Source organism: Ascaphus truei, chromosome 4 (genome assembly GCF_040206685.1).
Source record: "Ascaphus truei isolate aAscTru1 chromosome 4, aAscTru1.hap1, whole genome shotgun sequence".
Lineage (NCBI taxonomy): Eukaryota > Metazoa > Chordata > Amphibia > Anura > Ascaphidae > Ascaphus > Ascaphus truei.
The window spans coordinates 127,103,508-127,314,614 of NC_134486.1; the positions used below are offsets into that span (position 1 = coordinate 127,103,508).

The window sequence follows — 211,107 nt, forward strand, 5'->3', positions numbered from 1 at the left end:
GCCCACAGCAGATCTTGATTCGGAAAACCACCTGCAGCTGCTGGGTTTTTTCATTTCATATTCACCATAAAGCGCCATTCAAAGTCTTTTTGCAGGACCAGGTGATTACACTAATTGAAGACAGGGCAGGCTCTATAACCTTTGTGCATAGCTGTGTTTAGCTATGCGGAAAGGGCAAAGAAGCCCTGAAACGCTAAATGTTTGTGGTGAAAATGTTTGTGGTGTCTACTTTCTGAAAGCTTCTTTACAACTCAGCATACGGCAAATGTAGTAGCCGGGGGTCCCACTCCACTTAGTCCTCTTCTATTGAGGTGTAGTTTAGGGATGGTGGGGGAACAGGTGAAGCCCTAGCTCAGCAAGCCCTCTGGCCTATTCTGCAGATGGAACCCTGATGTGACCTGCAACCACCCTAACCAGAACGGCACAACCAAGCACTTACTAATACCTAACTACTGGGACGTAACCAAAGCAAGAGTCCGGGCAGGTAACTGGTTTTGTAGATAAGAAAGACCAATGAGCAAACGACTCGTAAAAATCAATGATTTTATTCGACAGGCCTGGAACTCCTGAAAACAACTATTGATTAAGAATAAATAAAAAAAAAAAGATTGGTTCAATTAAACTCGGTTTGAAATATTATTTACATATGTTCATTCCTATCCCAAGAATGTTCTATGTGGCCTAAAATCCCACCTTTGCAAGTTTCCATTCAGTTTAATGCTATTGGTTAATTGGCATCCAGGTGGCCAGGACTTTACTTATAGTGTGTTATTAAACGGTGAGAGTTATGTGCTGCCCCGATGGCCTGCACTCTCCCGGGTGCCGTCTGTATATGGAGGGATTGTAGCATGTGGGATAGTGTTTGTGACACCCAATTAGCTCTATTCAGGTTTATCAACAGTAGTCTCAAAGGACAGCGGCCATGACTCTCTGGAGTCTGGACGTGGCTAGCGGTCTCCTCTGCAGTTGCTGCCTCTGCGGCAGCCAGCACCTCTGTGCTACGACCATGGCCCCTGGGACTGGATCCACTCTAACATTGTCTCTTTCCTACTGCCAATGGCCATATAATCTTCCTACGGTCTGTGTAACTCGGCATACTTATTGTCAGTTGAAGTGTCTGTCTCTAAGTCTGTGAGTCCTAACTCTATTGTATTGGAGGTAAATACAGGTATTTTCCAACTTCTGGTTTTCTTGGGTTTTAATTGATCACACTCCTCTTTCACTGTCTCTCTTTCTCTCTGTGTCTCTCTCTATGCATATACGTAATGAACCCCTAAATTAAATTCATGTTAATAGTAACACAATCCACTAAGGAAAGCAACATAACGTCTTACTTAATTTATATAATGTAGCACTCATTTTTCCGCCCATTAATGAAAATTATATTCAAAACAGGCTTTTCCCCTAATGTTGCATATCCACTAAAGGCAAGTAAGGTTAACGCAGGGAATTAACAGTATGTTATTTAGGTCATACCTAATGGTGGCATTAGGCAGGTATGCTAAGGCAGACTTAACGGCAAGTTATTGGCAGATAATGTATGTATGTCTTTATATAGCGTCATTAATATACATAGCGCTTTGCAATGTTGTGCTAAAATAGTGTGATGTTAAAGCCTATGCTCATGAGTGGTAGAACTGCAGTTGTTTTCACATAAAACTACCTTGGTGGATACACGTTAATCTCATGAAAAGTAACGTCTGTTTCTGTTTTAGGTAACGCCCCCATGAACGTAATGCATGCTATTAACACTGACGTGTTATTTAACAGTAGTGCTACTGAAAACAATGGCTAAGGAGATACAGTAACACAAGTGATGCTGTGCATTATTTCATGTTAAGGGGTGCTATAATGTCTGCTACATCTGTACATATTAGGCATCTATGTACATGTCTCTGACTACCTGTTTGCTTTCCCACCTTAACTACTGTACTTACTCAATAAACGAACTGTTTATCTGCATACCTATAATATACTTATAGCTTTTTCTGCTTATATCGCCTATATAAATATATGTATTTATCACTTCCCATCTATATACTGTGATCACCACACCACGGTGCAGTCTCCTTTGTTCCAATTTAAGGCCGGAAACACTGTATAAAATGTAACTGCAGGGGTTTTATTTACAGGGATTAAATCATGTACCAGGCCCACTGCCCCTTTAAATCAAACCAACACATAAAAATAACTCCTATTCCCTTTAGGGAAAGCTAACTACACCATAGCTTTCGCCCTCACTAACTGCATGGCCAGCTAAGCTGGTTCCCAAGCCAAAACATGGCCTGGCATATGCAACCATGTAACACAGTCTCTGCATACAACAATAAAGTGTTTTTCTTATCTGTCAGTCATTTGGAGCAGGCATCCCTGCTTAAGCACGGTCTCTCCTCCTTTCTTCCCAGGGGAACTCAGCCCCACGTTGAGCCCAGAGAAACTCCTCTGTGTGACGGTAACTTTGTAACAGGCTATAATAATACACCAAAAATATAACTGGGTTGAACTGAACGAGGCTTAGATATGATAAAATATAATTTATTCCTTGAAAAAGGTGAACACAACAGATTATACAAATAACAGACAAAATATAGCACTTACTTAAAGGTTAGGACAAGAAAGCCATCAGGATACGGAATGGGCCATTTCTTCCATAATTCAGGTTCAGATGTAGACTTCACGACAATACATGAAGATCATGAAGACCATGCATGAAGACAATTGAGTAAGGGGTGACTCTGACTTATATACCATTTCAACCCTTTACTCTTAACCCTAGGCGCCGAGTTGGCTAGAAAAATCTCTTTGAAGTAGATTTTGGCTTCCCTTGTAAGTGTGAAGTACCACACTTAAAAACACTCAGCTCCTATTGTTCCCGGCCCTAGTATAAACAATCAGGGCAGTTAACTTTTGATCACTTTGGATCACAGGGCTATGCTAATTCTTTCAGGATGCTCTTCCTGCCCTATTAGCATAGCAGATGGGGTCTGCATTTTCAGAGCAGATCCAAAATCCCATATATACTTTAATATCTTCACATATTAATAAGTTCCGTTCTGGTGGGTCCAGTGGGTCGAAATCTGCCAGTTATTAAAGCCTAGTGAAAAGAAAAACAAGCGTAAATAATATTACTAATAAACCAAAATAACACAGATGATATACTATCCTTAATGAGTGCAGCTCCCGACGTAGAATTCAAACCAGATTCAATCAGCAAACGAAGGAGAAACAGGTGCGCAAATCACATCAGGACATGAAAAGAAAGTGAAAACACAAAATAGTGCAATATTGTCACCCTCCACAAATAATTTCAAGTTGAAGGTTCTATAAAATTTGCACTCACGTGTTTAACGTGAAATGAAAGCGTTGTGGTTATTAAAAGTTACCAACTTATGTCTCCAGACGGGTACTCCAGATCCATATAGAGGGGGGGGAAATCCATATACAAAAAAGGAAAGCAAAAATCGTATAGTACTGTTTTTAATGTTAAAAACACAAAGTATTCCACTTACATAAGTGCCTTTGTTTGAGAGCATTCAGACCACCCTGGGTCATATGGTCAGACAAGGATATTCACAGCAACAGCATCCGCTCCACGGCCGTCACAGCAGGTACTGGGCTGATTAAAGTTGTCCTCCACTCTAGATGTCATCAACAAGGGCTTCTTAGTAATCACTGATCCAGTGGGTCGATATCTGCCAGTTATTAAAGCCTACAGTGACCCTACATATTGGCCAAATTACGACTCTCTGCGACCTCCAGAACCGGAGATACAGAAATGCACTTTAATACATTTTTTAGAAATACAGGATTCGTCCCTTTAAAAATGAATCTCTGCTTTTCACTCTTTCCCCATTGAAATCAACGGGGTCCGTCGTCATAGCATTGAATGGCGGGCTCCGCCGTTGCCGTCAATGGGATTTCCTGCCATAGGCTTTCAATGGGGAAACACCGCCATTGGAGCCTATGGAATAAACACAAATCTTTACATTCGTCCACACTCCGTCTGGTTGGTCGGAGAGGGCTGGGAAGGGTCATGCATTAAAGCCGGAACTTGGGCTACATGCCACCCAAATCCCATCCCCCTGGTCATTCCAGAACCGGAGATATGGACTTACATTTTTCATCATTTTACACTTAGTCGTTTTACACCATGCGGCTTTTCCCCATTGGAATCAATGGCCGGCGCCGCCATAGACAATGCATGGCGCACGCCTCCATTAGATTCAATGGGACCTCCGCTCCGCCATTGAAGTCAATGGCGCGACCCTCCTTCTCCGCTCGACCACTTACGGGGGTCTCTCATTCCTGGATCCGGTGTGGATCGTGTGTGGGGGTTCCTAGGAGCTAGGGACAAAAATAACTTTATTCCCAGGGGCCCTAGAATTTAAGATTCCCACGCCAATTCTTTTTGAACTTGACCAAAGTGATTAAACTCTTTTCAAAGACATTGTATCCGCTTTTGCGGTCTGCGGTTTGGATGGCTGCCAACCTCTTCCTCGAGGCCGGCGTTGAGGAATCTCCATTGAAGTCAAACGCTCCTCCTCTCGGACGCCACCTGCTGGTCGTCGCTGGAAAACAGGTCCAAAACCGCTACTTCTGCCATTAGAAAGCATGGAGGCTCAATGGCGACCTATGGACGGCTGCAAAATGGAGCCGAAAAGGCGGAAAAAGGGAACAAAGGGCTATAATCACAAAATTAACCTTAACCCTTTCCCTCCCGCATCAACCCTAGTGTATGTGTGAGTGCAAACACCAGGATAACACAGTACAGTTATACAGGGGAATAAACATTTGGATACTGAAGCAAGGCAAAAAACACATTACTGGACCTCAGTCCAGTTAACCCCTTGCTTCCCAGGTGAGAGTAGAGGGGGGCCAAATGGGGTGTAACCCCTTTAATCCCGGGCCAAATCCTCTCTCTCATGACACTCTGTAACCAGCTTCCGCAGCTGCGGAGCACTTCTATCTCTGAGGAAAACAGTCTCTCTGTCTGGCAGCTTCCTGTGTCTTTTAAAACACTCCCTCATTCAGTTCATTAAGACAGTCTGATTAATTAAGCAGCAGATGCATTAGCCATTCCAGTGAGGATTAACACTCTGTGAGCTGGAAAAGTACACTTACTGCACTATTCCAGCACCTAGAGATACCTGATGGTATCACAATACCCATTTCCCATGAATACCTATTCATCTAGTTACCCTCTGCCTCTATATAACTATTTATCCATGTGTCTATCTAAATATATTTATACATCCACCTATCTGTCGATTTGTATACTGTTTACCTACCTAATTACCCCCTGTGAGAACATACAAGCTAGTATAATCACAGCTACATAATAGGTCTGGGATTATAAATACTGAGCCCTCTGACCTTAATAGTGAGCTGACCAAAGGGTAGGCTCTTGTTTACTCCAGGTAACCTGATTCTGATTGACCAATTGTAATCAATTTGTTGCCTATAAATAATAATAATAAAAACAACTTTATTTCATATAGCGCTTTTCTCCCAATGGGACTCAAAGTGCCTCACAATTGCAATATACTGCACGGTACGCAGGGCATAAGATTTTTAAAGACACAGTCCCTGCCAAGATGTTTTTGGTGCCTGAGGCACAGGGAGATAAAGTGACTTGCCCAAGGTCATAAGGAGCTGACACCAGGAATTGAACCAGTCAGTGGCCTAACCCACTGGGCCACTGCTTCAGCCTAAATAACCATCTGTTTCTATGAAGTGACTCTTCATCTGTCAGTAGCCAAGAGCCCGAGTATAAAGATCAAATTGCTCCAACACCTCCTTATCTATTCTTTTTATCTTTCATATCTACAGTACTTCTTTTTTCAAAGATTTTCTCACTTTCTCAAAGCATTCACTCTATCTTTCTCTCACCTTTTTATACTCTATTCACTTCACTCTCTGTCACTCAATCTCTCTTACACTCTCTTATTATTCCTTTTGCTTTATAATGTTTTCAAATGTTACTCCCTTATTCTTTGTTTTTACTATCCTCCTACTCTGTCACGCCCTGTCTCCTCAAAGCCCTATTACTGTCCCCTATCCCAGCTGTCCATAAAGGCTACTTGGTAAACTATACCAGGGGAGCGCAAACGTTTCCTGCTGCGCCCCCCTGTCTGCCTGCTCCGGAGCTCGCGCCCACCCTCCTACCTGGCAGCTGTGCCAAATGATGCTCCGGGGTCACGTGACGTCAGGTCACGTGACTCCATTTGACGCCTGTCACGTCACGACACCGCGGCGTCAAATGATGTTGCCATGGAGACGCATCACAGGGTCTGAATCCCTGTAAGTTTAATTGTTGCAGAGGCCTCACACGATCCCCCGGCATTTAATTTAAATGCCTGGGGGAAGAGCGCGGGGCCCTGCAACCACCCATGCCCCCCCCCGACAAATCTGCCCCCCAGTTTGCGCACCCCTGAACTATACCATTCTATTGCTGTTACCAGGCACAGTCACCCCCAAACTAGGCTCTCTGCTGCACCTACGTTCTGCGTACTCCGGCATTTTTCCATGAGCAAAAGGTACTGCACTCCCTGGGTAATACACACATATATGCTATCTCCACCTTTCATTGACTTTCACTGTGCAAAAGAAAATGTTATCAGGGGTAAGAAGAAAAATAATAATATATATAATAATATTTTGTTCCAGTTATGTATGAGGCATCCTTCCTGATAAAAAGGCACAGTATGCCAGTGATGTCATTGTAGGACTTATGACAGTAGTTACATATTCCATTGATTCCATCAGTGACGTCTCTGAGGAGGTTCCTGCTACGGGAACTCACCAGTTCCACTTGCAGCATTATTGCACGTGGAAAAAAAAACTAGCAAAGACTGCACTTGGCGAGTCTCCTAGCAGAGGGAAAATCCAGACTCAGCACCAGTAATACAATATAAGATTCTTTATATTTAAAATAGAAAAGGTACAGTTAAAACGGGCTTGCGGACTACAACATAAGATCCCTTCACCTGCACTGATACTTAAGGTTAAGTTTCCATGATCTTTGTATATTTTCTACTGAAAACACTTAATTCTTTGTGACTACTTATTTATTTTAGAAAATAATTTTTTTAATTTATTTTATAAAATATAGGCCAACCCCTCCCCCTCTGGTCATAACCATTATTGTTTGTTGCTTTCCATATTTCTTTACCTACTAATCAGTGGCATTTCAGAGATTTTGGTTGGATATTTCAATGCAGAGAAAGGTGTCTTTTGCAGAGATGTGCAAATTTGTCTTCAAAAAGAATAAACTGTGCACACCAAAAAACCCAATCACATAATAATATTAAAAGAAAAATGCAGTAAATAGGGTTTACCTGTTGGTGTGTCGTGGAGGTGCAGACAGCCAGGTACACACATATATTATAGGATTGAAGAAATCCAGAGCATAAAAAGTGTATTAGATTATAACATAATTAAAAGCAGTAAATCCAACGTTTCGGTTCTAGTGAACCCTTCAGCCCTAATGAAGGTCTAGAGCAGGGGTGCTCATCTCCAGCCCTCAAGCCTCCCTAACAGGTCAGGTTTTCAGTATATCCCTGCTTCAGCACAGGAGGCTTTGTCGAAGACTGAGCCTCTGATTGAGCCACCTGTGCTGAAGCAGGGATATCTTGAAAACCTGACCTGTTGGGGGAGCTTGAGGCTTGGAGTTAAGAACCCCTAGTCTAGTGAACCGCGCTAGAAATGAAACATCGGATTTACTGCTTGTGCTTATTTTATACTCTACGGTAATACACTTTTTACTAAACTATTGTGTGTGCTCTGGGTTTCTTCAATCAAATCTGTCTTCAGACACTGCAGACCTGGTGGTGATTATTTTCATATAAAGGAATTAGGAAAAGATGACGGACAGAGATGCATAATTGAATATGCCTCATCACAATATGTGCGTTGCTTAAATTCTTCTCTTTATACCTCCCAAATCTTAAACTGCATCTATTTAGAACTGCTTTCTATTTGCATTGTTATTGGATAAATTGTATAAATTGCCTTTGATACCGGGGCAGCCGACATGGGGAGGGGGGCACTCTTGTCCCAGGCCCGGGGAGTAAAGGTGCCCTTCTGGCAAACCTGACACATGGCCTGATCCGCAGATGGGGCCTTCTGAAAGGGGTTGCATAGGGGGCCTGCTCGAAGGTGACTGTGGATGTGCCTGTCCAGGCAACATGCTGTAGGGCAGGGGTCACCAAACTCTTAGGGCTCGTTCAGGGTGCCTGCTTTGGGATATGGAGGGCGCGCGTCCGCGAGTGCGCGCGTTGCTTGTGTAGGAGACGTCCGATCATCCCCTGCCGACAGCCTGGGCGTTCTGTCGTTCAGTGGGCGTGTCTTTGACGTCACATGCTAATCCTCCCGGCCACAGACAGAGAGCAGGGATGAGGTGTTGCAGCCTTGAAATCATTCTGAAGAATGATTTCATTGGCTGCCTTGGTCCCTGTGACGCTGCTTCAGCTCCAAGAAACGAAATTTTCGTTTACTGAAGCTGTCGTCAGCGGCAACTCCTGGCTTCGGAGGCAGGGCAGTAGCTACCCTGACAACAAGTATTCAAATTGAATACTTTGTTGCTCGCGGCAGCACGCACGTCAGCACGCCCGCCCTCCGAAGCCAGCACCTTGAACGAGGCCTTAGTCCAAAAGAGCCAAATATGAGTAGCACAACGATTTAGAATTTTTTAAAGAGCCACAAATATATTTTTACAAGTACGGTTGATTAAAGAAGACAGTGAATTGATAACACATTATAAGTATTTATTTATTAAGTGGAGAAGGTTTCCTGAATACAACAAAAGTAAATATTCAAAAAAATATATTTCTTGGCATTGTTAACATTGTAAATGTATATAATTTTACAGAAAATAAATTACAACTTTGTTGAGGTGCGGATTCAAAATTAATGTACATATAAAAAATATTCCCACCTCCCCAATACATATAAAATATACTCCCACCTCCCCACTACATATAAAATATACTCCCACCTCCCCACTACATATAAAATATACTCCCACCTCCCCACTACATATGAAATTCCCCCCCCCCCCCCATCAGATCAGGCTGGCCCCAATCAGCATCTTACATCCTCCCTTCCCCCACCACATCAGACTGCCCCACCATCATTATTCCCCCCATCACATCAGGCTGGCTGGCCCCCATCATCATCATCTTATCCCTCCCCCCCCCCATCATCTCATCTCGACTTGACCCCGATCATCATCTTATTTCCCCTCCCCCCCCCCCAGGCCGCAAATGCTGTCCTTACCTTATTAGGCAGGATGCAGACTTCTGTCTCTGCTGGGGTGTGGGGGCTCCGCGTGTGAGCTCCGCTCCCGCTCTCCTCTCCATTGGATCTGCCCAGCTGCCGTCCAGTCTCCAAGCACCGTTGCCGTGCTCGCGGCCGCCGTCGCCCACGCGCTTGCCTCCACATCATTCGTCGCCCACGCGCTTGCCTCCACATCATCCGCCGCCCACGCGCTTGCTTCCGAATCATCTGCCTGGTGCCGCCGCAAATTCTTAAGAGAGCCGCAGGGACGTGCCCCAAGTGGCTCGCGAGCCGCGGTTTGACGACCCCTGCTGTAGGGTGGTATAAAGCAGGGGTACGCAAACTTTTTTGTCTGCGCACCCCTGCCTGCTCTCCCTGCCTGCTCGCGCCCCCACCCTTACCTTTTCTCTGGCGTTTTCTAACGTCACAATGTCATGTGACGCTGCGTTGCCATGGCGACGCGTTGCTAGAAGCCGCTGGAGACAAGGTAAGGGAATTTACAGAGGCTCTCTGCACTCCCCCGGCATTTAATTAAAATGCTGTGGGGAAGAGCGCGGGGCCTCTGTAAGTGCCGCCCCTCCCCCCCCCCCAAGAAAATGTTGTGCCCCTCCAGCGGGAGGCGCCCCCCAGTTTGCGCACCTCTGGTGTAAGGAAGGCTCCCCTGACAGGCACCTCCGTGGGCATCTTCCAGCATGCAGCTCTGCAGGCCCCCTCCATAAGGGTCTTAACAGGGCCCCTCAATCCTCCAGGGCAGCAGGTAGGCAGTGGGGCACACTCAGATCCTCTCCTCCCCTCTTCCAATCTCCCTGTTTCCACTTATTCCCCCCTCTCTATCTTATTCCCCCTCTCTCTTTCGTTCCCCTCTCTCCCCCCTCCCTCCCTCTCCACCCCCTCCCCCCCTCCTCTCTCCCCCCTCCTCTCTCCCCCCTCCTCTCTCCCCCTCCCCTCCTCTCCCCTCCCCCTCCCCTCCTCTCCCCTCCCCCTCTTCTCTCCCCTCCCCCCCCTCCTCTCCCCTCACCCCTCCCCCTCTCCCCTCCCCTCTCTCCCCTCCCTCCCTCTCCCCTCCGTCCCTCCTTCCTCTTCCCTTCCTCCTCCCTCCCCCCTTACTCTTCCCTTCCTCCCTCTTCCCTTCCTCCCTCTCCCCTCCCTCCCCTCCCTCCCTCTCTCTTCCCTCCCTCTCTCTTCTTTCCCTCCCCCCTCCCTCCCTCCCTCTTCCCTCCCTCCCTCTTCCCACCCTCCCTCTTCCCACCCTCCCTCTTCCCCCTCCCCCTCCTCCCCCCTCTCCCTCCCTCTTCCCCCTCCCTCTCTTCCCTCCCTCTCTCTCCCCTCCCTCCCTCTCTCTCCCCTCCCTCTCTCTCCCCTCCCTCTTTCTCTTCCCCCTTTCTCCTCCCCCAGGTCCATAACTACACCCGCCAGGTATCTCCTTCCACCCCCCACCAACCCCCCCCCATATTCGTTCTACCGTTCTCAGGGATCCCCAGTGCCCTGTAGAGTGTGGGTGGTGGGGTGGTGTTAATGAGAGAGATTAAGGGTGGAGCAGGCCTGCTTCTTCAATTTCTCCAGGGCCCCAAGATTTCTGTTGGCGGCCCTGATTCCGTCCGTCAACTTTTGCAATAAACAAAAGAAGCTTGTCTATCAATTATCATTCTTTTGACATTGCAGTGCCATTAATCACACTCATAAGACCCAAGAGGTCGGAAGCTGTCTGTGAGTAGGTTGACTGGCTATGCACTTCTTTAACCCAAAGCTGTGTAAGCATAAGCTTAAAGGGGTCCATGTTAAAGTGGACAAGAGGCAAAAAGTGACCCTGAGCTCATTTGCATGGCATTACCCAGCATGCCTGGCTACAGTGGAAGCACGGTACGCTAAGAGATAGTAGGGAAAGGCAGGTTTGTGAACCTGTCTGAGATGTGAATGTGCTCACAAGTGCTATTTGTATTTGCTGTATTCCTTTGACATGATTCTCTTAGGTAGGCACGTACATTTATCTAAGTGGAGAGCTGCAACTCATTGGATGCACAGAAAATGAAGAAAGATTTGGCATCAATAAACTGATATATTCAGTAATTTTGCATGCATCAAGCAACTGCTCTCTTAAAGCCGCAGTTATCCATGTTTGTCATCTTTATTTTCGTCATTTTTGGAAGGCGCTGAAAATGCCTGTGAGCAAACCAGTAACTTGGTAATTGGGAAAGATTCTTGGTTCATAAGAAGTTCAGAGGTGGGAAATCAAAATGGCTGCTGGCAGCATCATTGCTGAAAAAGCAATGAGGCAAGCATCACGTCACTGACTGGCTGCCAATGCTAGTGGAACTTCCCAGGTGAACTCCTCTTTTTTTTGCTGGTGGTTAGAAAGCAACACATTTTGTTTAGGCCTCGTTCAGGGTGGTAGAGATAGGAGGTGGAGGGCGCGCGTCCGCATGTGCGTGCGTCAGTCTGGTGGGCGATGTGTGCACATCATCCCCAGCAGATCTTTGCTAGCGTTGAGGAGGCGGTCTACAGACCTTAGCTTAGGGATGGGTGTTGCTCTGTTCAAATAATTTTCAAGAATGATTTGACTGGCTAACGAAGTACTGTACCAGTGACGCTGCTGCAGCTTGAAAAAACAACTTGACTTGTTTATGCAAACTGTAGCAAGCGTCAACTCCGTACTTCGGAGACAGGGTAGCTGCAACCCTGACAACCGCTATTGAGTTTAAACACTTTGTTTCGGACGTGCGCGTGCACGTAAGCGCGCGCACGTCGCAAAGCAGGCACCCTGAACGAGGCCTAAGACACTGCAGTCAGGACTTTGTTGCCATACTACTTACCATCTTTCTGGCATTCTGGAGTCTTTTACATCGTGGATATTCGTTTCTACGCTGTGTGTGGAGTTCCATGAGGATCCTTTTCTATGGCATGAGTTGTTCCAGATGAGTATCATCTCTTATGAGATTGACTAAGGCTGCGTCCCCGCTAGTGCTGAGCGGGCGGTGCTTGCCGCGGTTACTTACATATATAGATATATGTAAGTCCCCGCTCACACGGTGCACGCGGGCACACACGCTCACCTGCGCTCTGCGCTTATGTAAACAAAAAAAAATGACTTTCTAGCGCGCTCAACTACTTGCAATGCCCCACCGCGCGCTAGTGCGTAAATGCCAGGACACCTGGCGCTCATGCTTGGAGCGCTCTCCAAAAATTAGCACGCTCAGCGCCGGTGGGGACTCAGCCTAACTCTACATGCTTTTTTACTAGCTACACTTGTGAGTGTACTTTTTTATAATCATTATTGTTGAGAATAAATTTTACACAGAATTACGCTATGTGTGCGTCTCTTTTTCTTTTTTTGCTATATATAGTTGTTTTATTTCCTATTGCGTCATAAAATGCACATCTCACATTGTATGTTTAATGCAAAGCAAAGAATATCTCAATATTGATGTGAAAAGTTGCTTATTAAAAGACATTTGGAAGATTAGCATAGTTTTAATGCCAGATTGGCAATTTTAGCAGCTTCAAACAGTATATAGTGTGTCACAGGACACAGAGCTTCTCCTGTCGTGCTGAGAGCTAGTGAAGTTACTTATAATAGGAGCACTGACTTGTTCTACACTAGTCAGTTGATCACATTTCACAGTCCCTCATAACAATATGGAAATGAATTGGTCAGAATAAAAAGGCCAATCCTGCTGATTTACACATTCAAGGTCTCAGAGGTGAACATTGCTTTCCTTCAAACATCAAAGTTAATTAGACAATGACCAGTACATGCAATTTCAGATCAGCACATCACTAACAGAATCTGCTTACTCGCTTAAGGTACCATATACTGTACAGTGCTTTTTTCCCCTAGAAAACAGGTGAGGGAACTCTGACGTTGAGGGTGGGGGGAGGGGGGATTACTCTTGGGCATGTGCAATAATATGCACATTTAGTCACATTTCAAAATGTTTTCGAATCCATGTTATTATTTTTGTAATTTACAATTATTACATTCATTCACGCGTATCTTGGTAATGCTATAAAAAATAATAATTTTGGGGGCAGATATATATTACCCCTTCCAATGCAGAGGGGGGAAGCCAATATTTGCAGAACAGTGCTAGGTTAAATATAGTTAACCATCTCTCTCTTGTACTTTTAAATATTAAAGCATCCTCCAAGAAATATCATTGTGTCTCTGCTTTAAATATGACCTCTTTTTGGGAGAGAGTCATTTTAAGATCTAATGTCCCTCCTTCCCAGTGCACAAAAGGTGTCCTCACTGTGCTTCTATCTCCTCTGTGCTTTTATATTTGAAGAAGACATTCTTTACAGTATGTGGGATTGTGCCATGAGACTGAGTCCTCCTCCCTCTGCCCCTGTCCCCATTGCTTTAATCTGCCTCTATGGATGCTGCAAGGCGTGTCTGATCCCAGGCTCATGTGATGGAGCATGAGAGAGGGAGGGGGAGAGAGAGAAATAAGGAGAGGCGATCTTATTAAAAAAAAGGAGTGTGTAAGTTAGTTTGCTGAAAGCTGGTTTGCAAGCATTTGCATTGAGCAACTTCTCCTGGGAAGGCAGGTTTCTGGATTTCTTCCTTTTGCTACTGGATTAGTCACTCACTGGTATTACTAACAGGCTGGGGACAGTGCCAAAGAAGGTAGTCAAATATATCTATCTGTCTTATCTATCTATCTATCTATCTATCTATCTATCTATCTATCTATCTATCTATCTATCTATCTATCTGAGATGTATCTCTAAATGTTCATATAATACTGGCAATATATTCTCCCATATAATTGACATTCCTATATGAATAATTATAGGCACGCTCTCAGCTTGCCATACCCATACGCCTAGAGGGATCCTTGTTACTGCCATCCCAAGATTGGAAGAGGGGGAGACAGGAAGCCCCCAGAGCTTGAAGAAGACCCAGAGCGGGGGAGAGAGTCAGCATGGGAGCAGGGACCTCTGCAGAGCAGGTCGGTGGCAAAAGCAATGGAGAGGAGCAGGAGGAACAGGACGGGCAGGTGGTGGAGGTGGATGCAGCAGGAGATGCCAAGGTAAGAAGCAGAAAGTAACACCCACCCATAGAAAATACTCAAATATATTAAAAAGTATTGATATGCTTTACAAGTCTCTTCCCTCTATCTGCATTGACATATTAAGACAATGAAATACAATAGGGCTTATATGCATCAAGGCAAAACAAATATATGCTCCAGATGTAGAAATATCCTATTGCTTGTAATGGTATTTTTTCCTTTGGTTCATATGGTGCAGGGTTGGGTTTTTTTCTGCTTCAGAAATGCACTGTACACAGATCCTAATATATTTTGGGGTTAACAATTACACCGAACATGTTAACAATACAGGTTATTATGGGCAAGGAAATAAAACAAAAGATATAGACAATACAAGATATGGAGTGAACATGGTATTGAAGGGGTTAATGGAATAGTATTGTCACCGAATAGGGTTAGTGCAATAAAATATAGCTTATAATGGGCATTAGCATTACCACTAACAAAAAAAATACTGCCTTACTGTCATTTCAATGGATGCTGGATGTTTGTTACAGGGAAGTTCTCGGGCATGGAGAGGGGAGGGAGTGACAAGCTAGAAATACTTTGCAATGGGAGCTGCATGCTTATCATTTGTTTTAATTGTGAGAAATGCAAGTAACCTATTTAAAAAAAAATCCCAGATCTGCAAAAGTGTGGGATGGTGAAATTGGCAGCTTTAAACTGAGCTGGGTAAGAAAAACAGAAAAAAACAGAATAACATGACATAAGGGTTATTTGGATTTTGTACATTCCTAAAATATATTTTCTTATGGAGGGAAAACACAGTAGGTCATAGGGGTGTGTGGGGGGTGGGGGAAGAACCTCTTTCTATGGGATCTTGCAATGGGAAGAACTGCAACCAGATCTGCAGTAATAAAATGCCAAATTAGATTAGCCTAATCTACTGTCCAGTGCTACCATTAGCGGGAGATCTAATAAAGAGATGATCCTCAGGGTGATGCATGAAAAGGAAACAAATCCATGTAGATGTAATTTTGCTAGCACGTGGATAATTATGTCCAGTTTGCTGATGCCTCGTGCAGAATGGCACTGAGCTTGTCTGCACCTATGCTGCTAGGGATACACGCATATCATGATGCTAGTTCTCCACCCTTCATGGGTAAAACACATGGAGATTAGTTTATCCAGTCTTTAGTCTGTGTTGGTGGGCTATGTGACGTTGGGGTGTAGTCCTCTGCTGCATAATAATACCTGTAAATCTGGTGAGACAATAAGTAAGCTCATAAAAACACTTTTGCTGAAAATATCATGTTTTTATGGGAAGTGTTCTCTTTATGAATGTATATGATGTTTAAAATGGCAAAGTTGCATTTTAACCCCTTGCTGTTTGTCTTGCCGGCAATACATTAAATAGAAAAAAATGCAGACCTCTCGGAATGGGTTTTTCCAACATTAGTTATTGTAGTACGTAAAGTTGTCATTTTCAACCAACCATTTTATTTTCTCCTCTACGGTGACAGGTTGTATAATAACATCTCCAATGCATTTTAAACTGCCCTTAGTTACTTGATGTTTGAGGCAGAAACTCCTGCATCCAATTCTTTACTTTTAACCCAATGCACAATGTTCTACTGCTGCCTACTCTGGCAAGAAATGGGTTAATATCTGTAGTACACTGCATGTACATTATAAACAGGCTTGGTACTGCAAGGTGCTGCTTATGTGTTTGCTCATCTCTAGGGGTTAACCCTTTTGCAGACAGGGCCCATTTGGCAGAAAAAGTGTTCAATAATACTGATGTAGGCATGACTGTGCTCTTGCAGTATATTAATTGCTTGAGTTCTCTTTCTTGGGCTGGTAGCAGGTACCCAACATATATCTTTGACTGCAGTACCAACATTGGCTACAATGGAAAACTGCTCACTCATCCCCTTGGTGTGTCCCATACTGCGGTTTTGGTTGGCTTCCGTATTCCTGGGTCACGTTTTCCCCCTCCCACACCCTTCTCATGGCCGTCACATCTGCTGGATAAACAGCAGCCTGCAAACATTTGCTTGGCTTCAGTGTGTGCGTGTTTGAGCGCCTTGAAAGTTATTTTTTTGTGTGAAACTTAATGAGGATACAGGCTAATCGGTATGCAGTGGGGATTTTTACAAAGTCGTTTCCCCTTGCTCCTTAAGGAATTGCAAGTGGAATGAATAGTAAAGTACTTGATGGATGCTGAGCCAGCATTCTGGGCCTGCCGGCATAATGTGCTTCTCTCTGTGTGCATAGGTTAATGGACCTTTAGAGAGGTGGAAACACTGCTGGCTAAGATATGATAGTGATGGGAATCCATAAATCTGCCACAATTAATGCACTCTGGCCATTATATCATACATATTGAGGGCTGAAGGAGTGGCTCAGTGAGTCACTGACTCTGATAACAAAGACACTGATGTAGAAGCAGGGGAGTCTGGTTCAATTCTCAGTGTGATCTTTGGCACTTTATCTCCCTCTGCCTCGGGCACCAAACACATAGATTGTAAGCTCTACGGGACAGGGACTGTGTCTGTAAAAGGAAAAATCCTATGTGCTGCGTACCGCACACTATGCTGTAATTGTGAAGCGCTTTAAGTCCCATTTGGAGAAAAGCGCTATATGAAATAAAGTTATTACTGAATTGTTTACTAAGATAGAAAACACGGCGCATCTTTGTTGTAGATGTCAATGCAGTCACTAAAACGTTTTCATTGGCAGCTTTTATGTCATGAGGCTTTTTTTTTTTAGGTCAAACTTCTTTATAAGAGGTATTAGCATTGTGCACATCACTGGACAAAAGCCAATATATAACCGGTCCTTTCAGCATGTGGGTGGGACTTTCGCCTGTAATTGTGCTTGTGGGTTTTGCTCCGTGCCTATTTTATTCTTAACTTCAAATGCTGTCAGTTCTTTCTTTTCTTATTTATTATATTTTTTTTACCCATTCATTTTTCTAATGTCTCATTGGGTATGGGAAAGAATTATCGGTTTCATGCGAGGATTAGCGATCCTTACAAACATTGTGTATGCCTTTCGCACCTGGAGGATGTTAAATACACACGAGGGGTTGTTGTCACTATGAAAGTTTTGTAGGAGCGCTGTGAGCTGATTAACCCCTTCACTGGTGAATGGGTGAAGAGTGCAATGCTGCACAATAAGTTAATGCCGTCTTGAGCAGTTAACAGGTTACGGGTGCGGTCCCACTTGGGACCCAATTGAATGGCAGCAGTATGTTCATTAAAAAGATGAAAATGTGTAAGTGGTTTAAAATGATTTTTTTTAAATGTTTGCCCTGGAAATGTTTGTAAACATTGTAACCTGAAGTTTAGGGTGAGTTGTATTGCGCTTATCTCTGCCTTATTATCTCTTGATTATGCATAAACCTTTATCATTAAAGATTCTGGATTCCGGTGTTTATTTAAGTAATAAAAACCAGGGCAGGGCATGCTATTACCCAATCTACCAGCGGCACCAGCATTCTCCCCGCTCTCAACCAATGGCAGCCCCCAATCCTACTACGGCTAAACTGGACACCACCGCTTCAGTGGATATTCCCCGATCCATGCTGTAAACGACCGAGCTTCAGTAATCCCCCCCCCCCCTTACTCTACTCCGCCTCTCCTGATCATCTGGATGGCTGACAGCTTCTCCCCTCCCACCCGAGTGTGAGGCCTGCCTCCCGTCTTCTGCCGAACACCTCCCTCTCAATCCCCCGCCTCCAGCTAACCGGATGTCGGCAATGCGCCCAACTCTTCCAGCCAGAGCATTATGGTCCAGTAATATCCTGTTCTCGGGGGATTAATAATAATAATAATATAATAATAACTTTATTTGATATATTATTTAATTAATGCCTAGAGCTTTAAGCAATCAGGATGCAGCATTTCAAGAAATAAATAGCTAATTGCTTTTGTTTGTTTTGTTTTTTCAATGTTTATCTTTGTTTAAAAAAAAAAAACCTGTGTTTACAAGTGGTAAAGCAATGCAACAAAAATGAGACAGATTTGAATTTTAAAGCTGCAGTTCAGTCTTTTTTTTTTTTTTTTTTAAATTTATTTTTTTACTTCAATAGTTTCATGTGTGCAATCTCTAATTACCTAACGAACTGTATAGCTGCAGGTCAATTCGTTCTCCATCTATTGATAGGCGAAATTTGGTGACATAATTAGTGAAGGGATCTGTTTTTCTTCTGCCTCTCAGTGGAAGCTCATGAATCATCATGAGCACTCCTGCACTGACATGTGCTAGAGGGAGGGCAGGGCTGACAAAGGGGTGTGCCAGGGCTTGTGACAGGACATGAAGGGGCCTTAGCAAATGGCTGTTAAAATAGAATACAAGAAAATTGGTCTTTCAAAGTTGTTTTTTTAAAAACAGAAAATGCTAAAAGTATTTTTTCTTACTACAGAACTGATTTATTAAAAAAAACACATGCAGGATATTGCCTGAACTGCAGCTTTAAGATTATTGGTGCACTTTTCACATTTCCGTACTCCTCTGTCTCTTATATGAGACAGGGCAGCTGTTAGAAGTGGAAAACCACAAGGGATACTGCTTGCTGTCTGTGTTTTATCTGTCTTAATGGAAAGAGCAAGATGATTGATCAGTGGTGTGTTCCCGAATCCCTAATTATAACTGAGTAGAAAACAAAACAACATTGTCCTCATTGTAAATGAAAACAACAGAAGATTTTTAGGCTTTGAAAAATTATTTAAAAAAATTGCTGCGTAATATTTTTCAAAGATGTCCATCACCTAGTTTTGACTTTTTATACATTTCTCTATCATTAGTTCAATGTGGATCTATGTGGGAAAGCACCTTTAAAGCAGCACTTCAGGTTTACTGTATGTTTGTTTTATTACAGGATTGAAGCAGGGGGTTTCCGGAGATAAACTGAGTTAATTTCAACTCCGGGGACCACCTGCTTCCTGAGATACTTACCTCCGTAGTGGATTCAGATATCTTCCTCATGTTTAAATGTCCCTCGTCATGCGGCCAATAGAAAGCCACAAGGGATGACGTCACGGCTTCCTATTGGCCAGCAAGAAGAGGGACATTTAAAGTCGCCATTTGTTTAGCCCTTACAAGCCCCATTGGAGCTGTTACTCGCAGAGATACCAACACACCTTATGGAGGTAAGTATTTTGGGGAGCAGGGGGTCCCCGGAACTGAAACCAACGCAGTTCAGCTCTAGAGACGCCCTGCTTCAATCCTATAACTAAAATAAACACAAACTGCAACCCGGAGTGCTGCTTTAACGATTTACGATTTACTGGCATCTTTTCTAGTGTGTTGTTAAAAGAGGCAGCCGCTGTTCTCCTTTAGAAAGGTCAAAGTGTTTTTGTTCTTTAATAGTTTGGGAACTGCTACATAGATTTACAACTTACTACACTTCAATCCAGTGATGTCAGCTTTTCTCTTCTCTTTTACTGCTGCCCTGTTAAACAGCCCAGAGACTGCACAGTGTTCCATGCAAGGCGACCTTGGATTGTGTGAATTACTTGCAAGTCATTATTTTCATACAATCCATTTTCCTTGCAAAGCAAACATGACTCCATATTACCAATGATGTAAAAAAAAATCAATCATGTTGGATTGTAGCAATAATAATAGTATTTCTTATTTGTACGCACAATTTATAACATTATCCTTACTTGATAAGGTCAGAGTAGTAATATTAAAAAAATAATAATAATATTGCATTATTTGAACAATGTTTTGGTGAAAGCATATATTCCTTTTCATCATGATTGTTTATGTCTTCCAGATCCATATATTACTGCTCTGTGGAATATGTTGTCACGATAAAATACAAAATAATAATTTAGAGTCAATAAAATGGAAAGGAGCAGTATTTTATCAGTTGTCTGTGACATTGGGCTAGTCACATTATCTCCCTTTGCTCCAGGTACCAATAATTAGACTAAGCTCTACTGCACAATGACGTGCCATAAACATTCTATGATATACAGTGCACCCCTATATAAATAAACACATATAGTAAATAAATAAAACAGTAGTGCTATCACAGAGTAAGCAGTACTGCATGTGGCCTGGAATTGTAATGCTCAGTAATCCTGTTCACGTCCCGTCTAACATTGGAACTCTAATATTAGGGTTATTATGCAGATTAGAAAAACGGTGTTTTAATTGGCATACTTTTACATCCTTTTTATTTGATTTCAAGACTATAGATGCTGTGGCCGATTTAATCTTTCCAGAGCAGGTATGTTGAGCATAAGCAGCATTTTGTAAGAGTTACATTATCTACTAATACAGTGAGATGTTGGATATGGGACCTTTTAGTACAGTACCAAGGGCCATTTTAAATTGCAAATACCTTACATGCCCTTCCTGCAGCTAGGCTCTTGACAGTCCTTTACCTGTCTCTCCATATAGACTATATCCCCCCCCATAGGTTCTCAAGGATTCCCTTTTTCATCCCTACCTTTAATTCCATCTGTCCCTAAACCTCCAAGACCCAGATCCACAAAGATCTGTAAAGTCTTGTAAAGTCCTGTAACGTGGTGATAACCTAGCTTATCAGTAACTCATGTTTTTTCCATGTAAAGAGCATAGCGTTAACTAAAATAGACGTGCAAATGGTATGCAACGGGAGCCTTATCATAGCATCGCCTATCCACTATGGTTTGTTACGGTTAACGCGGCAACAACGTTACGTTAGTTACGTCAGAGCTAAACTTGGCGTTCGACCATCCAGACCCTGAAATAGGGGTTTGACAGGTCTTGGATGGGTGTAAAACCACAGTTAGGCATAATTTAAAGAGGCAATCCAATGCGGCAATTTTGTTTGCGAATTACATTTTTTTTATATAGGGTTGAAACAGGGGCTCTCCGGAGCTGACCATCTGCTTCCGAAGACATTTACCTGCGAGTTAGGTGCCGGTAGCCGCTGTCTTCGGCTACCAGGGTTCACAATATGTCCGCTCTTCAGATATTTCTCAGCCTGCAGGCCCATTAGGAGCCGTGACATCATTGGTGCAGCTTTCTATTTGTCCATTTGACGCAGGAACTTCAAACTTGAAAGCACTGCTTGCTGAGGCAGAGCAGCTACCGGTACCTAATTCACAGGTAAGTATTTCCGGAGGTAGGGTGTCCCCGGAGCTGAAAATAATGGGGTTCAGTATATATATATATATATATATATATATATATATATATATATATATATATATATACATGTAGAGGTATCAGTACCGTGTTAGCCGAGCTTCAATAATCAAAGAATAAATAGATGATACCGTTCTGTGGCTAACGAAATGCTTTTATTTGTGCGAGCTTTCGAGATACACTGATCTCTTCTTCCGGCGATGTTACAATGAATGAAGCAAGGATAACTCAGCAGACAGAGACCAGCGGATTAAAGCCTTGAGATCAGACTTTATAAACCGTGGATATAACCACAGAATTGTAGACCAGCAAATTCACAAAGCCACCAGAATACCAAGAAGTGATCTCCTTGAATACAAACAGAAGGAGACAAGCGACAGGGTTCCTTTGGTGGTCACATATAACCCACACCTAGGAGCCCTACGCAAGATCGCCAGGAAACTACAACCCATCCTCCAGGAAGATACAAGACTGCAACAGGTCTTCCCTGAAGCACCCTTATTATCATACAGACAACCCCATAATCTCAAGAATATTATGGTGAGGAGTAAAGTATTCAGCAGTACAACTGAATGCGGGACAAAACCATGCCAGGACCCAAGATGCAAAACCTGCGCAATGCACTACACAGCGGACACAATACAAATACCACACAAGAATCGGGAATACAAAATCAGAGGAGGGTTCACCTGTTCCTCCAGCAATGTCGTGTACCTCATCATGTGCATGAAATGCCCAGGGGGCTGCTACTACATAGGTGAGACAGGACAGGGGCTAAACAAGAGAATGAACCTGCATCGCCACAGCATCACACGCGGAACAAGAGACAGTCCTGTTGGCGAACATTTCTCTGACTCTGGCCATAAGATGAACGATCTGAGGGTTGCCATACTCAAAGGTAATCTTAAAACCCCGAAAGAGAGACGGTTGCATGAATACAAATTTATGCAACTATTCGGGACACTTAGCAGTGGCCTAAACAGAGATCGAAATTTTATGAGTCATTACTGACACTAGCGAACTCTCTTCCCATGAGCGCTAAAGGCCATGTCTGTACATACTGTGCTGTATGTATGCACACACAGCTGTCTCTCACACATACTAATACCCCTTATTTTTCCATCCATATACACCAATAGGGACCACATAGTATCCACACACACTTTTAGTTGTGCTACAAACTCTCACATTTCCACACCCACCCACACCATTTATATCCCTCTCACTCCACACACACCTTGTGTAGAGCACTGTTTATACTGTGGGCTCTCCATTCATTTTTATTCACACTGATACACATACACACTCTTTCTTCACTTGCTTTCAGTTACCCTTTGACACCTCTAGCCATAAAACACATCCACACCGGGGGAAGGACAAGCACAGATAACATTCCAAGAGACACTGTTTTTAAGTTATCCTTGCTTCATTCATTGTAACATCGCCGGAAGAAGAGATCAGTGTATCTCGAAAGCTCGCACAAATAAAAGCATTTCGTTAGCCACAGAACGGTATCATCTATTTATTCTTTGATTATATATATATATATATATATATATATACTATATATATATATACTATATATATATATTTATTCTTCAAGTGTATATATACTTCAAGTGTATATATATATCATATATATTTATATCAAAAGGTTAAAAAAATCACTGTTTCGAATTGCTGCTTTAAGTAACATAGCGTTATTCCCTGCTCTCTTTCTCAAGTCAAGCTGAATTCCTATTTCAGGGTCCGGATCGGATTAATCCTAAAACGTATTTAACGTCACATCATTGGATGGTAATTCAACTTTATGCTATAATAACCTGACGCTAAACCTATGCTCATTAGATGTAGTTGGGAAATTGTTTTTGCGTATAATTTTGTATTGAGGAAACGATGTTACCTTAGGAAACATAACGTCCATTCCTGTTTAAGGTAACGTCACGTTATGAGCCCTGTTTTAACAGAGCTTTGTGGATCTACACCCAAATCTCTCCCCCTTGTCCCTTCCCAGTGCCCTCAACTATACCCGTTTGCCTTATATATCTCCGTTGCATGTGGTCTCTGTGCAGCCTTCTCCTGGCTCTGTAGCAATAGCATTGTGTTTCACAGACTCGCCCCATAACATCCTTCAGCTCTTGCTGAGAGTGGCTGCAGGAGTAAACCAGTGAGTCACAGCTGCGCTCAGACAGCCACTGAGAACCCCAGAGAAAAATGAGAAGGCAATAACACATCTGCAAAGAAGGTGAAAGCATAATACACATGGGGGGAATCGGCAAGTCTCCTGGGAAGCCAGGAGAGCACCTGATATTTTGGGACGATACAAGTCTTTCTGGTAGGCTTGGCTCCTCAGTTTAACTCAATTAAAGTACTGCAATATAAAGCAATTCTGAGTATAAGTACACGTAGAAGTTTCTAAAAATGGATTTCCTTTAAGAAATGTAGACACACAATTTTTTTTAAATTCTTGCCGGCTATTACAGCTGTTGATCTTGCTGCCCTCTCTCAATACTTTATAATCCCTTTCAAACCATTACCCAAAGTTTAACTGTGGAAATGGAGCTTCCTGTTGCAAATTATTGTGGGTTAGAGGCCAGTGTAGTACATTAAAAGAATATGTCAGTTCTCCACAGGATGTTCCATTTAGATTTTCATATTCCTTGAATGGAAGGGGCTGTTGAAGCAGCAAAACATGTAGCACTGTGCAATTTTTTTACGTTAATTTTTTTAATTACAGGATTGAAGCAGGGGGTCTCCATAGATTAACTGTATTCATTTCAGCTCCAGGGACACCATGCTTCCAGAGAAACTTACCTCTGTATGGGTGCTGGTATCCCGGTAGCCAAGGAACTGTGTTGCTAACATAATGGTGGCGTTTAAATGCCCCTTTTCCTGCAGGCCAATAGGAAGCTGTGATGTTGTCCATTGCTGCTTCCTATTGGTGTGCGTGACCGGGACATTTAAACTTCACAGGGCTACTGGCACCGCTACAGAGGTAAGTATCTCTGGCAGCAGGGGGTCCCCAGCGCTGAAACCAAACCTATAATTAAATTTTTTTAAACTTGCGTTAGTGCTCCATGATTTGCTGCATAGTAAATACACTCATCAACTTTCAGGCCCATATTTACTTGATGGTATCAAGCTTAAATGTGCAATCCCATGTACCAAGCCTACATACAACCTTTGGTCAAATATTGGTTTCCTTAAACTACTTAAAACCGTGCAAAAATGTGTTTACAATAAAATATGGGCAACAGCTTATCTAGAGAAACAGCCAAATTACATGACACGTCCAATAGATTTATAGATTCCTGAAGCCCTTGGTTTTCCCATTTCCCCCCTCCTTACCTTGGCCCCTGCGTTTTGACGTCACCACATCACGTTGCCATGGCAGCACCTCGTCACATGACTCCACGGCGTCATGACGGTGCGTTGCCATGGCGACGCGTAGCCAGAAGCCGTTTGAGCCAAGGTAAGTGAAGTTACAGAGGCCTTCGCCGCTCCCCCGTATTTAATTTAAATGCCTTCGGGAAGAGCCCGGGGCCTTTGTAACCGCCGCGCCCCCCGCAGAGAATCTCTAGCGCCCCCCTGCATTAAACAAGGCAAACCAGACCCCTGTATTTCCTTTGCTACTACAAAGGCATAATTACAATTATATGTGGAGTTCCCCTGTCCTGCCCCTTCCCTCCTGTTATTTCTTTCGGTTGTAATTGCCCACCCTCTGAATATTTGTAATCCTGACGTCATGTTGTTTTCCTTTTATTATACCGTCTGTACTTCTTTACTGAAAATTGAAAATAAACAGCATTAAAAACAAACAAAACACAGGTGCAAACATTCTCTGAATGGGGAAGTGTTTGTCAATCACACGATTTGTTTACCCTTAGCTCGCCCAGTCCTTATTAAAGAGACAGTGAACATAAAACAGGGGGTGGAGGGAAGAGTAGGGGCTTCTGGGTAAAGAACCTGGACACATTGACGTCAGACAACAAGGAGTAGCCAGAGGAAATCAAACCCCTCCCAAGTCTCTGCCCGTTTACAAAATAATATTAAACAATGGTTTAAAAGTACTTGGAGGTGGGAAAATGTACACAAATAGTACAAATAGTACCAATCACCCAGATGTAACTACTTAACCACATCAGTACATTATATTAATATAGTAGTAATATAGTTATATAGTAATATAGGAGATCCTAGCAGGGATTGCCCTTTTAATCTACCTCAAGGATTATTCAAGAGAATGAGTTTTAGATGAAACGAGGCGTAATATACCATTTAGTAAATTTGGGCTTATATGTAATTGTCTGTTAATATCAAGGAAGACCTTAAAATGGTATTGTTTGTCCTACCTCTGGATAAGGGCGCTATATATAAATGTAGTTATAAATAAATATAAAATAATAGAGACAACTTTTTTTATTTCTTGTTGTAGACAGGATCAAAACATCACTTTTCTATTACCTAGAACTAACAGCAGTTGCAGTATTGGCTGATTGAAATGATATGCAGTGTGATACTAATAGCTTGGCTGCTTTTTTTTTTTACATTTTCAAACTTTATTCAGATTTTGTAGGTTTCCAGAAATTGAGGCAATATATGTATATAAACAGACATCTAAAAAAAATCCCCAGACAAATGATATACTCTTAAATTGTTAACAATATTACAAATAAAATAAAAAAAAGTGTGCTTAAAACCATGCTGCATGTTATGGAAAGAAAAAAAGAAATCAACAATGAAGGCGTACAATTTATTTATTAAAGTACAAAATAGAGAGAGAAAAATAGCAAAGCCGCTGCATAGGGAAAAGAAATAATACAACCAGACAGATTTACAGTAAGTAATTTTCTAAATAATTCCAAATAACGAACCAAATTTCCTGGAATGTAATTTTATGGATTTAAAGCTGCAGTTCAGTCTTTTTTTTTTTTTTTTTTTTAATTAATTTTTTTACTTTAATAGTTTAATGTGTGCAATCTCTATCTACCTAAAGAACTGTATAGCTGTCAGTCAATCCGTTCTCCATGTATTGATCGGCGAAATTTTTGTGACATAATAAAAGCTGGCATTTGTTTATAATTTGCCTCCGGCAGTCAGTGGAAGACTCATGAATATTCATGAGTCTCCCAGTGACGTGTGCTCGCTCCCGATCTGCCGCTGTGTGGTGCCCCCTTCTGCCCGATCCCTGTGGCTGTCAGCCTGCGCGAGATGGAGAGGGCTTGTGCCGCCTGTAGGGAGGGGGGAGCAGGAGATGTGTCTCCCTTCTGCTCCGATCCCTGTGCCTGCCTCCCTGCCTGCACGGGAGATGCAGGGGGGTTGCGCTGCCTTGTGGGGGGTGGGGAAGGGAGGGGGGAGCGGGAGATGTGTCTCCCTTCTGCTCCAGTCCCTGTGCCTGCCTCCCTGCCCGCACGGGAGATGCAGGGGGGTTGCGCTGCCCCCGTGGGGGGTGGGGAAGGGAGGGGGGAGCGGGAGATGTGTCTCCCTTCTGCTCCGGTCCCTGTGCCTGCCTCCCTGCCCGCACGGGAGATGCAGGGGGGTTGCGCTGCCTTGTGGGGGGTGGGGAAGGGAGGGGGGAGCGGGAGATGTGTCTCCCTTCTGCTCCGGTCCCTGTGCCTGCCCGCACGGGAGATGCAGGGGGGATGCGCTGCCTTGTGGGGGGTGGGGAAGGGAGGGGGGAGCGGGAGATGTGTCTCCCTTCTGCTCCGGTCCCTGTGCCTGCCTCCCTGCCCGCACGGGAGATGCAGGGGGGTTGCGCTGCCCCCGTGGGGGCTGGGGAAGGGAGGGGGGAGCGGGAGATGTGTCTCCCTTCTGCTCCGGTCCCTCTGCCTGCCTCCCTGCCCGCACGGGAGATGCAGGGGGGTTGCGCTGCCTTGTGGGGGTGGGGAAGGGAGGGGGGAGCGGGAGATGTGTCTCCCTTCTGCTCCGGTCCCTGTGCCTGCCTCCCTGCCCGCACGGGAGATGCAGGGGGGTTGCGCTGCCCCCGTGGGGGGTGGGGAAGGGAGGGGGGAGCGGGAGATGTGTCTCCCTTCTGCTCCGGTCCCTGTGCCTGCCTCCCTGCCCGCACGGGAGATGCAGGGGGGTTGCGCTGCCTTGTGGGGGGTGGGGAAGGGAGGGGGGAACGGGAGATGTGCCCCCTTCTGCCCCGCTCCCTGTGCCTGCCTCCCTGTCTGTGCGCGTGGGAGATGCAGGAGGGTTGTGTCCCGGAGCAGTGGTGGCAGCAAGGTGGTGATTGTGTGTGTGTGTATATATATATATATATATATATGTGTGTGTGTATATAGATATATGTGTGTGTGTGTGTGTGTGTGTGTATATGTGTGTGTGTGTGTGTGTATGTGTGTATATGTGTGTGTGTGTGTCTGTGTGTGTGTGTGTGTGTATATTAGTGTGTCACCACAAGTACCCAGTCACCCACCCACCCACCCACCCCCTCACTTATATCTGGCTTTTTTTACTAGATTAGTAAGGAACTATGTACAGTAACAAGGACTAGTTGTAGTAAAGTATAAATGTAATACAATAAATAAACTGTTATGTCAAAAACAAATGTTATTAGTTCTGACTAGAAATTTTATTCCATTTCTTTTTTTAAAAGGTGGGACTGGGGCCAGTAGATTTTTGGGTGATTTGTCTAGATAGAGGTGTGTGTGTGTGTGTGTGTGTGTGTGTGTGTGTGTGTGTGTGTGTGTGTGTGTGTGTACGCACACACACACACAAGTGGTCTGACAGAAGTATTCTCTGACTTCTCCGCCACCACTGCTGTCCTCTGCCGCTGCCGAGCTTCGCTGCAGGATGCCGTCCTTCTCTCCCTCCGCCACCACTACTGTCCTCTGCCGCTGCCGAGCTTCGCTGCAGGATGCCGTCCTTCTCTCCCTCCGCCACCACTACTGTCCTCTGCCGCTGCCGAGCTTCGCTGCAGGATGCCGTCCTTCTCTCCCTCCGCCACCACTACTGTCCTCTGCCGCTGCCGAGCTTCGCTGCAGGATGCCGTCCTTCTCTCCCTCCGCTGCCGGCTGTTGAACTTCGCTATATATCCATACATACATATACATATATACATACAGTATATATATAAAAAAAAAAAAAAATATATATATATATATATATATATATATATATGTTCTTCAGTATTTATTGATACCTTTTTTTTATTTGGACCAACAATTTGTGTCATGGGACAGGCTTTCAAGAGTTTTCCTCTTCCTCAGGTCAAGCAATACCATAAATATATACGCACATAAACATGCGCACACACAGTGTATATGTGTGCGTGAGCGCATGTATACGTATATGCATGTATCTGTGTGCGTGTGCATGTATGTGTGTGTGTGTGTGCACATGTATATGCGTGCGTGTGCATATATATCTATATCATACAAACACATACATACACACCTAAGCTCCGCAGGGCCCTGTGCCTGCAAAATGTCTCTGTAAAGTGCTATGTAAAACTAGCAGCGCTATACAAGAACAAGCCATTATTAATTTTAATAACACATTGAATTGTACACATTCACATACACACAAAATTAAATATACATATTGTTTACAGTATGATATATACAGATTTGATTTTAAATGAGTTGTTAATATTTAACATTAACTACACACGTGCAATGGAATAAGGTTTAATTAATTAATTCTGAGCTACTCTCCTTTTCTGCTGCTGCTCTGTCAGTTCTGGGAGAAGATCATGTGACCAGGCAACGACTGATACATTTGTGCTCATGTACGTGCACAGCTGTGGTGGGGGCAGGACTCACAAAGGGGGTAAGCGCGGCCCTCCAAACCTAGCCGCCAACGCTCCATTACCCCCCCCCCGCCCGCTTCCTTACCCCCCCGGCCGCTAACTCCCCGGCCGCTGGGGGGCCAAGCAGCCTCGGATCTGCGCCAGTACCACTCTCCACCACCTCTCACTCCCGTTGTGTGTGTGTGTGTGTGTGTGTAGGGACATTTTACTCCTGCCAACAATTTGTGCCTCACTTTCACCCCACCCCCACCCTACCCCTGTCCTTCACCCCCCCTACCCCTGCCCTTCTCCCCCCCTACCGCTGCCCTTCACCCCCCCTGCCCTTCACCCCCCCTACCCTTCACCCCCCCTACCCCTGCCCTTCACCCCCCTCTACCCCTGCCCTTCACACACCCCTACCCCTTCCCTTCACCCCCCCTACTACCCCTGCCCTTCACCCCCCCTAACCCTGACCTTCACCCACCCCTACCCATGCCCTTCACCCCCCCCCACGCCTGCCCTTTGACTGACGCACGCACACACCCTGACTGACGCACGCACACACCCTGACTGACGCACGCACACACCCTGACTGCTGCACACACACACACACACACTGACACAAACACACACACACACACACTGACACACACTGACACACACACACTGACACACACACACTGACTGACACACACACTGACACACACACTGACTGACACACACACACACACTGACTGACGCACGCGCGCACACCCACGCACACACACAGACTGACGCGCGCACACACACAATGAATGGTACACACACACACACACACACACACACACACACTGACACACACACTGACACACACACACACTGACTGACGCGCGCACACACACACACACACACACACACACACACACACACACACACACACACACACACACACACACACACACACACACACACTAACTGACACACATACACTGACTGACACACACACACACACACACACTGACTGAATGACTGACTGACTGCCGCACGCACACACTGACTGACTGAGGCACACACGCACACACTGACTGTGTGTGTGTGCGTCAGTCAGTCTGTGTGTTTGTGTTTCTGCGTCAGACTCACTGACGCGCGCGCACACACACTGACTGACTGACGCACACACAATGACTGACGCACACACACTGCATGAAGCTGTAAAGGAGGGAGGGGGGGGAACTGGATTGATGTGAATGGGGGACAAACAGAGAGAGGGGGAGGGGTGAGGAGAGAGAGAGGAGCGGGAACATTACATCCCGGGCAACGCCGAGTCTCTCAGCTAGTATAAAATAAACGTAAAGAGAGGGTGCATACCATTCAATGATGGATACAAAAAAAGGAACAACAGGACAGTCACTCTTATACTCCCAGAAAGTGAATATATATAGATCATTTACGTGAATCACTATCCGTATTTGAAGTGTGTGTGTATATAAATATATATATATATACATACAAATGAGCATACAGTAATATTTCCATTTGCTATTTGCCTTGCTATGGAGGGTTTTTGTCACTTTTTTACTCACATAACTTCACATATACACACACATATATATATATATATATATATATATATATATATATATATATATATATATATATATATATATATATAATGTGTGTATATACTGTATATATATATATATATATATATATATATATATATATATATATATATACACACACACAGTGGAAGTGTATTGTGTGTATTTACCTACACACTCACTCCACATTTCAGTAACATACATATACATCTAAATAATATTCACATATACACGTTTGCTATAAATGGAATTATTACAATTTTACATTATATATACGTGCAATGAATGGAATAAACACTGTAATAAGTTTGAAATCGCCTATCCGAGCTGCTATGCATGGCTGATCCCTTTTCTCCAGCTTCCTTGAATGTACTATAGGAAGATCATGTGACCAGATGCTAGTGCACGTTTAGAGAGAGGGAGGGCAGTGCTGACAAAGGGGTGTGCCAGGGCTTGTGACAGGACATGAAGGGGCAGTGCCTTAGCAAATGGCTGTTAAAATAGAATACAAGAAAATTGGTCTTTCAAAGTTGTTTTTTTAAAAACAGAAAATGCTAAAAGTATTATTTCTTACTACAGAACTGATTTATTAAAAAAAACACACATGCAGGATATTGACTGAACTGCAGCTTTAATGTAAATAGATGATTTAATTGCAGCTCCCCTTTCATAACTGTATACTAAAAGCACTCATTTCCTAACCCTATCTGGACTTTTTCTTGCACGCAGTGTCAGTTGGCTGATTGCCTTTATGAATCGTTGCACCTAATCTCTGATTATGAAGACAATATTTGGGCATGTTTATTAAACAGACCTCTAGCAATTTGCTTCAAGTTTACTTTGGAGACAAGGCTCATTTGCGGAAATAAGGCATTCCTTTGCAGTCCCCAGTGGCAGCAATTGAGTTAAAGAAAAACCATAGTATCTTATAGTATTTGCCATGTATGTAGTATTTTGTAGGGAATAAATCAGTAACAGTGGTAACCAATTGGTAGCCATTTATTGAATTGAGAACAGTGGCTTCTGTAGCATTACCATAGAGGGTGTATTGACAAAGGGTATGATGACCACACTATAAAGTAGGGAGTATGAAAAGGATGAGTGGATAGTGGATTCTGATTTTGCAGCTAGCAAAGTAGACTGGGAAATGTCCGATATTTAAAGCCAAGCCGGGATGAGTTAATCAGTCTGATGCAGCGAGGTGAGCTGTAAGGCTCCGACCGCAGTGCCTCCGCTGCACGCGCGCCTGCGAGGCTGTGGTGCGTGCAGCCGATTCCCTGGTCTGCAGGGGGAAAGTCAGGGGGGGGGTGGCGGGGGAGTGACGGGGGCGCGGCGATGATGTCACCCGGAAGGTTCGCCCTCATTGGTTGAACTGCCGGGGGCGTGGCCTAGTGCTCCGTTGCGAGTCCTCTCTGCACAGCGCGGCGGCCCTCCCCTCGGAGGGGGCCCGGCCCCATGGAGGGGAGCGCTCTTGTCCCTGCGCAGTAGCCAGCGGGGACCTGGCCTTAGTCTCGACAGGAAAGTACAGGTTATGCCTTCCAAATATACGCGCACATTTTTACATATACACACAAACATGTATGTATCAGCTCAGTCATGTGTTATTTGGTATATATGCGTGTCTTTCTAAAAAAAAAAATCAATGCAGGCCTTTCAGTCACAAGTGCTGTGCTAAGATCTTTGCCTCACTCCTGTGGAACTTAATGGTATGCATACATATTTTGAACCTAGCTACCGCAGACTGCTTTTCAGTTTTAATGACCAACGTTCCACACTGCCACTGTCTGACTTCCAAATGGTGCTGGGTGCGTTCCTTATGACATCAGGGGCGCGTCCCCAGAATGTCACAAGGAATCCCTAGAGTAACGGCAGACAAGATAGAACGGCGGGTGAAATAGATTGGATGCCCTCTGCTCAAACTTAATTTATGTCAAACACTGACTCCAAGATGGTTATCATTGCATGTCCTCTCTGAGTCTTGATAACTGCACTTTTAACACCGTGTGATGTTTTTAGAGCCTGAAAATAGTAATCCAGTGGTGGGCAACCAAGAATCAACCTATGGCCGTTGACAAGCCTTATATTAAAAGTAAGCTAAATTAAATGTTTGTTTTTTAATTAACATTTTTGCTTGGGACTCTTTCTTAAATGTACACATGAGACTCTTTGCCCTGGTGGTGCATTTTCATGTCTCAGACAGGTCTGCAACACTGTCTTTCCCGATTATCGCTTAGCAAACAGTGCTTCCACTGCAGCCAGGGATTCTGGTTAATGACATGCAAACGAGCACAGTGTGTCACTCTTTACATTTTGCAGTAATTATAAAAAAAAAAAAATAGTTGCAAAAGCCCTAATTAAGTACTTTTCGTTCATGTTTTGTCTGTGTCCATGAATGTTGCCACCCAGACACTAGATAAGTAATACAGATGGTGAGTATTTATGGAGATAAGGAACACATCATTGAGGCAGACATGATTCTGTCCTCCCTCGCACACGAGTGGTGATTGAAGCTTTTACATTCTGAGCTCCTGTAGTATCACCGTGTTCCATTCCATGGGTAAAGCTACCTGCTTCTCTTTCCCCCTTATAAATGTCAATATAATATGTGTAATAGGTAACTCCTCCCAAACCCTGATAGCACGATTACAGAGATGCTTGATTAATTTTTCTCTGGAGCTGGGTTTTCTCCAGAATATCCTTGGCACATAAACACATTTGACTGCAATATGAAAAACAAACAATGCTACTTTCATTTTAGATGGAAAATTGGGTAAAATCAGGGCTTTTTTATGTGGTACTGTCTGGTACTCAGTACCGGCTCCTCTGTTTCCCCTGCTGCAGGTTTTTTCCAAACAGCCAATCCCTCCCTGCCCTGCCTGTTTCTCCGCCCCCCACTAGGCTGAGCTCTACAGCGCAGCTCCAAACAGCACCAACAAAAAGCACTTTTTAATGCACAGTAAAATGTAAAATGTCCCAGCTAGTGTGAACGTGTAGTAAACCGCAACACATTGTAAAGTGATAATTGTATTAACTGAGTGGTTATTACAAGGGCTTAACGTTACTCCTTAATTCTAATGTTAATGCCCTTCCCCGCAATATCCAACTAGCACCATCTCGCTCCACCTTTAATACTCAACTTAAACACAGCTCTTTAATTAAGCATTTGGCTAGCTCCGTTGGCTGATATTATACATTATATGCACCCTACTTACCACTTAGATTGTAAGCTCTTCGGGACAGGGACTCCTTTTCCTAATGTCTACTTTTATAAATAAGCGCTTATTCCTATTATGTCACGTTACTGCTGTAAAGAGTTATGTACATGGATGGCGCTATGTAAATAAAGATATTTATTTGTTTTGACTTCTCTAGTTTTTTCCCTGCACACTTAGGGCCGCTGATAGGGGAGGGAACCGGGCCCCCTGCCGGCGACATAAAATGTAGTGCCAGATCCGCAGAGGTGCCTGTCAGAGCAGAGGGGGCCGTTGGAGGGTGTCTGCGGAGGTGCCTGGCAGACGAAGCATGCTGGTGGAAAGGTGGGCACCTCCGTGGTCACCCTCCAGCAAGCTCACTCTGAGAGGCACCTCTGTGGGCCTCCTCAATTTTCCAAGGCAACAGGTAGGCACACTGTACTCCCACCCTCTGTTTAGGAACTCCCTGCTTCCCAGGTCCATACCTATAACCCTAGACCCATACTTCCTTCTCCTTCCTACCCCCCTGCCAAGGCCATAACAACCCCCCTGAGCCCAGTCTATAAATATCTCTCCCCCCTGTCCATAACAACCTACCCCACCCAGGTCCATAATTGCTCCCCCCTCCAGGTCCATAACTGCTCCCCACTCCAGGTCCATAACTGCTCCCCCCTAGGTTCATAACTACTCCTCCCCCCAGGTCCATCACTGCTCCCTCCAGGCCCTTATCTCCTTCACCCCCCCCTTCAAGCACATATCTCTTCCCCCTAGTCCCATATCTCAACCCTCCCCCCCCCCTGCCCAGATCTCCTCTCACCTTCCCCCCCTCCCCCCTTCCAGGCCCATATCTTTAACATTTCAAAAATAGAGCTCCTCATACTTCCTCCCAAGCCTGGCCCTACTACCCCCTTCCACATTGCTGTTGACAGCACTATCATACACCCAGTATCACAAGAACGCTGTTTGGTGTCACATTTGACTCCTTCCTCACATCCTCCTCTAACATTCACAATGTAGCTTAAACCTGCTGTTTTTTCCTCTGTAATATTGCAAAGATACGCCCTTTTCTCTGTCGTTCTACTACTAAAACTTTTAATGCAGGCCCTCATTCTCTCCTGTCTCGACTATTGCAACCTTCTACTGTCCGGCCTTCCTGCCTCTCACCTGTCTCCCCTACAATCTATCCTAAACGCTGCTGCTAGAATGACTTTACTCTCTCCTAAATCTGTCTCAGTGTCTCTCCTGCTGAAATACCTGTCCTGGCTTCCTATCAAATCCCGTATTACACACAAAATTCTCCTCACTTTTAAGGCTACACATTCTTCGGCCCCTCCTTACATCTCAGCCCAAATTTCTTGCTATACACTGTCCTGACACTTGCGTTCTGCTCAAGGATGTCTTCTGTCTATCCTTTTTGTACCTAAAGCCCTCTCCCACCTTCAACCTTTCTCTCTCACTGCCCCACACCTCTGGAATGCCCTTCCCCTCAATATCTGGCTAGCACCCTCTCTATCCACCTCTTTATCCATCTTAAAATACACCTTCTTAACGAAGCATATAAGTAGCTCCGTGGTTGATACTATACACCTCAACATTGACCTTTGCCCTTGCAGACGCACTTACCAGAATACCCACCTCCTGTCTCTGTACGTGCTTCCTACTTACCACATAGATTGTAAGCACCTCAGGGCAGGGACTCCTTTTTCCTAATGTTACTTTTATGTCTCAACCACTTATTCCCATTATGTGTTATATTATTATGTGTTATATTATTATGTCATGTGTATTACTGCTATTATGCATCTTAACCCAGGCTGTGCTGAAAGCTGTGTAATGCAGCGAGCATAAGCTTATAAGGGTTCCATGTAAAAATGGATTTGAGGCAAAGGTGACACGGTGTGCTCATTTGCATGTTATTTCCCAGAATCCCTTGCTGCAGTGGAAGCACTCTATGCTAGGTGATAATGGCGAAATGCAGGGTAGCAGACCTGTCTATGACATGTGAATGTGCTCACAAGTGATATTTTTATTTGCTAAAAAAAAACCACATATAGGATTTTGAGTGAAAGGCTGCTTTAAATACAAAAATAAAATAAAAAATAAGGATATCATCTGCTTTACAGGGCTTCACATTGAGTTTATAGTCACGATATGTTATTATTTGGAGTAGCTGCACCTTAGTTTGGCAGCTTTTGAGCTACAGCGCTACTTCAAGAAGCTGATCTTGTCTAGTATGGCCCGTAAGAGATGCTGAGCTCCCTTTCTGCCTTAATGTATTTAGAAACCAATGGGTTAATCCCAGTTGCATAGACGCCTTCCAGCAAGGGATAATAAAATATGCAGACCACCAAGGAGGAAACATCACTGCTACCTTTGATATTGTTTCTTTGGAGGTCTGTGTACTTAAAGTTATTTCTGAAATTTTCTGCAACCGGTGCGTTATCTTGCTGAAGTAAATCATTGTGTTATTACAGATAGGCCGTGTTGTATAAAACGTGCTGTTCTGACATTGAATATGTGCCCTAACAAATTCTGGTGGGGCTTTTTAGGGAGGTGGCTGTAATTTGTTAACATTACTATAATATCTTTTGCATGGATTCACTTGAGCTCTGGGAACTTTCAAGTAGTCTGTGACGCATTCCCATCACACCATGTGGTCAGAGTGTTCCGCATCTTGTGTTATTTATTATCTCTGAATCACAAGTGGTTTTTTATCTACATTGGCTTGATAGGCCTGTTTGACCTTGCTTATATTGGGAACAAGCTGACATATTAGTGAGTATAGATCTTTCTGTGTGGTATGTGTGTGTACACAGTATACAGTATATATAAACCATGTTAAGGAAATAAGGGGGCCCCTGTAGTTTTTCATCATATTGTATATATTGTTCGCTCGATCCCCATGAAAGTTGGCACAACTGGAGGTCTATTATGTAATTTAGCACTACAAAAGAAACTTAATTAAGACAATAAACTGATGTTAACTAAATTGATATCACTATATTATGTCAACAAGTACCAGATACACCACGGTAGGGTCATATTTATTAGGTGAGCAATAGGAGTTTCTCCTTCGTAGCTCGTAAATGTGTTAAAGTGTTGTAATCTAATCGGAAACACTCAAATTACTATAAAGTTTGAGTTAAATGTATAGTTCAAAGTGTGTGTTCAGAATGTCCTCCTGCTGAAAAGCACACCCGAAGAAGAGAACGCCACTGTCTGATTGTATAATCGATAACGTGTTGTTCCAGCTGCTCCCACTCTTGACCGATACGTTGTTTTACTAAATTATTTTTTTGGGGTCCGAGCGTCCATCCTTTATCAGGAACTATTTTAATGTAAGTGTTTTGGACCATGATTCTTGCTCTGTCTCATGCACTTTATAATGTGCTTATCTTCTTCGCTAAACACCATTTTATAACTATGAACTTGATGAGGTTACCAATTCCAATGAATATTAGATTATCAAATAATTCTTACATTATCTGTCATCTACTCTCACAGACCAATAATGCTAAAATGTTCATGAAAATGGAGTGATTTTCTGCAGGATAAGATGAAAAATAAAAGGTGTCCTGTTTTTTTCTGAACACAGTGTATATATCTGAACAGTATGTATGCATATGCTGTATGTTTTATATATATATATATATATATATATATATGTATGTATATTTTTTAACGTGTGTATTTGTACATTATATATTACCTATACAGGGTTGCCACCACTCCGGGTTTCACCCGGAGACTAGGGTTTTGGCCTCGTATCTCCGGGCTACGGGTTTACCTCGTAGGTGGCAACCCATGGCGGGCGGCAGAGACACGGCGTGCTCCAGCATCTTCCCCCTGCAACTATACTCAATATGGCCGCGCGGCGTCAAATGGCTCCGCGTTGCCATGCTAACGGGAACACAACGTGACATAACCGCGTGACGTGACCCCTGTTGCCATGACAACAGGACGCTTACTTGACGTCACGGCGTAGCGTGGCGCCGTCACATGACGCCTAGTTGTTCCCATTGCCATGGCAACGGGGCGTCATGTGAAGCTGCGCAGCCATATTGAGAAGAGTTGCAGAGAAAAGATGCTGGGAGGACGCCGTTGAAGGTAAGCGCGGCAGTTAAAAAAAATTATTCTCCGGGTTGGCCTTCCGTAGAAGGTGGCAACCCATATGTATTGTAGCTTGATTCTATTTTTGAAAGGTTGTATTTATATAGTCATGTGAATATTATAAAAGGGCAGTAATGAAAGTATATATTCTCGCGTCATGCCCTTTCCTCTGCTCTTTCAATGCTAGATGGAGAGCTGACTTTCATACCCAACAGAAGTTTACAAATGTAGATTTGTCCATATTTATGTTATATATATTTTGTGATATTATACACATCAGATTGAAAATGGGAGGCCTAAATTACAAAGCTCTTCACAACACGGCTATTACCTACGTCTCAGTCCTCATCTCTACGTAAAAACTCTGAGGCGTTCTCTCCACTCTGACAGTGGCCTCGTCTTACCCTCTTCTCTCCTACTGAGTCCATGCTGGAAGATTTCTCCTGGGCCGCACACCATCTCCGGAATTCACAACTCCACACCGTCTCCTGTTCCCTTCACGTGAAACAAATGTATTGAAACCCTCCTTATATGCCTCCTGGCAGTGAATAAACTGATTAGCTCACATCTATGCATCCTTAGAAAACCAGACTCCTCTCAATGCGGATCCATCTCTTAGATTGTACGCTGCTTGGAGCAGGACTTCCCCACTTATTGTGCTATCGTGCGTAAATTGATGTGCATTTGTTTATTGTGCTTGTTGTTGTCTTTCACCACATTGTACTGTGCTGTGGAACACAAACGCACACTATAAATGAATGATAATTATAATAATAATAATACATTTTTTATATTTATGTACGTATTTCCTTTGTTATTTATATACACTGCAGGTTGTGATATTTTAACGTGTTACACTTTTTGCGTGCCTCTCTGTAGCACCATAAACAACTGTAACTGAGAAATCTGACAATGACTCTATCACAATCTAGATAAAGGAGGCTGATTATCAAGCTGGAATATGCCCTACAACTGGTTCTGAAAGAGGCATTTGGAACATGCATATCTAAGGGAGTTATTTACTAAAGTTTCCCGAGTGCAAAACAAGCACAACTCAATATAATAGAATTGCACCAAATTAGAAATGTAAATTCAATGATATTCCTTTTTGGTAAATAGGGTGCTCAGGGGTCACATTAACGCTTGTATAGACATGTTAGACGCCTCTAACATGCCTGGGACCCCTCTAAATTAGCACATATGGGGCTGATTTATGTGGAGAACAAGCTCTTGTGCCCTACAGGGAGGTAGAGATGACAGTCCCTGCTCTGCTATCGGAGATCGCACCACACAATGAATTGTGGGATATGATGGCTCGGCCTTGGTGAGGAGGGGAAATGAGCGACTTCTCCTGCTGTGGAACGCCCTGGGTCATGTTTATGTATGTGTATGTATGTGTATGTATGTGTATGTATGTGTATGTATGTGTGTGTATGTGTATGTATGTGTATGTATGAATGTGTATGTATGTATGTATGTGTATGTATGTATGTGTATGTATGTATGTGTATGTGTATGTATGTGTGTGTATGTGTATGTATGTGTGTGTATGTATATGTATGTGTGTATGTGTGTGTATGTGTGTGTGTATGAATGTGTATGAATGTGTATGAATGTGTATGAATGTGTATGAATGTGTATGAATGTGTAAAAACTCCTAACTTCTCTGCCGGCTGCTCCTCTGCTTCACTCTGGCGGCCCGTCGCCGCTTACCATCATCTCCCCCCGCCTGCCTCTATCACCACCCTGTCCCACAGGTAGGCATGGAGGAGGGGAAGAGAGCTGGAGGAGGGATCTGGAGGAGGAGGGGAGATAGATGCAGGAGAGGGAGAGAGCTGGAAGAGGGGGAGAAAGATGAGGAGGCATGGGGAGAGCTGGAGGAGGGGGAGAGGGATGAGGAGGGAAGGGGAGAGATGAGGGAGGAGGAGGGATGAGGAGGAGTGGGAGAGAGGAGGATCAGGGAGAGGATGGGGCGCAGGGAGAAAAAAAAAGTCAGTATTATCTTATACTACTATGCTGATTTATTTAAAAACAAGCCTATAACATTTTTCATGTATTACTGTTTTAAAAATGTTATACTGATTAATAAAAAACAAAAGTCAGGCAGAGGGGTCCGACTAATATCATGGATGAAAAGGGGGGCTCGGTGTAAAAAGTTTGCGCAACCCTGTCTTAGACTGTTATATATGTTGTTAGTTTCAATGTTGACAGTGCTTCTTCTATGCTTCAAGTTGCTGCTTTTCTTGCTTGTTACTTCCTGAGTCCTCCCACGGGAACGGTACGAGTAACGGGTACAGAAGACCGACACGGTTCATTTAAAATTGCTCTAACTTTCCAATTTGTGCTCCTCTTAATGTAATTACTTTGCCAGAATACACTTTCAATTCTGGAGACGATATTAATAAAAACCTCACAATACATACTTGGCACTTTATTACATTTCAAAAAATCATATTACTTTTAGTGTACAGGACTGTGAGACGAGTATGAAAATGACAAGTGTCTTTTATTTTCCGTTGTAGAGCAATGGGTTCTCAACTAATAATAATAATAATAATAACTCTCTTGTATTATTAGCATGTTCTATTTAGGCACTGCCGCAATTGGAAAAGCAAAAGAACACTTGATGTGTGTTTAGTCACACTTCAGAGAAGCTTAATACTGTATATAGCCCCCAAGGAGTAATTTCATACGTGCTTAAATTGGAACCGTATAGCTTTTATATTTCATCATTTATCGTTCACGGAGCATTGCGACCAAGTGTCCATGGCACGCACTGCGGTTTGTGCCAAAGAAGAAATAAAACTTCAGCACAACTTCTCTATTGATGAACACCTTCAAAGCATTTCAGAGTAATGTGGCACTGAAGAGCTTATTTTGTAACAGTTCAGCACATGCCTGGCTCCCTCTTTTTGGATCGGAGTCAAAGAGGCTCCTGTGTGTGGAGCCTGTTAGCCCCTAAGGGCCCTCGAGATCTTTATCTAAACTTTCTCTGCGAAGTGAAGGCTCTAGATTCCCAGCCATTTGTGTCAGGGCTCCTGATAAGTATTCCCTTCTCCCGGCAAGGGAAAGAATGCCAGGAATGCCCTCGTATTCTTGGAACTAGGGCATAGTTAATAAGGTGCTGCCTTAGTGAAGAAAAGCACTGATTCTTGAGATGCTGCTGCATTCATCTTGAGGGACTGTGGATGGAAAACTAAATTGAAAATCTGTTTGGGTGGCTCACTTGAATGTAATAAACTGTCCATAAGAGTTGGCGAGTGCTTGTGTTTAGTTAGATCTGTTGACATAGTATAGGTATATTATTCTCTTTGCTCTACACTTGCTTAGGGTCCAGGAATGCATTGCTAACTGGTCCATACTATCATAAAGAACATGTTCATGTGTTAATGACAAAACACGGAAAGGCCTCTGCATCAGGGGAGGCTAATGCCCTTTTTGATGTTAAGATGACGTATAATTGTTAATGAGGTAGTAAACTTAAGTGCCTGTGTAACACAATATTTTTCACCGCAATTTTATTTGGACAAATACACTATAATATGTGCAAAATACTTTAATGTGTGCAAAATAACCTCAGAATAGGGCAAATAGAATTGAGTGTTTTTAATAAGCATGAATAATAATATTTTTCTTAAAGTTTTGTTGCTTAGACTTTATCAGCCACGAGTCTTAGCCCCATATTGCTTCAATATTAATTTTGATGCAGAGGCATAGGGCCATATTTACTAAGTGGTGCTAAAATGTTAGGCACCCGTTCATGTGAATTGGGATTTTCCGGAGATCCCAAAGAGCTGACAGTGGCATCCAACAATAGTCCATTCAGGGATTAAGTGGAACAAGTTAATGGATTCTATTTGGTCAGGGGGCCTGCATGTTGGGGTCACACTCATTTCTAGGGCTGTCATGGGAAGTGGGGGGTGTCTTCAGAGCCAATGTAGGGTTGCAGCTGCTCTTTTAAGACTAGCTCATACCCAGGGAACCTGTTTTTGTGCGGTTGGCATTCACCAATGTTAAAAAGTCGCACCCATAGAAAGACAATGCAAGTCAATTGACCACAATTGTATTGAATTGTATTGTATTGTATATCTTTATTTATACAGCGCCATTAATGTACATAGCGCTTCACAGTAGTAATACATGGGGTAATCAAATAAATAACAGATAATATAAATAACAGGTCATGAGAATAAGTGCTTCAGACATAAAAGTAACATTAAGGAAGAGGAGTCCCTGCTCCGAGGAGCTTACAATCTAATTGGTAGGTAGGGAGAACGTACAGAGACAGTAGGAGGGAGTTCTGGTAAGTGCGTCTGCAGGGGGCAAAGCTTTATGTATCATGTGTCTAGTATTATCCACATTGCTACTCATGCTTCTTTAAGCAAGTGGGTCTTAAGATGGGTCTTAAAGGTGGATAGAGAGGATGCTAGTCGGGTATTGAGGGGAAGGGCATTCCAGAGGTGCGGGGCAGTCAGCGAAAAAGGTTTAAGGCGGGAGAGGGCTTTAGATACAAAGGGGTTAGAAAGAAGACATCCTTGAGAAGAACGCAAGAGTCGGGATGGTGCATATCGAGAAATTAGGACTGAGATGAATAGGGGCAGAAGAGTGTAAAGCTTTAAAAGTGAGGAGGAGAATGGAGTTTGAGATGCGGGATTTGATCGGAAGCCAGGAGAGTGATTTCAGGAGGGGAGACGCGGAGACAGATTTAGTAAAGAGCAGAGCGGTTCTGGCAGCATCGTTAAGGATAGATTGTAAGGGAGACAGGTGAGAGGCAGGAAGGCTGGACAGCAATTGGAAAAGAAAAGAGAGGAGCATAGTAGGTTGTGCACATCCATCTTGCAAATACCTCCCTGTACTTCTGCCTCCAGCATACGAGTGAGTGTGGGGCTTGCAGTTACAGAACAGTAACTTCCCTTGAAGGTAATCAGTGATGAAAGCCGTGCAAAAAGCCAGGCGCTTAAATTATATTAAGGGGGCGACTGGAACGTGTGGACATACGCATGGAGCCAACGTTGTTACTCCCACCGGCACCTTGCAGCGGCACATATACAGCGCACCTGCAGGAGAAGCGGCTATTGTTTTGACTCGGCCGTTCACGAGAAGGTGGTGGGGCTAATACTGTAGTGCCGATGAGTATTCTAAACCAAATCTGGGGCAATCACCAACAAGATCCAGGTACGTGCTGGGTCCATGCTGCAACATTTCAGTGACATTTCTGCAGACAGACTAATGGCCCATTGGATTAACAGCGGGGGTCCCTGGCAGTCCCATTCAAACTGAATGGGACTTCCAGGGACCCCTGCTGTGTTAATCCGATGGGCCATTAGTCTCTGCAGAAATGTCACTGAAATGTTGCTGCATGTACCCAACACGTACCTGGATCTTGTTGGTGATAGCCCCAGATTTTCCAAGGCAAGTTTTAGAATAATCGTCTGCGCACCTGTACGCTATTTCAGCCTCGCTCACACCTCAGTGGGAGTAATAAAATTGGTTGCACCTGTTCAGTTGTAGCGCACGTTACTCTACCATAACACACGTTTTTACGCAAGATTGATCTTGGTTCCATTCAAACAACTGGAGCTGCGGTTAACGCCTTCTTATCTTGTGCAACAAATATTGTGTTATTTTGCCCGCATTCACATTTAGAATAACAGTCACTACATCAGTATGTCTACTATATAACTATATAACCCTTGAAAAAGTAGGTATCGGACACTAGTGTGTTTCCGGTGGGCTCCTATTTGGCGAGGCTCCTATACGTGTTTGCTGTTATAACCGGTTCAGTGTAAAGGCTTGTTACAATCCTTTATTTCCAAAAGTGACTATAGAGTTGTTATAGACATGCAACCATGCAGATAAAGCAAGACTTGTTTGTGAACTGACAACAAGCAAGGTACATTGTTGTGATTATTACCCAAATTTGTTTGCACAGAGCAAATAGAACATATTTCCCTTCAGACAAATTAACAGCAGTTTAAAAGTATTGAAAGTTGATTTTGTGTTGTACCTTCCCCAGCTGTCTTTTATTGCACCGTCATACTTGTAGGTGCAATTCCTAGTAGCCGATCAAAAACGGGCCGTTTGTAAACAATTTAGCCATCTAATTGGGTTCCTTAAAGAAGCAATCCAAGTAAGCCGTTTTAAAATGATTATTTTTGTTCTTGCATACGGGATCTCTAGAGCTGAACCCCCATTAACAGGGGGGGCCGGTATCCTGCATGTTTAAAGCTCCCGCATCACATGGGCCAATAGGAAGCCGCACCAGGTGATGCCACGGCTTCCTATTTACCCACAGGGCGCGGGCGCTTTGAAAAGCGGCCATTACGCGAACCCCACATAGCGAGCCAGAGCGGCTACCGGCACCCCCTATGGTGGTAAGTATCTCCGGAAGCAGGGGGGTCCCGGAACTGAAATGAATGGGGTTCAGCTCTGGAGACCCCCTGCTTCAATCCTATGTATAAAAAAAAAATGGCCAGCTTCGATTGCCGCTTTAAACCAATGTAGCTTTGTTAAAAGTAAATATTTGGCTGCTTTTGTTTCTCTGGATGTCAAATACTAAATAAATAAATAATAAATACAAGTAATAAATTGCATATCTTAGGGGCCTCTGAAGGGGGGAGTGTTTGGGAAACAAGCGCATCATTTACCATTAACCCACCCTGTTTTTATTAAAGAGCCAGTAAAGATACGGGGAGGGGGTGAAAGAGGCTTTGCAAGCACTTGTTGAGCACACAGTGACATCGGACGACATGGTGTATTATTATTATCATTTATTTGTAAAGCACCAACATATTCCGCAGCGCGGTACAATGGGGGTGCAGAGAGATATACAGGCATACCCCGGTTTAAGGACACTCACTTTAAGTACACTCGCGAGTAAGGACATATCGCCCAATAGGCAAACGGCAGCTCGCGCATGCGCCTGTCAGCACGTCCTGAACAGCAATACCCGCTCCCTACCTGTACCGAAGCTGTGCACAAGCGGGGAGAATATAGAGCCTGTTACAAATGCGTTATTTACATCAGTTATGCACGTATATGACGATTGCAGTACAGTACATGCATCGATAAGTGGGGAAAAAGGTAGTGCTTCACTTTAAGTACATTTTCGCTTTACATACATGCTCTGGACCCATTGCGTACGTTAATGTGGGGTATGCTTGTATATTACATAAACAGAATGACATACCAAATAAGGACAAACAAGCGCAAACAGATACAGAAGGTATTGAGGGCCCTGCTCGTAGCACTAGGACATTAATGCGGTCCCAAGTCTCACCAGGTTTACGAACTAGCTTAAAAAAAAGAAAGAGGTTTAACCCTATGGGTGCCCATAACATACCCTGAACGTCATGACGACCCCCATGCCAAGGACCCTGTGACACAGGTTAAGTCATGCTATAAATGCTTGCTTTCTAGGGGGAGATTGCATGGAACACGATCGGAAGCCCCTAGCCACTTCTGCTCATGTCATCGGGAGCCTGCCCAGTCACATGACTGCTACTGAAGAGATCATGTTGCGGCAATGTGGGAAACTGGTGGCACTCGGGTGTAGCTGGCTTTCCTGCCCTCAAATGGTTAAAAATACCTATTTCTGTTAGATTTAGGTAAAAAGGCATCTGTTAGGTAGTGGTGGGCAGAAGCCTGCAGTCACTAAACTATGGCAATAACATGTATTCAATCATATTTCTGGAAGTAGAAGACATAGGGAGAGATAATAATAATAGCATGTTCTTGTATAGCGCTGCTAGTTGTACGCAGCGCTTTACAGAGACATTTTGCAGGCACAGTCCCTGCCCCGTGGAGCTTACAATCTATGTTTTTGGTGCCTGAGGCACAGGGAGATAAAGTGACTTGCCCAAGGTCACGAGGAGCCAATACCGGGAATTGAACCAGGTTCCCCTGCTTCAAACTCTCAGTGCCAGTCAGTGTCATTACTCACTGAGCCACTCCCTCTCACTACATACATAAACCTCCAATCAGGGTTATCAGAGCTCGATTGTTAGAATTTGCCATTCAAGTCAAAGGCAGGTAACGCGATCGACTTCCGATATCCCTTATCGGAGCTTCCTGAATCCTTCGGAGTGTCAAAAATATGTAATTATGACAATATACAAATAGGCATTTATGTGTCTGTGTATAAATATACACAGAATACAGTATCTATACTTACACTGAAAATGCCATAGCTCTTTCTTTAAAGTGGTGGTAACCACGTTTTGCCTTTGAACTCGTCATTATTCATAGCCTTAATCATGCATGTCAGCGCCAAGGACAATCACAGCACTGTAAAGTTAAGCGCTGCGAAGGGTCCCTGCTGCACAAACTCATTCCAGATCCTGCAAAGAATACTGGTGGCATTGTAACTCTATCTGAACTCTACTGAACAGCAAGAGCAGGTCAACCAGCCCGAACTCCCCCCCCCCCCCCCCCCCGAATGGATATCTTCCTGAGCGAAATAAGAAGCAAAGGAAATGTCGTCCAGCTGCTCCTCTTACTGTTGCAAATTCAAGAAACGGAAAAATAAATAAATAAATAAATAAAGGAACGTCCGAGCTTCCTTCTTATTCATGCCAACCAGCTGGGCTGGGTCTGTGAACTGATGGCTCAATGGGAAAGTTGCTGTAGTTAGTAGAAAGTCAAGTTGTTAAAATAAGTAATAATATAGATACAAGGAAAAATGCAGATATTTCAGGAATTCAATTGGGAGAAACTATAAGTTAAACTTATTTGCAGATAACGCCCTTGTAACGTTAACAAATCCGTTGATTTCGTTACCAAATTTACCACATTTTTTTTTTACATATCTTTAGTACAATATCAGATTTTAAAATGAACTCTACTACATCAGAAACACTCGCTCTAGGAATACATCACCATACAGAGACAATCCTTGAATCCTCTTTTTCTTATCGTTGGAAAGATTGTTCCTTAAAATTCTTGGTCATACATATTGCTAAAGATCCTGCTAACCTGTACACACAAAATGACACCTCCTTGTTTAAGACACTTAAAGTATAGACGATTTTAATTCATGGGACAAAATGGAGATTTTCTGGCTTGGTAAAATTGTCACAACTATTGTAAGATGACCATATTTCCCTGATTATTGTACCTTTTTCAGGCCACTCTAGTGTCTATTCCTCAGAGAGAGTTGAATGTTCTCCAATCAAAAATAAATACATTTATATGGTTTGGGAAGAAATTAAGAATCTCTTATCTATTTTACAGAGACTTATTATAAAAGGTGGTTTGGCCCTTCCTAATTTTAACTTTTATCTAGTAGCTGCACAATTTTCAACTATTATTTATTGGCACGACAAAACAAATCCCAAATGATGGGTGGACATTGAACACACATTATCCCCCACCCAATTGGAAAATGTACTTTGGATTCCCAAATCAAAACGTCCCCAGAGAAATGTATAATATTCCGTCAGTGTCTTGCTTTCTCTTCTACTGGGACAAAAAAAGCTGGTCTAACCCAAAGCCCATCCCCAATGCTCAAACTATTCTCTAACCCGCAATTTCCAGATGGATGTGAATACAGGAATTTCTCTTCTTGAAAAAAGTCGGGAATTACGAGACTATTCCATTTTTTTGATTCTAGAACATTAACATCTTTTACTGAATTACAAACAAACTATAACCTTCAGAAATCTGAATTTTTCCACTTCACACACAACTGTCATTTCATACTATCTAAATTTACCTGGGAATAGGCTGGGAGGACTTTCTTGTTTTGAAAAACTGTGCATGGATTCTACCCTTTTTGAAAGGTCGTATTTCCAATATATATAACCTCCTACAAGACATGTACCCCGACAGTAAATTATTATATATGCTTAATTGGAAAGAAGACTAAGTATGAGTATACCACTAAAGGAATGGGAAGCCATATCTACAAACACCTCTAAAAGCTCGATTTGTACCAATATAAAAGAGAATGGATATAAAGTCCTACTCTGTTGGTACATAGTATTAGATAGATTACATAAAATATATCCACAAACTTCCAATAGATGCTGGAGAGGATGTGGTGAAGTTGGTACAATCTCACATCTGGTGGTCTGGTCCCAAAACTGGTCCCAGATCTATAATTTGACTGAAGAACTATAACGCATCGTACAATTTTGATTGATCCATTTACAGCATTAATTCATAAAAAATCCCAAAACATACCTAAACAGTTCCAAATATTGACTTCACGCATAGTATCAGCCACCAAATGCGCTATAGACAACTTCTGGAAAAACGAAGAACCTCCACCAATGACTATGATTTTACAAAAATGTAGAGAAGCTACTCTTGTGCAACGTCTCGCAAGTCTGTTAAATTGATGTTTTGATACATTCTGTGAGATTTGGCTCCCCTAGGAATCTTTACAATATGTCAGAACCGAAATATCATTGAAAATATGTTGAATAAACATTACCATTTTAGTTGTATTATCATAAATCGTATTTCTCTGGTGATCCCAAATATAATCCTATATGAAGATACTGTATAGATTAATTTTTTAGACATTTATTTGAACTGAATTAAATACATTTACAATCAAATAGAAATATATATGAATTGTACCATGTCTCCCACATCCTCCATTTCCTCATCCTTGTTATTATATTTGATTTCCCTCCCCATTCACCTTTATACTTTGTAAAAATGTTCATAATAAACAGTTGAAAAAATGAAAATAAGAATGTTTCGTCTTCAATGGTAAGATCCACACCTCCGTTCTACTTTATGATATAAGTACCCTTGATTACCTACACTTTCTGTGAATAAAAATAGCTTCCAGAAATAATGTGTCCGCAGGTCCCTCTGACAGCGAAGGGGTTTTTATTATTGAAATTAGCTTTCATTTGTGCGACGTAGAGCGCGAGAAACAGGTTTAGCTGGGAGGTACATAGCTCTACTGGCAGACTTTCTGTCTGCTGGGAGGTAGAACTACTGTATGAGGCAGAGCAGAAACTATTCTGCGATTCATGTCTTTTCACTGGCTGATACTCTGCTTTTGTGTCACTTAGCATGGAACAAAATTGGAAGTGCCAAGTGTGGGTGTGAGTGAGAATTGGAAACAAAATCATCTGTTTATTTTTCATTGTTGTTTTAAGTTTTTTTTTTTTTTGTAGCATGCCAATGTTTATGGTTCTTCTCCTTGTTCCAGCAACTCCCTTGTCAATATTAATGTTGAGTTTTAAGACAACACTACTTCCTAAAAATACTATTCTACATAATGCAATGTTGTTATCTGCAGCTGTTTAGGTTTGGATATTTTAGTGGGGGTTGCATGCACGAGACTGTAAAAGTATCTTTAAAAACTATTGACCGTCTGGGAAAGTTCTCTACATTTTACCAAGAGGCAAAATGATGTCAACTAATATACACAAGTGCATTTCTGAATGCAGTGTTTGGTGACACTCATGTAATTAGATTGTAAGCTCTTCGGAGCAGGGACTCCTCTTCCTAAATGTTACTTTTATGTCTGAAGCACTTATTCCCTTTGTCTTATTTATATCTTATTATTTATCTGATTGTCACGTGCAATACTGCTGTGAAGCGCTATGTACATTAATGGCGCTATATAAATAAAGACATACATACATACTGTACATGTAACTTGCTTTGCATGATGTCTGTTTCAGTCTTAATTTTCTGGCTAAATTATATACTTACCACAGTGGCTATGTGTAAGTAGTTATATGAATATTATTTGTGCTCTTAAATCTGTGGTTCCCAACCTTTTTTACATTGTGTGCTAGAAAATATTTGTTATGCAAACCCCTGATTAATAAATCCTTTTTGTCCACTCATTAGACTATTGCTTACAAAATGGTTTGACTGATCCCAGGGCAGTACAGTGTCCTGAGCTTGTGGGGGTAAAACATGCTTAATAAGGCCCCAAACTGCACCTTTGTGTGTGTGCAGAAAAGCATGGCTGTCAACCACCGCGGGAACTTCCAAAATCACGCCCCACAATGCCTTGCCACTGTAAATGAAAGGCATTGTGGGGAACAACTTTGGAAGCTCTTGCTGTAATTGACAGCTTTACCACTCATGTTTAGAGCCTTACTAAGTACCCAGGCCCCACACAGGCTCAGGAACCAGCTATACTGCCAGGGATCCGGCATTGCTATTTTTTGGGCTAACCCCTCGGAGACACCTCACAAACCCCCCTTTGGGAATCAATGTCTTAAATTGATAACCACTCTGTGATCTGATTGTTCTTGAAGACTTGGACTTCCCAGTATTTATGTCTGGTGTCCTTTTACTTGTAAATTACTGTGTAATACCCCTTTATTTTTTACAGTACTGCATAGAAGATGCTACAATGGGGCGACTATGTTTTTAACCCTTATCAAGGTCAGACAGGACCGAAACATTTGTCACTATGTTCAGCTAAATAAAGCAATTGCTTTTTGTTTAATCAGTGGATCAGATCTACTTTGGAATTGCTGGTGCTGGGCTGCTTGCACCTCTATGAGGCACATGTTGGTAAAATCCAATTTTTTCATTCTTTTAATTGTTCTCAGTTTTGTTAAGTGGCTTATTTGCATCACTTAGGGTGCTTTGCTGTTCTTTTTGCTTGCATATAAGATTCTAAAAAAGCATAAGTAAAAAGTAATCTCAATATAACTGATTTATTTCACTATAATTTTTATGAGCATATTGCATTAAGGTAGTAGTGCTACATGGTCACTGTATGTGTGATTAAAGCAGCAAAACATATGAAATTGTATATACAGTATGTTTTTTTTAAAATTTATATTATTTGTTATTTATATGATTGTCACATGTACTACTACTGTGAAGCGCTATGTGCATTAATGGCGCTATATAAATAAAGACATACAATACAATACAATACGTTTGTGTCTCAAGTAGACTAATTATTATATAAAGCAGTAATAAAGTGGAAAGGTAAATTTGACGGCTTATTTGCGTTTTTTTTGTATTTTATGTAACTTACAGTTGGGCAGATCTTTGTTAAAGATCCCAAAGCCACAGGGGCAACACCCAAGGCACAGACATGCAGCTGACGATCACACACCTCCGTAAAAAGAAAACATTGTGACCCTAGACACGTGTCCCTGATGTCTACAACATACCTCTCTTCTATTGAAAGCATAGATTATTTTAAGATATTCCCATAAGGTTACATAGCAAACTTTGTGTTTCCCATCAGTGTTGTATTGCTCATAACATTTTCTTAACAGTTTGACCCATACTTGTATGGGTGGTTGCAGTCAAACGAAAAATGAAACAGCTCACAAAATATGGGAATGCTGGAGCATCTGGCTGGAATGTCTTGCTCAATTAAAAGAATGTACTGTTCTTTCCTGATCTGATTTACACTGACATTTATATTCACTCCTCTTGCTCATTAGGATGGTGGCATAATAGTATTCTTTTTTCCTTAGGACGTTTGGCTTAATAGAAAACTGGTGCAACCTTCTTTTTCTCCTACAAGTAAATGTAAAGAACACAAGGAGACATTGTCCCGAACGATATGAAGCTGTTTGGGGGAAAATACCAGACATGAAGCTGTTTAAGGAAATACCAGACATAGTGTAACAGTTAATTTCCCAAGGGAAATATGACCCAAACGTAGAGGACAATAATGTAGTTCACACTGCTGTAGGTTTGATCGAAAGGCTTGTCTTTAGGCACTCAACTTAGCAAAACTAATCATAAGAGGATAGGATTAAACACGGGACTATCTTTTTTTACATTTCCATCCAGGATTCAGGTGAATTCATCCAGTTTAAAACACGATGGCCGTGATCCACAGACGTTCGAAGTCAACACCTGGATAAGTGCTAACGTGTTTGTTCAAAGCTCACGAACACAGTGCCAAGTGCTGTTTTCCATCCGGGAAACGGCATCACGTTAACTATAACGGGCGTACGTGCTGATGATATGCAAAAGAGATGTTCCCTCTAACAACGCCTAGTCACAGTCCTCCGTTATAGTTAATGCAGGAATTTAACGAGACCTTAGGTCATACATAAAGGTGGCGTTACTCTCCATTATACCCTAAAATATGGGTTCTTAGACAGAGGGAGAGGGAGGGAGGAAGAGATAGAGAGGGAGGAAGAGGGAGCACCTTCCACTCTTTTTATAAGGCTCCACTCGTTATCTTTTTCCGGCAGCAGTTATATTTGACCCCAGCAGCAGCATTCTAGTAAAAAAAAGAAATGAAACAGAAAGGCAGGTTTTGCCAACACCATCATCTTCCTCAATAGGTCACGGGGACAAACTTAGCACCGCCAGGATGGAAAAGGTGGCCCAGAATTATTCTTTTTGTAACAAGACAGAGCTTTACAGAGAGTAGCCATCCATGCCAAATCAATCACACATGTTGTTAATACTAATGTGAATGAGAGGGAAGAAGTTGCGGAGGAGGAGGATTTTTCCGAATGTAGACAACCCCTGGGTCTCAACCCCTGGGTGTGAGAGGGTACTAGCATAACCTACCTGTGAGGGGAGGGAAAGAATCAGATACATCCATCAGCAAAATGTGCAATGGTAGAGATGGATTGGGAGGAGGAAGACGGACACTACTATTTCAAGACCGTGGAGGTGGGGGGAGAAGGGATGGCGGATTAATAGATTGAGGCAAAGCAGGAGAAAGTAGATGATGATGATGAACGTGGTATTGATAGTGTGTGGTGCACAAACTACACATGCAGGGGTTGGAAGTGACTGAGGGTGATCTGATCATTGGCGCAACAACAACTGTTAGCGGTCTTGGTGGTAGCATTAATGAAGATGTGGTGGTGATCATAATGATAGTAGTAATTCACTATGTGAGAAGTAGGTACCACCATCCCTGACTAGTACTGGTGCTCCTTGTACATTGAAAAGCAAAAGTCACTGACTTGGCCACTTTATATATTTTATATTTCAAAGTATAAAAAAAAACCACATGAGCTCACCACCAACATCCTCAGCCCGTTGACCAACACGTTGGTTTATTTTTGTGACGTAGTTCAATAGTAATTGTGCAGGACGGTTTGCACGGCCATGATACACAGACAGGTAACCCTCTTGATTGTTGTGCTGTTATTTTGAGAGTGTGCATTGCTGTCTGTACTACGAATACCTGTTACTGGTAGTGGCATACAGGGAGAGGCAAGAAAATCTTTTTAGCCTCCGAAACCGCATCACACTATGTCACACAACAGAATACTATTGATGTGGAGGAGTAAATGAATGATGAAGAATATGTTAGTGGTGGCGGTATCAGAGATAGCTCAAGTAGGGCAAGGAGCAGGATAGTTTCTAGAACGCTATTTATGGCAGCAGCACGTAGCTCTTTAACTCAGGGCAGTGGTCTAACCGTGGTTCTCATCTTCCTCTAAAATCCAGAATCTGGAGATTTTTGTTAACATTGAAGGTGAGAATGAGGATTGATGTAGCCTGTTTGTGCTGTGCCATTGCAAGGTGGGGTAAAGTGAGGACTCATTTGGGTACCTCTGCACTGCATATGGCTCATCATTATAGGGCTACATGGAAAAGACGTCAGAAGGGCACAAGCAGTAGTTGTGTGGAGGGATGACTCAATTGCTGGTAGTCGACCCTTGTTTGCATGCAGCATGAGTGTGAGAATAACGATAATGCTGAATTGTTAATGCAGGTGAATGCCATGCTCAACTGCCTGAGAAATAATCCCTGGTAGCATCTCATTCAGCATTGCCAGCCACAGATGTAGCTTGGCTGCTTGTGCCTGGTAAAGCTGCAACAAGTGAAAAGTGTAAAGCCTTGAAAGAGGGAACATCAGAGGCAATCATTTGAGAGCATTCCAGGACGGATTTTAGTCAGAAACGGGGACAGCACCAGTGCGGTCAGACAGGGAATAGCGGAAAGTCGGATACAGACGACGGCCACCCATCCTGGAGAAGCCTCTGAGTATCATCTCATTTACTTGTAATCCTCCTAAGCTGGCTCCAAAGGAGTTTACATCATATTGACTATATACATAGCAGTGCTCAGTTTCTCAGACCTGTTCATTGTGCTGGGTAGGTACGAGCTGGGCGTGGATGCTTGACTGTAACAAGGATGGGCACCAGGAACTTTTATAAACGATAAAGTACTTTATTAGCCATCCATCCATAATGCTTCACAGAAATTGACATAGTTCACACTTGGCTGATAACTCGTGGCATATAATAATATTCAGGACTTTATCTCTTTGTAGCTCTCACTACTACGAAGGGAGGTACGGGACCTATCTGGGCTTCATTCCCTTTGTAGCTCTCACTCTTCCGCTAGGGAGGTACTTGGCTTGTTACCCGCAGTAAGGGTTAAATTGGCAGTCTCTTGCATAGAGTTAGTGATGTCCCATGTTAAATTACCTCTCTGTTATACACGGGCTACTGAATGAGGTACTCTGTACCACATACTTCTTCCATACCTATCTGATCAGGATAGCACTAGGTACCTTCCGGTTGCATAGCACTGAGAACTCCTTACGAAAAGTATGCTTCACAATCTCGGACCATTACTACTGGTGCTTACTGAAAGGGCACGTTCCTTAACTGAAAAGAACAAACGGGAACAGGACACATCTTAATACACTTAGCTATACACACAAACCTATTTACAGGACTCATTGTGAGGTCCCAGCCTGAACGCAGAAGAACCTGTTTCTAGAACATTGGGTGGACCTCAGTGGCGTAGCTAGACATGCGCGGGCCCCTCAGGCAAAATAAATTTTAGGGCCCCCTCATGTCTCTCTCTATTTTCTCACACTCATGTCTTTCTCTCTCTTTTCTCCCCTCATTTCTCTTTTCCACTAATTTCTCTCTCTCTTTTCTCACCCTCATGTCTCTGTCTTTTCTCCCACTCATGTCTCTCTCTATTTTCTCCTTCTCATGTCTCTCTCTCTTTTCTCCCCTCATGTTTCTCTTTTCTGCCCTCATGTCTGTCTCTCTTTTTCCACTCATGTCTCTCTCTTCTCCATTCATGTCGGTCTCTCTTTTCCCCTTTATTTCTCTCTCTTTTCTCCCCCTCGTGTCTCTCTTTCTCAGCTCCCCCTCATGTCCCTCTCTTTCTCTCTTTGCTCCCCCTCATGTCTCTCGCTCTCTCTCTCTCTCTCTTTGCTCCCCCTCATGTTTCTCTCTCTCTCGCTTTTCTCCCCCTCATATCTTTCTTTTCTCTCTTATGTATTTCTCTCTTGTACTTCATTTTCTCTTTGTGTGTCTTCCTTCCTGTATTCTTCCCTTTTCAAGTCTGTTTTTACCCCTGTGATTTAACCCTTCCCCTCCCTCTCACCTTTCCCAGCCTGTATCTCCCCACACTGCTCCCCATGAGGCCTGACCTAGGCCCCGCCCACCTATTGAGGCTCTGCAGAGGAAGGAATTTCCCCTATGCCCTTCCTGCTGTATCTCAGGGCCCCACCCCCTGAACCTGGCCCGCCCACCTGCAGAGGAAAGGATTTCCCCTCTGTCCTTCCTACTGCATCTCAGGGCTCCGCAATGTGCCGCCGACAGGGGGGGGGGGAGTGAGCGGGTTCCACAAGAGTGCGAGCCCCCAGGCTTTGCCCTGGTTATATCTACTCCTCTTTCTCCCTATGTTGACATCACTAGTCACTAGACACACAGGGGAATGGCTATCCCTTTTGCATAGTAATCCTACATCATATGATGGGGAGGGGAGTAACCTGAGTGAGCCCACACAGTTAATCCATTAAGGCCGTTAACCGCTTAACTGCAATAGTAGCCCCCAAAGGGGGGGGGGGGGGGTGGCCTTCATACTCAGGAACCCTTAATTCTTTGCAACAAATGTGAATGAGATTCCTCTTTCGGTATTTTATATGAAAGCAATGTTACACTATATTTTCTCTCCTCTTTATATAAACACATATGGAGATTATCAACTATGTGGAATTCCAGATATAAGAAGAAGTATTTATCTACCCTGGCTGCTATGTCTGAATACTACTAACAAGAGACCAATTATAAGTGAAATATTTACCCCAACTGCCTCTCTGAACAACCCTAGTCCTATGCCTCCTCTTAATTCTGGTGGTATGGTCAGGGACGTTGGTTGTGGTGATGACCCTGTGGCCTGTTTATAGAAAGACTGTTGGCGGTTTATTTTCCAGGTCTCCCTATGATAACGTGGCACTACAAATTGTGCAGGAGACCTTTCCTGAACCATGCACAGTTTCCTGGGGTGCAGACTAAAATATGTCCACACCCAGGATAATGGGGCCCTCTTCTTACATGGTGTGGAAGTGGTTTCCCCTACGGACACTGTCCTTCTGTCTCCCATCATCATCTTCCTCATCGCCACCACCACCCGAGCCATGAACAACAGCAAAACTACTCCCTTCATTAGTGACCTGACCTTGTCTCTCCTCAGCTTCCTCGCTGTGTGCCTTCCACATTCTCAACTGGCATAATATTGGAGGCACCTGCAGCAGCAAGAATGCAACCAGTACTTACTACCATGCTTGAGACACTTTCAGCATGGTGTACACTGGCTCACTCTTAGTCCCTGACCCTGACTGCTGGTGACTGCTAGTTAGACACGGGCCTTTCCTCTTCAGCTAATGTACAGTACTCATAAAACTGAAGACGCTGGGTGATTGGCTTAGGAGAAAGTGTTCTGCTCTACTTTTTCCACTCTTTATCCTGCCGCTGATGTGTTGGCACTCGTGCTACTAGTAGCTGTGGTTTGGGTCTCCTGGGACGACCTAATTTTAAGCTGTGTCACGGGAGTGCCCCCTTTCCCACGGTCTGCCTGTTTCCCAGGCCTCTCCTCCCCACCTCCTCTCCATAGTATCAAAAAATAAAGATTTGAACAAAAAATACAAAAAGGGACAAAATTAGAAAAGCACTGAGAGAAAATAAAATCTAAAAATTTACACAAAATCTGTAAAATTAAATCAAACAAAAAAAACTACTACAGTACGGTAAAACTGATAAAACAAACAAAAACCCCAATTATAACAATTAAAAGTAAACAACTAATACAAAACTATGACTTACTAACGTAATTAAATTAACTAACTTACTTAACTATATAACTTAAACCAGCAGCCCAAGCTGCCAGTTTTAATTATTTTTTTTCCCCACTTTAATACAGTATGTGCATCAATACAATCCACACAATGATAAGTGATTAGCTAAGTTGCCGATCGATCCTTTCTCCTGTGATTGATCGGCGAGGATTCAGCTCGGGGGTTTACTAAATGGCTGTCAGTGCAGCAGAAGAGGACCAAAGATGCAAAGTTATATGGGGAAGATCATGTGACCGGGCAGTCACTAGATATCATTGGTGCACTGCTAGAGAGAGGGCAGGGCTCAAAAAGGGAAGTGCCAGAGCCTGTTTCAGAAGAGGAAGGGGATTTGACTTTGTAAATGGCTGCTATAGAAACAAAAAATGCTTGTTACATTCGACGGACGGAGAATCCTGGAAGTGACGTCAGACGCCGACGGGGATGGCGTCTTCATGAGAGAAAGGGATTTTCTTTTCACTGGCTCCCAAGTCCTGTATCAAAGCTCAAAAGAACTGGCAACTTGTGATTGTGTAGGGTTTATCCCTGTTTTAAATCATATAAACATCTTTTCATATTTGCACTATGAGGTTGCTCTGCTTTTTCCAAATATATAACACTTCATGGAGAGACGGCCAAAATAGAAAAGAAACATCAAAAGATACCTTTAAGTGCCTTTGGTCGGGGCACTTGCATGTAAGTGTATATCTCACCAGAAATTGTGAAAGCTCTGATTTTGTTTGAACATACTTCACCATATTTCCTTTTGCTATGAGTTTTACGCTGTTTTTTTGGACGAATCTTCACCTGGACTGGGAACAGTCTACATTATCATACCGCACCTATGCACTGTTTAATTTATTATGTTATATATTCCACTGGTTACCGCTTATCCTATTTGTTTGTTTAATACGAAGGACTGTGTTTCAAAGACTCTCAACTGCAAAACTAGTATCAAATCTGAAAAATAAAAAAAGCACCCTTTTAGAGCAGCAGTACAAGCTGCGTTCCCTTCCCCCCCGCCTTAATATGTGCATCAATACAATTCACCCAATGATAAGTAATTTGCTAAGTTGCTGATTGATCTGTTCTCCTGTGATCGATCGCGATGATTCGGCTTGGGGGTTCTCTAAATGCCTGTCACTGCAGCAGAAGAAGACCAAAGATGCAAAGTTCTGTGGGGAAGATCATGTGAGCAGGCAGTCACTAGATACAATTGGCGCACTGCTAGAGAGAGGGCATGGCTCAAAAGGGGGTGTGCCAGAGCCTATTTCAGAAAAGGATGGGGATGTGACTTTGTAAATAGCTATAAAAACAAAAAAATATTGTTACATCCTAATACATTAAAAATGTAATTCAGAGTTGTTTAAAAAACCGCTACAAGTATTTTCTATAATACAGAACTGATTTATTTAAAAAAAAAAAACCACATGTAGAATATTGCTTGATCTGCAGCTTTAAAGGGTTCCACATCTAAACACAGCGGTGCACAAACTGCGGGGTGCGAGACTGAGTGTGGGGGGGGGGTTTACAGAGGGCCCGCGCGTCCCGAAGGCACTTAAATTAAGTGCCGGTGGAGCTGCAGGGCCTCTGTAAACCTAACTTACCTTGGCTCCAGTGGCTTCTCACACGCGTCACCATGGCAACGCGGCGTCAAGTGACGCCACGAGGTCATGTGATGTCACGTTGCTATGGCCACGTGACGTCATGATGCTGGAGCGGGGGCACGGAGGTGAGGGGAACTCCGGCAAGGGGGCACAGGGAAAAAAGTTTGTGGCCCCCCTGCTTTAATACATAGCCGTCTAGGGGGAGATGTGTGGCGCTGCGGACAGTTAGTCTTGCTACATCTGCACCAGCGTAAAGATAGTAGGAGTAGAAGTTTGCTTTGACGCATTGCTCCATCTTCTGTTTCTTACATTTGATGCAAATTGTGAGCCAGAGAACTTTCTGCCACTTTAGACAGGATTGTTGTGGAAGAAAATAAAAAGATAGAAACGTGATGCATGGAGAAGTAGAATTTTATATAGATCAAATTATAATCTATGTATCATGCAACTGCTCGCTAACTCATTTTGTTGAAACTCCCCAAATCGCAAGCTGAGGCAGGTACACAGGCAAAACCTGAAGCAAAGATACATGGACGCAAGATGTAAATGACGCAATTTGCGTATATTTAGATCCAAATTTGCTTGGGTACAGTACATTACCCCCTTTGTGGTAGCCTAATGCAGCCAGGGTACATTTGTATTAAAAAAAAAAAAAAAAAAATGCCTTTTTTATATACTGGTGTGTGTGTGTGTGTGTGTGTGTTTGTGTGTGTGTGTGTGTGTGTGTGTGTGTGTGTGTGTGTGTGTGTGTGTGTGTGTGTGTATATACAGTATATATATATATACAGTATATATATATATATATATATATATATATATATATATATATATATATTATATATATATATATATTCATGTATTTTTTATAACTCTGTGCCCAGGACATACTTGAAAACAAGAGGTAACTCTCAATGTATTACTTCCTGGTAAAACATTTTTTTATAAATATATTCAGTAAATAGTTAATTGGTTGGGTTTGGCCAATGAACTTGTGTAATGGGATTCCGCCTCCTGTAGCAGTGCAGAGGTGAAATGACAAAGCATATCGCAGTCTGCATCAGATGATATCAGATTATATAATTGCTTGCAGCACAGATGCACCAAATCCCGACTTCTCTCCCAGTCCTGTGACTTGCAGAGAGGCGGCTTCTTGCTGGTGTGGCTGTAGAATTTGCTGAATCACTTGTTTCTAATGACTAAAACGAGGCACTGCAGTTCTGCTGTAGATCCTTGCTAAAACCTTCACAGATGCTGCACTTTCCCAAGGACAACCATCCATTAACAGATATGACATAAAAGGGCAAGGCTAGATCAGGGAGTGGCTGACGGGAAAGAAATACAGTATGTTTGTTTTTTTTACTGCAGTCTGAAAGTCCCTCTTTTTTTTTTAGTTTGAAAATAAAAGAGTTTTGAATTACAAGGTAGGATACATAATACTACATTGTGCTTTGTTACCATAGCCTTTTTGTTGAAGTAATGCTTTTATAACACTAGTTTATTTAATCCTCTCTTTGCAGCGGGGGTTCAAAAAGTGTTGTCTTTGTTCAGGGTGCAGTATCTTTGTGTAAATATAGAAGCAAGATATAATACTCATTATGTTTGTTATTATTTAGTTGGTGAGAATCTAAATGGTTTGGGGTTTTATTATAATGCAGTGTAGGCAGGGACTTTGGTATGCTGTCTTTGCTCATGTGAACTGATCAGCAGCAGTGTATTAATGGCCATTATAAAGTGTCACAAGGGGAAATTACCATGGTGGGCAGCTGTGATTAAACAGCCAATGGGAATTGCTATAGCCTAGTGGCTTTTCAGTCTAGATACTCTAATACAGGGGGGAGCAAACTTGGGGAGCGTGAGAATTTCTGGTGGGGGCCGCGCTTAGAGGCCCCGTGCTCTTCCCCAAAGCATTTAAATTAAATGCTGGGGGACAGCGCGAGGCCTCTGTACGTTCTCTTACCTTGTTTCCGTTGGCATGGCAACGTGGCGTCAAATGACGCAGCGGGGTCACTTGACGTCGGATTGCCATGGCAACGCAACATGATACCAGAGACAAGGTAAGGGGGCGAGAGCAGGCAGGGGGGAAAGTTTGCGCACCCCTGCTCTAATAGTGCATCTACAGCTAGGAAACTAGGAGTATTTGCTACTGGCAGATACTGTATATAACTTTTCAAATCAATGTTATTTAAAAAAAAAAAAATACAATTATTTAATAAAATGATCTAAAAAGATTTATATGAAAAAAGAAGAGCGCGTACAATCATAGTGTAGTAAGTATAAAAATATAATTGGCAATTAAAAAGGTTGGACATCTTTTTAGAAAGGAAAGGTATACAGGGATATACCAAAATAAGTAAACATGGGAAGGATGTTGATCCAGGGATTAATCCGATTGCCAATTCTTGGAGTCAGGAAGGAATTTATTTTTCCCCTTATGAGATATCATTGGATGATATGACTCTGTGGTTTTTTGTTTGCCTTCCTCTGGATCAATAAGTAAGTATAGATGTACGATAAAGTATCTGTTGTCTAAATTTAGCATAGGTTCAACTTGATGGACGTACGTCTTTTTTCAACCTCATCTACTATGTAACTATGTAAGATCATATAAAGGGGGTCAGGCCATCATTTAGTTCGAGCCAAATGTAAGCTTCACCTAAAAGCACATTATGTTACTCACCCCACACCCACATTAGACTACTCATACCTGGCCGACCCCACCAATCAAGCCCAATTCCAAATTCAATTACGTAACCGGTTCGCCCCACTCATAAATGAGGATATAAATGAAACCTGGAACTCAACCAAAACCCTCATCATAGAAATATGCCCCATAAAGAGAAGAAAAATCAAACCATGGATTTCAGACAACACTCTAAACTTAGTTGAAGAACGCGCTATGATAAAGAACACCAATCACAAACATTATCTCTACCTCAACCGACAAATTAAACGCCAGCTTAAAGCGAACAAAGAAATATGGTGGAACTCAAAGGTCCAAGAAATGGAATCGGCCAGCAGGAAGCATGACTTGCGCCTCCTTTATAGTACCCTACGAAGCTGCAGTGCACATTTCAGGGCAACAACATAAAGCCTTAAGGATCCAAATGGGGCCCAAATAAAATCGCTTGAAGACAAACTAGAAAGGTGGAAGGAACATTTTAACCTGCTGCTCAACTGCCCGCACCCTGCAAATAAAGACCAAAAGCTGATAGAAAATGTTGACTTAGAGTTAGCAAGCGATATAACCGACCACCCACCAAATGAGGAAGAAATTCGAACAGCAATCAAACGCCTAAAGAATAGGAAAGCACCCGGCATTGATGCCATCCCCGCAGAAGCTCTAAAAGCGGGTGGAGAAGTCGCCGTGAATCAATTAAAAGGCATATACAACATCTTTTGGAGCAAAACTGATGTGCCTCAAGATTTCAAAGACGCAATAATCGACCCCGCCCATTGCAAAAAGTATAGGGGCATAAGCTTGCTATCAACATCTGCAAAGCTTTTGACTTCTATTATCCGGACCAGACTACTTAAACGCAGAGTATTGAACTGCAGGGAAGAACAGGCTGGGTTTAGAACAGGAAGAGGGTGTACGGACCAAATTTTCACACTCCGACAACTCGCAGAAATACGACTCCGCTGCAAAAAAGATACCTTTCTGGTATTTGTTGACATCGCGTGCGCTTTTGACAGTGTGGATCACATGGTATGCTTGAAAATCATCCAGCGCTGGGTTCACATAGCCCCGCTAGACTGTGTATTTATAGACTGACACGTGATACAGTGTTGGCTGCGTGTGCTTTCCTACACTATTTGAAAAACATGAATATATATATATGACATTAACAATTGGTAAAGAAGCTGTTACACAGCTAAACGCTTTCGCTTTAATGCAGCTACAGTTTATACTGCCAAATAAGAGAATAGCTAGTTATAAGCTGTCGACGAGGTTGGCATGAAGGGGCAAAATCTTAACTTTTAATCCAATTTTTATTTGAACTTTATTTTGACATGAAGACGGGAACTATCAAATGCACAAGTGGGACATTCCTTTTAGATTGTAAGCTGCATGCGGCGGGGGCCTCCTCTCTATTGTCTCAATTTGTCTTAACATACATGTACAGTACTCTTTTGTTACACATTGTTATTGTTCTCCCCCATTATACTGCAGGAATACGGCTCAGCTGCAAAAAAGATACCTTTATGGTATTTGTTGACTTCTCGTGCGCTTTTGACAACCAACGCTATGGTGTGACCTCAAGGCTGGTACGGTAACACATGCAACTCTCAAAGTTACTACTGTGAAGCGCTATGTACACTAATGGCGCTATATAAATAAAGACATACAATACAATAAGAGCTTTTTATGAAGGAGGTACAAGCAGAGTCAAACACATGGGCAACATATCCGCGCCATTCACACACACGAGAGGTAACTCCCAATGTATTACTTCCTGGTAAAATATTTTTACAAATAAATAAATAATTCTCCATATCCACGGGAGTCACGTCTGCCGTATGGACATCACCAGATTACCATACGAGTGCCTCAACACCACACGACCCATAGACTGTAAAGTGGACCGAAAGGCTCCAAAGAAAATGTGGTCGAACCAGGTGACGCAAGATCTCAAACCGCTGCACTTCACAGTAGCCGAAGCCCAAAAAGTCACCCTAAATCGAGATCAATGGTGCGGAATCACTAGAGATGTATTGAACATCTTGCTGCTGGCCTCCACAACGCATCGCTCCTTACCTTATAAAAGATGAAGCAATGTCATTTATGGAGTATAATCCATCCTAATCCATCCTGTGCAGGATGTGATTTATGACTTGAGGTGTTAAATGGTCCCTGAATGTTAGTGATGAAAGAGTTTGTGTATGTGTGTGTATGTATTTATGTATGTATATAAATATACATTTATATATACAGCTTAAAAGCTGTGCGAACAACAGAGCATTTGCTTATAAGGGTTCCATGTAAACATGGATTTCAGGCAAACAGTGACACGTTTGCTCATTTGCATGTCATTTCCCAGAATCCCTTGCAGCAAGGGAAGCACTGTATGCTAGGTGATAATGGTGAAAGGCATATATTACAAAAAAAGATACCTCTAGTATTTCTATAGAGTTGGTAGGTTGGGGTTCTGTAGATTAAAAATAAATGTGGAATTCACATTTGCGCTGCACGGATGCGCTGCACCGACAAACTCCTGCTCTCAGGAAAATTTAGGTCAGGAGTCATGACGGAGCGCTAGGCCACGCCCCCCGGCGGTTATGCCAATGAGGGCGAACCAGCCGGGTGATGTCACGGCCGTGCCCCCGTCACTCACCCATCACGCCCCCTCTCTGTCTTTCCCCCTGCAGCTCACTGCAGACCGGGGGACTCGGCTGCATGCGCCGCCTACCTCGCAGATGCACGTGCGGCCAGGCAGTGGGGCCGTAGCCTAAGAGGAAAGCTAAGGTTTTTACAAATATTTGCAAAGGAGCAATATTGAAGGAGATGTGGGGTTTGATTCTAGCTTCAACCACGTTTCTTTCTGAACTTGGACAAATAATTTATTGGTTGTAACTTGATCAATATAACCTTTCATTCAGCCCACCACCTCCTGGAATGATAACCCTGTATATTGTGCAAGAAGGTATATTTTAATTTCCAGTCCATCTGTCAGGAACATAAATGAAGACTAACCCCCTGTTTAGAATCCTGGGGGTCTAGTGTTCACCCTCATCTCTGCAGGTCCAACTCTTGTTTCCCTTAACGGTATAATTAATGCCTGATTAAACCAATGCATCAGTGCTTTTGTTTCTTTGGAAATAAGGCACAAATCCTTGTCTTTGGGGTTCTCTGAATGTCCGTGAAGTGTTTCCTTTTACTTTTTCCAACCCAGTCCCTATGGAATAAAGAGAAGGGGAGAAAGGGGGGGGGGCTCTGGCTGTGTAAACCTTTGTTGAACACACAGGGACACCCGTAAGAGGAAATCAAAACCCTCCTAAGTCTCATCTTACTATGTTTACAAACTAACTTAAATTAAAATAATTTCAAATTACCTTACATTTATAATTAAATTACATTTGTAATTAAAAGGCATTACAAACCCGTACATTTCTTTACCCTACTACATTTTGAATATCAGATATTAGAAATTCTTTTTTTATGGCAGTCACCATAATCTTGTCAAATGATGCCATTGTCTTAGAAAGATGACATCATATTTTTTGATGTTACCAACTGACCTGTGAAATCTGATCTTTCCCTTTCTTTTTTTCATAATTTACCTAGCGGTGCCCAACTTGTGAATCGCCAGGAGAAGGAGATTCTATAATAAAGTGTCTAGCGGCAACGTTCCATTCACTTCTGCCAGCGACGGACCTTCGTGTATCACCAGTAGATAACACTTGTAACGCTGTGGGGGCCGATCAGAGCAGATCGTCACAGGAGCAAGTCACACAAGCTGTAGTGTAGATATGTGTACAGCAAATACAAATACCACTCATGAGCACATTCACATGTCTTAGAGCAACAAAAAAATGAACAAGCAAAAGGTGACACACTGTGTGCTCATTTGCATGTCATTACCCAGAATCCCTGGCTGCAGGGGAAGCATTGTATGCTAGGAGATAATAGGGAAAGGCAGGTTTATGGACCTGGCACATGTGAATATGCTCACAAGTGGTGTTTTAATTTTCTATACACTGTAGGGTGGAGGGTTTTTGTCACTTTTTTACTCTCCATAACTTTTTTTGTGTCTGGTTGTAGATATGTGCAAACGTTTCACTGCAAAAGTTCACGAATCAGGCAACATTTGCCGGGTTATTTATTGTGAACATTTTGGCAAAAACGGCAAGCTTTCCAAAAAATATTCAGCGAGAATGAAAAGTGTAAAATGTGCTGGTCGCTTGGCACTTTATAAACTACAATGTTTGCTAAATTCTGTCGAAATATGGAGCGCTGCGATCTTTCCTGTAAATGTGTTCATTTAAAAGACATCAGCTCATCTCTTCTGTAGTACATTTGGAAATCCATTCACATCACTGCGCCTATGGCAAGCAACAGTTAGCATTGGGGCATAAGTAGTCTCCTTAGGGACATGCATAAGAGGAACGCATATGCCCCTAAAGGTATTGTTAACTTATCCAACTCTGTGTATCAGTATTATAAGAACAATGTAATGTCACGATATCACATTTTAAACTGAAACGGCTATTGGCTAAACCCTTGGGAGTTGCAAGTGGCTCAGGGTTGCAGGTTGACCATCATTGCAGGTTGACCATCACAGTATTCTGTTTGGCTGTATCTCCAGACGTTTAACCAGTGGATGACCCTTAAACACTTAAGAAAAATAACGGAAGCCAAAAGGTACAAAACCCACACTGTCTAAATGTTGACGTACTGCTTCCCCGGCCAAATTCAAATCCATCTAAAAACTTGCTACAAGTTTAATGAATTCCGCCCTGCTGTATCCGGTATTTCAGTTTTTAATACGCAAGATTTGGTTCATATTCCAAGAACTGGGAGCAGCAGAGACTAGCCTGCTATGTCCTTGCACCCATCTCATCCATTTCACATTATATCTTACTTGCTAAAATAACTTTGTCACCCACTGATGGAATGTTATTCTGTCTTCAGTTATTTTTCACGGTATGGCTCTAATTTGTAAACCGTTGCTTAGGAGAAGGATTGCCATAGAAGGAGGCACACGGTAGGGGAAAGGCTTGAAGGGCAGCAGTAAAGTGGAGGAATGTTTATTCTGAGTAATTCTGGTAAAACTTCTCTGTAACCCATTCAGTGCTGGAGGAGCTCCCAAGAGAGGAAATAGGAGAGATAAAGAAAGAAAAGCAAATTGCATGATGCAGCAAAGTTTGCCATTCGAACTACAAATCTGCTTTGCAAACTGAAGCCAGCGTCCTTTAAAGTTGACTTTGGGGCACCTGGGAATTCACTCTTGTAAAAGCAGGGTAAAAAAAAACATGGTATCAAATTTATCAACAAAAACAATCCTGTTGAAAGCAATGGGAATTTTCCCGTCTTTTACATATTGTACTATGTTTTGCCCCAATATTGCACTAATAAATATTTTATGCATTGCAGTCTAAATGTGTTGTATGGCCAAAACCTTCATTCCAAACAAGGATTTGCTCAAATCTAGCGCGAAGCCTATGGCCGGGAGTTATAAAAGCGTGATCCACGCTGTCGTGGCCGAAGCAGCGATATCTACCCTTGACTGGCGGATAGGGGCAGAACTAGTCAATGGTGGGCCCTGGTGCAAGCTAAAAAAAAGGCCACTAGCCCCCCAAAAGCCCTACCTGTGAAACGTTTTTTTTTTACGCAGCGACGACGGAGAGAGCCCACTCAGATGGTGTAACGCGTAGCTCACCACAAACGAAGCGCGACCGCGGTGCTGAGGTAGGGAATTGAGAAACGCCAACCCACAGCACGTGGGCGCGCCTAGGATGTAGATTAGTCTTGCAAGGTGGGTCGGGAGTACAGAAGGTAGAGTAATCGTTATACTTGCCAGGTCTGGATTGGAGAGTAGCGGATAGTTGGAGTACTTTGCCAAGGTCAGGTTTGGAGAGTAGCGGATTGTCGGGGTACTTTGCCAAGGTCAGGTTTGGAGAGTAGCGGATTGTCGGGGTACTTTGCCAAGGTCAGGTTTGGAGAGTAGCGGATTGTCGAGGTACTTTGCCAAGGTCAGGGTTGTAGATATCAGGATTGTCGTATGTAGCCAGGTCAGAGTTGGAGAGATGAGGAATCCAGTAACTAAGCAGGGTCAGGCAGCTGGGAGATCAGGAACAAGGCAGGCAAGGCACAAGGCAGGAACAAGGAACTGAATGCAGCAAGGCACGGCGTCACACAAGATTATGCTCAGCAATGATAGTCTGGGCTGAACAGGTATAAAAGAACCTCCCACCAATGGGAGCTGGGGCGGAACAAGAGGGGACGTGCTGGTAGGCTGCTGGGTCGCGCAGGTGCGCTCTATTATACAGCCTGATTATGTCTAGGGGCGGAGCTACGTCCCGCGCGCGTCACCGACGTCAGGGGGTGGCGATCGGATCGCGCGCCACTCACGCACCGCGCATGCCCGTCATTCGAACGGGAATGAAACCTGGAGGCGGGTCCAGGGGAAGCCTGTCTTCCGTGCGTCACTGACGTCAAGAGGTGGCCACTCGCGCACTGCGCATGTCCGTCTTCGGAGCGGGGCGGAGACTGAAACTGGGAGGGCAGGTAGATCGCGTGTCGCACGCAAACGTGCAGTGGAACTGCCGTGGGAACTCAATACTTGAGTGCCAGATGTAGAAGGCTGAATAGGTGCGTTCCGGCCATTAGGATGGCGAATCCTCACGATGGTGATTGCAGAAGTTGGGCCCGACTTCTGGTGGGGCCTAACTTTTGTGTCAGGGCCACCTGGATGGGCTGCTGCTACTGGTTAAGTGCCCGCCCCACAAAGAGGGGGTGTGGAGAGGGGGTCATTTACAAATGCTGCAACACTGCTAAAATAAGTGCAGGAACAGCGTTCCAGCACGTGGTGAATGAGTTCTGTAATGTGGTTGACCCTAGTGGAACCGAACCGGCTGTACATATGATAGTTCCGCCACTGATGGCAGGTATCACCGATTCAGCCTTGATGTCGCGCAGCATCACTCTTTGATGACTCCCGTCCTACGTATGTATTAACGCTAGTTTGGAGCTAAACTGACAAAAAGAGAGGCATTTTTTCTGAACTTCAATGTGCTTTGACCCTGGTATTGCACCTTGGAATATGAGAGTACGTAGGGAGAGTTTGGGAGGCATTACCTAACGCAGATATGTCATTTGGGATATACAGTATGGCAAATTCTGTATATATATATATATATATATATATATATATATATATATATATATATATATATTGTGACAGAAACCAGGGGTTGGTAATAAACTCCATATACAGGGCTCCCAGGATACTGAACAGTTTCTGTCCTGTCTAAGCTGAACAGGGCAGCCTCGTGGTACAGGCACTCCATTCCACAGTTTGTCTGCTGCCTGTTTTCTGTCACCTGTCATGCTGATTAGAGTTCAGGTATATAAGACCTGTTTCCTGTTTCCTCTGAGCCCCGCCCAAGAGCCTGGAAGGCTGCTGAACTGCAGAGGGGTGAGAAAGCCTCTTTCCCAAATCGCTTCATTCATTCTGTTAGTTTGTCTAAAGACTGCAAAGGTACTTATTTTGTTGGTGGAAGTGGACAAGCCACTTCCAACTCTGAGTCAGGGACATCTAAGTTTAAGTTATCGCTCAGACGAGCAGCTTTTTGTTTGGCTTTGTTTTCTGTTTAAACTGTGGCAGTCTCAGTGCCTGGGACTGAATAAACCAGGCATAGCCTGTTTAAAGGAACAGTACGTGACGTCTCATCATTTAACCTACCCTAAAAGACCGTGTTCTAACAGTCCCGGACAGACGGCGGAGCCCCGGAGTAAGCCGTTTGTCACATATGGTGGAGTATGCGGGCAGAACACTGAAAGGTCTGGGGGTTAAAGAACTTTAAAAAAAAAAAAAAAAAAAAAAGAAGGTTTTTTTTTCTCTCTCTCCAAACAAGATGGAAGACGTGGTGAGTGCGCTGGTACGCAATGTCGCTGTCCAGAAAGACGCGAATGAAGCCCAGCAACAGGCGAGTGAAACCCAGCGACAGCTGTTAATAGCCCAGCAAGAGACTAATGCAAACCAGCAAGAGACAAACCGCCTGCTGAGAGAGGAGCAAAAGCGGTTCGCTCAGGGCTTACAGCAGGAACTCGAGATCCTGAGGGGGACTATCAGTAACCTTCCACTGGCAGAGGCAGCCCCAGTTCCGAAAATGACCAGGGCAAGCCACTACCTTCAGAAGATGGGACCCTCGGATGATGTGGAAGCCTATCTTCTCACGTTTGAACGCACGGCACAGAGAGAGGGATGGCCAGAAGCTGAGTGGGCTGGTCTAATCGCACCCTTCCTAAGCGGCGAACCCCAGAAGGCTTACTTTGATCTAGAGCCAGCCGAAGCTAACGTCTATGCAAAATTGAAGTTCGAGATCCTCGCCCGCCTCGGCGTAACCACGGCTGTTCGCGCCCAAAGGTTTCACGCATGGTCCTTCACGATGGATAAAGCCACCCGAAGCCAGATGTATGACCTCATCCACCTCGCCCGGAAGTGGCTACAACCCGAGATCAACTCAGCAAGCCACATCGTGGAACGGTTGGTCATGGACCAGTTCTTGAGGAAACTTCCCTCTGCCTTACGCCGTTGGGTCAGTCGGAGTGACCCCCACAATGCGGATGAGCTTGTGGCCCTTGTAGAAAGGTACAGTGCAGCAGAAGAGCACCCGCAACCCACATTCGTGGAGCAACCCCACTATCCGAGGTTCCAGGACTCTTCCAGAGACGGTAAAAGGGTACCGGGGTTAAGGGGCGCTGAAGAGCGGCGACCACCTTCACGCCGCTCCAGCAACAGTGGTTCGCACACTAAGGGCAATAGCCAACATGGGGAGCCGGGAAAAGGCTCTAAGTGGGACACAGACTATGTACCTAAATGTGTAAATTGTCATGAGAGGGGCCACACAGCAAAAATCTGCCCACTAAATGATGAGCCCATGCAATGCAACAGCGTGGAACCTTATTCGCTGTTGTCCCAATGTATGGGCCCTAGCCCAGAGGACCCCTTGAATAACCATCTGTGGGCATTTGTAAAGGTTAATGGTAAGAGGGTTCGGGCACTTCTTGACTCTGGGAGTATGGTCACACTAGTGTCCGAATACCTATTGCCCATTAAGAAGAAACAGGTAAACAGTTCACAAAGAGTGGCAATTTGTTGTATACATGGGGATAATCATGAATATTCCACTGTTGATGTTTTTTTTTAAACAGAATTTGGTTCTTTAGATTTCAAGGTGGGTGTTGTACCCAAACTGGCACATGATGTGTTAATAGGGACCGACTTTCCCCATTTTCTAAAAATGTGGTCCCCAGCTCAGAATAGCGCCCAGAGTTCAATAGCAGACCATAACGAAGTGTTAGAAGAAACAAATCCTTTCCCTTTTTCAGAAATGGAGGTTGACGAGGGCCCAAATAAGAAGGGGGAAAAGGAGGAGTGCTGTGAAATTCCTTCCCCATCACTACTTTGGTAGGGAATACCCCAAATCAAGATGTTGATCAGGCACTTACCACCCCAGTACAGGATAAGACCCTCGCTGACCTAGAGGTCAGTCCTGGGAGTTTTAAGAAGGCCCAGTGGGAGGACCCCACATTAGCGGTAGCAAGGGGAAATATACGGGACCAGAATAGTACTCATGGCCAACCAGATAGGTCACTTGCTTACCCCTACTTCGAGGTAGAGAACGACCTAGTATATCGGGTTGATAAAAGAAAATCAGTTACAACTAAACAATTGTTGGTACCACGGACATTCCGTAACGTAGTATTACACCTCGCACATAGTCATCCATTGGGGGGACACCTAGGGGTGGAAAAGACAAAAGAAAAGGTTCTCCGAAGCTTTTATTGGCCTGGGGTTCTGGCAGAAATTACAAACTATTGTTCCTCATGCCCAGAATGTCAGATCACCGCCCCGTTCAAAGCATACCGCAGCCCATTGGTACCCCTTCCCATAATAGAGGTACCATTTGACCGGATTGCTATGGATCTAGTAGGACCCCTAATAAAGTCTGCTAGGGGATATCAGCATATATTGGTAATATTAGATTATGCTACCCGATATCCGGAGGCAGTTCCCCTACGTAGCATCTCTGCTAAAAACATAGCAAAAGAGTTAGTACTTCTGTTTTCCCGGGTCGGAATTCCTAAAGAGATCTTATCTGACCAGGGAACACCATTTATGTCCCAAGTAACAAAAGAGCTATGTAAACTCCTAAAAATCAAGCATCTCAGAACCTCAGTCTATCATCCACAAACAGATGGTTTAGTGGAAAGGTTCAATAAAACCTTAAAGAGCATGTTACGCCGGGCGGTCGATAAGGATGGGAAAAACTGGGACTGTTTGTTACCATACCTGTTATTTGCCATTAGGGAAGTTCCCCAGTCATCCACAGGCTTCTCCCCGTTTGAACTATTGTATGGCCGACATCCAAGGGGCTTACTGGATATAGCCAAAGAAACTTGGGAACACGAGGTTACCCCTTACAGAAGTGTAATAGAGCATGTTGCCCAAATGCAGGACCGCATTGCTGCAGTCCTACCCATAGTGAGGGAACACATGGAGAAAGCTCAAGAAGCACAAAGGAATACGTATAATAAGGGTGCTAGGGTCAGAATTTTTTTTCCAGGTGATAGGGTACTAGTTCTGGTTCCCACCGTGGAGAGTAAATTCCTTGCTAAATGGCATGGGCCATATGAGGTCTTGGAAAGAGTGGGAGAAGTAAATTATAGGGTAAGGCAGCCAGGTAGGAGGAAACCTGAGCAAATTTACCATATAAACCTACTCAAGCCCTGGAAAGATAGAGAGGTCTTGTTAACCCTAGTACCCCCAGGTCCGTCAGAGAATCAAGAAACTGACCCAGAGGTTAGCATAGCTGAAACACTGTCCGTGCATCAGAAACGAGAGGTCCAGAGTTTAGTGAGAAGGAACAAAGAAATCTTCTCTACACAGCCAGGTAAAACTAACGTAATTAAACATGACATAGTCTCTGAACCGGGGGTCCGAGTTAACCTTAAACCGTACCGAATCCCAGAGGCCAAGAGAGAGGCTATAAGTTTAGAGGTTAAAAAAATGCTAAAACTAGGCGTAATTGAGGAATCCCAAAGTGGGTGGAACAGCCCTATAGTTTTAGTCCCAAAGCCAGACGGTACAACAAGGTTTTGTAATGACTACCGGAAACTAAACGCGGTGTCAAAATTTGATACTTATCCTATGCCCAGGGTGGATGAACTTGTAGAGAGACTGGGCAAAGCCCGATATCTCACAACCCTAGACCTAACAAAAGGGTACTGGCAGGTTCCCCTCACAGAAAGGGCAAAAGAAAAAACAGCCTTCTCAACCCCAGATGGCCTCTTTCAATATAAGGTGCTGCCTTTTGGCTTACATGGAGCTCCCGCCACATTCCAAAGAATGATGGATAAAATTTTAAAACCACATGTTCGGTACGCTGCCGCCTACCTGGATGATGTGGTAATCCATAGTGAAGATTGGCAGTCCCACCTTCCAAAGGTCCAAGCTGTGCTCGACGCAGTTCGGTCTGCTGGACTAACTGCTAACCCCGCTAAATGCACTATTGGTCTGGAGGAGGCCAAGTATCTGGGGTATTCTATTGGTAGAGGGTTACTCAAACCACAAACACTCAAAGTAGAGGCGATACAAAATTGGCCAAGGCCAGTCACAAAAAAACAAGTAAGGACCTTTTTGGGGTTAATTGGCTACTATAGGAGGTTTATTCCCAATTTTGCAACTAAGGCAACCCCACTAACCGACCTCACAAAAGCAAGAGGACCGCTAACGGTAAAGTGGTCCCCCGAAGCCGAACAGGCCTTTAGAAGCCTGAAAGAAGCTCTCTGTGCCCAACCAGTGTTGGTCACACCTGACTTCTCCAAAGAGTTCGTAGTCCAAACCGACGCATCTGAGGTAGGGCTGGGGGCGGTACTCTCCCAGGAGTCTCAAGGGGAGGAGCACCCCATCCTTTATTTAAGTAGGAAACTAAATCCCCAGGAGAAAAATTACTCCATAGTCGAGAAAGAGTGTCTCGCAATAAAGTGGGCTGTAGAGACACTCAAGTATTATCTGTTGGGGAGAAAGTTCCGATTGGTCACAGATCATGCACCCCTTACCTGGATGTGTCAAAATAGGGAGAAGAACGCTAGGGTGACCAGGTGGTTCCTAAGCCTACAGCCCTTTAAATTTTCTGTGGAACACAGGTCGGGGCACAAACATGGCAATGCCGACGGGTTGTCAAGGATGCACTCCCTAATATCCATGGTCGCTCACCCCTCGAGGTCTGAGCTGGGGGGGAGGATATGTGACAGAAACCAGGGGTTGGTAATAAACTCCATATACAGGGCTCCCAGGATACTGAACAGTTTCTGTCCTGTCTAAGCTGAACAGGGCAGCCTCGTGGTACAGGCACTCCATTCCACAGTTTGTCTGCTGCCTGTTTTCTGTCACCTGTCATGCTGATTAGAGTTCAGGTATATAAGACCTGTTTCCTGTTTCCTCTGAGCCCCGCCCAAGAGCCTGGAAGGCTGCTGAACTGCAGAGGGGTGAGAAAGCCTCTTTCCCAAATCGCTTCATTCATTCTGTTAGTTTGTCTAAAGACTGCAAAGGTACTTATTTTGTTGGTGGAAGTGGACAAGCCACTTCCAACTCTGAGTCAGGGACATCTAAGTTTAAGTTATCGCTCAGACGAGCAGCTTTTTGTTTGGCTTTGTTTTCTGTTTAAACTGTGGCAGTCTCAGTGCCTGGGACTGAATAAACCAGGCATAGCCTGTTTAAAGGAACAGTACGTGACGTCTCATCATTTAACCTACCCTAAAAGACCGTGTTCTAACAGTCCCGGACAGACGGCGGAGCCCCGGAGTAAGCCGTTTGTCACAATATATATATATATATATATATATATAGCAACTGTAAATATTACTGTATGCTCATTTGCATGTCTTAGACAGGACTGCAACCCTGTCTTTCACCATTATCGCCCAGCATACAGCGCTTCCACTGCAGCAAGGGATTCTGGGAAATGACATGCAAATGAGCACTCAGTGCCACCTTTCGTCTCAAGCTCGTATTACACAAGCAAATCCTCAAGCCAATGCATCCAGTTTTAAACCCAGCTTTTAGGCAGAGTCTGGGATGAGATGCAAAGCCATTAAACCCACTCACAGACATGTTTCAACCTTGATGGGTATCATCAGTGTGAGGTTGGTTGTAATGTCTAAGCTGGTATCCATCAAGGTTGAAACATGTCTGTGAGTGGGTTTAATGGCTTTGCATCTCATCCCAGCCTCTGTCTAAAAGCTGTGTTTAAAACAGCATGCATTGGCTTGAGGATTTGCTTGTGTAATACAAGCTTCAGACAAAAGGTGGCACTGAGTGCTCATTTGCATGTAATTTCCCAGAATCGCTTGCTGCAGTGGAAGCGCTGTATGCTGGGCGATAATGGGGAAAGACAGGGTTGCAGACCTGTCTAAGACATGCAAATGAGCATACAGTAATATTTACAGTTGCTTTATGCTTTACTGTGGAGGGTTTTTGTCACTTTTTTTACCCACCATAACCTTAATAATATATATATATATATATATATATATATATATATATATATAGTGTTCGACAAATCACCCAAAAATCTACTCGCACAACCAAAAATTCTACTCGCCACCTAGTCCCGCCCCCAACCCCGCCCCTAGTCCCAACCCCGCCCCCAGCCCCGCTTTAAAATAAAATATATAAATAAAATACATTTAATAAATTCCTAGTCAGAACAACATTCGTTTTTGACAAATGTATTTATTACATTATACTACAATTAGTCCTTGTTACGTGTGTCGGATCTAGAAATAAAAGCCACAGGTGAATGACTAGTTTCCTGAACCCCTTAACCAGTGTCTGGACGTCCCCGCTTCACAATATCTAAAGCAGTAATCCCGCCTGGGATCTTACCTGATCCGCAGTCCCTCAATGTCCAGGTACCTCATTCCCGCAATGTTATAAGTTAGAGGGGATGTGTTCCCTACCTGTCTTCTGGGTTAGGGGGGGTTCCGATGTCTTCTGTGTGAAGCTTGAGTCAGATCTGGAAGAAAGCAATATAAGTTATTTTGGTGTAGTATAGGGCAGTTAAGATATATAGGGTAAATAAGATATCCAGATAGAGAGGGAGAGAGAGAGGGGGGTAGAGAGAGAGAGGGGGAGAGAGAGAGAGAGAGAGAGAGAGGGGGAGAGAGAGAAAGAGAGAGAGAGAGAGGGGGAGAGAGAGAGAGAGGGGGAGAGAGAGAGGGGGAGAGAGAGAGGGGGAGAGAGAGAGGGGGAGAGAGAGAGGGGGAGAGAGAGAGGGGAGAGAAAGAGAGAGGGGGGAGAAAAAAGAGACAGAGGAGGGAGAGAGAAAAAGAGACAGAGGAGGGAGAGAGAAAAAGAGACAGAGGAGGGAGAGAGAGAAAGAGACAGAGGAGGGAGAGAGAAAAAGAGACAGAGGAGAGAGAAAAAGAGACAGAGGAGAGAGAAGGAGACAGAGGGGGGAAAGAGAAAGAGAGAGGGGAGAGAGAGACCAGAGACGGGGAGACGGGGAGACCAGAGAGAGGGGAGACGGGGGAGACCAGAGAGGGGGGAGACGGGGGAGACCAGAGAGGGGAGACCTGAGAGAGGGGAGACCAGAGAGAGGGGAGACGGGGGAGACCAGAGAGAGGTGAGACCAGAGAGAGGTGAGACCAGAGAGAGGTGAGACCAGAGAGAGGTGAGACCAGAGAGAGGTGAGACCAGAGACGGGGGAGACCAGAGAGAGGGGAGACCAGAGAGAGGTGAGACGGGGGAGACCAGAGAGAGGGGAGACGGGGGAGACCAGAGAGAGGGGAGATGGGGGAGACCAGAGAGAGACTGACTGACTGACCGGGGCAGGGGTGACTGACTGACCGGGCAGGGGTGACTGACTGACCGGGGCAGGGGTGACTGACTGACCGGGGCAGGGGTGACTGACTGACCGGGGCAGGGGTGACTGACTGACCGGGGCAGGGGTGACTGACTGACCGGGGCAGGGGTGACTGACTGACCGGGGCAGGGGTGACTGACTGACCGGGGCAGGGGTGACTGACTGACCGGGGCAGGGGTGACTGACTGACCGGGGCAGGGGTGACTGACTGACCATACACACATACACATTCTCCCATATATATATATATACACCCACACACACACCCATATACACACACACTCCCACACACTCCCACACACATACACACACACACACTCCCACACACACACTCCCACACACATCGCCGGAAGAAGAGATCAGTGTATCTCGAAAGCTCGCACAAATTAAAGCATTTCGTTAGCCACAGAATATATATATATACACCACTACTATTAAGGTTATGGTGGGTAAAAAAAGTGACAAAAACCCTCCACAGTAAAGCATAATTCAACTGTAAATATTACTGTATGTTCATTTGCATGTCTTAGACAGGTCTGCAACCCTGTCTTTCCCCATTGTCTATATATATATATATATATATATATATATATATATATATATATATATATATATATATGCAAATACAACTGTATGCTCATCTGCATGTCTTAACCCTGGCTGTGCTCAAAGCTGTGACCATGCAGCAAGCTTAAGCCTATAGGGAACCATGTTAAAAATGGTTTTTGAGGCAAAAAGTGACACTGTGTGCTCATTTGCATGTAATTTCCCAGAATCCCTTGCTGCAGTGGACGTGCTGTATGCTGGGTGATAGTGGGGAAAGGCGGGGTTGCAGACCTGCCTAAGACATGCAGATGAGCATACAGTTGTATTTGCATATTTGCTTTCCTGTGGAGGGTTTTTGTCACTTTTTTTACTCACCATAACTTAACTCAGTATTATGGTATGGTATGGTATGGTATGGTATATATATATATATATATATATATATATATATATATATATATATATATACAAATATACAAATCAATATCACTTAGAGAATGCACTATGGCTAGAATTGATGCCACCCGCTTGTATATTTAAAAGCACTTTAACCACACCCAATATCGCTCCATTACACTTTTTTTCCCCTACTAAATGGTTGCGTCCGTGAGCAAGATGTATAACCAGCACCAGTGAATTTCAGTCAGATAAATTACCAGCAGAAATCCCAGTTGTCAGACATGGTGATCAGTTAAGATCTGACCCCTTTTATGGAAAGACATTTTTAAAAACAGTCTGCTTTTCATCTGGTTCTAGGATGTCCTTAAGTGAATTTCAAATCGATCCAACCCCAAATTGTAATCCCTTACAGTACTTATATTGCTAAGTTCTTCAAACAAGCCTGTTATAAGCAGACTGCTTCAACGTTTAAACTTTATTTTGCCTTATGTGTGCTATATCTGCCTATAAACTGGGCCGATATGCTTCAGACTTTAACCCTGTGCTTCTTGATGTAAAATGCAATACAGCGAGGAGCACTCCTGTATTTAATTTGAAACCTTTTCTACTAAAACATATTTCTAATGCATGTTAGACCCCTGCTCCCCTCTAACTTTTTTGGGGGGGGATTTTCTTGATTTGTATCAGAAGTTCTCAGTTCTGTGAGTATGTAACACATTTATACCAATATTTTTTAGACCAAATCTGGCCACTTCAGCTCCATGGAAATGCGACCAGAGACAGTACATATTATTTACCAAACATGATGCTTTAAGGAAGACTCCCCAGTTCAGACGAGCTCAAATGTGTTGTTTTTTGGGGGGGGGGGGGGGGGTGGAGGAGGGGGGCAGAGTGGAGGGGGAGGAAATACTTACAAAATAAAATGTTCAGGCTTAATTAAAGCCTATCCAACAGAGCAAACGATCTAATTGTTTGCCACCTGAGATCAAGTGAATTGGTCGAAATCACAACACCCTGCCACTAGTGTTCATATCACGTTCTCCTTCTTCATAGGCCTATGCTTTTACCATTTTACCATTAGGCCGTGGCGATACTTAGCACGTCTTGTGCGCGCCGAGAACAAAAGGCTGTACCTCTGAGGCAGGCCGCAGAGCGCGTCAAAATGATTTTATCGCGCGATGGCTGGGTCACGTGCGCGGTTCAGCCAATGAGGGCGAACCGCTCATGTGATGTCACGGGCACCCCTCCGACACGCCCTCCCCGTCGCGTCTCCTCCGCCAGATCTCCACAGCTCGCCTCTGCAGTAGGTGCACGCTCTGCCATGCGCGCTCCTACTACATCCGTCGCCTTACACTTTGGGTCTGATTCTGTATACTCTGATGGGATCGACTCAAAACTCCCATTCAAGTCAATCACAGTTTCGGTGTTGATAGAATTTGTGTAGTGGTAGAGTTCAAGTGGCTGTTAAATTAATGAAAGTGATCAGTCATCTGAAGAAAGAGACTTCTAAGATTTCACTCGTAATAAACTATGTCAATAAAATGATTGTTTTGTACTTTAAATGATAAGCAAGTGTCGACACGCTGTTAAGTGGTAAAAAAGGTAGTCAACAGCATTATATAGGAAAGAACCCTCAGGATATATGCATTTTCAAACGAAAATCACTTGAGAGTTTTTATATGAAGTTGCCTCACCGTAGCAAATCATTTTTTTCAAGAAAGGCCGGGGCATGAGATTGTGCTAATGCAGGCCAGCACAACTCGTAAAGTGAGAAAGTGAGCCGAACTGCTCCAAGGAAAAAAAATTTGGGCCGCACGGGTAAAATCATCATCATCCTCATCTCCTCCAGCTCCTCTCATCATCATCCTCATATCTCCCCCAGAACCCCTCACTATCAACCTTTACGATACTCCCCATCTATCTCTCATACCCCCATCTCTCCCCCTCACCCACACAATACTCCCCCTCCACATCAAACACACAATACCCCCCTCCACATCAAACACACAATACCCCCCATCCACAAACACACAATCCCCCCCCCACATCAAACACACAATCCCCCCCCCCTCCACATCAAACACACAATCCCCCCCTCCACATCAAACACATCCCTCCCTGCACCTCCCATCACTCTACCTCCCATCACTCTCCCCCCCTGCACATCACAAGGAAAACAGAGTCGGGCCGCACGGGTAAAACAGCATTTATTATTCTAAATAACACATTTATTTATGATGTTTACTTAAAACAAAATTACATTTAAAATACTTTAATTCAAATTAACTAATTTCCTAATCATCCATGTCAGCATCCCCCCCCAAGTCAGCATCCCCCCCCCCCCACAAGTCAGCATCCCATGTCAGCAGCCACCCCCCCCAAGTCAGCCGCCCGCCCCCCATGTCATTTCAGCAGCCCCCCAGCCCATTTCATTTCAGCAGCCCCCCAGCCCATTTCAGCAGCCCCCCCCAGCCCATTCCATGTCAGCAGAAAAGTCAGCATCCCATGTCAGCAGCCCCCCCCCCCAAGTCAGCAGCCCCCCAGCCCATTTCATTTCAGCAGCCCCCCAGCCCATTTCATTACCCCCCCAGCCCATTTCATTAGCCCCCCATTCCATGTCAGCAGCCCCCCCAGCCCATTCCATGTCAGCAGCCCCACCCAGTCAGCAGCCCGCCCCATGTCATTTCAGCACCCCCCAGCCCATTCCAAGTCAGCAACCCCCCCCCAAGTCAGCAGCCCCCCCCCCCCAAGTCAGCAGCCCCCCCCCCCCAAGTCAGCAGCCCCCCCCCCAAGTCAGCATCCCCCCCAAGTCAGCATCCCCCCCAAGTCAGCATCCCATGTCAGCACGCCCCCCCAAGTCAGCATCCCATGTCAGCAGCCCCCCCAAGTCAGCATCCCATGTCAGCACGCCCCCCCCCCAAGTCAGCATCCCATGTCAGCAGACCCCCCCAAGTCAGCATCCCTCCCCCCCCACCAAGTAATTTCAGCAGCCCCCAAAGCCCATTCCATTTCGGCAGTCCTCCCCCCCCCCCCATGCCTACCTGATGTTGGCGTCGGTGGCAACAGAAGCGTGGGGGAAGCGCGCTCTAGCAGCTGGAGCGCGTCCCCCTGCTGGAGCAGGCTGAGGGGGAAGGGGGGTTAGGGGGATTAGGAGAGAGCGCGCATTCAAACAGATTGCTGAAGCGCTCTCCTACGCTGGAGCGCGCTCTTCCTTTCCCTACCAGAGAAGGGGGGTGAAGAAGGGCGGGTTGAAGGGGGTCCGTCGCGGGCCGCACAGGGTGCGGGCCGTATGTTGTGCTTAGGATACATTAGCTGTTGACCTCTTCCTGTTCTGGAAGGACATGGTAAATAATTCAGACAGTTGAGAGTTAAATGCAAACAGACTGAAAAATCAGGGAAGAGCTGAGCTTACTTATTCAAGGAATTATGGTGACATCGTTTTTGAATTGGTGCCCAGACTGCTTTGTTCAACATAAAGTGCTTCCTTCGGGCACTTAGAAATTCCCCTTAGGGGTGCTAAATTAATCAAAACAAGATTCATTTATCGTGTGCTTTTTCAAGCCGTTGCAGAGACATTGATTATTATGATCGCGTTTTTTTAATTCTGTTTTTCTCCAACTGCACCTGAGAGTTTGTGATGGCAAAGTTTGTTGGTACAAGGACCAGTTTGGAATAATTTTGGAGATATGACTCAGCTGGAGGTAATCTTTGAGCCAAGGAACATTAAGCATTGGAGAAATGGTATATGCTTTGTGTTATCTGCACGCAAGTCCATATGTTGTTCAGTACAGTCTGAAGGTTACCATGGTAACCACGGAAGCTAGATTTAATGAATCATTTTTTACACAAGAAATCCCCCCATAAAACAAAAATCATACAGCAGGGCACGCTCAAAGGGGCAAGTTACTATTGTTATTAGTTACTAAACAAGCGCTGAGTACACTTTTGGCGCTATGTAAATAAAGATATGCATACATACATATTATACCAGTTAAACTTACATAGGCTTCTGGGCGGGATTGCTGCGTTAACCGTTTGAGTGCCGGAGGGGCAGCAGCACCAGAGTGCTCGCAACATCTGTGATGAGTCGAACAGAAGAGGAGTCAACCTCTTGCGGGACAGATTACGGTGAGACAGGAGCAGTGAACGCAACCTACCTCAGGCATTGATCAGAAAGCCTATAGCATAGCCAGGACATTATGAGGTAATGCCTGGCCTCATGGTACCCTGCTGCCCTGAATGGTACAATATCATTTTACTTTCAGTTCTGTGGTCTCTTTAGAAATTACATCATATCATCTGGCTCTCGATGGTTAAAGGTCTTCTTCATCAACAAGGCTTGCCTCATAATTTACTGGTTGAATTATGGCAGAAACAGGGTGTAAATAACCCGGTCATGTATCAAAGATTTGGCACCTCACTAAGGGGCAAATTCATCAAGTGCCGGAACAGGTTATTGCACCCATTCTGGTGTTAACACCGATCACCTGTATTGGGTGGTAGTCTCCATTATATGCGTATGTCAAATAGAAAAAAAATGTCCCATCCTCTTTCTCCTGCCTGGTTTTATCTTTTGGAGATCAGCTGCTAATCAGTTTCATAGCTTTGTGGGACTACGAGTGGGAGGCACAGGGGAAATGTAAGAAAATATTTCTTCATAGAAAGGGTGGAGGGCTCATGGAGGTTAATAATCCCAGAGGAGGTAGTGGGGTCTCATACAGTTGGAATTTGAAACTGCTAAGGATAAGCACAAAGATATCACAAATCTGAAAAATGCCGAGGACCAAATTGGGTCTGACGTGTCAGAACAAGTAGGAAACATAGTCAGACTAGGTGGGCCAAGTGGTTTTTGTCTGCTGTCAATGTGTATATTTCTGTATGGTTTAGTACAGCGGTGCGCAAACTGGGGGGTTCGACCTCCAGGGGGGCTCGAGACTGCCTGCAGGGGGCGCGCGGTTTACAGAGGCCCCGCGCACTTCCCGGAGGCACTTAAAGCTGCAGTTGTCTTTTTTTTTTTTAATTTTTTTAAATTTATTTTTTTAATTCAATAGTTTCATGTGGGCAATCTCTAATTACCTAAAGAACTGTATAGCTGCCGGTCAATTCGTTCTCCATGTATTGATCGGTGAAATTTGGCAAAATCTTTAGAGAAGGGATATGTTTTTCCTCTGCTTCTGTCACTCAGTGGAAGCTCATGAATATTCATGAGCACTCCTGCACTGACATGCGCTAGAGGGAGGGCAGGGCTGACAAAGGGGTGTGCCAGGGCTTGTGACAGGACATGAAGGGGCAGTGCCTTAACAAATGGTTGTTAAAATAGAATACAAGAAAATTGGTCTTTCAAAGTTGTTTTTTTAAAAACAGAAAATGCTAAAAGTATTTTTTCTTACTACAGAACTGATTTATTAAAAAAAAACACACATGCAGGATATTGACTGAACTGCAGCTTTAAATTAAGTGCCGAGGGAGCTGCAGGGCCTCTGTAAAGCTTTACTTACCTTGGCTCCACACGCGTCGCCATGGCAACACGGCGTTAAATGACGACGCGAGGTCATGTGACGTCATGTTGCTATGGCAACGTGACGTCATGACGCCGGAGCCGATGCCAGTGGGGGTGAGGGGGGGCGCAGGGGTGAGATGACCGCCGGCAGGGTGGCGCAGGGAAAAAAGTTTGCGCCCCCCTGGTTTAGTAGTTGCTAACATAACCAGACATATTTTGTTTGGCACTAATAGTGTAATTGGTGGCGGAACCACCATTTGTGCAGCCGATTCGGCTGCACTGGAGGCCACCATCTTTAAGGACCGATCCTCCACTTCTTGGATAGCTTTTCTGGTACAATTTTTAGCAGCGAAAACAGTGTTCCGGGCTTTTCTAAAGGCCCCTACCTACAGTATGGAGCGGCTGTGGCGGTGGGAGACAACCCCGGTGTTCCTAACACCGAAGTTAGACCCGACCGAATATCGGGCCCAACTCTGTCGCCGCCACCGCCCGCACACTAGGTAGGGCCTCGAGGAGAGAGGTTGGGGGTGCGGGAGGGGGAGGGGTTTACATTTGCACTGGGGTGAACCGGTACCCAGTTCCGCCCCAGAGTGTAATTGTCATTATTGAGTGACCAGCACTGATTTAAAATACAGTTTTCAGAATAATCCCACTCACTACCAGAAAATAACCCCCAAAACATTTTGCAACAGTATTTCTAGTACAAGGAAAAATAATTATGTCTTTCACAATGTAACCAGAATGAAAATAGGAAAGTATTTGAATTTATAGAAGAAAATAGTTTTCTTTTTAACTTAGTAACTGAACCTGCACAAAAGTTAAACTGTTGCTTTGCTGTCTTCATTATTTGAGAGGCCTGCAATGTATGGCAAAAAATGTACTCTCTCAGTTAGGACCAATAATGGCAGGAATAATGGTAACACCTAAAGAATTAAACAAATAATAATTAAACTCTATTTATAAACATGGGAAGGGTTATATTTACTCCAGATGCTCCATTTCATGTGATTTCACTGTATTGAGCACACGGAAAGTGCCCATACTGTCTCTCTCCTGGAAGGGAGGGAGGGGCACCAGGGGATATGTGAAGTACCAACACTTTTTTCTCTTTTAACATCCTGAGTACCACTACTTTTTACAAACTTCCAACTCCACTTTTTAAAGAAAAAGGGAACAGAAAAGGGGATTTTTTAATTTTTCTTTTATTACAAAGCCTCTTCTATTATTGCATAATATTGCTTAAATGTTTCTAAGATTCAATCCAAGGACCTTTGCCAATATGATTAATAAATATGTCTTCTTCCAATTAAGGACCATTTGTGGACCTCTTTGACCACTTGAGTAAACTTGATTGACTTTCATATTTCTCCGAACTCCCCCCTGTTGAGTATCCCAAATATTTGCTTTAAAGAGGCAATCCAAGCGTTTTTTTTCTTCTTCAATATTTTACTACAGCATTGAAGCATGGGGTCTCCGGAGCTAAACCCTATTAATTTCAGCTCCGGGGACCCCCTGCTTCCGGAGATATTTACCTCCTTATGGAGGGTGTGGGGGGCAAATAGCTGGGATGTCATCAGGTTCAGCTTCCTATTGGCCCACATGACGAGGAAGCTGATAGCTGCAGAAAGAGACCGGCACCCCTTTCGGAGGTCTGTATCAGGGTGTCCCCGGAGCTGAAATTAATGGGGGTTCAGCTCCAAAGACCCCCTGCTTCAATCCTGTATTAAAAGATGAAGAGAGAAAAAAACGGCTTGGATTGCTCCTTTACGCATGGTTATGTTTGTTCAAGGAAGCTACATACATTGATAAACCTGTTTCTGTAATGTGTTGATGAGCAAGTATAGAAGTTTATAGAATCTCACCAAGGCACTCAAATGATTAAAAATAGTCTCGGTGGCTACTTGAGATATTATATGATATATTGCCGAGACTATTCTTAATTGTTGGAGTTGAAAGGCAAAAGAAAACAAAGCACTACTTCCAACAGAGAGATGAAATCAAGTCAAGTAGAATGCGTACCCATAGAAAAAATATATGTCAATTTATTGGATCCTTTAAAAAAGCAGCACAATGGGGCAAACAAACCCCCACCTACGCGTTTCGAGCAAAGCTCTTTGTCAAGGTGAAATTAATTGTTGGAGTGCCTTGAGATTTTCTGGGAATTCCTACTTTGGCAACATGCTGTATATTACCCAGGTAACCTCATACGAATTGTGTGCATGACCATGTCCTCCTCTTTTATAGAGTAGCTTCTCTTTCTCCATTTTAAGAGATTACTACAGCAAGTCATCGATGGTGTAAAAACAGCCAAAGCAAATAAATAAAAGGCAAGTGGATTATATCAGAATCTCTTGGTTGCACAATTGGTGTAAAAAAAATAGCACCGTACAGTACTTAAAAAAAAGAAAACCAAGTCTATTCATAGCAATGAGCTGTGGGATGTTCATATACCTGTTTCATTTTCTGCACCAGTTTGGCAGCCGGTGCATTATTATTACAGTATTATTATTATTTTATTTGTATAGCACCTACATATTCCGCAGTGCAGTATAATGGGGGAGAACAATAACAATGTGTAACAAAAGAGTTCTCTACATGTATGTTTAGACAAATTGAGACAATAGAGAGGAGGCCCCCGCCCCATGCAGCTTACAATCTAAAATTAATGTCCTACTTGTGTATTTGATAGTTCCCGTCTTCATGTCAAAATAAAGTTCAAATAAAAATTGGAGTAAAAGTTAAGATTTTGCCCCTTCATGCCAACCTCATCGACAGTTTATAGCTAGCTCTCTCGCACGTGGCAGTATAAGCTGTAGCTGCATTAAAGTGAAGGCGCTTAGCTGTGTAACAGCTTCTTTATCAATTGTTAATGTCTTTTTTAAAAAATATAATTTCATGTTTTTCAAATAGTGTAGGAAAGCACACTCAGCCAAGTATCAGGTGTCAGTCTATAAATACACAGTCTAGCGGGGCTATGTGAACCAGCGCTGGATGATTTTCAAGCATAGCATGTGACATTCCAGATTCCCAATGTTTTTGTCTCAGGGAGTAGGGGGGGGGGGAGAGAAATCTTCCTCAGGGGTATGTGGCGACCATCTGGGATCACAAACAGAAGACGAATGAGCGCCAAACGTAGTGGGCCGATCCGGACCGATTTGCGACACAACAATCTTGCTATGTTACCAATGGTAAAGAAATACAAAAAATGGCTACGTACAGTATCGGGGAAGAGATGTGAAGAACCGAAATCACACTTTGTACTACTAAATGTATAAAACAGTAACAAGCACCAAAAGAGATACAATATCCCGAAGTAGCTGGCGCGTTATGGGGGTATATTCGTTGATATTCTGCATTGAACTTCCGGCGAGTCCATTGGAAGCTGGATATTCTGTGTTATATGCGCAATATGTTTTGTTATCAGCGGAAGCAGTGAAGTGTAATAACAGACAGACACAGGAGCGGGTATCTGACCGATATAAACAGCAACAGAACAATGCAACAAAGAAATATAACGTTGAAATATCCACGTGGAGGGGAAGAAGTTGCAGTGGAGAAGTCCCATGTAAACTTAAGGGGGACCCTGTGATTGGATGGAGATGAGATGCGCAGTATAACAGAGAGAAAGATAAACAAAGCCCCACGAGGCATCCAGCGGTAATGACTATATAAGAAAAGGACCGCAAGCGGACGGGTGTAATGACAGCTGGAAAATAACGGTACATAAGCAGGCAAAATACACATGACGGTCATTCGTTGGTACCGGGTACCTCCTTATACACCCAGGAGAATCCCATAGACTGAGCGTGTACCGGTATTTCCCTATCCAAGGAGCTCGTGAACATATCCTGGTGACTGGGACCTGATGCGTTCCTGTCCTGCTTTGTTCATATAGTGCAGGGGTGGCAAACTCCAGGCCACCAACAGGTCTGGTATTAACACAATCCCCGCTTCAGCACAGGTGGCTCAACCAGTGGCCCAGAGCCACTGATTGAGCCACCTGTGCTGAAGCAGGGATATCCTTAAAACCTGGCCTGTTGTGACCACTGTGGACTGGAGTTGGCCGCCCCTGATATAGGGGAATGGCATCCTGAATTGTGGAAACAATTTCATCAGACTGCTTGTGCCTTCTGGTTTGAATATTAACAGTGGAGGCTTTGAGAATTAAGCACGATGGTAATCATTTTCGTTTCTGTTCGATTGCCTGTATACGCGTAATGATTTTGGAACTCTCATTACCCCCCGACACGTTGCTTTCGAAACGTTAGGATTCTGGAATGTCACACGGTATGCTTGTAAACACTATTTTAATATCTCGCCCAGTGCTGCTTCATACAGCTCCACGGGATTGTACATTTACAGGCTGATAATTCCACGTTTAGTAGCCTCTATGAGCAGCAAAACAACAAATACCACGGGACATATAATACATAAAAGCCTTCGTTAGAAGCGCATAGCAAAGTAAAATGAAGATTACTGCAGCGATTCCAAAGTTACAGTGATCAGGGCTGAGTTAAAGGTTGAATTCCCCCTATCCTAGAAAATAATGTCCTTACCTTTCCTGGTACTGGAGCATCGTTCCACATTTCTGTAGGTCGCTATTTAAAGAAAGCTGCAGCACAATAAGCAAAAACTGTAACCCAAATGTAAGATAATAAACCATGTTTAATATATCAAGAGAAACATTCATTGCAATTTAATGTCAATACTGTACAATAATCAGTCTAGATCAGCGGTGCACAAAGTGGGGGGGGCGGGGCGCCGGATTTTTTTTGGAGGGGGCGCATGAGACCTCTGCAACTAACTTACCAGGGTTCAGACGCGTTGCTGTGACGTGTCGCCATGGCAACACAGTGTTAAATTATGCCGCGGTGTCATGCGCAGTGATGTCACACATCCGTCTCCATGGCAACGGTGTCATGTGGGTGGATAGTTATCACAATGTGGCGCTCAAAATAATGAGTCCACTTTAAATGGTGAATCTGATATATATCAGTGCAATATTCAGTGCTCGTGAAAAAAAGTATTAAATCATTGATACTGATAACACAAGCAAATAGTTGAATGCAGCTGTGACCCAATGGTGGATTGCTTTCTCAATCCCGTGAAGTATCAGAAGTCCAAAGTCGTAGGGAAGCGCAAACATATGTGGAAACAGAAAACAGATATCCAATAGTGCAGTATGGTCTAATGTAAAATGTTGATGTTAGCTCGTTAATTCTTATGAGTTGGATACTCACACGCAAAGGAAGGTCTAAATACACATAAACGTATCTTTAGATGGTTGATCTTAGACCACAATCTAGTTGAGGGTAGAACCGGAATGTATATATCCACTTTCACCCTTGATGGAATGAGAAAGAGGACCGGACATGGTGCAGACTATAAAACTTTATGGTGGTAAGTATAGGATGGTATACACACACATGGTTAAAATATGGTACAGGCAGTTTGATCTACGCGATCGACACCGGCTGCTGGAACTTGAAGCAGTGTTTATCCTCCTCGGTGTGGTCTTCCCGCCAAACGCACACTGTACGGCTCCGGATGTTTGGCGTCTGCGGATCCATGGGGTTTCCGGTGGCACCGCGGCGTCATCACGCCGCCAAACCAGGAAGGGGGGCACAAGAGCGAGGGGGTGCAGCTCCAAAAGTGTGTGCTCCCTTGGTCTAGATCATGGCAAGTAATGGCCTTTCTGGTTTTCCTCTTGAATGCTGCCATGTTTAGTATTCTGCATTCTCTCTGCTGTCCAACTGTCACTTTGTGGTGTCATTAAGGGACATATTATATATACACACAACCCCTGCAAGCTCAGAGCCCAAACCCGCCACACCATATATATTTGTGCCAAAAGGGGGCTACTGGGTATGTGACCTAATGCAGGGGTGTGCAAACTGGGGGGTGCACCATTTTCTGGGGGAGGGGAGCACGGCCCTAACAGGGGCTTGCGCCCTTCCACACAACATTTAAATAAAATGCTGGGGGAGTGCACCAGGCCTCTGTATGTCTCTAAGGCTGCGCTTATAGTGATGACAACGCAACGTCGCAGCAAAACAAATGTATTGCTGCTGTCACGTGCACTTATAGTAGAAGCGACGCGACGGCTTGGTCGCAATCGCCGGAAGTCAAGTCAATTTGATTTTTACAGCGACCGCAGCGTGACGTCACCGTCGTGACGCTGTCGCCGGCGACGGTACTATAAACGCAGCCTTACCTTCTCTCCAGCAGCTTCTGGCAACGCATCGCCATGACAACGTGGATTCAAATGCCGCCACTGGGTCAAATGGCAACGTGGTTTCAGGCTTAAAAATACTTTGACAAAAGTATTTTAGTAAATGACCCTTACAGCACTTGTGAGTAGAAAGACAGATAAGTATTTAACTATATAATTTGTCATATTGGATGTAGCACTGGGACTTTGTCTTTTGTTCTATACATCTTAATATATAAAATCGAAAGGTTGGTACTAGCTGCGGTGAATCTGATTGGTCCTCAGCCTCTGGCCAATCAGATTGGTGGGTCTGACGTCACCCAACTGCCACTCTCTTCCCCCTCGGCCACACACACACACACACACACACACACACACACACACTCTCTCTCTCTGTCCTCCCCCCCCCCCCCATCACACTAACCTCCCTCCCCGGCGCTCACTCACCTCCCTCCCCGGCGCTCACTCACCTCCCTCCCCGGCGCTCACTCACCTCAGCCAGGTATGTGACAGCGGCTCCTCTTCCCGCTGCGGGTGGCCGCGCACACACTGCCCGAGGCCTCCCCCGTGTTCCCCGTACCTCAGCCTCCTGTCTCCCGGTGTGTCTCGGTCTCCGCGCCGCTCCTCCCGTCTGACACAGCTCAGGCCTCTACCTCCCTCCCTCCTTCAGTCAGCGGCCCCGGGCAGCGTAACTACAAGCTGATTGGCTGCCGGCCGGCAACGTCACGGAACAGGCAAGCAGCCCTGAGCAGGGAGGGGGGGGGGGTGGAGCGCCCGTCACCTGCAGAGACCCGCCCGGGGAGAGCCGGGTAACGGCAAAGGATGGCGAAGCAGAGGAGTCTGGGTAAAGGCGGGAAAAGGCCGGGGGCCAAGAGCAGAAAAAAGGCACCGAGGGGGTTAATGGCGCGGAGCCTTCTGAGAAGGGGAGGTGAGCGGAGCATTCTGGGAATAGCCATAAGAAATCAGTGTGGCATGAGCGAGCAGCGGATTCTGGGAACGGTTACACACGGTAGTGAATCCTTTTGCTCTCTCCCAGAATCCTTTTGCTCTCTCTCGGAATCCTTTTGCTCTCTCTCAGAATCCTTTTGCTCTCTCTCAGAATCCTATTGCTCTCTCTTGCTCTCTCCCAGAATCCTTTACTTTCATGCCACTCTCTTTTCATGCCATACTCTCGAATAAGAATAATGCCCGTAAGTTGCCTGAAGATGAGTTAATTTTTTATCCCCGAAAGGGTATACATTTATTTTTTGTTAATGTATATTCAATAAATGGTCTGAGGACCCTTTTTAGTCAAGTGTGCGATTATCTTCTTTTTTCAACTTAAAAGTCTAAATCAAAAGAGTAAAAGAATGGGGGGCGTGCCGATGACGTCATCCAGGACAGACGGGTGAAGGGAGAGCTCCGGAGACCCATCCATATAAACCCTAATTAAAGGCACTTTCCGCCCGACAAAAAAACCCCAAAAGGCCCCTGACTACCTCCTAAAACACGAGGGATGTCAAACAAAGTAAAAAATCAGCCGATCCAAGGGGTTGGCAGGTTCTTCATCCCCGCGAAACAACACGCTGAAGCGGGGGGAAGAAAGCAAGATGGCAGACCGACGCCAGGCGCACGAGGCAAACAAGGCCTCACAGACCCGGCAAGCCCCGCTGAGATCCCCTCTCCACAGGATGGGGGAATCACGAAGGAATTCTTAGAGGAACTCCACGCTAAGCTCCAAAGGTCACTGCAAGCTAACCTCAAGGAAGCGGTTGCAGAAATCAAGCAGGACATCCACGGCCTGCAAGAGCGCACCACGACGCTGGAGGACAGGCTGGAAGAGGCCTTGCAGCATCAGTCTGAAGCTGACGAAGAAATAATTCGTCTAGGCCAAGAAATAAACACACTCCGCGACGGGTTAGAGGACCAAGAAAACCGGGACCGCCGCCAGAACCTGCGGATCCGCGGCATCCCCGAAGCGGTACAGCCTACCCACCTGAGAGCCTACCTCGTGGACTTATTTCTATCTATATGCCCAGACTTAGACCCTCGCGATATGGAGATCGATAGGGCGCACAGAGCTCTGGGCCCACGATCTGACGACCCGAATCGCAGGCGGGACGTGACCGTGCGGCTCCACAGTTATTCCACAAAGGACAAACTAATCGGAGCATGCCGCGAGAGGGACACGATCATGTTCCAGAACTAATCGCTCCAGGTCTATAATGACCTATCTAAACTGACTGTGGACCGCCGTAAGGCGATGCGCCCCCTTACACTACTCCTCCGCGAGAAGGGAATAAAATATAAGTGGGGATTCCCCTTTAAAATGATTATATCCCACAAGGGTAAATTCCTCTCCATACGACATCCCGAGGAAATGGAACACCTGGCAAAGGCCCTGGGCCTCCCCGCGGAACCTTTCCAGACCGTCCATCCAGCCGTCAACCGAACCCGAGACAGGGACGACCCGCCAGTAAGAGCATCGGAACGGATCGCGGAGCAAAGGCAATCCCGCGACAAATGAGGTCACAGCTGCAGCCAAACAAGTCACCTTTCCGGGAGAACAACAACATCTACGCTGGAATCCAACAAAATGGCGCCAAGAGAGGCCTTACCTCTCCAGGTAGAAACCCATCGATCCGCAGACGAGCCGTGATTGATGCTTCCATCACACGCGACACATCTCCGTTTCCAGCCGCCTCACCACGTGGGACCGGAGGACGGATCCCGTACAGTATGACCCAGAATCCAACAAAATGGTGCTGAGAGAGGCCTTACCTCACCAGGAAACACCCCATCGATCCTCAGACGAGCCGCGACTGATGACACCACAACACGCGGTACACCTCCGCATTCCAATCGCCGCACCACGTGAGACCGGATGACGGATTCCGTACAGTTCCATCGGGGGAGCCGAACGGACGACACCCGGGTAGCCCTCTACCAGACCCGACTCCATTTTGCTTCTCATCCCCCCCCTCGGCCGAGGGGGAACTGACATCCCTTCTGAACTCCTGCCTTCCCTTTCTCACCAGGATGGCGATAGAAGCACAGGACATACCAGACCCATCCGCCCGCACCCCGTTGAGTGAGAGCCTAAGGACAGGGTCTGTAAAACAGATGCACCTGTACACTTAGCCAGTTAGCCAGTTAGCCTTCCCCCAGTGCCCCAAGTTAAGCATGATGTTCCCCCCTGGCTATTCCCCCCCCCGCCTACTGTGCATATAAGATCACATAGCAATGTTAGGTAATTAGGTAACATATTGATTGGGATAATATCGATAGAGGAGTAACCTAGTATAAGATAACGACCCCCCCCCCTCCCAACCCTGTCCCCCCCCCTGCCCCCTACCTCTTTCCCCTGTCCTCTACCCCTTTCCCAGCCCCCCACTCCTCCGGCCCCCCACCCTCCCTCCCCCACCCCTCCACCACCATACCCCCCCTCCCCTCCACCCCCCACCATCAACCCCCCTCCCCCTCCTACCCCCCCTCATTACTTCCCTCCCCCCCCCTCGCCAACTAGCGGGTCCCCTTCCTCCCACCCCGATCAAGGTCCCCCCCCCCTCCCACCCCTCCCCCCAATGGAGTCTTCTTACACGCTATACTAACTTGCAGCTCAAAGAGGCGAAGTCAGGTTAAGCAGTTAGAGAACACTTCAACGTTAGATGATGCTTCTCTCTGCTTGTTTTTCTTTCACTCGCTCTCTTACCCCACTGGGACCTTGAAGTGTTATCCTAAGTTAAACTGTATACCCCCCTTGGCTATGTGTCGCACAAACTGTTGTTGCTGAGTTAAACAGCGCCCCCTTCCCCCCTAACCCTCTGTTACCCTAATTCCGATACTACATGTTCCTCCCGCAAACACAAAAAGGAACAGTTTATACGGTTTGAATGTCAATAGTTCTAGGGAACCCCCCTCAGGTTTCCCCCCCCCCCCCCGCCTAACATGCGTATACGGTTGGTAGCTCACTTAGCAATGTTAGGTAACTAGGTAACTTATTGTTTTGGATAATATGCATTTGTTCAAGGGTACAGCAGTTCTGGGATAAGCTACCAGCCCCATGCTGTATTCCCCCCCCCTCCCTCCAATACCTCCCCCCCTCACCCCCCCCCCTACCTCCCACCACGCTAACCCCCCCCTCCCCTCTCCCCTCCCCCGCCTCCCCCCTCCCCCTCCCCTTCCCTCCTTCCCCCCCCAAAAAAGGCCCAAAGTCTTATGAACCAATTCCCAACCAAAATGCGTAGAGATGCATTACCCATGCTTGCTATAGGAGAGCACGGAACCTCCTAAATGTTGTGATTGTCTGACATGTAATCGACTGAATATATATTGTATATTTTGTATGCTGACTGAGCTCTACACCCAAACACACCCTAATCTTCCCCACTCCCCATCCCCCCCACCCCCTCCCACCCCTACCCCCCCTATTTCCCCCCCCCCTCCCAATCCCCCCCCCCTCCTCTCCACATTCATCACACAGAAATTATATTCAAATAATGTCAGGGAATGTATACCACGGGAGTGATGTACTGTTGCAATTATTACAAGGTGACCCTCCCCCCCTTTTCTCACCCTCCCCTCCTCCCTCCCTTCATCCATTTCCTCTCCCTCTTCCCCTCCGAGCCCACCACTCCCCCCCCTCCCCTCCCCCTCCCTCCTTCCCCCCCCCAAGGACCCAAAGTCTTCGGATATAGCTCCAACCTAAAAAGCGGAGAAACGCATCACCCAGGCCTCACACAGGAGATCACGAAACCTCCTCGGTAGTGTGAAGGTCTGACATGTAACCAACTGAATATATACTGTATATTTTGCATGCTGACTGATGTCTACACCCAAGCACACCCTAATCTTCTCCACTCCCCATCCCCCACCCCTTCCCATCCCAACCCCCCCAACCCTATCTCCCCCCCCCCCTCGCAACCCCTCCCCTCCTCTCCACATCTATCACATAGATTATATATTCAAAAAAACGTCGGAAAATGTATACTATGTGAATGATGTACTGTAGCAATCAATTCAAGATGACCCCCCCCTCTCTGTCCTCCCCCCCCTCTCTGTCCTCCCCCCCCTCCCTTCATCCCCTTCCTTTCCCTCCTTCCCTCTGAGCCCATCCTCACACCGGCCACTCAACCCACCCCAACCCCCCATTCCCATCCACCCCCCCCCAGACTCCCAACTATGTCCTCCTTCCACCATTGGACAAACTATGTACATTCCCTCTCCGCATACCTCCCCAAACGCGGGGAAACAGGCCTAGCGTCTAACAGGCCTAACCTGTCCTACCGGAGATATGGCACCCTGATACCCCGCTCACCAAGGTATCTCAGAGCAATTAGGCTCGGACGAAACCATAGACACCCAAGGGTCTCCACCCTACCCGTGCCTACTGGAGACCGTTACTTTAGCCCAGACCGATCCTAAATCTTTTAGACCCCATTAGGGTCGACTTCCTTTTCCTCTTCTTTAACCCGCTGTTACTGTCCCAGCGGTCCCCCGTCCCACCTCCCCCCTCCTGCCCACTCTGGCTGTCTACCCCTAGCACTAGACCAACAAAAACACACACCGACCTTCGTAAAGGAAAGATCCCCCCTTACTGAGACTTAACCCAAATTCTCCTCCCCCCTCCAAGAAGGGAAAGCCCTCGCAGACCAACAACAAAACCAGATAATATGGCTCACCAAAAAGCACTAAAAATCGTTTCCTTAAATGTTAAGGGACTACATAACAATAGGAAGAGACGCCTAGCCCTCCAGGAAATAAAAAAGTCGGGTGGCGATGTTGTTTTCCTCCAGGAGACGCACTTCACGTCTCAAGATCCGCCCAAAACATTTCAACATGCGTATCCGTTGAGCTATTTCTCATCATTCAGTAGCAAACGCAGAGGGGTTGCCATTCTGATCCGTCAGGGCACCCCATTTAATCTAACAAAAATCCAGGCAGATCCAGAGGGTAGATTTATTGTAGTCTACGGCTCTCTTTCAGGCTCGGCAATTGCCCTTATTAACCTATACGCCCCAAACGAGAACCAGACCGAATTTCTGAGAAAGGTTCTGGAAGAAATTGACCCACAATACTTATCCTCGCTACTCATAGCGGGTGATCTGAATATGGCTCTCAACCCAAAAGAAGACAAATCGAGCCACCCAGGACGACAACACTCCACTCAGTCAGAAAGACTGGGGAAAAAATTTAAAGACATCGTGGGTGACTTTTCTCTAGTGGACATTTGGAGAACACAACATCAGGGGCAAAGGGATTATACCTTTTACTCGGCACCTCACCAGACCTATTCCCGTATTGATTACTTTCTTGCTACCAGGAACATCCTAGAGGCCACCACTAACTCTGACATTGGCCCTATCACGTGGTCAGACCACGCTCCCATCACCATGACCCTATCCATTCCATTCGTGAAATCAATCTCGTACAGCTGGAAACTTAACGACTCCTTACTGAACCACTCCGGGACAGTGACGGAGCTCAAAAAATCCCTTAGGGAATATTTTAGAATAAACGCGGGCTCCGTCTCGTCTCCAGCAAGCCTGTGGGAAGTCCATAAGGCGACAATCCGAGGAAACCTTATCTCGATTGCCTTCCACCGGAACAAAACTAAACTCAAATTATCCAAAGAGCTTACAGATAAAATAGTCAATCTCGAGCAGCAGCATAAAAATAACCCCTCTCGGAGAATTTATAAACAGCTGACAACTGCTAGAAATTATTTGAAAGCAATCCAATTGGAAAATGTAGAAAAAGCTCTTAAATGGACGGGTCAGAGGTATTATGATAAAGGGAACAAGGCCGACAGACTTCTTGCTAGTAAGCTAAGAGGAATACAAAAAAGATCACAAATAACGGCAATCAGGAATAACTCTGGTGAGATTCTATACAATGAGAAAAAAATAGCAGAGGAATTCACCAAATTTTATACTAAATTATATAACCTGAGGTCTCGCTCTGCTAACCCCAGTACAACTGACTTGACGTCAGCTATAGAATATCTAGAGGACTGTGAACTCCCCTCGCTAACTGAGGATGAAAATACTAGTTTAAACGCAAAGATAACGGTAGAAGAATTGGATGCAGCCGTCAAGGCGTCAAAAATCTCCAAAACGCCGGGCCCTGATGGTTTCACGAATGCCTACTATAAGAAATTCCTCCCCATTCTGTCCACTCACCTATTAAACTTGTTCAACTCATTCCTGGAAGGTAGTCCTATCCCATCTTCAATGTCGTCCGCTAATCTGGCCATAATACTCAAGGAAGGGAAGGACCCCACCCATTGTGGACGCTACCGACCAATTTCACTGTTGAACAATGATCTCAAACTGTATAGTAAAATTTTGGCGAACAGACTTAATCCTATCCTCCCGAGGCTAATACACATGGACCAGGTCGGGTTTGTCCTGGGGCGTCAGGCCTCAGACAACACCCGCAAGATAATTAATTTAGTTGATCACGCCCATCAGACAGGCTCAAAGGCGATGTTACTCAGCCTTGACGCAGAGAAGGCGTTTGACAGAATTGACTGGCTATTTTTAGACCAAACGTTAGTAAAATTAGGGTTCAAGGACTCGTTCTTGAAGGGTGTCCGGGCGCTATATCAAAACCCGTCTGCCTCTGTACGTCTATCGGGTGGAGGCCCTGAACGATTCCAAATTAGAAATGGTACCCGGCAAGGGTGCCCCCTATCCCCCCTCCTTTTCGCCCTCACGATTGAACCCCTGGCGACCAAAATAAGACATAACTCGAACATCCAGGGTATCCCCATCGATAAAGAACAATACAAAATCTCCCTATTCGCTGATGATATCATTCTAACGTTGACTAAACCCCTCACTTCCCTCCCAAACCTTCAAAGGGAACTGACGGAGTTCGGAAAGGTATCAGGATATAAAATAAACAGCGACAAATCAGAGGCCCTAAATCTTAGTCTCCCAGATCCCGAAGTTAAACTACTCAAACTAAATTTCAGCTATAAATGGTGTCCTTCATACATTAAATATCTGGGAATTAATGTGTCTAGGCACTATCGGGATTTATACCGGGATAATTACCCGAAGTTATGGGATAAGATCAAAAAGGATCTAGATCAGTGGGAAGGTTACCAGATCGCGTGGATCGGGAGGATGATATCCACCAAAATGAATATACTCCCAAGAATGTTATACTTCTTTCAAACACTCCCAATCCATGTCCCGGGCACTGATCTGAAAAACATACAAAACAGATTGTTCCACTTTATTTGGCAGGGCAGAAGACCCAGAGTCGCCAGATCGGTCCTGTTAGCATCTAGATCTAGAGCGGGTCTGGGGGTACCAGACCTACATAAATACTACCTAGCTGCTCAACTCAAGCAGGCAGTAATGTGGAACTCAGACCCGGCCCATTGTTGCTGGGTAAAAATAGAGACTCAATATGCCAGGATGCCTTCTCTGCTAGCCTGCCTCTGGAGCCTGGACAGAGGAGATGGACACACACACAACCTAAAACTACAGGCCTCACGACATACGTGGGAAGTCTGGATAAGATGTAAACACAAATATGGCCTCTCCTCGACAAGTTCCCAATTGACCCCCATCTTTAATAACCCGAAATTCCCCCCGGGATGTGGATCTAAACTGTTCGACCATTTCAGCACACGGGGTATAGGGGCGATTGCCGACCTACTAAGCCTTGGGAAGCTCCTGAGCTATCAAGAACTTAGGGCCAAACACAAAATTAAAGAATTGGACACATTCAAATATCTCCAAATTTGAAACTTTATTCGGACAACATGCCCACTCCCAGAATACCCCACTCTCACTAAATTTGAGCACCTCTGCAAGGTCAAGACCCACCAGAAAGGTCTAATCTCGGAGATCTATAGTGCATTAGAGCACTCAAAGACCTTCCAACAGCACGACTACATGCTCAAATGGGCGGCAGACCTGAACATAAATATAGAAAGAGAGACTTGGGATGAAATCTGGCAGGCAGCATCAGAAACTTCCCTATGTACTACAATAAAGGAAAACATTTATAAAATTATGTTTGGCTGGTATCTTACCCCAGCACGTTTAAACCAGATCTACCCTTTGCTGGAGAGGCTGTGGTCATAGAGGGGACATGGTCCACATCTGGTGGTCCTGTCCAGAAATTGTTAAATACTGGGCCAAGGTCCAAATTTTGATAAAAGAGGTCACCGACCTGGAAATACCTATCGAACCACTGACCTTCCTATTGGCCGCACCAATGTCCAACATTGTTCGGCCAACCAGGAAATTAATATCCTTCATTCTTACCGTGGCGAGATGCTGTATTGCGGCCTCCTGGAGGAAAACAACCACGCCGGCTTTGAGTACAATCAAAAAAAGAGTCGGTGATGTGATGACCATGGAAAGGCTCACCGCCATGGTTAGACAAAAACTCCCTGCCTTTGAGGATACTTGGGAACCGTGGATTTTCCTTAATAGAGAGAGACACACAGCTCCGACGAGACGGAGAACCTCCCCCTCCCCATAGGGGACTAAAAATTACCCCTGAGACAGAATCCCCAACAGCCAGGTGAGACACCCACTCCCCTACCCCCCTCTCCCTCCCCCCCCACCTCTCCTCCCTTAAATCTCCTCCCCTCTGCCTTCTCCCTCTGAAGGCGCTCCCCCTTTCTTCGACAGCTCAGGTTGTCATTCTGTTTCCCCAAAAAAGGGTTGTTAAAAATGTTAGGCAATGCCGTTTGTTATACATGTATTAATGTCTAAATGCCTAATAAAAACATTTGGAAAAAAAAAAAAAAGAGTAAAAGAATAGACATTAGGATTTAATTGGCCACACTGGGTGGGTTTGCACATTCAAATAATAGTTCTTTGAAAAGACACTTTCAGGAGCACCTTTTTTAAAGGCACCAGCATTTCTCTCAAATTGTAAATTACTTCAGAATTTCACTATGAAAATGGTATACAAAGTAAGAATAATAAATAAAGTGAGTAAAAAAAGTGGTAAAAACGCTACAGCGTGCAGCGCACAGCAAAACAAATGGCACTTGCGAGTGCATTTACATGTCTCAGACCGGTCTGTAACCCTGCCCTTTCACATCTATCTCTTTCATTATCTCTTAATGCTTCCACTGCAGCCAGGGATTCTGGGTAATTACATGCAAATGAGCACTCGCTGTGTGAGCTTACACCTGCCGTATTACACTGCTTTCTCAGCACAGCCTGGGATACAGAAGTATGAAAATGAAAAGGACGGGGGAAAAAAATAATTTCTGATGTTTCTAAGTGGGACTGAAGTGTATGATACAGACTCACTGTTGTGTAGCTTCCTTTTCTTCTCTTTATTTTTCACTAAGAATGTTGTCCTGAAGGTCATTTGGACTAGACTTTGTTTTGATTACAGTTCTGAAGGTCTGTTTGTGTTTTCTTTGTAAAGCCAAACCCTCCTACATATGATCTTTTTCTTGTCTGAAGCACTGATTCATCGCCTAATACCAACAGGACAAACACTCTCTGTGGGTATGGTTCTCTCTCTCTGTACGTTCTTTTGAATAGAAGTCTCAACTATGTACAAGTTTGTCCATTAAAATATAGGATGTACTAATATAAGAGTGTACGCACTTGCTGTACGCACAAAGTGTGTATAGCGCAGCTACCTGGATAAGGATAGGTGCACAAGTTTGAATATGTTCATGTGTAAAAGTATTATATGTTATTACAGATTGTATGTAACAAACTGTGTGTGTGTGTGTGTGTGTGTGTGTGTGTATGTATGTATATATATATATATATATATATATATATATATATATATAGCAAATAGAAATATTACTGTATGCTCATCTGCATGTCTTAGACAGGTCTGCAACCCCGCCTTTCACCATTATCACCCAGCACTTCCTCAGCAAGGGATTCTGGGGGTGATAATGGTGAAAGGCGGGGTTGCAGACCTGTCTAAGACATGCAGATGAGCATACAGTAATATTTCTATTTGCTATATGCTTTGCTGTGGAGGGTTTTTGTCACTTTTTTTTACCCACCATAAATATATATATATATATTTATATTTGGGGCAACATTGGGTTTAGTTAGGGGAGAGTGTAACCTCCCCCCCCCCTCTATAGGGTTACTAGTATGATTGTACCGAGCCCCACCCTGTGTTGCATGGGAACATGACATCACAGAGAGTACATAAGGGGAGGGGAAAGTTTGAGAAGGTGAGGTTCCAGGAGGACAAGAGTAGAGAAGCCTCGGGGAGAGTGGATCATTAATGTTTATAAAGCAATAGCAGATATCAGACCCCCTGATCATGATTTTACAGCTAGGGATAGTACCCTTTAAGTCAGAATTCCAGAAGAAGATTTAGGAATTCCACAAAAAGCTTTGAAGTATGCAAACAGCATTCCTTGGAGGGCCTCAGTAAAGAGGACTCCTGGGTGTCAGCGGATTGGTTCTAACCACGGATCTGCATTAACAGTCCCCTCCGGCGGCAGGGAAGTGTAATTTCCCGCATCGACAAAAGGTATAGGAGGAGTCCCTTGTACAGGACCCGCTAGGTATTATTTATTTATAAAATGTTTTACCAGGAAGTAATACATTGAGAGTTACCTCTTGTTTTCAAGTATGTCCTGGGCGCAGAGTTAAGACAAATAATACATGGTTACAAATACAGTTACATAAATGAACAGGGTATACATTATATACAAGACTTTGCATGCACAGTTAAAGATTATATTATGGGCGTATGTAACAGTTACAGACCAGATTAAAATGTGAGACAGCCTTAGATTTGAAAGAACTTAAACTGGTGGAGGATGTGAGAGTCTCAGGTAGGTTGTTCCAGTTTTGGAGTGCACGGTAAGAGAAGGAGGAACGGCCGGATACTTTGTTGAGCCTTGGGACCATGAACAGTCTTTTGGAGTCAGATCTCAGATGATAAGTGCTGCATGTGGTAGGGGAGGAGCTTGTGCAGATAGGTGGGTAGTTTGCCCAGAAAGTATTTGAAGGCAAGACAGGAAAGGTGAACTTTGCGCCTAGACTCGAGTGATGACCAATCTAGTTCTTTGAGCATTTCGCAGTGATGTGTGTTGTAGTTGCATTGGAGAACGAAACGACAAATTGAATTGTAGAGGGTGTCAAGTTTTCCAAGGTGGGTTTGGGGTGCCGAGCCATATACTATGTCTCCATAGTCGATAATTGGCATTAGCATCTGCTGTGCAATACACTTTCTGACCAGCAGGCTTACGGAGGATTTGTTACTGTAAAGTACACCTAGTTTGGCATAGGTTTTGGATGTCAGGGTATCAATGTGCATTCCGAATGTTAAGTGGAGTCAAACCATATGCCCAGGTATTTAAAACTAGTAACAGGAGTTAGGTTGGTGTTAGCGTTGGTTCTAATCTGGAGCTCGGTCGATGGCAGCTTTAAAAATTTAGTCTTGGTCCCAAATACCATTGTTACAGCCTTGTCAGTGTTTAAAAACAGTTTGTTTTGGGAAATCCAGTTTTCGAGTCTCAAAAAGTCAGACTGAAGTATGTGTTCAAGGTCAGAGAGGCTATGGCTGTGCGCATATAGAATTGTGTCATCTGCATACATGTGTATTGAGGCTTCCTTATAAGCTGTGGGAAGATCATTGATGAACACTGAGAAGAGTAAGGGCCCCAGAACAGAGCCTTGCGGGAAGCCACATGTGATATCCAAGGGGTTGGAGTTAGAGCCTGAGATGGACACATGTTGGGATCTACCTGATAGGTAGGACTGAAACCACTTTAAAGCATGCTTCTCTATTCCAGAGCTCTGGAGTTTGTTAAGCAGGATAGCATGATCAACAGTATCAAAAGCCTTTGCAAAATCTAGGAATATTGCACCAGTGAGTTGTCCCCGTTCCATTCCACACTGGATTTCATTGCAAACTTTTAGCAGGGTAGTTACCGTGGAGTGTTTGGGGCGAAAGCCTGATTGGAATTGGCTAGGGAAATTTGTCTTGTTATATTAATCACTTAATTGGGAGTGGACACATTTTTGTCATGACTTTGGATATGGGGTTTGTCAGGGTAATATCCCACTTAGTGATATTACTTGGCTGTTGATGGTTAGAAGGCTGAAATATGTTGTTGATAACCTTCCAGAAGTTAGCTGGTATCTTGATGGCACTAACATTACTGGCATAATACAGAGAGGTATCCCAAATAGAAGAAAAAGGGGACCCGGGTCTCAAAACAGTTAAGCAACTAAGAGATACACCTCCCTGTGAGTGTTAAGAGTTGGTATTCATGGAAGCGCATAACGCATCAATAACAATAAAGAAATATTACAACGTTGTATATAGTGTGGTGTGTGGGGACCTGAATAAAAGACTGCTGTATGACAAAAGTATTTAGAACATAAAGCCTGCTGACCCCAATGAACGACTAGTGGCCTTCCTAATAAATTCTTTTATTTAGTGCCTTTTCAACTTAGGCAATAAAATATTAAATCCAACATGGCACGATAAAAAACATACAGAAGCAAGTCAGGAGTGGGAGGAGAGAGAGATAAACCATCAGAGAAAAGGAGCATATCATTCCAAGGGTTCAAGCAAGTTGAAAACAGTTATCCAAAGATATCACAACCTGTACTTAGTTGAGCATACCAGGCTGGGTTGAAGGCATAGGATGTGTGTAGAGCAAACCCTTCACAAGTCCTGGACATGTTGAAGTTAAGGTGAACACGCAACCTTAACTCCCCCATGCTTTGCTGTGATGACATCACAAATGACCTGTTCCCAGCCATCACATCAATGAATGTGGGGGGGGGGGGGGGAAAGATGATTATGGATTTGTTGAAGTTGTCATCAAATATGTCAGGATGTATTTAGCACACTAAAGAGTATTACTATAGCACCGTGGACAAGTTCCACTCCGGCCAGCACAGAACTTCATTCCTCCAAAGCTATCATCTCAATCAAGCATGGGGGAGTGGTGTGTGTGTGTCGGGGAAGGGTAATGAGAAGCCTGATGCTTGTGGGATGCGGAGGGTGGGTAAAGAAAGGGATCAGAGAGGACTATCACTTGTTGGGAGGGGGGGGAGGGGATTGGTGGAGGGATGAAGGGTCCGCAGATACTTTGGGAGGCAAGGGGAACAAAAGGATCACAGAAACCTGATGCATCTGCGGGGGGCAGAGTGAGAAAGACACTGGAGAAGCCTGATAGGGTGAGAATGGGATTGGACAAGCCTCATGCTATCTAGTTGGCAGGTGGTGGTGGGGGGGGGGAGGGGGGAGCTCGGGGTGGGTGTGAGAGGGGAAGGAGGAAGAAAGAGACGGGCGGGGGAAGGGTTGGGGTTCCCCAGAATTTCACAATCTAATTCTAGGGTTCCTTAATCGAAAAAGGTTTGAACACCACTGGGCTACATTGTTTTGATTCCCCTTTTCTCTTTGCAGTGGAAGAAATACAAAGGACACAGTATAAATTTGGTAGTGTAGGACCAGCTGATGGCATCTATCTTGACGTGGTTGCAGGATTGAACTAAATGACTCATACTTATGAGAAGAAATATATATATAGAAATAACATATAGTAATGAACGAAATAATTTGTTGTATTAGAGGTGCATTCAGACTTCTTTGTTTATTGTAGTGTTGTAATGGAAACATATAGTAAATTACCTTCCATGAAAAAAATAAAACTATGAGTCTGTATGTACCAAGACTCAGAGGTTCGGCTATATCTTCTTGGGCTGGGAAATACCTCAGTATGCCTTTACTGGAAATGTCCTGAGTTCTTTCCTTTGTGAGGTTGCAGGACTGTAATTAACATGAATTATTAACATTTCTAACCCTGATGTGCTGTTATGCACTATACAGAGGCAGCTGTTACACAGTAATTTTTCTGTGTAGATGACAAAGTAATCTTTTATTCTTCATCTACATTTTCCTCTAATTCCCGTACCAAACCACCCTGAGAATGTCTTTCATGTACCTTGGATGTAAAGGTTAGAAGTGACATAGGAAAACCAAGTGAGTTCAAGTTTAGGTCTTGTCCAAAGTTTTGTAGTTTTTGATACTTGCATGGGTTTAAGCGTTTAAAGGCACAGGGGCTTATTCTGTAAGCGGCGATAGGACCATTTCGGCACTATTGCACGGAAAATCAGTGTAAAACCTTTTTATTTGGGTACAAAGTGTAAAAGCAACAAGGGATGCAATTACCAAATAACAGCTTTAAAACAGCAGTTCAAGCAATATCCTGGATGTCTGTTTTTTATTGACCCGCCTAAAAAAAAAAAAAAAAAAAAGGTTGGCCACTCCTGTTTTATGGCATGCAATGGGTAGACAGTATAAAGGGAGGTTTTCAGGATTAATAACACCTTTTCATAGTGGACATGAAGGCATGCATGAATCATAAATATATAAAATATATTAAAATGATTTAAAATAGCATATCTCTCAGGCATCTCGTGTGTGTTCACAGGTATCTTCCATATCCCCTACCGCCAATTTCACCCAGATAGGTAGGTAAGGGAAGGTTCCCTAATTGGGTGCTCTAAAAAGCCTCCTGGTAAACCGGGCACTCCATAAGTAGTATAACTCAAATGAGCAAGGTACCCAGTCCCTTTAAGCATAAGCCAACATTTGAAACCAGCAGTACGGTTCCGGCATGTAATATTCACAATGGACTCTTATGTCCGCACGGGTACAAAGCCGTCTAACCTGACCGGTGAACTTGTCCGTGGCTCCAACCGGCGGCCCCTTCTCTGGTGGGCTTCTCGATGTCCCGTGACCTGTGACTTCCGGAAGTGTTTGCCGCTGCTTGATATCCTGTGTGACGTGTGGGAAAGGGGTATACCTCCGCTCCGTCGCGTGCATCCGTCCCGACAGTGTTATGAAAGAAAAGGTGGGGATTGCGAGCACAGCAAAATGACGGTCTGGCTAAGGCAATGTGTAAAAATAGAAAAAAGCTTTATTACGGCATAATAGCCAAATAAAATTACACGTAGACCGGGACGAAACGCGTCTGAGGACGGTCTACGTGTAATTTTATTTGGCTATTATGCCGTAATAAAGCTTTTTTCTATTTTTGCACATTGCCTTAGCCAGACCGTCATTTTGCTGTGCTCGCAATCCCCGCCAATTTCACCCACCTGATGGAAGCCAGATTTCTGGCCATGCTTTTGCGGGGAATCTGCAAAGTCGGACCATAATGAATAGGGTGTAAAAATAAAATTGTGTGAGTTCGACTCTTTTGCATAAAAATAAATGCGTCAAAACAACCTTATTACGCAGTTTGGACATAAGGGCCTAATGAATACGGCGAGATGCAAATCCTTGTAAGAACAAAATGCACTTACCGGAGTTTAATGAATATCCCCCTCCTGGTTGTCTCCCTTCTCTGCTTCTCCTCTGCTCCTGTGAGGCTCATTGCCTTGGTATCACACACACACACACACACACACACACACACACACACACACACACACACACACACACACACACACACACACACACACACACACACACACGCTCCCTGACATCATTGGAATTCCCAAAGACATCAATACCATGCTCCCATGGTCTTTGAAAATGGCCATTGGAAAAGGATGTGCAATAGGCAGGAAATGTGACTGTGACTCAACACATAAGACAACGTCCATGGATTTTCTCAGTGTCCATACTGCTGAGAAAAGGGCATTATTTATCTACTTGTTGAAAATAACGTAAATTGTCCCAATGTATTGGAATAATTTCCACATGTTGACCAGTAAGTTAGTGTTATTAATTTTAATAATTTATGGGTCTAATCCAACAATCAATCAATGTTTGTTTTAGCGAACTACCCCAGGGTTTTGCAGCATGAGATCTAATTATGATCTTGTGTTGGATTTGAAGTATTCTAGTTAATGTTTAAGGCAGCGGTGCAACTACCATTCTACTAAATCCCACGAGTGCGGGGAGCAGCTGCACTGCGCTAAATGTTGGGCTCAATGATGGCCAGAGGTCTGACCCAACTTTTGTGTCTGTGTGCTAGGGCCTCAGCCTGCTGCGGGGGTGGGGCTCTCACTCCTCCACGGCCAGTTCCTCCTCCCCAGCCTGGAAGTCCGGCAGGCTTGCCGTCACCTAGCTAGCACGGCAGCTAGCTTTCGCCTCCCACTGTCCCACACAGACCGGACCGGAGCAGGCCTTGCACACCCCTTCCCCCATGTAAATTAATTCTTAGAGGGGTTAGGGAGGGAATTGGGTGGTGGGGGGGGGGGGAGGGGGAGGAGGGGTGAATAGAGTATGAGGATGGCAGTGGGATTGAGTTTGGGGAGGGGGATTCAGTGGGACTAGAGGGGGTTGAGTGTGGGGAAAGGGATTGCATGTGAGAGAAGAGGGAATGTATCAGAAGAGGGGGAATTGAGTGTGAGATATGGGGGAATGAGTGTGAGGAAGGGGCAGGGAGTGAAAGAAAGGGGGACGAGAGAGAGGGGGGGAAGAGTGAGGGAGGAATGGAGAGTGAAAGGAGGTTGAGAGAGTGAGAGGAGGGGGGGAATGAGAGAAGATGGGGGAGTAAGAGAGGAGGGGTTGATAGTGAGAAGAGGCAAGTCAAAGAGGGGAGAGTGAGGGGGGGGGGAATGAGTAATGGGGAGAGTTAGAGAGGAGGGAAAGCGAAAGAGGAGAGGGTGAGAGTGTAGTGGGTGTAAGAGAAAGGGGGGGGGGTGAGAGATAGGTGGGGAGAGAAAGGTAGACCCTGAGTGGGGGGAGAGAAATAGATGGGGGTAGGGAGAACATGAGAGGGGGTTGTGTGAGAAGGGAGAGAGAAATAGAGGGGAGTGAGAGAGCAAGAGGTGTGAGAGGGAGGCAGGTGTAATCGAAAGAGAGGGGGGGGGCTCGCATGGCCGCCCCAGTGGAAACTTGATTTATTTAGCGTTTTTTATTTGGGGGCTATGTGATACACCATCTTCCAACTCCGAAAAACACTTTTCAACCCATTTCGTTAGCCTTATGGTGTCTTCCTCCACAGGATACTGTACTGGCTTAAGAAGTTGCACCATTTGGCCTCTAATGTCTCGTATACCAGAAAGACAGTTTGACAGTTTGGGTTGACATGAATGTGTGGTCTAACCTGCATTTGAAGTGAATGGACCTGGTTTGAATCCAACTGCCAGCTCGTTATGACCGTGACAAATCCTTCGCTCATTAATTTCTAAGGTACCTGCCAGCAGAATGGGACGTTTAGCCGCGACCAAATCGCCACTGGCCCTCCGCCGCCAGGACAACTCACCTCCAGCCCCTCGCCGCTGGTCACCTCTCCGCCTTTTGTAAATGTCCTCAGACTCTGAGGATCTCCCCAGTCGCATGGCGCATCTCCCCAGTCGCATGGCGCATCTCCCCAGTCGCATGGCGCATCTCCCCAGCTGCGCCGCTCTGTCAGCATTTGTGATTTGGATCTCCCCAGCCGCAGGGCACATTGGGAAATGTAAAAGTGTGTCCCGGCTGGGTGCACGCACGGGCGCGCTCACTAATGCCTCACCACACCAAACATCCTAGACCGCCTGCCAGGGCTACAAAAGAAAACAAAATATTATTATTCAGCCGGATCCCCGTTAAAAAACGAATTGGTTTGAAAGATTTGTATTTGGTACCATTTGCTACCAGAGGTGGCAGTCAGGTGTGGATCGGCTAAACCTAAAGATGGTATGTCGATGAAGACAAAGTCTGCCATCCGTAGGCCAGGTCTCCGCTGCCTGCTGCAGGGATAAGAGCCACCCCTCAATGGGGGGCTCTTGCAGACAGGAAAATTGAGATCAATACTTACGAGCGCGGTGGCCACGCCTGCCCCTGCGGTTCAGCCAATGAGGGCGAACCTGCCGGGTGACATTGTGGCCGCGCTCCCCGCCACGCCTCCATCACGCCCCCCCCCCCCCCTGTCTTTTTCCCTGCAGCTCACTGCAGACCGGGGATCAGAGCTACACACGTCGCCAGCCTGGTAGGCGCGCGTGCCTCGGAGACAGCGGTGCCATAGCCTTAGGCTGCGCTTATAGTGCCATTGCCGGTGACAGTGACTGCGACGTCACGCTGCGGTCGCTGTAAAAATCAAATTGTCTTGACTTCCACCAATCCGTCGCGTCGCTTCTACTAAAAGCGCACGCGACGGCGGCAATACATTTGTTTTTCCACAACGTCGTGTCGCCGTTACCGGCACTATAAGTGCAGCCTTAGGAATAGCACAGTTTCATCTGGCCTACATGGTGTAAAGATTTGTTGAGGCAACCTGATCTGGTTATGGAGTCACACAGAAGAGAGAAAGGATGACTAATCAATGCATCAGGGTCTGTTGTCAGGAATGACTGGTATGAGTCTGAGTGATAACATCTACAAAAGACTGGCTTTTTTTGAGAGTAGAATTAACTGTATCCGATATCTTGTACATCTAAAAGACAGTTCTACAGTCATGTACCTAAAGAGACAACTCGATTGCATTTCTATGCTGTTTGTGTAAAACAATGCACTTCAGGCTTCTCTGCCACATAAAGAGTTAATCATTGGTAGTTTTCCCTCTGACTGGCTATTATATACCCTCACAGAGCATGCTGCATTGCACCCGTTGGAGACCCCAATCCAGCACTAATACGGTAACTGTGTTGGATACTAGGTAATGAGGAAGCAATAGTTATAGTTTCCCTCAATAAGTCACTAACTCAATCTAAATATGCGTGTGTCATTTTAACCACATTTCTGACTTTGAATCACCTTTATAGTTGATTTCATTTTTTTCTTTACATGCAGTATTGTTTTAAGCACATTGTTTTTATTTTATTTCTAATAAAGTTAAGAGTTATGGGGCTTATGCTAGTAGATCTGAAGCTGCCATTGCCAACCCACATGTTTTGCATGTTCACAAGAAGCGGAATGAAACATGAGGAAAAAAAACTTATTCTCTATTGAAAATTACTTCTTCTAAACCTCTTTTATAAAAAGTGACAAAGGGCCTGGTTTATTAACAGCCAATCCGCCCGGTTTGTAGTTGCCTTAGAAGCGGAAGGACCAGAGGTGCTGCTAACTCCATCTCTTGTATGATTTATTGGTTTTGCTCTTTCAGCCAAACCCACATCTCAGGCTCTGGGTGTAACTTGCAATACCAATCTCGCCACCTTTGAGGTAGCGTGAAAAGAAGGGGTTCGCATTACAGAGCTATAGTAATTATAGTTTTAATTTTTAAAAAAAATGCGATTTGGAGGATTTTTGGAGAAACCGACCAGATTGACAGCAAGAGTGAAACCGCTTCTAAAATAGCCATAGACATGGATTAGACATGAGATTAGACAAGGGTTTACAGAATAGCAAAGTGTGCTAATCCTCTACTGAAATTACACTATAGAGGCGGGTTGTCACATTTCGGAGCTACCTATAGGCCCCTAAGAGTGTATCATTTGTTTAATGGATATATAGATATATTACAGTGTTCGACAAACCTATACATTTGCACGCCCTGGGCAAGTGGATTTAACATCGTGGCGAGCTCCTATTGGCCCAAGCAGCATACGTGTGGTACTAGGTGGCGAGTAGATTTTTTTTGTTCGGCGAGTAGATTTTTTGGTGATTTGTCGACCACTGGATATATAGATATATAGATATATATTTCCTTAATTTCTGTAAACCTAAAAAAGAAAATCTTAGTAAACAGTTTGAAAATGTAAAAGGTATAGTGGAATAAAACTCAATGCCCTAGAGCAATCAAAATGCTGTCTGCTGTATTGTGCCCGATTCAGGCATGATACAGCGGATCGCATTTTGATGACTGGGGCAATGAGCATAAAATAATAAAAATTAATGTATACAAAAAAAAATAATCATTGAATAATAGATCGGTTAGTACAGATCATGTTTTCATTGTAAGCCCAATACAAAAACAATAAAGTTTATTAAAGTTCTTAAAAAACTTATTAATACCTAATCACTTATACAATTTACAATTACAATTGAACTTACTATTTCAGTGTTGTCATAATGACAGTGTTGGTAAATGTAATTGCAAATGGCTATTTTTCTGTGGATTTAAAAGTGAAATGTCCTGTAACTAATCAATATTAGCTGCACCTACGTATTGTACCTGTTTTTGCCAATAGAAGAGCAGAGAAGAGCTCAATGTTCTGTCTCCTTCTCCTTGAAGCTCAGAACCATCAGTTAATAGGAACAGCTGAAGGATTAATGACTTTGTATATGTAAAGATCGAATAAATACCTCTGGGAATTTCTGAACACTCCTGTAGTTTGTGTATATACTGTAATTGGATACACAAATACAAATGTTTAATCAACAAAATAAGTTGACTAGCTAGACAAGTGGTGTTAAACAATTTTTTGATTAAGGAACCCTGTAAGGGTATTGTGAAATTCTGTGGAGCTCCAACCCTCTCTAATAGCGAGTCTGACATCAGATGCATTGTAAGGAACCCCAACCTTCTCTAATAGCGCGTCTGAGATCAGATGCATTGTAAGGAACCCCAACCCTCTCTAATAGCGCTTCTAATATCAGATGCTTTGTAAGGAACCCCAACCTTCTCTAATAGCGAGTCTGACATCAGATGCATTGTAAGGAACCCCAACCCTCTCTAATAGCGCGTCTGAGATCAGATGCATTGTAAATTCTCCTGTATTTGGTTTCACACCTTAGATAAGTTGTGGTGCGTAACAAAAGTGACAAAAACCCTTCACCATATTTGGTACAATTTTCAAAAACATGAAGATTACAGGGAACCCTTTAGGGATGCCCTATGGAACCTTGGTTAAAAAACCCTGTGCTAGACATACTGTTACGTGCAGAAATCAGCAGCAAGTGCTAGGCAGACTGTAAATATTTGAGGTATGTTTTGCCCGATGGGTCACCAGCTGGGAAGCCGGTATCTCTTGCCACATGAGTGCTTTGCAAATAACAGCTGCGACAGGCAGACATCTGCTGCTTAAACAAATGCACTTTTGTGAGGGGATATCAGCCTGAAAAAACTAAGCAGGGCTCAGGTTACACTTCGCTGTTACAATGCTACTCAAGCGGGGATCAAATTGCAATGATTAAAAAAAAAAGTAGTGGTACAGTGTTTTAAAGGTGCCTAGGAACCAAATGTACCAACAGCATTAACATGTATAGGGGATAACATGTGTGTTCTGTTTAAATATACAAATGTTATATTCAGAAATAGGTGTATACATTGTTATAGTTAATTAGTAAGCATGGTGAGCAGGTTGGGCTAAGGACAGAGGACACAGAAAGGGTGTCCCAATGCAAAAAACAACAACTTTAACTTCCAAAGAAACCAAAACAGCTAAATGTTTGCTCTAACCCCTCAAGTGGCCCCGCTTACAGGGCCGGCTTGACTTGGCAGTGACATGGGTGCCACAGGCACCAAGCCCCGCGGATACAGAGGCCCCGCACGCTCCTCCACAGCAATGAAACTGCTTGCTGGGGGAGAGCCCGGGGGCGGCTCTAACTATATCTTATCTTGTCCAGCGGCATCAGCTCCTGCAGCGTCTCGTCGTCATGGCGTCACGACATCAAATGGTGCTGCGTTGCCATGACAACCTGACGCCACATGGTGCAGCGAAATCATGACGCTGCGTCGTAGGAGGAAAGGCCGCGCTGGACATGTTATGAGGCCCCGCAAATCCCCCGCCCGCACGGAGCCCCGCAAAACTCCTAGCCGGCCCTGCTACCACATTCTGAGGCCCGGCACGCCAAGAGCTCCATAACCATAGTAGCTACGTCACGGGCTTTCTATTAATGTGCTCGAGGAGATCGCATGAACGCGATCTGACCGGAAAAAGCTCCGAAAAAGGAGATGTCTCCTGTTCTGTTCATGTCAACAGTGATGTCACGATCATGTGATCGCTCCCAAGGAGCAGTCACAGGAACACTAGATGCTGGAGTGGCTGTGGCACTGAAAGGGATACATATACGCCTGAATATCCTTGTTTAAAGGAGTTCATTACACAACTAAAGTTATTGACATGTTTGGTGAGCCGAGTGGGACTTGCCCTTTATTTGATGCAGATCATGTTACTGCCAGCATTGTGGCAAAGCCCCGTAATCAAGACATTCGAAAGGTTGATGCTACATTGGTGCATTCACCTTTACAATTCATGAAAATGTTCAAAATAAACAGTTAAAAAAAAAAAGTGGAAATTTAGGACATGGATTAAAAAAGAAGTAATGATACATAGTATTAACGGGTACCATCACACGGTGGTCACTCCACAAGAGGAGAGGCAGGTGACGAGTTTATTATTTATGATTACAGCTGTACTACCTTTTGGCGATGGCTTTATACCTGTAAGTGGGAGCAGGTTGCAGGTGTCAGTGCTCAAATAAGGAACACAGGTGATGAAAAGATTCCCTTTCAAGCTCGACATACAGAATTGCCATGCTAAAAAAATATGCAATACATTACAGGGATAAGAGCACCACACATTAAAGTAAACACTGAAAGAGCCCCCCAAAAACATCTAACTTATACCTGCCTGGTGCCTGTGTAATAGAGATCCAGGACAGTGTTGACTAACTGTTTTTCACAAAATTGTGCCATACAGGCAGTCCTCGGTTATCCAACACAATGCGTTACTCAAAATGGCGTTGTAAAGCGAAACGTTGTAAAGCGAAACACGTTTTCCCATAGGAACACTGTTTAAATGAAAGGTTCCGTTCCTGAAGGCATTTTTAACACTAAAATACACCAAATATTTTATGCAGGCAATAAGATATGCAGCACACACATAAATTATATAGTGTATATACTGTATTATATATATAATATAACATAATAAATAATATATTATATAGTATAATATAATATTATATAGTATAATATTATATATATACGCTCTTACGACGCTTTGCAATGTTGTTTATGTGAATGTGTATATATATATACACACATACACAACGTTGCAAAGCGTCGTAAGAGCGTTGGATAAGCCATTTTGGCGTTGTAAAAATGAACATAGGTATGCATTGCATAGCGTTGGATAAGCCATTCGTTGTAAAGCGAAGCGTTGTAAAACGAGGACTGCCTGTACTGACAAATAATGCCAAACCATGACTGACTCACGATTAGAGATGTGTGAACTTCTGACGCGTGTTTGCGACTCACACAAAACAAAAGTTTCACACTTTTTGGTTTGGCAAAAAAAAGTTGGCTTCAATACAAAAGTTTGCAGCAATGAAGTTCGATTACTTTGGCTTTTGAAGTTCAATCGAATGGTCTCAGGCCTGCTATTTTTCCACCATTTGAAATAGCGAATGTTAAATCGACTGTATACAGTATCTTCATATAGGAGTGTAGATTCATTTATTATGCATTTATTTTAACTGCATTAAATAGATTTACGCTCAAATAGAAATGTATATGAATTGTGCCATGTCCCCCTCATCCGTATTTTTTTGTTTTGTTTTCCTGCTCATTCACCTTTATACTTTATGAAAATGTTCAAGTTAAACAGTTGCAAAAAGAAAAGAAAGAAATAGCGAGTGTTGAACAGATTGGGCTGTTTTGGCACCAAAAGTTTAATTGAAATTTTCGGGAACTTTTCTGACTTTTTGGAAAGTTCAAGTAGAAAAATAAGGCAGTGCACTGCGAAAAGTAACAGAAGGAGGCTCACGGTTTTTAGCAACAAAAAAATAGATTTATTACATAAAAAGTGGACAAAAGGGTCCCCCCTAGGCCGCAGCAGGGGTCCACCAACGCGTTTCAGGCAAAAATGCCCTTTATCAATCAGTCCATGCTTCAGCACAGGTAGCTCAATCAGTGGCTCAATCTTTGACTGAGCCACCTGTGCTGAAGCAGGGATATCCTGAAAACCTGACCTGTTGGGGAGTCTTGAGGACTGGTGTTGAGCACCACTGATCTAAGGAGTCTTATTTTACAAGCCGAGGGCGCGAAACAGTAGCCGACCGTTTGCCAGAAGCAGGCCATTTACAGTGACTTGTAGATTAAAGTAACTTGTCACCAGGCATGCCCCTGCAATGCTTTAATAAGGTAAATTCCTGAAAACAACAAATGAACTGGAATATTCAACATCTTTATTTTGGAAGATCAATAAAGGCTGGTAGAAGGTGAAATTGTAAATGCACACCATTTCAAAAACCTATCACACGCTGGTATGTTTTCATATTTAAAAATGATCTAAAGCGCACACACACACATACACACACACACACACACACACACACACACACACACACACACACACACACACACACACACACACACACACACACACACACACACACACACACACACACACACACACACACACTTGACAGCAACACAATTGCATTGTAGTGCAAGGGGAAGTACTCCAGAAATGCCAAACGTCTACACAATGGAGCAAAAGGTTCTCCGCTGGCGCTGCCCATAGGGATGCACATCATGGCATTGTGTGCATTCCCGCAGCATATCTGGGATGACCCTGTGACCTTTGAAGGCATTCTCGCAGCACCAGGGAATTCCTTTGATGGCAGGTGAACTTTGCATATATACATTATGCACACTCAAGGCCTATTTTGTCAATGTTATCAAGATCTTTCACCTCTTCAGCGTCCCTAGCACTAAAGTGTTTTAAAAACAGTTTTTCTTAAACCATGAGCTCACAGGAGTCAACTAAGAGATAATGAATTTGAATATTCTTTTAATGTTTTCAGTAAGTTTGCAAATTACCATCATTTGTATGTCTAACAAAGGGGCACGAGCATCAAGTACTGGTATGGGTTATCGCACCCGCTCCATCATTAATTCCCATTGACTTGTATGGGGGTTTTCACCGGATCGGCTGCAATATAATTCTATACCGGCACTTGATGCATGTGTCAACAATAAAAAAATCCTGTTGCACTCAAATGCAAAAGAGATAAAACATAGCAAATTGCAGATGTCAAAGAATGGAACTGTTTAATACAGTACAGTGGTTTTCAACCTTTTTTCACCCCCACAACAGGACAGAGAGTCAGACAGAGTCACAGGAGACAGAGGGAGCAAAGAGTCAGAGCAGACAGAGGGAGCACAGAGTCAAAGGAGACAGAGGGGGCAGAGAGTCACACGAGACAGAGGGGGCAGAGAGTCACACGAGACAGGGAGCAGACAGAGGGGGCAGAGAGTCACAGGAGATAGAGGGGGCAGAGATTCACACGAGACGGGGCAGAGAGTCACAGGAGATAGAGGGGGCAGAGAGTCACACGAGACAGGGGGCAGAGTCAGAGGGGGCAGAGGGTCACAGGAGATAGAGAGGGCAGAGAGTCACATGAGACAGAAGGGGCAGAGACAGAGGGGAAAAAGAGTCATACGAGACGGGGGCAGAGAGTCACACGAGACAGAGGGGGAAGAGAGTCACACGAGAGGGGACAGAGACATAGGGGGAAGAGAGTCATACGAGACAGTGGGCAGAGACAGACAGACAGTCAGAGTAACAGGAGGCAGAAAGTCAGCAGGGGGAGCAGAGTCACAGGAGACAGAGGGGGCAGAGTCACGGGAGACAGAGGGGGCAGAGAGTCACACGAGACAGGGGGCAGAGAGGCACACGGGAGAGGGGGCAAAGATTAACAGGAGACAGAGGGAGCACAGACTGCTCGGGCAGAGAGTCACAGGAGACAGAGGGGGCAGAGTCACAGGAGACAGAGGGGGCTGAGTCACAGGAGACAGATGGGGCAGAGATTCACAGGAGAAAGAGGGGGAAGAGAGTAACACGAGACAGAGGGCAGAGACAGACAGCCAGAGTCACAGGAGGCAGAAAGCCAGCAGGGGGCAGAGAGGCACACGAGACAGAGGGGGCAGAGATTCACACGAGACAGAGGGGGCAGAGAGGCACACGAGAGAGGGGGCAAAGATTAACAGGAGACAGAGGGAGCACAGACAGAGGGGCAGAGAGTCATAGGAGACAGAGGGGGCAGAGTCACAGGAGACAGAGGGGGCAGAGATTCACAGGAGAAAAAGGGAGCACAGACAGAGGGGGCAGAGAGTCATAGGAGACAGAGGGGGCAGAGTCACAGGAGACAGTCAGAAGAGACAGAGGGGACAGAAAATCACAGGAGACAGTGAGAGCAGACAGTTACATGAGATAGAGGGGGCAGAGAGTCACAGGAGACAGAGGGGGCAGAGAGTCACACGAGACAGGGCAGAGAGGCACACAGAACATAGGGGAAGAGAGTCACACGAGACAGGGGGCAGAGTCACACGAGAGAGGGGGCAGAGAGTCACACGAGACGGGGCAGAGACAGACAGTCACAGGAGGCACATGAGACAGAGGGAGCAGAGTCACATGAGACAGAGGGAGCAGAGAGTCACAGGAGACAGAGGGGGCAGAGAGTCACAGGAGACAGAGGGGGCAGAGAGTCACAGGAGACAGAGGGGGCAGAGAGTCACAGGAGACAGAGCGGGCAGAGACAGAGGGGGAAGAGACAGACAGACAGTCACAGGAGGCAGAAAGTCAGCATGGGGGCAGAGAGTCACACGAGACAGTGAGCAGAGAGTCACACGAGAGAGTGAGCAGAGTCACACGAGAGAGTGAGCAGAGAGTCACACGAGACAGATGAAGCAGAGAGTCACAGGAGACAGAAGGGGCAGATACAGACAGAGTCACAGAAGACACAATAGGACAGAACAAATACACAATTAGGCTTCGTCCCCGGAGGCCGCCGCTGTGTGCGCGACGCACACCAAGTATAGCCCTCTATGGGGCAGGCTCCAGTCGGTGTGTGTGCGGGTGCTGTGCGACTGACTGCCTTTGCCAAAAGACAAGATTTTTGTCTTTTAGCACAGCGGCCGAGCGGTGACCATGGCAGCGGTTAAGTCAAGGAGGGCGAACCAGCCGCGCAATTTCATGGTCGCATTCCCCACCCAAGCAATATCCTACATGTGTGGTTTTTTAAATAAATCAGTTCTGTACTATGAGAAAATACTTGTAGCATTTCATTAAAAAAAAAACAACAACTCCCAATTACATTTTTAATGTAATATAATGTTAAAAGCATTTTTTGTTTCTATAGCAACCATTTACAATGTCAAATCCCCTTTCTCTTCTAAAACAGGCTCTGGCACAGCCCTTTTTGAGCCCTGCCCTCTCTCTAGCACTGCACCAATAGTATCTAGTGACTGCCTGGTGACATGATTTTCCCCACAGAACTTTGCATCTTTGGTCCTCTTCTGCTGCACTGACAGCCATTTAGTGAACCCCCGAGCCAAATCTTCACCGATCGATCACAGGAGAACGGATCAATCGGTAACTTAGCTAATTTCTTATTGTGTGGATTATATTGATGCACATATTAAAGGGAAAATAATAATAATAAAAAAACAAACAAACCCGCAGCTTGGACAAGAGTGTAATCTCCTTGACGTACGTGGTGGACTCAGACTGGGTGATCTGATTAAGTGGCTGCAGTAAAATGGAAAAGGATTATGACTAAGCTAGGCGTTAAATCAGTGCGGTCTTATCGAGGATGAGTGGAATAAGCATGGGACAGATAGAAAAAGTCATTTGAATAATAACATCTTCAGAAGACTCAGATGAGCTTCTTCAAGAAAATACACTCGCACACGTTTGAATGGGGCTCAAATCATCTTGAGCAAGGGGAATACGGCTTCCAGCATATTGAATAGGGACCCTAGAGTAGCTCTACATGTGCTAGTGAGTTTTGCTCTAACTCCCCTATACTGTACAGTATATATCTTAAGAAGTTCAAAGAAATGCTGAAAATGAATAGAGGCGCGTGGCAATAGTCATGATGTAGCAATTTGACTGTCATACCAGTGGCAAGGCGTTATTTTTCTCAATGCCTGCAATTTCATGGTAGGGATTCATCAATCAGAAGTTCATAGCCGCTTGCTCTGCACCGCAGAAGCCTTCATTACTTTAGGAGAAAAAATAGGCACAATTCAAAATGAAAAGTCCAAAAATACATAGGCCCAGATCCACAAAAGGGGACTAAGCTTTAGCACACATCAGCTCCCATTCACAGATCCTCCAACATTTTGCACATATAGGTACAACTGTAATTACTCTAATTGTACTGGGTGGAGGTGCTTACAATTACAGTACTATGAAAGTCCCTTAACCCAGGGGTGCGCAAACCTTTCCCCCTGCGCCCCCCTGCCTGCTCTCCCCTCCCCCCCCACCCCCCGCTCTTACATTGTCCCCAGCGGCAAATAACGCTATGGCAACGCAGTGTTGCCATGGCGACGCGCCATCGGAGACAAGGTAAGAGAACTTACAGAGGCCTCGTGCGGTCCCCCAGGCATTTAATTTAAATGCTTTGGGGGAGATAATGCAACAACCTATCTTTTGTCTTCATGCTATTTGTTGGGCAACAAAAGGGCCATTTTCTTGTTTTTGTTTTATTTGAGAACTTGATTGAATAGAATATTGTATTAGGAATTGTTCTATTGTGCATCATCCATGTCATAAATCCTCATGTCAAAACCATTGATCGGAAAGCGCACTTTAGGTCCTATTGCAAGTACTTTTCACTAAAGATGTGTGAAACTGCTCAAAATGCATTCGCAACATTTGAAGTGTTTTTTTTTTTCCCCCTTCAAATTTGATTTCCTGCAGAACGTTTCGTCAAGCCTCAAAGGGCTAATAATGTCGCCAAAGTAATAAGATTTCAGCGAAATATCGCCAGACAGTGAGCGACTTGTGTGTGTGGCCTATATACAGTTCCAGTGCTAAGCGAATTCAGCCGCAAATCAGCATATATAATGAAATTACAATGCTGCGCAAGGCAAAATTCTGACTCAACTGCAGCTTTTTTTCTATGTCTGACCTTGAACATGTCACTTTCTCTCTCCGTGCCTCAAATTTAGACTGGTTTGGGCATTCAGTGTGCCCCAAAATGACATTATGTACAGTGCTGCATGCATTGTTTGCTCCGTATAAGAATGCATACACTCTTTATTTGGCAAATAAAAATATCACTTGTAAGCACATGTCTCAGACAGGTCTCCAACCCTGCCTTTCACCATCATCTCCCAGCATGCAGTGCTGCCACTGCAGCCGGGGATTCTGGGAAATCAAATGCAAATAAGCACACACAGCAAATTCAAAGCAGCTATTTCCACTTTATTTTTATTTTTTATTTTAGCGCCCCCTTTTTCTTTACAGGTTAGCAACCAGGGGTCCCCAGAGCTGAGTGCGCTATTTTTATTTGCGTGGATGACGCTTGTTTCTGACATACTTACCAGTGGAGGTATCAGTGTTTTAAATTCCCAGCGTCACTCCGGCCAATATGAGGCCTCAACGGCATCTGCTGCAGCTTCCTACCAGTCTGCGTCACGCGGGAGATTTAAAACGCTCTTTATCGGAGCTGAATATAGAGCAGTTCAGCTCTGGTGATCCTCTGGTTCCCATCTTACAAAAAAAAGGAGATGTTAGTGTAACGGGGATTCCCCCACTCCCTGGGAGATTCCCCTGTTACCAGGTGTACGGTGCATGCTACCTGTTGGTTAACAAGAGGCTGAGTTGTTCGCCGATGGTTGTGGGGACTACAGGACAGGCTTTTGGGGTATATACCTGACATTTACTCCATGTTACACAGTGCCTCCATCTGCCGTAAGCTCCAGATGTATGGAGGCGATCTCTTACGGTAGAAACGGTTACCTCTCTCCCCAGTAAGATCACACACCAGGCAGGAGGTATATTCAACTGGAACCAGCTTTATTCCTGTACACTTCACAGCAACATGGCAATTCTCTGCCCAACACAGTCGCTGTTCTGGTCTCCCAAACTCAGGATGGTCCCTGGACCTTCACTCCGGGTCAAGGGCCCCCACAGCAGTACTTGTTGTTCCCCAGCCCTCTAGCAGGACCAGGGGAATAGGTGATCACTTACTCTCCCCTTAGGGGAGAGGACCAGGCCCTGCCAGTGCTTAGCAGGCCGGTGTGATACCTTGTCTCTCTCACGGTAGAGACACACTAAAGACTTTGGGGTTGCACTTCCCTTAAGTGCAGTAGGGGGAAGGTACCAGGTCTGAACCCACGGATTGGTTAGAACACAGACCTAGTCACTCCTCCTCCCCTGTCACTCAAGTGACTGCCTGTGTGGGGAAAACCCATTATTGGTACTGTCACTGTCTGCTCTTACTAGGACTTGCATGCCAGTGAGGGCCGAATAGTAGCCAGGAACCAGCCATGACTACATTAGGTTTGGGGATAACTGCTTTAAGCATTGTACCCTTTTGTGGTGTTGTTTACTAATTGGGGGCATGGTTAGTGACACCGGAGAACATAGTGATGTCAGAGTTGTGGAAAGTGACATCTGAGGCACAGTAGTAACGACAGGTAACTTGTGTCATCACCTGAGAGGCAGCATACAGCGGGTGGCGGCCTGCAGTTCAAAATTCAATTCTATCCAATGGCTTCGAAATTATGTTCCAAGAAGCATAAAGGAACAAAGCAGGAGTGAGGCTGTGCCTTGTTCCACAAACAGACTTACTATGGAAGATATTAAATAAAGATTGTAAACACCCTTCAAAGCAACCATGGAAACATTAAAATGGGTGCAAACTCAGTTTTTTTTCAAAGATGAATCAGATAGTCACAAATACATCCAAATTTCATCTCTCTTCCTTTCAACCTCAAGAACAGAAAAAAATGACCTTACTCATGGAAAAACGAATAAAAACGTATTGTCAGGTAAACAAGTCACTTTATACATCGACGTGTTTAATTGTAAAATAAACTTTATTAAACAGAGTTAAAACAGACTGCCCAGTAGCATAAAACTTTTTTACACAACACATATTGCAGCTAAGATTAAAACATTTTATACGGCTACAAAATATAGTGCATGTATGAATAAATAAATGATAAATCCGCAGTGTTAACTAAAGGCCACTTAGGGTGACGGTGGGAGAAAATGAGGCATTGCATAGTGATTGTACTGTTGATACTAAATCCCCAGACTTTAGACAGTTAAAAGATATATTTGTTTTAGGAATTGCCTTTTCTTTTTTTTTTGTTATAACTAATCACGCTCCACAACGCCAACTTTCCCAGCAGTAGTCAGTGTCAGATAAATACTGGTAAACAATCGTTTTTGATGGGCCTTTTAAATATGGCTGCCAGTGTGAATTTACTTTAAAAAAAGAAAAGCTTACCATCTTAGCTCACTTAAGATCACTGGAGCACTCTACCGACACACTCCTGGCAAATAAAGTATTGCATATGTGTATCACTGTCAAACAAGTATAAGAAATGGGAGCAAGTTGTTACATTCCTGAGTGCTCTCACTTCATTACAACTGTGGTGAATGTTTGTACAGTATGTGGGACGGGCATCTTGGACACACGCTTGTGGGTGTAGTCACAGCCTTAGTCACTTACAATCTTTGTGTCCTTCATTCACAACATCACAATTCATAGGCCAGTATTTCAGAACAATGCCAATCTTCCTTAAAGCAGCAGGTCAAGTTGAAATTTTTTATTTTAATTTTTTTCCCACCTTTAATATGTGCATCAATATAATCCACACAATAAGTAATTAGCTAAATTGCCGATCGATCCATTCTCCTGTGATTGACCGGCGAAGATTCGGCTCGGGGGTTCACTAAATAGCTGTCAGTACAGCAGAAGAGGACCAAAGATGCAAAGTTCTGTGAGGAAGATCATGTGAGCAAGATCATGTGAGCAGGCAGTCACTAGATACAATTGGTGCACTGCTAGAGAGGGGGCAGGGCTCAAAAAGGTGTGCCAGAGCCTGTTTCAGAAGAGGAAGGGGATATGACTTTGTAAATGGTTGCTATAGAAACAAAAAATGCTAGTTACATTATAATACATTAAAAATGTCCTTCAGAATTTTTTTTTAGCGCTACAAGTATTTTCTCATAGTACAGAACTGATTTATTAAAAAAAAAAAAAACACATGTAGGATATTGCTTGGTCTACAGCTTTAACTATAGGTTACCCCAGCGGAGAGCAAACTTTTACTGCTGCGCCCCCCTGTCTGATCTGCTTGGAGCTCGCGCCCACCCCTCCTACCTGGCAGCTATGTCAAATGACGCTCCGAGGTCACGTGACGTCAGGTCACATGACCTGCGGCGTCATTTGACCCCTGTGATGTCATGTCACATGACCTCCGCCGTGTTGCCATGGAGATGCCTCACAGCGCCTGAATCCCGGTAAGTTTTATTGTTGCAGAGGCCTCACGCGATCCCCCAGCATTTCATTTAAATGCCTGGGGGAAGAGTGTGGGACCTCTGCAACTGCCCGCGCCCCCCCAGACAAATCTCCACTCCCCCCCTCCACTCCCCCCCCCCCCCCCCGCGCGCCCCCAGTTTGTGCACCACTGGGTTACCCATTCATAAGGGCCAACAGGTATAGCATCAGCATTACCCTAATTTCACAAATTTCCCTGGTGGGATTTATTTTATTAAACTTTAAGTTACCGGGGTTATTGAAACGGTCATATTTTTATTGCCGAGAAGCTAAAGTTGATGCCGTGGTTATTGGGGGTGTCTTCGGAAAGCTTGTTGAGATGCCTTCGTAGTTTGTAAGAGCTTCTATCCCGGGATTTAACGTAAGATCTATATTGAGTTAAGAGCCTTACAAAGGAATGACCTGCTTGACGGAGGCTGTAGGCATAAGGCCACTTAGCTAATGAATTCCAAAGACCTTCTTAGGCATTCGAGCTATCTGAAGCATTGCAAGTGCTTTTTTTTTTGGCATTAATAGACAACGCCTCCACTAAATCTATTGTCATTCATTATTACTAAGAAGTGTTTTCATTTGTGTACCTCCTTAAAGTAGAAAGCAGCGTATTGACCATGGAAATAAACATCAGCCGGATGGGTGTAAACCTCACTTTCATTAAAACTCAGACATAAAGTAGACTTCGGTATTGCTGTTACTGCACTTAGAGGGGCGGTTATACTTAGCTCACAACAATTGACTATGTAACTGACTTCCTTAAACAAATGCAGCTCACCTTTATTCCCACCGGTAGGTTCTGAACCCTTTACTGACATTGATAGTGCCCTCAGTGAAGAGTAACTATGCGCTTTTAGTGCTGGCGGCGCGAAGTCGCGTCAAAAGAAATGCATTGTCACCGTCGTCGGCGCTTTTAGTGCACGCGACGGCGTGACCAAGCGACAGCGCTACCAAAAATCTGGTAGTCACTGTTATTTGATTTTTTTCACAGCAACGGTCTCCCCTTGTGGCCAATCAGAGAGCTTCTCTGTCCCTCAGCCTTCCCCCTTTCTGACGTCACTGGCCTTGTAGTCAGTGACGTCGCCTAAACTTAAATTACAACGATCACGACGGCGACGGGTGAAGTCATCGGTCGCGTCGCCGGCAGTATAAGCGCAGCCTAAGGGTGAGGTCCCAGTCATCACTGTTGCACGGGGGTGGGGGGGGGAAGGGGGCGGCGCGTGCACAGCTCTAACCGTGATCTGCGGTCTTTCAGGGAGAGAGGGAGATTGCGACAGGAAGGGGCGTGGTCGGGGTTTTGCAGGGGCGTGGCCATGACCTCACGCGGCTGGTTCACCCCCATTGCAAGTTCTAAACTCAATGTCATTGAGTTTTAAAAAATTGCCAGTACGGCGCGGCTTATACGCACAGCTGTAGTAGTGACTGGGACCGCAGCCTTAGGCATTACACACGACAACACGTTAAAATGCGCACCAGCGGTAATGCATTGGAAGGTACAAACCTCTACAAACTGTTGTTATATCATGTAATGAGATTAAGATGTTGTATTGAAACAAATCTTCCTTGTGTGCTGCAGTGTTTGCTTGATACTTTGATTTGAAGTTATGGCCTGACATCATTTGCAGTACATGCACCCATATATTTACGAATGTTCCCTCTGTTTGACGACCACTATCTGGGTTGCATCAATTTAAACTCTTTAGAGCAGGGGTGGCCAACGTCCTTCCTCTATCCCTGTCCCAGCATCCATCCCCCATCACCCGGCCAGCACCAGAAGTTGGGTCCGCCCAGAAGTGAAGAGAGAAGGGAAGGGGGGGGGGCAGATTGAGTGACAGGAGGAGGGGGTGATTGAGTGAGAGGAGGGGCAGGGTATTGAGTTAGAGGAGGATGGGGGGGAGGGGGGGCAATTGGGTGAGAAAGGAGGAATTTATTGGCACGCCTAAAATAAGGTTGGCCACCCCAGCTGTAGAGCAATTATAACGTCTCATTGGCTTCCTTAAACTAACCTAACCACGCCATAAGAAAATAATTGTCTTTGTTTCTGTGGAATTGAATGACAATTTGTATTCCTTAGGGACCTTTCAATGGAGGAGTGTTTGTCATTCAAGTGTTATCTTTGCGCTTAGCCCCCCTCCCCCCTGTAAAAGGAGTTTGGGAGACAAGTGGTCTGTGGCTCTGCAAACTGAAGAGGAGTAACCTGAGGAGATCAAACTCCTCCCGAGTCTGATCTCACCATGTTTACCAAGTTACTTCTTATAGGTGCCAGATCTTGGTGAAAAAAAAATATAAAAGAGGCATCAATCACCCAGATGTTACCACGTAAACATATTATCACTGCCATTAATCCAATGTGGTCCTCAGAGACATTGCTGGTGTAAGTAAGCAAACAACATTTGCAAGATACAGCAGTTGTGTTTCCATTAGGGAAACAACTGTGACTTATCCACATCCCGCACACTTATCCACATCCCGCGCACTTATCCACATCCCGCGCACTTATCCACATCCCGCGCACTTATCCACATCCCGCGCACTTATCCACATCCCGTGCACTTATCCACATCCCGCGCACTTATCCACATCCCGCGCACTTACCCACATCCCGCTCCCTTACCCACATCCCGCGTACTTACCCACATCCCACGTACTTACCCACATCCGGCGCACTTATCCACATCCCACGTACTTACCCACATCCGGCGCACTTATCCACATACCGCGCACTTACCCACATCCCGCGCCCTTACCCACATCCCACGTACTTACCCCCATCCGGCGCACTTATCCACATCCCGCGCACTTATCCACATCCCGCGCACTTATCCACATCCCGCGCACTTATCCACATCCCGCGCACTTATCCACATCCCGCTACTTACACACATCCCGCGTACTTACCCACATCCCACGTACTTACCCACATCCCACGCACTTATCCACATCCCGCGCACTTATCCACATCCCGCGCACTTATCCACATCCCGCGCACTTATCCACATCCCGCGCACTTATCCACATCCCGCTACTTACACACATCCCGCGTACTTACCCACATCCCACGTACTTACCCACATCCCACGTACTTATCCACATCCCGCGCACTTATCCACATCCCGCGCACTTATCCACATCCCACGTACTTACCCACATCCCACGTACTTACCCACATCCCACGTACTTACCCACATCCCACGTACTTATCCACATCCCACGTACTTATCCACATCCCGCGCACTTATCCACATCCCACGTACTTACCCACATCCCATGTACTTATCCACATCCCGCGCACTTATCCACATCCCACGTACTTACCCACATCCCACGTACTTACCCACATCCCACGTACTTACCCACATCCCACGTACTTACCCACATCCCACGTACTTATCCACATCCCGCGCACTTATCCACATCCCGCGCACTTATCCACATCCCACGTACTTACCCACATCCCACGTACTTACCCACATCCCACGTACTTACCCACATCCCACGTACTTATCCACATCCCACGTACTTACCCACATCCCGCGCACTTATCCACATCCCACGTACTTATCCACATCCCACGTACTTACCCACATCCCACGTACTTACCCACATCCCACGTACTTATCCACATCCCACGTACTTATCCACATCCCGCGCACTTATCCACATCCCACGTACTTACCCACATCCCATGTACTTATCCACATCCCGCGCACTTATCCACATCCCACGTACTTACCCACATCCCACGTACTTACCCACATCCCACGTACTTACCCACATCCCACGTACTTATCCACATCCCACGTACTTATCCACATCCCGCGCACTTATCCACATCCCACGTACTTACCCACATCCCATGTACTTATCCACATCCCGCGCACTTATCCACATCCCACGTACTTACCCACATCCCACGTATTTACCCACATCCCACGTACTTACCCACATCCCACGTACTTACCCACATCCCACGTACTTATCCACATCCCGCGCACTTATCCACATCCCGCGCACTTATCCACATCCCACGTACTTACCCACATCCCACGTACTTACCCACATCCCACGTACTTATCCACATCCCACGTACTTACCCACATCCCGCGCACTTATCCACATCCCACGTACTTATCCACATCCCACGTACTTACCCACATCCCACGTACTTACCCACATCCCACGTACTTATCCACATCCCATGTACTTATCCACATCCCGCGCACTTATCCACATCCCACGTACTTACCCACATCCCATGTACTTATCCACATCCCGCGCACTTATCCACATCCCACGTACTTACCCACATCCCACGTACTTACCCACATCCCACGTACTTACCCACATCCCACGTACTTATCCACATCCCACGTACTTATCCACATCCCGCGCACTTATCCACATCCCACGTACTTACCCACATCCCATGTACTTATCCACATCCCGCGCACTTATCCACATCCCACGTACTTACCCACATCCCACGTACTTACCCACATCCCACGTACTTACCCACATCCCACGTACTTACCCACATCCCACGTACTTATCCACATCCCGCGCACTTATCCACATCCCGCGCACTTATCCACATCCCGCGCACTTATCCACATCCCGCGCACTTATCCACATCCCGCGCACTTACCCACATCCCGCGCACTTATCCACATCCCGCGCACTTATCCACATCCCGCGCACTTATCCACATCCCGCGCACTTATCCACATCCCACGTACTTACCCACATCCCACGTACTTACCCACATCCCACGTACTTACCCACATCCCACATACTTATCCACATCCCACGTACTTATCCACATCCCGCGCACTTATCCACATCCCACGTACTTACCCACATCCCATGATTTACAATTTCAAGTGTGTATCCGATAATGTTAGATTGTAGGCTCTGTGGGAGAGATCGTGTCACTATATGGGCTGGGATGACTTCAGTTTGTATCTAATTGTATAAGAAACATGAGTACCAGTGGAAAAATCTATTGTCCAGAACCGTTTAGCAAAACAAAAAGAGCCCTATTGTGTGCCCTAGTGTTAACATCTGCAATAGAAATGTTAATTTCTTTGAAGCACTAAAGGGATTAATGCACAACAGGTCTCTCAGTCTGAAAATGCACAATAACAGAATGATGGATTTATCACGTGAAAAGGGATGAAAAGGCTAAATGTGTTTTCTATATTTTCAAACCAGACACAATTAGGTTGTGGTGGACAGAAACCCACGCAAAGATAAGATGGGTGCTTTATCTTGTCTGTAGTTTGAAGTCAATTAAGTTTTAAACGAATACAGCCTGTATGAGCAGTCTAATCTTTATTTTTCCCCCTTAGATCTCATGTATATCATTGGACAACAAAAACATAATTTCTCATGGAGGTTTATTGCAAACATTTTTTACTATCCCTCGTAATCACGCGCACAAACAAACTAAGTAACATATCTCTGGAGTTGCAATATCATAGAAAAGAAAGATCACTACAGGGAAATTAAAAAAGTTTTTATTTTGTAACATAATATATCCAGGATGTTACCTTTAATATAAAAATTAGGCTAACCAAAATGTCATATCAACTAGATCAAAGATCAAAGGTTTTTAAATAATAATAATAATTATTATAATAATGTCAATAATTGTTTTTGTTGTTGTATATAAATGTATAATTATTATTTGCTGCGGGGCAATGCTTGCTCCTACATTCTCTCCAAATACTGTAGCTCATTATCCCTTTCATCTATTTACTGCCCTGTCTGTTTATATACTATTCCCTTTGCTATTCTTTCTGATTCTATCTCATCAGCCTTAGATTGTTATATGGGAATTTACATCTGTGTTAAGCTCATGGAAGCTTTGTAAATCAGTATTGCTGACCTAAGGAAGAGAGGAGAACTCTCAAAAGCTTGTCTATAATATCTAATGTTAGTTCAAATAAAAAAGGTATCGCCTAATTCTGAAGTGCTCATTTATTCTGCACTATCGCTACTAGACTAACACGGCTAATTCTATTTGGGACTAATATACTAATGTATATGCATAATATAATATAATAATCTGGACCTATATCAAATTAAGGCTGCGTCCATAGTGCAGGAGACATAGCTCGCGCCGAAAACCAACACTAGGACGCCAATGCATTTGTGCATAGTGTGCTCGCGAGCGGGGTGACCGGCACTTCACGCGAAAAGCAAGTTTGAATTTCCCGCGTGACGGACGGGTGACGTGAGCGGTTCACCCAATGAGGGACAGGGATTTCCTTTCGTATTGTCTGCGCTTATTAGATTGTAAGCTCTTCGGAGCAGGGACTCCTTTTCCTAAATGTTACTTTTATGTCTGAAGCACTTCTCCCCTTTATGTGTTATTTATATTATGTGTTATTTATATGATTGTCACGTATATTACTGCTGTGAAGCGCTGTGTACATTAATGGCGCTATATAAATAAATCAATAAAGAGTTATGTCTTGCACACCTATACATGTATAATATAAGCAATATACTTGCGATTTGAGGTACCGGTGCTCCGTGGTTCAGGGAAAAAACCTGTCTGGTGTCATTTCAAAGTATATGAACAAAGTGGAGGATCCAGGGCACTACGGATTTGTAGAAAAGAAATTCTGTGCCTAGAATAAATGTATTTTCTACAAATCCGTGGTGCCCTGGATCCTCCGCTATATAAATAAAGACATACAGTTAGTCCTCGTTTTACGACGCTTCGTTTTACGACGAATGGCTTATCCGACGCTGTCCAATGCATCCCTATGGCTGGTTTTACGACGCCGAAATGGCTTATCCGACACTCTTACGACGCTTTGCAAAGTTGCAACATTATGTCAATCAGAAAGCTGCAGTCAGAGAAATCATCCAGATCAGTCTGTGTGAAGGTTTTGTGGTATATTTATGCCTTTTAACATGTCTAACAGTTTTATTATACAGTTCTGGATTCAATAAATAGAATCTTTACATCATAATGTATGTGTGTGCAGCATAATCTTATTGTTTGAGTAAAATATTTTGTGTATTTTAGCATTAAAAATGCCTTCAGGAACAGAACATTTAATTTAAACAGTGTTCCTATGGGAAAACGGGTTTCGCTTTACGACGCTTCGCTATCCGACGCCATTTTGAGTAACGCATTGCGTCAGATAACCGAGGACTGCCTGTACATACATTGTATTATTATAATTTCCTGTACTGTATTGCCTTTGTAAAGCGCTGAGTACACTGTGAGCGCTATATAAATAAAGACATACATACTTCTAAAAATAAGCCACCTGCACAGATATGTTATGTTAGCAGTGTTCGAAAACTTACAGATTGTAGGGAATATTGAAGTGTTTCATGGGCCGCCGACAGGGGGGACAGAAGGGACAGGTGTCCCGGGCCCGGAGGCTGCGGGGGGACAGGCCCGGCTGCTGGTTGTGGCCTCTCCCCGGCTCTCTCTCTGCTGCGTGCAGGCCTGTGTCCCGAGTTTCCATCTCTGGCGCGTGACGGCCATCTCTGATGTCAGCACGCCGGAAGTAAGATGGCTTCCGGTGCGCGCCAGCATGAGAGGAGGCACAGAGCGCGGTGACGACGGAAGCACGTGGGACACACGGCGGGAGAGGCCTGCAGGCAGCTGATGGAGAGCCGGGGCCTGGCCGCGACCGGCAGCCGGGCCTGACCAGAGGTCGGGCCCAACTTGCAGTGCCAGCCGGGCCCCCGCAGCTTCCGGGCCTGATCTGAGATCATCCCCAAGGCAAGTCTTTTTTCAATATATGTATTGGGGGGGGGGGGGAATGGTTGGATTTTAATATATCTTGGGGAAGCAGGGGGATTTTAATATGTAATATGAGGGAGGGAAGGAGGGAGGAAGAGTGAAATGCAGGGGAGAGAAATACTTGCGAGGCGAGGTGGGAAGTGAGAGGGGGTGATTGAGGAAGAGGGAGTGAGATGGAGGGGAGAGGAATACATGGGAAGAGGGGAAAATAGAGGGGGCACGTAGGTGTGAAATTTTAACGCAATACCGCCAAAGTAACTAGTCCTGGGCCCCGAGAAATCTGTCAGCGGCCCTGACCACCGATAAAGTCTTTGGGGACAAGTTTGAGAACCACTGGCCAGAAGCATTTTTGCAAAAGCCCCATAGATCATGTTAGTGACAGGTAGACTCTCTAATGCTGGAGGGGCCTCTAAAACATCACAGAACACATGATGTGTATGCATCGCACTCCCCTGTTACACAATAAGGTGGAAAATGTGAAGCGTGTTTGAATGCAAATTCTGGGATTAAATTGCAGTTTTCGGCGAGATCCTCTAAACTCCGAGATTGCTTTTCCGAGCCGTCTGACACAAGGCACTGGGGTTTCCGTGTCAGGCCGCACGGATCGGCCATGTCGGGGGTTTATAGACTATGCCCCATAATCTTAAAAGGTGTAACTGTATTATGTTAGAGTAGTGATCCTGACAAATAGCACTGGTGATGCAGAATGTCTCGTAAAATGGTTCCCACTCTCTTGTAGTTTACATGTAGTTAATCTGCAAGATACTTCTCTAAGCTGCTATCCTCCTCAGTCAATGTCAGAGGTTGCTGTAAGACTATATCGATGGCGTTCAGAGCCACTCACCTCAAAATCGCAGCCTTATAGTATGTATACAGCTACCGCTTGGAAAAGTAAGAAAAGCTGACACTGCCACATTAAAATGCCCCGTCGACGATCGCTTCGCGTTTTCCGCTTTGTCAAGACTCTTGGGCCCAAGAGTTTTGACAAAGCGGAAAACGCGAAACGATCGTCGATATAGTCTTAAGGCAACAGCAACCTCTGAAACTGACTGAGGAGGATAGCAGCGTAGATGCCGGACTCACTTCCATGTACAGCTCTGCGTAACAGAGATATATAACTGGTACATCGGGGGCGAAAGGCATTCTATAAATACCAACAATAACTCGCATACCAACAAGAGAGTATATATGCCTATTAGCGTGCTGTTACCAGAGTGTGTACATTTTACTCTAGCTGCGATCACAGAGGTTAATGCCTTTATATGCTGGGGCTTGAGCATTGCTGCTAACACAGCAAGCTTTAGCCACTAACACATACCAGGAGGATCAGCAGCACAGCTGTAGATGATCTGCTCTTCATTTGTTAGCAGAGCCATGTAACTTTGATCCGGAGGTTCATACAATTACCTACTACTACAGCATTCACTGCGGTTTAAGGCTATATCATACAGCATTAGACTAGATATACGATCTGCGTCCATTATACCATCTACTCCTCTCCCCGGCCAGGGGGGAGTACAATCATTCATACACAAAAACCTCGGCTTCTAAATCTGAGGATATTAAGCAATTAGACCAGGGGTGGGGAACCTTTTTTCTGCCAAGGGCCAGTTGGATATTTATAACATCGTTCGCGGGCCATACAGACACAGGCAGGCACACAGAAAGGCACACAGCAGTCACAGATCCCCCCCTACCTCTGGTAGTTGCTGCTGCTGCTGGGGGGATCGTGTATGGCGGCTGCTGGCGTACGTGCGGGGGGGGAACTGCTGGGGCAGTGCGGGGACTGCTGCGGGGGGACGTACGGTGACTGCTGGGGCTAGTACAGTGGCTGCTGGGGATCGTGTAGGGCTGCCGGCGCCGCATACCACCTCCCAATCGGGCGCGCGGCGGCCATTTTTTTTTAAATTAGCGTGACCCCGGTTATAGCAGTTGCCTTAGCTGAGCCAGACCAAATGATTTCGAGGGCCTTATATGGCCCTCGGGCCTGACGTTCCCCACCCCTGAATTAGACACTGCCACCTATATAGACTGACAATAGGGGTCTATTCACAAGTAGCGATCCGCTACCACTGGCATGGTTCCAGTATTTAGTCATATTTTCATCCCATTCTATGCACCATTTATTTTAAATAGTTTATTTGAATAAAGATTAATTTAATATTGACATTCACAACTAGTGATAACTGAGTGCTATATAGAACTGAGTTCTTTTTCTTTTCTGGTTTATTGGTTATACAATTCTCAGTTTAGCACCTTATCCACATTACTAAGTATTTTTACTTTAGCTGAGCAGGGGTTCACCTATTTCCCCTTCCCTTTCCCCCCTTTTTTACCCGTGGTCTATTAGTCACCTAGTTATCTGGGAGCCCCCTAGCAGGGTGGAGTGGGCACTCTTATATGGACTCGTAGGGATCTTGCCTCTCATTGATTGTTGAACCTGGCCCTGGTGTTATGGGGCTTTAATCCAGGGATCCCAAATCTTATGGAATTTTGGAATGCTTTGATTTGGGATGGAGGTTAGTTTTCCCAAGGTATGTTTTTTAAGTGCGACTGGTTTACATAGGCCTGTTATATCGCATGCCTCCCTTACTAATTGAAACAGAATGGCAGAGGTAGGTTTCAGTTAAGATGATCAACTTATATAGATCATGTTACTTCTTGTGTAGCTAACAGCTCACAGATGTGAAATGCAGGTGGAAAGGGGCAATTTGATCCTAATGTCTTTATTCAGCTTTAAATGAGCCTTTTCAGCCCATGTGTTTGGGGGAAGTAGATGTCATCTTGGCACCTTTGATTAAATTAGCACTACATCTACAATTCAGATCTAGTGAAAATATGTCACTTAACTCTGCATAACAGGATTTGCTCCAGATATGGCTGAGTTTTACAGCATATTGCAGGGTTGTCTGTAAGGGGCTGACTGCAATACTCCAGATTTATTTATACAGCATCTAAAAGGACTGGAGAAAGCGGAATCATGGGTGGTTATTGAATTTGGGGGAATCTGCTCAAAATTAATCGGTAAACGGGACATAGAGATGCAGCGGACATTATTACCGTTGTTACCGCGAAATGATGATCAAAATAACGCGTTCAATAACACACTGCGTTATCTCCTTAAGCATTTCCAGTTTTTAATAGCTGTACTGTTAAATAACGCGTTGCTAGTGGTAACGGCTGCTACATCTGTAATTAGGTCAATAATCGTGGAGCTAGGTTGGAAAAGGCTTGTGGCTGAGGGAAGGGTCTGATTGTAGGGCAGGAAAGATAGGACAATTGAAATATTGAAGCAAAGGAGAAACACTGGGCCAAGCTGTTTTTATTTTAATCTGGGGACAGGTAGACCTGTCTCTTTTGAATCATTGGACTGTGACGGCGGTGTGTATGAGAACAGGCGTAAGCTCCGTAGGGAACGGGAACGGGGGGAACTGGAAAACCAGAACCGCCAGGAACCCCTTAAGGCGGCGTCCCAGCTGGCGCTGACCGCGCTCATGCTTGGAGAGCGGTGACGTCACCAGCTCTCCAAGAATGAGCGCTGGGTGTCCTTGCTATTTCGCAAGCGCGTGCAGAGAGGGGCGGGGGGGGGGGGTGTTGCAGGCAAGTTGAGCGTGGTTCAAAGTCAGTTTTTTTTTTAATGTAAGCGCCAAGCGTGGGTGAGCGTGAGCGGGGACAGCTACATTTAAATTGCTAGAAGTAACCTCGCCAAGCACCGCGCGGTCAGCACGGTCAGCGGTAGCGTGGCCGCAGCATTAGTCAATTTACCTGTACAGTAAAGGGTTTCTTAGTTCTTAGTGGACTGATGCTTTTGCTCTGTACACTGCTAACGTTCTAAAGTGCCGGGCCTGGAATTTTAGTTGGCTCAAGTCAGTCAGCCTTTCTATACAAGGGCCGCGCACGCACGGCAGGGAGAGGGGAGCCGGCAGACAGCGGCGAAGATGAGGAAAATCATCTTTTCGTACTGCTACCGGCGCTGAATGTATGTATATGTGTGTGTGTATATATATGTATGTATACATGTGTGTGTGTATGTGTGTATGTATGTGTGTGTCTGCATAAATCTAATAATTTTTTTATTTTTACCAATGTTTTTTTTTTTTAATAAATCACACACACACACACACGAAAAGCATGCGGCACGTGCACGCGCGTTCGCATAGGCACGCATGGCCGCATGCAGTATATAACAGCCCTAATACTCTTCTGTAGTTGACTACCTATGCTTACCAATACATGTGGGAAATCGTAAGATAATGGGTGTGATTTATTCAAATCCGGATGCAAAATTACTGCACACGATTTATCACAGAACAAAATCCCTTTGTTTTCAATGTGAGTGTTTATCTCTTGTATATTTGATGCCTTTTTTTGCTTTAGTTTTGCAACCAGGAGGCGTAGATACATAGATCCCAGTATTTGTTTGTACTTATATAGCACAGTACTTCACGGAATGCAAACATTTCTAATGCAAGCCCAGGTCCGCTGACAGCCTTTCCCGGGGTCCGGGACAGAGTGTTGGACCTGGGCTCTGGGCAGCTGAGCAGGGGAGGGGATATAGTTTACCTAGCTGGAGAGAATGGCCAGTGGCCAGGTAGAGCCCCGCAGTGGAGAGGAACTTGAGCCCCGCAACACGAAAGTTGGGAAGGACTTCCCAGTGGGGTGATCTTTTGTCAAAAGACTGGACCCAACTGGCGGTGAGCGGGTTGGTTAGTGTGGGCCCGCAGTGGAGAGGCGCTCTGGCCCTGCTGCATATGGAGGCCCCCGGTGGTCGGACACAGAACTTGGGGCCGAACTTCCTGCATTAGCTGGCCTGGTCCCCCATAGCAGCCGGGCCCGGGACACTTATCCCGGCTCTCTCCCCCTGCCGGCAGCCCTGTGTAAGGCTACGTGATGTCAATACACAATTGCATTTTTTTTTGTCTGTGAAACATGTTTGTGCGAAATGTAAATGTACATCTTTGCTTTTGCAGCTTTTACATAATAACGGTAAAATCGCCATCATCAATGGGATTGCAGAGGAAGAGGTAGAGTTCGCTGTCCAGGCCGAGGATATAAACGGACATCAGGAAGAAGCACCTGCTACAGATGGTAGGCAAGATATTCCACTAAAGATAATCACAACATATTAAACACTAGCTGGCTTGAATTTACTGCGTGCCGGTGTTTAATATTTGAAGCACGTATCACTTTTCTTTGCTGTGTTTTCTACAGGTTGTATTTGATGTGGACATTCTGTGCTGCTGAGGTTTGCACCGCAGAACTGTGCTTAGAAGGGATTACATCTGTGCTTCAGCCTCTACTAATGAAGGGCTGAAAGTGGCTCCTTCATATACTTGCTTTACCACAGTTTAAAGCTAAAATAATATATTTGATTAAAAACATGTATTTTACAACATGAAGGGCAGTGTTAGTTAAAGTGCATTAGCAAGTATCGTTCCTTAAAGGTGCAATCCCACATAGTCGGGACAGTTGAATGTATGAATGGGGAAGTCATTACCCTTATCCCAACCTATCTTCATCGGAGGTGCAATAAAGTTAAAAGGAGGTGGAGAGGGGGGTTCTGGCTGTACGAAGACTTGCTGATCACACAGTGACATCACACACAGGAAATCAAACCCCTCCCAAGTAACTTTAACAAATAGATTACAAATACTTATAGGCAGGGAGGCCAAAAATATTAAATACTTATGAGCCAGACATAATTTTTAGGCGACAGCGTTTAGTTAGGTGCACGGTGAGGGGATTGGCTAACCCTTCCTCCTCCATACCTCCCAGGACATACTTGAAAACGAGAGGCAACTCTCAATGTATTACTTCCTGGTAAAACATTGTATAAATATCTGTCTGCCGCTCTCTGTCACTGAGTGTGTGTCACGGTGTATCTGTGACACACACTCTCATACAGACAAACACTCTAGCAAACACACTCTCTCATACAGAGACACACACTCATACAAACACTCATACAAACGCACTCATACAGACACACACACTCATACACACTCTCTCATACAGACACACTCTCTCTCTATTACAGACACCCACTCTCTCTCTCCTCTCTCTCTCCTAGAGACACACTCCCTCTCATACAGACACACTCCCTCTCATACAGACACACACTCTCTGATACAGACACACACTCTCTGATACAGACACACACACTCACAAACACACTCATACAAACACACTCATACAAACACACACTGTCATACAGACACACTTTCTGTGATAGAGACATACTCTCTCTCTCTCTCTCTCTCTCTGATACAGACACCATCTCTCTCTCTTTCATACAGACACACACACACTCTCTCTCTAGGACATGCCTGCCGTGCACGATCCCACACCCGACCATCCGTTCTGACAAGCCAGGTCTGATAAGTGCATGTTTAAATGTGCCACTACACTGCCTAGACTGGCTGCTCCGACGCGCCATCTTTAAATGTCTCATGTGGGACACTTAAAAATGGCGCGTTGTAAAACATTTGATGGGGAAGGCTACTATACTGATATAAGGTATTGCTTATGGTTGATTGAGAACCTACGGAAGGGTATTTAAAAAAAAAAAGTCGGTCCTGGTGGGCGGTGGGGAGGGGGGTGTGGGTGCGCCACCGCCCCCCTTCACTCCCCCGTCCCCCCCTTCTCTGTCCTACTCCTCTTCTGTTTTTTCCCTTTTTCTCTCTTATTTTTCTTCTTCATCTATCTCAGATATTATACCCGTAATGTTGAGCTGCTTCCAACTTAACGATTAGGGTGAAGAAAAAAAAGGGGTTATAGTTATAAAGTTGGGAGCAAGTTTGTTTTTCTGTTAAGAGCCGGGTTTGTTTCCCCGCCCCCCCCCCCCAAAAAAACAAAACATTGGGTGTTCATGCGTAATCGGCTCTTCGATATCATAATCTTATTATTGCACAATGTAAAAATGCTGATTACTTGTATGCTCAATAAAAAATGTTGTGAACAAAAAAAAATGGCGAGTTGGAGCGGCCAGTCTAAGCAGTGTAGCGGTCCCGCGCGACATTTAAACATGCACTTATCAGACCTGGCTTGTCAGAGTGGGAGGTCGGGCGCGGCAGACCAGGCTTGACGGGTTGGGTGTGCGGAGGACATCGAGGCGAAATGTCCTGCTGCAAGTTGCCTTGTGGCAACATGTCCCGGTGGCAGAATGCCAACGACGCTTTGGTCGCGGCCAAATGTCCCATTCCGCTCTCTTAAACAGATGCACACTCGCGCAGGCGCCGACGCCCACACAGATGCCCGCGCCCACACACACATTCTCATACAGACACATACAGACACACTCATTCTCATTCAGACACACTCATTCTCATACAGACACACTCATTCTCATACAGACACACTAATTCTCATACAGACACACTCATTCTCATACAGACACACTCATTCTCATACAGACACACTCATTCTCATACAGACACACTCATTCTCATACAGACACACTCATTCTCATACAGACACACTCATTCTCATACAGACACACTCATTCTCATACAGACACACGCACTCTCATACAGACACACGCACTCTCATACAGACACACACACTCTCATACAGACACACACACTCTCATACACACACACACTCTCATACACACACACACACACTCATACAGACACAAACACACTCTCATACAGTCACACACACTCTCATACAGTCACACACACTCTCATACAGTCACACTCTCTCTCACTCATACAGACAGACACACTCATACAGACAGACACTCTCATACAGACAGACAGACAGACACACTCATACAGACAGACACACTCATACAGACAGACACACTCATACAGACAGACACACACACACACACAGACACAGACAGACAGACAGACGGACACACACTCAAACAGACAGACACACACTCAGACAGACATACACACACTCAAACAGACATACACACACTCAAACAGACAGACAGAAAGACAGACAGACACACAGAGAAAGACAGACAGACACATACAGAAAGACACACACAGACAGACACAGACAGACAGACACACTCATACACAGACAGACAGACACACTCATACACAGACAGACAGACACACTCTCATACACAGACGACAGACACACTCTCATACACAGACAGACAGACACACTCATACACAGACGACAGACAGACACACTCTCATACACAGACGACAGACAGACACACTCTCATACACAGACAGACACACTCTCATATACAGACAGACAGACACACTCTCATACACAGACAGACAGACACACTCTCAGACAGACACACTCTCATACAGACAGACACACTCTCATACAGACAGACACACTCTCATACAGACAGACACACTCATATACACTCATATACAGACAGACTCACTCTCATAAAGACAGACTCACTCTCATAAAGACAGACTCACTCTCATAAAGACAGACTCACTCTCATAAAGACAGACTATCTCTCTCTCTCTCTCTCTCTCTCTCTCATACAGACAGACACACACTCTCTTATACAGACAATCTCTCATACAGACACACTCTCTCTTATACAGACACACTCTCTCTTATACAGACACCACTCTCATACAGACAGACACTCATACAGAAAGAGACACACACTCATACAGGCACACTCTCTCTCTCATACAGACAGACACACTCTCTCTCTTATACAGACACAATCTCTCATACAGACACACTCTCTCATACAGACACACTCTCTCATACAGACACACTCTCATACAGACACACTCTCTCATACAGACACACTCTCTCTCATACAGACACACTCTCTCTCATACAGACACACTCTCTCATACAGACAGACACACTCTCTCTCTCTCATACAGACACACACTCTCTCATACAGACACACTCATACAGACACACACACTCTCTTATACAGACACAATCTCTCATACAGACACAATCTCTCACACAGACACAATCTATCACACAGACACAATCTCTCACACAGAAACAATCTCTCACACAGAAACAATCTCTCACACAGACACAATCTCTCACACAGACACAATCTCTCACACAGACACACACACACAGACACAGACACTCTCTCTCTCATACAGACACACTCTCTCATACAGACACACTCTCTCATACAGACACACTCTCTCATACAGACACACTCTCATACAGACACACTCTCATACAGACACACTCTCTCATAAAGAGCACACTCTCTCTCTCATACAGACACACTCATACAGACACACTCTCTCATACAGACACTCTCATACAGACACACTCTCTCTCATACAGACACACTCATACAGACAGACACACACACATACAGACACACTCACATACAGACACACTATCTCTCTCTCTCATAAAGACAGACACACACTCTCTTATACAGACACAATCTCTCATACACACTCTCTCTCATACAGACACACTATCTCTCGCTCTCTCTCTCTCATACAGACACACTCATACAGACAGACACACTCTCTTATATAGACACACACTCATACATACACACTCATACAGACGCTCATACAGACATACACTCTCATACATACACACTCTTATACAGATACACACTCTCTCTCATACAGACACACTCTAGTTGTTTAACCCTTTCAGTGTGGAGGGGAGTTGGCCATCGGGTCGTATGTGAAAGGGAAGGGACATGACACCCCCCCCCCCCCCTTTTAAGTGTGGTACCCGATGGAGCGCGGATTACGTACCGCTAAAAAAAATAGCAGAGGCCAATGACGTACAGTGTACACCATAAGGGATTGCCCCTGGGGGGCCACTTTTCTTGACGTACATCATACATCATTAGGGCACGGAAGGGTTTAATGTGTGACATTAACAATCCATATGTGATTGTGTATCAACTTTACAACCCACCTAGGTGCATTATTGACATCTTCCAAAGAAGAAACCAGCATGTTTTCGAAAGTTCACATAAAGTTTCTCATTACATCAGAAATCTATGTTCACAGCTTCATGTACTGTACATTACATTGTGACTTACAGACAGCTTGACCTATAAAAAAAAGAGCGGGAAAAAACTAATATATATATATATATATATATATATATATATATATATATATATATATATATATAAAATGGAAATATTACTGTATGCTCATTTGCATGTCTTAGGCAGGTCTGCAACCCCGCCTTTCACCATTATCATCCAGCACACAGCACTTCCACTGCAGCAAGGGATTCTGGGAAATGACATGCAAATGAGCACACAGTGCCACTTTTGGCTTCAAAACCATTTTAAACATGGTTCCCTATAGGCTTAAGCTTGCTGCATGGTCACAGCTTTAAGCATAGCCAGGGTTAAGATGCATAGCCAGTAAACCCACCCACAGACAGCTTTTTCGACCTTAATGGGTCTCATCAGTGTGAGGTTGGTTACTGGCTATGCAAAGCTGAAGCAATGAGGATGGGGTAGTTACCAACCCCACACTGATGAGACCCATTAAGGTCGAAACGGCTGTCTGTGGGTGGGTTTTCTGGCTATGCATCTTAACCCTGGCAGTGCTTAAAGCTGTGACCATGCAGCAAGCTTAAGCCTATAGGGGACCATGTTTAAAATGGTTTTGAAGCAAAAAGTGGCACTGTGTGCTCATATGCATGTCATTTCCCAGAATCCCTTGCTGCAGTGGAAGTGCTGGCTGATAATGGTGAAAGGCGGGGTTGCAGACCTGCCTAAGACATGCAAATGAGCATACAGTTATATTTCCATTTGCTATTTGCTTTGCTGTGCAGGTTTTTTGTCACTTTTTTTACTCACCATAACTTAACTAAGAAGTGTATATATATATATATATGTGTATATATAAATATAAATATAATGGAAATATTACTGTATGCTCATTTGAATGTCTTAGCAGGTCTGCAACCCCGCCTTTCACCATTATCACCCAGCACACAGCACTTCCACTGCAGCAAAGGATTCTGGGAAAGGACATGCAAATGAGCACACAGTGCCACCTTTTGCTTCAAAATAATTTTTAACATGGTTCCCTATAGGCTTAAGCTTGCTGCATGGTCACAGCTTTGAGCACAGCCAAGGTTAAGATGCATAGCCAGCAAACCTACCCACAGACAGCCGTTTCGACCTTAATGGGTCTCATCAGACTGTTGGTTATACTGGCTATGCAAAAATGAAGCAATATATATATATATTATATATTCATAAGATGAATACTTCACCCACTTGTAGTATGATGAAAGAAAGACACAGCTGCTAGATGATCAAAAAAGTATAGTAAGGTCCAGTACAAAAAAACAACAACATTTCGCTGTGCTCTGAGACCTTCCTCAGGGTGGTGATGAAGTATTAATTGTATTTGATTTTTCTGATGCATGCACTTTTCTCTGATTATATCTGTTTGGAGTGCCTGTTATTGCTTACTTCAGCGGTGTGCAAACTGTGGGGCCGCTAGATTTTCTGGGGGAGGGGGGATGGGCGCGGCAGTTATAGAGGTCCCACGCTCTCCCCCCAGGCATTTAAATTAAATGGGACCGCGCAAGGCCTCTATAACACACTTCCCTTCCCGTCAAATGACGCTGCGGGGGTCACGGGATGTCATGTAACCATGGCGACGTGACGTCATTTGACGCCGGCGTCGAGAGGGGGGTGCGAGGTGCCGAGGAGAGCAGGCAGGGGTGCGCATGGGGAAAAGTTTGCGCAACCCTAGCTTACTTGATACTATACATTATAAAATACACATACACACCCAAAGGTGCACTTCTAATAATCTGGTAAAGCAAGGACCCACAAACACCGCTATTAAAAACCCAGTGGTATTAATAATCAAAAGGACACCGGTAGAAATTAAAAACGATGTCAAATGTAAGTGTTGATTGGAGCGATAAGCAAAGATTGCCAATGCAAGGATGTGCAACATACATTAAACCAGCGAGCAGTGAAGGTAACCACTGCCCCAAAGAGTTTACAATAACGCTTTCAAAATCGGCTTCGCCTTTACCCCCTTGAGTACCAACGGGGCCATCAACAGGCTCAAGGGATTGTTCTAGCTATTCTTTGTATTGTGGATACCAATGAGCATAGATGACAGGGTATAATTGTCCCTGCAAGCTCAGAACCAAAACCCACCACACCATATATATTTGTGCCAAAAGCAGGGCTACTGGTGTTTGTGTAAAGAACAAAAGACAAGAAGTCCCAATGCTACATCCAATATGAATAACAAAGAAGGGAGAGGGAGTGGGTGGTATGATACCTTTAATTGGACCAACAACTAGTTGATATGCTTCAAGGTGTCGAACCTCTCAGGGTCCTTCATCGGGTACCCTGAGAGGTTCAAAAGCTTGTAACATTTGAACTTGTTGGTCCAAAAAAGGTATCATACCACCTACTTCTTGTCTCTCCTTTGTTACTGCATGGAAGAAAGGACCAACACGGCTACCCACCCTTCTTTACATCCAATATGATTAATTATATATTAGATAACAGGGTATCAACAATTTAAAGTTGATTACGCGCCCCATTGAGTATGTGGTCAGAGTGCCAGTTGTTTATGTAGCAGGAAGAACATTGTGTGTAGTCAGGGACTTTAAACTTCCACGGTTATGTACAGGGTTTTGCTGGGATTCAGAGGAAGTTATTTGTGACTAAATAGCAGGAAATAATTCCACGATGATCAAATTTGACTAATTTGCCTCTGAATCATAGCACTCAACATGCTCATAAAATGAGAGGGAGAGGGCAGGAAGGACAAAGTTGAGATGAAGTTGTTCGTTGTTTTGTTCAGAGGTTGAAATATGTACAGGTTATCTGCAGTTGATGCCTTGTGGTGGAAATCGCCTTTTTTTTTTTAAATGTTTTGCCTTGCGATGATTATATGCCAAAAATATTAGTCAACCCACAAACGTATATATTTGAAAAAAACCCACAAACAAACATGTTTTTTACGCATGAGCCTCTGTGCATGTAGCTTGCAGCAGATTTACCATGTTCGTGTTGGTCAAAGGATACAAAAAGCTTACATTTGTGACCAAAAACGGTTATTCAAAATGTGCTATAGTACACCTTGCCTTTTCCATCTTTATCACATACATCAGTGTTTTTCAACCTACGGTTCCTAGGAACACTGGGGTTCTGCAGCCATCCCGTAAGGCAGGGGCGCGCAAACTTCTTGTTCTGCGTCCCCCTGCCTGTTCTTGCCCAGTGCTCGCGCCCCCCCCCCTTACCTGTGTACCAGAGTTAAATGACACAGCGGGGGTCATGTGACGTCACGTGACCCCGCGGCATCATCAGCCGGCGGAATCACGGTAAGTTAGTTACAGAGTTCCTGTGTGGTCCCCCGGCATTTTATTTAAATGTTTTGGGGAAGAGCGTAGGGCCTCTGTAACCGACACGCCCCCCCCCCAAAGTTGCGCTCACCCCTGTCTTAAGGGTTCCCTGCAATTTTCAGGTCATTTGAAAATTATATCAAATACAGAAGAATTTACAATGCAGTTAATCTCAGACGCGCTATTAGAGAGGGTTGGGGTTCCTTACAATGCATCTGATGTCACCAAATATTTTAAACAGGCAATAAGATATGCAGCACACACATAAATTATGATGTCAATATTCTATTTATTGAATCCATAACTGTATAATAAAACTGTACTGTACAGAATGAGCAATATAAAACACACAAAAAATCAATTATTGGAGGAAGGTGATAGGGAGGTATCTTGAAGGGATAGGGAAGAACTTCTTGGAGGTGATGTAGGTGGACTTGAAGAGTTGTGCCTCGTGAAGAAGCTCTTTAATGAAGTCTGGACAGAGCCTTTCCTTTTCTGCCTGTAGATCTCTCTATAGCAGCTGATTAGGTTGGACATCCCTCGACTGATTGAAGAACTGCGTTCAATGTTGGGTTCATTTTCCTCAAATATGGCCATGGCATTATCAATGTGCTTATATGCCTCAGACAACATTTTTGTTGTTAATGATTTACGAGGTTGTATATCTTGTGCAGATTGTTGTGCCTCTTCAGCTTCAATTTTTTCTTATTCTAATTGCAGCAGGTCTTCATTGCTCAACTCGTTTGAATGTGGTGCCAGATCTCTGCCCATTTGCACAACACTTTCAGTAACCTCTGCAACAGTCTCTGTACTGCCTTGGAAAGCTGAGACCAAGTCAGGGCACAATTTACACCAAACACCATTTAAATTGGTTTGTTTCACCTCATTCCATACCTCTCCGATGTTTCTTACTGCATGGAGAATGTTGTAACCCTTCCAAAATTATTTTAAGGTTGGACCTCCTTCCACATCAGTTGGTCGGATGGCCTTGGCAAATGTTTGCCTAAGATAGTAGGCCTTGAATGAAGCGATAACCCCATATCCATCGGCTGGATCAATGAGGTGGTGTTGGGAGGCATGAACACCACCATGTTTGGATGCAAGTGGTGCAGGAACACGGGATGGCCAGGAGCATTGTCCAGGAGCAGCAATGCTTTAAAAGCAACATTTTAGGTAATTCTACCGCGGGAATAAAATGGTGTTGGAACAAGTCCTCAAGCCTCCCTGTTACCCATGCCTTACGGTTAGACTTCCAAATCACTGGAAGTGTGGACTTTGCATAACCCTTAAATGCCCATGGGTTTTCTGCATGGTAAACAAGTAAAGGTTTTAGCTTTAAATCACCTGCAGCATTTGAACCAAACAGAAGCGTAGGTCTGTCCTTTGCAACTTTAAAACCAGGCATACAAGTTTCCTCCTTTGCAATCTAGTTTCTACTGGGCATTTTCTTCCAGTAGAGCCCAGTCTTGCCTACATTGAAAACTTGACGAGCGCAATAGCTACCATCCTCTATAATTTTGGCTAATTTAACAGGGAACGTTTTAGCTGCCTCCTCATCAGCACTAGCAGCTTCCCCAGTCACTTTAATGTTATGCAAGTTTGCCCTGTCTTGAAAACACATAAACCAGCCCCCACTTGCAGTGAATGTTTCATCCGTGGACCCTTCTCCATGCTGGTGCTTAATGTCCTCAAAAAGACTCAGAGCCCGGGCCTGAATTATGGCTAAACTAATGAGCACATGACGCTGGGATTGATCTTCCAGCCATATGATGAGGCGTTATTCTACCTCAGCAATATGCCCAGCACGTTGCCTTATTGTTGTGCCTTGCATAGGAGCTGAGCCCTTAATCTGTTCTAATATTCTTGCCTTATCTTTTAGAATTGTAATAATTGTTGTGCGAGGTATACTGTATCCAAGGCACGTCCGATTTCTGTATTGGTCTCTCCTTTCTCTGAGCGCTTTATGTTGACCTTTCCTTTGTATCGTCTGTATATTTCTTTTCACCAACTGTCCTTTTTTACTTAGAAAACCCCAAAAAGCTCCAGCACACACTGATTGATAGAGAAAACAAAAAGAGTCTCGGAATAAGCCAACATTTAATAGCGATAATAATAGAACAATAGGTATCACAAATAGGAATGCTTAATGACTATAAACACAGAATATATGGTTCTTAAAAAGCACAACAGTAGGGGGGGAAAAAACAGGGAAGGGGAGTGGGGAAAAACAAGGAAAACTGCTAACAAAAAAAAACACATATAAAGACAATGGGGAGGGTAAGAGGAGCAACGTTTCAGGGTAACGATCCTTTCCTCAGGCCTGTTCCCTTGGGTCCAAAAAAAAAAGTGGCTTTTACTTTGGAAGAGAGGAAGAGAGAGCAGCCTGATAATCATACAGAAAAAGGACGGTTTTAGTTTGACATATACTATTGCTTATACTGCAGATGTTTGATCAGGACTTTATTCTAAGCTGATTCTGAGTTGGCTATTCTGTGTCTTGTAGGGGAGTTAAGGGTTAAGGGAAGTACCTTGTGGTTCCGTTGGACCCAAGGGAACGGGCCTGAGGAAAGTGTCGTTACCGTGAAACGTTGCCCCTTGTCTTTATAGGTTTTTTTTTGTTAGCAGTTTTCCTTTTTTTCCCCACTCCCCTTCCCTGTGTTTTTCCCCCCTACTGTTGTGCTTTTTAAGAACCATATATTCTGTGTTTATAGTCGTTAAGCATTCCTATTTGTGATACCCATTGTTCTATTATTATCGCTATTTAATGTTGGCTTATTCCGAGACTCTTTTCGTTTTCTCTATCAATCAGTGTGTGCTGGAGCTTTTTTGGGTTTTCTTTGATCTTCAGTGGGGTTGTTTGGGCCCACTTAGTTCCGTCTGCACCCTGTACTTTATGAGTTTTTATTTTATTTAGCGTGCTGTCTATTTGTGTATATATTGTCCTTTTGTACTTGTTTCAATCAATTCTTTTCTATTTTTTCGGTAACTTGAGTGCTTGTTTTAAGCCCTTTTTTTCTTTTGTACTTTATAATATTTTTCCCTATAGCACCACCAGAAGCTTTATCTATTAGCTTTACTTCTGTTTTTTGGGGTACTCTTTACTTACTTGTTTGATTGTGTGTGTGTGTGTGTGTGTGTGTGTGTGTGTGTGTGTGTGTGTGTGTGTGTGTGTATATATATATAAGCGCAAGCTCCATAGCGTAATACTGTATAGGAAATTTAATGATGTATAAAAAAAGAAGGTCTCTTGGACTTGCACTCACAAGAAGACAAATATATTACAGCATTTATGAGATCAAATCTCAATAGTGGTGACGTCACTGTCAGGGTATTCAGCAGTCCGTTCGCCAGCGGGGAATAATCACCAGTCTGATGTATAATGAAATAGAAAGGCATGCACACTGCCAGTGTCACGATAACTGGGAGGCACCTGTGAGCTCAACCGTAGAGAGTTGCAAACACGGTCCTGAACAACTCCTCACCCACCGGACTCCAGCGGTGCTGTGCTCAGGGAGCTCCCTGCTTTCCCCCATTGGTAAAGTGTCCGTAAATCACCTGGAGGTGCTAGCTGCAGCCGTGACTTTGCTTTCGTGCCAGCGCACGAGAGTGACGTCACTACGTACAACGTAGCGTCCTGACGCGTTTCGTCACAAGCAGTGACTTCATCACTTCAAGCTGAAGTGCCTTGCCTGGGTGCTACTGGATGAAGGTTAAATAATCTTGTTGAAAAACTCAGACACTCACAAGAGTTTCAATGCAAGTAAAACAGTGATTTATTTGCAGGTAAACGCTTTTTTTAGCTATAACTCACACCTTAACTTCGAGAGTTATCTTGAAGTTAAGACTTGAATTAAAGACGAAATGTTGATCTGCACATAAATCACTGTTTTACTTGCATTCAAACTCCTTGTGTGTGTGTGTGTGTGTGTGTGTGTGTGTGTGTGTGTGTGTGTGTGTGTGTGTGTGTGTGTGTGTGTGCGCGCACACACGCATATACATGGGCGTCCGCAGAAATTTTTTCAGGGGGAGGGCATAATTTTAACGCCCAGTGCCCGGCGTAAAAGTGGTGGTGAGTGCACCGTGGCGAGCGAGCCCGACCAGCATAAGGGGGGTTCCCCCCCCCCCCCCCCCCGAGAAAATTTTGAAAAAAAGTGTGCAAATGGTACATTTTCAAGCAAATTTGAGAAAGCAGGTTAATAAAGCAATTGTGAAAGTGTAGTTATGACATCAAAAAAGAGCAGCTACTCAGGGTTGCCGGATCTGGTGGGTGCCTGTAGAACTTGCCATGTCACTCTGGCGCTTAAGTGCAGAAAGTCTTCTGCGTTAGGGGGAATTCCGCTTTCTCCCGTGTGAAGCTTGAGACTCAGATCTGGAAGAAAGCAGTATAGGTTATTTTGGTGTAGGTACAGTATAGGTACATGTATAGGTACAGTTAAGATATATAGGGTAAATAAGATATCCAGATCCAGAGTGTGAGACAGAGAGAGCGAGATAGGGTGACAGAGAGAGTGAGGCAGGGTGACAGAGAGAGCGAGGCAGGATGACAGAGAGAGGGAGGCAGGGTGACAGAGAGAGCGAGGCAGGATGACAGAGAGAGCGAGGCAGGATGACAGAGAGAGCGAGGCAGGGTGACAGAGAGAGGGAGAGGGGGAGACCAGAGGAGACATAGGGGGAGGTCCAGGGGAGGCTGTGGGGGGCCAGAGGAGGTCCAGGAGAGGTCGTGGGGGGACCAGGGGAGGCCATGGGGGGACCAGGGGAGGCTGTGGGGGGACCAGGGGAGGCCATGGGGGGACCAGGGGAGGCCGTGGGGGGACCAGGGGAGGCCGTGGGGGGACCAGGGGAGGCCGTGGGGGGACCAGGGGAGGTCATGGGGGGACCAGGGGAGGCCATGGGGGGACAATGGGAGGCCGTGTGGGGACCTCTGGAGGCCGTGGGGGGACCTCTGGAGGCCATGGTGGGACCAGGGGAGGTCTTGGGGGGACCAGGGGAGACTGTGGGGGGACCAGGGGAGGCCATGGGGGGACCAGGGGAGGCCATGGGGGGACCAGGGGAGGCCGTGGGGGACCAGGGGAGGCCATGGGGGGACCAGGGGAGGCCATGGGGGGACAATGGGAGACCGTGGGGGGACCTCTGGAGGCCATGGTGGGACCAGGGGAGGTCTTGGGAGGACCAGGGGAGGCCATGGGGGAACCAGGGGAGGCCGTGGGGGGACCAGTGAAGGCCGTGGGGGGACCAGGGGAGACCAGTGAGGTGGCCAAAGGAGGCCAGGGGAGAAGCATGGGAGGACATGGGACATTGCTACCTTGCTCTATGCTGAACATAAGAAATGGCAGCTTCACAGCTCAGAGCCTGGCTGCGAGCCAAAAAAAAAAATCCTGGCAAAGCGCCAGCCAATCAGGTTGGGGGGGGGGGGAGTCCGGCAGGGGAATTGTAGGGATCGTCAGCGGGTACAATCTGGTTGCCAGGGGCGACTGGAAGGATGTGTCAGCACTGCGCACGAGGATTTTTTATTTTTTTGACAGGCACGCCAGGACTGCGAGTGATCCAGGAGGGGCAAGCGCCCCCCCCTTACCCCCCCCTGCGGACACCCATGCGCATATATGCATATTTTAAGTTATGGTGGGTGAAAAAGGCGACAAAAAACCTCCACCGTCAGCATATAGCCAATAAATAATATCACTTGTGAGCACATTCACATGTCTAAGGCTGCGGTCCCAGTCATAACTGTGACACGCGCGCCCGGCGGGGGGGCGGGGCGTGCACAGCGCTAACCGCGATCTGCGGTCTCCAGGAGAAGAGGGAGCTTGCGACGGGACGGGGCGTGGTCGGGGATTTGCAGGGGCGTGGCCATCACGTCACGTGTCAGGTTCGCCCTCATTGGGTGAACCGCCGGTGGGGGCGTGGCCACGCCTCCGTCGCAAGTTTTAAACTCAATTTCATTGAGTTTAAAAAATCTTGCAGTAGGGCGCAGCTGCACCTTCAGCGTGAAGGTGAGTACTGGGCCTTTCCCCATTGAGGGGCGGTGCTTACGCGCACAGCGCACGCCGAGCCGTGCGCTGTGGCAGTGACTGGGACCGCAGCCTAAGGCTGAGCTCAGATAGGCTGCTACGCTACCCCGCATCCGCGCCTCTTTGCTGGGCGATGTGTGCTCATCCCCAGCAGACAGAAAGATGCGATTGGAGGCGGGACCACGTCAGCCATTGAATAAAAAATAAGAAACAAAGTGTGTGTGTTTGTGATTGGCTGGCAAAGTACATGTGATGCGGCTGCTGCTTGAAATCACAACTTCAGTTGTCTTTTTCAAGTGTCGTTTTCAGTTTGAAAACTCCCATCCACCAAAGCGAAAGAGTGGCGAACGTGCGCACGCACGTAGCATCGTAGCCTGTCTGAACTCAGCCTCAGACAGGTCTGCAACCCTGCCTTTCAACCATTATCACCTATCATACAGTGATTCCACTGCAGCAAAGGATTCTGGGAAATGACATGCAAATGAGCACACAATGAGTCACCTTTTGCCTGAAATCCATTCACATGGAACCCATATAAGCAAATGCTCTGCTGTTCACACAGCTTTTAAGCACAGCATGGGATTAGATGCAAAGCCAGTCAAACCACTCACAGACATGTTTCAACTTTAATGGGTCTCATCAGTGTGAGGTTGGTTGTACTGGCGTTGCAAATTGGCCTTGAAAATTGTTTATTTGCATGTAATTTCCCATAATCCCTTGCTGCAGTGGAAGCACTGTATGATAGATGATAATGGTTGAAAAGCAGGGTTGCCGACCTGTCTAAGGCTGTGGCCCCGCTGCCTGTCAGCACGCCCGCACTGCACTGCATGCAGGCGGCGCGCTGAGAGGCAATTGACCGCTACTGCGGTCTGTAGTGAGCGGGGGGGGGGGCGTGGTTTGAGCGGAGGGTCCGTTCGTCCACCTCCCCCCGTCTGTCCCCCCTCCCCCTCGGTCCGTCCGTCCCCCACACACATACATACATACATACATACATACATACACACATACACACTTCCCCCCCCTACCTTTTGGAGGTGGGGGAAGCTCACTCCAGCCCCCGGCGCTGATAGGCTCACCAGCGCACCACATGACGCGTTACCGCTTGGGATCGCAATCCTCTTGCATCCCCTGGCGGCTGATGTGTCACAGCGCGTAGTGAGCCTCATCGGAAGGAGGCAGCAGGGACAGACAGGCAGAAGGTAAGGGGCTGGTGGCCCGCGCGCACGCGGCCGTTCGCATTGGGGCCTAAGGCTAAGGCCCCGCTCCCTCAGTCAGCGCGCCCGCACTGCATGCAGGCAGCGCGCTGACAGGCAATTGACTGCTCGCTACCTGCGGTCTGTAGGGAGCAGAGCCGGAGCGGGGGGGGGGGGGGGGCATGGTTCGAGCAGAGGGCTCTCCGTGCTGTCCCCTTCCCCGTCGGTTCAACCGGCTCACCCAGTGTTGGGCTGCTGTCCCCCCCACACACCCCAGCGCTCAGTACCCATGGGGGGACAGCAGCCCAACACTGGGTGAGCCGGTTTTCGGCGGGGGAGGGGGAAGGGCATGGCACGGCCAAAACGGCAGCAGACAGGATTCCAGCCGGAGCCGTCATGCTTTTGCACAGACCCCCCCCCCCCCCCAATCTGCTGCTGCCGCCGTCTCTCCTCCCCAGGGAGAAGACGAGCTCAGCAGCCAGAGCTGGCCGCAACCTCCCCAGCACTCCCTCCTCCCCCTTGCCTCCTCATTGGCTCCCTGCCGCACCACGTGACGCGTCGCCGCTTGGGATCACGATCCTCGTGTATCCCCTGCTGGCTGACGCGTTGCAGGGAGGGGGGACTGGGGCCGGCTCTGGAGGAACTCATGTCCGGTGAGTAACGCGCACGCGTCCGCGCGGGTCGTCTGAAGCAGCGGGACCCTTACTTAAGACATGTGAATGTGCTCACAAGTGATATTCTTTATTGGCCACACACACACACACACACACACACACACACACACACACACACACACACACACACACACACACACACACACACACACACACACACACACACACACACACACACACACACTGCTATCTTGTAGCATCACAAGTTCCTGTGCCAAAGATAAAAGTGATTTGTACTGTTGTCAGAAGGAATTGGCACAGGAATTTGAATCCAATACACACTTCAAAAGGCATTGCCAGGGCCTCTAGATTACACCTCTAACATCTTCTGTTTTTTTTAACAAGTTGCAATAGATTTTCCAAGTTTTGCAAGCTTTGGCCCATAAGGCTAACTATGAAACGTTGAATAACAAATATTACAGAAGGTGCATTTCATTCCTACTTAATGTAGGTTAAAAACTCCAGTTGCAGTAATAAGGACTGAGTTCTGAAGTAGTATTTCTCATGTGATCAGGCAATTGGAAGTCAGTTCCACTTTTTCTAACCCCCAAATATTATATTGTATGTCTGTATTGTATGGCTTCCGATCAAATCCCGCATCTCGCGCTCAATTCTCCTCCTCACTTTTAAAGCTTTACACTCTTCTGCCCCCCTTACATCTCAGCCCTAATTTCTCGTTATGCACCATCCCAACTTTTGCGTTCCTCTCAAGGATGTCTTCTTTCTACCCCCTTTGTATCTAAAGCCCTCTCCCGCCTTAAACCTTTTTCAGTGACTGCCCCAGACCACTGCGGTCTGGGGCAGTGTATATAATGTATACCTTGTTCATTTATGTAACTGTATTTGTAACCATGTATTATTTTGTTTTACTCTGTGCCCAGGACATACTTGAAAACGAGAGGTAACTCTCAATGTATTACTTCCTGGTAAAATATTTTATAAATAAATAAATAAATACTGGCATGCCCTTCCCCTCAGTACCCGACTAGCACCCTCTCTATCCACCTTTAAGACCCACCTTAAGACCCACTTGCTTAAAGAAGCACACGAATAGCACTGTGAACATTCTGAACACATGATACATAAAGCTTGGTCCCCTGCAGACGCACTTACCAGAACTCCCTCCTACTGTCTCTGTACGTTCTCCCTACCTACCAATTAGACTGTAAGCTTGTCAGGGCAGGGACTCTTCCTTAATGTTACTTTTATGTCTGAAGCACTTATTCCCATGACCTGTTATTTATATTATCTGTTATTTATTTGATTACCACGTGTATTACTACTGTGAAGCGCTGTGTACATTAATGGCGCTATATAAATAAAGACATACAATACAAAATATCAGTAATATGGACCCTAAGGCCCGTAATATAGTAGACGCGCTCCGCCGTGCGCGGCACTTATAGTTGGCTGTGGATAGCCAGCCGTCCTATACTAGGGCCGCACACGGCAGTGCGCGTGGAGTCGTCCGACAGGGGGAAGACTCCGAAAAGTAAGTTTTAGCGCCGCTACCGCAGCTGTAATGTATGTGTGTTTGTGTGTTTGTGTGTGCACAATGTTAATAAATAATTTATTCTTACACAACGTGTCTTTTTTTTTAATTTAAAAACTATATAATAAATTAATAACTCACACAATCTACACACACACAAACACACAGACCGCTGCAAACCTGTCGCTCCCGGCAGCACGGACCGTACACGCAAAAAGTGTGCGTCACGTGTTCGCGCCCGCACCTACTATAGAACAAGCCTTAGACTTTGAGCTAAGAAGTGATTACAGGCATACCCCGCTTTAAGGACACTCACTTTAAGTACACTCGCGAGTAAGTACATTTCGCTCAATAGGCAAACGGCAGCTCGCGCATGCGCCTGTCAGCACGTCCTGAACAGCAGTACCGGCTCCCTACCTGCACCGAAGCTGTGCGCAAGCGGGGAGACTATAGAGCCTATTACACATGCGTTATTTACATCAGTTATGCACGTATATGACGATTGCAGTACAGTACATGCATCGATAAGTGGGGATAAGGTAGTGCTTCACTTTAAGTACATTTTCGCTTTACATACATGCTCCGGTCCCATTGCGTACGTTAATGCGGGGTATGCCTGTATATAGCTGTCTTTCCCAACATGGGTGCAAGCCCCTGAGGGAGGCATAGGAGACTTGAGGGTGGGGGCAGGGCCTATACTGTACACAATGGGAGATATAGACAAGAGGGCAGCTAGTGATAAGAGGGAGAGGTTAAGAGGCAGTGACAAAGAGAAAAGTAGGCAGCTCCCCTGCATCAATTACCCCAAGAATCCCTTTCTTTTAAATGGGATTAGATCTTGATCATCTCACTTTGCACCTCACATACAGCAGGGAGGGAGGGTTAAAGGCAAAACAATTGGTTTTGATGACCCATTTGAAAAAGATTAGGAATTTATATGGGTCTTATTATGGCAAGTCACTGTCTCTGATGCATGTATGCCCACTTTAAAATACAGGGTTATCTCTTGTCTTGGGAAGATGGCGTTATTACCCTGTGCCTCATGTAGCAAACACGATATTGTAAACTCTATAATAGTAACTTTATTTCATATAGCGCTTTTCTCCCAATGGGACGCAAAGCGCTTCACAATTACAGCATAGTGCGCGGTACGCAGCACGCAGGATTGTTACAGACACAGTTATTGTCTATGAGAAATATGGCTGAGGCTGCTTTGCCTGATTTGTGGCACTACAGAAACAACAAAAGGGGCAGAACTCAACATTATATGGCATTCCAGTAACCTGGCATTCCAGGAACCTGGCTGGGAGCAGCAGCGTCCTGACAATGTCACAGAATGTTGATCCCAAGACCAGCAGTGAGCCACAGGGTTGTTCAAAATAAGTTAACCGTCCCCTTCAGTTCAGGCCAAAGTAGCAAAAATCTAGAGACGTTACGGACTGTATTAACTAAGCAGTGCTATTCCATAAGATACCTTCCAGCGCTGGAAGATACCGGAAGGTTTCATACTGTTTAGTACATATGGCCCATACTCCATGTAATAATGGTCACAAAAAACTGGGGGGGGAAAAAAATCGCAGGTTTTGGCCCTCAAAGGGTTAAAACAACAATCCCATCTCAGAAGCCAATAATGCTAGTACAGTCTCCTCCCTACTGAGCATTTCCTGAGTTTTCTTTTACTGTTCAAAAGCATAATTTTCTTAGTCTGAGGTAACCATGCGAAGCTTTAGGCTGCGTCCCCGCTGGCGCTGACTGCGCTCATGCTTGAGAGCGGTGACATCACCAACTCTCTAAGGATGAGCGCCGGGTGTCCTGCCTATTTTGCAAGCGGAGGGGGGGGGGGGGGAGGGGGGGGTGGGGAGGCGGGCATTGCGGGCAAGTTGAGCGCACTTCAAAGTCAGTTTTTTTTGTCTGCTCAAGCGCCAAGCTTGGGTGAGCGTGCGTGCCCGCGCGCACCGCGTGAGCAAAGACGTCCACATAAAGACTGCAATAAGTAAAAGCAGCAAGCGCCCAGCACGCTCAGCGCTAGCAGGGACGCAGCCTTAATTGCACTGGGCTATGGGGAGACCACCATTATAATCTCCCGGACACTTCACATTCATCTCCCAAACAAAGCGTGGGATTTTAACAAATAGAAGCAGAGCTTGGAAGGGCAAGAAAAGACGGTAAAGTCATTATAAAAAATAAAATGCAAAAATTAAACGGCGATTAGTGCAAACCAGATTTTAAAAAAGCACAAACATTTGGAAGGTATTTTGGTAAATTAAAAGTGGTAACAACAATTGTGTTCTTATCTTCTTTCTTTTTAATCAGACATATCCTGCTAGAGTAAACTACTGGTATGAATATCAGGTTAACACAAACAAAGCATGCAGATTTGTTTTCCCATTTGGCACAAGAGTCCCAGCAGTTTACAAAGAAAAGGAGGCAGAGAACTTTTTTTTGCTCTGTAATGTCCCATATGAACCTTTTTTTTTTTAACCAGAGTATAAAACGACAAAGGGGAGTTTAATTTACACTTGGAAAATTCCACAGGTCTTTTCTGTCTGAGAAGAAAAGGAGATTCATATAGAATATAGAAGGGGGGGAGTTGAAAAGATAAAAAGGGGGGTTAGTCTTTAGTTGGCAAATGCTAATAGTCTGGAAAGGTTTTCAAATTGGATAAAAAGGTTGGATGAGTCATAGCTAAACCACCTTCAGCTTAAACAATTTAAAGCACTCTACATGGGGTCTGCTTAGCAGACAATGGAACAGGGTGGGGGAAGGGGGTGTGTTAAACTCACATGCAAGCACATGACCCACACCAGTCACTCAATACACAGCCAGCAAAGTTGATAAAGGGGGATGAGACAGGGCTCTTCCTCTCTTTTCACAAAGGCAGCGGCAGAGTGGACCACACTGGGATATCTTGCAAGTAACTGGGATTTGGGTGGCATTCTTGCTTGCTGCCTTCCCAGCCCCAAGCATCACAAGACCTCTGCTGCTGCAAGTGGTGTCCTTGTTCCGCAGAGGGAAATCGTTGTTGCAGACACATCTCATGTTATATTAAGGGGGGGAAAGATACAGCAAAGGGGTTTCCAGTGGGGGAGAAAGCGACATCATGCTTGGGACAATAACATTAACCGGTAAGAAGGACACTAATATTTGATGTCATTGATTATTCAGGGCTTTCAATGTTGATTGGAAGTTCAGAAGAAGCTGGAGATGGTACAGTCACAATTTGGGGAACGATTGGAGCATGAAGCCTATGTAACTTTGGGAAGCATTTCTGACCGTCCCGTGGTACCAGTGGTATTCTTAATGAAGACTTTTTTTTTTTTAATGTCCCAGGGTAGATCAGCAATGATGTACCCCCTCCTCAAATCCGTTGATGGGTTATGGCAGTAATCTGATTTTTATTTTATATTTGAACGCTTTTAGCCATTAACCCCTTAATTGGTTATGCAATATGAAGGCAGATGAGGTTAGTGTGTGAAATGTTGTTCCAGTTTGTGTCGGTTCGCCCCTTTTTGCTGCTGGGCATTAATAGGATAGTGCAAATCCATACATCTCTATTGCAGATCTCTCGCTGTAATTGGCATGCAATAATGCGTAAGGACTTGTCTTTTTACTAAAGTTTCTGCTTGATGGCTACAGTTATTTCACACAAACCAGTACATATAGATGCTTTTTCTCCATTTTTTTTGTACCTTTTTAGTGTCTAGTATAAGTACATGTGAACTACAGAGGTACAAACGCATTATATGCACTTGCATGCTACTTACCCACTTTCAGCTGCTCCCAGATACTTTTCCAGTGAGTTACAATATAGACGTTATGTGGGGATTGGGTGCTTTTTGTACATTTGACCTACGATTTTTGTTCAGAAAGTGTAAAAATAATATCTGGAGTTTATACTGTGTATTGCTCCATAATTTTTTGTTCCATTTTTATATATGCATTAATATTATAATTTCCATTGTTTCTTAACGTTGCGCATGTTTTCCAAATCTTTGGGGCAAACACTTTAAACAAAGTATATATACTATGAGGAAAAGGTTTGGTAGCTTAGTAGAAAGTAGTTTTCCTTGCAGGATAAGATCAGCTGATAAACCAGAACTGCAAATTTCAGTGCAGATTCAGTTGCTTGAGCCTGGTACTGCTGTGAAGCGCTATGTACATTAACAGTACTAGTCATACAAATATACATCAAACAAATCTGCCAGAATAATCTTTTCGGCGTCTTTGGTACACGACATAATCTGTGCCTTTTCATGCATGCTTAGCCACTTGCAAATGTGTCCAGCAACGGTTTTTTCCAGGATGATTTTGAGGCTAGCGGACACACTAAAATAATTTACTTGAACCACAAACCCTACTTGTAAATGATCTTGTTGTATGATGCTTAGAGAGGTTCTCAAGTTAACCTCTTCACTGCTGAGTGGGTGTAACAAGTAGGAAAAGACTGGTTTCCTGCACAAGTCCAGCATATTCCCCAGGGGATTTTGTTACAGCTCACTTTTACTAACCATAGAATTAGTCATGGCAACGTTACATTCTCTACACTAATACTTGGATTGACCTATAATTTCCTCCCAATGACTCCTTTTTGGCAGAACCAAGGTGTTTTGATCTTTGTGTGTTTTTATATGCTCTTGCGCTTATGGGAAGAGCCCCATTCAGAGAACATCTTTCCATGTATGCGTTGCGCATGCTTTTATCGTTACCCTTCACCTCCCAAAACTAGATTGCTTGCTCAGTTGGGGCGGGGTCTTGGTGAGTCTGTAAAATACATTTTTTGCTAGGTGGTACAGATCATTGCCCTAGAAGAATAGGAATATTAGTATTGTTTCTTGGGGCTAACAATATTTAGGTGTGTATATTGTGTGTGTGTATATTGTGTGTGTGTATATTGTGGTGTGTGTATATTGTGGTGTGTGTGTGGGTGTGGGTGTGTGTGTGTGCAGAGTCGCATATGTGCTTGTCCTGTAGTGGTTTGAATTTCACCTTTGCATCTTCATCTCTAGGAGTTTTTACCACATACAGGGCATTTGCCCATATTGTATACAGTACGCAGTGAAGCATAAAAACGAGAAGGTAACTCTCAATGTATTACTTCCTGGTAAAATATTTTATAAATAAAATAAATAAATAAAATAAGCCACTCCTCAGTGCTGGAGAAGAGATCAGATCCATTCAGTTGATCTTCAGATCTTCTGTATGGGACTTCTTATGGGGGTATTTTAAGAGGTTGGGAATATAGGATTTCACAAGCCAAGTCTTATAATGAACAATTTAGAAATGTGTTGCCATCAATGCAGAACAAGCCTTGCACACACTGAATTATTTAGATTTTTTTTTTCAACTGTGTCTCTATGCATAATAAACTTCCTAGGCAGAGATTAGTTGTGGTGGTAGAACTAGTATTCCCAAATGAAATACAGCCTTTAAACACAGATTATGTCATTCATTGTCACTGGTGCAGAACTCCCTGAAACTGAATGCTACAAAATACTTAAGGGGCATTATGTGGCTTCCTCCGTAAAGATAGAATCACCAGGAAAGGGAAACTTTCACTTTTTAACGAGGGCACAAATTCTCCATCAGTCCCTTACTATCCCCAACTTGGTGGTTTAGCTAATAATTAGTTTTAGATGATAACAAAGGGATGGTGTAGTGATAACCCTTGGAGGAGGTGGTTTCTCAAACGCTTATCATTGAGACATTTCCTAAAATATTTTACCAGGAAAAAGAATAATATGGTGTTGCCTTGCAATGTCCTGCTTGGAGGTTTTATACTATCTGGCTGATTAGGTCAAATAAAAATTATTTAAAATACTATTGAGTCCTCAACCACCTTCAATTAACTTAAATGTAGCACTGCTATTGGTTCACTTTGTGGGTGCCATATAAATTATAAAGGTGAATTTGAAGGGATGCAGCAAATAGAGCTGAGGATGAGGGGGGCATTTCATATACATTTCTATTTGAATGCAAATTTACATGCGATTTGCCACTTTTAACAAGCCTGCCATGTCAAGTGGCTATAAAATACCAGAATGAACCGCCGGACTGTTAGCCCTCTGAGGAAGTCTCTTGGTGGTGTTACAACTTTGGGTGACTTACTAACGAGGTCTGTTGCTTTTCGAAGCTGTTTGTTTTAGCCCTAATTATGGAAGAGCAAAGACCAGATGAATCAGAATGGAAACCAAGCAGCTGTTTGGAGCACTCTACCCAGCGCATTGCAGGTGGCAGTGTCCGCAAAGGTGGCTAAATGCAAAACTTGTTCAGAATCATCAAAGCCATGTGCTTTGCCATTCATTACTTATCTATGTGTGTTTCCCGAGTGTGTTGTTGGACTTGCGAATTCCTGCTACAGTTTAGTTGATTGTTGTAGTCTCCAGTATACAGTCTGCCTTTGTTGTTGGTCTATCCAATAGTCTTCTATCTTAACGAAAAATGCAATTGGTCGGTGATTTATCTTGGCAGCTTTATAGACTGAAATGGGATGTTTTAAAACGTTATTGCTTTGGAGAGGGGATACTCATGTTGACATGCTAATGTTGATGCACAGTTTTGTGTCCAACTATTTTTTTCCCCCCTCTGCCTAGATATTGGTGCAGGTGCAATGTTATGTACTAAGGAATCATATAGTAGAAACTGTTGAGCCCTGATTACTGCTACTTTGGAATTGCTGCAGCATCCCCCCCCCCCCCCCCCCAAGATTGGTTTAAACCTGTGTTGAACATTCTGTGACCTTTATTGCTGTACTTTTGGGGCAGAGCTATTCCACATATTTTACGTTCTAAAATGGCTATTTGATGAGGAAAAAAAGTAATAGGGCTGGGGGCTTTTGTTAATGCAACTACCTTATTTCTGTAGAAGTGATCACGCTGGGTAATCAACGTTTAAAACCCTGACCGAGGCACCTCCCCCATCCGAGACCTCCCAGCCATTCAAATTGTGGCAAGATCAGGAAGTTGATGTCTAAGGCTGCGTCCAGGGTTGCAGCAGCCGTTCGGAGGCGTATCGGGGGGACGGGCCAGTGACGTCACAGAGCTGGTTCGCCCTCATTGGGCGAACCGCTCACGTGACCGGCCCTGCGCTCCTGTGACGGCTTGAAACTAAATGTTTTCTAGGACCTACGCTTCCGCACGCTTGCGGAAGCGTGCGCGAGCCCCTGCTAAAGCCGCTCTCATTGCGGCTGCAGGGGCTCACTGGTAAGCGTAAGCGCGCTTCAGCACGGGCGCTGACCATGCCCGAGGCCTAAGGGCTCGCTCAGACAGGCTGATGCGGCAGCTTGCTAGCGGTCGCGCTCCTGCAGCACAGCGATCTGTGCTCAAACGGCAGGGGCGTGTACCGAACACACCACGGAACCAGCCTCTATTGGCTGAACCAGCTCGTGTCACATGACTGTAGCCCCAAAGTACAATTTGGGTTGTGCCGGCAAAATGTTGCAGCGACAACGCTGCACTTTGCCGCCGGTGGAGTTTTCAGTTTGAAAACTCCCACCGCACAACCCAAATTTGCGACGGGACGCGCACGCCGCATCGCCTTCTGTCTGAGCTCAGCCTAAGTTGCTGTGTGGTCCCCGAGTTTATTTTCGAGTTTCTTAAAAATAAAATGCAAATATATATATTTACATTGGAAACATTGGAAAAAATAAAGTTTGGTTAAATTGGCTCTTTAAACCTTTGCGTGCCCCAAGACGTAGCCGTGGGTGTCTGGTACTCCAGGGGCCTCCTAATGTGGTGGCTACGTTAGTTTTGGTCCCCGCTGGCTGCTGCAGCGACCGCTTTGGCGGCCGCTGCGGGGACAAGAGCCGTCCCTCAATGGGGCTGGGGCCTGCTGCGTGGGGTGGCGGCCAGTTTTTCAGGCAGACATGAAAATTGTGAGTAGAACTAGCAATGGAGCGCTAGGCCACGCCCGCTCAGCCAATGAGAGCGAACCTGCCGGGTGACGTCATGGCGGGCTGTAGCCTTATGCCTGCAGAGTAATTTTTGTTCAGCTTCGATCACTTTTTTGTTTCCGGGTCAATTGAGGGTTAAAAAAAAAAAACCTCTGCTTCTATTCGTGAAATAGGTAGTTGTTAAAGCTGCAGTTCAGTCTTTTTTTTTTTTTTTTTTTTTACTTCAATAGTTTCATGTGTGCAATCTCTAATTACCTAAAGAACTGTATGGCTGCCAGTCAATTCGTTCTCCATGTATTGATAGGCGAAATTTGGTGACATAATTAGAGCTGGCATATGTTTTTATTTGCTTCTGTCTGTCAGTGGAAGCTCATGAATATTCATGAGCACTCCTGCAATGACATGTGCTAGAGGGAGGGCAGGGCTGACAAAGGGGTGTGCCAGGGCTTATGACGGGGCAGTGCCTTAGCAAATGGCTGTTAAAATAGAATACAAGAAAATTGGTCTTTCAAAGTTGTTTTTTTTAAAACAGAAAATGCTAAAAGTATTTTTTCTTACTACAGAACTGATTTATTAAAAAAAACACACATGCAGGATATTGACTGAACTGCAGCTTTATTAGACAATAAGAGAACTTGTTTTATTTTCAGTCATAAGAAAAGATTTAGCCAAGCCTATTTGTAAATAGATTCAGGGACATACCATGTCTTACAATATCTCACAAGGCCAAGCCTTTGAGTTATAACTGTGCATCTACACTTGAACTGTGCTTCTTCCTGTTCTTCCATTGACTAGGAATCCAAAAGGAAGAATTGTTGATGGCATTAAGGAGCAAGCGAAAGGAAATCAAATCTGTAAACAATATAAATTCGATGATGAGCGTAATTAATGACCAGATTTATATTTTTGTTTGCTAGCGGTTAAATGACCTGTAAGGCTGAGTCCCCACTGGCGCTCAGCGCGCTTACCTTAGTCAATGTGACTCGTCACACCCACGCTCACGCTGTGCGCGTGCTCATGCGCAGGCACACACGCTCACCGGCGCTTGGGTAAACAAAAAATGTAACTTTCGAGCGCGCTCAATTGGACCGCAATGCCCCCCCGCGCGCGTTTCAGAAATAGCGAGGACACCCAGCGCTCATGCTTGGAGAGCTGGTGATGTCACCGCTCAAGTATGAGCGCGGTCAGCGCCAGCGGGGCCGCAGCCTAATGCTGCCGTGCGAGGTGGCACCTTGCTGAAAAACTAACGTAAGCTGTTTTGTGTCTTTAAAAAAAAAAAAAATATATATATTTTTGGCAGGGACTCCTGTAGTGTTGGAGCATTTAAATACTACGTAAATATAAGGTGACCAAATTGCTTTGATCATTGAGTAAAATAAGCCTGTTTGGTGTGGAAAAAAAAAACCTTCCCAATGCTAGCATGACAAATTCTGCAGCATCTCTCCTTACAGGCACAATTAAAAAAAAAAAAAAAAGCTGCCGTGCGCTTAGAAAAGTCCCCACAAATTAAGAAAATGTATCTGTGGTTTTAGAGCCATTCGGTAATGGTTTCATTTCTTTCTTTAGGGAGCTACAAAGGATTACAGTAACTTAATTAGGTCCTAACGGTACTAAATCTTTTCAATGTGTTTCTTAAAGAACTCTTGGCAAAACCAAAACAGATATCTGGCATATATAGTGAGGTGATGCTGACCTCCTGACTTTGGTCTACACTGTCTGTGGTTGTGGCTGCTCCATGCTGCATTGACGGCTTTTAAAATGATACACTACTATTCCTCTGCGTAGAAGTGGAAAGAGGTTTGAAATTCAGTACAAAGAATAGGATCTCTGTGGATTGGAATGCGCGATTCTGTATCTTGTGATCATCCCTTATATATTCCCCCTTGCTATGGTGCTGAAAGCTTTTCTGCCAGATGTCAATTAAATGTATTCTCTAAGCATAAACCTTTTGGACGCTGTTGTCCTGCTGAAGAAAACAGTACCCTGAACACACTGAAAAAGGATGAATTGCATATTTTGCAAATTGTGGTCTGCGTAAAGGGTTTGGGAAGAGTCTTGGGAGAGGAAATTTGGGTGTGGACATACTGTAGCATAACTGATGAACGTAGAATGCTGGGAATTTCTGGAAAGCATCCAGGACGCTCTAGGAATCCCTGGAGAGGCTCAACCAGCTCCAGATGTTGTCATGGATGACTTCAAGCACATGGAGTGCCTTATGTTTAACTGTTGCAGCCCTGAGCATGATCTTTTCTTTTCACTCGGTTGAGCTATGGGGTGGAAACTGTCAAAATGTTTTGGGTACATGGGTCTTTGTGCATTCATTTGCTTTGTGGGTACAAGCCGTAAAGAACTTGTGGGTAGTGCTGTCCGCATATAGCATATGTATACATAGGGTTGCCATGTGTCCAAGGTTTTATACTATCTGGCTGACTAGGTCAAATAAAAATTCATAAAGATTTAAAATACTATAGAGTCCTCAACCATCTTCAATTAACTTAAATGTAGCACTGCTATTGGTTCACTTTGTGGGTGCCATATAAATTATAAAGGTGAATTTGGAGGGATGCAGCAAATAGAGCTGAGGATGAGGGGGGCATTTCATATACATTTCTATTTGAATGCAAATTTACACGCGATTGGCCACTTAACAAGCCTGCCATGTCAAGTGGCTATAAAATACCAGAATGAACCCGCCGGACTGTTAGCCCTCTGAGGAAGTCTCTTGGTGGTGTTACAACTTTGGGTGACTTACTAACGAGGTCTGTTGCTTTTCGAATCTGTTTGTTTTAGCCCTAATTATGGAGGAGCAAAGACCAGATGAATCAGAATGGAAACCAAGCAGCTGTTTGGAGCAGATTTAAAGGCACACTTTAATGAACACCACAATACAGTCTCATTTACAAGCGAATTCTCAAGCCCCAGCTAGAAGAAAGTTTAAAGCGTAACCTGCATATCAATGTACTTTCCAGGAGATTATACATTCTCCCCAACTCCTAAAGCTGCGGTCCCAGTCACTGCCACAGCGCGCGGCACGTGCTGTGCACGTGCCCCCCCCCCCCCCGCTCCGCAGGGCGCACGTGTCAGACATGACTGGGACCGCAGCCTTAACGTGCTACACATACTCTCCTTCTGGCGCACCATGATGTTGCGGTCTTCATATCATTCATGACACTAACCTCATCTGTTCTTGTAGGATGCAAATCTGATGTTGATGGGAAACCTGAGCAATACAATTCAGAACATTCTGAACTAGAACAATAAAAGCACACATTTAGTTTATTTTTATTGATATGGTTATCCTTTTTCAAAGCAATACGAACGCAGAAAATTGCACTCTTATTTGAATCATAATGATGAACCACTTTTCAGCTATGTGATTATACCGCCACCTGCTGTTTGTTAAATTCATTGGGATCGAGTAGATTAAATTGCAAAGATGACGGTCATTCCAAAGTGCGGGGGAACCGTTTCAGACGAGGAGAATGCTGCTTGTGCAGCCAGCACAACACAGACCAATAATTTCTTCAAAGTACACGTTTTTGGGTCAAGTACAGGTCATCAGGTGATGAAAGGTCCATATGGGACCTGAAACGTTGTCTTTCCACTGTTCTTGGCTGTCACAGTAAAGGTAAAATTGCATTATGAACTTGAGTAGAGCTCTACTTTGTAGCTCTGTTTAGAGGAGACCTGCACTTTGAAGAAATTGTTTGTTTTAAAGATGACGGTAACACATTTACGGTTGAACCACACTCTTTTCAGCTCTGGTGGAGCCCCCCAGTTCCCAAGATGCTTCTTGGTGAAATTAGGGATCACTTCCGGGTTTTTAAAGGGGATTTAAATAGCCATCCAATAGGAAGCCGCAACCGATGATGCAGCTTCCTGTTGGCATGAGATTTGGAATTTTGTTTGTTTCCCCGGCGGGAGATTTATACCCGTTAACGTCGCTGGTAAGTATTTCATGAACTAGGGGGTCCCCAGAGCTATAAATAATGGCGAGAGTAGAAAGAACTGCATTTAACACCAGTTTCAAAAAAAAATATATATATTTATATATTTTGACTGAAATCTGAGAGCTCCCTGTGCATAGCAGCATAGCAACCTTCAGGGTCTGGATAGGTCTGAAATAAAATAAAAAAAATAAATGTACAATGCAACTTTCATGCCATGAGCAAAAAGTGGCATCTGCTTTATTATAGTGGTTTAAAAGGCCAGCAGATTGTGGTATTAACAAGGCATTAGAATCCCAGAAAACTACTATTCTTACTGTTTGGTGGGTATATGTGCCAATGTCAAAATCATACCTACAAGTTGCTTTGTTATACTCCTGTTACTGTTCTAAAATGTGGAATGATTCTAATGCATTAATGCGAGAACACGATACTTTATATAAATTAAGCAGCCAACAAATCTCCCAGCATGTAATGAGCAGACAAATAGAGTAAGCCATTTCAGAATTACCGTGTAAGGTTCAGCTTCAATCTGTTTGTGGTTATAGGATCAGTGATTCAGTACAGCCTGTTTGTGCTCCTGCTTTGGGAAATACAAATATTCAGATTTCCCAAATGAAATGTAAATATGGAATTTTCTTTTTCTTGTTACAGTTGGGCAGCAAGAACCTTCTAATACAACTCGGAACGAAGAGCCAGCTGACAACATGGAGGTGGTTTCCAGTGATGCGACTCCCATGGACCTCATAACGGAAGATGAACAGGAAGCTCAAGCAGCCACTCGTACAACACCAGTATCGGACGATAAAGGGGAGTCACCAGAACAAGCTAGTGAAAATCTGTCTAATGAAGTGGGATTCAAAAAGGTGTTTAAATTTGTTGGCTTAAAATTCACTGTGAAGAAAGAGAAGGCAGAAAAATCTGAACCTGTGCAGCTGCTGAATGTGAAAAAAGATGAAGTGGAAGTAAATGGCATGGACAACCATGATAAGCAAAGCAATGCTGACGAAATTAAGCCAGAAACAGAACAAGAGACCAAAGAAGTTAACCAGCAACCAGAAATTGCAGACTTGGTAGCCCCAGGTGTTGAAAGTGTACAGGAGATTAATGGGGAAAAGCCTCTTGAGAAACCAAAGACTGAGGAAGAAGAAGAAAAAGAACAGAAAAAGTCACCCGAATCTCCAACAAATCCACTTGTCACTGAAACGTCTTCCCCATTCAGGAAATTTTTTGCACAAGGTTGGGCTGGGCTGAGGAAAAAGACGAGTTTCCGAAAGTCAAAGGAAGAAGACCCGCAGGCAGTAGAAAAGATTCTTAAAGGGGAAGAACCGGAGAAAGCCGATACAGAAGAGGCAGTAGAACAAAATAAAGAAACTGACAAAAATGTAATTGCTGAAGATCAACTGGTACCAAAAGAAGCAAATGAATGTATAAATGAAGAATCAAAGGCCTCTATTAATGAGATGGTTCAGGCTTCCACGGAAGGAGCATCAAAACCAGAAGAAGCCTTATCTGAGGTAGCTGAAAAGTTAGAAATGGCAGACAATTTTCTTGAATCTGTAACAGAAAAGATCGAAAGTTCTATGGAAATGGATTTAGAATCTGCTGCTCCTGTGCCGAGTATATTGAGTGACGAGAATGAAAAAGATGTTACGGAAGAGAACATTGTAACCCAAATAATGGAGGTCATCCCAGCTAAAAGATCCCCAGATGCCGACGGAGCAAAGGAACCAATATTCGTGATGACAGCTGACACAGAATTGTCTGACACCGCAAAACTTGTGGTGGAGGACCGGTCTCTACTCTTAAGCTCTGAATGTACGTTGATGGAGAAAGGTCCAGAAGCCATCACCACTGAAGCGGAGTTACTGTCTTCACAAGAGAAGGCTAAGCTTCAAGGTAGCCCTCTAAGAAAGCTTTTCACTGGATCTGGTTTAAAGAAGCTTTCAGGCAAGAAGCATAAAGGAAAGAAGGAAGAGGAGACAAAGGCAGAGGATGTGACAGAACAAGTACCTGTCTCATTGGAGTCTCGTGAACCTGCAGAGGTAGATGGAGGAGACAGTTCGCCCTCTTCTCCTGATGAGTCTGTAGAGACCTCTCCTACAGAAAATGTAATGGGAGACACAGCACTGATGGTTGAAACAGAAGGTGAAGGGGCCACTTCTGATGGAGAAAGAAAGAAGGAAGGCATTACACCATGGGCCTCTTTTAAAAAGATGGTCACCCCTAAAAAGCGTGCAAAGCTGCCTTCTGAAAGTGATAAAGAAGATGAGGTTGAAAAAGCAAAGAGTGCTACCATGTCCTCTACTGATAGTGCTGGCTCAGTTGAAAATCAAGAGGAAGCTAAAGAAAATGGTGAGGAACAAAAGCTGGAAAAGAGCACGGAAGATAAGAAAAAGGTTGACAGCTCTGTATCATGGGAAGCTTTAATCTGTGTGGGTTCTTCTAAGAAAAGGGCCAGGAAGACTTCTGATTCAGACGAAGAAGTACAAAAAACCCTTGAGGAAAGTCAAAAAACAGAGGGAGAAGCAGGACAAGCCAAAGAGTGTGAATCTGAGGATGCTCTTGCTATTTCTCAGGAAAAGGAACAAGTACAAGAAAGCCCTTCACCAGACCAAGCCAGCAGCCCTACAGAAGGAGATGGAATATCAACCTGGCAGTCTTTCAAAAGATTGGTGACTCCAAGAAGAAAGTCAAAAACCAGAGTGGAAGACAAAATTGAAGAACCTGCAGTGGTATCCAATGCTGAACAGTCTACTTCAGAGGGAGAAGCTGGAAAAGAAGAAACTTGGGTCTCATTAAAAAAACTGATCCCTGGGCGAAAAAAGAAAAAATCAGATGGCAAACAGGAGCAGACTCAATTAAATGAACCTGGACAAGCAACAAATGAATCTGAAGCGGTTGAGGAAGATTACGATGTGCCAGCAGTGGTCCCTTTGTCTGAGTTTGATGCCGCCGAACAAGAAAAGCTTGATGCTCAGCAATTGGTAGAGCAAGCATCTGAGAAATCTAGTGAAGGACTTATTCATGCTGTAACAGTGACTGTAATAGAGGGCGAGAGAGCAATCACCAGTCTTGAAGAACGATCTCCATCCTGGATTAGTGCTACAGTGACTGAGACTGTTGAACAGGCAAAGGAATTTGAAGTTTCCCAGACCACAGAAATAAATGAATCAGAAGTCACTGTTGAAGAAAATTTTATTTTTAGCAACGTTTCACAAGTGATGGCAGAAACGACCGGAAACTCCATCAACGAAGTAGAGTTAACATCTGAAGCATTAACTGCTCTGGAAGAGGCAATAGAAGTTTCATGTGCTGAAGAGACAACTGAAATGATGTCTGCTGTCTCACAGTTAAGCCAATCATCTGCAACTACTGAAGAAGTCACACCTGTTCTAGAGGATGTCGAGAGTCACCAGAAAGAGAAAAAGAAGCAAATTGACCACATCCTCCAAGAAGCTGCAGAAAAAGCAAAGCTATCTGTAGACACATTAATAGCTACCAGCACTGAAATAGATGCAATCACCCGTATGTCTCCAAGTCTGGAATCGGATGTTAGGGAATACCTTTTAGAACAAGTCACCTCCTTGCAAGAAACTCCATGTCTTTTAGCAAAACCAGAATTAACTGGAAATGAACAAATTGACGCCGTACTGGATACCATTGAATCATCAAAGAATTTAGTCGAGGCACATTTTATAAGCGGCAAATCTACACCGCCTTTGGGGAGTACTTTTGAGAGCGAACCTGTACAAAATGAAACAGGCAGTGCTGAGGAGAAAGTTGTTAAAATTGCCTGCACGCCAGAAAGTCCACAAACATTTTATGAAAAATACCATGAAAGTCCACAAACATTTTATGAAAAATACCATGAAAGTCCACAAACATTTTATGAAAAATACCATGAAAGTACGCCTATATTGACAGAGGAAAATGCTGGTGAAAGAGTGTCTGCTATATCAGAGGCGCAGACTGAGGACGGTATCCACATTTTGGCAGAGGATATTGCTGAGGAAAGTGCTGCTGTTCTGGCAGAAGACCAGGCTGAGAAAAGTGCCCCCATGGAAGCAGAAGAGCAACCTCAAGAAAGTGCCCCCATGCTAACAGAAGAGCAACCTCAAAGTTCCCTCGTGGTAGCAGAAGAGCAACCTCAAGAAAGTGCTCCCATGCTAACAGAAGAGCAATCTCAAAGTTCCCCTGTGGTAGCAGAAGTGCAGCTTCATGAAAGTGCCCCAGTGCTTACAGAACAGCAACCTCAAGAAAGTGCCCCCGTGGCAGCAGAAGCGCTACCTCAAGAAAGTGCCTCCGTGGTGGCAGAAGCGCAACCTCAAGAAAGTGCCTCCGTGGTGGCAGAAGAGCTGCCTCAAGAAAGTGACCCTGTGCCAACAGAAGAGCAACCTCAAAGTGCCCCCGTGGTGGCAGAAGAGCAGCCTCAGGAAAGTGCCCCTGTGCTAATAGAAGAGCAACCTCAAGAAAGTGCCCCCGTGGTAGCAGAAGCGCAGCCTCAAAGTGCCCCAGTGCGAACAGAAGAGCTGCCTCAAAGTGCCCCCGTGGTGGCAGAAGAGCAGCTTCAAGATAGTGCCCCCGTGGTGGCAGAAGAGCAGCCTCAGGAAAGTGCCCCTGTGCTAATAGAAGAGCAACCTCAAGAAAGTGCCCCCGTGGTAGCAGAAGCGCAGCCTCAAGAAAGTGCCCCAGTGCGAACAGAAGAGCAGCCTCAAGAAAGTGCCCCCGTGGTGGCAGAAGAGCAGCCTCAAGAAAGTGCCCCTGTGGTGGCAGAAGAGCAGCCTCAAGAAAGTGCTGCCGTGGTAGCAGAAGAGCAGCCTCAAGAAAGTGCCCCTGTGGTAGCAGAAGAGCAGCCTCAAGAAAGTGCCCCTGTGGTAGCAGAAATGCAGCCTCAAGAAAGTGCCCCTGTGGTAGCAGAAGTGCAGCCTCAAAGTGCCCCTGTGGTAGCAGAAGTGCAGCCTCAAGGAAGTGCCCCCGTGGTGGCAGAAGCGCAACCTCAAGAAAGTGACCCCGTGCTAACAGAAGAGCAACCTCAAGAAAGTGCCCCCGTGGTGGCAGAAGTGCAGCTTCATGAAAGTGCTCCCTTGGTGGCAGAAGAGCAACCTCAAGAAAGTGCCCCGGTGGTAGCAGAAGAGCAGCCTCAAGAAAGTGCCCCTGTGGTAGCAGAAGTGCAGCCTCAAGAAAGTGCCCCTGTGGTTGCAGAAGTGCAGCCTCAAAGTGCCCCTGTGGTAGCAGAAGTGCAGCCTCAAGAAAGTGCCCCTGTGGTGGCAGAAGTGCAGCCTCAAGAAAGCATGAGAGAGCCAGAGGCCCCAGAAAGTACTGTTGTGTTGATAAAGGAACACGCTCAAAAGAACATCCCTCTTTTAACAGAACAGGTAGTAGAAAGCACTCCTGTGCTTTCTGTCTTGGACAGTGAACTGGAAGTGATTGCTAGTGTCACAGAAAATGTACCATCTCTTATGGACCATGCCTTAGGAAGTACATTTGCATTGGCAGACCATAGCAAAGAAAGTGTGCCTGAAACTCAGGGCAGCATTTCACGATTGGTAACATTTGACGTATCTAGGGATTGTGAGGTAGAAATTCAAAAAGAAAATGAAGTTGAAGAAAAAGCTAAGATCCTAAAAAGTGCCCTTGAAGTTCACCAGAGTCTTCATTCAACATCAGTTGCAGAGGTCACTGCAGCAGGTGAGGAAGTGGTCACCACACACATTCCGGTGGTTGAAAGCTCTGAAGCCAACAAAGTATCTGAACCTGTTACTGTTGCTGCAGTTGAAGAACAAGTTTTGGCAGAGACTGTAAAACCTTTTGAAACTCCAGCAGAACGCTTACAGCTTGTACAGGCAACTGTGGATTCCACTGTCCTGGGCTTAGTAGACCATAAGGCAGCTTGTGAAAGTGGCCAGACCGTAATAGAATCTGTCTCCCAAAAAGCAGCAGCCATTGTTGATGCAGCAATTGAAGCAGCAACAAGTTGCTTGGTTGTGGACACCACCACCAATAGTGGGATATTGGAGAACCATTCTGAAGCTGAAAATAACGTGGTTTCTGTGGAAGAAATATCTTTTGCAAAACAGGTAGAAGATACATTTGCTGTAACCGTTGAATCACATAGTACAATCCTTGTACAAAAGATAATTAAAACAGCAGTGGAAAATGTAGTAAGCATTGCTGAGGACAATCAAAGCAGCAATGTTCAGGAATCTCAGAGTTTAGAAAGTGAGCACATCTCTGAAGTTAAGGAAACGGCAACCATGTCTGGATTGTCCACAGAAGAAATTATGACAACTGTAGAGGTGGAACAGGACATTCTCCAGCCACCTATGGCAGAACAAGTTTTCGTTGATGGCCCAGAAACCACAAATATGATTTTGAGTATTGAACAAGTAATAAAGGATCCTGGTTGCGAGTCCGCAGAAGTAGTCGGTATTACTGTTTACAGAGAACAGATGAATGCAACAGATGTTTCTGAGCCTCAGAAAGAAGTGTTGACCGCTACAGAAGAAATACCCAAAGAAAATGTAAAGGAAGAGTTGACGCCAGAGGAACAAAAAGACGATGCATGGGCGATCCTGCAAGATGAAAGAATGTGCAAGGAGACGCCACAACCAGAAAGCGAATCGGTACAGCCTCCAGATGTGAATGAGCAAGTGCAGAAAGATACAGAGACCGTGCAGACTGTAGAGATCCAGATTCTGCAGGTAGAAAGCAAAGCAAGTGAAGAAGAGAAGATGCAAGAAGTATCTCTTCGGAAGGAGTGTTCAGAAGAGAGGACAACGGAAAAGACACAGGCGGTGGAATCCTGAGACCTAATGTAAGCTGAGATTTATTTTAATGGCAAACTTAACATATTAGGGGGGTGATTAATGTCTGTTGCATGGTAACGCACCAGACCTGCTGTTAATTTCCATTCAAGTGAATGGCAGTTAATGCCAGATTGGATGCCTTACCTTGTAGCTACTTTCCCAGATAGTGATTCATACTTTAATCGTAACCCAATTGCATTTGATCAGTCCCCACTTATCTTAATACAACTTGTGCGCATGCCTTGTCATCCATTTTGAAGACTGGAATTGGGTAACCGTTGTGTGTGTATGTGTGTATGTATGTATGTCTATCTATATCTTGTTGCTTTGTCACTCCAACGTGTGTGCATTCTTTTTGTATCCATTTTTCTTCATGCAGAATTTGGTCTTTAAAGAGGCAATCCAAGCAGTTTACAGTATATGCAGCCTTTGCTTTACTTTTATTGAAAATGAATGACCTAAGCTGCCGATCAATTGGTTCTCCTGTGATTGATCAGCAAAACCTGTTTCCCAGGTGACACTAATAATATAAGAATACATTGTAGCTGCTGAGTTACACGAAGGTAACATTATCTATTGTTACAGTTTACAGCTCACACTGCTGGGAATATTGGCAACCATTTATCACAAACAGGAAAGGGTTACAAAGATCTTGCAATGCTGGGGATGTTAAAATAGGAATCAGTAGATGCTCAGTATATTAAAACTCATTAAAAATGTAATTAAAAGTGGATTTTTAAAGTAAAGGAAGGTAAGTATTATCTAATACTACAGAACTGATTTTTTTTTTTTTAAACGCATGTAAGATATTGCTTGGATTGTTTCTTTGATTGTATTTACGCAAACCATTAACCCCTTTGGTTGCTAGAGGGGCCAGGCACGCAGCTAACATTCTCATGCTTTTTTTTGGGTCTCTATTTTAGTAAGGAACATTTCTATCATCTGAAAAAAAAAATGATTGGGCATTTCGCAATAATTCTAGCAGCGGTTTATATTCTCAAATTACGTTTTACAATCTATTAAATCTATGCATGTATGTAGAGGTATCTGTACCGTGTTAGCCGAACTTAATCAAAAACGAATAACTATACCGTTCTGTGGCTAACAAAATGCTTTTATTTGTGCAAGCTTTTGAGATATACTGATCAATGTGATCTGTGATTGAAGCCTATCCCTCCCCCCTGTGCAGTATGCGATAACATATACATGTATCCATACTTGTATTACCTGTTCAGGCAACTTTTTTTAGTATAGTTTTCCTTATTACTCTGTATTAAACATTTACGCGACTTGCAGAGGATACTTTTTAAAAGTTGAAAAAGGCTTTTAATGCAACTCTGCTGCTCTGTAACTCTGAACTAAAAATGGACCATTGTCATTGGCCTGTTAGGAGGGATTTAGGTAGTTTTACTTATACGGAAGTCAGGCACCATTAAGTGATTAAAACAAAAAATGTTAATGTCATTTATGGGAAGGGGTATTATTTTATTTAACTACTGCCCTTTGTGTGATGCGGCTTTATGTTGAGTAGTATTTTGCACACCGTGTTAGTCCCACCCCCTTTTTATCCATATGTGGTCCTGATGGGGGATATTGTGGGCTTAAGGTAGAGACCCTCAATGTAATCCTTTTAGCCATTTTGAGTTTCGGTTCAAAAGAAGGCAAACCAATTCACATGTTTGCTTTTAGCAGGATTACTTTTGGGGGAGTTGGTAACATATTTACAAAATGTTATTACCAGTGAAGTGAGATTGCCCCCTTGCCATCTGAAGGTAGTAATATTTGACCCTCTTACATTAGGACTCATCTGAAAGTCTTCCTGTTGCTTGTGTTGCAAAAGTTGGGTTCAATATTGTATATCAGGAACACATATGTGACACAAGTAAAATAGTCAGACGCACCACAGCCTGTACCAGAGGAAACAGGATAGCACCTTAATGTGAGCTAGTATCTCTTTAGCCTGGCTTCATTGATTAGCACTGAATTGCTTTATTGTGCTTTTCTCTGATCAGAGTACTTGAATCTGGCCAGTGACCGCGGGTCTGCTTTCTCTGACCCAAGTGCTTTAATAATCTGGACGGTTACCTTGCTCTGCACCTGTAAGCAAGACTGTCTCCTTACAGACTCCCTAGTGTTCTAACCAGAGCTTTTGTTAGCTCCTATACCTGTTTGGATGTGCTGGGTCTTATTCCCATAGATAGCCTGTAGGTTGCGTTTGTTCACTGATTTGTTGTAGGGTAGGATAAAGGGTGAGGGAAGTACCGGGCCAGAAGGGGTCTATCCCCGAAACGTTGCCCCCTACTATTGCCCTCATCACTCATTCCCTTCATATTTTTCTTCCCCCTCCCGCCCTTCCCCTCCCCCTCCTCCCCCCATCTGTTTTTCTTCCCTCCCGCTCCTCCCCCCATCTGTTTTCCTATCCCTTATCCCCCTATTCACCCTTTTCCCACAGGTCTCATTTTGCACCTTGAAGTAATTGGTTCCTCCTTTTTTCAATTACATCTTTATCTGTATGTCAAATTTTGCTGATGTGTTTTCTCATTAAATTCCTTTGTTGCTTATCAGACTATCTTTTCATTGAGTGCTGGGAACTATTTCTTTTGTAAATAAAATAGTTGTTTCAATGTCATCTATTCACTTGTATTATTGATTGAATGGCTACACTTGTCTAATTCTAAATAAATAAACTAAACAAAATCTGTTCTGGAAATTAAAGTACAGCCGTTGAAATTAATTTTTTTTTATATACATATTTTTTTTTCAGTTCGCTGAAAACCAAGTTGCATTGAGCAGACCAGAATGTGAAAGCTGCCATAGAAGCGGAAGGTGTAACCAAACCAAGCGGACGGCCATTGTTTCTGAATTCCGAGCCCAGACCATCCGCCTGCCCTCCATGCAATAGAATAAACAGTCTGACAATCCTGACGTGTCGTCAGGAGCTACAGCCAGAATTGTCCCTTACTTCTGACTATCTATTCCTCTTCTCAAGGCTTCTTTTTGTTCTTGTTAAGGCTAAAGTGACGGGGATGGAGACGAGGCAACATCATTTTCTTTGGCCTCAGTCCTCAGTCTCTGGAAGCCTTTCAATGGTTGTATGTTTAAAATCTTAGCAGTGCAATGACTGGATGGACATTGCCAGTTTTCTGTATTCCTATTGTTAACATGCTTCCAAAACGGGAGTGTGCCTCCTGGTGTATTTATGTGTATATCTCAAATCCGTTTCTCATTTTACTGTATATTTCCTTTCACGTATATAAATATGAAGAGGAAGAAAACTGCAAACTAACCATGCCCACCATACAATGCCTGTTATCCAACTACATGCATGTGATTAAAAGTCATATTTCAGCTACTGTTGGTTCTGATGAGGTTCTCGCCACAAAGGCTGGAATAATGTAGTTAAAGCAAAACCTAAGTTTTCTGTTTTTTGTTTTGTCTTGAACATTTCTGATCTAATAAAACAAACTGTAGAAGTTATTGTTTACAGTAACATTTAAATTATTACCCAAAATTATTCTAAATAATACGTACATATAAGTGCACTATACGTTTTATTAAGACACTTTTTGAGTTTGTTTTTTCTTTAGTGATTTTTGGTTTTCTTCCTGTGCCTAAATGTCACATTTCGGAACTGTGTAGGTGCATTATCTACCAGTCACTTAGTTTGACTCTCGTATTAGTCTTCAAGAAAGTTGTTTTAAGCTTTAAGGTTTTTGTTTGTTACTTTTATTTTTTTTTGCACTTTCACCATGTTTTAGATTCCCGTCTGGGTGGATCTCACAATTGCAAAACGCTTTGTTACTAATTGGCCTATTTGCACCGTGTAAGGGGCTTACTTGTTTTTAAAATGTGTTTTCATTATGCTTCTGTACATTTTGCTAAATTCTGATTTCTAAACAATATAAGTTTAAATAAAGTCCTTGCTTTATACCCGTGTTTCTGGCGTTTATTATGGCTGGCTGCTGAGGCTCGGTAGGTTTTTGAAATTAGTTGGGAAGAGTGAGATTACATGATTTGGCACTCAACTGTGTTCCCTCAAAAAAATAACCAAGCTTGAAAATGAGCACAATGTAGTAAAGCTGACCTACCTTTTATTTTATTTTTCCCCCCAGCTGGATATTATTTTACCTTTTTCTTTCCACATGGTCTTTGGGGTGCAGGCGGTGAGGATGAGATGGTGAGTGGGGCAAGACGGAGACAGAGGGATGAGGCTCAAGTGGGGTTCAGGGATGGTAGAGGGAAAAAGAAACGGTACAGAGCTATGTACCATTGTATTTTTATTAATTTTGCATCTGTTTTGTGATGAGAAATAAAAATTGCAGCAGGGACTGCTGCTTTAATGTAAGAAAAGGATACTTTGCATAGCTCAGAGCTTTCATATATTTGTCTAATTGCTTATTTAATACTACATTGCACCTAATGCATTCAGTTAATAAAAGGGCAATAATATGCTGATGGATATAAACAGGGTGGGGTATTAGAGGGGGGTTATTGGGGAACCTAGGCACATGAATTCTTTCCTCCACCCCCAGTTTTGGGGGTTCCTAAACCTAATATGGTAACATTGTGCTTACTGGAGTTAAGCACAATAATTTTACTACTAGGCAACGTGCTGCTTAACTCTACCAGATTGTCTGAAAATCATACTAAAGCCTAGCACCCTTTAGTGAATAATACTTTCCTTATCTTTCGTTTTTGGTTACCCGCACGGTATCAGTCCAGTTCAGTACAGTACAGACTACTGTACTATTAAGTGAATTATAACCCAAATGTATGTAGTGCTGTTGTGCTAGTGTAGTGGGGCAATCCGTAACAGTAAAGGAGTAAAGCCTATGGGGTTTAAAGATCAAGGCAAAATTGGCACAACTATTCTGCAAAACAGATGTTTAACGAAAAAATCCTATTGCTTTCAATGAGCTTTTTTCCCCGCCCTTTGTTGCAAATTTTTACTGCAAAATGACTCCACTGTTGCCTTGATGCATACAGCTGTGGCCCGGATTATTGTTCCCTCTGGCGAGTTACTACTGGATATTTTGCGTTATTGCTGCCTTTGAATGCTATGGAACCTCTGATATAACGCAACGTTCTACATTATTATCCTTGAATAAAGCGGTGTGTGCTGGGTAATTGGTTCCTCTTCCACATGAACCCAGACAAGATCTCACAATTCATTGCTGACCCTGCCCTGGGATTCACACAAATTGCTATTTCATTGCTGGAAGCACGCCAAAAGGAGTCAAGAATTTCTCATATACGGAGTACTATCCAATACCACGGTTGTTAACTTACCTGGGATTTATTATCTACATAGTGATTTGCTTTATACACCTTGCTTACTCTGTGTAAGTAGGGTGGAGGACATTTGAGACTGGTCTAACAGGCTACATCTGTTCCTATTATCCATACACCCCAATTTGGAGAGAAACTGTTCTTATTTTTCCACTAAACTTTGAGTGAGATAATGATCAGACACTCAAATCAGATGAACACCTTGAATATATAATTCTATTTCTTGGACTCGTATGGGGCTTCACCCACACACCAACACACACACTGTGAGAGAGAGAGATCACACAGAAGTTCTGTAGTACTAGTTTTCTGGACTGAGCCAGCTGTGCTGAAGTAGGGATATCCAGAAAACCTTGCCTGTTTGCGGCCCTCGAGGACTGGAGTTGTGCAGGCCTGCTGTAGGTCATGCACATTTTTATTGGCTCTTCCCAGTTCTCCAGGTGAGGTTCGAACAATGGTCTATAAAGTAGCATTACCATCTCTCATTCTGCTGCTAATTCCTCTCCATGTTCATTGGCTTTTCCCATTACTTGGTTATAGTGCTTGATTACTTTTAAATCAGCTGAAATTACTCCCTCCCCTGAATGTACTCCATTTACCACAACTCTGTTGTATATCCTTGAATCAATGTTTCATCCACCTTAAAATCCAGTTCCAAGCATTGCAACTTGTTTATCGTTCTGTGTCAGACATGACTAAAATGGAGATAAGCTACATCTAATGATCCACCCTGATCTATTACCTTAGTATCCCTGTAGAAAAAAAAAAGAAAACAATTAGGTTTGTTTGATAAGAACTTCCCCCAGTAAATCCATGCTGCCTGGGATCTTGTAAGTTTCTACATATTCATCAATTCTTTCTTTCAGCAGTATTTCCATTAATTGCCCCATTAATGAGATTTACCTGAAAATACTTTATTAGAATTAAAATTATTGGAAACAGTACTTATGAATAGTGCAGCTGATGCATGATGGACATCAGTAGTCCTGGGCATCTCACCTTCTCTCCTTAACCTCCTCCTTTGGCCTCCACCAATGGACCAATTTCAGCACCCACAAACATGGTCACTACTTAGACCTTTAATAAAAGGTCTTTAATAAACAACTTCCCTTTCTGATTTCTCTGGCCCCTCTTCCGTTATCTGACCATCACCTCCTATCATTCACCACCACTCCTTCCCCTCATCCCCCTCTCTTACCTGCTCTACTCGCTCCTCTAGAGACCTTCGCTCCATTGACCTCTCTAACCCTTCTCTCTCCCCTTCCTCTGAAACTGAGAATCTTGTAAACTCTTACAACTCTCTCCTCTCCTAGATCTATATGCCCCTTTTAGGCTTCGGCACACCCGTCCCTCTATAACACATGGCATTGGCTAAATTCACAAATAAGCTCCCTTCACACTTGCACTCAATCCTCTGAACGCTTATAGAGAGAATCTCACACTAGATGATTTTGTACACTATACATTTTTCCTCCTGTTTTTACTCTGCCATCTCTAAGGCTTGGTCCCCGCGGGCGCTGTGGGGACAAGGCGCCCCTCAGTGGGGCCGGGCCTGCTGCAAGTTGTGGCCGCCGCGCTGCGCGGTCTGTTTTTCCTGCAGAAAGAAAAATTGTGAGCAGAACTAGCGACTGAGCGCTAGACCATGCCCCCCGGCGGTTCAGCCAATGAGGTCGAACCTGCTGGGTGATGTCATGGCCATGCTCCCCTGTTACGCCCCCCTGTCTTTCCCCCGGCAGCTCACTGCAGACCGGGGAACTCGGCTGCGCGTGCGTGCAGTGCAGACAGCCGGATGGTAGACTTGGGCCAAACACTACTACTTTTCCTAATTTTTCATCACTTTCAAATCCACGCTATAATGTCTGTTTTTGACCCCCTCCTCGACCTTCTCCCTCTTCCCATCCTTCCTTCACTTCTGCTCAAGCCTTTGCCGACTACTTTATAGGCAAAGTGTATGCTATCCACATACTTCTACCTAAATCTCCTTCCACTTTTGACTTCCAGATTTGGAAGTTTCTAAGCTTGTCTTATCTTCTCCCCCTACCATATGCCCTCTCGAGCTAATCTACTCGCACCTTATCAGAACTCTTATTCCTGTCTTCGTCCCCACTTTCACACACACCCTTCAATTCCTCCCTATCCTCTGGCACTTTAAGCATGCGTGATCACACCTATTCTAAAAAAAACACCTAGACCCTACGTGCCTTACCAACTACAGCCCTCTATCCCTTCTGCTGTTTGCCTCCAAATTGCTAGAATATCTCATGTTCTCCTGTATGATCAACTTTCTTTCTTCCCATGCCCTCTCTCTCTCTCTCTCTCTCTCTCTCTCTCTCTCTCTCTTGATATCCATAACACAGCTCGATCTTCGTTCTCATCATACCTCTCCCATCACACATTCTCTTGTCAATAACATGTTGTCTTCTGTTGATCTGCAGGGCTCTTTTCTGAGAACTCTCCTTTGCTCTCTCTACAATCTATTCTGTTGCCAAAGCACGTTGCCTAGGAGTAATATTTGATTCTTCCCTTTCCTTCTCCATCCACATTCATGGCATGGCTAAAATCTGTCGCGTCATCCTCCGTAATTGCAAAGATCCCCCCTTTCCTCTGTCAATCTACTGCTAAAACTCTAATGCATGTCCTTATTCTCTCCTATCAGGATTATTGTAACATATTGCTAACAGGCCTCCCTGCCTCACAACTTTCTCCTTGGCAATCTATCCAAAATTCTGCTGGTAGAATAATTTCACTTTCTCCCAAAAGAGTGTTCATCTGCTTCTTAAATCCTCTTCTGGCTTCCCATCAAATTTCGGATCACCTACAAAGTTGTCCTCCTTACCTTTAAGGCCAGGTCTCCGCTGCAATCGGCTACGGTCGTGCCTCCCAACAGCTCCTTTCCTTCCTGGCAGTCCCTGGGCCTCCTCACTCCCTGGATCACTGCGTACTGTGACACGTCAGCCAGCAGGGGCTACAACAGGTTTGTGATCCCATGTGGCGGTGCGCAATGGAGCCAATCACAGACTGGATCCCATCAACCAATCATATGCCAGCTAGTGCTAGGCAATGGGAGCACATTTTTCAAAACAGGAAGAGGGATAAAAAATGTGTTTGCAAATACTGCAGTTCTTTTGCTTTAAACCCTGCAGCTTGTTGGTTGCTTGCTGCTAGCTTTATTTTGTTTATTATTTATTGTATTTATTATATTTATTTATTATATTTATTATCTATTCATGATGGATAGTTGTAGCATAGAACTGCTTATTTCAGAGGTGTGTATATATAAGCGTGATCCTCTTTGGAACCAGAAGATCAAGGCGTACCATGACCGTTACCTGCACGAAAAATTGTGGAAAGAGATTGGAGAAATAATGTTCTGCCACAGTAAGTAAATATGAAATGAACTGTCTGAATATTTTCTATAAATAGTATGAATATTTTCTATAAATAGTATTAATGTCATTTAGTAACATTTAGTGCATTAAAGAAATGTTTATAATTTTATATACATGCATTAAGTTAATCATTTGTATCTTTACTAATTTTGTGAAGGCCGTAAAGCAGAATTTGTTGCATTCAATTATAGCACCATGCTTGAACTGTAGGCCCTAATTGTGTACAATGTGTACTGCCACCATGCTTGAACTATAGGGCCCAATTGTGTTACAACAAATTAAAGTATTTATACAATTTGGTCTAATATTTTTTATTTTTAGCCGACGTCTTGCGAAACAAGTGGAAGAAGTTGCGTGATACCTACCGTGACCGCATATCTTCGTGGCCATACTTCACCATGATGGCGTTCCTGAAAGAGCAAATGACGCCTGCACGGACTGTCTGTAATCTAGTGAAAACACAGAGAAGTCTGCTGATACATTATTGGATGTAAGTTTGGAGGACACTTCGTTCTGCGAGATCGCGCCATCATCACAACCCCCATTCAAGAAAAGGAAGCCGCAAACAGAATCTAAAAAACAATTAATTTCTCTAGAAGAACACAAAACATTCATGCTATCAAATGCATTTAAAGAAATTGCACCTACTGAAGAATGTGATGAAGACTTATTTTTTTTTTTACTGGCACTAATGAAGACTTTAGATCCTATAAAGAAATTGTCTGTGCCTAATAAAATAAACATGGTTCTGCTGAGTGTGATTCAAGAAAATTAAGTATGTTTTGTAATTATAAAGAAATTGAATCACTATAGTGCAAGCAACTTGTAAAATGTTAAATGTATGTATTCCACAAATGTGTACAAACCACCACCTTACTGTTAATAACGGGTTTTTTTGCTTCTCAAAATGTCATAGTTATTATGATTTTTAAAGGTAGTAGCGCGAAGGATAGAGGGCAATAGGAGGACAGGATAGACGGAGTAGTAGAAGGGCAGGATAGAGGACATGAATTTGGGACATATAGGTGATTTATAAAGGACACAATATTTAAAATAAAAAATGATTTATTGCGCTTTTTAGGATAAGGGTACATACGTATAATACAAGAATAAGAGCGTTGAAAAAATTCTGGTTACCAACATAACATAAAAATTAAGTACCAGGCACTACACAATATTTTGCCATGAGATAGCTCCGTCTCCATTAAAATAATCCCTGAATGAGTCACGAATGGTTTTTGCCATGTTCCCAGCTGAACTATTTGCCCGACTTCTCGCCAGCTGTGTACTGGGGACAGGTGCCACATCCAATGATGATACGTCACAACTGCCTTCCAAATCAATTACAATATTATGTCATACAGCAGGCCTGCACAACTCGTAAAGCGAGAAGGGCCGAAATGCTCCAAGGAAAAAAAATTTGGGCCGCACGGGAAAAAATCATCATCATCATCATCATCATCATCTCTCTTCATCATCTCTCTTCATCATCATCTCTCTTCATCATCATCATCTCTCTTCATCATCATCAGCACCTCTCTTCATCATCATCAGCACCTCTCTTCATCATCCTCATATCTCCCCCAGAACCCCTCACTATCAACCTTTGTGATACTCCCCATCTATCTCTCATACCCCCATCTCTCCCCCTCACCCACACACATAATACTCCCTCTCCACAAACACACAATACCCCACTGCACACCACACACATCCCACCCCCCTGCACCTCACATCCTTCTCCCCTCCTGCACCTCACATCCTTCTCCCCCCCTGCACCTCACACCACTCTCCCCCCCTGCACCTCACACCACTCTCCCCCCCTGCAACTCACACTACTCTCCCCCCTGCACCTCACACCTCTCCCCCCCCTGCACCTCCAATCACCCCCCTTGCACCTCCAATCCCCCCCCTTGCACCTCCAATGACCCCCCCGCACCTCCAATAACCCTCCTGCACCTCCAATCACCCCCCCTGAACCTCCAATCACCCCCCCTGAACCTCCAATCACCCCCCCTGCACCTCCAATCACCCCCCCTGCACCTCCAATCACCCCCCCTGCACCTCACCCTTCCTGCACCTCCCCTGCACCTCACATCACCCCCGGGACCGCGGGGAATCGCCGCCATTTTTTTTTTAAAGTTTTTTTTTTTTTTAAATCTCATCGCGGGCCGCACATAGAGGCCGGGCGGGCCGCATGTTGAGCAGGCCTGTCATACAGTAACACATTTCACAATAAACTTTGCATTTGGCACAGATGTTTCTATAGATTTTAAAAGCATTCTCCATATCGCTGTCATAAATCCCAAAGTCGCACTCCACACAGCGTCTCGCTCCGGAAAGTCTATAATTAAATATTTATTTTTCTTTTGTTAGTCCTTGCCGACTGTATGGCTTCATGAGGTATTGGAGCAACGGATAGGCCTCATCTGCTAAAACTACGTGAGGTAACTTTTGGGTATTTCGGGTTAACGGTAAACTTTTCTCCAAAGGCAAGGGAAATTAATTTTCATTCTATAAGCCGATAAAGTGATGAGGCTTTAACCCTTTCCAGGTTGAATGTCTGAATATATCCAACAAAATATTTTAGTACTTGCGGTCCAATGTCGGATTTCCCCGGCATCCCCCAGCCCGGCACCAATGCCGATCAGCAGCCCCGCACCCAGCAGCCTCACTGACCCCCCTCCTCAGCCGGGCACTGATTTCCCCCCCCCCCCTCAGCCCCGCACCAAATCTCCCCCAGCCCCGCACCGATCCCCGCAGGCAGCCCCACGATGCCCCAGCAACTGACACCAGGGGTAGGGGGGGCTGTGCAGTGTGCTGTGAGTTTGCACAGTGTGCTGTGAGTGTGCAGTGTGTGCGGATCGCGCTATAACGGGGTTGAGCTATATGTGGGGGGGTTTTCCGAAAATTAAATTAGACCTGCTGGCGCACTTAGTGAAAATTAATTGGACCGCAAAGGGTTAAAGACCCCACCATCGCTTTGCTTTCCAAATGCTCCAATGTCAACGAAAATACATTTACAATTTGCGTCTGCTACACCTTGCAAAACAATGGTAATGTTTATAATTGAAATACATGGTGCCTGAATTTTTGGGTTGCTTCATACGGATATGTTTTCCATCAATACAGCCAATGCAATTTTGAAAATTCCATTTGCTGTAAAATTCACTTGCCACAATACTCAAGCTTTCAACGCTTGGAAAAGGCATATGAACATCCCTGAAAGTACAGTAAATAGCATTGAATATCTCGTAGATAATTCTTGCCACTATAGTTTTCCCCATCCGAAATGAGAATGCCAAGCCACGAAACGGTGTTCCAGTCGAAAGAAATCTGTAGGAGAAAAGGGAAATAAAATACTTTTAAGATTTTATAAACACATCAATATAATATTTTGTGTTATAAAATTGTACATGCAGGTATACACACACACGTGTATATATATCACATATATACACACGTGTGTATATATATCAATATATACATACACAAACACGTGTGTATATTGTGTATATATATATTTATACATATACTGTACTGTATTGATATATATATACACACACATTGGGTGCTGTGTCTGTGGGGCTGCTGCAGTGTTTTGCTGCTTTGTGCTTGTCATGACGCTGCGCCCATCCAACCCGTTTTGGCCATGCTCCCCGCACCTAATAAAGCTCCCTGCAGATCGCAGTGAAGTGCCATGCACGCGCCACCAGCACACTAGGTGGGCGTGCAGCGGGGCCTTAGCCTAATGCTCTCCACTCATCTGCTCCTCCCTACATATCAGCTTTGATCTCTCGTTATGCCCCTGCTCGTCTGCTGTGCTCTACCCATAACTCTCCTCTCCACCCTTTTCATCTCTAAAGCTTTCTCACCTTAAACCCTTTTCCCTCACTGCGCTTTACCTGTGGAACATCCTCACACTCAGTATGAGCCAAGCACGGTTTCTCTCAACCTTTGTCAAACCTTAAAAATCACCTCTTAAATTAAGCATTTCTATAGCCTTGACTCATGCCTACTGTCAGGAATAGCCCTGACATTTTTTCCTGGATCTCCCTCTCCCCTTCTGTTCCTTGTCTGTGCACCGGCTGTGCTGCTGTTTCTGTCTGCTCTGGGGTTCCTCTGTCTGTCTCCTCTTGTTGCTCCTGTCCTCTGTCTTTATAGTTTCCTGTACTTCCTGGCCTTTGTTTTGTAATCCTGACTCCTTCTGTTTCTGCCCTGATCTGACCTGTTCCCTGTAGTACTGATTACTTATTAAAGGCCCTTGCCTATGATCTGGCTTGTCCCCGTTTGTTTCCTGCTCCCTGGTCTCAGTTCCTGCCTTCCTGCTGCTGGACCCTGACGATCCTTGCCTGTCTCCGACCTCTGTCTGTGAACCCGACCACGCCGTCTGCTGCCTGCCTCCGACATCTGCCTGCGACCCCGACCACGCTATCTGCCATCTGCCTGCGACCCTGACAAGTCTTGCCTGCTCCGGCTTTTCCGGCCACCGAGGTCCTACCCGTTCCAGGACTCTCCCCTGTTGCACCTGCTGTCCCACACCCACAGTCGCTCTTACCAACCATTGTGGTCAAGCACTGCCATCTACTGCACTTATTCCCTCACCTGATGTCTCTGTAAGTGTCCCAACATTTCACTTAGATTGTAAGCTCCCTGGGGCAGGGATTTCCTTTCCTATTGTATGACTTTGTTGCGCTTAATGTATTATAATTCCCTGTACTGTTTTTTTTTTGTCTCTTTTGTAAAGTGCCAAGTTCACTGGGTGCTATATAAATAAACATACATCAGCAGATGTCATTAAACATGAGTTGTGTTATATACATACCAAATTGTATTGTGCTATAGTGTTGCCTAACTGGAATATATTATTTTCATTGATACTTTGCTGTAATGTAAAAACATTCTTAATTTTTGTTCTGAAATTTTTCTTTGTTATCTATTGTATGTAATTAATCTTTTCTGCTACCAATTATTTCTCCATCTGTGAACACATACCTAATCTGGCTCATTACATACAGGGATTTCCTTGGCTGTCTCTTATCTCTCATCTCTCGTATGGGTTCTTTATTAACCCAATCCAGTTGTGGGTTCTGTAGTTGCAACCAGGGGAGTCCCAGAATCACATCTACCGATGGAGTATGGATCACGTCCAAGATAATCTTCTCTTGGTGACCGTCCTCCGTGGAGAGGGATATAGAACAAGTCTCCAGGGAAATAAAAGCTGGTTGGAGTGGACGCCCGTCTATGGCCTCCAGACCAACTGGAACAGCCCTAGATCGGAAGGGAATCCCATTCCTATAGGCAAAACTCTGATCAATAAAGTTTCCCTGAGACCCAGAATCTATAAATGCGGAGGCGGGGATCAGGGAGTTATTCCAGGCCAGAGAGATAGGCAGCATTATTCGAGTGGGAAGTTCTTTAGAAGAAGAAAGAGGAGAAGAGATGACACCCAACGAGACCCTCTCATACCTTATTGGGTCCTGGCGTTTCCCGGCCGCAGGGGACAGCTTACCAGCAGATGACCGGGGTGACCGCAGTAATAGCACAGTCCACCCTCTCGTCGGCGCTGTCTCTCAGATGCGGATAGCCGAGGACTTCCGAGCTGCATAGGTTCAGGCTCATCCATGGGTTGGGGAACGTAATGGACGAGACTACGGCTGATAGACCGAGAGGACGTGGTACTAGGAAGAGCACGTTCAAGTCTTCTCTCTCGTAGAAGATGCAGACCGCAGTGAGATCCACGCGGATGCAGACCGCAGTGAGATCCTCCAATCTGGTGGGTCTCTCCATAGTGGCCAGCTGGTCCTTGATGCGTCCGACAGACCCTGCCAAAAAGCTGCGGAGAGTGTGTCATCGTTCCAGGAGGTCTCGCCGCGATGGTCCGGAAGTCCAGAGCATACTCGGCGACAGGACGAGTACCCTGGGAAATATGAAAGAGAGAAGAATCTGCCGTAATTTGGCGAACAGGCGTATCAAATACTTGCCTGAATTCTCGAAGAAAGCGAGGATAGTCACGCGTCATGGCAGGCTCCCGCTCCCAGATGGGGGATGCCCAGGCTAGGGCCTTTCCGTTCAAGAGAGACATAATGTAGGCCACCCTTGAACGTGCAGTAGGAAAGCGCGAAGGAGATAATTCAAATTGAATCTCGCACTGATTGAGAAACCCTCTGCACTCGTGGGGGTCCCCTGCATAGCGGTTGGGAGCCGGGAGACGAGGATCCACAGCCACGGGAAGACCCGGAGAGGGAAACGCCGCAGCTGCCATGGCAGAGGGGACTGGGGAAGACTGCAACGAGGAGAGTCTACAGAGCTCCTGCGTCATGGAGGCAAGCTGCGCCTCTAGCTGGAGAATTCGCTGCATGGGGCTTGGTTGCTCAACCTCTTCGGGGTCCATGTCCATTGGGCTGAGCATAATGTTACGCTGGGCTCACCACGGACAAGGAGGGACCCCGAAACCGAGGTGAGATGGGTAACAACTGCACCCAAGGCTACGGGGACACGCCTGGAAAGTGGAAAATAGGCGTCTGGAACCGTCTGGGAGTATAAGATAATGTAAGATACTCGCCAGACGAGAAGGGAGGTTCAAGAAGATAGTTGGTACCGAGAGCCTGGGGTCCAGAGCCGGGGGGTAGGTCAGAATCCGCAAGCCGAGGTAAAGGGTCGGAGAGTTCAGGAGGTCAGGGTACAAGCCAAGGGTCGAAGTCCAGAGCGGGTCCACAGCCAAGCTGGTTCGGTACACAAGGGATCACTAAGGAAGACAAAGAGACAGGAACTGAGACAGGCACGACCGTGGGTAACACAGGTTACACAAAGCTATGCTCAGCCAAAGAAGGAATGGCTGAGCAGGGTATAAATGAGAGCAGAGCCCGATGGGAAGAGGGAGAGGAACGGAGGAGCGGCCCCATGGGAGGCAGGGATAGGTGAGGGACAGTGCCACAGCTGATTAGCTTGACGCGAGGCTTGTGGGCGGTGCACGCGTGTCAGACATGTGCACCGCACGGGACAGGTGCGCGTGACCCGAGCTGGGGGTGGGAGCTCCTGCGGGAGGTCAGAAAGGTCCGTGATTGCGTGCGCATCGTGGGGGGAACCCTCTTTGGGAGAGGTGTCCCCCGAGGCCTTACAGTTCCCCCCCCCCCCTTGAGGAGCGGCCTCAGGACGACTCCAATATGGTTTTTGGGGAAACTTAAAATGGAAGAGTTTCAGCAATCTAGGGGCATGTATTTGGTGGTAGGGTACCCAAGATCTTTCTTGTGGACCAAAGCCCTTCCAGTGAACCAGGTACTGCACCGAACCCCTCGTCCTCCTGGAATCCAGAATAGACTGAATCTCAAACTCCTGCCCCTGAACTATGACCGGCTTAGGGTCAATCGGTGTCTTGTGGACTCTGGGACACAGGTTTAAGCAGTGACACGTGGAACACTGAGGGTATCTTCATGGATGGAGGAAGTTCCATACGATATGCCACAGGATTGATCCGTTCCACTACTGAGAATGGGCCCAAGTACCTGGGGGCCAGCTTGTGGCTCGGAGTCTTCAGTCTAATGTTCTTGGAGGAGAGCCAGACCTTATCCCCTGGCTTGAAGACTGGTGCCTGGCGGCGGTGAAGATCTGCCTGTGCCTTTTGTCTGTGGGTTGCCTTTCTCAAAGCCTCTTGGATCTTTTTCCAGGATTCCTGAAGATCCTTGATTCGGTCATCGGCCGCTGGAACCCCGGAAGGAACTGAGGTGATGGGCAGCTGACCTGGGTGAAAACCATAATTAATGAAAAAAGGGGATTTCAGCGTGGAGCTGTTCTTTAAAGAATTATGGGAGAACTCTGCCCACGGAAGTAAATCTACCCAATTGTCCTGGCTGTCCGCGATGAAGCATCGGAGGTATTGCTCCAGAGTCTGGTTCGTTCTCTCAGTTTGCCCATTAGTTTGGGGATGATACCCGGAAGAAAAGTGGAAGGTGATATCCATCCTGCGAGCAAAGGCCCGCCAAAATTTTGAGACAAATTGTGTACCTCGATCGGATACGATGGAAAGAGGAACTCCGTGAATGCGGAATATTTCCTTAACAAAAACGTCTGCCAGGGTGGCGGAATTGGGTAGGCCTTTGAGAGGGACGAAATGGGCCTGCTTGGAAAAACGATCCACGACAACCAAAATGGTGTTCATCCCTTTAGAGGTTGGAAGTTCCACTACAAAGTCCATGGACAGATGACTCCATGGGCGTTCTGGTATAGGGAGGGGTTGTAGAAGACCGTACGAATGGTCTTAACCTGGGCGCAGATTGGACAGGTTTTTACGCACTTGAAATGTCCTCCAACATGGTTGGTCACCAAAAGGTACGACTAATGAGGTCAGAAGTTCTGCTAATGCCTGGATGACCGGCTGACCTAGAAGAATGACCCCACTCAAGAATCTTCTTAAGGAAGCGTGGAGCTGCATACTGACGGCCGACCGGCACCTTAAGACCCCTCGGGAGGTTAGATTGTGCTGCCATGACCTGATCCAGGATATCAAAAGAGTTGGCCAAAATTATATATTTGGAGGGTAAGATTGTTTTGGAGATAACTTCGGAATTGTCCTCGAACAGGAATTGACGAGAAAAGTGCGTCTGCCTTTTGATTCTTTGAGCCAGGATATGAGATAATTAAATCTCGAGAAAAAAAGAGACCATCGAGCCTGACGTGCCCCAAGGCGACGTGCACTCTCAATGTAAAGTAAATTTTTATGATCAGTAAAAATTGAAATGGGTGTCTCCGTTCCCTCCAGAAGATGTCTCCATTCCTGAAGGGCGAGTTTAATAGCCAGGAGCTCTCTGTTTCCGACATCATAGTTCCGTTCTGCCGAATAATTTTTTTTTGAAAAGAACCCACAGGGATGAAGTTTGGCCTGTGGGGACTGTCTCTGAGAGAGAATGGCGCCAGCACCGACGTCGGATGCATCTACCTCTAAGGTAAAGGGAAGCCCGGGGTCAGGATAACGCAAAATAGGAGCAGAAGCGAAAGATTTTTTGAGGGAGTCAAAAGCTTGGAGAGCTGCAGGAGACCAAACTGCTGTGTTAGCTCCCTTTTTGGTAAGGGCAGTAATGGGGGCCACGATAGAAGAAAAATTCTTGATGAATTTACGATAGTAATTCGCAAATCCCAAGAATCGCTGTATGGCTTTCAGGGAAGTGGGTTGTGGCCATTCTAAGACAGCTTTGAGTTTGACTGGGTCCATAGAGAAGCCAGTGCTAGAAATGATGTATTCAAGAAAGGGAATGGAAGAAAGATGAAAAGAACATTTCTCTAGCTTAGCGTAGAGATTGTTCTCCCGAAGGCAGGACAGGACTAATTTGGTGTGCTGAATGTGGTCAGAGAGGGATTTAGAAAAAATAAGGATATCGTCAAGGTATACGATAATGAAGCTGTCGAGGAGATCACAGAAGATCTCGTTGACAAACTCCTGAAAGACCGCCGGGGCATTGCACAGGCCGAAAGGCATGACTAGGTATTCATAATGCCCATCCCGGGTGTTAAAGGCGGTCTTCCACTCGTCGCCCTGACGGATGCGGACAAGGTTATAGGCTCCGCGGAGATCAAGTTTGGAAAAAATTGTTGCCCCCTGTAGACGATCGAAGAGTTCGGAAATGAGTGGCAGGGGATAACGGTTCTTGATCGTAATTTTGTTAAGACCTCTGTAGTCAATACAGGGGCGCAGGGAACCATCCTTTTTCTTAACAAAAAAAAATCCAGCTCCAGCTGGAGATGAAGAATTGCGGATGAACCCCTTCCATTGGACATGCAATGTTGCACTAAGTGTGTCATCTCTTTCCTTGAGGGCTTATCCTGCTGAAGCCTGATACTCCATATCGAGCAAGCCTTCCATACAACTTATACACTGCTGGTATTCTATTGAAAAATTGTGAGTCCCCAATTGTGATTCATTGAGCTGTTTTTTCTGTAGAACATACTACACTATATATTTTTAATTTTTCCCACATATGGTGACACCTGCGCTCCCCACAAGCTTCTTTCTGCAACTAGGATAATGACCACTCTTGTAAGTGGTATAAATAACTAGGTGCAATTGTGACATCAAGCTATCTGGATTCTGGCGGGTTAATCCCTAGAATACTTAACTAAGGCACCACCCAGCACTCGTCACTTCGAAGGGAAAGAAAACCCCTCAAGGGTATGAGGGGGGTGAATCTAGCTAATTATAAATAGCGTTGGTGAACAGGATATATAGTGATTCAAGAGTGAGAGTCACTGTTATGTCAGGTAGGGCTGATGGGCCATCGACTTTCAGTTGTCTATAATCAATGCAGAGCACAAAGGTAAGAGACGTGTGCAGAGGTACGCAATGGAGATCGTTTAAAGTGAAACTAAAATTAGGCTTTATTGCGCCTATCCCTTTAACACAGCAAAACATTAAAAATAAGCCAAAGAAAAACCTACTCCGCTTTGGAGGATAGCTACACATGTAGTCCAGCCCTCTCTGGGTAGTTAGCTAAGCTAATTACCAGGCCAAATATATATATATATATATACAGTTTTTGACAAATCCGGTCGCCCGCACGCTCGTGGCGACTGGATTTAGGCCGCTGGTGACCTGTGCTGCGGCTCCCCTGCTCGCGCCAAATTTTTTGGGAAGAGGACCAGCTGGCAGCTCTGGGTCAGCCCCGCTTGCTACCCGGGGCGGGAGGTAGGCTGGGAGGGGGGGTCCCTGCTTGCTGCCCGGGGTGGGAGGTATGCTGGGGGGTCCCCGCTTGCTGCCCAGGGCGGGTAGGTAGTCTGGGGGGAGGGTCCCCGCGGCTGCAGCCTGGTGCGTGCTAGTCAGGCGCTTCCCCTCGGTCCCACGCTCCTTTGGCAGGCAGGGTAGGGTAGGGCTGGGTAATGGAAGCGGAGAAGAAGGGCAGGCTGGCAGCTCTGACTCCCGTCCCCATGGCTGCAGCCTGGGCGGGAGGTAGAGGGGGGGCCAGCAAAGTTCCCCGTCCGGCCACATTTCCCATCAGGGAGGTTGGTGTGGCCGTGCGGCTGTCCCCCATCCCCCACAACTCCTGCCCCATCTCCCGCCTGGCTGCCCAACCTCCCCGCATGGCTGCCCGACACCCCGCCTGGCTGCCCGACCTCCTGCAATTCTGCCCGGCTGCTCAACCCCCCCGCATGGCTGCCTAACACCCCGCCTGGCTGCCCGACCTTTCGTATCTCCCGCCGGCTGGCTGCCCGACCTCCCGCAACTCCTGCCCTACCTCCTGCCTGGCTGCCCAACCCCCTACCCGGCTGCACAGCTGCCCGACCCCCCCCGGCCTGGATGCCCGGCTGCCCGACCCCCCCGCCTGGCTGTCTGACCCCCCCGCATGGCTGCCCGACACCCCACCTGGCTGCCCGACCCCCCCCCCATGCCTGGCTTCCCAACCCCCAGCCCTCAGCTGGCATGTGGAGCAGCATGTGGAGGACAAGCAAGCCTTGGATGAACAGGTGTTCCCCCTCCCTTCCTATGAATAACCACCCAGTTACCCACAAAGTGAGTGTGTCTGAGTGTGTGTGTGTCTGTGAGTGTGTGTCTGTGAGTGTGTGTGTGTCTGTGAGTGTGTGTGTGTGTCTATGTGTCTGTGAGTGTGTCTGTGTGTCTCTGTGAGTGTGTGTCTGTGTGTGTCATCCTCTGTCGCACTCTCTCTCTGTCGCACTCTCTCTCTGTCACACTCTCTCTCTGTCGCACACTCTCTGTCGCACTCTCTCTGTTGCACTCTAACTCTCTGTTGCACTCTCTCGCACTCTCTCTCTCTGTCACTCTCTCGCACTCTCTCTCTCTCTCTGTTGCTCTCTCTCTCTGTCGCACTCTCTCTTTCACTCTCTCTGTCTTTGTCTCTCATTCTCTCTGTGTGTGTTCTCTCTCTCTCTCTCTCTCTCTCTGTGTTCTCTCTCTCTCTCTCTGTGTGTGTCTCTCTCTGTCTCACTCTCTCTCTGTGTGTCTCTCTCTGTGTGTGTCTCTTTCTCTCTCTCTCAGTGTGTGTCTCTCTCGCTCTCTCTGTGTCTCTCTCTGTGTGTGTCTCTCTCTCTTTCTCTCTCTCTCTCTCTCTCTCTCTCTCTCTCTCTCTCTCTCTCTCCGTGTGTGTCTCTCTCTCTGTGTGTGTGTCTCTCTGTGTGTGTCTCTGTGTGTGTGTGTGTGTGTTTCTCTCTTTGTCTCTCTCTCTGTGTCTCTCTCTGTGTGTGTGTCTCTCTTTCTCTGTGTGTCTCTCTCTCTGTCTCTCTCTGTCTCTCTTTCTGAGTGCCGCTCTCTCTCTGTGTGTGAGCCGCTCTCTCTCTGTGTGTGTGTGCCGCTCTCCCTCTCTGTGCCGCTCTCTCTGTGTGTGTGTGTGTCACTCTCTCTCTGTCTCTCAGTCTCTCTCTGTCTCTCTCTCTCACCCACACTCTGTCTCTCTCACTCACACTCTCTGTCGATCTCTCTCACCCACACTCTCTCTCTCTCTCTCTCTCTCTCTCTCTCTCTCTCTCTCTCTCTCTCACACTCTGGATCTCTTATTTACCCTGTATATCTTAACTGCCCTATACCTACACCAAAATAATCTATACTGCTTTCTTCCAGATCTAACTCGAGCTTCACACGGAAGACATCGGAATCCCCCCTAACCCAGAAGACAGGGAACACCTCCCCTCCAATGTATAACAATGCGGGAATGAGGGTACCTGGACATTGAGGGACTGCAGATCAGGTAAGATCCCAGGTGGGATTGCTGCTTTATATATTGTGAAGCGGGGGCGTCCAGGCACTAGTTATGGGGTTCAGGAAACTAGTCACACACACACACACACACACACACACACACACACACACACACACACACACACACACACACACACACACACACACACACACACACACACACACACACACACACACACACACACACGTAACAAGTACTAATTGTAGTATAATGTAATACAATAAATAAACTTATGTCAAAAACGAATGTTGTTCTTAATAGGAATTTATTCTTTTTTTTTTTAAAAAGTGGGCCCGGGGATGGGACTAGGGGCGGGGCTAGGTGGCGAGTAGATTTTTTTGTTCGCCAAGTAGATTTTTGAATGATTTGTCGACCACTGTGTATATATATATATATCTATATATATGTATATATATAGATATATATATACAACATACTGGACACCTAACAAGCTCCTATTGAACCCCCAAAATAACCACAACATATATATAAGCATATGAGTGTCACAGAGGAGTGCTACTGAGCATGGCAATATATATTTAAAACCTGAGACAGAACATAAAACACAGACAGAGCTCAGTGCACATCCAGTGAAACTCATACACGGTACAGTGCCTAAATATATATGTATAAATATCTATTAAATAAAATGGTCTTTTAGTTTAACATTTTTGGCCAAAATTGTTGTAAGCCCCTGAGCCACTGCACGGAAGACCACATTTCCAGGGGTCCCTAACACTAATATAAATTCTTAATAACCTGTGCAATACCAGGAAGAATGATTTATAATAAATCTGTCAATATTAGTTGCAAAGTTCTAAGTCTGATTGAAGCTTTTAATAACCTGTACATTACCAGGAAAAGCACTCTGTATTAGATTTGTCACAACCATACAGCAAGCAAGCAAGTTCCCCTGAGTGGGAGATGCTATGGAGTGAGCTTTTAACCATTTAAATGTGGGAGGGGGTAAGCTTCAATTAGGTAGGAGATTGCCACCCTACAATCAGCTAAAACTAGCTGAACAAGAATTGTAAAACATACTGGACACTTAACAAGCTCCTATTGAACCCCCAAAATAACCACAACATATATATAAGCATATCAGTGTCACAGAGGAGTGCTACTGAGCATGGCAATATATATTTAAAACCAGAGACAGAACATAAAACACAGACAGAGCTCAGTGCACATCCAGTGAAACTCATACACTAGATTGTGTAATAAATTTTGGTGTAGATCCTCTACTTTTATCCTCACTTCTAGTTTTACATAATATTTTTGATTTTGCTTTAGATTTTTCCAACAATGTATCGCGATTGAAAAGACTAGCATCCAAAAATGCTTTATTAACAATAGTCATATCATAGCCTTTTCCCTGAAATTTTCCTGGCAGATCTTCACCTTGAATTAGAAAATCAGTGTCCATTGAGCAGTTGCGCCTAATCCTGTGAAATTGACTTCAATTGGAATCTACATGCCTGACATTCACACAATGTGTGACATCAGGTATGTTTATCATTAAGCGATGGGTGGGACATTATTCCATCAACTACTGTTATGCTATATATAATATGTATGATGTAGATTCCATTTTATTTATAAGTAAAAAAAATTATCTTTTCCAGATTCTGAAAATTTATGGGTCAAATTTGTTTTTTATTTTTCATTTTATCTTTCAATTTTTATTTATTCTTTTTCCTTACATCTTATTTGTTTTTAAAACATTATCAATATTACCCTTACCTCAAACTGTAATTAACAACAACAATGGTTGCATCTATTTGATTGATTGAATCCCTTATTACCTTCAGTTCTTCACTTTAATCTTTAATTTTATTAAATGTATTAGCTATTTATGTCCTGATTTGGATTCATTCTCGGAATGATTCAGTGTGGTCCACATAATTACTATATTACGATTGGCATTGAACCATGTTTTAATGTTGTAAATTGTTTAATTATATAATTTATTAATTGATTGAATTATGCAAATTATCTCCCTATAAATACTGTGGAGGGGCATCTAATGGGTAACCCCTGATGAAGTCATCATAGATGACGAAACGCGTAGGGCGTGGCTAGATTGAGGCTGTCACTTGCCCACGAACTCTGCAATTGCTGTGTGAGAGACGCTGCAGGCTGTGTGACAGACGCTGGATCCTATTCCCCCGCTGTGTCATTGGCCAGCACTGAAGATTCAGAGTTGCTGGTTCCCGGAGGGACTTCCTGTGCTGGGCGCCAAGCTAGAGGGACGTCACTTCCGGTTATCCGACTACACGGAGGACAGACAGGAGAGGACGCCATTGCTGAAATCGGACGGCAGTACTGGCAAATGAGAGCCTATCCCATACCTGCTTTTACACTTTGTACCTTTGTGAGTGGGCATTTGACTGATTTTAATGTTCTATAAACATTTTGTTATAGTTTAATGCACTAGGTATGCGCCTGTTTCTTTTCTTTTCTTTTTTCACATATATATATATATATATATATATATATATATATATATATATATGTGTGTGTGTGTAACGGGTATTCCACCCCACCCAATCGCATATATACAGGCATACCCCACTTTAACATACGCAATGGGACCGGAGCATGTATGTAAAGTGAAAATGTACTTAAAGTGAAGCACGACCTTTTTTCCACTTTACAGTGCATGTACTGTACTGCAAACATCATATACGTGCATAACTGATGTAAAGAATGCATTTGTAACCAAAATAAATACAGTAGGCTTTATTGAAAGAAATTTTTTAATGTCAGCTGATTTTTTTTTTCTTACTAGTGCTGGCAGATGTTGGAGAAGACAGAAGGAGGGGGAGCATATTAACAGGTGCGCACACAGCCGCAGCAGTGCAGCGCGCCACCCCCTGCACTCCCCCCTCCTTCCTCCACTTCTGCTCCATTGGAGAAGACAGAAGGAGGGGGAGCATATTAACAGGTGCGCACGCAGCCGCAGCAGTGCACGCTCGCCGCCCCCTGCACTCCCCCCTCCTCTCCCGCTCCGTGAGAGAAGACTGAAGGAGCTTCAAGGAGGGAAGATAATGAAAATGTGCGCACGCAACCTGCAGCCGTGCGCGCGCCGCCCCCTGCACTCCCCCCTCCTCTCCCGCTCCGTGAGAGAAGACAGAAGGAGCTTCAAGGAGGGGAGACAAGGAAGATGTGCGAACGCAACCTGCAGCCATGCGCACGCCGCCCCCTGCACTCCCCCCCCCTCTCCCGCTTTGTGAATGATTGAATGATGACTGAAGGAGCTTCAAGGAGGGGAGACAATGAAGAAGTGCGCACGCAGACGTGCACGCATGCCGCCCCCTGCACTCCCGCTTGCTCCGTTGGACAACATTGAAGGAAGGTGAGTTATGCAGAGGTGCGCACGCCGCCGCAAGCGCACGCCGCCGCAAGCGCACGCCGCCGTGCACGTGCCCCGCCCCCTGGTGTCCGTACTCGCGAAGCACTGAGTACGTACACAGGGGTATGGTTCAGTTAAAAAAAAGTGTACGTACTTGCGAGTGTACGTAAAACGAGTGTATGTAAAACGGGGTATGCCTGTACAGTGTGGGTGCGGAGAACATACAGTGTTACCAGGTGTGGTGCTTTACCTGCTTGGCTCACAGGAGGGCTGAGCTTCCGCCACGGGGAACCTGGGCAATTATATTAAGAGTATCCCTGTACTCGGTGCAGCGCCTCCACCTGCGATGGTTCCTACCAGAGCAGGAATTGTTCCTCGCAGGACACATACAAAATAACTCGCACACCGTAATGTATAATAACTAATAACGTTTACTTAGGAAACAGCATACCACACAAATACTGTCAACATAAAATAACAGGTGTCCCTCTCTAGAGGCGACACTGACTACGGCGTCGCGCAGGACGCTTCCCCAACACCGGATGATTCCACCGCGTGTCCATAGGATCCCCACCCAATGTCCCGCACTCTTGCAGAGAGAGAGAGTATGGGTGACTGCACAGTCACTATTAAACTACTGGGCCCGTTGGTGCACTTGTAGGGTTAGAGTACCTGCCGAGCACTCCAGTGCTCGGATCTGCAACAGCTTCGAAAAGGATCTGATGACCGAAGACACCGGAACCACCACCTTTGATGATCCCACGCAGAACCTCTGCCTCAACAGTCTTCGCCCAACCTTCGGAACACTGCGCAGCGTCAAGGGAGTCCCTAACTGGCTCCGTGAACTAACGTGACAATCGTTGTACTATAGGCCGTCCCTACAGCACAGCAACCAGGAATGGCTTAAGGGAAAACTCCTAGGGCCTACGGGGTAGCCTATCTTAATCCTTGCCACAACGCACGGCAACTTAACACTAGGCCCTCTTGTCCGCCCTCACAGCACTGACCGCTGCGACCGGACAATAAGGCACCTCAAGACCCTTCGGGCAGCGTCCCTAACCTAGGGCCGTCCCTGGTCAATTACCCACTAGCCTGAGAGTGAGTTGGGGCCTACCTAGGATATAGGGGACCTTACGCGATGCGGGAGCTGCACTCGCTCCCTAAACCCTTCCCCTGCACCCAGCTCCAACTGATGTAAGTGACAGGGTCCCTAACCTGAGGGCTGTCCCTGGCAACACTCACTCTACTGGGTGAGTCAGGGCTATCTCGGGCCTTGGTGGTTGCTGGCCTAGTACAGGGAGTCACTGACTCCGGTACCCTACCTCTTTCCCTTGGCTGCTCCTGGCTCTGACTAACTGCGTAGTGCCAAACCCACACAATGTATCTACTGGCTCTTGCAGTGTCATCCTCCAGCCCTATTGGCTCCCTGGGGTCATGTGGTTCTGCCCCTAGGCATCCTGGGGGCTGACTACCCTTCACTGCTCATGCACGACCTATCAATGGGCCTCCCAGCGTTCCTAGCCCCAGCGCATGCGCAACAGCACAAATGATGGCGGCGCCCTGCTTCCCGAGCCACCGGGACCTTCGCGACGCGACCGCGGCGTTTGCAACGGCCCGATCGCGTCCCCGCAACCGGCCGCATCTCGGAGGTAGCGCGCTACTCCCTGCTCCGGCCCCCACCTTTGGAAGCAGCCGTCGGGTCCGGCGCTGGCACCGGCGGCACCCGCGACCGCGCTGCTCCAAAGGAGGGGGGTCTCTAGGAGCTGCTGGAGACAGGGCTACATATATATATATATATATATATATATATATATATATATATATATATACAGATACAGATACAGATATATAACAGTCCCATAAGAAAGTCTTATCTGTATCTTGTAGCTGTAGGCCCTACAGTGTAGGGGAAGGCCTCTCTGGTCTCCTGTGCTATAGCAATATCAGGATCCAGGTTTAGATATCTTGTCCCCTTTGTCTTGCTGTCAGCCTGCAGTCTCTTTGCATCTCAGGTCATCTGTTTGTTCCCCAGGTCAGCCCAGTTGTGGACTAGGGAACTCTCTTGTCTGTCCTTCCTGGGTCAGCTCCAATTGTGAGCTCAGGAATCCTCTTCCTGTGTCTTAGAACAGGCTTTTTCTGACAGTTCTGATTACACAGGTGGAGCTGGTTGATTGCTGGTGTGCAATTAACCTGCACAATGCTGGATTAGAGGCAAGTTTCTTAACTGGGATAAGTCCCTGTTACAGTCGGTTTACGTCCTGACTAGCTACATATGCACAGATTCTATGGTCACGTGAGTCGATAAGAATCGAGCCGTCCAACTTGGGTATGGTCACCTTCTTTCCTTCTTTAGTTATGAGCATGTAAAAGTATGGGGGATATGTGTAGAAATCAGTTTTATGTAAACCAGTGACCATTGTTTTGATCTAGAAAACTTCTTTCATTCAATTCAGGTCAAATAGAAAGTATTGTTTCACTTTATAGAGTCAGGAAAATTACAAATGTAGAAGGCTTCATTGTCCCCCTAGGTAACAACCTGCCTAGGTACGCCTCAGAATACCACAGATTCAATGGTAAAATTGTTGAAGAATATTGCAGCATACTCCAGCATTCCCAAAAAAAGAGAGCAATACAGCCTGCTGCATCTACTATATATTTTGGAAAGTTGTTTGTCTGTTCGCTATGCATTTGGACACCTCTTAAGATATCGTAACCACATTTTGCATGATGGTTCCTGAGATCAATGAGCAGATTTCTGTCTATGTTTGAATAAAATTCACAAATGACATCACATATGACATCACTTATCACATCACAAATGACATGATCCCATCACACAACCCTCTAACTACCACTTAATCTTGTTCACTCTGAAAATCCAATTGGCTACATTAGCAAAAATTTTATTAAATGTATTAGCTATTTATGTCCTGATTTGGATTCATTCTCGGAATGATTCAGTGTGGTCCACATAATTACTATATTACGATTGGCATTGAACCATGTTTTAATGTTGTAAATTGTTTAATTATATAATTTATTAATTGATTGAATTATGCAAATTATCTCCCTATAAATACTGTGGAGGGGCATCTAATGGGTAACCCCTGATGAAGTCATCATAGATGACGAAACGCGTAGGGCGTGGCTAGATTGAGGCTGTCACTTGCCCACGAACTCTGCAATTGCTGTGTGAGAGACGCTGCAGGCTGTGTGACAGACGCTGGATCCTATTCCCCCGCTGTGTCATTGGCCAGCACTGAAGATTCAGAGTTGCTGGTTCCCGGAGGGACTTCCTGTGCTGGGCGCCAAGCTAGAGGGATGTCACTTCCGGTTATCCGACTACACGGAGGACAGACAGGAGAGGACGCCATTGCTGAAATCGGACGGCAGTACTGGCAAATGAGAGCCTATCCCATACCTGCTTTTACACTTTGTAACTTTGTGAGTGGGCATTTGACTGATTTTAATGTTCTATAAACATTTTGTTATAGTTTAATGCACTAGGTATGCGCCTGTTTCTTTTCTTTTCTTTTTTCACATATATATATATATATATATATATATATATGTGTGTGTAACGGGTATTCCACCCCACCCAATCGCATATATACAGGCATACCCCACTTTAACATACGCAATGGGACCGGAGCATGTATGTAAAGTGAAAATGTACTTAAAGTGAAGCACGACCTTTTTTCCACTTTACAGTGCATGTACTGTACTGCAAACATCATATACGTGCATAACTGATGTAAAGAATGCATTTGTAACCAAAATAAATACAGTAGGCTTTATTGAAAGAAATTTTTTAATGTCAGCTGATTTTTTTTTTCTTACTAGTGCTGGCAGATGTTGGAGAAGACAGAAGGAGGGGGAGCATATTAACAGGTGCGCACGCAGCCGCAGCAGTGCAGCGCGCCACCCCCTGCACTCCCCCCTCCTTCCTCCACTTCTGCTCCGTTGGAGAAGACAGAAGGAGGGGGAGCATATTAACAGGTGCGCACGCAGCCGCAGCAGTGCACGCTCGCCGCCCCCTGCACTCCCCCCTCCTCTCCCGCTCCGTGAGAGAAGACTGAAGGAGCTTCAAGGAGGGGAGATAATGAAAATGTGCGCACGCAACCTGCAGCCGTGCGCGCCGCCCCCTGCACTCCCCCCTCCTCTCCCGCTCCGTGAGAGAAGACAGAAGGAGCTTCAAGGAGGGGAGACAAGGAAGATGTGCGAACGCAACCTGCAGCCGTGCGCACGCCGCCCCCTGCACTCCCCCCCCCTCTCCTGCTCTGTGAATGATTGAATGATGACTGAAGGAGCTTCAAGGAGGGGAGACAATGAAGAAGTGCGCACGCAGACGTGCACGCATGCCGCCCCCTGCACTCCCGCTCGCTCCGTTGGACAACATTGAAGGAAGGTGAGTTATGCAGAGGTGCGCACACCGCCGCAAGCGCACGCCGCCGTGCACGTGCCCCGCCCCCTGGTGTCCGTATTCGCGAAGCACTGAGTACGTACACAGGGGTATGGTTCAGTTAAAAAAAAGTGTACGTACTTGCGAGTGTACGTAAAACGAGTGTATGTAAAACGGGGTATGCCTGTACAGTGTGGGTGCGGAGAACATACAGTGTTACCAGGTGTGGTGCTTTACCTGCTTGGCTCACAGGAGGGCTGAGCTTCCGCCACGGGGAACCTGGGCAATTATATTAAGAGTAACCCTGTACTCGGTGCAGCGCCTCCACCTGCGATGGTTCCTACCAGAGCAGGAATTGTTCCTCGCAGGACACATACAAAATAACTCGCACACCGTAATGTATAATAACTAATAATGTTTACTTAGGAAACAGCATACCACACAAATACTGTCAACATAAAATAACAGGTGTCCCTCTCTAGAGGCGACACTGACTACGGCGTCGCGCAGGACGCTTCCCCAACACCGGATGATTCCACCGCGTGTCCATAGGATCCCCACCAAATGTCCCGCACTCTTGCAGAGAGAGAGAGTATGGGTGACTGCACAGTCACTATTAAACTACTGGGCCCGTTGGTGCACTTGTAGGGTTAGAGTACCTGCCGAGCACTCCAGTGCTCGGATCTGCAACGGCTTCGAAAAGGATCTGATGACCGAAGACACCGGAACCACCACCTTTGATGATCCCACGCAGAACCTCTGCCTCAACAGTCTTCGCCCAACCTTCGGAACACTGCGCAGCGTCAAGGGAGTCCCTAACTGGCTCCGTGAACTAACGTGACAATCGTTGTACTATAGGCCGTCCCTACAGCACAGCAACCAGGAATGGCTTAAGGGAAAACTCCTAGGGCCTACGGGGTAGCCTATCTTAATCCTTGCCACAACGCACGGCAACTTAACACTAGGCCCTCTTGTCCGCCCTCACAGCACTGACCGCTGCGACCGGACAATAAGGCACCTCAAGACCCTTCGGGCAGCGTCCCTAACCTAGGGCCGTCCCTGGTCAATTACCCACTAGCCTGAGAGTGAGTTGGGGCCTACCTAGGATATAGGGGACCTTACGCGATGCGGGAGCTGCACTCGCTCCCTAAACCCTTCCCCTGCACCCAGCTCCAACTGATGTAAGTGACAGGGTCCCTAACCTGAGGGCTGTCCCTGGCAACACTCACTCTACTGGGTGAGTCAGGGCTATCTCGGGCCTTGGTGGTTGCTGGCCTAGTACAGGGAGTCACTGACTCCGGTACCCTACCTCTTTCCCTTGGCTGCTCCTGGCTCTGACTAACTGCGTAGTGCCAAACCCACACAATGTATCTACTGGCTCTTGCAGTGTCATCCTCCAGCCCTATTGGCTCCCTGGGGTCATGTGGTTCTGCCCCTAGGCATCCTGGGGGCTGACTACCCTTCACTGCTCATGCACGACCTATCAATGGGCCTCCCAGCGTTCCTAGCCCCAGCGCATGCGCAACAGCACAAATGATGGCGGCGCCCTGCTTCCCGAGCCACCGGGACCCTCGCGACGCGACCGCGGCGTTTGCAACGGCCCGATCGCGTCCCCGCAACCGGCCGCATCTCGGAGGTAGCGCGCTACTCCCTGCTCCGGCCCCCACCTTTGGAAGCAGCCGTCGGGTCCGGCGCTGGCACCGGCGGCACCCGCGACCGCGCTGCTCCAAAGGAGGGGGGTCTCTAGGAGCTGCTGGAGACAGGGCTACATATATATATATATATATATATATATATATATATATATATATATACAGATACAGATACAGATATATAACAGTCCCATAAGAAAGTCTTATCTGTATCTTGTAGCTGTAGGCCCTACAGTGTAGGGGAAGGCCTCTCTGGTCTCCTGTGCTATAGCAATATCAGGATCCAGGTTTAGATATCTTGTCCCCTTTGTCTTGCTGTCAGCCTGCAGTCTCTTTGCATCTCAGGTCATCTGTTTGTTCCCCAGGTCAGCCCAGTTGTGGACTAGGGAACTCTCTTGTCTGTCCTTCCTGGGTCAGCTCCAATTGTGAGCTCAGGAATCCTCTTCCTGTGTCTTAGAACAGGCTTTTTCTGACAGTTCTGATTACACAGGTGGAGCTGGTTGATTGCTGGTGTGCAATTAACCTGCACAATGCTGGATTAGAGGCAAGTTTCTTAACTGGGATAAGTCTCTGTTACAGTCGGTTTACGTCCTGACTAGCTACATATGCACAGATTCTATGGTCACGTGAGTCGATAAGAATCGAGCCGTCCAACTTGGGTATGGTCACCTTCTTTCCTTCTTTAGTTATGAGCATGTAAAAGTATGGGGGATATGTGTAGAAATCAGTTTTATGTAAACCAGTGACCATTGTTTTGATCTAGAAAACTTCTTTCATTCAATTCAGGTCAAATAGAAAGTATTGTTTCACTTTATAGAGTCAGGAAAATTACAAATGTAGAAGGCTTCATTGTCCCCCTAGGTAACAACCTGCCTAGGTACGCCTCAGAATACATTTAAAACCAGAGACAGAACATAAAACACAGACAAGGCTCAGTTTTAGCACATCCAGTGAGACTCATATACGGTGTCCAGTATGTTTTACGCCTCAGAATACCACAGATTCAATGGTAAAATTGTTGAAGAATATTGCAGCATCCTCCAGTATTCCCAAAAAGAGAGAGCAATACAGCCTGCTGCATCTACTATATATTTTGGAAAGTTTTTTGTCTGTTCGCTATGCATTTGGACACCTCTTAAGATATCGTAACCACATTTTGCATGATGGTTCCTGAGATCAAGGAGCAGATTTCTGTCTAATTTTGAATAAAATTCACAAATGACATCACATATGACATCACTTATCACATCACAAATGACATGATCCCATCACACAACCCTCTAACTACCACTTAGGGCCTGATGCAGAGAGCAGCGCTATGAACAATCTCGCCATTTTCCAGCGAAAATCGCGCTAAAAACAGCCGAAAATGGTGAGGTTGGAGAAAAGCGCCATTTTTTTTCCCAATTGAAAATCTCGCCGCGCGGCTGGCGAGAAACTACATCTCGCCAGTCTGAAAAATATCCAAATTCAGAAAGGCGCGCTCGCCATCTAGCGGCTGTTTTTGGCGCGATTTTCATCAATTTTCTCCGCCAACTAAAGTTGGCAAGAAGCCGGCTATAGGGAGAAAAAAAAAATGCGCGATTTTTTTTTCTCTCACTTTCAGCATCTCCTCATTTACAATTCTCCACATGCAGTAATGCTAAAAATAGCGGATATCGCCCATTTCTGCATATGGAGAATAAAACTCTCCATTAAAGCTACTTTTTCTGAAACTCTCCAATTTATTCTAGCGCTGCTCTCTGCATAGGCCACTATATCTTGTTCACTCTGAAAATCCAATTGGCTACATTAGCAAAAAATACAGGAGACGCCAAAGTTCTTCAAGAGTGCAAGATTATTGTTTGGGACAAGAGCACAATGTCCCACAAACACACGTCAGAGGCTCTCGATCGAACACTTCAGGACCTCAGAGGCAAGTAAACTATTATGGGAAGAGTTGTTGTTTGAGCCGGGGATTTCGCATTAAGAAACATAAAAATATAATTATCCATTTAGAAATCTCAGTATTTTATGTTTTTTTAAGAATTCCCGAGCAACGCTGGGTACTTTCAGCTAGTGTCCAATAAAGAGTAACCAAATATAAGTATTGCATGCATGCCAGGTTTAGGAAAGTCTAGGGAAGGTGCTTCAAATGAAAGAAGGTTTCTTGCAGAGACAAGTCCAAAATATAAGCAGAACATGCATAAATATGTGGCTTCAAAATATACCAGCCACACCTATATAATACTCGTACTTGGAAACCACATATAGGTGTATTTAGCACATTTTCTTTTGCGTGCCCTGTTTGATATAAAGGCCATTTTCAGATACTTATGCATATGAGAATGTCCTGTTTATGTAGCCACACATTAAATAAGGCAATCTGCATTGTATTACAATAACATAGTTTATAAAAGGAATACTATGGCGTTTATATGTTTGTAATAAGAGGAAATCATTATTTTTAACACTTATTGTTGTCTATGTTCCCATATATTTCTCTACGCTATTTAGATAGGTGCTTTTCCCTGTGTTGGCCACAAGATGGAATAATTGACATGCTTAAAGCAGTATGTTGACTGCTAGAGGGAACGCTGTAGCAGTAGAGGGTCTATGGGTTGCAAAGAATCTCATAACAGTTGTATACCAAATGGATTAGTAGTATCAATACATCCATCTGCTATTTTTCAGTGTGTATGTGCAGCATTCTAGATCAATTATAATTACTTTTTCAGCATGAATGATATTATGATATACTATATACAATTATTGTCTTTATCTTATAGAAGTTTGTGGTGCTAATACATAAGCATGCATCAGCTTGATTATTAATTAGATATAATATTATTAGTATATTTTTCATGTCTGAATGGTATTAATAGATTTTGCATCTTTGTCTTCAATACCTCCAAGAAACACAGTCTACTGCTTTTAACCAATTTTTTGTTTCATTATAACCATTTTGTATCCGCAGACATTTAGATAATTTAATGTGAGACTAATGAGCCCTCTCTCATGATTACGGCTTAATTTTGACCATTCCCCCCACCCGTATCTTATGGATAACATCATCCCCATGTTTGCAACTAGCACTGGCTAGTATTATACCTTTTATTTGCCTTGTATTATACCGTTACATCATTTCCGGTGGGGAGAGAATACCATAAGAGAGAAGACTCACACTAATGAGGTATACTCTCTGACAAAGCGCCGTCTAAGGCGTGAAACGCGTAAGATGATGCCATTTTTTTATCTTCCTGCGCCATGTTGTTCTCTATTTAATAAAGTATTTTTTCTATAGACATGCTGTAACCCTGGACTAACCTCTTATTTGATCGGCTGTGCTCCGCCTGCATACCCTGCTGGGATTCTTCACTACCAAATGGATTAAGTAGATATAGTCGTGTTAGTCCAGTTGCGATATTGCAGAGTAAATGAGTATTTCAGTATTAGGTGACACCTTTTTTATTTGGACTAACAATAGATATTATAAGACAAGCTTTCAAGAGTTCTACTCTCTTCCTCAGGTCAGCACTACTGATTTACAAAGATTCCATGAGCTTAAAAGAAAAACAAGATAGCCATCTAAGGCAGATGATGCAGAGAAGGAATAAATGGACAGGGCAATAAATGGATGAAAGGGACACAGAGACACGGGACACTACATCCATCAGCAGTGTGCAGGGGGTGAGGATGCAGTGAGGGGGGCGGAGAGTGGGCTAATTGTAAAATTCCCAGGGAGAAACATTACAAAAAATTATAGTAGTGGGTTAAAAAAAAATATCAGCATTAAGTCCTTGTTTTAGATTCAAAGTATATTATAATTTTGAGTTCAAATGTTTTCCGTTCTTGAGTGCACTCATATGGAAGAGAAATTTGGAGCAAGAAGTTATCCACGTGACATCCTTGCCACTCAAAAGACTAGAATAGAAGGTATACACAGGATTGATCTCTTGAGTCCCAAAGATTAGAGACAAGAGACAACAAGGACTCCGTTTGTGAGCACCTACAGCACTCAAATCACACGTTTTTATTTATGTTTGTATAACGTTTTAATCAGAATTTGGGGAGTTCACATAGGGAGTGCAGAACATAAGAAAATGATAGAAAATAATATAGTATGTTACAGAGATGACACTACAGGCATACCCCGGTTTAAGGACACTCACTTTAAGTACACTCGCGAGTAAGGACATATCTTCCAATAGGCAATAGCACGTCCTGAACAGCAATACCGGCTGCCTACCTGTACCGAAGCTGTGTGCAAGCGGGGAGACTATAGAGCCTTTTACAAATGCGTTATTTACATCAGTTATAGACGTATATGTCGATTGCAGTACAGTACATGCATCGATAAGTGGGAAAAAGGTAGTGCTTCACTTTAAGTACATATTCGCTTTACATACTGTACATGCTCCGGTCCCATTGCGTACGTTAATGCGAGGTATGCCTGTATTACAATGATATATAGATTTAGTTCATTGATAAAGTTACATTCAATATGTTTTTTTACTGTTGTAATTTAGGGATAGAGTTCCATAGGTATCAGTTCAGTGTAACAATGGTACCATTGTTGGAAGATTTTGATGGTTACTAGTCCATAACTTTTGGTTATCACGATTGAGTAAAAACCTCCATTTCTTGTCTTGATCCCACGAGGTTGTAATAAATGTGCTCTATATACTTAGGAATATATGCGTGAACTTTGCGAAGTATTTAAGAAAAGGGAGAAAAGAGAAGAGAGAAACTGTGAACAAAGAAAATGATATCATATCTAATAAAAGAATATAACAAGGCCCTTACTTGTTACCGATATTATGACTGTAAAATGTATGACGTCAAATGTCTATAATAGAATTACAGGTTGTGAGTTGTGTTAAAAGTACACTCTTTTGTGTGTTATAAACCTTGAACACAGAGCAATAGGGTATGTGACCAATAAGGTATAGAGGATTGGCCTTGCTGGTTGTCAACAATGCCCTGTACCTCATGTGAAGCTTCCCTACTCGTCTATCAAATTGTCTTTTAGTAGACGATATATGAAAAGATTAATTTGTGAAGCTGGTAGATATACTGAGTTACATTGAAAAGAGCATGATCTTATATTTGTTAACAATATATTGTACCTTGTATACCATACCAGTCTTCTTTGCAGTCCAACAGGCATCTCTAGCGGGTGGCATCCCCAGCAATGGTAAGTGTCTGAGTTATGTACTATAGCAGTCTGCATTAGACTAGTTATCTACAAAGCACACATGTTAATAACATCATTTGCCGACAGCAGCATATGTTAAAAGGGACCAATCCTTAGATAATATCTTCCAGCTTCCTCCATTATTCTCATACAAAAGAGGACCAAACATTTGGGTTAAATTGGTGAGCACAGGCATTGAGCCATCACAGCCCCTAAATTCTCTCTTTTTTGGTTCGCCCAAAAGAGGCACGTTTCCATGCCTCAAATGCGCCCATTGTAATAGTGTAATAAACAGGAATATATTAACGCATCCATTAAGTAAGGGAAAAAAAGAGGTACGTTTCCATGCCTCAACTGTGCCCAAATGTAATAGTGTAATAAAGGGGGATACAGTAATGCATCCATTAAATAGGAACAAAATACATATATAAGATTATTTTACCCGTGACACTGACTTTGTGGTCTGTTTAATTAAATGTCCCTGTTGGTTGGTTTATGGGGGTGAGACAACTAAAAAGGTAAAGACTGGAATTAGCCAGCACAAATTGACAGTCAGATGTGGGGGGAGGGAAGCCCCCGTAGCTGTACATTTCACACAAGGCGGGCACACAGCGAGTCAACTCTGCATCCAAATTTTGTAGTAAATTCTTAGATTTAGACATGGAGGTAATTAGATCGGACGCCTGAAACTGAGAGAGAGTTTTTGGATCAAAAGGCTTGGAACAATAGTCCCGAATGGCATGAATAGGGACTACGACCTGTCAGTTTTTTAAATGTTTGACATAAAGACAATGAAAGTTAGAACTGGGAGGTCTTGACGATAATAGGATGGGTGTAGGAACAGACTCTGAGAACGCTGGGAATGAAAGAGGCTCAGGAAGGAAGATTTGTTGGGTTAAGACATAGCAGAGTCAAAGACAAGCCAAGATCATTCATAAATAAGTAGGCAATATAACTTGAGGATTAGGCAAAGGCAAAGTCCAGAACAGATCCAAGGTCATACACGGACAGACAGCAATATAATTTGAGGGGTTAGGCAAAGTCAAGAACAATTAAAGGTCATACACAAGAAAGCAGGCAGTATACTGTACTTAGCTGACAGGAACAGGGACGTGCACTGTAACGAGGAGCAGAGTTGTAGCGCAAAGGGAGAACAACTTCCTAGACTTTAAATGGGCTCAACTAGGAAGTGGAAGAGTCCTGAGTCGCAATGCACCTGGAGGTTGTAGTTTTTTCCTGTGTCTCCAGCCTGGTGGACACTTGCAATATTGCAGCCAGAAGAAGCTCCCATCTGGGTAGGATTTCTTTATGCTGCATATTCTGGCTAAGCGCCGACAAACTGGTGGGAGATGGACGAAGGTCACACAATACTGTCCTTACTCTCTCACTGACATTTAGATCTTAACAGTCCCTAACTACCCTCGTTTTCCATCTTTCTCTCATTTGTATCTCTAGATCAGGCCTGCCCAACTCGTAAAGTGAGAAGGGCCGAACTGCTCCAAGGAAAAAAATTTGGGCCGCATGGGTTAAATCATCATCATCATCATCATCATCATCATCATCATCATCATCATCATCATCATCATCTCTCCTCCAGCACCTCTCATCATCATCATCATCCTCATATCTCCCCCAGAACCCCTCACTATCAACCTTTATGATACTCCCCATCTATCTCTCATACCCCTATCTCTCCACCTCACCCACACAATACCCCCTCCACATCAAACACACAATACCCCCTCCACATCCCCCCAGCCCATTCCATGTCAGCATCCTCCCCCCAAGTCAGCATCCCATGTCAGCATCCCCCCCAAAAGTCAGCATCCCCCCCATGTCTCTCTTCCCTCAATATAACACTCTCTCCCCCTCCCCTAAATCACACCCTCTCCCCCTCCTCTCAATATGACTCTCCCCCTCCCCTCAATATGACACACTCTCTCCCTCCCCTCAATATGACACACTCTCCCCCTCCCCTCAATATGACACACTCTCCCCCTCCCCTCAATATGACACACTCTCCCTCTCCCCTCAATATGACACTCTTTCCCCCTCCCCTCAATATGACACTCTCTCCCCCCCTGCAACTCACATCATACCCTCCCCCTGCAACTCACATCACTCTCTCCCCCCTGCACCTCACATGTCAGCAGCCCACCCCCCCCCCCCCCCACACACACACACCTCTTTTAGATCAGCACATCCTCTCTCCCCGGTACTAAGCCCCGCCCCCGGCATCCTGCTATTGAAAAAAAAAAAAAAATACTCACGGCTGCCGCATCCTCCTCATGCTGCTGCTGCTGCTGCTGCTGCTGCTGCTGCTGCTGCAGATGTTGCAGATGTGTATAGTTTGCCATTCTTCAGTGTTACTGTGGTATCTAGAAAGTTCACTTGGTTTGCTGAATAATTTATTTTGAGCTTAATTGATGGGTGGAATGAATTCAAGGACTCATAAAATGGTTTAAGATTTCTGCGCCCTCTGCCCATATTATACACAGATCATCAATGTTACTGTAATATTTGTAAGGTTTGTGGAGGCAGGTGGTAAGGAATCTCTGTTCAAGATTTGCCATAAAAAGATTAGCATATTGCAGTGCCAGCCTGGTGCCCATTGCATTAGTTGTAGGTGCAGTTGTGTGAAAAAGAAAGTACATCCTCTTTGAATTCTATGGTTGTACGTATCAGGACATAATAACAATCATCTGTTCCTTAGCAGGCCTAAAAATTAGGTAAATACAACCTCAGATGAACAACAACACATGACATATTACACCGTGTCATGATTTATTTAACAAAAATAATAGGCCTCTGGGGTGGGTAGCGGGGGACAGGGGTTAACCCTTAATTACTATAGCGGTTATTAACTGCTAAGGTGATTGAGGGTTAAGGGGCTATTAGATTGTATTTTTTCTTGTATTCTTGCTGGCATCATAGGACATGGACCTGGAGTATGCTGACGAGGACGACCTTCATGATGTAAGGGGTAAGTTGAACGTTTTATTTACTTTATTAATACTGGCTGGCTAATGTTTGACTTTATAATGGGCAAATGCACTATTATCCATATGTGGATAATAGTAATTTTGCCCATTACTGTAATGCAGGCATGTCAAACTCGCGGGCCGCGGGCCGCATGCGGCCCACACCGAGTATCTGTGCGGCCCACCCAATGTGTCCCGGTTACGGCGGTGAAGAGGATGCGCAGCTGGTAAGTATTCTGTGTGAGTGAATGCTGCCAGGTGATTGGATGAAGGGCCGCATGGGTTTGAATGAAGGAGGCGGGACTTAGAATACCGGCCGGGATGCAGGGGGATTGGTCGCAGGCAGGTCAGAGGAAGCCGGGGGCGGGGCTTCCGCTTTGTGCAGAGCACACGGTGAGTGTGTCTCTGCCTGTCCCACTCCTCTGCCTGCTGCGCGATGTCCCCGCCGGGCGGGCAGCCACAGGGATCCGAGGTAGAGGCGCTCACCCCCCTTGCCGCTGACTCCCCTTGCCGCTGACCCCCCTTGCTGCTAACCCCCTTTGGCGCTGACCCCCCTTGCCACTGACCCCCTTTGGCGCTCACCCCCCTTGCCGCTAACCCCCTTTGGCGCTGACCCCCCTTGCCGCTAACCCCCCTTTGGCGCTGACCCCCCTTGCCGCTGACCCCTTTGGCGCTCACCCCCCTTGCCGCTCACCCCCTTGCCACTCACCCCCCTTGCCACTCACCCCCTTTCTGCACCCCCCCTTGCCGCTCACCCCCTTTCTGCACCCCCCCTTGCCGCTCACCCCCTTTCTGCACCCCCCCTTGCACCCTTGGCGCTCCCTTTGCCCCCTGTCCGCATGTTGCGGAAGATGGGCGTGGGGCGGGCAGTGGTGGTGCGCGATCGCGAGGCTCAAAAAGCAGGCCTTTCTTCTGTCCCTCTTCGTCCGTCGCTGTTCTCCACTTTGTGTAGGTTGTGGGGGGGAGTGTGTGGGGTGTGGGGGGAGTGTGTGTGTGGGGGGGGGGGAGTGTGTGTGTGGGGGGGGGAGTGTGTGTGTGTGTGGGGGTGTGTGTGTGTGGGGGGGAGTGTGTGTGTGGGGGGGGGGAGTGTGTGTGTGGGGG

General features: G+C 44.9%; 1 protein-coding gene across 3 annotated transcripts; it reads left to right on the forward strand.

The window, feature by feature from the left end:
- The first annotated feature begins 13,734 nt into the window (after nucleotides 1–13,734).
- On the forward strand, nucleotides 13,735–174,992 carry AKAP12 (A-kinase anchoring protein 12). 3 transcript variants are annotated; one of them, XM_075596573.1, is made up of 6 exons: nucleotides 13,735–13,900; nucleotides 14,070–14,306; nucleotides 134,731–134,848; nucleotides 164,910–168,653; nucleotides 168,723–171,072; nucleotides 173,829–174,992. In XM_075596573.1, exons 2-5 carry the CDS (start codon nucleotides 14,199–14,201, stop codon nucleotides 171,062–171,064), a joined length of 6,312 nt encoding a protein of 2,103 aa, XP_075452688.1. In that variant the 5' UTR covers nucleotides 13,735–13,900; nucleotides 14,070–14,198; the 3' UTR covers nucleotides 171,065–171,072; nucleotides 173,829–174,992. The 3 variants fall into 3 exon arrangements, with proteins under 3 accessions (XP_075452688.1, XP_075452687.1, XP_075452689.1); XM_075596572.1 differs by having other exon boundaries at nucleotides 164,910–171,072; XM_075596574.1 differs by lacking the exons at nucleotides 13,735–13,900; nucleotides 14,070–14,306; nucleotides 134,731–134,848 and adding an exon at nucleotides 155,239–155,545 and having other exon boundaries at nucleotides 164,910–171,072.
- The last annotated feature ends 36,115 nt before the right edge of the window (nucleotides 174,993–211,107 follow it).

What these genes read in the sequence shown, in the direction of transcription:
- AKAP12 (XM_075596572.1), top strand. Translation starts at nt 14,199, where the DNA reads ATGGGAGCAGGGACCTCTGCAGAGCAGGTCGGTGGCAAAAGCAATGGA. An exon ending in ATGCAGCAGGAGATGCCAAG is followed by an intron (nt 14,307 to 134,730) that starts GTAAGAAGCAGA and finishes TTGCTTTTGCAG; the next exon opens with CTTTTACATAATAACGGTAA. An exon ending in AGAAGCACCTGCTACAGATG is followed by an intron (nt 134,849 to 164,909) that starts GTAGGCAAGATA and finishes TTCTTGTTACAG; the next exon opens with TTGGGCAGCAAGAACCTTCT.